General features: G+C 38.0%; 39 protein-coding genes, 1 long non-coding RNA gene, 2 other non-coding genes and 1 pseudogene across 59 annotated transcripts; 23 read left to right on the top strand and 20 right to left on the bottom strand.

Moving 5' to 3' along the window:
• Positions 1-609: 609 nt before the first annotated feature.
• On the bottom strand, positions 610-4,637 carry LOC120003892 (receptor-like protein kinase HSL1). The gene is made up of 2 exons (XM_038853037.1): positions 1,748-4,637; positions 610-1,606 (listed from the first exon to the last, which is right to left on the bottom strand). Exons 1-2 carry the CDS (start codon positions 4,317-4,319, stop codon positions 1,218-1,220), a joined length of 2,961 nt encoding a protein of 986 aa, XP_038708965.1. The 5' UTR covers positions 4,320-4,637; the 3' UTR covers positions 610-1,217.
• A 7,085-nt stretch (positions 4,638-11,722) lies between these two features.
• LOC120003311 (homeobox-DDT domain protein RLT2-like) lies at positions 11,723-22,058 on the top strand. Of its 3 annotated transcripts, none has more exons than XM_038852248.1 (18): positions 11,723-12,312; positions 12,410-12,877; positions 13,370-13,455; positions 13,625-14,044; positions 14,126-14,215; positions 14,417-14,581; positions 14,668-14,890; positions 15,307-15,404; positions 15,654-15,740; positions 15,853-16,005; positions 16,110-16,265; positions 17,176-17,382; positions 17,481-18,179; positions 18,258-18,812; positions 19,166-19,789; positions 19,953-20,057; positions 20,405-20,659; positions 21,078-22,058. In XM_038852248.1, exons 1-18 carry the CDS (start codon positions 12,201-12,203, stop codon positions 21,876-21,878), a joined length of 5,304 nt encoding a protein of 1,767 aa, XP_038708176.1. In that variant the 5' UTR covers positions 11,723-12,200; the 3' UTR covers positions 21,879-22,058. The 3 variants fall into 3 exon arrangements, with proteins under 3 accessions (XP_038708176.1, XP_038708177.1, XP_038708175.1); XM_038852249.1 differs by having other exon boundaries at positions 15,304-15,404; positions 20,405-20,647; XM_038852247.1 differs by having other exon boundaries at positions 11,724-12,312; positions 15,304-15,404.
• Positions 22,059-22,430: 372 nt separating this feature from the next.
• Positions 22,431-24,959, bottom strand: LOC120003312 (dnaJ homolog subfamily B member 13-like). Its single transcript, XM_038852250.1, has 3 exons — positions 24,611-24,959; positions 24,045-24,493; positions 22,431-23,061 (listed from the first exon to the last, which is right to left on the bottom strand). Exons 1-3 carry the CDS (start codon positions 24,773-24,775, stop codon positions 22,623-22,625), a joined length of 1,053 nt encoding a protein of 350 aa, XP_038708178.1. The 5' UTR covers positions 24,776-24,959; the 3' UTR covers positions 22,431-22,622.
• A 2,045-nt stretch (positions 24,960-27,004) lies between these two features.
• Positions 27,005-27,890, bottom strand: LOC120004564 (signaling peptide TAXIMIN 2-like). Its single transcript, XM_038853930.1, has 2 exons — positions 27,590-27,890; positions 27,005-27,281 (listed from the first exon to the last, which is right to left on the bottom strand). The coding sequence occupies exons 1-2, from the start codon at positions 27,685-27,687 to the stop codon at positions 27,158-27,160; spliced, it is 222 nt and encodes a 73-aa protein (XP_038709858.1). The 5' UTR covers positions 27,688-27,890; the 3' UTR covers positions 27,005-27,157.
• Positions 27,891-32,313: 4,423 nt separating this feature from the next.
• LOC120003746 (squamosa promoter-binding-like protein 3) lies at positions 32,314-34,996 on the top strand. The gene is made up of 2 exons (XM_038852813.1): positions 32,314-33,264; positions 34,431-34,996. Exons 1-2 carry the CDS (start codon positions 32,909-32,911, stop codon positions 34,663-34,665), a joined length of 591 nt encoding a protein of 196 aa, XP_038708741.1. The 5' UTR covers positions 32,314-32,908; the 3' UTR covers positions 34,666-34,996.
• A 1,156-nt stretch (positions 34,997-36,152) lies between these two features.
• On the top strand, positions 36,153-42,647 carry LOC120004529 (putative E3 ubiquitin-protein ligase RING1a). 2 transcript variants are annotated; one of them, XM_038853892.1, is made up of 10 exons: positions 36,158-36,516; positions 36,722-36,767; positions 38,299-38,357; positions 39,351-39,432; positions 39,578-39,698; positions 39,794-39,835; positions 40,235-40,777; positions 41,003-41,110; positions 41,702-41,890; positions 42,179-42,647. In XM_038853892.1, the coding sequence occupies exons 1-10, from the start codon at positions 36,315-36,317 to the stop codon at positions 42,209-42,211; spliced, it is 1,425 nt and encodes a 474-aa protein (XP_038709820.1). In that variant the 5' UTR covers positions 36,158-36,314; the 3' UTR covers positions 42,212-42,647. The 2 variants fall into 2 exon arrangements, with proteins under 2 accessions (XP_038709821.1, XP_038709820.1); XM_038853893.1 differs by lacking the exon at positions 41,003-41,110 and having other exon boundaries at positions 36,153-36,516.
• Positions 42,648-42,869: 222 nt separating this feature from the next.
• Positions 42,870-46,759, bottom strand: LOC120003322 (pentatricopeptide repeat-containing protein At1g77360, mitochondrial-like). 3 transcript variants are annotated; one of them, XM_038852263.1, is made up of 2 exons: positions 45,138-46,749; positions 42,870-43,173 (listed from the first exon to the last, which is right to left on the bottom strand). In XM_038852263.1, exon 1 carries the CDS (start codon positions 46,599-46,601, stop codon positions 45,138-45,140), a length of 1,464 nt encoding a protein of 487 aa, XP_038708191.1. In that variant the 5' UTR covers positions 46,602-46,749; the 3' UTR covers positions 42,870-43,173. The 3 variants fall into 3 exon arrangements, with proteins under 3 accessions (XP_038708191.1, XP_038708190.1, XP_038708192.1); XM_038852262.1 differs by lacking the exon at positions 42,870-43,173 and adding an exon at positions 44,179-44,364; XM_038852264.1 differs by lacking the exon at positions 42,870-43,173 and having other exon boundaries at positions 44,893-45,421; positions 45,647-46,759.
• Positions 46,760-47,105: 346 nt separating this feature from the next.
• LOC120003698 (protein TPX2-like) lies at positions 47,106-52,259 on the bottom strand. Of its 2 annotated transcripts, none has more exons than XM_038852731.1 (19): positions 51,907-52,259; positions 51,003-51,088; positions 50,773-50,916; positions 50,404-50,675; positions 50,219-50,318; positions 50,010-50,126; positions 49,802-49,915; positions 49,523-49,699; positions 49,368-49,430; positions 49,202-49,282; positions 48,944-49,099; positions 48,733-48,864; positions 48,574-48,654; positions 48,323-48,442; positions 48,075-48,241; positions 47,864-47,972; positions 47,710-47,769; positions 47,528-47,622; positions 47,106-47,428 (listed from the first exon to the last, which is right to left on the bottom strand). In XM_038852731.1, the coding sequence occupies exons 1-19, from the start codon at positions 52,067-52,069 to the stop codon at positions 47,308-47,310; spliced, it is 2,358 nt and encodes a 785-aa protein (XP_038708659.1). In that variant the 5' UTR covers positions 52,070-52,259; the 3' UTR covers positions 47,106-47,307. The 2 variants fall into 2 exon arrangements, with proteins under 2 accessions (XP_038708659.1, XP_038708660.1); XM_038852732.1 differs by having other exon boundaries at positions 47,108-47,428; positions 50,407-50,675; positions 51,907-52,257.
• Positions 52,170-53,486, top strand: LOC120003624 (non-specific lipid-transfer protein 13-like). Its single transcript, XM_038852642.1, has 4 exons — positions 52,170-52,278; positions 52,363-52,427; positions 53,089-53,384; positions 53,477-53,486. Exons 1-4 carry the CDS (start codon positions 52,170-52,172, stop codon positions 53,484-53,486), a joined length of 480 nt encoding a protein of 159 aa, XP_038708570.1.
• A 2,096-nt stretch (positions 53,487-55,582) lies between these two features.
• Positions 55,583-58,690, top strand: LOC120003344 (probable protein phosphatase 2C 58). Its single transcript, XM_038852297.1, has 5 exons — positions 55,583-55,783; positions 56,930-57,178; positions 57,323-57,599; positions 57,929-58,083; positions 58,285-58,690. Exons 1-5 carry the CDS (start codon positions 55,751-55,753, stop codon positions 58,420-58,422), a joined length of 852 nt encoding a protein of 283 aa, XP_038708225.1. The 5' UTR covers positions 55,583-55,750; the 3' UTR covers positions 58,423-58,690.
• Positions 58,691-63,063: 4,373 nt separating this feature from the next.
• LOC120004586 (probable aminotransferase TAT2) lies at positions 63,064-65,477 on the top strand. The gene is made up of 7 exons (XM_038853954.1): positions 63,064-63,394; positions 63,549-63,888; positions 64,064-64,282; positions 64,485-64,544; positions 64,756-64,911; positions 65,005-65,098; positions 65,236-65,477. The coding sequence occupies exons 1-7, from the start codon at positions 63,120-63,122 to the stop codon at positions 65,376-65,378; spliced, it is 1,287 nt and encodes a 428-aa protein (XP_038709882.1). The 5' UTR covers positions 63,064-63,119; the 3' UTR covers positions 65,379-65,477.
• A 365-nt stretch (positions 65,478-65,842) lies between these two features.
• On the top strand, positions 65,843-68,547 carry LOC120004282 (reticulon-like protein B17). Its single transcript, XM_038853584.1, has 8 exons — positions 65,843-66,519; positions 66,624-66,777; positions 66,869-66,943; positions 67,029-67,170; positions 67,250-67,319; positions 67,406-67,471; positions 67,566-67,688; positions 68,172-68,547. Exons 1-8 carry the CDS (start codon positions 66,003-66,005, stop codon positions 68,303-68,305), a joined length of 1,281 nt encoding a protein of 426 aa, XP_038709512.1. The 5' UTR covers positions 65,843-66,002; the 3' UTR covers positions 68,306-68,547.
• A 1,743-nt stretch (positions 68,548-70,290) lies between these two features.
• Positions 70,291-73,114, top strand: LOC120003213. Its single transcript, XM_038852092.1, has 4 exons — positions 70,291-70,448; positions 71,335-71,457; positions 72,537-72,639; positions 72,732-73,114. The coding sequence occupies exons 1-4, from the start codon at positions 70,354-70,356 to the stop codon at positions 72,975-72,977; spliced, it is 567 nt and encodes a 188-aa protein (XP_038708020.1). The 5' UTR covers positions 70,291-70,353; the 3' UTR covers positions 72,978-73,114.
• A 62-nt stretch (positions 73,115-73,176) lies between these two features.
• Positions 73,177-74,758, top strand: LOC120003214 (uncharacterized protein At4g28440-like). Its single transcript, XM_038852093.1, has 3 exons — positions 73,177-73,304; positions 73,818-74,052; positions 74,535-74,758. Exons 2-3 carry the CDS (start codon positions 73,824-73,826, stop codon positions 74,723-74,725), a joined length of 420 nt encoding a protein of 139 aa, XP_038708021.1. The 5' UTR covers positions 73,177-73,304; positions 73,818-73,823; the 3' UTR covers positions 74,726-74,758.
• A 935-nt stretch (positions 74,759-75,693) lies between these two features.
• Positions 75,694-78,007, bottom strand: LOC120003882 (protein NUCLEAR FUSION DEFECTIVE 6, mitochondrial). The gene is made up of 3 exons (XM_038853023.1): positions 77,831-78,007; positions 77,626-77,747; positions 75,694-75,851 (listed from the first exon to the last, which is right to left on the bottom strand). The coding sequence occupies exons 1-3, from the start codon at positions 77,980-77,982 to the stop codon at positions 75,832-75,834; spliced, it is 294 nt and encodes a 97-aa protein (XP_038708951.1). The 5' UTR covers positions 77,983-78,007; the 3' UTR covers positions 75,694-75,831.
• Positions 78,008-78,161: 154 nt separating this feature from the next.
• On the top strand, positions 78,162-81,317 carry LOC120003881 (nuclear cap-binding protein subunit 2-like). The gene is made up of 8 exons (XM_038853022.1): positions 78,162-78,320; positions 78,427-78,650; positions 78,837-78,975; positions 79,058-79,091; positions 79,431-79,541; positions 80,447-80,494; positions 80,591-80,697; positions 81,125-81,317. The coding sequence occupies exons 1-8, from the start codon at positions 78,303-78,305 to the stop codon at positions 81,197-81,199; spliced, it is 756 nt and encodes a 251-aa protein (XP_038708950.1). The 5' UTR covers positions 78,162-78,302; the 3' UTR covers positions 81,200-81,317.
• A 182-nt stretch (positions 81,318-81,499) lies between these two features.
• On the bottom strand, positions 81,500-90,221 carry LOC120003880 (26S proteasome non-ATPase regulatory subunit 2 homolog A-like). The gene is made up of 24 exons (XM_038853021.1): positions 89,890-90,221; positions 89,059-89,280; positions 88,883-88,942; positions 88,633-88,700; positions 88,023-88,065; positions 87,413-87,478; positions 86,971-87,009; positions 86,798-86,880; positions 86,559-86,673; positions 86,255-86,329; positions 85,622-85,780; positions 85,391-85,498; positions 85,197-85,301; positions 84,975-85,115; positions 84,787-84,891; positions 84,238-84,465; positions 83,941-84,054; positions 83,642-83,857; positions 83,175-83,234; positions 82,976-83,089; positions 82,770-82,855; positions 82,479-82,587; positions 82,211-82,389; positions 81,500-82,099 (listed from the first exon to the last, which is right to left on the bottom strand). The coding sequence occupies exons 1-24, from the start codon at positions 90,010-90,012 to the stop codon at positions 82,024-82,026; spliced, it is 2,694 nt and encodes an 897-aa protein (XP_038708949.1). The 5' UTR covers positions 90,013-90,221; the 3' UTR covers positions 81,500-82,023.
• A 524-nt stretch (positions 90,222-90,745) lies between these two features.
• Positions 90,746-92,463, bottom strand: LOC120003521. Its single transcript, XR_005469360.1, has 2 exons — positions 92,402-92,463; positions 90,746-91,437 (listed from the first exon to the last, which is right to left on the bottom strand). It is a non-coding gene; the product is annotated as an uncharacterized LOC120003521 (long non-coding RNA).
• LOC120004642 lies at positions 92,117-92,210 on the bottom strand. The gene has a single exon (XR_005469572.1). It is a non-coding gene; the product is annotated as a small nucleolar RNA snoR31/Z110/Z27 (small nucleolar RNA).
• LOC120004643 lies at positions 92,246-92,333 on the bottom strand. Its single transcript, XR_005469573.1, has one exon. It is a non-coding gene; the product is annotated as a small nucleolar RNA R32/R81/Z41 (small nucleolar RNA).
• Positions 92,464-92,689: 226 nt separating the features above from the next.
• Positions 92,690-95,632, top strand: LOC120004454 (ADP,ATP carrier protein 1, mitochondrial-like). The gene is made up of 4 exons (XM_038853801.1): positions 92,690-92,875; positions 93,885-94,383; positions 94,567-94,938; positions 95,094-95,632. Exons 2-4 carry the CDS (start codon positions 93,907-93,909, stop codon positions 95,391-95,393), a joined length of 1,149 nt encoding a protein of 382 aa, XP_038709729.1. The 5' UTR covers positions 92,690-92,875; positions 93,885-93,906; the 3' UTR covers positions 95,394-95,632.
• A 931-nt stretch (positions 95,633-96,563) lies between these two features.
• Positions 96,564-98,071, top strand: LOC120004468 (leucine-rich repeat extensin-like protein 4). Its single transcript, XM_038853826.1, has one exon. It carries the CDS (start codon positions 96,570-96,572, stop codon positions 97,875-97,877), a length of 1,308 nt encoding a protein of 435 aa, XP_038709754.1. The 5' UTR covers positions 96,564-96,569; the 3' UTR covers positions 97,878-98,071.
• Positions 98,072-98,483: 412 nt separating this feature from the next.
• On the bottom strand, positions 98,484-106,850 carry LOC120004255 (transmembrane E3 ubiquitin-protein ligase FLY2-like). Of its 2 annotated transcripts, none has more exons than XM_038853543.1 (15): positions 106,298-106,850; positions 105,454-105,526; positions 105,215-105,342; positions 104,986-105,101; positions 103,910-103,970; positions 102,364-102,430; positions 102,200-102,277; positions 101,827-101,984; positions 101,662-101,721; positions 101,421-101,514; positions 100,674-100,841; positions 99,519-99,847; positions 98,987-99,103; positions 98,741-98,908; positions 98,484-98,670 (listed from the first exon to the last, which is right to left on the bottom strand). In XM_038853543.1, the coding sequence occupies exons 1-14, from the start codon at positions 106,457-106,459 to the stop codon at positions 98,807-98,809; spliced, it is 1,713 nt and encodes a 570-aa protein (XP_038709471.1). In that variant the 5' UTR covers positions 106,460-106,850; the 3' UTR covers positions 98,484-98,670; positions 98,741-98,806. The 2 variants fall into 2 exon arrangements, with proteins under 2 accessions (XP_038709471.1, XP_038709472.1); XM_038853544.1 differs by having other exon boundaries at positions 101,827-101,978; positions 106,298-106,847.
• Positions 106,851-113,885: 7,035 nt separating this feature from the next.
• On the bottom strand, positions 113,886-119,446 carry LOC120003422 (probable serine/threonine-protein kinase At1g54610). The gene is made up of 8 exons (XM_038852407.1): positions 118,549-119,446; positions 117,636-117,920; positions 117,175-117,492; positions 116,587-116,814; positions 116,276-116,376; positions 115,873-115,996; positions 114,723-115,169; positions 113,886-114,407 (listed from the first exon to the last, which is right to left on the bottom strand). The coding sequence occupies exons 1-8, from the start codon at positions 118,945-118,947 to the stop codon at positions 114,225-114,227; spliced, it is 2,085 nt and encodes a 694-aa protein (XP_038708335.1). The 5' UTR covers positions 118,948-119,446; the 3' UTR covers positions 113,886-114,224.
• Positions 119,447-119,995: 549 nt separating this feature from the next.
• On the top strand, positions 119,996-120,881 carry LOC120004606 (annotated as a pseudogene).
• A 719-nt stretch (positions 120,882-121,600) lies between these two features.
• LOC120004435 lies at positions 121,601-122,445 on the top strand. Its single transcript, XM_038853786.1, has one exon. It carries the CDS (start codon positions 121,667-121,669, stop codon positions 122,165-122,167), a length of 501 nt encoding a protein of 166 aa, XP_038709714.1. The 5' UTR covers positions 121,601-121,666; the 3' UTR covers positions 122,168-122,445.
• Positions 122,446-123,417: 972 nt separating this feature from the next.
• On the top strand, positions 123,418-126,860 carry LOC120003945 (protein Mpv17-like). Of its 3 annotated transcripts, none has more exons than XR_005469403.1 (6): positions 123,418-123,824; positions 124,945-125,088; positions 125,254-125,386; positions 125,471-125,510; positions 125,999-126,154; positions 126,540-126,860. XR_005469403.1 is itself a non-coding variant. In XM_038853109.1 (5 exons), the coding sequence occupies exons 1-5, from the start codon at positions 123,552-123,554 to the stop codon at positions 126,084-126,086; spliced, it is 678 nt and encodes a 225-aa protein (XP_038709037.1). In that variant the 5' UTR covers positions 123,418-123,551; the 3' UTR covers positions 126,087-126,860. The 3 variants fall into 3 exon arrangements, 1 of the variants encoding a protein (XP_038709037.1); XR_005469402.1 differs by having other exon boundaries at positions 126,519-126,860; XM_038853109.1 differs by having other exon boundaries at positions 125,999-126,860.
• A 1,165-nt stretch (positions 126,861-128,025) lies between these two features.
• LOC120003944 (ATP-dependent zinc metalloprotease FTSH 2, chloroplastic-like) lies at positions 128,026-132,169 on the top strand. The gene is made up of 5 exons (XM_038853108.1): positions 128,026-128,182; positions 129,124-130,308; positions 130,395-130,708; positions 130,810-131,050; positions 131,469-132,169. Exons 2-5 carry the CDS (start codon positions 129,124-129,126, stop codon positions 131,808-131,810), a joined length of 2,082 nt encoding a protein of 693 aa, XP_038709036.1. The 5' UTR covers positions 128,026-128,182; the 3' UTR covers positions 131,811-132,169.
• Positions 132,170-133,878: 1,709 nt separating this feature from the next.
• On the top strand, positions 133,879-148,225 carry LOC120004312. Its single transcript, XM_038853623.1, has 2 exons — positions 133,879-134,655; positions 148,045-148,225. The coding sequence occupies exons 1-2, from the start codon at positions 133,953-133,955 to the stop codon at positions 148,056-148,058; spliced, it is 717 nt and encodes a 238-aa protein (XP_038709551.1). The 5' UTR covers positions 133,879-133,952; the 3' UTR covers positions 148,059-148,225.
• LOC120004310 lies at positions 142,983-145,275 on the bottom strand. Of its 2 annotated transcripts, XM_038853622.1 has the most exons (3): positions 145,107-145,275; positions 144,142-145,031; positions 142,983-144,064 (listed from the first exon to the last, which is right to left on the bottom strand). In XM_038853622.1, exons 1-3 carry the CDS (start codon positions 145,273-145,275, stop codon positions 143,078-143,080), a joined length of 2,046 nt encoding a protein of 681 aa, XP_038709550.1. In that variant the 3' UTR covers positions 142,983-143,077. The 2 variants fall into 2 exon arrangements, with proteins under 2 accessions (XP_038709550.1, XP_038709549.1); XM_038853621.1 differs by having other exon boundaries at positions 144,142-145,275.
• Positions 148,226-149,911: 1,686 nt separating the features above from the next.
• On the bottom strand, positions 149,912-153,176 carry LOC120003494 (chaperone protein dnaJ C76, chloroplastic). Its single transcript, XM_038852500.1, has 9 exons — positions 152,946-153,176; positions 152,499-152,627; positions 152,284-152,413; positions 151,988-152,108; positions 151,828-151,909; positions 151,434-151,487; positions 151,296-151,334; positions 150,640-150,739; positions 149,912-150,219 (listed from the first exon to the last, which is right to left on the bottom strand). The coding sequence occupies exons 1-9, from the start codon at positions 153,174-153,176 to the stop codon at positions 150,092-150,094; spliced, it is 1,014 nt and encodes a 337-aa protein (XP_038708428.1). The 3' UTR covers positions 149,912-150,091.
• A 655-nt stretch (positions 153,177-153,831) lies between these two features.
• Positions 153,832-156,446, bottom strand: LOC120003495 (60S ribosomal protein L11-like). Its single transcript, XM_038852501.1, has 5 exons — positions 156,289-156,446; positions 156,078-156,185; positions 155,937-155,979; positions 155,143-155,338; positions 153,832-154,254 (listed from the first exon to the last, which is right to left on the bottom strand). The coding sequence occupies exons 1-5, from the start codon at positions 156,289-156,291 to the stop codon at positions 154,056-154,058; spliced, it is 549 nt and encodes a 182-aa protein (XP_038708429.1). The 5' UTR covers positions 156,292-156,446; the 3' UTR covers positions 153,832-154,055.
• A 426-nt stretch (positions 156,447-156,872) lies between these two features.
• Positions 156,873-162,302, bottom strand: LOC120003493 (shaggy-related protein kinase zeta-like). 2 transcript variants are annotated; one of them, XR_005469358.1, is made up of 13 exons: positions 162,088-162,302; positions 160,669-160,761; positions 160,301-160,360; positions 159,947-160,219; positions 159,794-159,868; positions 159,657-159,713; positions 158,945-159,085; positions 158,781-158,831; positions 158,602-158,697; positions 158,320-158,403; positions 157,896-157,997; positions 157,509-157,705; positions 156,873-157,432 (listed from the first exon to the last, which is right to left on the bottom strand). XR_005469358.1 is itself a non-coding variant. In XM_038852499.1 (12 exons), exons 1-12 carry the CDS (start codon positions 162,100-162,102, stop codon positions 157,337-157,339), a joined length of 1,143 nt encoding a protein of 380 aa, XP_038708427.1. In that variant the 5' UTR covers positions 162,103-162,301; the 3' UTR covers positions 156,873-157,336. The 2 variants fall into 2 exon arrangements, 1 of the variants encoding a protein (XP_038708427.1); XM_038852499.1 differs by lacking the exon at positions 157,509-157,705 and having other exon boundaries at positions 162,088-162,301.
• A 1,233-nt stretch (positions 162,303-163,535) lies between these two features.
• On the bottom strand, positions 163,536-166,553 carry LOC120003511 (probable serine/threonine-protein kinase PBL7). The gene is made up of 6 exons (XM_038852523.1): positions 166,250-166,553; positions 165,488-165,750; positions 165,183-165,318; positions 164,766-165,024; positions 164,453-164,585; positions 163,536-164,152 (listed from the first exon to the last, which is right to left on the bottom strand). Exons 1-6 carry the CDS (start codon positions 166,407-166,409, stop codon positions 163,859-163,861), a joined length of 1,245 nt encoding a protein of 414 aa, XP_038708451.1. The 5' UTR covers positions 166,410-166,553; the 3' UTR covers positions 163,536-163,858.
• Positions 166,554-168,812: 2,259 nt separating this feature from the next.
• LOC120003483 (phospholipase A1-IIdelta) lies at positions 168,813-170,560 on the top strand. 2 transcript variants are annotated; one of them, XM_038852486.1, is made up of 3 exons: positions 168,813-169,380; positions 169,463-169,513; positions 169,602-170,560. In XM_038852486.1, the coding sequence occupies exons 1-3, from the start codon at positions 168,878-168,880 to the stop codon at positions 170,341-170,343; spliced, it is 1,296 nt and encodes a 431-aa protein (XP_038708414.1). In that variant the 5' UTR covers positions 168,813-168,877; the 3' UTR covers positions 170,344-170,560. The 2 variants fall into 2 exon arrangements, with proteins under 2 accessions (XP_038708414.1, XP_038708415.1); XM_038852487.1 differs by lacking the exon at positions 169,463-169,513 and having other exon boundaries at positions 168,817-169,380; positions 169,602-170,553.
• A 594-nt stretch (positions 170,561-171,154) lies between these two features.
• LOC120003433 (multiprotein-bridging factor 1b-like) lies at positions 171,155-173,961 on the bottom strand. Its single transcript, XM_038852426.1, has 4 exons — positions 173,734-173,961; positions 172,590-172,673; positions 171,609-171,691; positions 171,155-171,470 (listed from the first exon to the last, which is right to left on the bottom strand). Exons 1-4 carry the CDS (start codon positions 173,867-173,869, stop codon positions 171,351-171,353), a joined length of 423 nt encoding a protein of 140 aa, XP_038708354.1. The 5' UTR covers positions 173,870-173,961; the 3' UTR covers positions 171,155-171,350.
• A 728-nt stretch (positions 173,962-174,689) lies between these two features.
• On the top strand, positions 174,690-177,549 carry LOC120003451 (plant cysteine oxidase 4-like). Of its 5 annotated transcripts, none has more exons than XM_038852446.1 (6): positions 174,690-174,777; positions 175,370-175,636; positions 175,791-175,936; positions 176,148-176,295; positions 176,937-177,140; positions 177,250-177,549. In XM_038852446.1, exons 3-6 carry the CDS (start codon positions 175,796-175,798, stop codon positions 177,366-177,368), a joined length of 612 nt encoding a protein of 203 aa, XP_038708374.1. In that variant the 5' UTR covers positions 174,690-174,777; positions 175,370-175,636; positions 175,791-175,795; the 3' UTR covers positions 177,369-177,549. The 5 variants fall into 5 exon arrangements, with proteins under 5 accessions (XP_038708374.1, XP_038708371.1, XP_038708372.1 ...); XM_038852443.1 differs by having other exon boundaries at positions 175,370-175,641; XM_038852444.1 differs by having other exon boundaries at positions 174,706-174,777; positions 175,321-175,641.
• Positions 177,550-183,019: 5,470 nt separating this feature from the next.
• LOC120003689 lies at positions 183,020-186,350 on the top strand. The gene is made up of 7 exons (XM_038852713.1): positions 183,020-183,107; positions 183,800-184,162; positions 184,473-184,549; positions 184,669-184,705; positions 184,882-185,032; positions 185,135-185,405; positions 185,876-186,350. The coding sequence occupies exons 2-7, from the start codon at positions 183,811-183,813 to the stop codon at positions 186,089-186,091; spliced, it is 1,104 nt and encodes a 367-aa protein (XP_038708641.1). The 5' UTR covers positions 183,020-183,107; positions 183,800-183,810; the 3' UTR covers positions 186,092-186,350.
• A 7,068-nt stretch (positions 186,351-193,418) lies between these two features.
• Positions 193,419-196,300, top strand: LOC120003688 (protein LIGHT-DEPENDENT SHORT HYPOCOTYLS 10-like). The gene is made up of 2 exons (XM_038852712.1): positions 193,419-194,034; positions 196,076-196,300. Exon 1 carries the CDS (start codon positions 193,490-193,492, stop codon positions 194,018-194,020), a length of 531 nt encoding a protein of 176 aa, XP_038708640.1. The 5' UTR covers positions 193,419-193,489; the 3' UTR covers positions 194,021-194,034; positions 196,076-196,300.
• A 3,013-nt stretch (positions 196,301-199,313) lies between these two features.
• Positions 199,314-203,102, top strand: LOC120003319 (ubiquitin-conjugating enzyme E2 36-like). The gene is made up of 8 exons (XM_038852258.1): positions 199,314-199,452; positions 199,564-199,591; positions 200,149-200,235; positions 201,679-201,737; positions 202,079-202,120; positions 202,201-202,274; positions 202,515-202,612; positions 202,802-203,102. Exons 1-8 carry the CDS (start codon positions 199,417-199,419, stop codon positions 202,837-202,839), a joined length of 462 nt encoding a protein of 153 aa, XP_038708186.1. The 5' UTR covers positions 199,314-199,416; the 3' UTR covers positions 202,840-203,102.
• Positions 203,103-203,878: 776 nt separating this feature from the next.
• LOC120003318 (ketol-acid reductoisomerase, chloroplastic-like) lies at positions 203,879-208,132 on the bottom strand. Its single transcript, XM_038852257.1, has 10 exons — positions 207,786-208,132; positions 207,396-207,488; positions 206,857-206,922; positions 206,553-206,693; positions 206,025-206,252; positions 205,805-205,922; positions 205,572-205,711; positions 205,295-205,462; positions 204,958-205,113; positions 203,879-204,556 (listed from the first exon to the last, which is right to left on the bottom strand). Exons 1-10 carry the CDS (start codon positions 208,080-208,082, stop codon positions 204,188-204,190), a joined length of 1,776 nt encoding a protein of 591 aa, XP_038708185.1. The 5' UTR covers positions 208,083-208,132; the 3' UTR covers positions 203,879-204,187.
• Positions 208,133-208,264: 132 nt separating this feature from the next.
• Positions 208,265-211,497, bottom strand: LOC120003317 (ABC transporter G family member 10-like). The gene has a single exon (XM_038852256.1). The coding sequence runs from the start codon at positions 211,203-211,205 to the stop codon at positions 209,349-209,351; it is 1,857 nt and encodes a 618-aa protein (XP_038708184.1). The 5' UTR covers positions 211,206-211,497; the 3' UTR covers positions 208,265-209,348.
• A 1,776-nt stretch (positions 211,498-213,273) lies between these two features.
• LOC120003390 (monothiol glutaredoxin-S14, chloroplastic) lies at positions 213,274-215,474 on the top strand. Of its 2 annotated transcripts, XM_038852362.1 has the most exons (4): positions 213,274-213,576; positions 213,785-213,837; positions 213,970-214,054; positions 215,211-215,474. In XM_038852362.1, the coding sequence occupies exons 1-4, from the start codon at positions 213,369-213,371 to the stop codon at positions 215,264-215,266; spliced, it is 402 nt and encodes a 133-aa protein (XP_038708290.1). In that variant the 5' UTR covers positions 213,274-213,368; the 3' UTR covers positions 215,267-215,474. The 2 variants fall into 2 exon arrangements, with proteins under 2 accessions (XP_038708290.1, XP_038708289.1); XM_038852361.1 differs by having other exon boundaries at positions 213,785-214,054.
• The last annotated feature ends 8,316 nt before the right edge of the window (positions 215,475-223,790 follow it).

Raw genomic sequence — 223,790 nt, 5'->3', positions numbered from 1 at the left:
TTGAAACGAATTTAAAAAAACTCAAGTGTAGAAGAAACAACAAAAAAGATTAGTAATGAAGGTTGAGTGGAGATTGGGCAATCAGTTAATGGGTTTTTGGAACTGTTTCATCACCCTTACAGAAATAGATAGAAAGGTTGTTGGTGCTATGTCACCCTGTAGTGTATATAAAGCTATACATATATTATATATACAAACACAAGAATATATATATATAACAGCCAACTATATTTGTGGAAATTCTTGTTATTCATATATACTTGTCATGTAAAGCAAGAAAACTCTTCCCTTACTGTATGCATTTTACCCATTGAATAGACTCTTGGACATAAGTTGCTTTTAGATTTTGTAGGTGTAACCAACCCAGTTGAGTGCTGATCCTTTGAATGTGATACAAAAGTACGATCTAATCTAATTTATTTTTTCTTTAAAAAAAAAAACCCATTTTAGTCCATTTTAGGTAGCTATTCTGCCATGTCCCATAAGAGAGATAAAGCACCCAATTCATTAAATGTGAGAGGCAGCCATGGAAAGAACAAATGAACAAATACATCCACACAGCTTTGCCTTGCCGGTTGGGAGTTGGGACCTTAAGGTAGCTTTCATAGATGGAGTGAAGATATTCATTCAAACATGAAACTTTGACAGCATTTAATTGCATAGAAAGAGATGTTTCATTCTCAGACAACAAAGTCTACTGGTCTTGCATGTTACAATACACCTAACCAGAGAGGAACCACTAACTACAACAGTAACACTAACAGCTACATATACTTACTGTATATATGCTTTTTCAAACTGTGCATATCCATCTCTCTCTGTCAAACTAATTGCTCCCCCATTCCCTTTGCCCCATGAAATCAAATACAATGAAAATGAGGTTTCAGTACTAAGACACTGCTATCTCAAACCGTGGGGAATGCAACTTTTGGTCACGGAAATAGTTGATAAAGTCCAAATCGTTCGCCGAATGTTCAAATATTCTAACTTGAGAACCCAAAGTTGAAAGTTGTTACAACATGCAAATTTGGGCAGATTTTCAACTATCCAGGCAGTCAAAACTAAATCGAGATAAGAAATCTACCCGAACAGAGAAAAATTTGTCCGTCTATGCATATTAGAACAATTTTTATCTTTGTGTTCTCAAGTTGGAATGTGTGCGATAACTGAGTTGGAAATTGACAACTCTTTGAATGATCAAAAGTTACATTACCCCCTCAAACATTACTGGCTGCAGATTCATCCTCATAGTAATATGGGGAGAGCTTACCATCTTTTTTGCCTGTTTTCAACTTCTTCTCTGCACCTGCTTCTTGCAACATTTTCACAACCCTTCGCATTGAAGGGCGATTGATAGGTAGTGAGTTTGTGCAGCAGAGGGCAACTTCCAGAACCCTGCAGATCTCTTCCTTGTAACTGGAATCGAGATTAGGATCGATAACATGATCGATCCCTTTTTGGTCCAGGATAGTATAAACCCATTTCACCAAGTCTTTCTCCCCAAACTCTGGATCGATGGGGCGTCTACCGGTTACCAACTCAAGCATCACAACTCCGAAACTATAGATATCGCTCTTCTCGTTCACTTTAAGTGTGTAGGCATATTCTGCATTAGTGTAAAGCAGCGCAGGATGTTAAAGAAAAATGTCACAAGGTTCTCAATGTATATTACTAATTCTAATTCGCGCAATCATCCATTACTGCAATGTAAGTAAAGATAAGCAATGTTAGAAGTGAAGTAACAAACCTGGTGCAATGTAACCACAGGAACCTGCAATCACAGACATGGATTCTGCTCCTTTGCCAACTCCATCGACCACTTTAGCGACCCCAAAATCTGCAACCCTAGCGCCAAACTCTGCATCCAGCAATATATTGTTTGACTTCACGTCCCGGTGAACAATTGGAGGAACACAATCATGGTGCAAATAAGATAAGCCTTCAGCTGCATCCAGAGCTATTTTATACCTTTTAGGCCAACCCAACAAGCCTCCCTTGCTACTATTCAGCAAATCCCCCAAGCTCCCATTTGGCATATATTCATAGACCAGAAGCTTGCTAACCCCAGTGTTGCAACAACACCACAGTCTAACAATATTCTTGTGCCTAATCTTCCCCAATGTTTCAACTTCAACTTCGTATTCATCTTTCGGAGAATTGGCACTGGCATCATCTTTTTTAGTCCCTCCCCATAGTTTCTTCACCGCAACAGTCTCACCATTACTGAGAACAACTTTATATACTTTCCCGGAAGCTCCACTTCCGATCACATTATCTTCCTTTAGGGAATCAACAATCTCAAATTCACCAAAACCCAGCTTGTGAAATGACCTCCACTTCGATATAGTGATTCCTTGTTTCACCTTCTTGATACTCCTGTACTTGAAGAAGAACCAAACAACCCCAATAATAAACACAGCACCCGCAAGTATGAAAATTGATCGAAGAATCCACATATTGAGCTTGTTCTTAGATTCACCAATCCGAGGACAAAGATCAGCTAAGTCACCACACAAGCCAGGATTTCCCACAAAGCTATTCTTATAGATTTCCTTAGCATACAGAGGAGGCAAATCTCCGGAGAGCCTATTGTTCGACAAGTTCAACAAATTGAGCTTCAAATTCTGCAATTCAAGTGGGATACTCCCAGAAAAGTCATTCCCAGAGAGATCTAGATAATTAAGCACTGGCAAGCTCCCTATTTCACTTGGGATATCACCAGAAAGCTTATTATTTGCCAGACTAAGCTCATTGAGACTCTTCAAATCCTGAATTCCAACGGGCATCTCACCATTCAATTCATTGTGACTTAGATCAAGCTTGCTCAGCTGGCTCAACTTCACAAAACTCCCCGGGATCGAACCCGTAAACATGTTACCACTAGCTGAGAATTCCACTAGAGCGCTCAATAGTCCAATCTCTTCTGGTATAGACCCATTAAATTGATTCCTTGAAATCAATAAGAGTGACAGATTACTAGCTCGAGAGATCGTCTTAGACACATCTCCAGTTAACAAATTATCAGAAAGCTCAAACAAATACGCATGTGGGAGTCCCCAGAACATGTCAGGGACAGTGCCGGAAAGCCGGTTGTTCCTCAGCCGGACCCGGTTTAAACTTCCACATTTACCCAGACTTTCTGGGATTTTCCCAGAAAAAGAATTGTAGATCAAGACTAGCTCCACTAAGCTTCCTTTGGCACACAAGTGGTCCGGTATTTCACCATACAATTGATTAGACGCCAAGTCCAGCGACACCAAATTCGAGTTGTTCCCGAGTTGATTCGGTATTCGCCCACTGAGTGTGTTGTTGAACAGTTTGAGCTCGTACAGATTTGGTGAGTTTGCTATGCTCTCTGGTATAGCCCCGTGAAGTTGATTTTCAAAAAGGTTCAGCGACTCTAACGGTAACTCGCATAACTCGTTCGGAATCGTACCGTTTAAACCGTTACCCGACGCGTCAAATCTCCTCAATGTCGTCAAATTACCCAGAGATGGAGGTATCTCGCCGGATAAATTGTTGTTATAGAGCTCAATTTGGACTATACTCTTCAACCCAGATAGTGTTCTCGGAATTGACCCAGTGAGTCGGTTCTGGGACACGTCCAGGTTTGTCAGCCGAGTTAAACGACCTAAGCTCTCCGGTATTGAACCCACGAGGTCACAGTCAGCGAGCCAGAAATTCTCGAGACTCGAGAGGTTACCGAGTTCACTCGGAATTTGAATCGGCGTGAACGGGTTATAAGCTAGTAAGAGCTCAACAAGAGTAGAAATGTTGCCCAGAGAACTGGGTGTTGTACCATTGAGTAAATTACCCGCAACAGATAGCGATTCGAGTCGCCGGAACTGTCCGAAACTCGCCGGGATTCCACCGGAGAAGTTGTTTCCCGCCAAATCAAGCACTCTGAGATTCTGCAGCAAAGACAGAGATTCCGGGATACTGCCAACAAGAAGATTATCCGAGAGTATCAGCTCCTGAAGATTATGACACCGGTCAACATCAACGACGAGGGATGAATTGATTTCGTTAGCGGAGAAATTGACAGAGGAGAGAAAAGGGAGGCGGCAGAGGAAACCCGGGAAAGGACCAGAGAGCCCCGAGTTAGAGAGATTCACCGAGACGACCCGGCGAGTTGTGTTGTCGCAGGTGATGCCAAACCAATTACAAGGAGTCTCGTCTCGTTCATTCCACGAAGAGAGCGACTGGGTTGGATCGGAGAGACTCTGTTTCACTTGTTGAAGATACAAACCTTCTTGGTTCAAACAGAGACCAGAGAAAAACAGAGCGAACAAGTGAAGCAGAAGAAGAAAAAGAACCATTTTGTCTGGATTTGTGAGAGGGAATGGGTTTGTGGGTTGTGTTGGGGATTCTTCAAGCAAATTTGAAGACGCATTAGATTCTGGGTTTCGAGTGCATAGTTTGTTGATGTGATGTGATGGATAAGGTGTGGAAATGAAGCTCTGTAATTCAAAAGTGGGAGACTCTGTGAGTCAATGGGAGTCAGTAAGAGTTAGTGCATAGAGAGATGGAATGTTCAAGAAGAATCTGATACTGGGAGCAGAGTAGATTTTGATTGTTTTTGAAACTTGGGTTGTAAATTGAATTCCAATGGGATCCAATGGTGGTGTTTAGATTCTTAAACCATCGAATCCTATTCATCATCTACTTGCATGTGCGATGGCTAATGAATGGATGCCTAATGTGCTTAAACTTCTCTGCACAAACCACTTTACGAAAGTCTAGTTGGTCAACTCTCCAATCAATCAATTGGGATATATCCTTGTAGAATCTCAGTTTCGTGCGTTTATCTCACTTTTGTCTTGTTACCCCACGTATACTTCGACTTGGTGTTACATGTCGCCTACATAGTGCGCGTTTATCTCACTTTTGACCCGTTACCCCACGTATATTTCGACTCGGTGTTACATGTCGCCTACATAGTGTGGACTTTTCTGATAACCCAAAATTTACAATCATTTAATTGCTGGAAAGATATACTGGAATGGGTGATTCATCCATTAAAAAAAAAAAACACCTTATCAGGAAAAAAGGTTAATGGGCTTTTCAGGCTTATCATCGATTCAATACAAGAGGCATAGAGGGGCTAATGCATGTTTCAATGGCTTTTTTGGATTATTATTTATGAAGTAAAATTAAGCAAAATGTGTGCAATGGAATGATTCAAGGTTGAAAGCATGGAACTCTTTATTCTTTTTTGGTTCAGAAAACAGAAAACAACGCATCTACAATATGAAAGGAATTGAGTTTTACTTGTAAATCATTCCATTAAGTCATGTAAGATCAATCAATAATTTTTAGTGTTGACAATGGCTTAGTTGGATTATTATTTATGAAGAAAAACTAAGCAAAATGTGTACAATTGGCTAAATGGAATGATTAAAGGTTGAAAGCATGGAAATCTTTAGTGAGTGTTCCTTAGAAGGGAAGGGTATGGTTAAATTAAGTTCTTGCCTCTTATTGGAAACACAGGCAGGCAACTAATAAGTAATAATGAGGAAAGAAAAAAGTAGAACAAAAACAGAAGGGAACAACCCAGTCCTAAAGTCCACATTATGGATCAATGTGCAAGCTAGAAGACAAGAAAGAAGATGGGATTTTTATATTTTTCTTGGAGAGGTGACTAGTGTGGGACATTGTGGACATTGTGACATCAAAGTCCAAAAGTATCAAAGATTGGTCAAAAATAGCAACTGTGGCTTGATTGTAACATCTCATAATTATTACAATAAGGATAATAGCAATGCTCAACGTGTCAGTAATTGGGTGATCCCAATTGTTAAATCCATTATATATATTTTAATTTTCACCCATAAACCTTAATAATTATAACGTTTATCTTTTTTAATGAAAAAAATTCACTAACATAGAATGAGACTAGCTAGGAGTGATCGATCTTGATCAAGCTAATTAAACAGTGTTTCCTGATGACCTATAATATCTTAGTGCATATGATATATATCAGGTTGATTCATGCATATAGGAAAGTGAAAATATTGTGTGTATATATATACCATAGCACGTGTGTTTGACAAAAGGCAAAAGCTCCCAAAAAAGCAAGGCCCAAAATTCTTTGTTGAAAACGATTGTGAATTGAAGTGATTAAAAAGGATTACTGTTGAGAAATAATTGATGCCACCTGTTTTATACCCAATAAGTTTGTGCCTTTTCGACTGATTTAAGTGTGAGATTCATAGTATTTCTTCTTATTTTCTTCATGGCCTAACGATTCAATTCATCTCAATCAAGAGGCTACTTTTAACAACAAAATGGTGCAGGTGTTAGAACTATAATAGACAACACGTCTTCAAGTTTATTTGGATTGAATTTATACGATGTTCTCACGAATATTCAATTTATAAAAATATATATAAAGTAAAGCAAATAGGTTTTTCAGTATGTATTTCAAATCTTTCTATTAACTCGTTCCTTTATAGCTTCTATGGGGCATTTTTTCTAATTCTATAGGGTCTATCCCACCTCTCTTACTACTAGAACCAATGACCTATTGGTGATGGAAGAGAGTACCCAATTTATCATTTAATCTAATTGATAATTTGGGTACTCATTATTCTATTAGTGAGGGAGATGTAATATCTTGAAATAAATTTATGAGGTTGATATATTTGCTAGTTAGTCGATCCCGTGAGAGACTGAACTAATCAATGCACAAGTGAGAGATTGCACTAATCAATGCATAAATAATCGGATCAGACAATTTCTTGAATGTGGTGTGGATCCCACAAGTCAGAAAAAATCCCTCACACCTTTATTCCTCTACAGTGTGTTTGGTCCCATCATGTTTGAAAGTTGAAACTAGTGGTTTTTGTCTTTTTTTGACCAAACCTTAATTCCAAATTTCCAATATATATGTATGTATGTTAGTATGTATATATATATATATATGTATATATGTTTACTTTAGGGTTTTTGTAAAGATATGTGTTTATTTTAATATAGCATGAAGAAGGTTCTATACTTTACGATTGTTATTGGACTTAGCGACTCATTTGCATAAAACAAATATTTAAAAAGATAACACCGGATGTGTCACACTGTCACGATATGGGAAGAATATATGGAGGTGTGTAAGAATATACATTTTATATTTTACTTTGTCTTCTGCTATTATGTGTGTTTCATCACACGCAACATATTATGTGAAAAAAAGAATGTTAAATATCACACGTCGATTCGATAAAGCCAAACCTTCTAGTTTATGAGGATGACACATCTCTATAACACTTGAGACGTTGTTTTTTTTTATAAATAAAGAACAAAACTATACGGTCCTTGAGCTCGAAACGAATAATACCTCAAATGGATTGGATCAAACTTTCTCGCCTTTTTCTTGTCACCGGACTCAAATGGAGGAGCTAACATGCCTTAGTTCTTTAGGACCTTCATTTGATTGTCTATTTTGTATTGTTTTTTTTTTGCTTTCTTACATTTTTCAGTGGATGTTAAAGAGTTTGAAGTTGGTGTGTCTGCCAATGTTAGCTGGTGTTGGGTTGTGTTTGTTGGGATCACTAGTTTTTTTCACTATAAATGCAACACATTAGTCACTTGTAGTTTTCATTTTTTGCCTGTTTGAGATAATCAAATTAATGAATAATTAGGGGTGAATCCATGTAATGCGTGAGATTTTTTATAATTGAAAAGCATAAATCAAGTTATAATTATGGCGTGTAGTCACAAAAATATTACTCATAACGTGAATGAATAGATGTATAGAACTATAGGCTACTAGGCTATTAGCCTCTAGCTAGACAAAAGTCCACAATGGGCTTGAAACATTCGGAGCAATATAAGAGGGCCCAAGTTTAAGCCATCCACTCTCAGAACTTATGTTGAGCCCAAAATCAAGCCTAGTTGGGCATTATTTGGCCCATTTTCTGTTACCTTTGGTATGTGAAAGGCCCATTGAATCTAACTGACCTGCAAGGCTGCAACTCAATAGCAGACCATAACACAGCAACCTTAACGAAACTCCTTTTTAACCAATATAAGTTATCAAAATTCGATTGGATTAGATATACGTGTGCTCAAAGTTCGTTCGATTTCAATAAGAAATATGTTTTTCAGGATCGGGGGAGAACCGGTACAGCGTGTACCAGTCTTTTGTCCTGTACAAGATGTGAACCGTTCGATTTTAAAAAATTCATCCAACGGTTCACATCAAAAGCCCCAACTCTCTTCCGACTGTTACTATTATTCTCTTATTTGTTCGACGACGGCGGAGACTGATCTTCGACGGGAGAAGGAATCAACTCTTCATCTTGTGCTTCGATTGAGAGGAGGCATGCAGATCTGTGGGAAATGATGAGAAGCTTGGGACATTTTAAAGCAACCCCCAATCTTTTACTTAAGAAGACGAACAAGGTCTCCAAAGAGCCCAAGTCCCCATTAATATTCTGAAACTTCCATTCCATGCTTTAAGCTGCCATATTCTTTAAAATGTCAAGGAAATACGATAAGTCCTCAGGTTCATACCAACATAATGTATTTTACGCTGCATACAAAATTGGTCCTTCTTGATCTCCATTTCTTGTAATTATTTTGCATAAATGATAATGCCTTTGAAGTTTCCTTGCTCTAATTTTTTATTGACAACTTAGCTTGCTGTTATTGTTTGGTTTATGGGATGTTCTGCGCTTATGGTTGGTCAGACTCAAAATGCTACATAGAATATTAGGTTCCACCTCTGTTTGGGTTATGTTATGGGAGTGCAGAAATTGGGGTTGGCCTGGGAGATGAAAAGATGGAGGCCGACTGAATTTGCTGTCATCGGAGAAAGAAGAGAGTATTATAACAGTCGGGAGAGAGTAAAGAAGAAGGAGATGAATTTCAAAGTTCAGGTCACTTGAGATCCAAAATTTGGGGCATTTGATGTGAACCGTTGGATTGAGTTTTTAGAATCCAACGGTTCACATCATGCACAGGACTAAAAACCGGTACATGCTGTATCGGTTGTCTGATGAATACCCGCCATCACAAGTCTAGCATCACAAGTTTGGGCCTAACTCTCTATTGAAAACCCAGCCTTATAAGCTAGACTCCAAATCCCCAGGCCCAGCCTTATAAGCTAGACTCCAAATCCCCAGGTTGACAATAGGAGGTTTGTCCTCCCTTATAAGCTAGACTCCAAATCCACCATCTTTCGATGTGGGATTCTCATCAATCCTCCCTCATTGGGAGCATGCACGTCCTCGTGCATGACCTTGACTGTACCATTTCGGCATACGACCCACTTACTGCCCCAAACCTTGCGAGCCATGGTCACATAGCCTTGCCAGGTCCAGTGGATCTTGTGACTGTACCATTTCGGCATACGACCCACTTACTGCCCCAAACCTTGCGAGCCATGGTCACATAGCCTTGCCAGGTCCAGTGGATCTAGGGCTTTCCCAGTTATTTATAACGGCCTTTTTCTCTTCTCTTTTTTTTAACGGCCTTTTTCTCTTTTCCAACCCGCCCACAATGGACACGACCCATTGTCTGCTAACCCAACTCCACCAAGGAATGGGCTCTGGGGTAAGCCCGCCTACGATAGTGCCAGTCCACGGGTCTACACGCAGGCGCGTGCGCTCTCAATGAAAGAGCCAATGATGAATACCCGCCACACGGGATGGGGGCCAAAGTCTAGCATCACAAGTTTGGGCCTAACTCTCTATTGAAAACCCAGGTTGACAATAGGAGGTTTGTCCTCCCTTATAAACTAGACTCCAAACCCACCATCTTCCAATGTGGGATTCTCATCATTGTCCCCCGACCCTATTTCTCAACGGTATTTTAAAAAAAAAAAATCTATCAATGAATAGCAGTTACCGACCCACCTTCACAATTATCTAAGCTTCTCCCAACAGGTTCTGTCCTTATATTCCAAATTCCATCTCCTCTTCTAACCCACCAAGGTCATTCTCCAACCACCACAACCCAATCCATTAACACTGGCTTTTTCTAGCCCTCTGTGGTCTGGCATGCTTCCTCCTCTGCTTCACCGATAGCCCTCTCTGGGTTCTTGATGGACAACTTACCAGGAAATTTACCCTCATAGTGCATGTATGGTGTCGTATTGCCATCATATGTTGTGTTTCTTCTTTTTCACCAAGACAGGAATACAAGTAAATATTTCACTTTGTACAGTGACCCCAAAGTAGACCCAAAATAAGAAAAAAAAACCCTTAAGATTTGACAATACAACACAATGGAGGAACTTTTCAAGAAAGACTTCTGTTGTTCTCTCTTTCTTGAATTGAAGTTTCAAGAAAAAGGCTTTAATTGTTAATACTAAAAGACTTTTGTAAAATGTCTCACATCAGTTTGGTGCAAGCCAATAATAAGATTTAAAGTATGAGCTCAACCTCGAATACTTGAGACACGTTCTCAATGACAAAGTTAGACGAGTTTTGGATTCAAAAAGTGAATAATACAAAAATTATATTGGGTCAAATCCATCTCACCCCCTTCGCTCAAATTCTTCAAATAATAACATTTAACATTCCAACACTTTTTAATTACTTAGAGCATCCACAATGGTTTAAAATTTAACATTGTTAACAATACTTTTTGAAAAAATATAGTGCTATACCATCACAATAGATAGAATGAAGTGTATTTCAAGTACCTGAAATGTTACTTTTTTTATAAATATAGCGCTATATTTACACAATGGGTAAAAAATGACACTTGAAAATTTAGTTGTAGAAAAAAGATATTTGAGAGTTGGAGTATGTATATAGTTGATGAATAGTGAAGAGAGTGATGATGAAAAGGAAGAGAGATGATGAAAATGAATAGAGAGATGTTGAAAATAAAGAGAGAAGATGAAAATGAAGAGAGAGATGATAAAAAAAGAGAGAGAAAAAATAGAGAAAATGAGTATGGAGTATTGGAATCTATGGAGTGTTGATGAATAATATATATTATGAGATTCACTTATCCAATTAAATTGTGTCTTGTAGAAGAGAGGAGAAGAGAGAGAATAATTTCGGAATGCTGGATATTACAAATACCACTGTGGATGCTCTTAAAGCCCAAGTTGCCAACGCCGTCAACACCAAATTAAGGGAAACAAGAACTTGAAGTACGTAAATGTTGAAGAGAGGGCCCCCCACTCCCAGTCATTCCAATTTTGCTAGGAAAAAATCCCACACGCACCCACAAGATTTTGGCGCTCACTCTCTGTTTTTCCTAGTTTGATACATTCCGAAACAAATTTTTTTTTTTTTTAAACAAGGATTTAGGAAAGGATAGGATTCAAACCCAAGATTTAATGATTGGGTAATCCCTTATATATAATGTGATTGTCGTTCAATCAACTATTCACTTGCAATTCAGAAACAAAATTGATAAATTATAAAGTCAAATAATGTATTTGATTGTTTATTCCCAAAGAATGGAATTCTGTTCCGACATATATTTCAAACATATTATAAATAGTTAAATTAAATATATAAATAAATAAATAAATGTCCGTGTTGTGTACGCGCCGTGGATACGGTGAGAGCCCACCATATCCATCCAGGTCGACGAGCAAAGTACCGCGAAAACGGCCAGAAAAGCACAAGACCCGATAATAATAAATACTCCAATAAAATTATTTTTTAATTATTTTTATTTAAATAAGAAAATAGTAGAGGGAGAAAGTCACCCAACACAAACAAAAAAAACTCACAAAAACCAATTCCTGAATCAATCAATCCCTTCACTTCCACTGCTCTCATTTCAAAAAATAAAATTTCTTTTTCTTTCCTTCATTTTCTCTTTTAATTATTATTACGAAAGTAAACGTTTTTGTCAAAAACAAGATGCGAGCGAGTAGTGGGTTTATGTTTGTTCGTAATTTCTTCTTCTCTTTAAATCAAAAATCAGATGATCTTCTTCTTTTCTTCTTCATTTTATTATTATTATTATTATTATTTCCCTCTGTTTTTTTAATTATCGTTTGTTTCACACTTCTCATTCACACAAAAAACCAATCATCATCATGGATTCTAAGTACGCAAGCAAGAGCGAGAAAGTACAAGTTTGTTCTTAGAGAGAGAAAATTGTTGAATGCGAAACCTATTTTGGTTTTGCAGACAGACTACGGATTTCTTCTTCTTCATTTGATTCCGTTTTCAGGGTTTCCCGGTTGGATTTGGTGCTTCAGTTTTTTGGTTTAGTTTGATCATCCAGTAATGGAGGGCGGTTCTGAAGGAGAGAGGAAGAAGCCTCCGGAAGGAGAAAGTAAGTCTAAGAGGAAAATGAAAACCGCTTCTCAGTTGGAAATTCTTGAGAAAACCTATGCTGGTATGCTGCTCTATGAAATGTTTTGTTTTTCAGTTTAGTCTGTTTTTTTTGTTTTTGTTTTGACATTTGCTTGGTGGGAATTTTTGATGTTGTTTAGCTGAGCAATACCCATCTGAGGCCTCACGGGCGGAGCTATCAGTGCAGTTGGGGCTGTCCGATCGGCAACTGCAGATGTGGTTCTGTCACAGGCGTTTAAAGGACAGGAAAGGGTTGCCTGTGAAGAAGGCAAGCAAGGATTTTTCAGTCCCTCCGACCACACAAGGAATGGGTGAGGAGGAAATGGCTGCTGCTGAGGTGGAAAATGAGCATGCATTGGAGTCTAGTTTGGTGACGCATTCCTTCATAGATTCCAGGCGAGTGGTTCCAAGGTCTGGAGTGGCTCTTGCTAGGATTGGAGGTGATGTGCCATCATTGAAGAGGTATTATGAACCTCAGCAGTCCATAGCTGAGCTTCGAGCTATTGCTTTCGTGGAAGGGCAGTTGGGAGAGACGCTAAGGGAGGATGGACCAATTCTGGGAATGGAGTTTGATCCTTTGCCGCCAGGTTCATTTGGCGCACCCATAGGTAGTGCCGGTTCTTTCCTGATTTGCATATTTAAGTTTGCTCTGTCTGCATTTAGAACTTGCTAGTGTTAGGCTATACAGGTGAATGTAGTTTGATGGACGACTCAAGGATATGACTTCGTGGATAATTAATTATCATTTGTGAGTTTTATCATCTCCACTCCAATACTGATCTTTTTCTCAGTCATGTTTACCTCTACTCAGTGATTAAGTTCTTTCGAAAAAATATGTTTTGATAAGTTTGAAAGTACAAATGTGTATTTGGATAACCATGACAGCAGAGACACGAGAAGTTGTTGTGGGTTTTTAGTTCATAAGGTGTGCTATTCTTGTGTGGCCTTTAATTTTCATTTCTGGCTCTGGATGCTTTTAAGATGACCGTCTGCTCTTTTCATTTAATCTTGAGTTTGCTTCAGGTTGTACATTTTTGTGCATTAGCATTTCATGGCACATAAACTGGTTCTGCCTTGATGCTCTCTTTATATCACACTAGGAATGGAAGCGGTCGGGGAGCAAAAGCAGCCCGAACGGTCTTTTGAAGCCAAACTTTATGACAGACATGATGCAAAAATTATTAAGGTTAGACTGGCTTGTTTTTGCATACGTAATGGATGATGTTAGGGATTTTGCTAATTTGTTTTGCTGGTATTTGTTTGTGGTAAGCTGCATACTTATTATTATTATCATTTATTCTTTTCCTGTTGACAACTAAAAAGTGTAAATTATATGTTCACTTGCTTTATTTCAGGGTGCCCCTAGGCTTCTTCACGAATACCAGTTTCTTCCGGAGCAGCCAACCGTTAGAAATGACACATATGAAAGAGTTGGTCCATCCTACCATTGTGGCTCCCCAGCTGATGGTTCTAATGCACGGACTTTATCTTTATCTACAGGGCATACATTCCTGCATGCCAATGAGCAAGTTCCTGCTGGATATAGTTTTTCAGGTCAGGTTCCTGGTCTCAGTCTCTTCCCTCACCAAGGAAGGCCGGGCCATCTCCTGACATCTTCTTTAGAAGAACATGACAATATTCGGCAAAAGAAATCCTTTCCAAACATTGACTTGGATGCTGGCTTGAGTGCTCAACCACTCACCATACTGGACAATCCAGTTGAAAGGAGGGTCACCCCCGATGATGATTTTGCACGAGTGGAAAGGAAACACAAGGTATTATGTCTTACAGAAGTACTTTGTACTATGTAAGTGCCATAGATTGTCATATCGTATATGTATATTAACTTCTTGTAGAGTGAAGAGGCAAGAATAGCACGTGAAGTTGAAGCCCATGAGAAAAGGATTCGAAAAGAGCTTGAAAAACAAGATATTCTGAGGCGTAAGGTCTTGATCGTACTGTTCTTCTTTTTTCGTTTTCCGACACACCGTATAATAGATTTGCTAATTTTGTCATTGTGAATTCTAAAAGAGTAGCAAATATGGAGAGAAGCGTAAATACTTTTACTTCATTAATGTTTTACTCTGTTATTTTCCTTTAATGGACCTCATAATTGCTGTGCTATTTTTATCCTTTTGAACAATAAGAGAGAAGAACAAATGAGGAAAGAAATGGAGAGATATGACCGTGAAAGGCGGAAAGAAGAGGAGCGGTTGTTGCGGGAAAAGCAGCGAGAGGAGGAGAGATACCTGAGGGAGCAAAGGCGTGAATTGGAGCGAAGGGAGAGATACTTGCAGAAGGAATCAATTAGAGTAAGCATGAGAACTTATGATCATGAGCTATTCTTAAATAATGATGGTATGTCAGATGTGTATTTATTTTTTCTTTGATTACCTAGGCCGAGAAAATGAGGCAAAAAGAAGAACTACGGCGAGAAAAGGAGGCAGCTAGGCGGAAAGCTGCTACTGAGAGAGCAGTCGTTCGAAGAATGGCTAAAGAATCGATGGAACTCATGGATGATGAACGTTTGGAACTCATGGAACTAGCTGCCTCAAGCAAGGGTTTGCCTTCAATGCTCTCTCTCGACTTTGAAACCCTGCAAAACCTTGATGTATTTAGAGGTTGGTAATGTAATGTTTAGCTCAGTTTTTTTTTTCTCTCTGATAAGTCTGTCTTCTATTGGATAAATAACATCTCGGGACATTTTTGTAGGCAAAAATATTGTGAGAACTTAATGAAACTTTATTACATTTGAATCATTGAAATTTTCAGGTACTGTTGACATATATGAACAAGTTTCCAACTTAAATTTTATGTAGACTGCTTTGCATCTGTCTCAGCAGTTTTAACTTCGTTAAATTATGAACTGGCTATCTTGCTTTTAGTACTTGACAACTTGTAATAAACTTAATTATGCTATTCATTCTCATTCCTTCTATTGTGAGTCGCTGAAGATTGTGACATCAGCTGCATTAGACATGAAATTCATCTCATGAGATGCTGAATTCCTAAATTTTGTTTTGGTATCTTGTAGAAGAACGGATTGCATTCCCACCCAAATCCGTGCGATTGAAGCGGCCTTTTTCTATTAAACCTTGGAATGATTCTGAGGAGAACATAGGCAATCTTCTTATGGTGAGTTGAGTTAACTTTGTGCTCCACTTTCACTTACAAGGATATGATTTGCTGCATTTTCTTAACTCTATGTATGCATCCTCTTATTTAAATTGGACTCTTCGTACACAATTAGAGGTCATATTTTATTTTTTTTAAATTAGGTTGTTTCTGGTGCTGGAAATTGAAATGCTGTTTAAGATATGGAAGGCTGTATACTTTTTTTTTTCCCTCTCTGTGTATTGTTTTTGAATGTGTTCTTAATGTTAGGTTTGGAAATTCCTAATTAATTTTGCTGATGTTCTTGGGCTTTGGCCCTTCACTCTGGATGAGCTTATCCAAGCTTTTCATGATTATGTAAGTTCCTTTGACATTGCTCAGTTTATTTACATTTGGACATTGGATGTATCTTGTCAATTCTTTTGTGTGTGGATATTTCATATTCCTTTAATGTTTTTTGATTTTGCAGGACCCAAGGCTGTTAGGTGAGGTGCATGTCTCTCTTCTTAGGTCCATCATTAAGGATATTGAAGATGTTGCGAGGACACCTGCCACCGGGTTAGCTGTGAATCAAACTAGTGCCGCAAATCCTGGAGGTGGCCATCCACAGATTGTTGAAGGCGTAAGTGGTTCTGCGATTTGTAGTTTGGCAATCATATTATTTATAGTTTTAGGTTAATTTATAACTCCTACAAAATCATAATTAAGTTTGAATGTTTATGCTAGGCATACATGTGGGGTTTTAGTATACGAAGCTGGCACCGGCATTTGAATCCATTGACATGGCCTGAAATCTTGCGGCAATTCGCTCTGTCTGCAGGATTTGGACCACAATTGAAGAAAAGGGTGATCGAACCAACATCACTTCATGAAGATAATGAGGTGGCTTCCATTTTTATCTTGCTTGTTTCAATGGCTGCCGTATGTAGTTCTTTTCCTTAGTGCAGTGTCCCATGTAAGAATCCCACAGTAATGGAATAACTTCTACATGATCCAATAAAGGGAACATGTGGAAAGCAGGACATTTCCTTGTCAAAAAGTAAAAACTGAAAAATGATCTCTAAATCTGCCTTTATATGAAAAGAAAAGTACTATAATATCATAAATCTAAAATATGAAAAACTATCATTCTAATGGGCACACAATCCACTTCTTTTATCATGGCCCGAAATTATCCTCTTTTGTGCCATGGGTATGATTTGTTTCTGCCTTCATTTATTGTTTCTAATTGCAGAATACTATGTTAGAGGTTGACCTCTTGTGCTTATATCTGGTACTTTCATCAAGTTATAGTGTGCTAAACAGACTACAGATTGCTTTAGATATTTCTATGCATGGTGATTGTGGTAATTCTCTCTGTCTCATGGTTTCTTCTCATAATTATTTATTTATTTAGACGTGTATACTTGTTCCAAGTGGTTTTGCTTCCACACACTACCATTTTTTACTTTGCCATGCTGGTCAACAGTTTCCAGAGTTGAAGCTTCTTTCACAAAGTTTGAGAAAGAAAATTTTCTAGTTTTATGTAATTCGCAGTATGTGTTAATTATTTCATGGCATGAGAGCTATCTTATGCTGTTAGGAAGTTTTTTTTTTTTTATTAATTTGATACTTGCTAGAAAGTATAAATCAATTGAGCTTGGCATTGCCACTAGGTAACAAATGCTTTCAACTTTAGTTTTTGGAATATAGTCTTTATTGCAATACTTCAAAAAAAAATTACTTGGGAAATGAATAATGGGAAATGAATAATGTTTTATTTTCTGAATTTATTGTTACATGCAACTTACAGGATAATAATGGTGAAGATATAATTTCAAATTTACGCAGTGGAGCAGCTGTTGAAAATGCTGTTGCCATAATGCAAGAAAGGGGTTTCTCTAATCCTCGTAGTAGGCATTGCTTGACTCCTGGAACGGTTAAGTTCGCAGCATTTCACGTTCTTTCTTTTGAGGGAAGCAATGGTCTAACAATAATGGAAGTTGCAGAGAAGATCCAGGTGTTTAAATATTGATGACTGTGTGACCCTTACTTCAGTTGTGCATTAATCCCCCTAAGCCTCATTTTATTTATCTATTTGCTTGGATTTTATATCAGAAATCGGGACTGAGGGATCTGACGACGAGCAAGACACCTGAAGCTTCTATTGCTGCTGCTTTGTCTAGAGATACAAAGCTTTTTGAGAGAACAGCTCCTTCAACATATTGTGTACGCCCTGCCTATAGAAAGGATCCCACCGATGCCGAGGCTATACTTTCTGCAGCGAGGGAAAGAATACGAATATCTAAAAGCGGATTTATAGATGGTGTAGATGTTGATGATGCTGAAAGAGATGAAGATTCTGACAGTGATGTTGCGGACGATCCTGATGTTGATGATCTGAATTCTGATTTAAAATCTAAGAAAGATGCTCGCATTTCTCCAGAAACAAATAAATTTAGATCGAAAATCCCATTAGCAAATGGTAAAAAGACTGATACACTAGTTGAAGTTCCAGAGAGTGTCCCTAGGGATGTCAGCGAGGGCTTGCCTCCTGCACATTTTGAAAGCTTGGATGAGGTAAAAGGTCTTGGTGCTGCTGGTGATCAATCTACAGATGTTGCTGCTGTCTCAAATGATGCAACGAACCTTGATCAAGAAGACACATATATTGATGACAGCAGTTTTGGTGAGCCATGGGTTCGAGGACTTATGGAGGGGGAGTACTCTAGTCTCTGTGTTGAGGAGCGCCTTAATGCGCTTGTTGCATTAATTGGTGTGGCACTTGAAGGAAACTCAATTCGAGTTGTTCTTGAGGTATTGTATTCTTTTCTCTTCTGATAGAATTTCTTGTTTTATCTTTCAATTTGTTTATCAGAAAGAGAACCTTTTCAGGAACGTTTAGAAGCAGCGAATGCTTTAAAGAAACAAATGTGGGCAGAGGCTCAACTGGACAAGCGTCGTATGAAAGAAGAGTATGTAGTGAAAATGCCTTATTTGACAACTACAGGGAACAAAATGGAGCCCAATTTTGGATCCTTGGCTGAGGTGAGGCAAAGCCCATTGGTCACAATTAGTGAAAAAACTAATGAGATGTTCACAGACACTGCTTTCCCACAAGATCGATTAAGCGAGCCACGGACTGAAATGAACGTCTTCAACATCACGCCATCTGAAGAGAATCTGCATATACAAGATTTTTCAAACGCTCTGGATAAGCCCCAATGTCAGCAATTTCATACTGCTGAAAATTCACGCTCACAGTTAAAATCTCTCATTGGTCACAAGGCAGAAGAAATGTATGTGTATCGATCGCTGCCCCTTGGTCAGGATCGCAGACATAATCGATATTGGCGGTTTATAACCTCTTCTTCTTGTAATGATCCTGGATGCGGCAGAATATTTGTTGAATTAGATGATGGTCGTTGGAGAATTATTGATTCTGAAGAGGTAGTGTTTTCTCCTAACTAGTCTTATATGCTTATCGGACATGGACAATCTTATGATATTTTCATATGCTTATCAGTAATGGATGTTGCATATTATATTTTAAGTGTTGCGCACCAACATGCCCATGTACTTGTGTGTCATTGCATGCAGTCCTGGCACTATGCACACATGTGAACTTATTCCTCTATATCTTTAGCCTACAGTATTTGGTTGAAGCAAAGGCAATTGGCACCAAATGTTTTGTACATGTTGCATTTACCTTACCTGGGCTTAGGTGATTCAACATATAGTATCTCAGTCACTCCTATTCAATAATGACTGCCTGATGTGGTCTTTAATTTCCTTGCGTGCAGGATTTTGATTATCTTCTGGCATCTTTGGATGTGCGTGGGATTCGAGAATCCCATTTGCATGCAATGTTACAAAGGATAGAGATATCCTTTAAAGAAACTGTTAGAAGAAACATGATTCTTGCTAAGAGAGACAGGCTGCTTGACGACACATGCAATACTGAAGCTGTCAAAATGTCTGTTGGCCTTGATTCTTGTACTACCATTGATAGTCCTTGCTGTACTGTTTTTGTGGCAGATCCTGACATATCAGAGACCTCAACATCTTTTGCAATTGAGATTGGGAGGAATGAAAATGAGAAAAGTCATGCCTTGAGGGGATATCAAGATTTTGAGGAGTGGATGTGGAAAGAATGTTATGACTCACCATTATTGTGTGCAATTAAGTATGGGAAGAAGAGGTGTCTGTCGTTGTTGACTGTTTGTGAGCACTGCCGTGAACTCTATTGTTCTGAAGACAGCTGCTGTCCTTCTTGCTATAGGACTAGTCGGAGTGACATTAATTTTTGTGAGCATATGGCTCTATTTGAAGAGCAATTGAAGGCAGACTCTTCTTGTAGTTCACAGGGTTCAGTTTCTTCTCCCCTTAGAATAAGATTGCTCAAAGTGCAAATAGCTTTGATTGAGGTAAATCTTCAATTTCTGTTTTCTTTGGAATAATATAAAATGGTCTTTTAGCATCATCGTTAGTTATAGCTGTCTGACAATATTTGTTACCTCCTTATTGCTTTCTTAGTTTGCAATGCAGCATATAGTGTTTGTTGTTTTTTATATTTATTTGTCTTGGCAGGTTTCCATACTGCCAGAAGCCCTACGACCTGTTTGGACTGCTGGCTATCGAAAATCTTGGGGTACGAAGCTGTATTCCGCAGCGTCAGCTGAAGTGCTTCTTCAGGTTTATATTATGAACTTTGCTTTCGTAAATACTTCTTGAGCATAGAGCACTTGCTCTCTATTTCTCTCTAGTTAGGGTGTGGCAAGAAGAGGGTTTTCTTTTTCCTTCTATTTATTGGGGGGGGAGTGGGGAGAAGGGAAGCTGTGGTTGGGTGGAAATAATAGTGGTAAATGCACCTATGACATTGCCATTCTTTCATATTTATCACATTGCAAGGATCTTGTACTCTCTTTTTTTCTTGTTCATAAATTAAAGAACTTTACTGTTCAATCACTGCAGACTTTCTGTCTATACGCCTTTAAATTTGCACAACATATGAAGCTTGACAATCTTTTAAATGTGTGCAGGTTCTGACATTATTAGAAAGAGCTGTAAAGCGGGATTATTTATCTTCAAATTTTGAAACCACCAGGGGACTGTTGGGTTCATCTGCGTTTTCAGATTCTGCACCTAGTTACTCTTCCTTTCCTGAAGCAGTTACTGTGCTTCCTTGGTTACCACGAACAACAGCAGCTGTGGCTCTTAGACTCATGGAATTTGATTCATCAATCTCTTACTTGTTGCATCACAAGGCGGAGTCTCAGAATGATGTAGGGCTCATGGTTTGTAAGCTTTTCTCAAATTATTACTTACAAATATTTGGCATCCCGGTAACACAGGATTGATAAAATTCTTCTTTATTTCAGACAATGTCGAAAGTGATGGGCATTTGTTTATGCATTTATGTTAGCATAGAACTTCATTAACCCCTGGGGCTAAAGTTGCTTCACCACGACTTTGAAGCCATGAGTTGAATTCCTGGAAACATTCTCTTTGCTATGCTAGGGTAGGCTGTGTGATGATAATGACAATTTTTGATGAGCTCATACAATCTAACATATGCTGTTGTTAGTATATGTTATCCTTGTTGAACATGCCTAGTAGATTACCATTAACCCAAATTCAAGTTTGAAGTTTGAACTGGCTCATCTTTTGTTTCATAGAAAACTCTCCTGACGCCTCTTCCCTGTTTTCTTGAAGCCTTCATCCAAATTCGCTGTGGTGAACACCCAGGATGATGGAACAACTGAACCTCCACATTCAGCTGGATTATTGCAAGAGGGGAACTGGATTGATGTGGCAGTTGGGTTCAGTGGTCCTAGTCGTGGACGATGGGGGCGTGGTCGGGGCCGAGGACGTCCTACTGGCGGGAAACCTCAAAGAAGGGTCCCTAGTTCAAGATTGCAGTCCGCCAAGAGAAGCAAAGCTGCAAACGATGGAACATCAAGGCCGATGCTTGGATGGAAAGGTGGATCCTGTGGGACAGGAGGACGTAAACGTGGGCGTCGCAGCATTAGAAACAGGCAAAAACAAGCGAAGAGGGTGGTTGTGGCTGCTGATGAGAATGATGCCCAACAAGAGGTCATGTTTGAGAAATTAGAACCAGGCTTTGTAATGGATGAATGGAATGGAACTGAGTCAAGCAGGTTACAAGTGGATGATGGGGAAGCTGGCAGTTTCTCGGATAGATCTGAATATGATGATGACAATGGCCAAGCAGTTGGAGATGAATATGACTATCTGGCAGTGGATGACTACGCTGCTGGTCATTCTAACGACAAGTCAGATGACTTACTGGATGGAAGCGAGTACAACATGGATGTAGATGATGATGAAGATGACAAAAATGAAGTGCTTGATGATGTGGAAGATGAACAAGCGGACCTGGATGTTGACGGGTACATTAATGCAGATACAGATGAAGCGCCCATTTGGGATAACGGAGAGCAGAACGAAGATCTGGATGATACAGGATCGACATCCTCAGAATTTAGCGAGTAGGATACACCATTAGTGCATAGAATTGTTGATGTATATGGAACGCTCATTGTTATTTGGATTCTTTTTGTTTGATGGGTGCCCTGCACCATCAAGCTTAGTATATACCTAAGGAAAGGATCTTTAACTGTAGATATCTTCTCACAACTTGATCACTTTAAGATTAAGGTCGATCTTTTTTAAGATTCACAGGAGCATCAAAAGGTGGTCTTGTATGGTAAAGTGTTTGTTGTTGGATGTAACATTCTCATGAGCTCCTTGCAAAAATGATGGTGCAAACTCCAGCTCCGTAGTAGTTGGCGATAGTCCGGTGGTGGACATAGAGTGAGAATGGAGATTAAGGCCACAGGGGAAGTCCATTTACTTGTAGGAAATCCGCCCGTGGTGGGCCGTTGAGCTGGGCTACAGAGAGCTGTGGAGCTAGATTTGGCCCATGGGCCTGGTAAACCTCACTTATGCCTGAGCCTGTTTAGGCTAAATTTGGAACTTACTACCAAATTGTCCCCAACTTTCACAAAGGAAGAAAACAAGACTAGGTAAAAAAGGAAAAAGTAATACCAACAAAGGAATACAAAATGAGAAATTGTGAAAATCGCAATGTTAACTCAACTTGAAATGCTTCCACCAAATGGGAAGAAAAGAAAAACCAGCCCAAGATGCCTCATTCTATTTCATACATTTTAGCAATCTATATATAAATAATATATTCACAGATTTGGTCCTCTTTTAAAAGATGTGATACTCTCTTCAAGGTCCCAAGAGTTTCTTGATTCCAGCCTTCTGCTCCGCGCTCAGCCTAGTTGGGAATTTGATGTTGAACTTGATCCTCAGATTTCCTTTCTTTGTTGGATCTTTCTGGGTTGGCATCCCTTCCCTTGGAACAACCTCCTCGTAGTTTGGATGAATCACATTGTTGATTGGAATAGTTAAATTCCTGTCATCCAAAGTAGTAAGATGGACGGTGTAACCCGTCAAGGCTTCGGCCAAGGAAACCTTCAGCATAACAACCAGATCGTTCCCATCTCGTGTGAATGTGCTGTGGGGTTTTTCGTCAATGATGAAGACGAGATCTGCTGGGGTAACATTCGGCTGCTCATTACCTTTCTCTTGGAAAGTTATTTTTGTACCTTTCTTCCAGCCAGGCTTTACTTCAATGGTCAAAATTTCTTCCACTGGCATGGTCTTCCTGCACAGACCAATAAAGAAAAATATCAGTACGCCATCAACCTTGTTTCTATATCATGAATACAATGGCCTGAACTACTTCGTAAAAAAAAAATCAAACTCGCATCGAATGAAGGATATGCACATAAACTCTACTGAAACAACCTTCAAAATCGATGGTTGATCCGAGCAAAGAGAAGAACATGTCCAAAGGAAAAAGGTTCAAAAGACAAAGCCATTTACAATCTTGATATATAAACCTTTTGGAGTCTTAAAGTTGAAAAATTGATAGGTTCACAGAAAAACATTGATGACTGTAAACATAAGGTAACCAGCTGCATCAATATTTCTTAATGAAATCAGTTCAAACTGACCCACCACCTATGAACTGTAAATGCAAACAATTTTACTACTTTCAAGAAAAGAAAATGAACTAATCTAAACTTGTGTCACTAATGATAATTGCAGGTTTGATAATATACCCTCCATGTCGGAACTTATAGTCTACCCTACGAACGAATTCCTGCCAAAATAACTATTAAACATTTAAACCTATGAATCTTCAAAACGGTAGTTAGTAGCACCATACCAATCTACCTTCATTACGCTAATGCCTAATCACAAATACACGAACTCATACTTGAAAGTTACCTCACCATCAAGGCAATTTAGCGTAAACAACTTATGCACACCTGATTCCATTGTATTGATGAAAATTACAAAACTTTATGCGGATCCAGAAAAACAAAATGCAAGGTCTTGCCGGCTTTACATAATTCGAGACAATATGCGATCAATCAAGAGCATAGTGATTAATTAGTCAATAGCATATACAAAAGAGACTATACCCAATAGATCATAAAAGCAATGATTAATATAAAAGAGACTATAGCAAGTTAAATCCTTGAAACAAATAACTAAACAACTAGTTTGATCAAATGTCAAATACTCATTTGTCATATTCTCAAACCATATAGAAAACAATATTGGCTCAGAAGTACTTACCCACTGGCATCAAGTAGCTCTCTAGATATCTTCATCCTCTTGGTAGTTCCCTTATAAAGCTCTTCTAGTGTACAAGGCAACCTGTTCTCAATCGGAGGCGCTTTCCGAGAAACACCTCCTCTAGCACCACCACCACCTACACCTCCTCCCCCGAATGATTCAAATATATCATCCCCAAATATTCCACTTGAAAACCTCGTCCCTCTCATTCTACCTCCACCACCACCACCACCTCCCATGCCTCCAAATGGGCTTGAAAACCCGAAAAACTCTGCGAAAATGTCATCCGGGTTTCGTGTACTGAATCTAAACGTCGTGGGTCCATCACCGGTGGAAAAATATGATGGACCTCCTCCCGGACCACTGGCATCCGGAGGCGGCACACCGCCTTTCAAACCCTCTTCACCATACTGATCATAGATTGCTCTTTTCTGTGGATCACTGAGAACCTGCACAAATTCAATCAAAACTCAGAACACCCAATTCATTGCTTACATTACACAACATGAAAGAAAGCTTAATCAAGATACCCAGTTGATTATACTGAACGATTAATCAACACTTACATCATAGGCTTCTGATATTTGCTTGAACTTGGCTTCAGCCTCCTTCTTGTTATTGGGGTTCTTGTCAGGGTGCCATTTCATTGCAATCTTTCTATAAGCCTTCTTCAAGTCATCCTCTTTCGCATTCCTATCAACCCCCAATATCTTGTAATAGTCCACTCCCATACCTCCTACTTCTTCTCTCTTTCTCTTCTTCACTTTCACCGGAACAATTGCTCGATTGCTTGGTTTAGCTCTGTTTCTATTTCAGAGTCTTCTGGTGTCTGATGTTCTAAGGAAGATTTGTGTGGGGGCGGTGGTATTAGTATTTGGTTTTTGATGAATTGAGAAACCTGTAGAAGTTTCCAGAACTAACTACACTACTACCGCTTGTGGAGTTGCTATACGCGCCCGTCTGGTCATAGAATTTGCCATCCCTGTACTTGGTCCCAACCATTTGCAATAGTTTAATTGATTATTTTTACGGTGTATGATGTTTGAGATTGGAAGTTCCAACCAATCAAATGAGATATTTCTTTGTAAAATCCTAATTTCGTAGATTTGTCCACTTTCGAGTTCTATTCCCATGAGCTTTGATCAGTCTTATCTCTAGTCAGCGTGATTGCTTTCGAGCCTCTATCCGCATGGGCTTCGACTAGTCTTACATGCATGAGCAAAACTTAGTTAGGGGGTCTGGGGGTGTTCTAAAATTTTTTTTTGGGTTATAAATAAATAAATAAAGATATATACATCACTTGTTAATATTAATATAAAAGTAAAAACTATATTCATAAATTGAATAAACATTTACAATTGGTTTTTTCGAGTTATGATGTTTTGATAATATTGCATAATAATCTCATTTGGAATTCAATTAAATACTTCTTTCTCAATGTGTATAACTAGATAGTCATTAAGTCATTCATTTCCTATTCGATTTCGTAATCGCTGTTTCATAATCTTCATAACTAAAAATACCCTCTCTATAATAAAAAATATATCCATGTATACATATTGAAACAATTTTCAATTTTGCATTCTCAAATTCAAACGTGTGAACATTCTGTGTTTGTTTGAGTTAGAAATTGTTAATTCTTGAGTGACAAAAAATTGTATTAACCCTCATCTATTGGATCCATGATGCCATGAATCTACACAGAGCTTATGTGCACTCTGCAGTGACCGCTGGCCAAGTGTAGGTCTACTAATGATTTTGTGTCAGGAGTCAGGATCCATTTAGTTGTAGCCCGCGAAGCCCAACAACTTCCGTGGGTTATCTCCAATGGACCGCAATCAATGGGCCGCAAATAAATGGATCTGCAGCGGACGGTAATCTATGGGCCGAGTTGTAGGTCTAATAAAGATTTTGATTCACGATCCATTTAATTGTAACCCACGAGGGCCATAGGATTACCATCGTCTCCACATTCCACGAACAACACTATTCAAGTAACTTTACAGAGTCGGGTTAGACAGATTGTTTTTTTACCCATAATGAAATATATAAGTTTGTCATTTGTATATTCGATATAGACCTTAATTTGTTCTCGACACATATAAACTTGTCCCTCGTACATCAAATATGAGCCTTAACTTAGAAGGTCAAATCCACATGGGTAAAAAAATTTCACTTGATGACAAAGTAAATTAGGCCAAAACTCGCATGGCCACAAGAGTATTGTCCTCCGTGAGAATTGAATTTAGAACCTGTTAAAGATATTACCTCAGAGTATGCAAAATAAGGAGACTGGACAATAAATAGAAATCGATGGCATGAGTCACGAACTAGGTCACTCTCTTTAAGACGATTCGTGGCTCTGCCGCTTGTGTGCAAGCAATAAATCGGCTACGTCGTCCCCAGGATAAAACAAGCGTAGAATACTCTCTCTGTATCAGCGATTTTTGCACACTCAAAACACTGTTCGAATTTTGCTATGTTGTTTTTTTTTTGTCTTTCTTTCTCAAAAATGATATCTAAAACCAGAGCTTTCACCTTGATATATATATTAAAAAAAAAACGTTGGAATATATTTTTACCAATATATCAGGGAAATGTTCACCATTAAGGAGAGAATCAAGGAAAACGTGTTTCACCTTGATATATATATTAAAAAAAAACGTTGGAATATATTTTTACCAATATATCAGGGAAACGTTCACCATTAAGGAGAGAATCAAGGAAAATGTGTTTTAGTTATTGAGTAAATCAAATTTAAAAAATAATTAAAGTAAAAATTAACACAAGTTAGGAGATTATATCAAAGTTAAAATTGATATATATTGTAAGAGTAGGAGGACTTGAACTTGGTTTATCCTTAGGGTAGTCCAAAATCTTTAGCATTCTACTACCCTTCCATCTTTGTACATATAACACATAAAATTTCTTTTAAATATACTAACAACATCAACAAAACCTTAATAAGTGGGTATGGTTTGGCTCCATAGATTCACCACTAAACAATCTCCCAAGTTACATAGATTGATGGTGAACTCAAAACTCCAAATACAAAACAAGAGACAAGCCTGAATGAACAAATAATGAGCAGGTAAAAATATGAACTATGAATACTAACAAGGGATCAGATCTGTGAACCATCTAATTACTCTTATAGGCAGCTTCACCAGATCCACAGCCAAATTTGCAATACAAGCACAGCAGATGCAGCAGGGGCACAAACAACTCAGCACCGATCTGCATTCAAAGACAAAGAAGCAGAGGAAAGAAAGTATTTAAACTTCAAATACCTCAAAACCCACTAATGTGATTTCATTAAAGAACTCTTATTTACTATTAATCTTCCTCTGCAAAACTACAACGAAAAGACATTCAAATTTCAGAGATTAAATCAAACCCCACCAATTCAATCTCAAGAAATTTAAAAAATTCTATGCAGAACCCACATTCATGAATAGATGATACATTAACTACCCAGAAAAATCAAATTGATCCAAAAAGAAGTGGGAATCACAAAAGGAGACGGAGAGAAATCGAAGACTCACCCAAGAAGCCAAACGACAGCACCAACAAGAGACAAAACCAGAGCAACCAAGGCAAATGGCAGGCCTATCAAGAACCCTAATGGCCTGCAATCTTCCATTCTCTCTCTTCTTCTTCTTCTTCAAGTTCTGAACCTTTTTTGGGGGTTTTGTAAACGAAGTGGAGAACTAATCAATATGTTTGTTACTGTGGAATTTACGAGGGGAAAGGGGACGAGGGATTGCAGTATTCTTGGGACCCGGACGCCGAATATAACTACCAAGTCTACCATCACATCAGTTTCTTTCAATTGACAATGTTGCCCCTCAAAAAACTTCCTAAATCGTAAGGGGATAGGTGGGTGTTTTGGGTTTTTTGCATGTTACTATTCATAGTTCACCTGCATTATTAGGCATGAGAAGAAGACCACCCTGTTTTCCCAATGACAGCGATAAGTAAAAACATGGTAGCTTTTGGGAGTGAGTAGAAAGGCTAAGACTAACTTTTGATTGGAAAGCGCACAAGGAGCTTTTGGGAGTGAAGTAGGAGTCTGCAAAAAATCAGTTTTTGGTTGGTTTCAGATCAGACAAACATCACGTGTTTATGAAATTTTTACATGTTCAAACCCTACTCTAGATTGAATTTCGTCAATACTTAATTGATCAAACCTGGATTGGTTTAAATCCGGACAAGTAAACTAGACAATATCTTAATATGGGTTAGGATCTGGACAAGTAAACTGAACAAGATTTTCTGTATTTAGACTTGTACCCGATTTTAAACTGGATAAATTTTTTGTGTTTGTACCCGAATTTCGGACATATAATTTTTGTTCAAAATTGGTTTAATCCAGGTTAGACAAATTCGATCATTCGAATTGGACAGAATTTTATCACTCCTAGTGAGAAGTCCTCATACGAAATTCTTTACACTCTAAAGTGTGTAGAGATAACTAGTTAGACTATCGCAAAGTGCTTTGAGAATTCACGACTCCCAAAACAAAGCAAAAAAGAAAAGCCAATAAATTTTTTTGGGCATGACTTGTAATCATTCTCATGAGGATTTATAAAGGAGGCTTTTCTCCAATTGGGTTTGCTGTGCACAATTTTTTTTTGCTCATCTGTGCTTAAATCATGCTAACCTCATTTCACTCACTTCTTTATCAATTTATATATCAAAAATCTACACCTCAATACATGTCTTGTTCTAGCTCACATATTTTGAATATGTATCTCTAAATAATATCCTCAAGTGACGCCTTTCATGAAATTTGTATGTTCTCTTTCTATACCATTATAATGTTCTCTTGGAGGTAAGATAATTTTTGGTCACTGAAAAAGTTGTCAATTTGTAACTCAATCACGGAATGTTCACACTTTTCAATTTGGTAATCTAAAATTGAAAATTGTTCAATATGCACACACGAAGAAATTTCTCATTGTTCAAGTTTCTTCTATTGATTTTTTATGTCACATCAACAGTTTGACTGCCGGAATAATAAAAAATCTATCCGAATGTGCATATTAGAACAATTTTCAACTTTGAATTATGAAGTTGAAACGTTTGAACATTCAGTGATCGAGTTGGACTTGGTCAACTTTTTCATTGACAAAAAGTTGCAATATCCCGTTTTCTCTCTCAGTTTTTTGATTTTTTTTTGAAAATGGTATAAACCCCAACAATTCATTCCATAAAAACAAAGTTACACATAACGCCACGATAGCAGCCTAGGAAATTCAAACTGAACCCAAGGAAAGTAGGCACGAGGACTCAAGAACAGCAAAAAACACAAACACTGGACAACATCGGGATGACAACACTGTCCCGATATGAAATCGGACAGTCTAAAACAAACTTTCCTGAGATGAACCCGGACAGACTAAACAACAAACATAAAACAGACATGGCACATATGGATTGGATCTAGGTTCTTGACTTCTCCTTCATCTAAAATGATCGATCTCTACCAAATCTTGGAGCTTCATCACTGTGCATCAGATATGTCGTTAAAACACACTAGAAGAATCGATGTGGTGAAGAATACACGACAGATGGATGAGAAATTCATATTTCACCTCTATGAGAGAAGATATTCTGAAAAAACTCTGAAACATTCCTTATTCAACACAAAAACATGAAGAAAACAGAAGAAGATCTATACAAAGTAAGGGTGGATCTATGCCAAAGAAGAGGAGGAAAGGCAAACGACTCATCGCTGTCTTCCTCCCCTTATCTTGAAAAATAGTTTCCAAGTTCTATTTTCACTTTTCAAAGCGTTTTCACTTCTCAAGACAGTCAAATAATTGTTTTAATAATACAAAACATGAGCCCTTACCGTCTCCAATGGATCAGAATCTGCTCCCTTAATTAATTCCATATAATTGAACCAAGTACTACGTTGAGAGCTTTTTTAGTTAGATTGAGTCGAAGATATTGACCCAACAAACAATTTCTAACCGTGTACATTAAACAGACGTAAAAAGACAAATTAGAAGCGTAGATGTTTTCCTCTGTTAATATTTTAATCAAGCCAGAGTCAACATCAGAACTATTGCTGAATAATATTGGCACTAAGAAAGCGAAAGATGTAGCATTTCATTTGGAGAAGTCTCTCTCTCTCTCTATATATATATGTATGTATGTATATATTTCCAGATTGTGTGAAGTACTGAAGTATATATGTCTGCTACTCTGTTTCAGTTCATCAATCCCAGCTACCAGCAATTACAAGTAATCATGGTGATGGAGTGCATTTGGTTGACCTTGATGTTCATGGTGGGAGGATGTGCTTCTCTTGCGATGTCTCTGGTAGCAAAAACTGATTTGTATGAAAGCTTTGTGCACAGATTGTGTATTGCAGTTTGTATTTTGTGGGTTTTAATGGAGGTTCTTCCTTGGTTGATGTCTCAAGAACAACTTGTGCAGGCCTCAGATGCCACCAACAAGTTTGTATTTGTATATGTAAGTAGTCAGTGATTGTAATTTGTACATATCAAAGTCCATTCTCTTCTTTGCTTGGTGTCTCAGCCAAAACTTTTGGAGGGACTCCTATTTGTATAGATTTTTTTTCCTGAATTTTGAAATTTCAATTTGATGGGCATAGATCATCGCAATTGTTGATTTTCAACCAGGAATTCCTAGTAAGCACGAGTTATCAACTCACGTTGACTACCTCCATACCCTTTGTACACACCACCCTTCGTTTCTATCGATTGAATGGTGGGGTGAAGTGTTTGGATGATGGAGATGTGGGTAGTTCGTCGTAGGCGACGTTGCGGAAAGATCATCGTCGAAACCTGCAATCTGGAATGACCCGCGAATAAGTGAATATTAACGTGAACGGCGGAGCTAAGAGCAATTATGTAGGATTCAGTCAACCGAAGTTCAAAGGGAGGAATGTGGAAAACTACCACAACTCCTCTTCGGCACACACAAACAACGAATCCGACACGAATCGCACTAAGGACTCATATTTGAAACCACCGGCTAGTCAGACAAATTTGGGCTTCAGTTTAACTAGGCCCAGCCCATACCATTCCCCATCCTCATGTCTGGAAGCCCTAATAGGCTGAGTTTTTTACCAATATAACACTCTCTCTCATAATATGTCCCAATATAACCGAGTGAAAGTATTTCCCAAAATAGCACTACACGCCACTGCCAGTGGCGTGTTCTTTACAACTTTTATACGATCACGCCATTACAGATGACGTGATATATTTTGGATTAGTCACGCCGTTCATTCACGCCACGCCAATTGGAGTGGCGTGAATGAACAAAATAAACACACACATATATATATATATACACACACACACATACATACATATAGAAATATACATGCATACATATATACATCTATATACATACATATACATATATATATATGTATGTTATATATATGTACAAAATAATTCTTCTATGTGAACCAAAAGTGTGAACCTATTTTTCAACCATAGATGTGATGGGTCCCATAGAAAATTTATGGTCCCCACTTTTGTTTTGTTTTGTTTTATTACAATCATTGGATTTGAAGTTTACAAAGTTGGTTCACATAGGATAATTCCTCTATATATGTGTGTGTATATATACATGTATAGGAATTCTCCTATGTGAACCAACTTTATAGACCAAAATCCAATGGTTGTGATAAAACACAACATAAGTGAGAGCCACATATTTATTATGGGACCCATCATATCTATGGTTGAAAAACAAGTCCACAAAATTGATCCATATTTTTAGTCCACGTAGGAGAATTCAAGTACACATATATATATATATATATATACACATATATGCATTAAGATACACACACATATATATTGGTGACGCCAACTTAGTTGACGTGACTATTTAAAATTCAATAGTTGTGATTGATCTTTTGCCACTGTTCACGTCATTGTTGGTGGCGTGATCCAATCACGTCATCAGAGATGGCGTGATAGCTTAAAACTTACAAAGAACACGTCACTGCCAGTGACGTGTAGTGCTATTTTGGGAAAAATTTTCACTCGAGTGTTATATTGGGACATATTATAAGGTAGAGTGTTATTTTGACAAAAAACTCCTAATAGGCTAATACTAATTTACAGTCAACATGATTTACATACTGGGGAAAAACAGAGTCTGAGAGAGACACAGAAATCAGAGATCAACGCCCCTTTGGGGACGAAACTGCCGTCCCCTGTCAAGTCCCTACCATTGTGAATAACAACTGTACCAAATCCCATTGATGTCAAGTCCCCACCATTGTGAATAACAACTGTACCAAATCCCATTGACGCAGCAGAGAGCTCCATCAGCATCGATTGACATTGCCACGTTTTGGACTCCCATTTGGTGAACAACCCAAAAATTAACTATCTATAATGTGCGGCGGTGCAGAGGAATACAGCTTTTCTAGTACCTGAAAATGTCTCTCTCAGCCAGAGGAAGCGGAAAGGAACATCTTCAAGACCTTAACGCCTGGCACTGACGGTAACTATCTTAGGGCCCCCCACTCACGAGAGAACCATCAGCCACCACCATTCACCATTTCACCCGCAGAGAAATTTTGAGAGAGAGAGGGATAGAGAAGGAAGAGAGAGGGACTTGTTTGTTTTTTATGTCCACAATTCGTGATATCACTGCGCCTCACCTACGCAAACAAAACAACAAAATTGAACACCCTTAATAAAAAGAATGGAGCTTTTGTGCTTTTGTGGTGGTCCTCACTCTTATCACTCTTCCTTTTTTTCTCAATTACCCCCAACTTTTTGGGTTTTCTTTCACTTGGGTACTTCTCTTTTCACCACCAAAAACTTCCCTTTTTTCGCTTCACCTTTTGTGGGTCTTGTTTGATGGATTCCGAGCGGAAGCAGAGGGCGGTGACTGCATCAAGGGTGGTTAAGAGAGAGGCAGAATCCGATTCTGACAGTGATGAGGGGTTTGAGCATGTGGGTTTTGTTGAAGAGGAAGATAGCAGCAAGAAAAGAAGAGGCATGAGTATGACGGTTGCCGGTGGTGGAAAGAAAGACGGTGGCGGTGCTGGGGGAGGTGGAGGGGCGATGAGGTGTTGTCAGGCAGAGAAGTGCACGGCTGATCTGAGTGATGCCAAGCAGTACCACAGGAGGCACAAGGTCTGTGAACACCATTCCAAGGCTCAGGTTGTGCTTGTTGCAGGGGTTAGGCAGAGGTTTTGTCAACAATGCAGCAGGTAATTGAGCTGATACCCATTTATTGTATCTTGATTCTCTTGTTTTTCTGAATCTTTCCCCCGTATTTATCAGTTTGTTATTTTTGTCAAATGGCTTGCTGTTACTGTGAAATTTGAGGAGTTTAACTCGGCTTATGTGTGGTAGTGAGGATTCAAACTATAATTGCGGTTCAATTGGATGCTCATAATTTGTTCAAAGTTCCCAACTTTCAGGAGTTTTAGGCTAGTGTGATGTACTTGAGAATTGATTTCTCATTTTGCCCCTGTTTCGACTGTTGTATTGGAAAGAAAGAACAAATTATAAATGGGATACTTAGGTGTTTAGTTCTGATTATGTAGTTGGGAGGATTCAAACTATAACTGGAGTAAAACTGGCTGCCTTAATGTTGAAAGTTCCAAACTTTTAGGAGTTGCAAGGGTTTTGTAAAATACTTAATCATCTCCTTTCGCCCTTGTTTAGGCCTGTTGTATTGGAAAGAATCAAAGAATCGCGAGTTTAAAGCCTGCTTTCTATCCCTCTTTGTTTCGACGGGGCTGGTGGTACAAAGATATTTATAGTTAATCCTTGGTTTGGGTAAAGTTGGTGTATTTGTTGTTTGCTAAAGGCTTTAAGTGGTTTCCAGGAATATTTGGGAATCTTGTTAGATTCTATATATCGTGATAATTTTCTTTCCTAGGTTTTTGTTATTTGTGTTAGTAACTTAGCATGTATAAACCTTGTCTCCGTGTTCCTTGTAATGTTATTCGAAAGAGGACAGTGCAATAGATCATTCTAGGTAATAATATATATCTTGATCAGTGAATCTTCATGGAGAAACTTGTAAGCTTGTACAAAGAGCAGTATAGTACGATTTAACTGGTATGACGAAAAAGCCAGTTTAAACAATTCTATCTTTCTTTACATTGTATGATTCCAATCAACTTTAATTGTGTACCTTGGTCACATTATCTAGTTTTATTACTTGTTTTTTGGGGTTGGATTTATATACTTTTTGAAATATATTTTCCCTACTTTCATAAAAGAACTCGCCTATTATTTTCTTTACCAAGCTACAACTAGTGTTGTTAGATATTGTTTTGTTCTTGATGTTAATCCATATCATTGGGCAGATTTCGTTCTCCCTGACTCATTTGTTTATTCTGATGAGCAAAATTTCTTGACACAGATTCCATGAGCTATGCGAATTTGATGAAACCAAAAGAAGTTGTCGCAGGCGTTTGGCTGGACACAACGAGCGACGAAGGAAGAACATGTCTGAGTCCAATGCAGAAGGCTCAACCCGCAAAGCATCAGGAACTCAGTTGAAGGACATGGTCTGTGGGCAGGTTGACGATAGGGGGGGAAGGATTAAAATAACCATACGAGAAAATGCGCCGTACAAACATTTTCAAATCAGATGAATGCTTGCTCTCCAGGCACGCTCTCTCTCTTCTGTCACCTCAGGAACGCAATGATAATAATATGTCAGCATTTGTCATGAAGATGTATCTAAGGTCTTTATTTATTTTAAAAGAAAAGGGCCGGCAGCATTTGATATTCATTTCATGGTGCTATGGTTTCCAGTTGTGGCGCCCGTCCCGTTACGTATGTATTACTATGTTGCTTAGCCATTTAACTCCGTGGAGTTCACGGTGCTATGACTGCTTTGGCTATTCAATTCATGGGTGTTTCTGTACTATGGCATTGCTTATACTACCTTGATCTTTAATATATGCTTTGCTCATTTGATCATCTGATGTTAGTTCGATTCATTGGATGTTTTTCTGACAAACTTGATTTCATTCTAGCTGATTCATGCTTTTGACGAAGTTGCAGACTCTGTGGAGTTTTTGCGGCAAATATTCTTTGTGGAATATGGATAGTATATTTTCGTTGTCTCATTCCTAGAGATGTATTTCGGGCGGGGATCTCGTGGGCTGGGCCGGCCCAGTAGTTTAGTTTCACAGGCCGTCCCTGGCGGGTTCATGAAACTCAATACCCCTGGCCCAACTCTGGGCCGAGTTGTAAGAAGCTGATCTTCTTTTGTGGTGTATTAGTAGGCGTTGACAGAAAGTTCTTGGTACACACCCACTTATTCGTAACATTCATGATTCATCTGATAATGTGTGGGATCTCATAGAAATCTGGAGTTTGAATTTCTCCGTCACCTTCCTTAGGGGCATAGCTAGTGAAGGACTAGGGTGGGCACGTGCCCCACCTCAATTTTTTTTTTAAAATATATATACTAATAGAGGGACAAAACCGTCAAACTGTAAAGTGTCCCCCCTCATAGTGAAAAGTCGCTTGTGCAATCTCATGGGATATCAATTTTTGAATGATTGTTTACTTGTTTACATTGAAAGGAATGCGTTTAATGATATTAGCAATGAAACTATTATTCAATGTTTCCAAAAAATAAAGAATCGTCGTGCCCGATTGTAATATAGTTATTGTATTAATTTGATGTATTGATTGTAATACCCTTATGACTATACATTGGATTTTGGCCCAACTCGATTAAAAAAGGAGATCTTTCCCACTGGCCACTACTATCAAAATAAACACTAATTATGTGAAAGACATACATGCAAGTAAAAGTAATAAAAACAATATAAACTCAAAATTTAATGAAGTCAATTAACATTCAATTAAATAATTCATGCACTCGAATTTTGAATTTTTTTTTTCTCATTTTTCTAAAAAATATGAAATTGAAAAGATAATATATATATATTTTTTTATTTTATATAAAAATTTCAGAATGAAAACATATTATTATAAGAAAAAAACATTATTTATTTCCAAATATTACAAAATTGGTGCTCATAGTCATATACATGTCCTGTTTTTATATTTTTCTTTTTTTAAAAATTTTCACAAATACATTACTCCCTATATAATTAAGCTCCCCCATTCCCTTCTCTCTCTCGTTCTCCTCGTCGTCTCTCTCTCTCTCTCTCTGTTTCTTCCACATCGGCGGAGAGAAGAGAAAGCTCAACTCGCTCACCAATCCCTTACTCGGTACGCCGCACCGACCTCCGCAATCGCCGCCGAAACAGAGCCATTCAACATGCCTGCGCACAAGCGGCCTCTGCTTCCAGACAATCTAAGCAATGAAGACCCCGAACAAGAAAACCACCAGCAGCATAGCAAGCAATCACAACCTGAAGATCCAGAACTTGAAGAGAAGCCACAGGAACGGGAAGAAGAGGAGGAGGAGGAGGAGGAGGGAGAGGCAGACCGAGTGGAAGAACTTGAAGAAGAAGGAGCAGGTGACCTGTCTTTTCTCTCCCTTTCTGAACTCTCTCGTTTTCTTTTGGTCTTCTTTGTGTGTGTATTTGTGTATATTTTGCATGTATGCGTGTATGTACTGCTGTTTGGTAGAATTTACGTGTTAATGGTTGTTCAACGTGGAATTGATTTCGTTTCGAATGTTATCTCACTCTCGATTTTACTGATTTGTCCTCGTATTCTCAGAGTCTGAAGCTGAGAGTGAATCTTCAAGTTCTGAAGAAAAACCAGAGTAATCTCTCTTTCTCTCAGTTGCTTGCTTGGTTGTGTACGTGTATATACATGTGCGTGTGCCAAAAATTCCTACGAAAGTTTTCGTCTTTTTTCCATATCAGTCACGACTGTGTTATTTTTTGTGTTTGAATTACGTTTTTTATTTTGGGTTGCTGCATGTTGCGTATGTGCTTACCGCTGCTCGTGGATCCTGTCATTGCGAACTTTGCAGTTTGATCGTATGAACATTTGATGTCAATTTTTTTGTATAATTTCGATATGAATGTTAGAAATATTTACATATAAGAGGGTTTATGGTCAATTTTGCTAAAATATGGAGTCCTATTTTTATGATCAACGAGTTTTTTTTTAAAAATATATATGTATCTGAAGAGGTCTGTATTTCTGGTGCATACACTGTCATTATGTTTCTGGGTAAATGATAAAACAATAGGGATTATATTTATACTCAAAAGAGGCAGAAAGGAAAAAAGAAAAAAGAAAAGTAGTAGAGAATATCCTAGAGAAGGTGATAGGCAAACTGGTCTTGTTTGGATGGTAGGCTCTTTCTTTAATTAGTCTGGCATCTCGAGTCTGAATGAGATGATTGGTTAAATGTTATTGGCTGAGGTGAATTCTTCTGGTTGGAAGATTTCCCATAAAATGGCCTTGTGTTATTTAATCTTGCATGACTATGTTCTCAGAGGGTAATGTGTTAGATGTAATGCTAACTATAGGGCTATACTGGGCTTGTTTTTTCTAAGCATCCCATTACTCCAAAGTCCAAAAGATATGACATCAAAATTACAACCAAAATGATTTTTCTTTTTGCTTTTCTGCAGTGCAATTTCCTTTTATGGTTTGCCAAAATTAAATTTATTGTAAAATCATTCATCATCCAGAGCACCTTAAGTGTATCTATGTCAATGATCTTCTTCTTGGTGCAACCCTCAATTTAGGTAACTTTGGTCTAGATGGCCAAATATGAATGAAACTGATAATAAGCTAGCAAATCTCGTTGATAGCGTCCATAAATGAACATCAGGAAACTGTTTTCAAAGACTTGCAATGTTATTTAAGGCACTTGAGAAGGTGGAGGATATAAGGATCCAATAAAAGCATTAGAAATTTAGAATCCTATTTGACTTGACGAGCGATTAATTATTGGTACATCCACCAACACTCCCTTGTTAAAGGAAAAACACCCCCATGATTATTCTGCCTGTGACTGCATGGATATTCATATAGGGGGCTCGCACAAGCGGTGGAGCATGTGGTTTAATTCAATGCAAAGCGAACAACGTTACCAGGGCTTGACAGTACAAAGTCCCTGCATATGGGAAACCACTTATATGCTGACCTATTTTAGGATTATGGCTGAAAGGTATAGGAGTGATCTTTTGCAATAAATTGGATGAGTTCTAGTCAGATAGTTTCATCATGTAAACTAAATATTGCAAATTTATAAATCAATGTTTCACATTTCTTATCAATTTTTTTTATAAATCAATGATTGCAAAAAGCATCTGAGATATTCCTCGTTCTTGCAGATTTGTCTATGTGGAGCTGCCAGACATTCGTAAAGATGTGCAATGCCCCATTTGTCTTGGTACTTTTATTGTTTGGAATGATTCTTTTTCTCCTCTTCCCCATTCCTGAATGTATGAAGCATCTGTATCACTATGCATGATTAATGAACTTGTCATATATGCTAAATTGGGAAATAGAATAATGACCTCTGAGCATGATAATGCAATGACATACAACATAATTCACATGCAGCTAGTGGTGCTCATGAAATAGTTTACTTGCTATATCTTGATCCTGAACAAATCAGTTCATGTAAACAAGTGCGTTTTTTGTTGAGTGAGGTTTTTTTATTGTTCTTCACCATCTGTAACTGCAACCTTTTCCTCTCTTTTTCTAATTCTAGGTTGCATCAACCTCAGCAGTTACAATGTGTTTTGTATATGTATTTGGCTATTTTTAATTGGATGATTAAATATCACATATGTAATCTTCCTCCCTTGCTTGAATCCCCTTCACGGGGCCTTGTGGAAGGCTTTGTTCATGCATTAGAATACTTGATAAGCGTCATTATGTGATCCTCATCTAAATTCTTTGGTCATCTATGCTTTGATAAACCTTAAAAAGAAAAAAAAAAAAACCTTTGTGACTTGTTGCTGAAGGAGGACCCAACCTACATACTTGACTAAATTTGATACAAACCAATATTTTTAGTTTTATTTGGACTGGAAATTGTGTTTGGCTAATTTTTTTTCATTATTCTTGTTGATTCTTCTTTCAGCATATATGTATTGCTAAGATCTCAAGTCTGCCTTTGATCCTCATTACTATATTTTCAACCTTGAATAGATGAGTTTGTAATCCTAATTTTTCCATTTTGACCAAGTATGAGGGCTAGCACTCGGCAATAACTCACTGCTAGTGCTGTTCACGCTATATTGAGGTTCTCTAGATACTAGTGAATTTTGTCTATGGAAGAAACTTGACACCTATATTCATTGCCAAGTTGCTTCCCTTCTATTTCTCATCATCTGAAGCCGGTTGCTAAACATCAATTTGTCTTCTGTCTGTATAGGGATCATAAGGAAAACACGAACTGTGATGGAGTGCCTGCACCGCTTTTGCAGGGAATGCATTGACAAGTCAATGCGGTTGGGGTATGTAAAGAAAGCATCAGTTACATATACTTTATTGGTTCATGCAGCATCAGCAGTTTGATGCCCTCATTTTGCATTTTTTAGGGCTTAGCTTGTGAATAACTGTTAGATTGTACACCCAATTTAGCTGAGTACTTGATTGCAGGAACAATGAGTGTCCTGCTTGCCGCACGCATTGTGCAAGCCGGCGTTCTTTGAGAGATGATCCAAATTTTGATGCCCTAATTGCAGTTTTGTATCCTGATATCGATAAATATGAGCAGCAGGTATGAGTCATTTTGCTGGGTTTACTTTCTTATTAATATTTTTTGACCGGTACCTTTGGAGAGCGAGCATTGATTGACCGAGCATTTGCTCCCAGGAATTTGCTTTCCAAGAGGAGGATGAGAACCGAAATAAGCAGGTGCGTTCACGTGTCATCATTATTTAATGTTTATAGTATTATATTCATGAAGCAGACAGGGATTCCAGTCATGACTTCGCCATTATGATTGGAGTAAACTACGTAGAGTGTGAATTTTGCCGGATAAGTTCCTTTTGGCTCTGTCCTGTAATTCAAATAATAAGAGGACAAAGGCATAGATGTGATTCTTTTTTACAAAATGTTGCCAAATATTTATTTAGGTTCTGTTCTCAAGTCCCTTTGCTCATCTCACACTGATTTTCTGCTGGTGTTTATAAAAAATATAAATAGTCTCATTTAAGTCTAAATATCCTCTATGTTGCATTCAAATAGGTGTATCTTGTGTACCGACATTTATTTTATTGTTTGTGATGTGGTGTTCAATGGTCTGCACAACAGATTCAAGCTTCAATTGCTGAAATATTTCAACGGCAATCAGAAGCACTGGTTAGAAAACGCCCACTGGGTAAAGAAGCAGGAGGTCCTTTGATGACAAGGCCACAACGTAGTACTCGGACTTTATTTTCAAGAAGGAGACGGAACACTAGAGGCGCTGAGCCTCAGGCCTCTGAAGATAATGAGGATGGAAATGAAGATAATGGAGGCAAGGATTCATCTTCCGCTGATGAGCACTCAGTCTCCGTCGAAATAAGGCCGAGAAGGCGCAAGAGAAGGACTGCACCGCGGTCTTTCCACCCGACTTCATCAGCAATCAAACCAGATGGCGGGGGTGCTGAAAATGATTTAATAGGGAACAGGGAGAAAAGGGGACCATCTCCTGGGCTTGTGTGGAACACAGAAATGCTTGCTTGGGGCAGAGGTGGTCTTAGAAGTAACACACGGCATGGAAATGCTGGTGGCGGCAACAATAGAAATTCTCAAAGCAATCGCTTGTCGAAGCTCGTGGAACATCTCCGGGGCACTGAGGAAAATGATGATGAGGTCTGATAATATGCTTTTGGAATGTTTAATTGTTATAGTTAGGTCATCCATGTACACATACGCTTCCATTGAGTGTTTTCACCAAGTAATTCTTTCAAGGATTCTAATCCTTCAATGAGATTCTTATCTTTTCTTTGCCCCCTGAAACACTTCACGACATCGATCTAGGTAACCGTAGCTTTTGTGTGTGATTATTCTATGTTTTAAAGTCATTCCTTTTTGCAGTTAAATGTTCATCTCATGCTTGTTTCTTTGGACAAACAAAGTATGCCAAGTTTGCAACGGCCATACCTTTGCTGTCGACCAAGCGTGTCAGTTAAACAACTATGTGATGTAAGATTTGTCTCACTCCGCTGTTTGATTCTTTTCCGACTTTTTTTTTAAAAACCTTTTTTTTGTGTGGAAAGGTAATGTTTGAGTCCTGGTTCCATAAAAAAAGAGAGGCTAGTGCAGCAGGTGGTTCTTGAGATGAGGATACTGTGACACATTACGTTATCTCATGTTTTTAGAACAATTATAGCATTCCATCATTAGGACACGATGCTGCTTGTAATGCCTCCAAATTTGCCATGAATGAATGCCTAATACTCTTGTTTAGGTCAATTCTATCAAAACCAAACCCTGCTATTTTTCTTGCTACTGCATAGTTGTTTTTAAATGCATTCTATCGTTTGGGTTGTGTCCATGATTTGAAGTCATAGATCCCTTTGATTCATGTGATATGTATGACCTGGAAATGTACTGTTTTGAGATATCAAATGTATAGGAGATATTGTTCATGTTTTCTCTATACGCCCTATATTCACCCCTTCATCATGTTCGAAAAATGGGAGGGAGTCTTATTTTGACAGTATCTCCAGTTTGTACATTTGCTCTGGAGTTTTGTGATGATTGTCTAACTTGTCCTGAATATCCCATACACAGTATGTTGCTCACCGAACAGAACTGCAGTCTGAAGAAGTTGAAATATTAGTAAAAGGGTATCTAAGTGATGGTGAGAACCGATCCACTCCAAATCCTTCGAGCTCCATTGATGATGAGATGAAAGTTTTGGAGGGGAAAGATACGTTGGTAAAGATTAAAGACAAGTGGCCATACAGTAGGCATGGTTTGGTAAGTCTGCACTTGCTGCTGTAGGTTTTTGTAAGTACATCTCTGGGCAAGCTTGATTTACTTGTTGGACTTGGTGTAATTCGTCTCTAACTAAATATGTAAAATGTGATATTATTCTCTAGTTTATGGCCAAAGCTGTGGCTCAATCCTCAAATCCATGTCTATGAAGAGTATTAACTTTGTTCTCCAGTTTGTAACTGCATTAACATTTTCTCGCGTTCCATTTTTATCGGGGGTTGAAAGGCACTAATATGATCTTCCTTTCTCCTGTTTTACCGGTTCTTACAGGTTCTTACATATCGCCAGAAAGCGAGTAGTTAGACAAACTCATTAGCTGATGGAAATTGAGAGCTACATGTAAATATACTCAGGATCTTGAATTGTCTACTACTCTACTCAAAGCATTGATACAGTTGCCTTCTTTTCCTACTGAAAGTCAAAAGCAAAGTGTTGATACAGCTTTCTTCTTGACAACATATTTGGATATGGTGTGTTAATTTATGAATTTTTATTTCAACACTGAGGAATTCATTTCATAAGGTACTTACTTAACATGTTAATGCTGCTTTTCTGTGGATTCCTTTATTTACAAACAATGTTGCATTCTATGTAAGTTCATTTATGAATTCCTATATTGGGCATGTTGCAATCACCAGCTAATGGTAGCTGAAAGTTGAAGATCATGTTTCTGACTTCACATTGATGTATTGGGATATGCTATTTCCACTTTGATCCTTGCATGAATAATGTTTGCTCAGATTCATTGGTGCTCATGTATGGTGGTTAACATCTTATCAGATTGCTTCCATTTTTATCAGATTTGATCCATCCTTGTTCTTGTTGGAAGAAAACCATCTTATCAGAGAGACGAGAAAACCTCTTGACCGTCATTTCATTTTATTTTTTTTCGAATTATGGGGTTTCAGAAAATAATGTTGCTCAAGGATGGCATCATTGTTTACATCCCTGCGGAATGCTAAAGATTTTAGTGTTTTTTTGTCGTATCTATCTCAAATCCCAAATGCTTATATGGACACATAATTCATGTGGAACCGTGAATCTTACATGAGATCATGCGTCAATCTCAACATTTGAAGCCTCGCCTTTGATGTTTCCTTGTAAAAAATCAAACAAGTTCGTTGTTTCGTTGGGCCCTTTGGCTTTAGCTATCATCACTTGCTTCAGCTCTGCAGTACTCTTTCACCTTTATCAAACGGTTGCGCTAAGCTAAGCTCCTGCAGAATTGCTCTAGGCAGCAAATATTTTCTGGTGTTTGGTGCCAACTGAAAAAATGCATATATTTGCAACACGCATTATACATTTACTACTCACATCATCTTTTATCAAAAAAATAACTTTTAAAAAGTTAATTTCTCTAATATAACTCCATAATCCATTAATTAAAAATGCATTAAATTCAGTTACATATATACCAGAAAAGCCGGTTAAGCATAAACAAATTACACATTATCCACAAAATTGGACCAACCTTGCGGAGTAAACCCGAATTCACAATAGCACTCACACTAACCATTATACCATTTCCTTAACAAAGTAAAGAAAATAATTAACAGATATGAAACAAATTAGAGAAATACCAATAGAAAGAAATACCAATGAGATATGTATGTAAGCCACAACCTGGGAGTACACTAGCACAACAATATCAGAGCCATATATGAGGCCACAACCTAGAAACTTAACTTGAAGCCATAAAAGAAACACAAAGACAAGCTCAAAATTGAAATGAAGAACAAATACAAATACCTGAAGCCACAACTAAAATGTACACCGGCCAAAAAAATGGCCATAGATGGAAAATAAGCAGTGGAACCAGAAATACCACAACTCGTAAACTATGTTGTTACAAAGAGCCAAAATCAAATACCCTACCCTGATTAAGACTGCATAAGCTAACTACAAATCAAATATCTGAGGTCAAAATTCTAAAAAGCAATTCCAAATCTATCTTACAGAATGAATTAATTAGTAAAGTTACCTCTTAAGAAGCAGATCAATAGTCGGAGGAGCAAGGAGTGATTTGGAAGAAGATGCAGATGAAACTAGCAAATTGAATAGATGCTAGAGGAGAGGTCAGAGAGACGGCATATAATAACACTGCCTGGCTCTTGTGGGAGCTGAGGGACAACACGATCTGATGCCTCTCAGTGTCAGTGGGCATCATTTGCTATTAAGTATGAGCAACACAGGAAATGCTTCCCGGTCATAACAACAGGCAGTTGTTTTCCCCAGTTTTAACTTGATGGTCTCCTTGACCTGACTAAATCTTTTTTTTTTTTTGGCATCTATATTATCTGGCCTCAAACAAACAAAGCCAATGATAATGAACTTATTGACTTGAGAAGATAAAGCTAATGTATATATTCCAATCAATAGTTGCGCCTAAAATTGATTGTCTCCTCGACCAAACTAAATTTTTCTTTGACTTTCTTTTTCCACTGCCTCCAGAGAACCTAACAAACAAAGCCAAAAACTATGGACAGTTACCATCATCACTTTAACCTAAAATTCTTGATTGGCTATTTATACTAAAGCTAAACTAAGTAGGTAATAAAGATTATTGTATATAACAGGCCATGTAGAAAAAGATAAGAGCAGAATAAGAACAATGGGAACAGGTTACTGAATTGTAGTGTTTGCAAAATAGCATGATAAAATCCAGTCGAGAATGAGAGAAGACATATTCGATAGGTGGCCGCAGATATACAACAACATTCATAAGCATATTAAACCGGATGAAAGACACAAAGGTCACTTGATTTATCCGCCCCTCTTTTAAGGCAGAATTGAGATATTTTATCTTGTCGACTGTCGAGCATAGCTCGTCCAACTTTGATATGAGAGAAAAAAAGTAATAATAATAAGGGATTCAGTTCTTCTGTTGGACATACAACGTATGTACCAAGAGCAAGGGTCATCTAACAGTGTCGGATCAAAGTCCAAAAACAGCTCAAGAGATCAAAGTCCAAAAACAGCTCAAGAGCGCAATACCAATGTAACTTTGAACAGAAACTATATTGCTAAAGTCTCTACCAACAAAACGATATAGATGTTAATAACAAAACTATGGTACGTTTTATACACAAAAGAAACCACAATAAGTTAATTCAAGCAGAATGACTCACACTTAATTTAAAAAGGTCCTGACTTACCTAAAATTTCTTTATCCTATAAAATATAATATATTTTGCATTCCAAAAGAAATAAAATAATAGTTCTAACCTACCTAATTGGCTTTCCACTTTTTCGAAAGATCCTCATACACAGACTCCTTGCCGGCTTTGTAAAGTCTCTGTTTCAACTTGGACATTGATGAAGAGGCCAGCCTGATCCCCTTCTCAATCATAAGCTCAGCATATTTAACAGCTTCTGGGATCATATCGAGATCACGAAGCCCAACCACCAAGAAGTTTCCGGTCTCCTCCAAGTCAGAATCATGATTGTCTAACATGCACTTCCAAACTTTAATGGCCATATAAACCTCCCCAGCATCCATGAAATTTCTAATTGCTGCAATGCAATTTGCTTGATTAGGTATACATTCATTCTTGATCATCTCCTTGAATAACACTGAAGCCTCTCTTAACTTCCTAATTTTAAGGAAGAATTGAAACATGATATTGTAGGTCTGTGTATCTGGGAATGCCCCGTTACAAACCATGTCATCGAAAATACTCTTTGCAGCATCGATTTTGTTACTATAACAATATAAAGCAATCATATTATTATACATACTGATGTCGGGTTTGACACAGATCTTTAGCATGGACTCCCAGAGAAACTCTGCGGCTCTGACATCACAAGTTCTCAAGCACTCCTCCATTGCAACCTCAAAGAACTTAATACCTGGACAACAACCCCTTTCTATCATAGTCACAAAAAACTTGATAGCCTCATCAACCCCAGCCCGACCCTTAACCAAGGTACACAGAAACGAGGTATAAGCGGGCACATTCTGCGGATTCCACCCAATTTCACACACCATATCAGAGAAGGTTCCCCTGGCACCAACCTTATCCCCTTCAGTTTCCCAACCCTCCAACAGAATCGCATAGGTGTCGGTGTCCGGACGTATCCTCTCTTTGGCAATACGCAAGAACTCGACTGCACTCGTAGTCCTCCCACCCTGGCAAATTGCGCTAAGCAATGAATTCAAAGCAATTATGTCTCGAGCAACGCCGTATTGATCCATTACGTCGAACGTCATGATGACATCCTTAACACGATCGACCATGACGTAGCTGCTGAAGACAGAGGCGAAAGTCGCAAGGGACACCATGCTCGTCCTCCGCATGGACTTGATAGCATCCCACATAGCATCGAAAAGGGAATTCTTTCCCAGTAAATCGACAACGAGGTTCCAGGCGTAAGGGCTGAGCTTGTCACTAAGCTGGCGGCCGGACCACCGGAAGAACTTGACGGCGGGGCCGGGGAAGGAGTAGGAGAGCTTGAGAATTTGTTCAACATCTTCTCGGGAGACGCGAATTCCGGTTTCGTCGAGGAGCTTCTCGACGGAGGCGGATGGGGTGGTGGCGATGATTTCGCAAAGAAGTTTCAATTTGGGAGAGAGATTTGGGGTTTCTAGGTAGGAAGGAAAGTTCTGAAGTTTGGGTTTTTTATTAGGGTTGTTAGAGTCCGAAGGAGGTTGGGGGTCGAGGTAATGTCTTTTCTTGTCTCTGGCAGCCATCATTGGTGATGAATTGGAGAAGCAGTGGACAAAGTTTGCATCTTTATATGGTGGACTGGACTGGACTGGATAGGGTTTAACGAAGCAACTGCGGAATGCCGGAATCCCTTTGTTCCACGTAAAGCGAAGCGTGATAACTGCAAGCTAAATTGTTCTTCTGCATTATTGTGGACAGGCATAGGCAACGTTCCAGTAAGATTTTGCTCCGATACCATATTTGAAATTAATATTGTCTATTTTGAGCTTGAACTGCATCATCATTGTGAAAGGGATTGAATATTTGTTTATAAATCACAATCCGACATGGATTTTGTGTTGACAATTTTCATATAAAAAACCAAGGAATATGATCTTATTGTCGTCAAATCTATTATCATTTGCTCGCATAGCATCGTTGTTTTGAGCCTATGGTAGTTAAGACCAGAAAGGGTTGTGGTTGCGTGAAAGGGAGTGAATCTTTGCTTATAAATGTGAATAGGACCTAGGATTTTTAGTGTCGACACTCTATATACCAAAAAAACCGAAGATTGTGATCTTGTTGCAGTGAAATTCATGGTCACTTTAACCAAGACCTCTACATGATGTGTTGGGCACTGTCACATTTGCTGAAACTATATTAAAATGGAGTACATAATATTTCTACAGGGACGTTCAACAGTTCAAGAGAGTTCTTGAACTGAACAACTTCAGCCACCCCAACTGTCGATCATCACCTCATATTAGAAGCAGCACTAGAAACTGCAGCGACAGTGCTGATTACTCTTCGCTTTTCTTTCCTTTTCGTGACGCGCAATTTTGGTGACTTGGGCTTTGTTGGTTCTTTGCAAGCCCTACAAATCAAGCAAACAACAAAATCAACAACAATTATGCAGGAAGTGAGAGTATCTGCAGGTGGAAAACTGGACCAAAATAGTTTGTATTGTTCTTACTTCTGTGGACAGAATGGATTATCAAAACTAGGCATAGGCCTTGCATGTGGAACCATTGTCCTTCTCAACTGTTTCAATGCCTTCTCTTCCTCAATCTGCACAAATTGTGGGGGTTAGTGAGTGAGCCATTTTGATCTCTGAATCTCTCTTCAGATGAACTTAGAAAAATGACATATTCATACCATCTTTGCAGCTTCACTCTCTTCTCTGTATCTCTTATATATCATCTCTTTCTCCTTGACCTAAGTGCAAATTAACATTTGTTAATGCTCAGTAAAGACCACACTGCAACCGAAAATTGGAGAAAGAGAAAAATGTGAGACGAAGTTTTATAACCTTATGATCGAATTCTGCTCTATCCTCAGCCCTGTGGTCTACATGGAGATTAACTTCGTGTACTTGCGTAAGAGGTTTGCGCACTTTTTCAGGCAAAGGGATGGGGTCCCTAGGATCAACCACAAACAGCAGCACATATGTGAGAAATCAGCCAAACAAATAGAAACAAGACAGAAAATAACCATAGAAGCTATGGAAGAGTGATTCTTACTCTTTGAGGACAGGCTGTGCCTTAAATATCCTCAATTTGGCCTCTTCTTCCTCCTTCCTCCTCCTTTCTTCTGCTTCCCTTTGCATTTCCTCCTCATGCCTAACCAGACTCTCCAGCTGGAAAGGCTCTGGTTTTGTGCATTGCTTGGGCTCAGGTTTCGGTGGAATCTGCACTTTAACATATTATTGTCTGTTCTGTAATGTTAAAGAGATGGCAAGTTACCCACATATAAGCTTATAAATTCATACCACAGGATAGTCAGTGGTATAGGGATAAGGGTAAGCCCTGGGAATCCTTGCTCTTTCATCTTCCAACTGCTTCTGCATAATTTCTGTCACCAATTTCCTCTCTTTCTGAATGCCTCTTTCCTGAAATTATGGAGCAGAAAAAGTAAGGAAACACACACCTTAAACAAAAGTAATAATAAAATAGCTAAGAATGTGTATTCGTGTAGAAGTTGCCAAATAATATCATACATATTGTGTACATTTCTGAATACCTCTGTGTGAAGGTGGAATGGATTGGGTGTTGTATTTCTAGGCAATGGTTTGTCATTGCAAGGTTCAGAATTCAACGATAGCTGCAACGGGAAACAAAGTCAAGGAGATGCTGTTTTTAAAATTCCAAATTGATTATATAAGGGAAATAATTAGATTACCTTATCAAACAAATCATTTACTGCAGCTGCCGGTGGAATCCTCTCATTCGTAGCAAAATGAAATTCTTGAGGTATTGTTACGTGTTTTTTCTCATTGCAGAAAATTCCCATCTCCCCTTTGCTTTCAAATATCTGAAAATGTGAACTCTCAATGAAACTAAGTTCAACAAATATGCACCTCATAGTCCCATTAGGAGGATAGGAGTCTTACCTTCTTATTCAAAGGTCTTGCCTTAAACTTTGGAACCTTTTCAAGTTCCTCTTGCTCAAGTTCAAAAGAACTTTTCACCTTGGGAGGACGGGCCCTCAGTGACGTTTGAAGAACTGGACTTTTAGGATCCTTTTGATGAGGTTTCCACTGATTAGTCTGTCCAAAGGGTTATGAGTAGATATCAGGAGTAAACCAAAGCAGTTCCCTCTTCAAGATAAAATAAAGAGTACTTAAATATCAGGATGTGGTGTTCCAAACCTGATGAGACAGTCTTGATGAGGCTACTGAAGCTGTTTCTTCCTTGTCTTTCGCCTTTGACATTCTCATGAAGTGGAATTCCTGAACCAATCAAAGCAATATTAGTCGTCAGAGTGATATTGCTCTCTATCTAACCAGAATCCACCCATTTAGAGTAAGGCTTTACTTGAAACTGTGTTGGCTGTGGTGTACTTCTTGGTAATACAGGTAATGTTGGCGCTTCTAGAATCTGCTAAAACAATAAAATTAATCAATCAATTAAGGTACAGGAGAATCATTAATGGTAAAAAACAACAAAGAGAGAGCAGGAAAGAGAGTAACCTTCTTGTTTAATGGTCGAGCTTTAAACTTGGGGATTTTAGCCATCATCTCTTCTTCCAACTCTGCAGTGCTTTTTACCTTTACAAGACGGATACGCTGAGCAGTTTCAAGTTCAGGTTCTTTAGGTCTTGTCAAAGAGAGAGTAGGCTTGCTCTGGATAACAGAACCGGTATCATCCTGTAATGAAAGACATTTAAGAAAACCAAACGAGGTACGCAAAGAAAATAAAATACACCACGATTCCTAAAAGTGGGGCAAAACCTGGTGTGCATTGATTACATGTGAAAGAAAGCGATTAGTGTATGGCAATGACAAGTCTCTAGTACTTGATTGAAACTTCTGCATCATCTCTGCCATGGAAACAAATGGTGCAGCTGGTTCCCGAACATAAACCTTCACATGAAAAATCCGGGTTCAGTAATGACTAGTTTGCACAAGCCAGTAAAAAAATTTAAAATCAAGTGAGAAGATTCTGTAAAAGACGAACCTTTCTGTCCTCTTTGTTCATTTTATTACCAACTGCATAGCATAAGCCTAAACTGCTACTTGTAAGACCCAATTTTGATTTGTGGGGCAGATTCTGGGGTGGTTTAACAGTAAGGATCTGGAGTAAACAATAAAGTCAGGTATAGCTGTTTGATGAATTACCAAAAGAAAAGGACATATGAAACAGTATTAACGGTAATAACCGATTACCTGTCTAGATCTACCTCCTTCCAGCTTCTGCCGCTTAATAGCCTGGTTATCTTGAGCCAACAAACTGGGAGTCCCCGTAGTTTTCTTCCCATTTGTGTCCCTGCAGTTGAATAAGATCAAGATATTCAGTCAATGCAATGAATACAAGTCAACCTCAACATAGAAGATTGAAACAAAAATTTAACCACCTCGTCACACTGGATGTCTTGGCACTCTTAACTTTAGACTGCAACTGAGTTTTCGCCTTCAATGCAGATGGATTCTGAACCAAACTAGCTATCTTTCTAGCCGTTTGGTGCTTCTTGGAATCAGTGGCTTGAAGTTCTCCCTTTCGAGAAGTCACTGTTGGTCTAGGGGTGCATGCTTCAGTTCCCACTTGACCTCCCGAATTTATCTTTTCATTAGCTGCCTCCCCTTTACATTCTCCTACACATGCAACCTCCTTAACGGCAGAAATCTGAAAGTTCCTTTCAAACATGAGATGAAAGCTGTCCAAGACCAAATACCCAAAAACAAGAAGGTGTTCTAGATGAAAACATTGAGAAACTAGCTACCTCAACATCAAGGTTTTTCTCGTTTTCTTCCTTTGGCTCCTTCCGGATCACCTCTTCTCCCTTACTTTCAGTGGTTTTGTCATTGGATTGAAGCTTAATCTCTGAGGGATACTCAGTTGCTGCTGCATCCGATGATTCTGAGACCTGTAGCAATTCCAGCATAATTAAATATCGAAGACTGCTGCAATGAAGTATGAATTAGAAACAAGAACTGAAGAAAGTACAACCACCTTCTGCATTTGGTCTGCTTCGCTAAAGTCGCACAATGTATCAACCTTAACTGATCTTCTAGTTGTCTTGATTCTAGACATAAAAGCTGCATAAATTGAAGAGTCTCAATAAATCAAATACATATCAATGTAAATAGAACAAAAGAAGATCCAAGGAGCCAGCATAGGAGTTACTGTTTGGTTAAAATGAAGCAGAAGAGTAAATTTGATCATTTTGAAAAAGGTGGAGAAAATAAGAGAAGAGAATTCTCAACCCAATATAATTTTTATTCAGAAGCAAATTAAACATATGATTTCTCTGGATTTCATCTTTCTTGTGTTCCCCCCCTTTATTTAGGCAGCAACTATGCACGAGCTCTCTTTTATTAATTTGCACTGCTATTGCATAAAAAATGAATTATAACATCATTTGCCCTTCATAATACCTTATGCTCCCATTAGATACTCTATGGTCACTATGAACAAGAGGAGAACTTCCATGCTTCATTAACTGAGAAAATCCCTCTTGTAGCCAAGAATTAAGAAAAAGGAAAATCAAACCAATGACACAATCAGATTCTTTCTTTCCCCTCAATTTCCTACTAGTCATAGAATTCCCAACAGATTACTCGTATAAAAACCCTAACCCTAACCCTAACAACCTAAATTAAAAAAAAAAGGAGTCCAAAGGAACCGAAATTCAGCCAATCGAAACGGAAAAGAGCGCAACAAAAAACCTAAAATTTTCAGAAAACAATCAAGAACAAAAGGATAAGCGAAATCTCAAAGAATTTTTGGAGGCACACAAGGTAATCAAGAACGAGTGACAGAAGAGAACGAACAATTATGAATTATATGTAACAGATGTCAATGATATGCGATTAAAATAGGAAAATCAAAGAAGAAAAGAGAAGAAAGAACATACGTGAAGGCGCGTAGCTGAGGGCGTTGTCGAACCAGAGCTCTGCTTTGCGAGTATCCTCGTTCGTCTCTCCTTTAACGAAGTCAAAGAACCGAGGCGCCGAGAACTCATAGGTCTCATCGATCATGATTCCACCGTCTGTCAACGATTCCTCGGTGACCGCCATCGAGAATTCACTTCACGACCAGAATCGGATATATAATCTCTCTGGAATCTAGGATCGGAAACCTTTTTATTGGTAAAGGAGAGAGAATGATATCAGGAGAATGTCTCAATGTCTTCGGGAGAGGCTAGTCGGTGGAGCGGAGGAGTTTAACGTTAGGGATCTTAAACGGTCGAATATTTTGAATTTGGGGAAGAGACCAACAACAGCCAGTTAAAGACATTCGGGATGGGTTGAATATGATATGTATCTCTAACGGCTATTTTTTTCTCCATTATATTTACGCCTCTGTCCAGAAGGATTCCAGAGGGATGTATTAAACGCTGCCGTTTTGCTACTAGGTAGTAAATTGGAAATCCAAGTATAATGAAGGGCATTTGATCAGTGTAGTTTATGTAATCAGTAATCTGATAATCACATGGTGTTAGCTTAATGATAAATTTTTCTATGGTTAAATTGCATGGACTCAGACTCGGAAGGTTCTGAGTTCGATTCCCATTATAAACAATATCTTTGTGAACATGCGTTGAGTTTTTGCCTAACTTACCTTATCGTCAGGTGAAAAAAATTTATTGACGCAAGTTTAACGACATGAGTGCACATATCACATGTCCAAAGGACAAAACTAGTATTGTGACCACGCGTTGTGCTTTAACCCATGCATGAAATTTCTGTCCGCATGGACTTGACGGCACGAGTTTAGACTCATATTAAATATTCAAATGGCAAACTTATTTGGTCTCGCTTATCGAAAAATGAGCAATCTGATCGTAACCGTAACACAAAAGCGAAGTGAACACTATCAGCAACTCATTTCCAAACATATTTCAGACAAGTATCAACAATATATGGAACATGATAATTGCATGACTTAACTAGTTAACTGTTAAAAACTTCTTTGTTGAGAGACCAGAGTTTTATATACAAGACACCCCCTTAGAAACCGCTAATTCTCACTGATAACAACCAGAAAAATGTCTAGCTATATCAGATATATACTACTCTTTCTCTTAATTTCCCAGATCGCTGTGACTCAGTCTAGAGTCTCTCTTTGTGAAGGTGTTGCGGACTATTTCACTTACTGTCTGAACTATTTGGTGGGATTCTACTATAAACCAACAACAAAATGTTGCAAGCATATTAAGAAACTGAACACACTGGCAAAGCACAGATTTGGGCCAAGAAACATATGCTGGTGCATTGAGTACATGATGAAAGGAGCGGGGCCTCCGCTGCTTTCGTCGCGTATCGATGAACTTCCGGCGAAATGTCACACACATCTCAGTTTCCCCATCTCAGAAAGCATGGATTGCAACAAGTAAAAAGACTCACCTCTCTGTATATCCATCTATTTTCCTAGCTAATTCAATCATGTCATTTAGTTTACTCATTGTTCTTGTGTTTCTGCAGGGTTAAATGAAAGGTTGAAGTTGGGGATGCAAATTGTTATGTTTCAACAAATTAATTATGTTATGAGAAGTACTAAAGTGTTAATTACTCATTATAATAAAATTATGTGTTAATTACAAATAATCACACAAACTTGATCTTTTGGTGTTATCGTACGTATTCATTATCAAACTAACGTTTTTCATTTGTAATTTAGGAACTTCAATTTTACGAAGTAGTTATGTTAATTTCCAAATTTCCATCTATTGATCAGTGGAGTAAACACCTAAACCCTTTTACCGCATCCTTAGATGTTCCCCACACGGGATTAGCTATCAATATCATCACTTGGTAAACAAATTCTTTATGGGTCATAGGCCCATGGGCTTGAGTTAATTTTATGCAGTACTAGTCCATTGTCTCATAGACATTAATTACATCCATTAATCTTCATCTTCTAACAGGGATTGTTCAAGTCCCCTCTTAAACTTCATGCTGCCACAACTTGACATATTACTAGGAACTATTTCATCATAATTCAAGACCAATGATATCTTCATGTCATCAAACCTATATATATACACACACACATACACATATATATATTACTCACTTCAATCTTCTTCTTCTACCCCAAAATGACTCATCATCTCCTTGTCTATCTAACACTTCCTCTCGTAATCCTAGCACAGGCCACAAATGGTCTAGATCATGTCAAATACTGTACAAGTGTTTTCCAAACCTTCCTTCCATGCTTGCACTATGTAGGGGACATATCTGCCATGCCAACACAGTCTTGTTGCAGAGGTGTTAGAAAGCTCAACATGAAAGCAAAGAAATCAAGAAATGGTCCAAAGAAAATATGTCAATGCATTGAAGACATGACTTATGTTATGGATCTCCGTTTGCTTGCCACTCGCATCACCGATCTTCCTCACTTGTGCAATCTTCACTTGAGCTTCCCAATCTCTATCAGCATGGACTGTTCCAAGTAATTAGTTAACTAATTAAATACCCTTTATTTTTCTCTAATAATGCTAATTTATTACTTAATTACTCTCTAAATTGTTGTTATTGTCCTTTTGCAGGGTTGTGTGATATATATATGAGAATGATGACCAAAAGCAAAAGGGTACTTGTATATATATGTAAGGAGAATAAAGCAATTGATGCAAGTGATATACTGTGGAAGTGACAATAATAATTAAGCATAAATTATTGTGGTTAAATCATTGTGAAGGAGTTTTTGCGATAAATTATTCAAAGTATCCTAAATATTCTCTTTTTTTGTCATCAATCTAATCGTTATTCACGATCATCAATTTTATCATCAATTCAATCATCGTTCACGTTTTTTTTTTTTCTTTTTATGGTTCTCCAAATAGTTCACTTGTGTTCGTGAGTAGTCAAATTTACTTCTTTTAAGATGACGATTGTACCATTATATCAGAAATTCACATTTGGGATACTTTACATTATAATTGATTGATATAATTTGTAAATTAAATAGGATAAATAATTGGTTAAAAATATTCGGATAAGCCATCAGAATTGTTCATCACTTGAGAGCTAACTAATTTAATTGGGCTTACCTAATATTGACATATATTTGATGTCTGCGCCTACCAATTACAAAATAGTACACATCCTTATTTTTATACGAGGAACCACGATCCTTTGACCCTTGTAAACTTCGGATATTTGGATTACTCCACTCTCCCCAAGTACTTGATAAGTGGCAGGATGTTGATGTAGATAATTGAAGTTGGATTCCAATTGAAAAGCTTCATCTCCATCTAATCTAACCATCCCTGGTGTTTACACGTCCAATTATTGGGTCGTGAGCAAAGCATAGTATAATTTTTTTTTTTGGAATATAAGAGAATGATGATGGAGAAATTTGAGACCTCTATACGATACCATACACATGAGTGCCATCTGAACTATCCGTGATTCTCAAAACATAGTATAATTGATTATGTGGACTCAGTAATTGACAGCGTACCTGATAGATATATGTCGGAGTCAAAATCCCAAATGCATATTTTTTAATTTGCACAATAAAATCAATAATATCGTCGACAAGAACGCGTGCCTTGAATTGAAAGGGGTGCCGAAACTTTTAAAGTCTCACCGGCAGGTCACATTTTAATTAGTCAAAGCACCCAACCTATATTTTGTAAAACCAGGTCTTCCCCTTCTCGTAAGTCTTAACAAAGAAGCTCTCTCTCTCCCTCCCTCCTTCCCTGATTTAATCAGAAACAGTTCTTCTCTGTTGGGTATTACAGATTAGCTATGATAGGCAGGGAAATTCTGCACAAGATGAAGGTTGGTTTCTTAATATTATATGATTGTTTCCTTTAAACTTCATGTGGCATTGAAGAAGCCACTCTTTCTTTCTTGTTTTTGTTTGACATTCCCTATGGTTGACTTCCTCCAATTTCACCCTTTTTAAGAAGATTCATGAAAGTTTTGAAATTTATCTAGTAGAAATAGCAGGATTCGTGATGTTTTGTGAAAAGGGTTCAAGATTTTTGCAACCTAGTAGTTTCTGGACCTAAGATCATTGGCTAATCAATCTGTTCCCAAAAAATTGAATTAGAAGCAGAGTATAATTGATTGAATGCGGGCTTGCTTGATTTGAATCATGTGCATCTTCATTCCAAGGAAGTGGGTTGTGAACTTGTGATATAAAAATTCCCAAATTTTCAAATATCTCACTAGATTTGAATTTGATTTAAGCATAAATAGAATTTTACTGCTAAAAGTCCATTATCCAGCATTTAGTTTTCCTGAATGAAAGATAGATAATATGAAATTTGGTGTGAGGTCCCCGGCCGTATCAATAGACATGGAAAACTAGCCAACTGCTTGATCATTGTAGCTGAACCCTTGCCTGTTTGTGAGGAGAACTTGCTACGATAAAATGTCCCACAACAGAAAATTTAGGGATAACAAAGTGTTTTATAATTAAGATCCTACACCTCTCAATTGTAGAGCCCTTTCGCTCGCCTTCCCCGTTTGGGTCACCGGGCCTTTTGGGTTTAGAGACTAACATGAGAATATTATAAAACTGATATGATTACTAGAATTACATCTTGAATCTAATTTCTGTGTTTGCACTTTGCATAGTGAAAAATGTCATATTACACATCTCTAATCTAACATGTCTGTAATCTCAGATTTGGCGAGATTTTTTATTTAAGCTCCTGTTATGCTAAAACTTATATGTTGAAACCTCTTTCGGAGATTGAGCCTTTATATGGCATTAATCAGTAAATAAATTGTTGGTTTTCTATGCCTGGCCTTAATCTGCATTACAAAATATTTATTTGACTCAGCGTGCATCGACTTATTTAGGGATAAAGCTTCTGCATCTTTCATTGTGAGTGGAGTTTATCTCCAGTGGTTTGCTTCTGGAAGTCGTATGCAAATGAATAAATAATTATGCTACATGGTTGCATTTCTTTTTAGGAAAAGGCTGGGTTTGGTTCATGTGTACCAGATACAGGAAAAGGCAAAAGCAAAGTCTCAAAGAAGATCACAAGTGGTTATCACATGGTGAAGGGAAAGTCAAGGCATGCGATGGAAGATTATGTAGTTTCTGAATTCAGAATTATGAGCGACAACGAATTGGGATTGTTTGCAATATTTGATGGTCATTTGGGCCATGATGTCGCAAACTACTTGCAGGGTCATTTGTTTGACAATATCTTAGAGGAGGTATGTCTAGGATATGGTTTATTTGCAGCCCATTCTTCGACCTCTGCTTCATGCAGTCACTGAAGCCATTGCTTATTTTCTCGGTTTAAATATTTTATTCCTTCTGATTCTTGAAACATTTCTTTTTTACTTTGCTGCAAGCAGCCTGATTTCTGGACGGACACGGAGAGTGCAATAAGGAGAGCCTATCATAAAACAGATGCTGAAATCTTGGATAAAGCAATCTCCTTGGGAAAAGGAGGGTCGACTGCAGTTACAGCCATACTAATCAATGGCCAAAAGTTGGTAATAGCAAATGTTGGAGATTCTCGGGCTGTTATATGCAAGGATGGTGAGGCTGTACAACTTTCAGTCGACCATGAGCCAAGAAAAGAGAAAAGGATGATCGAAAAACGTGGTGGTTTCGTGTCAAACCTTCCAGGTAGTCAACTTATTGTTTGTTTCCTCTTCGATAAACCGTGAAATCAAACTAGCTGCTTAAAATTGTTGTTTGGATTGTCTGTCAGGCTGTAATATTTGTTTTGCTTTCTGCAAGTATGTATTGCTAGCTATTGCCTCGAAACTTTTCGGTTAATCTCCATTCAGTATCCTTGTTTATAGACATGGTTATACTATTTGACTTGTCATTGGTCGGCCTGGTTTTCATGTCTAAGAAAGTGTTTTAAGTACAAGTACGAGCTCTCAAAGATTCAAATATATTATTAATGACACGGGCTTAAGAGTAAAATCTGTAAATTCTTAATTCTTCAGGCGACGTACCTCGTGTTGATGGACAGCTAGCTGTAGCTAGGGCATTTGGCAATAAGAGCTTGAAGATACACTTAAGTTCAGAACCAGATGTAGCAGTGGTCACCGTTGATGATTCTGCACAGTTCCTTATTTTGGCAAGCGATGGAATTTGGAAGGTGAGTAGCTCATTTCTTATGCAGATTACTACTCTATGTTGTTTCTATTATCATGACAAAGACGAGAGCATTGAGAGGCCGTACTGCAATTCCAGAGTAATCTGGAGCAACTAAATTTTGCAGCTATTCATTTGATTTCTTCCTGTCTTTGGTTTCCATTTTTCTTTGGTGACGATTGAGACTTAACGGATATCTGAACAGGTAATGTCCAACCAAGAAGCTGCCGATTCAGTCAAGCAGATAAAGGATGCTCGGTCAGCAGCAAAGCATTTGATAGACGATGCGCTTTCTAAGAAAAGTAAGGACGACATATCCTGCATAGTTGTTAAGTTCCAATGATAATCACCAGCCGTGGCGATCAATGCGTGTACGTATATATAGATTCACTTCCTTCATTGTTGTTAAGTTGTAATGATAATCACCAGCCGATAAATGCGTGTACCATATATCTAGATTTATTTCTTTTCTTTTCATAGTTGTTAAGTTCCAATGATAATATATAGATTTGCTTCTTTTGTGGTAGTGAATATACATTAAACGTATACCTGTACTATATGCACAATCAAATCCATATTCGGAATCCAACGTATAAAGTTCTTTCTAACAAGATTTATTGTCGATGAGTTTTATCGGTTGGATTCATTGTTTTTTTTAAAATGGAATTTCAAAAACTAGGGGTGTCCACAACCGATCCGCAACCGAGAAACCGATCCGTAACCGTGGTTATTCGAATATCGGATATGGTTTTTCAGTTATGGTTTCGGATATGGTTATGATTTTAGTAAATATTTGGATATTTTTACGGTTATGGTTTTTTCGGTTATGGTTATGGTTATAACCGAAAAAACCGAATAATATTAATATATATTATATAAATATATATTAAATTAGAATATATATATATATATAGTTTTTCTCCCATGTGGACCAAGTTTGTGGACCAAATTTACGACCATTAGATCTGCTGAACGGTTGCAGATGAAAGCCAAGTTTTAACCCGAAACCCATAACGGGTAACCCAACTTTAACGCGTCATCTTCCCAAATCAATCGAGAAATCGAAAAACCCATTCCTTCTTCTTCGATTGTTAGTCCCCCACATCGACACAGTCCGATCTCGTTAACGCAGCTGGATTTAGCGATGGCGATGACCAATGTGAGCTAGCGAGGTCTTGGAGCGATATTGTCGGGTAAGATGATTGTAGTTTGTCTGATTAGATTAGTTCGATTCTTGTTCCAAATGCTGGTGGAGTAGTTTGTTTAATTTCTTTTTTTTCGATTATGGTTTGTGAATTTTGGACATGACTTTCGTGCTTTCATGCACAACGAAACAAATTAAAAGTGAAAGCCTCTCAAACTTTGGTCATGCACAACGAAAAAAAAGAAATTAAACATTGGTCATCGCCATCGCTAAATCCAGCTGCGTTAACGAGATTGGACTGTGTCGATGTGGGGGACTAACAATCGAAGAAGAAGGAATGGGTTTTTCGATTTCTCGATTGATTTGGGAAGATGACGAGTTAAAGTTGGGTTACCCGTTATGGGTTTCGGGTTAAAACTTGGCTTTCATCTGTAACCGTTCAGCAGATCTAATGGTTGTAAATTTGGTCCACAAACTTGGTCCACATGAGAGAAAAATTTTATATATATATATATATATATATATATATAAGTTACATATTGGAATATGAGATGAGACTATGGGAGGCAAAGTAGTATTTGTAAAACTCTGATTATATCTTCATAACAAATTATAAATTTAGATACCAATTAACCTAATCATTACACAAATTATAAATTAAGATTGATTAGTTGAAACTCATGGTGGCCTTATCATTTTAAAATTCATATAAATTAAGATTGATTATTGCTAAAGTGAAAGTGGGGAGACATTTTCATGGCTATTTTCTCACTCTATTTGAGATTTATTCGTACTTTTTCATTTCTTCAAAAACCGAAAACCGATCCGATTCGAACCGAAAAATATGGTTATTTCGGTTATGGTTATCCGAAGATAATGGTTCGGTTATGGATTCTAAAATAGCATAACCGAATCACTTCGGACATTTCGGTTATGGTTAAAAACCGAACCGAAAACCGAATGGACACCCCTATCAAAAACAATGGATTTAGAATTAGAACAATGAATTCTAGACCGTGTTTTAAAAAACAATGAAATTTATATTAAAACAATAAATTTTTGAACAATGAATTTTGGCATAAAAAAGTGGAATAAAGTTATTTCATTTGTTAAATCAATAGAATAAACCCATTGGGCTTTCATGAGTTACCAAACTGATGGGTTACATGTCATTTTCGCAATGTTTAGGGTTCAGTTCTATAGCTATGATCTATCCGAACTTGAAAAATGGTGTCACATGAATAAATGACACCTAAAACGAGCCACCCTTTCATTGAAAAATGATATATTAATATCACTTTCAAAAATGTTGAGTATCTAGATTTACTCCAAAAAAATTATCTCTTATAATACCATTTTTATTTTTTTATTTTTAAAAATATTTTAAGTTTTATAATGCCACATTTACCATTTTTCAAATAGATTTCCATATGATCTCTCACGCACCTCTTTATTGCATCTCTCTCACAAAATTGGATCTCTCTTTTCGATGATCATTTTCGTCCTAATATGATTGGGCATTGTGCGCCTTTATCAGGGGAGTTCAACGGTGGTGATAAGGTTGCGAATTTTCATCGAAATCGACTGAATCTGAAGCTTTTTCCTCGCGGTGGCAGTACTTTTTCAAACCATAGACATTAATTAATATTAATGTAGCTTCGATATCTCCCCTTTAATTTTGTGACAGTTGTGTAATTGGGTGCATGAAAATAACATGTTTTATTGTGTTTTTGGATTGTGTAAACTAGGGATTCAATTTAATGTGCTTGATTAGAAATTGTTAATGCCCAATGCATGATTTCCTTAATTGATTGAGTTTCCATTGCATAGCAATTGGTTGTGTGTATTGATGATGGGATTTTGTGGAATTTATGGAGTATGCAAGGGAGAGTTATGGTCAATTGGTCTTTGAGTATGAAACTAGGGTACTAGCAAAGCTAAGTCCCAAGGGAGAACATTAATCCATAAGAGTAGGTGTATATTCCTTTGCGTTCATCGTAAACCAGGAGACCCAATGACCTCCATATAGGAATCGAAGTCTTCATGCTCAATTTCCTTTGCATATGCATAGTTAATAGTATCACACAATGCATTGTGTATGACTATGCGTGTTTGCAATTTTACCTTGAGCATGAGAAATTGAACATCCACCAGGAAGGATTAGAGGCTAGCGCTTTTAATTAATTGTTTTCTCAAATTAGTTCTTAGTTTGGACACATGTTCACATGCTTGCCGAGTCATTCGGCCTCATTTTATTTTTCTTACATTTTATTTGTTATTCTTTGCGTTTTGTTTGCATTCATCCACCAAAAATTACATTTTGCTTCCTTATGGATTCGACTCTTAACTCCCGGAATTTATTACTTACCGACGACCCTACACTTGGAGTAAGTACACACGCACATTTTAGTATCAGTCACGAACCATCTCCTAAATAGGTTGAATCTGAGACTTTTTTCACGAAGTGTTCCGGTTGTAGGTTAAACTGAATTTATAATATATATCAATTGGGTGTTCTGGTTGTAGGTTAAACTGAATTTAGAACTACTGGAAGACATTGATGATGATATGGACTTCTGTTTAAACTAGCTCAAGAGGAATCAGTCATTGTTCAACCAGGTAGGAGTTCTATACAATCGCATTACACTAATAAATAGAGGTTGCTCTTCATTGTTTTCTTTTTCTCGCGACTATTTAAAGATTAGTTGCTAATGCGAAAATGATAAAGATTCCAATAGTTGATATCTTATTTATCCCAACTACTATTCAAGTGAATTCGTGGACTCCACATGTCCCATATGATGCACATGAAATCTTGTGCGTACAACTCAGCAGTTGAAATAACTGGGATGCCAGTTACAAAAGGTGAAACCTATCGGTTACGATTTATTTTCCCACTTTTTCTACACGAATTTAACCGACTGCTTGGTTCTTTAAAAAATGGATAAATTCTTTTTAAAAATAACTGACCGATCGTTCAATTATATTGATAATTTTTGTACAATCCCACCAACTACTAAAATCCCTATTATCACTATAACAAGACACTCTTAACATCTCTTGCATTGGCTACGAATAAGTATCGCTATTGAGCCTTCAGCACTGGAAGATGGCCTTGACCCTTGAGAGAATAAAGGCTTTGTACTTGAGGCATGCCAAGAAGCAAGAAATGAACTCTATCCAACTTAATCAAGAACAATCATCAAGGGATTGTTGATTGATTGTGGTTAGATTTACTAGTCATTTTAAGTAAGTATGTAATAAGATCCTCCCTTGTCATGCTATTGCTTTTCAATTAAAAGTTGAAGCAGTGCACAAACGAGCTGTTGGTTGAACGATAAAGACTTTACATATAAAGCATAACCTACTTATTAGGGTGTGAATTCGAATCCTACCCCTCCCATCCCTTCCATCAAAAACCAATAAATTATAGATATATATTTCATTAAGAGATTAGATGTAAAACTTTATTTCCATTATCATTTTCTCCAAATTTGATTATTCAATTTTAGATTTTTTTCCCCATGAATTGTACATATATATACAAACGTCATCAAAGCTTCAATTTTCAATTTATTTTAACAATATTGTCTAAAAAATTAAAGAAATTTATGTATTAAAACTCGTTTTGAATACATAAATATAAAATCTCATGTTTCTATATTTTCCTTGAATTTCTAATAATGTCGCCAATTGTATTACAAAATTTACGCTCAATTGCTCTAATTCGTATGTATAGATTGCGTCATTTCAGTCGTCTTGGCCTTCAACAGACTTGATTGGGCAGATTCTTCGCCAAATGATTCTCAATTATATGCAATCCCTCTTCTCAGTCCTAGCATTGCTATAAAAGCTACTCAAACCTTGCTCCGCCAGAGAGAGAGGGAGAGGGAGAGATGGAAAACGGAGTGAAGAAATTGAATTTTCAGGCGACTCAAACCCAAGACATGAGCGATGCTTCAGCCATCACTGTCCGAGGAGTACTCAACAATGTAATGGGGAATCTCAACAAAGACGATCACAGGGAGGTTATACCCCTCGGCAATGGTGACCCTTCCTTGTTTCCTTGCTTCCGCACCACTATCGCCGCCGAAGATGCCGTCATTGAGACTCTCAGATCGGCTGAATATAATTGCTATGCGCCCACGGTTGGTCTTCTTCCTGCTAGAAGGTACCGCCACTCTAAATTTCGTTTTTTAATTTAAGATGAAGGGTGTGCTGTTTGTTTGTTAACTTGTGTGTATCCCTTCTGGTTTCTTGTCCTGCAATCTGCAAATGCACAACTTTATCTAACAGCATTTGATTCTGAACTCTGCAAATTGCAGGGCTATTGCAGATTATCTCAATAGTGACCTCCCATACAAGTTATCGCCGGACGATGTGTATGTCACCATTGGAGGTACACAAGCTATTGAAATTGCCATAACAGTCCTTTCCAGCCCAGGTGCCAACATTTTACTTCCAAAACCAGGCTTCCCGTATTATGAAGCTCGAGCGGCCGTTAGCCATCTTGAAGCTCGCCATTTCAATCTTCTTCCTGAAAGTGGTTGGGAGGTTGATCTTGAAGCTGTTGAGGCTCTTGCCGATGAGAACACAGTTGCCATGGTTATCATTAACCCTGGAAATCCTTGTGGTAATGTGTACAGTTATGAACACTTGAAGAAAGTACGTTGAACTCATTTTCTTTCTTTCATCTTAGTTGTATACAATTCTATGTTGAGAAAGATTCAGAAAATCTTGTATTATGCAAGATTGATTGCTTTGTTAGAGCTTTTGGTTTTAGTACATGCTTACAGCTCTATTTTCTGCTTATGAGCTTGCATGCCATGCAAATTTTTAGATTGCGGAGACAGCCAGAAGACTTGGTGTTCTGGTCATTGCCGACGAAGTGTATAGCCATCTTGCATTTGGCAGTAACCCATTTGTGCCAATGGGAACATTTGGATCAATATCGCCTGTCCTTACACTCGGCTCTATATCGAAAAGATGGATTGTTCCGGGTTGGCGGCTGGGTTGGCTTGTCACTAGTGATCCCAATGGCATCCTTCAGAAATCTGGGGTTAGTTTTGTATGATCTCTCTTAATCTATGGATTTGAGTGAGCCTTTTTCGTTCCATAATTGACCAGCAACTTATACCATAATGGTTCAAAAGTCGAAACATACATTCTTTTTAAACATAATTCAGAGCATCTATGATTGCATGCATCATGATCTTGAAATATTAGCTTGCTATTCTAATGGTTCTGTTTGTTCTTGGCAGATAGTTGAGTCCATCAAGGGGGCTCTCAACGTCACTGCAGATCCTGTCACCTTCATTCAGGTTCGTGATTTGAGACAAATTTCTTTATGAATATATAAGGAGATATTGTGAGATACGGGACAGTAAACCTAGAATTCCTGAAATATTCCCATTATACATGATAAACTTTTAGACATATATATATATAGTATGTATATTGTATTGTTCATGCTCACAGCTTCAAATGGAGAGAAAAATCAATGAGCAAATATGAATTCTTCTCTTGTTTTAGAGGGCAGTTCCTCAAATACTTGAGAATACAAAGCCTGATTTCTTTTCAAAGATAATCGGCCTACTTAGAGAGGATGCAGACACATGTTGTGATAAAATTAAGGAGATCCCTTGCATCACTTGCCCGAATAAACCAGAAGGATCGATGTTCGTAATGGTATGCTTGTCGTAACCCATTTTTTTTCCTTTTTCTGTTTATCCTTTTTTTTTAAGGTCAGATACACATGAATGTTTTATATTCTGGTTGTAGGTTAAACTGAATGTAGAACTACTGGAAGACATCGCTGACGATATGGACTTTTGTTTTAAACTGGCTCAAGAAGAATCAGTCATTGTTCTACCAGGTAAGAATTCTATACAATCGCATTACACTAATAACTAGAGGTTGCTTTGCTCTCCGTCGTTTTCGTTTTCTTGCAACTATTTAAAGATTTTTAGTTGCTAATTTAACATGATACTCTTTGACATCGATCTCTTGCAGGGGTCACTATGGGATTGAGAAATTGGCTCCGAATAACTATCGCTGTCGAGGCTTCAGCCCTGGAAGATGGTCTTGAGAGAATGAAGGCCTTCTGCTTGAGGTATGCCAAGAAGCAGCAAGCAATGAACTCTATCCAGACTTGATCAAGGAAAATCAATCAAGGGATTGTTGATTGATTGTGGTTAGATCTACTAGCCATTTTAAGTAATTTATGTAATAAGATCCTCCCATGTCATGCTATTGCTTTTCAAGTGATTTTCTGTTTTCTATAATGACAATCAAACGCGTTTTCTAGATTGGTTTCTGTTTTTTGAAAAATGAAAGCAAAAACGTATGAAAAACAAGCATACCAAACGTTGGTTTTTAAATTATCATGCCATATTTGTTTATAAGCCCATGAACAAGCCCAACGTTCAGCTTTTGGACCCTAGCTCCTGTAATTTGGGCCTGTAAAGGAACCCAACTGAAGAAAGTCAGAATGCCCAACGGGCCTCTCAAGTTCTTACCGTTGGAAAACTGGGCTCCGCCACCCACACCGCCCACAAAATTTCAAAAAGTGGAAGGAAACAAACACCATGATCACCATCTCTCTCCAACGGCTCTTATCACCAAACCTCCACCTTTACTTCAAGAAACCCATCTGCATTCAAGAAACGAAAATCCTCGCAAAGAATAAAAGATCCATTAATATTGTTTCTCTGTACTCAAAACCCTTGAAGAAAAATCTGATCTTTGCAATTAAATCAAATCAATAGTTCAGTTCATAAATGGATTCAACTCCTCCTTCTCTTCGATCCAATCCCCATGCGAACACAAAATCAGCCTCACGCCTTGCTCGAATCGCATTCTCTGTTGAAAGCAAACAACCCTCCAATCTCTCACTAGACCTTATTTCTGCATCTCCAACGAATTCTCCATCTCCATCTGCAGTCTCTCTCAGATCGTACAACGGTCTTCCTCTCCGAGAACTGCTCCTTCTCTCGCCTTCTCCACTTAGGAAGTCAAGAACCCGCCTCGCTGATCGTATTGAGATGGTCGAAGATGGAGTAGAACCCACGAGTGCTACTCGCAGGAGGTGCAAGAACAGGGGAGCTCAAATGGGTTGTGCCTCGCCAAGGAATACTAGAAGGTCAAGGAGAAGATCGGAGGCAGAGATGAAGGAAGAGAGGGATCCAGGGTTGGTGGAGGAGATTGGAAAGGCAAGAAAAAGTAGGAATAGTGGGCGGTCCAAGAAGGAGAACCTCAGTCTGGTTCCTTTGGTTCCTTCTCCAAGTCCATCCCCAAGTATGTATTGATTCAATCACTTGTTTTAGTTGTGCAGCCCTTTAGTTTATTTTGGTTTTTTGTGATTGGCTTTTATTGTATCTATTGCTGATTTGTGGATTCAGAAAATGATGATGGCGATCGTGGAAATTTTGATAGAATTGGGATGGTGGTTGCTGATTTGATTACTTGGAAAGACGTTGCAAAATCAAGTCTTTGGTTTGGTTTTGGGTGTCTTTGTTTCTTGTCTTCTTGTTTTGCACAAGGAGTCAACTTTAGGTGGGCAACTTTTTATCATTCTATCTCTTTATTTGATATTGATTTGGGCGTTTATGAAGATATCTAAGACTTCTTAATATCATGTTTCAAGTATTTTCTCTGCAATCTCTCAACTTGGTCTATTGTTTCTGGGTGCGGCGGTCTTCTCCAATTCATTCTGTCAAAGGTACAATTTTCTGATTTGTTGTATTAGCTTGCAAGAAAATTTATTTCACTTGTTTTGTATGTTCATGAATTTGATAACATGACAGAAATAATGTTGAAACAAAGAGTGAATTTAAGCTGAAAGAGGAGGACATATTGCGACTATGTAGACTGATACTACCCGCTACAAATCTTGCAATTTCGAAGACAAGAAACCTGTTCTCAGGAGAACCATCTATGACCCTCAAAGTAACTCCAAATTTCTCTTATTTTTTGTTCTTTCAATTTCAGTATGAATGCTTTTAGTTTTACATTTTCTTGCTTACAGGTGACTCCATTTCTCCTTTTAGGAGCTGAGTATGGCCACCTTATAACTCTATGGAGGCTTTGTGCACTTGGTATTATCTGTACAATAATTCATTATTTTACCCAAGATTATCCTATTATTGCTGCGATAACAAGTTATTTGCATGACTCTGAACAGGGTTTTTCGTCAGCTTCACTGTCCCAAGACTATACTATTGCTACTGTATCCAGATAAACCAAAAAGGTATACAAATGAAAACCCCAAAATCTACTTGAATGAATGTCGTTGGATTTCATATTGATGTTTTTCTGAAGTAGGGGATTTTTGTGGTATGCAGTTGAGAACATGAAAAGGAGAGTAATCGAAGCATGGCGAGCTTGCTCTCACAAGAAGATTGTGGTTGCCTCAGCAGCCACAGCCTTTTGGAATCTGTCCAATATAAAAACCCGTATATTCACAGGTAATTTAGGATATTGTCTGGCTATTACACTAGATTTAAGCATCTGTCAAATTTTTGAACCTATCCTATGTTGAAAATTTCGGATGTCTGCCCAAACAATTTATCCGAGATCTTGGCATAGGTAGCAATCCATTATTTTTTCAAGTGAAATCCCCGAGTATAGGAAGAATAAGTTGTTCCAGCTCGATAGCAGGAGTTATCAGTAATCATCAAATCTGTTCTTTACACTGACAGCATCCAGGGTTCATCGAACAATATGATCGAAGTTTAAAAATTTGGCCCAAGGACTGGATCTTGAAGTAGTGTAGTCAGCACATAAATCATATTATACAATTCGACTCACTTAATAGTAGGAGTAAAAGGTGTCAAAGATGTTTCCTGTCATTTGGTCTATATTACATTTCATGTGTGAGGAGAGTCTAGTGATCTTTTCATTCCACATCCTTTCTTCAGTCTTTAAATGAGATGTGGATTTCCTTGCAGCATTTATATCGTTGGTCGTACTCCAATACTGCCGGCAGCACTTGGTGGCAAAATCAGAAGAAGAGCAGGCAGAAGAAGGTGAACAAGAGCATCCGCAGCTAGCATTGGTAGCTGCCGAAGGGCAGGAGCCATAGGCACTAGTGGTGGCACAGGCAGGGGCTTCTCAGTAGACATAGTCCTTGATGAATGGACATCAAATGAAAGTAGCTATATTGTCCTCTGTTAGAGGACTAATAGCTTGGTTTAAAATCGTTGACATGTATCAAAATGACTAAATTCATCTCTCACAATAGCTTTATTTGATTGGGAGTAATAATGTACTTGTAACGCCAAGCCATGTGTTTTGACCTAACTTATCCTATGGTAAGGTGAAAAATTTATGTTCGTTGGCCTAACTGACTCGAGTTTAGACTCATATGGATGTTCGATAAATTTGTATGAGGTGGTTGTCAGTTACTAAAAAAAACTAAACGGGATAATCCATGATTTCACATGGTTTATTGGTATGATAGTAATACATATCCCAACAAAATGTATCCCAAAAGGTATCCCAGTCTATGTGGCAAAGACACATCATCATGTGACATGGAAAATAAATATTTTGTTATTTTTTGGGGACAAAAATACCATTCTTTTTTGGTCTAATTTCTTTTACTACTGCTGCTGACATCATCCTATGACATCACATGTTTTTACCTTTTCTTTTTTTAAACGAAAATTCAAAAAGTTTTATCTCTCAAAATACATGTTAGATTTCGAAAAAAATTATATATACGAAATCAACGTATAAAACTCTTTTCAATAAGATCCATTGTCGATATGTTTTATCGGGTCGTTATTAATTATATTGTTTTAAAACAATGTAATAAAATCTGGAACATTGAAAATACAATGTAATTACACTACTACTGCAATTACATTTTTTTGAGTTACACAGACTTTAATTACATTGTTTTCAAAAACAATGTAATTACACTGTTTTTCATTATTAGTTTTCAACTACATTGTTTTTTATTATAATTACCTTGTTTTTGAATTGCTGGAATGTGTATCAATATCGTTACTTGTGTTACCTACAAACGGTAAAGGCAAACTTCATTCAAATTGCACACAAACAAACAATAGCAACAATATAATATTGCCATCCAATTACAATGACATTTTTAATTGGATTGGATGAAGATGGTGAAATTACAATGAAATTTTTGTAAAGAATATGGTGGATGCAGAGAAGTACAAAGTAGAGGATGAGGATGTGAAGGCACGCCACAAATCACAGCTCACTTGCGAGAGGCCCAATTGACACAACAAGCTCACTTCAAACTTTGATCAAGCCTAGCCCAGTTACAACGACTGTAGAGAGAGGTTCTTATCTGGTTGACTTCAACTACCATTCTATTCCCGCAGAGAAGAAACAAAATCCAAGAAGAAACAAGAAATGTAGAGAGAGAGAGGAGAGATAGATGGGTTCTATTGATACATCTCTATCGGCAACTCTATCGGGATCTAAATTCACTGCTTTCTTCAATGGTAGTTGTAGCTTTTCCCTTGAATGATCGTACCAGCTGAGAAAGGTAAGAATGACGAGGATTGCGCATAATATGCGTAATACTATGAGGGATGAGAAGTGCGGCTGGGGCAAGAGGAGGGGAAAGGTTAGGGTTAGAAGGGTAATGGGGTCATTAAAATAGAGAGATATTGTTTTATTAAATTAATGTCATGTTGGCATGCTTACCTAAACTTACCACATAGACTGGGACATTGCTGTGATATAAAGTTACTGGGACATTTAGATTTTTCGTTATCGGTATTGGAGTCACGGTCAACGTCCGCTCTTTATGTTCATTGACTGGATCCTCTCGCCTCACAAAGAAAATGTTGGGTTATCCTGTGACAATGGGTCGAGCTCATTTGAAGTCTGGATTTTGATTGTGAGCCCAACTTCAGACTGTAATACTGTATGACCAACGAAAATGGGCTGGGCATTGTGAAGTCTGGATTTTGATTGTGAGCCCGCCTATCCGACCCACGGTTCCACTCTTTAGCAAATTAGCAACCACCGGGAACGACGCCGTTTTTGACATCCTCGATCGAATAGGACTGTGCGCCGCCGACTTTTGGTGCTCGATCGTCGGAGAATCAGAGGAGAGAGAGAGAGAGAGCAGAGACAAAGGAGCCAGGCATGTCGTTTATGAAAGGAGATTTGCTATCGAGAACAAGAACACTCGTCAAGGGCTTGGCCAAGGCCGAACCTGCCTGGCTCAAAGCCATGGAACAGTCAGCCTCTCTAAATCCCTCTCTTTCTATTAATCTGAGTTTGAAATTGTTTTAAAAATTTTCAATTTGCTCTATCATGTCGTCTGCAGATGCAAATTTCAGTTTTAGCAATCCATCAGGGGTGGTTAGCAATCCGTCAGGTGTGGTGTATTTACTACTTTTATTAAAACTCGCAATTGATTCGCCTGTAAAATTACTTATGAAGTAGAATTCAAGGGATTTTATCCAACAAGAAATGTAGGGGATCTCAATTCGACATTGAAATTGACAAGTAGCTCAAGATGGAAACTCTGTGGATTTTATTCAATTATTGTTTGAACACCATGTTTCACATTTGAATCAGGTTTCTGCTGGGTAGCTCTCTAATTAGATCCTTCATCATTGCGGAAGTATTAAGTTGTTTGAAAGGAAGCCAATTAACCAAAACACATATTAAGTTTACGTAATCTTCTGATGTCTCAAGACACTCTGCTTTAGTATGAGTATTTACAAAGAAATGAATTGGACTTTGATCTGATCTTGTTGGATTCTTTTTTATTTCTATATTATTCTTGTTGTATTGTTGAGACATGGCTTAGTTGGGGTCTGACCTGATGATCAGTTGGTTAAAGTTTGGAGTGAAATTGTGGTTGTCCACTTGTTGTTTGTTTAAAGCCTCAACCATTTACATCAATGACTTCAGAGTTCTCTTTTGTATCATTTAATGTACAAGCATTTTATATTAGTTACTCTAAATTCACTGATATATAAAATGTTTTGCTAAGTGAAAAATCAGTTCAAAGTTCGCATTAGCTTATTTTTGTCAATCATGCATGAACTTGTACTGATATCGTACTGTGTGTTTAGCTGGAATATGCTAATTCTCGTGCTTGTTTGTCTTATGTAGGGCACCTCCTGCAACATTTCCCCGTGTTGACGGGAAGATTAAGAAAATCAGTCTCCCTGAGGATCCTTACATTAAAAAGTTCTTTAAGAGACATCCGGATTCAAAGCATGAAGATGCGATCAAGTATTGCTTTGTTAGTTTGTTCCATTAAACGTGATGTCTGATATAACCTTATGATTTATATTCATTTCCTGTTATTTTGAAGACAGCTTGCAATCAAATTATGCATCCTGTTATTAGCTTGATTCATATTACTTTCAATGTGCTGTTGTTGTCTTCAAGAAGAGAGTTAGTGGTGGAAATCTAATATTCTTTCGTCAGAAAAGGGAGTGGTTTGAGTTTATTCATGCTTGCTACGAGATTAATTTGCTGCCTACCTCAAATGGGAAACATGTCTGCGTATAATTTGATCCTTAACATTGCTGACCGGTTTCACTTTTGCAAATTCAGTGTTTTTCTTGCTGTTTTGAGTATATTAATATTGTACCTTTTGAAGTGGATATATGCAACACTTGTGCATATATATACAAACTAGTCTTCAGACTGTTAATGAATGCTCTGATGGTTTCTGAAATTTGTGTGTGGATTATCAGTGTTTCTGCTTCTGCCTTGTGGTATTTATACTGCGAATCTGTTCCTTGCTTCGGTGATGAAATTAATAATTGAAATGATAGTATAAGTAGTGCTGGGCCTGCTGGCCTACTTCTTATGCTGTGAGACGAGTTTAAGTTAGGCTTTTGCCAAAACTGATGAAAATACTCCATTGAATGTGCACCATAATCTGGACATCTTAGGTATGTCACTATCTTCAAGTAAGCCATTTAAACATTCTTCATATTACGACATGTGAGCAGTTGATAGCGCTAGCTTCAACCTTGATGCACTTTGTTGTGCATTTGGTTGCATGATTACTTCGATAGAGCGCTAACATTATTGTATCCTTTTGCAGTTTGGAGGTTGAATTCAATTAATTATTATAATTATTTTTGGATCCTTAGAAGTTAGAATTGCCTGGTTGGTGAATGAATCTTATTTCCTGTTGGAATGGTGTTTGGTAGGTAATATATTGATGCTGACGGACAAAAAATATGGAACCTAGTGGGTAATTTTGTTATCAATGATCTGTTTTGTGAAGATGAAATCTTTAATTTGTAATATATTGTCAAAAAATTTAGCATAACATATGTCCTATGTTCCTGCAGGATTTGTAGTTTTGAGCCCCCTCCTGCCCGATTGTTTGGTTTGCGTGTTCTTGATTTAAAGGAGCAGGGGGTTAATGAAGAAGAAGCTATGGCTATAGCTGATGTATGTATTATGGACTTCTGAATCTGACTCCCTCTTGATTTATGTTTTCTTTGGCGCTGCCTTTACTAATATGCTAATTTCTTCTTGCGTAGATGGAATATCGGGCAGAGAAAAGGGCCAAAAAGAAAGCATATACTCGATTGAAACAAATTGCCCGTCTTCAAGGAAAGAGGCCTCCTCCCAATCCATACCCCAGTGCAATCAAGGAGATACAAGCAGAGGAAAAGAAGTATGTTCGAGACCGGTTCTTCAATCCTAGGATACGCCAGATTGTACAGCAGCTGAAAGAGGATAGGGATGCTCAAAGGCAAGACGGGTTTAGAGGGGGCAGATGGTAATTTAAGGGGCATGATATTTCAATCATCAGATTTTCTTTTATCTTTCGGAACTTGAATTTCAATTATTATTTTGACTACCCAGTAATTTACTTCAGATCATTTTGGGCTTCATGCTGAAGTCAGTAATGATTGGGAAACATTAGACATAGTGTGCTAGATTTGATTTTGATATATTTTCCAGTTTGAAGGAGTGGGATGACTTCAATTTTGTTTTTTGGCTTAGGTTGTGGGAGTTGTCACAAAAATATGCCCTTCTGAAACAAAATTGGGGTTTAGGGAAAAAAAAAAGAGAGGAAAAGTGACCCCCCTTTGAGATGCTCTAAGAAGGTAATAACAAAAATGTCAATTATTTTAATTTTTTTTGTCTCAGTTATCCAAAAGGATAGTGACATAAATAGATACACATAATCTATATAAAATTATGAACGTTCATTTCATCATTTGAGATTGTTGGACCAAAAAATAGGGTTTAGAGTTCATTTAGGATTTATTTTCAATATTTGAGAGAAATTATGAACGTTCATTCCATCATTTAAGATAGCTGGACCAAAAAATAGGGTTTAGAGTTCATTTAGGATTTTTTATTTTCAACATTTGAGATAGTCGAGTAAAAAATTAGGGTTTAGAGTTTATTTAGGATTTAGGGTTTATTAGCCGGGCAGAATGTGGGTATCATTTTACAAGTTTACCCTCAGAGGCAAAACGGGGAAATGGGCGGACCTTTCTTCTCCGGTCCTTAAACCCCACTATAAGAACCTCTGTTCGTCGCAGCCCAAACCGCCAACACCCCACACTGCCCGAATTAATCTAACCGAAACCCATTTTCGTGTTATCTGCTAGGGTTTAATGGCGTCGACGGTGGAGAAACGAAAGCCAGTGTTCACGCAGGTCGATCAGCTAAAGCCAGGCACTAACGGGCACACTCTCACGGTGAAGGTCGTCTCCGCCAAGCCCGTACCAGTCCAGAAGCCTCGTTCTCTCGCGGTCTCTCGCCCTTCTCGTCCTAACCGCATCGCCGAATGCCTCGTCGGGGACAGCACTGGGACTATCCTATTCACTGCCCGAAATGACCAAGGCATGTCTCTTAATATTTTCATTTTGTTGACATTATGTACTATGATAATCCATTAGATCTCCTAAGGCTGCCACTGTTTGATTAGAAATGAATATGCTGCTCTTGTGCTTGAGAAACCAAAGGATTATTTTTTTTTCCAGTATATTACAAGAAAGGAGCAGCCATTATTCTACTGCTGTTGATTAAGCATTGTATATGACAATGAGAGATGTTAATTTTTCTTCGTTATTAGTTTTATAATGAATAGGCATAAACTTGGGGGAAAAACAATCAGACAATGGCATCTATTGCAATAATTGTAGCTTGTTAGTTTCATATTGGACATTGAGATTCAGGTTCCAAATCATATATTTCTTGCTTGTTTTGCTGTGGGTGTCGCGAATGGCTGTAGTAATGTACTTATATTTACTTGTATATTACGCATTTGTGCCTTGAAGATTTCTATTTGATGTTGAGTTACACTCCGGATGTTCTTGGTGCAGTGGATGTTATGAAGGCTGGTGCTACTGTTATTCTGCGTAACGCCAAGATTGACATGTTCAAGGGGACTATGAGGCTAGCGGTGGACAAATGGGGTCGAATTGAAGTTACTGAGCCTGCTAATTTTGTCGTCAAAGAGAGCAACAATCTTTCCCTGATTGAGTATGAATTAGTTAATGTTGTTGAGCAATGATTGGTATTATTTTGGAGTCTCAAATTTCCAGTCATTGTTGCCATTTAGTGTCTCTCTTACTGATCTGAAAAGTACTTTGCAGTACATTTCAAAGAGAAATTATCTGATATATATATGTTATTTCTGTTGGCAAATATGCTTTGGGGTTAAAATGCTCACTTTCTTGGAGAAAATATTGGCTTGTGATATATGATTCCATTTGTTGAGGATATCATGCTAATTGCAGCGCATTGTTTTGCAGTGTACCTTTGTGATTGTTTTCATGGCATCCCCAAACATTAGTAGTCTCTCAATTCTGTCATTCAAATGTTTATTAATGTGAGCCTAAACCCTAGACTTGTTCTTTCAAGTGCGGTAGCCAAAATGCAGGTTGATTGTAGTTCCATACGGTTGTTAAGATGGCATCCATGAGAATTAACCTGCACTTTTTATAGGTAGAAAATGTTTTATGCGGTTTCCATACCCTGGAAATAAATTGAGTTCAGTTTGTCATCTGAATTGCCCAAGTGCCATTGTGGTAGCTCAGTTCACACTGATAAGGTGTGGGGTTGGCATCCAGGTGTTGTAAAACTAGTAATGGTTCTGTGTGGCTTCTAACTTTATAATACAAGTGATTCTTCTTGGATCACACTAGTTCAAAAGAAGCTACGGCTGCCAAATGCCCCAGGCTTAAAGCATATGCTTTTAACTTCATCATAGTAGGGATTCTGTGTGGCTTGTAACCGAGAAGTGTTACACAAGTTCTGGACGTCTCCACTTTCAGAATTATCATATACTATAGTACAGCAAACTGCTTAATGCCTTTCAGATCAATGAACTTGAAAGAAAAGAACACAAGCATACAAGTACATTAGCGGCCGTCCAGCTATATTCACTACCAGTCTACAATCAAGATCAGAAGGGGGGAGGGGGGGAATGGGAATATTGCCAATAATATGCATGCTCTATTACAATGAAGTCCACAAGGGTTTCAGCTAAAGGACATATAATAAATTCAAATGGAAACAAGAAACATAGCTACCGGAACGAACAAAATTGTTTAGTAGAAGGCTCATTACAATTCAAGTACTCTGACAAAAACTTCCCTCGAACCAATGCGACATCCATCATGCATCATCATTGCAAGCTGATTAAATACATGACATTAGTATGACACCAGTACACCACTGATTTTATTAACATTCACACAAGAAACAAGAGTTCCAAATTGTGACTTAATTCAATAATCTGGAATATATCTCAACTGGTGTTGAGGAACTCAACATTAAGCTTCCGACAATTAAGGTTAACATCTTTAACCCATCCAGAGGAGTGGATTGAAACTATCAATTGATCTAGGTTTGAAGGCTCATGAAATTGAAGTTGTCTCTTCAGCTGCTCATTCAAAACTTCTAATTTATCAGCAGTTGCTGTCTTAGAATGCTGAATTTGTAGATAAAATAGGCATGAATCCTCCGATTTATCACACATCATCATTGGCAGCTGATCGAATAGAAATAATCAGTATGCTTTCCAAACAATCACAACAATCCTTTTCTTAGATCAAATTCTCTAAAGCAAAAAAATTTAAAAGGCAGCCATACGAACTTTATTTTACAACACACCACTTATTCACAACCACATATATATGCATCACATCTCAAATTTAAAAAAATAAAATAAAGCATCAGAAGCCTCTAGACATTTGAATATATGATTATAAACTCTTGTAGGAGAGGGCTAAAAACACTAGTACACCCAACAAAAAAATGGAAAAACAAAACATTAAGACCTATCCTTATCTTTAATTATCAAATCAATGTCTGCAAAATGCCCCTATTGTATAAACTGTCAACATTACATCTAAACATAGAATCACCCTCCCTAGCCTATAATGACACCGTTTATTCTATTTTGAAACCTAAAAAAAAAACCAAAAAACAAGCTGGCCCAAGTAATTCCATTAGTGCTTCTCCATCTTCATCTTATCTAGTCATCTGACACATACAACATGAGAAAGAGGAGAACCATGGGAATTCAGAGGGCAGATCGAGCAATTTTCAATTGAAAAGTGAATTATTAGAAGCCATGATGCATCAGTTTACATCACCTAATAACACAGTTAATCCATTCAATCCATTTTAAAAGAAGAGGGCGAAAAATCAGGCTCTTACGCCTTTGCCTGAAGTTAATTATTCCCATATTGCACAATGATAATAAGAGCAGTGTCTTCCCTCTCATTTTAAATTGAAAATCATTACTAATTGCTTTGCATTCATTTTTTTTTTTGCGATACATGACCAATAACTTGAAGCCAACATCTAGTAAACACTAGCTTACCAGAAAGTTGAAAGGAAGAAAGAACAGCAAGATGTTCTAGTCTCCTAGAAACATTGCTAGACATCTAATTCAAGAATAAAAAACACACCGGTTAGGCAGCCTACGAGCATAACCACTACTCAGAGAATCAGCAAAACATGTAATGGAAAGCTTAACACCAAACCACCAATTCATGTTCTTATCTAAAAATCAAATGCCTTAAAATAGTTTCTATAACCCAGTTCTTCTAATAAATACCACCCTCGCCATATCTATCAATTCCTAGTTCGATCCAACAACAACATAGCCATCCACTGGCAATGTTTTTTACAATCTCAATAAAGCATAAGCGTGGTAGAACAAAGCGAATTCAAATAAACTACAGTTCCACTAGATCAATTCACCAAAAATTGAACAAAGTAGGGTTAGAGAATAATCTCTGATTTTATTATAAATATACTGAGAGTTTACAAAGTGGAACCAAAACGAAACCCCAGGAAATCCCACTTTAATAAAAGGAAATGAAAATTAAAACTAAAAGTCTCCAAAAATACGCAACTTGCGAAGTCCCTACTCCGCATCAATAAAACTATTTCAATTACCTTCGGGAAGCCAACCATAACCGCAGCGAGTAATAGAAAGCATCGAAGTCATCAAAGCAGAAGCTGTAGCTGTGTGGTATGGCAGCAGCGTTTCCACACAAGAGCTCATTTCAACAGGACTCCTACAGTGACAAGCAGGACCGTTTTCAAATTTCCATTCTCACTCTCTCTCACACAGAGATATGCAAAAGCTATAAATTCTAACCTGAAAGTGCGTTGAGGTAGGGGTTTGCTGCCAGAGGTACGAAAGGGCGACGGAGCAGATTTGGCGGAGCTACCCCGGGAGGCGAGACGCGCAGCAGCGCTACGGGCTGAGGCAGAGCGGAGAATGGATCTGGCAGCGGCGAAGGAGACCATTTCGACGACGATAACAGTTGGAGGAAAATCAAAAAATAAAAGAAAACGAACTACTTCAAAGAAAATGGGCCGATATCATGGGCCATAAATCAACTTAATTCCGGTAGGGCCCAAGGCTTCAACTGGGACAATCATATGGGCCTGCAACCAACTAAATTCTGAAAGAGCCCAAGGCTTACCATTGGGCCTCCTGACTTGGGTTTGTTAGGGCTGTCTATCTTTCCCATCTGGTACTCGTATTTCAGTACGGAACATCACGAGTGATCACCGGAGCTCGAAGCGAGTCAGTGGGATAGGGTTCTGGACACTCGTGGAGCGCCATGGCTTCTCTTTTCAAGGTATTTGGTTTTCTTTCTTTGTTTTTTTTGTTTCTGTTTGGATATAGAAGTTCAATCGTCATTTTCTTTCTGCGCATTTTTAATTTTTTTGTTTTATGACTTTCAGGATCAAACGAAGCTTTCAGCTTATAGGGATCGAAAGTTCTTGGGAACACAAGAAGAATTCGAATATACACTTCAAACCTCAACCACTGTTTACATTGGTAACATGTCCTTCTATACAACTGAAGAGCAAATTTACGAGCTTTTCTCTCGAGCTGGAGAAATTAAGAAGATAATCATGGGATTGGATAAGAACTCCAAGACACCTTGTGGCTTTTGTTTTGTCCTGTAAGTCTCCAATTGCATAATTTTATAGTGTATAATGTCAACATAGATTGATTGATGTGTACACCTTTTGATAATGTTGGGAAGTGGGAACAACTTGAATTTTTAGCATTGATTTTGATGTAATCTGTCCTAAAAAGATAATCTTAGTGAGACTTATGAACTCTTTTGGTGTGTGTTTTCTGTCAGATTTTACTCAAGAGAAGATGCAGAGGATGCAGTCAAATATATAAGTGGGACAATTCTTGATGACCGTCCTATACGTGTGGATTTTGATTGGGGGTTTCAGGAAGGCAGGCAATGGGGCCGTGGACGAAGTGGTGGACAGGTAAGCTGGCTCGCATACTCAGTTGTTTTCTGTGGTCTATGTTGTAGTTGTTGGAATTTGATTTCTCCCAGTCATTGTACAGGTGCGGGACGAATATCGTACTGACTACGATCCAGATATCCTTTGTTATTTTTGCTTTCATTGTGAATAATGTCTTAAACTAATATGGTAGGTGGATCAATGTAAGCTAGCATAATCTCTTCCCATGAAACTATCATTATTTTTAGAGCTGAATCCTGAAATGCCAGTGATCTTTCATTGTAGATATATTTGAGTTCCCTTATGGGAACTTCTTCTGATATTCTCATCATTTGTCAGTATTATTTAATTTTGTTCTTCTGGAGGTTAGAGAAGTATCGCAAAAATTCTGACAGTTGTGTTTTTTATTTGTTGCTTTGATAATTATTTCAAAAGTTCAATATGTATGCTCCTTTAGTTTCCTCAACGTGTTATACGCAGAGGTGGATATGGAAAATTAGTACAGCGAGAGCTGGAAGCACAAAGGCAGCTTGTAGATTATGGTACTGGGTCATTGGGCTCTTTCCCACCAGTTATGGCACCTCATTGTAAGTCACCATTGGCTCTGTTATACCTCTTTTGACTACTACATTTTTCTGAGCTGTTTACTGAGTTTTGGTTAACACGATTGTTGGCAATCTGGAAACCAGTTCTATCTTGACATTGTGGAATTCATAAATTGTTTACTTTATTGAGAGAAAAGGTATGATGGAATGGTGGAGGTTATCCTACAATAACTTTATCTATAGAATTAACAAGCCATATCTCCCTTTTTCTCAGTTGAATATGGACCTAATATGTTCTTAATGTGCAAGGTTAGTTGGCCAAAGCTTATGTTTTTGGCCTTTTTTTGGGGGACCTTTACGTGTTAGCCATGCCCCATGAGCCTAAATAAGTTGGCTGGCCATTCATAGAATCTTTCCATGGTTGGAAGGAATAATTCAGGCTCGTCAATCATTGTTTATACTGTATTTTTCCAAGTAGTAGTATAGTTGCAAGTTGAGATTATAAGAGCAAAAGAAAACTATTTGGTGCTACCGTCCTAGTGGGCAATGTGGAAAAAAATTTGATTGAAGCTATATGAAAGCTAACTGATGCCTGAAGACTTTTGTCTCTAGTGATTGTGTTTTTCTAAGTCCTTGTAGCTGTCACAAATTCTTTGTTTAATCTATTATCGATGTTATGGGCTATAATGAAACTGGATTAGACCTAGTCCTGAATATAATTAGTGGCACAAACTTCTGACTGATCCAAATATGTTGCATGGAAGTCTCACCGATTGTCATTAGACGAGCAGGTTTTTAATGGTATCTTTGATAGTTGATGCCTTTCAGGTTTATTTTATTTTTTTTGTTTATTGGGAGCCTACAAAAGCTTTATGATTTCTGTAAGCTACATGTACTTGTTATATAAAGGTTGTTTTTGGAAATATTCTGACATTTTAGTCCTGTAGATGGAAGACACAGTGGAGGCCACGGTGGTGGTTCTAGGCATGGTAGAGGTACTGTCTGTTTTCTAAATATTTTGTATTGAGTTGCACACCTTTTGCAATCATGCTTAAGAATTGTCTGTTATTGTTCCTTCTTTGTTGTGGCAGATTACCATCGGAAGAGGCATCGAGATGACGATCGACATGCTCATGAGTCTTCAAAGAGAAATATTGATCATGACTCTAGGAGAAACTTTGATCATGACTCTAGACCGGTAATATGTCAAATACTAAATCATTGTTACAAACGAGCATGTGTCCTAGTGGTAGAGTTGTAAGGGTACAATCTAGAGGTCATAGGTTCAATTATTGAAAATAACCTCTCCACATATTATGTGAGTATAAGGTCTATATACACTTGCATGTCTCCAACCTCACCCATTGCGGAAGCCTTATGCATAGGAGTTCTTTACCTTGTAGGTTGCTCTGTTGAGGATATGCAATTGTCTTTTTTCATACACTGCGCTGTGTAAATTTCAATGCTTGGTTGTTTAATTATTCAGTTTTTGTCTACTGAAAGTGGCACCAATTTTGTCTATGAAGTCGGAATACCTATGTGCTTTCTGCTTTTGAAGTTTTTTTTTCCCTGAAAATCATCTCTCTTTTCACTCTTTATAATCCCATATTGTTTTGGCCCTACAGGAAAAGAATCCACGTTTTCGTGAGAGTGGTGACTCCGATGATGACGAGGAAGATGATCAAAAGCAACGATCATAACATCGCTGTTATAGGGGCACTCATGGAGCTGATAAGGATGTAAAATGTTCTAGTTGGGATGTTACTGATCATGTATTCGTACAACTACTTGAGAGCTAAATATTTTCATTTCGGGGAACCTGGCCTTAAGCTTTTGATTTCAAGCATTATGGTACTGCCTAATGCGGATGCAGTATTGTGAATATTACCACAGTTTAGACAATTTAACATCCATCTTTACAGGTTGAAACTTAACTGTTCATTTATACAGGTCAGAGATAATGACCAAGTCCGTACACTCATTAACAGACTCAAACAAGAACTTCAAAATCATGTTTATTGATTAGTTGCACGTTCATGAATAAGCTGGCTAGTAAGCTCGCTAGTGAATGGAATTGACCCTCAACAAGAGGTATAAAAAAAAGAAAGTCTTAGGCTAGCAATCTCATAAAAACAAATCATACAGAGAAATTAAAGATTACCGATTCGAACCTAGAGCTTCTTTCAGTTTATGCATAATATGCATCTACAAAGAAGAGTAGCATAACAGCATTAACATGTTTTTCCTAACTGGGCACGCTCGAGTCCGGCTCAGTAGAGATTCCCTCTTCGAACATTCAAAAGTGTGCTTCAATGTGGTCTCATAATCTGCTGCCTTTCGGCTCAGTAGAGATTCCCTCTTTGAACATTCAAAAGTGTGCTTTAATGTGGTCTCATAATCTGCTGCCTTTCGGATGCGACCCTCGTCTCAATCAATTGTAATTAAACTGCACGCTTACATGCATCCTTTCTCAATGACTACGTCGCAATAAAACCAATGGGGGATCCACTCTTCTGAATTCTGATCAGTGGTCTTCTCCATATTCGGGGTTCTCCTTCAAGATAACAAAACCTTCAAGAATGGGCGAAAGAGGGATATACCTGCATGTGCGCACACACAACCCAAGAGGGCGAAAAAAAGAGAGAAGAAACTCGTGTTAAGAAGTGCAACCAACAGTAATAGCAAGCAACGATGAAGGCAAGAAGTCACACTTCTCCGTAGCGAATTCTGCTCTATCACCGGCAGACAGAAGAACTGGGGTCGAATGGGTCTGGAAACCGGTGATAGTCTTAGGTCGACCTGCCTGGCCAACAACATCGACAGCTTGGCCCACGCGAACAGGAACAGATAGAGGTTTGAGATTCTCGTCAACAGTCATTAACATCCGTGGCTGTCACCCAAAAATTGCAAAATGATAAAACTTACAAAATTACCAAGACTTCAATGCAAAAGGAAATATAGTTTTCATTCAAAACAAACCTGCATGGCCAAAACAAGGAAATAAAGTACATAATGATATTTCCCCAAAATGATGGCTTTCATATCAAGACATGCATGCAGCATGGTTATTATGCCAGCAAGCGCAGTCCTGTGACACACACCATAATATTTTATAAAGTGATTAAGAGAAGGGAGGAAGTGTAATAAGTGAACGAGGAGACACTAAGAAAGTACACTTCCAAGCTGCAGTGCTCGTTATTAAAATAGTAAAATACTAGCAGCTAGTATAATTTGAGTAAGTTCTACAAAAAAAAAAAAAAGATTACTCACGGTGACAATAAGAAACGATCAGAATGATATGGATTAAGAGTTAATAAGCCCTTCCCCAAATGAACAAGACCTTGAGCAATTCTAACCTGCAAAGGCAAAAGAATATGAATTATTCAATACTGCATGGAACTAAATAAGTATTTTAAATGAACATGCCATTAGACTAACAAATGAAAATGAAACCACAAACTCATTAAAAGCATTACACAGAACAGAAGGCTGGCATCCTTGTAGTAGTAGCTTGAAAGATTGCGAAGCATGCCAGCTATTCGAGCATTATTTGTTCCTGCACCTATCATACCCAAGGAGATAACAGCAGCCTGTACCATTCAAACAAAATCTGTACCCTTTAAAAGTACATGACAAAATAACAAAGCTATTTGAATTAAGGGTAGAGTCGCTTACCATTGCAACTTCTGAATCCGTGTCATGGCTAAGTCTGCTTAATGTGTCCATAACATTGACCTGGTAACATGAAATAATAGTTATAAAACAAAAGGCCATATTATGCAAAGTTGCAAACTGACATGGCGCAGAACTCTTCTCCCTAAGCATCTTAAGCACTTCCTAACAACATGTCAACAAGGTTGTATTCACTTGTGAAACTAAGTAAACAATCTGCATAAAAATTCTGGTTCCTCCAACTTTCTCAGATCGGTGGATGGTCAGACAAAAGCTAGAGTAACTAAGTGATATTTTAATGAATGCTTAGCGTACAACCAAATGAAGTTTCATTTCTATGTTTTTTCAGCCGAAGAAGCAGTGCAGCAGCACTATTCTGGCAATCAATCCCACAAGACCAGCAACCTTAAAATCATTGCTACTATACTAAATTTCATCTCCTTTCAGTGCCAACATAATGAAATCCATACCTTTGGGTTTGATATACAGAGGAGACCAAGGGCTAATGGAACTGCCTGACGGATATTCTGTTCTCCATACTGCAAAAGATGTTCTAATGAACGAATTGACATATCAAGGCCCAGCTCTTCAGCCATTGCGACCATAGCAATTCCAAGCACTGCTGGTCCCTGGTGGGTTTCACCCTTCTCAAGATGTTGTGCACAGTGACTAAGAAGAGTTTGAACCTGCATTGAAAGAATAGTTAGTTACCTTTGTGGTTCAAGTAAAAAAGAACTTTGAAGGAAAGTGAAAGGCCTCTGCAAAATACCTTGAGGACATTGCCTGTCCCAGCATATGCACAAGAAAGTAGTGTCATATCACAATATTTCCTTATTTTTTCATTAAATGTCTTCGAGACTTCTGCTGTAGCCTCAACACTGTCCTGTTAAAACACCAAAAAAGGGTTGCAAACGCATAGAATCAGGAAATTGCTGTACATTTCCATAGCCTGGGAAATTTAAGATAAACTTAGCAATTATAAAATCAGTTAACATAATCAAACATTGCAAGTTCCAAATTAGCTTAAGCTAACAGTATAAGATAGGCTCCAGCAGCTACAATTTACCTGCTTTCCAAGGTATAAAAGGCCAAGGCCAAGGCCAAGAGGCAAAAATCGAGTGAGGGGGTCATCCAATTCCGACTCACTTCGGTCCATTAGTGCAAATATTATAGCCTGAGCTACCTCTTCGTTGCAGGAACCCACGTATACCAAGCCCAACGAGATTGCAGTGAAGGCAATAACATCCAGGGGGGATTTTGCATCACCAAGTATGGGAGACAATTTAGCATGAATCTGCAAATAAAGGAAAGAAACATGTAACAATTGCAATTCGAAAAACAATAACAACCAGGAGACGGACCAACTTGCAAACTTCAAGTCAAATCTAAACAACATTTCTTAGTTCTTTTTGGTCAAAGCTTTCAGTGACCATGATTAAGAGGATAAAAAAAATGGTGTCACACAAAGTCATTTGTAACGCAAACAAGACTGAAAAAAAAGCCATCACCATCAGGGCCCAAGTACTCTCAAAATAGGCAATATCAAGATTAATGCCATCAAAAAAATATTAAATGAAAGAATTACATCAAAATTGAAATGGGCAATACATCTCACCAGGTCATTCTGAGTACCAGCATATGCAATTCCCAGGCCCATTATCGCACCAATTCGGATGGTCGGATCCTCTCTACTAATATAATCACCGAGTAGTGCCAGTGCCTGAGAAAAGAAAATAAATCTACATATAAAATGCAAAACCTCTACCTCGCATTCAAACCTATAAAAGAAAAAACAAGACTCACGGGATCACAATCATTCTTGATACCACAATTGACGATCCCAACACCTAACAGTGCTCCAGCAATAATATGGTTATCATTGAAATGGAAATACTTATCAATTTGAGCAAGTCCAGAGTCAACATCCCACAGCAAAATCATACCCTAATATGAGAAGAAAAAAGATGAGAATCTTCAAGATTAATTTATATAAGAATTGATAATTTGGTTTCATAGAAGGCATACCAGACTCGCTGCAGCACTGGCCTTCCCATGTTCTTTATTTTTGAAAAGCCAGTTTCCAGAAGAACTGCCACTTGAAGAATCTGATGCAACTGTCATTAACTTATCCTGCAACAAAGAATAAAAAAAAAATGAGTAGCAATATAACTCAGAATGACACCCCCAACTTGCATTAACTTAACCTCCAAACACATTACTTGACCAAAGCCAGCATTTACAAATGCATTGACAAATGTAGCAGCCAAGTTCTGTCTCGCTGAATCAACACTTGCACCAGCACTAGCCCGACCATCAAGTAAATGTGCCTGAAAAGGTCCAAGCAAGTATGTTGCCAAATTAATAGGTCATAAGAAAAATATAATACAATAAAGCTGACAGTTAAAATAAAAACTTAATTGCAGCATCATTTATGAAGTCAAATTTTGAACCTTGTATATATCTTCAGGAGATTTGGGCTCCATGACCTCAATATCACGAGCAAGGGTGAGATACCCTTCACTTAACTTGGTGTTGTTCATGATTTCCTGCAATGCCTCCCTATCCTCATCGCTTGACGCCACCTTCTCATCTAGCTCCAGAGTAATACCCTTCAAAAAGGTAATGCCACTTAGCAAGAAGTGCACAGCTCCTTACATTAGAGTTGGATTCAAGGTGATACATTAGGGATGGATTCAAGGAGCACATGTAGTCTATTGGTGACCAGCTCCTTACAATTTCGCAGTTTGATTCCCCTTTCCGTCAAAAAATTAATAATATTACCCCACACAACTTATCCAAAAAAAAAAAAAAGAATTGGTTCTAGGGCCTTCATGGGTATCAAAAGTCCATCTCTGAAAACATAGCATTGAAAGAAATCACTCGTATACACATCACGAATGAAATTACAAAAATTAAAGATGTGGTGAGCAATGGAGAAGAACCCCCCCCCCCCCCGGCCCCCCAACCCCTTAAAATAAACAATTGCAATTGAGATCATAATCACCAAAACTCTGAGAGCTTCAATCGCACTCGTCAGCAAAACTATAAATCAAAGTGTGAAAATATTCGAACTCGAGACTTACATGTCTAGCAAGGATGTAGCAAAATTGCTTCTTTTTCAGCATGTCACTACAAGATGTAAAAACCTGTTTTATATGCTGCCAGCATACATTTGAATTGTTAGAATAAGCAAAAGTTAAGGACCATAACTGAATAATGTCCTTAGATAAACACAAACCAGAAAGGAACTGGAAAACGTAAAGTAGTAATCATTAATCAAATCCTCATACGTAAATAACTATTCTTTACTACAATATAATCCTTACATAAAGCATAAAAGCATTTAATTGAAGTCAAATTTTCCGAAAAGCATAACAAAGTGCAAACCTGCATGTTATCAAGGAAGAGCGCAATCTGAAGTGCATTTGCATATTCTTCAAATTTCATGTAGATCGTGAGTGCAATATCCAAAACTGACATATCATCTGGCCCGGGAAGGTATCTATGATTTTTGCAAGTGAAGAAAAATTAGAAACGGTGGGCAAATAAGAAAGAGTTGCAAGTGTTGATAAAAGTATTTTATCTGAATGCTAAGCATGAGTAATTATTTGTGCAATCCCACTAACTTCGCTGCACTGGTGAGATATAGACACGTTCTTCTAAAGTTTGTGCTGTCCACATGCTTAACTAACATGTCAAGGTCTTCAACCTGGATTATATTCACATCTCATAAATTCTAGGGCTAGGAAAAAAGAATCAATCAAGGAAGAAGATTGAGGCAACAGTACGGCATTTTTACCTCCATTAAAAGATCAACAGCTTCAGGTTCAGCATTGTGCTGCAGAACAATACAAATTAATAAGAAACAAAGCCAACCCTTCCTCCATATTAGATACCAAAACTTTCTTTCACAGATAATCAGCGGTTACACAATTAATCAATTTTATGACAGTTCATATCAGAAACTTTTCTTCCCAGACCCAAATTATGACCTTTTCCCCAATTACGATTTAGGAATAACCCTATACAAGGGAGAAACAGACACAAAAGTAGAAACCATCATAAAAAACCAAGAATCTATTAGACACACATGGGATAGTTCTTTTACTGTTAATATGTCGTCACATGGATACACATTTCTTCCTCACATTAAGACTCATCACATTTGTATTGTTGGAATCATAAATATAATACATCTTGTGCTAACTATAACTAAACATGGAAAGCAAAAAAGGTCGCACCTTCATATGGAAAGCAACAATCTGTTGAACAAGGTCCATCAGATCATCAATTGGGGCATCTTCACTCTGCAACATAAACCAAAAAAGGGACAGGGTTGAGTTATGCGTGAAATTCTTCCAAAAGAACTATGAGCCTACCATACCATCAAGCCCTTAAATAAAGGGCCCGTAGTATATGTTCCATGCAAAGTCAAACACTTGAAATTAAAAGAAAATGAGAGGAAAAAATGGGTTGTGGGACAATAAATCACACATTGCAATGAAACATTGAACATCTAATACCCTTCAGCAAACACACAAGAATGTGTCCTTTACCAGTTAATAATACCATTAGAAGTCGAGCTAATTAATATTGTTATAAAGATCAAGAATGACAGTACCAATATAGGTGAAGCTAATTTTAAAAAAATGTAAAACCATTGTAGTAATGACTCAACAATGGTACAAAATATTCATGGAGATATTAGTCTGCAAATGATTGATTGCCAGTATAAGAAGTCTAAAGCAGCACCACCTTAAAGAGGTTCATGAATCATGAGAGAATTATCTAGACAGCACCTAGAGACAAAAAAAAAATTCTAATACAAATTCTAAAGGATAGGTTGTGAACCTGCAGGTCTGCATACTCTTGTGCAATTTCTCCGGCCAAGTTCCTGATGGGGGAGAAAAAAACAGTTCAAAATTATCATAAAATTGGTTCATATATGCCTATCAAATAAATTTTCAAAAGCTCTGCTTGCCTATTAAAACACACATCACATTAATTACCGAAAGGGAAGACCAATGAAATATAATGATGTACAGGCAGCAAAGAATTTAAGACAGATATTTAAAAAAGAAACACCATGACTGAATTCATGAGAGCCACATACCACATGCAATTCATGAAAGAAAAATGTCATCACCAAATATGAGTGGGGTTTTTTTTTCCCCCCACCTTTTAGGACATGGACGTCCCAGGAAAAACTATTAAAGCAATTACAACAAGCACGGTAATGAAATGATGGTGATAACTTTTAAACAAACAAAGCCTAAGCATGACTACCTAAAGAAAGCATTGGCAGATGGCAATTACAATAAACACGGCAACAAAATGTTGGAAAAGAGTTTGTGACAATTGAAGCCTAAGCATGACTATCTAAAAAAAGCACCAAGAAAACAATCATATTCCAAAACAATTCCAGATACTGAAGACAAAGACCTCAGCCCCACATGCTCACCTGACATACTCATGGCCCCATGACCCAATATCACCTTCTGAACCCAACAACCTGTACTTTAAGCTCTCCTGGAAGAGGCATCAGATATTAAATTTATTAAGGAATGTGAACGAAACGGATCAAGCACAAACAAAAAAAAAAGGTGCTGAAGGGTGTATAAAGTAAAGAGACCTATTGCATATACATATAACAAGTTTAAAAAGTTATATACAAGATTTTAGCTAGTGCCCATACAGATAATTTGACCTACCCGTTCTCCCTCTGCAGACATGGTCAGGGCTAATACCGAGAGAATATCTGCCAGTAAAATCTGTATTGAGGAGAAAAAAAAATTCTTGAGAACAGTAAACATTAGTATAAGGAAATCCGCCTAACCAAGGAAGATAAGTGTACCGGAATCCACCCAACCAAGGAAGATAAGTGTACCTTCAAGCTGGAATCAGACATTTGTTCATAATATGCCTTTAATGTTGCAAAGTGTGGTCGTAGGAACTTAAGTGGCTTTGGCACAGATGTCATTGAGCTGGTTGAGGTGCGAATTTCATGCCTCATGCTCTCAAGAGCGACTTTTTGCAGGCCAGGATTAGGATCCTGAACCCGTTCCACATACAGCTCAAGCTGCTGCTTGAGAGCCAGATCTTCCTCAGACTACAAATTCGAATTAAAAATATCAGTCCAAAGAACCTAGACCTAACTATAAGTAAAATACCCCTCGCAACAAGAAAAACTGAATTCCAACTACATTGTCCACTAAGGTCTACTTGACACCATGACAAAGCAGAGCAGAAATTATAAGATTCAAGGGTTCTATAGCCAACTTGCAGAAATAGATTTCCATCCACAACGCCTAAAAAAATTCAAGTGGTGACATGAGGCACATTCCATTCTCGTTTTAAGGAAACAAAGCACCACATTTACCCTGGTTTTTTTTCCCCTTTCCACGATTCCCCATAACGAAAAGATGATTAAATGCTTATACGAATTCAAACATGGGTAAAATCGGAAAAAGTGCACCCTTCTCCCTAAACAGCATTCCCTATTTCGTTTTCACTCTCGCAATTAGCTCCAAAAAACCAAAACCTTAATTCAACTACGCAAACTCAATTGAAACAAGCTTCTCATTGCTTCTGAAAACAAGTCAGCAGATAGCTACATAAACATCATAAAGCACAAAATTAGTAGAAAACTCCCGCTGCTTTCATTTTCAGTTCATCGATTTTCTCACCAAGAGAGCAGAAATTGAAAGCCTTAACTTACCAGATCCTCATCCTTCTTGTCATCTTTCTTTTTCAGGTCCTTGGATGGGACCTTCACAGTTTCCTCCTCTCGAGCTCCGGTGCCACCACTACTAGGGAGAGTACTATCTGAATCTGGTGCCATATCGTGGGCGGAAAAGAACAAACCCCTAGTTAGTGCTGAAAGAAGACGCGTTCAGTTTCCCTGACTTTGTCAAGAAATCTTCGATTGCTGATGGATGATGGAGAGAGATGGAGTTGTTTGAGTGAGATAAAATTATAAATACACGAGAGCAGGGTTTCCTCTTCGTCAAGCAAGCAATGGTCTCAGTAGTGCAGGCGTCCTCAATGGAAATCTTCGAGACTTCGACAGATGAGAAGATGGATTTGATAAAGATCAATCCAATGGGCCGAAAGCCCAAATTAGCCTGTTACCAAATAATCATTTTAATCCTACGGGCCGGAAGCCCGACTAAGCCCGTTTTCTGAAGCCATATTGAATCAAAGTGGATTATACTTGTTGAGGCCTCGTTTGGAAATTTAATTCTACAATGAATTTCAGTTCAGGAGGCTCCTCTAATGTGGTGGGTCGTCAGATCCGTACCACAATAAAAAGTACATTGAATTAAACTTCACCGACGCTTCCATATTAAATCGAATACCAACGCTCAAGACTTCTCTCAAGTCCATACAATTTGACCTTAAAAGATTTACGAACTACCCTATCACGTATCAGGCTATCACCAATTATTATTGGTGATTTATATACTCTGATTTTGAGTTCAAATCTTCCACTTGAACTTTGTGATTATGTCTTGTTTCTTCTCTTGAAATTCAAGAGGAGTAGTTATTTCCTGAACTCATGAGGCACGACAGTATTAATGAAATAAATATTCAAATTTGATTGATCATCATCAACTAATCTTTAAGAAGTGTTTAATGAGGAATACATTGTCAAGCAAACACATGGAATTGAGGCTCCAAAACTCTTCAACAATCAATAAAACATAAACTTCACTATTCTGTTCATCAGCTCCTTAACCATCACTGGCATTTAGCATCTTACTAAGGCATACAGGGCAACCATCGCTGGTCAGCAACCACTTAATAACACATCTGTGACGAATTAGAGCAATCAGCAACGGGATCGGGAGTGGCATGACTGGCATCTGATCCAGCCAGCATGTTCTCCAAGCAGATGGTGCAGAAATTTTTAACTTCCTGTTGGTCTTTCTTCAAAGCCAGAACAGATGAGATTCTAGCAGAATCCACACCATAAGAATAAGCTCTCTCTGTCACGAGATCTAAAATGTCCTTATCAATCCTAGCGCAAGCAAAGGCCTTGCGGAGATGAGCTTGCCACAACTGATATCGCCCCTTACATGGCTACATCTCAACACCTCCCGTCTGGCTCAATTCCATTGCCCATCAAGCCCTTCCAGCCCTTCCTTCTCTTGCTTCTCTTAACTGACGATTCAGCAAAACATGAATGCAAAAATAGCTCCACTTTTTCCCAGTAAATGCAAGTAACATCATCATTCAAACTATATAATGCTATTTCAGAACTAGTCTGCATAATTTTCAAAAGAACATAAAAAAATATGCAAAAGGAAAATTGAATGCCAAGCAATATACTTGATGTTATAGACGACTGAACTGAAGGACTATAAATCTATGACACAAAGCCTCCATCTTTCAAAGAAAGGAAACACTTATCCTACAAGTCAAATATTCAACTCTAGGAATCCTCCATTTGAATAAATCATCAGCCAAAAATGCAACAGATGTACAAGTCTTTACAATACAAAAAATTCATATTTCAGTCTTCACAAAACATCGTAGCCGAATGTTGAGATTGGAAACAAATATATATAGAGCGAAAAGAATGGCAAGGAGGGACAGGAGGCAAGCAGTCTAGAATTATTTAAAACTGAACAGGCTCTAAATACTTTGTGAAGAAAAGACCTACATATCTTCTCATTGCAAAATGACCATCACCAACGGGTAACCGAGGTGCCCTTATCACTGTTGTTTTTATCATTCAACAAAACAATGGAATCAGACTTACAGGCAAGTATGATTTTGCAGCTAATGCGTTCAATGATTTATACATTGCAACAAAGGATGTACATATACCATACTTCTTCATCCTTTAGTATTGAAACATCTAAATCTAGAAAAAGAAAAAACCTGGAATTCGTGAATTTTTGAAGAGCAAAAATAAAAAAAAAGATTTTTACTAAATAATATCATAAATCAGAAGAGAAAATCTCTCTCATACACAGCAAACTTGCACTGTGTCAGAAGGTGTCCTAAGATTTTCTGATTTCATCACATTCATCATCCATATCCAAAAACGTAACACAAAAAGAAAGTAAAAAAGGATCAGAAAGAACGTAGCGAGTAGAGATTTATGATCATGTGAAATAGATCATCACTCGTCCATTACATTCATCATATCCAATCACAAAATCCACGAGAGCAGCTAACAAAATTGACCGATAAAAAAAAAAAAAAAAAAAACTGAATTGAACCTTCAAAAGCGATGAAGAGAACGGAGACGCACAGAGACGAACACATGTTGAGCAGCGACGACGGGACAGTGCTTTATAGGTAGACTGGAGACCTTGAAGCCCTAGATATCTCAGTTAGCGGGTTGTGGGCCTTGGCCCTTGGGGCTGTTGTTCCCTGTTGGGCCAAACGCAAGGTTTTTTCCATATTGGGCTTTTCAAAAGACAGCGTCAATCCACTTGGGCCGCTGGCCCATAACGGCATAAAGAACCTTGCATCTCTTTCGCGCCCACCGTCATGTTCCTCAGGCGGTCACGCATCAGTCATCAGTCATCACCTAAATTGTTCTTACCACCGCGTTGGAGGACCGGTTCCCTTCCTAGTGTATCGAAAACTAGAAAACCCTAGTCAATTCTGGTATATATTCCTCGTCTCTGTCATTTCTCCTCGCGATCAGAAGTAGCAAGTGCTCCTCAAGTCATCAGAGACCTTCTCTGGTTAGTACTATCTTTCATTTTCACTGGAAATGTTGATTGTATCGTATCATCTTTATCATACTCAAATTGAGTAAACATAGACACACACATATATATATATATATACACATATGTATGTATATATGTATGTAAACGTTTTCCTCATGTTTCTGGGCAATCATATGCTGTACGTACTATGGTAGATTTTATAAGAAGCTTCTTTTGTTCCTTATAATCGTGTTTTATGAAGGAATTTGATTTGTAATCCCTTTTTTCTCTTCAAGTGTCTAGGCTATCTTTGTGTAAGGAACAAAGTGTTACATTTCTTCTGTTGCTTATTATCTCTAATTAACTGGTTTGATATACTGTTGGTAAGTTCTATTATTTGCTTTCAGATTTGATGCCATTGTGATCTTTGTATATTTTTACTTTCAAAAAAAGGTTCTCTTTTGTGTATATGATCTGCAAGTGTGTAATATAGTTGGTTGTAATTGCATTGATACCTGTCGGTTTTGTACAAAGGCAAATATATGTTTGAACAAGCTTGTGGGATACAAGCAATGAAGATGCTTGAATTTTTTTCTAATCTCGAGATACTTTCATAGGCATAGTAGTTATTTTGTTTGATGGTGTTTGTTAGCATTGTTAATTATTTGGTGTTAGTTTCCGTCCGTTGTTGTGTATTTGCAATACATTATGAGATGCGTCACAAAACTAAGAGTCTTTACTGGTTTTGTGGTTGTTGTTTTTTGTCACAAGGAAAATCAGACACCATTTGTCCATTTTCTCGTAATGGCACCAGTAGGTATTTCTGTAGCCTTTAGGTTCAACTCTTACATTAGAGCATTGGGATCAATTTGATTTATGTTGCGTAATTTACGTGCAATGGCTTTTAAAATTGCGGAATCTGTATGTAATTCTTGTGAAATATAATGAGAACTGATATTTGAGAAGATAATTGAAAGTGGTTTTTTTCTAAGTCTTACCTTTAAGTTTTTTCTCCATAATGCTGTGTTGTATTATTTGGCAGGTCACCATTTTGAGTTTTCAATATGGCAGATGGATTACAGCATCCATCGGTGTTTCAGAAGATATATGGGCAGTCTTACCATATCTCGAGGCTTCCTCCTGACTCGTTCCTTCGGAATCATAGTGTTATTGGTGCTCCTTTCCGCAATGGAGGTCTGCAGACTCCTTTGTCGTCTGCTTATCAATGCTCTGACTTGGCACTTCCGCGTCCTCTCCCTCAAGTGTTTGTACAAGCTCCAGTAGAAGAGAAAGGCGTCAAGGGTTTTATGGTTGATTTCCTTATGGGAGGAGTTTCTGCGGCTGTTTCCAAGACTGCTGCTGCTCCGATTGAGCGTGTTAAACTTTTGATTCAGAATCAGGATGAGATGATTAAGTCTGGTCGTCTAGATAGACCATACAAGGGGATTACTGATTGCTTCGCGAGAACCATCAAGGATGAAGGTGTCCTTGCTTTCTGGAGAGGGAACACTGCTAATGTTATCAGATACTTCCCCACCCAGGTCACTTTTCTGTTTCTTCCAAACACCTGTGATTATTTCACCAAATGTATTTTGTGCAAAGTCTTTTGAATTGGTCTATACAGACACCTGAATCTTCAATGGTGGCTACTCTTTTCATCTCAGCAGTCTCAATATAAATTTTCTCTCTTACAAAGTTTTACGTCAATCTTTTGTATCTTTTAGGCCCTAAACTTTGCATTCAAGGATTACTTCAAGAGGCTGTTCAACTTCAAAAAGGACAGAGATGGATACTGGAAGTGGTTTGCCGGGAACTTGGCATCAGGTGGTGCTGCTGGTGCTGCCTCTCTTCTCTTTGTGTACCCACTGGATTATGCTCGAACACGTTTGGCCAATGACGCAAAGGCAGCTAAAAAGGGTGGCGAGAGGCAGTTCAATGGTTTGATTGATGTGTACAAGAAAACCATCCAATCTGATGGCATTACTGGCCTTTATCGTGGATTCAATATCTCTTGTGTTGGAATAATAGTATACCGTGGGCTATATTTTGGAATGTATGATTCCCTGAAGCCTATGGTCCTTGTTGGTTCTTTGCAGGTACATCCGAAGACTCAACTTAGTACTTGTACTTCTTTCCTTCCCCCTCATGATCTTTGGATAAATGGTTATTGGTTAAACAGTCACACAAGGTGTTACTATGCGCTGCTTTGCACCCGTTTATGTGCTTACTAATCAATTTTTCGGGTTTACAGGATAGTTTTTTGGCAAGTTTCCTACTGGGATGGGGAATCACAATAGGCGCTGGATTGGCCTCTTACCCCATTGACACGGTGCGCAGAAGGATGATGATGACCTCTGGAGAAGCTGTTAAATACAAGAGCTCCCTGGATGCATTTCAACAAATCATCAAGAAGGAAGGGCCTAAATCTCTCTTCAAGGGCGCTGGTGCTAACATCCTGCGTGCTGTGGCTGGTGCCGGCGTGCTTGCAGGTTACGATAAGCTACAGCTCATTATGTTTGGCAACAAATATAGATCTGGTGGAGGTGGCTAATATATGAGTACTGTGGGTTCTCATGACAATGATGAAAAAACAATAGTTGTATAGGTTCTCAAGGTAGAATAAGTTTGGATGAAGAACAGTACTTAAGATAAATTTAGTGTGCTTGTATTGTATTGAGTATCCTTTTACTTTTTTGGTGAGTATTAAGTGCAATGTACTCTTTTGAGTCAATTATTCACTATTTGAACTTTAATTTTGTTCTATAGTGGAATGAAGTTGCTTAGATAAAACTCCATTTTTATTTGATTCAAATTCAATCCCTCGTTATCCCTTGAAATTTCTACTGATCTTTCCGTCTATCTCTCTCTCTCTCTCTAGTTTTTTGTGTAAGAGGTCTTTCTCATATTCCACTATAAACAACTGCGAAAACCACCTGTAAGGAGCAAAGTCCTTGTCATGCACATCTTACTCCCACAATTTGCCCTAAACCCATGGTCTGCAACTAATAGTTATCTTAATCTAATCCTAAGCATTCAAACACTAAGCTGATTGGTTTGAATGTTTTGGGCATTTATAGTTGGACCAACTCTAAACTCGGGCCGAAGCTCATGCGGAGATAATGACGCTGAATCCTACAAATGAGCTAGGTCAACTCTAAACTCGGGCCGAAACCCGAGTGGAGAGAATGAGGTCGAAGCCTAAAATGAGCTGGGTCAGTTCTAAACTCGGGCCGAAGCCCATAAAGAAAAGATAACTCCAAAACTACTGGCATGGAAATTAAATTTGCAACCTCCCGCATTTGCAAAGAGTTATCATAGTCAATTTCACCATCCCAATCAAAGCTTCGGTTCGTTGTTTCTGTCATTACTAGTTTCTTGTTTGGCACTAACAAGGCCTTCCAAAGCCTGCAAAGGTTGGTGTGGAAAACATTTGCTTATCTAGTTTTGGTGTTGAAACATTTGCAAACCGTCCCTTTTGACCAACAAAGTTCACAAATTAGCTCAAGAGTAGCACATCAGAGGGCACAATACAAAATATTGGTATGTATAGAACATAACAAGGTCCATTTGTTATGGTTATCTGTCACTATAACCAGTCATTGTAGCCTTACATATTTGGATATCATCATCTACAAGAGAAATCAAAATTTTCCATTGGGACATAGAACAGAATGATTAACCTGAAGACAACATTTCAGTTGAAAATGAAAGAACTCTTCTATATAATATGCAAGCCAACTTAAATCACTTTAAACCCAATAGAGAAATGGCTCTGCCTTTGCCTTCTTGCATTACTGTCTATGCTTTGATCCTTCAACTCTTACACCTATCTTCCATTTCCAACAATGTACTAACAGCAGCCAAGCACAGCTACTCTGCCTCCCACCACCACCACCGCAGCCGCCACAGCCACAGCCACTCCCCGGTCCCAAACCCTAGACTCCAACAAGCCTACATTGCCCTTCAAGCATGGAAACATGTAATCTATTCTGACCCTCAAAATTTAACCACCAACTGGGTAGGTCCTTCAGTGTGCAACTACACAGGCGTATACTGTGCACCTGCTCCTCATGACCCCAAAACCAGAGTTGTCGCAGGGATTGATCTAAACCATGGTGATATAGCTGGTTTCTTGCCTAATGAACTAGGCCTCCTCACAGACCTTGCCCTCATCCATCTAAACAGCAATCGTTTTTGCGGCATTGTTCCTGAAACAATATCAAATCTCACGCTTCTTTACGAGCTTGATCTCAGTAACAACAGATTTGTAGGTCCTTTTCCTACTGTGATTCTGTCTCTCCCTACTCTTCACTTTCTCGACCTTCGATTCAATGAGTTCGAAGGGCCATTACCGTCTGAACTCTTCAAGAAAAACCTGGATGCAATATTTGTGAACAACAATCGCTTCACAAATGTCCTTCCAGCCACTTTAGGTGGAAGCTCAGCCTCAGTTTTGGTCATTGCCAATAACAACTTTGGTGGGTGCTTGCCACCAAGTATAGCCAGTTTTGCACACACTCTAGAGGAGCTGCTGATAACCAATACTAGTTTATCAGGGTGTTTGCCTCCAGAGGTTGGATTTCTATACAAATTAAGGGTCTTGGATGTGAGTGATAATAAAATCATCGGTCCGATACCTTACAGCCTTGCAGGGTTAGCACACTTGGAGCAGCTGAATATAGGCCATAATATGATGAGTGGACTTGTGCCTGAAGGTGTATGTGTTCTGCCAAGTTTGAAGAACTTTACCTTCTCTTACAACTTCTTCTGTGAGGAAGAAGGGATATGCATGAACTTGACATCAAAAGGGATTGTCTACGATGATCGTGGGAATTGTTTGCCGGAGAAGCCTCGCCAGAGAAGTGAGAAGGAATGTAGAGGTGTGAATGAGCATCCAGTTGATTGCTTTGAGTATATTTGTCATGGTGGAGGAAGTAGTTTTGGTGGTCAAGCTGCTGCTTTTGCTCCGGCAGCCATGGTGGTGCCTTCATCATCGCCTCTGTTATCACCTTCTGCTGCTCCAAGCTACACGTAAACAGCTCTAAAAGAGTAGGTGATAATTGTAAAGATACAAATAAAGATCCACACTTTGGCTAGCATATGATATTGTATACTTAACCTTGTGTATATATCCTCATCAAAATCCATGTTCCATTTGCAAGAGTGTAAAACATAAGTGTATTGGGTTTCTCCTGGCTTTTCAGTTTTCAAAGGATCTGCTACTCTTTTTTCCTGTTTTTGTTTGTTTTGGTAACCGAGGAATAACCCAACTCAATATGACCTTCGGATAACTAAGTGAGCATAAACCTCGGGGACGAAAATGAGACTCCAAATCCCTATCCGGAAGTGGGTCTAAAACCATGAGATAAAAAAAAATTCCAATTGGTTCGTACTCCCGACCTTAGCAACCAACGTTCAGAGATATAACCAACCGAGATATTATTTCATGGTTTAGGGTTTATCCTAAAATGTTTCTGTAAAAAGGAACATGAACTCTGGGTTCCATCAGCCCATCAATTGATAAGAATGTTCAAGAGTAAAGGAGAAGTTCATAGCATTAACCAGTTTTTTTGAGTTTCCTGTTATATACTACTTGCTACATTTCACTGATTTTATTTTGACAAAGTAAAACCAAAAAAAATGCATTAAGACGACAAAAGATTATTATAAAGAATTGCACTTGTTAATTTTCAAGCGCGGTAAAAATATACATTGTATGATTCATACAAGATTGACAAAGAACTTTTCCAAGATCAGTAGAAGTTCCGGTATCCGTCACAGCTATCTTCTAAGGGTATGCCCAAGCAAATGTGGGTTGTTTTCCCAACCTGAACCAGAAAAAGAACCAATGTGAATTATACGGTGTCACCATGAATTATCGTTTAAATCGTTTATTACCTTGATTAACTGGTTGAGAATGTCAATCAGTCCTATGCAATATAAACACAAAGTGGAATAGTCTCCCTAGGCTGGAGGCAGTGGACGCCGGCAAGTTGGACATTCCATCTTTATATCCATCCACCTTTGTAAGCAACCGGAGTGGAAGAAATGATCACATGGCGTCACCTACAGGAAAGTTTGTAAATCAGTCTTGTGGATTGGCAAAACGCGTACCACATAAGATAAGTCGTTCCAAAGGTGTACCATGCAATCATTAGACCGCTGCATGACATCTATTGCAGTCATGCAAATGACACAATCTGGAGCGTGTGTTGTATTGTGATCAAATCTTCTATAGTAGCTATATTTCTCAGGAAGGATCTGCAGATCATAAAACCAGACTGGAGTTATCAGAACAAGCTTAGATGAAAATAAACAAGTTATAACAATGTAACCACTAACCACGCCTTCTAGAGGACTCACACCTAAACCAAAGTCCAAAGGTTGCTACTAATGCAAATCCCATCGACGAGGGAAATCCAAGTAGATATCAACCATGCATTATTGAATGTTACAAGGAAGCTTTACCCCTGCATTAATGCAGAGAGGTTGCTTTTAGGATTTGAACCCTCTAGGACGTTGTGACTCATGAGACGGTCTTACCTCTGGGCCATGGGCTTTTTAGAAGGCACTCATGTTTGGAACTATAGCAATCAAGTGATGTGTGTGCCTTTAACCCATTCAGATTAAGCATAAAAGAACCAGGCAATAGCAATGAGTTAGAGCTGCATCCAACCTGATGAGGAATGAACCACCGGGACCCAAGACAGTGCTGTAGAAGAAGAACTGATGCTTGCAGGCCCATGAATACACAGAGACAAATACACCAACTCTTGTCAGGTTCTATGCGCATGAAGTTGTTAGGGCAACCAAATACATATAACGGGACTGCTAACCGAGTAACAGTCATGCCTAATATGTAATGAGGATGTAAAGGTTTCCTTGAATCACGAACTACGTTGGTGACGATTTGAGGGATCCAAAAGGAGTACATAAGCAGAAGAATAGGTCGCATAAAATTATGAAGTTCATACATAACAAGAATGCCTCCCAATAGAATCCCATCTGCAAATAGTTTTGGCAGTTGGATTAATTAGCATCTATAGAAGGAATTGTAAAATCCATGGAGATGATTGAGGCCATAACAAGTGTCTAGCATGCAAGCATACAAAGAATTGAGAAGAGTAGAATCATATGGAATTGAACAATTATGGAGGGAGAAAACAACAATCAGTGTAAGCCCTCACTGCATCGATGAGGTTTGAGGAGGGCAGATGGGTGAGCAGTCCTCGCTTAAAAGTTCAAACTCCCTTGGGTTATAAGTTACCCACAAATCACACTTTACCCTGCCTATTACCTCCTTTTTCATTCTTACCCATTATTCTAGTAAAAAGTCTATTAATACTCATATAATGCACAGATAAAACAATAAGATTGATCACACTCATAATAAACGTTAATTTGTGACAGGTTAACTATGAACTATTTATTCCAAACATAGTTAATAGACACCTGTTACAACTTTTAACTGTGACCTTCATTTCCTTCTCACCCTGGAAGAAAAGCTCCCATTGTGCATATTAGAAAAACTAGCATTTCATTCAAAAGTTATTCAAATTAATTCAAACAGGATAGTTGAGAGCTTTTTAATCACATAATGAACCTAATTTTACTGAAGAATATAATAACAAAAGCAGGAAACGCCAATACCATAGCAATTTAAGTGTTTTCTGTGAAAGATATAAGTTTAAGCACATGTATGGATCTTTTGTGTTCCGTGACTGTATGAACTCAGTACATTAGTTTTCCAATATATCCAAAAATTCGAAAAGATAACTTGAGAGGTAGTGAATGACAAATGCTAAACTTCAAATTCCCGGATAATACTTACAGAAACGGCTGTACAGAACTGATAGTTCACGCCTCATTGTATCCCAGCCTTCACCACTATTCATAGGCCTGCTAGCCTTCCATATAGCAAGAAGATATCGCATCTCAAAGATTGAGAAGACTACAAACTTGAAAAATGCAGCAGTTGCAAATGCATTAAATAAGGACTCTGCAAGCAAGGAAGTAAAGGCATCAATACAAGGGTGGCATAAAATAACCAAGCCAAAAAAAACAAAGCACATTAGAAAGTTTGCACAATAAAAAGAGAAATAAATAAGGAATAGTCATACGGGATGAAGACATGATATGCACATTCATGATTCCCTCATGCACATAAACCATAAGAAAAGTAGCACTAACTGGTATTCTACTTTCCAAGGGCTAAGAAAAATAAAGCCAGGTGGCTGTCAATATGTGATAGGCACACACATAAGCATGCTAATTTTGTCAATATTTTTAGAAATCCTGCATTATCAGTATAAGGTGTATTTTGTGACATTGAGTGTGCACGCGTACAAGCATATTATGACTCCAACTTTATGCAATTCATACAAGTGCATGGTGTACACATAAGTTTGCTCCATTTTCAATATTTTATCCATTTACTGAGAGTTTAAAAATAAAATCAAGTCGAGTAAGTTTAATTAGTCACCATATGTTCCAAAATATCTAAAAGTATAAAAGAAACTCAAGCAAATATATATAAGCTAACACTCGTGTCACACAAGTCGTGTGTCAATTAACTTACCAACTAAAATTCCTGCAGTCAAATGTATAAGGCAAAGATAAGCATCCATGATAGCCTGTTGTCCGATCATTAGAATCGAAACTTTGGCAGCCCCCTGATCAAGGTGAACAAGAACAATTACTTCTATTAAAAATCATATAATGGTTAAAATACTGGAAAACGAACAAAAATTGGTATAGGTTGAAAAGATCAATGAGAACCAATTGTCGCTTATATCATATGTAAGGAGTAAAAGTCTTACTGATTGAGTGTTGCTATGTTCCATTTGTCGAATCAGTAAAAGAACTTGAAGAAAAGATACCTGATGAATATAAGTCAAGGAACAGAGCAACCCCGTTTCCAAGTAGAAATATCTAAAAACTGATTCTTTACTCTGGGAACAGAGTAATAATATATAAAAGGATACAAAAGTGACCATCAAGGTATAGTTCACAGCCTTATTATAGTAGACCTCAATGTTGACAGAAGTAGCATTTAATGATAAAGTTGAGATGCAATCCCCATCATCATTCACTGAAGGGCTCTCCATCAATCCTTCTATATGATAGTGATCACGATCTCCATGTACGAGAAGAAATTCAACAAGAAAAGAAAAAGAACTTGAGTCCAATGCAATTGCATGTTATATTTGATTTACTAGTATTGCTAAACAGAAATATTATATTGACTAATGCACAGTGCAAATGACATCAAGTTTAGGTGATATGCTTTTACATGCAATTCAACCTCAAACCACCTAAAAAGTAAAGGATTCCATAGACTGAGATGATTCAATGTACCATTTTGATTGGACGAGATTTGTGAAACCTGAGCTGCAATTTCGATATTGCAATGTTTCTCCATCTCATAAATTGGTGCTGGCATAAGATTAAGAAACCATCACAATGAATATAGCTTTGAACTCGAACTGCAACTGCAAGTCACAAAGATATATGAAATTTACAAATTTTCCTTCTCCATATTTTATCTCGGGGAGATTCTTGAAACACCTGAGATGAGAAGACACCGAGCTGTTGAAAAAAAGATGCCACAAGTTAGAATTTCCAACACTCAAGCGAAAGACAATAAAAGGCAAAAAAAACATAAAGATTAACACAAACTTTGTTCTGAAGCCAAAACAATATATCCTTAATTGCAACTATTTCTTCAAAGAGTGACCGAACTCAGCAAAACTCAGATAGAGTTTAACCTCGTGTGACTTAGATGTATATCCCAACTCCAAATCCATCACAGTAAGAGCAGGGTGGTGACTCAATTAGGCTCTGATTTCTTTGGGACATGCAAATTAATTAACTAAATGAATCAATACAACTGATAAGGATATCTCTCATGTCAGTTTGCAAGACCAAACAGAACAATTAAAAAATGCAAATTTAAAGCTCCTGAAGATACCCAACGCACTAGTTGTTACTCTGCTAAATTGGATAGCAAAACGTATTGCATAGATATGACCAATAGATCAAGCAAAGAGCAGGAGAAACATTATAGAACAGTATAGAAAGTTATATCACAAATCTATGTTCTGTGATATGAACATCAATTGCATTATGGTTGCAAAAATCGCTAGTCGGCCGCTAAGCGGTTTGCAGGGATTAAGGATTAATTGGATTAATCGGGGACTAGTCGGGGATTAATCGGATTAATCGTTTTGAGTTTTTTAATTAATATATATATATATATATATGCAATACATGTTATATATGTGTAAAAACACAATATAAATGAAAATATTTTTATATTAAAAATATGTAAATATAATATATTTATATTTATATTAAAAATAATTCTATATGTGAAATATATGTATGTTCAAGTAAAATAAATTTATAGTACTAAAATAGTATTGATTTCTCTCCAAAATGGCAACATTAGTCGTTTAACTAGACATTTGTCATTGACCTGATTTGACAAATAACGAAAAGAATATCTGATTTACAAAACTTGAGTCATTTAGTAATAGATATTGTAATGGGCCAGGAGAAATCATTAGAGAGGTCCAAAGCAAGGCCCAAAGGAGAGGCCTCATAGACTTCAAGCCTTAGGAGGGCTCTGAAGACTGGAAGCTCCTCGAAGAAAACTCTGAGTGTGGCGGAGAAACCAAAGATGGAGGAGATGGCTGAAGATGACGGACGACGGAGAGATCTAAAGAGACTTCTTCTTGTTCTCTTTGGTCGGAGTCTCACCTGTAGTGCTGAGAAACCAACCGAGAATGAGATGAAGGGTGTCTTTGTCTTGGAGAATGACCTGCAATGGTCTCCGTTTGGAGACTCAGAGTTCGTCGCAGTTCGCAGGTAGATGGAACTCTGTCAAAAACAAACGACTAGACCGACTAGTCGAGATTTAATCGGGTCACGATTAAGTGACCCGATTACCCTCTAGTCGAAGCGGCAAGCCTCGACTAGCGACTAGTCGGCCGACTAGTCGCCGACTAGAAGGATTTTTGCAACAGTGAATTGCATGCAAATCTTGTAAAATATAGGAAGAAGTACCATATGATAAGGATTTGATAAAATATAATCTTCTTCCTGGCCCAGCTCCAAATCTTTACCACTGCAGTAGTGCATGAAAGTTAATATACACATTCAGAAATTATCAGTATTATCTCCAAGAATATGTGGGTTAAGGTTTGTGTACATCTTGCATGTCCCCGACCCCGCCCAATGGGAGGCCCTTTGTGCACGGGAGTTTTTTTACATCCAAGAATATGGCAAAATGAACGAGAGAGAAACATGATATGAAAATTTAAAAACTAGAATCATTCATCATCAGAAACTACGAAAAAGAAAGCCAGAATAGCTGAGCATGCAAGATGCCGCTTTGTGTAACTTCCACATCAAAGAGGGGTGAAGTTGTATTTGGTGGAACCCAAACTGTGACGGAGAGAAAAAGAATGTGAACCTAGGAAAAATTGTAACTTAACAACAGGAAGTGAAAATGAGAAAATTTACCGATAAAATATATCTAAAACTTAACCAAATAACTGAAATGCGGAAAACTAATATAATTAACAGCATTCAAGCTAACTACAGCTCCAGTATGCTCCCTAGTAGTTTTGAAGTCTAAAACATCAAGTTCCAATGTGGGATTTGTTTTCAAGTTCAAGACAAGTTTATTAGTATTTTTGTATTGAAGAGATCTAGATGCATCATTTTGTTGTGCGAATACAGCTCCCTTCAACAAGAAAATATGAACAATAGCTTCTAAAGTTCCAACAGGGAATTAAGCGAGGAACGTTCCTTTAAAGTTTAAAAGCACAAATGTTAATCTATCCAGCATGCTCATTAGCTCCATTTACTGACCTTCCTTAACATTTATATCCCCAAGGACAGAAACATTAAGGGATTTATCATCATCATCCTCACGATCATCATTGAAGGCATTATCTTCAAAACATTGGGTTAAAGGATAAGAAAATGGAGTCCACACTTTTAAAGTGAATGCAGATTGACATGCACACATGGAAATGTAGCTAACAATTAAAATTTCAAGGAAGTTGGCTAGTAAAGTGAATGTAGATTGACACACATGGAAATGTGGCTAACAATGAAAATTTCAAGGAAGTTACCCATTAGCCACCATTCGAAGTTGTCGAAAGGGCCATATGTATACACCTTCTACCCTGATTCGAGCACCACCAACATTATGTTCATTGTCAAATGCATCATGGAAAATTATTACACCCTGTTATCAATGCCATGAATAGTAAGAAGATGTATACAAGCCATAAAGACATGGAAAACCTATCTAGCATCGCTTTACTTTAACACAACTACAACTAAGAAGAGTCCACTTACCTGAACATAATGGACGCCTGTTATTTTTGTCGGTGTACTAACTAATTCAATCACAGAAGTGCCACTGGATTTTTGAAAATCCGTAAACTTTGATGAGCTATTTGCAGAATCCAAAAATCTCCAATTCCCTGCAACTCACAATGTCCACATTAAAGATTGTCAGGTGATCATAAAAAAGATGAATTCACTAATGAATTTATCATTAAATGATTATGCTCCTAAACAGATAATTGGCAAACCTCTGTAAGTTCCTGTTATGTTCCATGCAGAAAATGGGCCCAATTGATTTTCTTCTTTTCTAATAAAAAGCCACTGCAAAAAACAGTATGATAACAGTTAAAATAAAGAGGTTCATATAATCCAATATCATCTAGCAATTTATAGACTATATAAAAAAAATCACCTCTCCTACAGCAGTCTATTGCAATTTCAAAAATTGCATTAATATGCTCTAATTTGAAACAATACTATGTTACCGAAAGACCAACAAGTCCTTGGACATGGTGAATCTTAATTTTCCTTTGTCATGCATGAGACAGAAAGGAAAGGAAGGAATGATCGTGTCAAAATTGGGGAGGGTACCATCTCCACTCATCCAATCCAATCAAACAACAACTGGGATAGCACCAGTAAAAGTTTTTGTCATTCTAAAAGTCAGAAACAACATCCAATTGTTTCTATTTTCCAGCATTCTTTATAAGCAAACTTCACTCCCAGCTGCACTACCACATTAGCCTCCATATCTCGTCCACTAGAACTGATTGTCATTGTACTTTCATTCACGATGAAATTTCATCATACATTTGAAGATAGTAAACATAAGATTTTGCAAAATTTCCTCCAAATGTACACATGTACAGCAAAGACCTACTAGAGCAGCCTTCTGCAGTCATAGTCCATAAAATTCACTCAAAAAAGCAACATTTAGCTATCAGTAACTCACTATATGTGGAACTAGAATTAGCATAATCAACAAAAATTATAAATTAACAATATTTCTCCCCAATGCCAATCAGACGCAATCAAAAGAACAAAAATAAAGCATACTTCAGCACAAAAACAAACCAAAATTTCAAAACCAACCTCATCTCCCCATGAGCGAGCCTGCTCCCTCAATGGCCTGATCCCCACCACCGGCTGCAGAACCTCCAAACAGAACCATAACCCTAAAATAACGCGAAACAGAATCCCTAAACCTCTTATACTCTGAAGCCGCAAGCGCCCCAAATACTCTAAGGTAACCATATCAACTCCCTTCAAAGATCAAAACTTGTTAAACCCAATTCTCTTTCAAACCCACTCGTTGCTTCACAATCCGGTGATGATTCAGAGGCATACATGAAAGCGATTACGAAACCCATTAAAGATAAACAAAGGTTTGCTTCAAGTGAAGTCAAACATTGGAACTAACAACCCAAATAGAAAGTGAGAGCTCAACGACTATCAATTTCGAAAACTAATTTAACAAATCATCCAACTAACACAAGCAAAGGAACGGCCTTCACCGGGAATTGACTACATAGACATACACCCATAACCTGCACCAGTGGTTGAATGATTGATATGTCTCTGCTGTATAATGTTGTATCCTGGTGTGCTGGATTTTGGTAAGATGAAGGTCAGACTCCTAGTCCTGGAGAGGGAGAAGGAAGAAGCGCGACGCGCGAAAAGTCACTGAGTGGGCATCACGCTCCCATTTGAAGAGTTGACTATTTTCCTATTTAAACCGTGTTTTGAGTCTTTTGACAGAGCCGTTAATGTTAAATCTCCGTCAATTACGACTGTTAGTTACGATACTGAAACGGTGCGTATTTGTAGCGCTTATACGCTTTTGTCCTCGCCTTCTCCCTCGCAAACTCTCTGTGGCTGTGCGCGGCGAAGGAACAACGGAGGAGCGAGTGAAGGGAACGGTGACGCTATCGAGATTGAACATGTCAAGTTTTGCATACAAGTACTACTTATTTCTGAACAGGAATAATAAACATTGTACTACTGCACTTGCTTAAGAAGTTTTTTTTTTCAGTTTCTGCTTAATTTATCTGTAATTATTTTCACAGGTGCCTGCCCAGCAATCAAAATCTGGATTTCGACAGTCGCAAGGTACATCTTTACTCTGTTTTATTGGTGTTTGTTCCCCAGGTTGTTTGCGTCATTACTCATGCAATGATCTTAATTATGTCTATTTTGAACATGTAAGTCTGAAACTCTGTGTATAGCACTGGAACTTCCCGAACTGCACCTTTACAAGGCTGTAGCTCACAAGCCAGATCAACCAACACAGTATATAAAACTCTAAAGTCAGCAGCTAGCTGAACACAACTCAACAACGTAAAACAATACAACCAGGAGAAGACAAAGAGTGAGTATAAAGTTCTGCAAGATTGTAACTTCTATTCTCTGAACTATTCTTACAGAGACATTTTTCAACTTTTGTACCAAGCTAACACAGCCAAAGTACACAGCTACAAAACAACTTTCTAGAACAAGCTAACTTGGCACAAGCTTAGCCACATATTATAAAAATATAAACCATAAAAACAAGGCAAAAGTCTCTAACTAGACTAGTCAACAACTTAACAAGAAGTCAACATTACAAAAGTAACATAACTAAACTAAGTCTCTACTGTAACACTCCTCCTAGAGACTTAGTTTTGAAACACCAAGTTTGGTTCTGAGAAATTCGAACCTCCCCTTTGACAAAGCTTTTGTAAGGATGTCTGCCACTTGCTCCTCAGACCTGCAATAAAACAATTTAATTTCTCCAGCTTCTTGAGTTTCCCTTAAAGCATGAACCTTCACATTAATATGCTTGGTTCTACCATGCTGCACAGGGTTATCAGCAATAGCAATGGCAGATTTGTTATCACACATCAGAGCAGTAGCCTTCTCTTGTCCATAACCCAAATCAACAAGAAGCTTCCTTAGCCACACTGCTTGATTGGAAGCTGCAGCAGCTGCAATGTATTCAGCTTCTGCAGTGGATTGTGCAACCACTTCCTGCTTCTTTGAACTCCAAGAGAACACACATGATCCAAGAGAAAAAATATATCCAGTAGTGCTCTTGAAATCAGTGGTACTCCCTGCCCAATCACTATTCACATACCCCTCTAGGACACCTCCCTCATTCTTTAAATACCAAATTCCATAGTCAGCTGTGCCTCTAATGTACCTCAACACCCTTTTGGCAACTCCAAAATGCACTTGAGTTGGTGAGCTCATGAACCTAGATAGCAAACCAGCAGCATACATAATATCAGGTCTAGTTGCTGTTAGATACAACAAGCTACCAACCAAGCTTCTGTACACAGTAGCATCAGCCTTAGCATCGCCATTTTCAACTGATAATTTTTCATTCACCACCAGGGGTGTAGACACTGACTTACACCTCTCCATTTTAAACTTTTTTAACAAATCTAAAGCATACTTTCTTTGTGACAAGAAGATGCCAGAATCATCTTGGTGAATTTCCATACCAAGGAAATATTTCATTTCTCCAAGATCAGACATTTCAAACTGCTGCATCATTTGAGTTTTAAAATTCTGAACTGAATTAGAATTGCTGCCAATCACCAAGAAGTCATCCACATATAGAGAAACTAACAAATGCTCATCACCTAACTTCAAATACAATGTAGGCTCATTGTCACTTCTCTTAAAGCCTTGCTGCACAAGAAAAGTGTCAATTCTGCTATACCATGCTCTTGGGGCCTGTTTCAAACCATATAAGGCTTTGTTGAGCCTATAGACTTTATCCTCTTCTCCAGGAACAACAAATCCCTCCGGTTGATCAACATAAATTTCCTCTTCCAGTACACCATTTAAAAAAGCAGATTTGACATCCATATGATATATTTTCCATCCAAAATGAGCTGCCAAGGCTATCAAGAGTCTGACTGTATCATGTCTTGCAACTGGGGCAAAAGTAGCTGAATAATCAACCCCAGCTTGTTGTGCATACCCCTTCACCACAAGTCTGGCCTTGTGTTTGAAGATTGAACCATCAGGATTCAACTTGGTTCTAAACACCCATTTAACTCCAATAACATTCTTTCCTTCAGGTCTAGAAGTAAGCTGCCAAGTATTATTTTTGTTTATCATAGCAATTTCCTCCTTCATTGCTTCATTCCACTCTTCAACTCTAGAAGCCTCTTCAAAACCACTAGGCTCTGTCATTACTGCATAACACTTTTCATACACTTCAGAAAGTGATTTAGTCTTTTTGACTGTATCCTCATCAGTAGTTTCTGCAACTTTGCTTGGTTCAGCACTCAAGGCTGGACCCTCCTCCATTTTGTGACTACCTCCTTCTACCTTCTGATTATCCCAATTCCAGCAAGCTTCCTCATCAATAACAACATCTCTACTCACTAGAATCTGCTTGGTTTCAACATTATAAACTCTGTACCCTTTTGACTGAGAAGCATAACCAAGAAAAATGCCTAAATCAGCCTTTTTGTCCAGTTTAGTCCTCTTCTGTGATGGAATGTGTGAATAACACACTGAGCCAAAAATCTTCAAATGTCTAGCAGAAGGTTTTACTCCACACCATGCCTCAATTGGTGTCATCTCCTTTACAGCCTTAGTAGGTAGTCTGTTAAGAAGATACACTGCAGTATATACAGCCTCTGCCCAGAACACCTTTGGTAACTTTTTCTCTGCCATCATACATCTAGCCATCTCCATTACTGTTCTATTCTTCCTCTCAGATACCCCATTTTGCTGAGGTGTATAGCTGACTGTCAGTTGATGCGAAATCCCCATATCCTCACAAAACTGACTGAAAGCAGCTGAGGTATACTCTTTGCCATTATCTGACCTTATGGTCTTAATCTCCATCCCACTCTGTGACTCCACTAGGGCCTTGAACTTTTTGAAAATTGAGAAGACTTGAGACTTACTGCTAATGAAATAGACCCAAGTCATTCTAGTAAAATCATCAATGAATAGAACAAAATACCTGTTTTGACTCAAAGATGATACACTCATTGGTCCACAAACATCTGTGTGAATCAATTCCAGCTTCCTACTTGCTCTCCAAGCAACATCAGTAGGAAAAGACATTCTGTGCTGCTTCCCTAGCTGACAAGAGCTGCACACTTCATCACTGACATGAATCTCAGGCATATCTCTGATCATGTTATTATCACTAGCAAACTTCAAGGATTTTAAGTTAAAGTGACCATATCTGCCATGCCATAGCCAAGACTGGTCTGACTTCAAACTATAAGCAAACTGCTCAACAGACTTTGAATGTAAAGGAAAAGAATTCTCCACCATTTTGATTTTAGCAACCTCAAAACCATCAGGTGAGAATATAGCACAACAACAGTCTTTAAACAACAAGGAATATCCTTTCTTCAACATTTGAGCAACACTAAGCAAGTTTTGTTTGAGCTGAGGAATAAGTAAAACATTTGGAATAATTTTGATACCTTGCTTGGTGCTGATTTTAGCTGAGCCCCTGCCCTCTGCTTGAACAACTTCACCATTTCCCAGAATTACTTTAGTCCTCACAGATTTGTCCAACATGGTAAATATGCTAACATCCTTAGCCATGTGGCTTGTGCATCCACTATCAACCAGCCAAGTATTTTCTTCTAGATTCTGTGTTGAACCCACTGCCATGAACAAGTGATCTTGGGATTTCTGCTGTTGATCTCCAGTGTAATTAGCCTGTTGAGTAGTTGAATTTTCAGGTTGAAACTGATTTTGTTTCAATCTACAGGTTCTTTCAATATGTCCAAATTTCTTGCAATGTCTGCATTGAATTTGGGGCTTGCCATATTTCTGCCAGCAAGTCTTTTCTGGATGATTAGTCTTGCTGCAGTGAGGACAAGGTGGAAACTTTCCCTTCTTTGCTGAATCACCTGAACCAGTGCCTTCTGCCCCTTTACTTTTTCCACCCTTGTCAAACACCTTCTTCTTGCCTTCCTTAGAAGACTGGGATTGCTTTCCCTTATGCCTTGCTTGAAAGGCACCCTCACTAACTTCTTCATTTCTGAAAGAAGATCTCTGCTCATGAGCTTGAAGCTTACTGCAGAGTTCAGCTACAGTGAGCTTTGACAAATCACAAGACTCCTCTATAGCTGAAATTTTGGACTCAAACCTCTCTGGAAGACTGATTAAAATTTTCTCTACTACTTTTTCATCTTTAACATCTTCACCATACAACCTCATTTGATTTATAATTTCCACCAACTTGTTTGAATACTCCTTTATTGAATCACTCTCCTTCATTTTTAACATCTCAAACTCCCTTTTCAAGGTCAACAATCTCTGCTGTCTTACCCTCACACTGCCCTGAAACTCTTCCTGTAACTTGTCCCAGGCAGCCTTGGCTGTTGTAGCGCCAACAAGCCTTGGAAAGACTGTTTCATCCACAGCTGAGTGAATGATAGTGAGGGCTTGATAATTTTTTGTATATGCTTCAGTATGGGTTTTGATTTGCTGCAAAGTAGCACTTTCTGCAAGAGGAGCTTCATCATAGCCATCTTCAATCACCCTCCAAAGATCATGAGCCATAAGATAAAACTTAAGCTTCACAGCCCAATAATCATAATTTTCCCCAGCAAAAACAGGAGGTGGAGGAAGAGATACCCTGCCTGAAGACATACCTGACATATAGAGATTTCCAAACACCTAATCTCCTCCGATCTTCTCACAGGTCCACTAAGAAGCAAGCTCCGATACCAATTGTAAGTCTGAAACTCTGTGTATAGCACTGGAACTTCCCGAACTGCACCTTTACAAGGCTGTAGCTCACAAGCCAGATCAACCAACACAGTATATAAAACTCTAAAGTCAGCAGCTAGCTGAACACAACTCAACAACGTAAAACAATACAACCAGGAGAAGACAAAGAGTGAGTATAAAGTTCTGCAAGATTGTAACTTCTATTCTCTGAACTATTCTTACAGAGACATTTTTCAACTTTTGTACCAAGCTAACACAGCCAAAGTACACAGCTACAAAACAACTTTCTAGAACAAGCTAACTTGGCACAAGCTTAGCCACATATTATAAAAATATAAACCATAAAAACAAGGCAAAAGTCTCTAACTAGACTAGTCAACAACTTAACAAGAAGTCAACATTACAAAAGTAACATAACTAAACTAAGTCTCTACTGTAACAGAACAAATGCTTAATTATTTTATTGACATTTCATATTTGCAGGCAGGCTTTTACGGGTTCCATTGTGGAGCTCAACAACAATTTGCAAGTGAATACACAAGAACGAATTGCCTCGTCTTCACAAGTGATTCTGCGGGTTGCATGTGATCGTGGGAAGAAGGTGGTTCTAGGTAACAGGTGGATGTCAGGACACGTGGCTCGTTATGGTTGATTGAGGATGGGTCGTATGAACATAGACGGTGTCATGCCAGGTAGTGGCTGCAGGATTGTATGATTTGGCGTGCTTTATTCAGGGGTCGTTTTTGGTTGATCGGAACCAGGCTCAACAATGGTATGTGATGACCATGGCCTTCGGGCGGCTGAGTCAGGACGAAGAGATGTACAATCATAATGGGGCAGATCACATGCATGCATGAGTATGTTTGTTCGCCGATGGGTTTGGCTTCTGAGGATTTGGTCGACCATGGGTTTATCGTCCATGGCCTCTGTTGCCAGATTGGGTTTGGGCTCTTGTTGATCTAATTCTACTTTCTCGGTTTTGTCTTGACCAAGTTTGCTTATTGGATTGTTTATCGACTGACAAGTGGACAAGTGGGTCAAGACGATTTTTGACCATTACAGTTTTGAATTTAGTTGGTTATTCTTTTCCACCTTTATGAGATCATGGGTTCTACGGAGTAAGACGTAAGGTCGTCACAATCCGACAACCCTACGGGGCTCCGACATATTTCAGTAATATTTGGTTGACGATGAAAATATGCCCGTTTAGGGTGTTGGGAGGCGTTGGGTTGGGAGGCGTTGAGGTGTGTTGGGTTGGGAGGTGTTGGGAAGTGTTTGTACCAACGGTCCCGAACGCCTCAAACAGTCAAGGGTTGGGAGGTGTTGGGGACGAACCCAACCCTCCCCAACACCTCCCAACACCCTAAACGGGCAAGCCCTAACAAAACTACATAAGCATCTAGGGTCTCAGATTAACAAAACAAACAGAAATAACTTCCATCATATATAAATCCAGGAAAGCAATAGTTCTTATATTCATCGGTGGTAATAACCGCGGACTAGATCCTATATTGAAGGAAAGCAAATCCCATCAAAGACTTGAAAGAAAGCAGATTTACTGTGACAGAGTTGGCCACATCGATCACAAACCGGTCCTTAATATAGATTTCTTAGAATATTATAATTGGGCTAGAGAAAAATCGATGTGATTTAGCTCGATCTTATGAAAACTGTCTGTGATTAGTCCAGTTGAAAGGCACCCCTAAATCTGATCAATTTGGCACCAGACTAAAGGCTAATTGCATACCCAGAAACAGAAATAGCCCAGAAATGAAGTAGAGATTAAAACAATATCGACACCTAAACATATTCACTTATCACCTTCCATATGTATTAGATGGTGAAAACTTGCATCGAAAGTAGAGTTTGGAAAAGATACATATGGCACAGCAGGGTTCAAAAACGTAATTAGCCTCTACGTATATTCGGCCTGGAAAACGTACCCTGAAAGTGCAGGTGCAAAAGGTGTTCAAGAAGATATCACCAAATTGAAAACTTGAATTATAATATATACAAGATACACTATTAACCATTAAATGGCTGCTTGAGGAATTGCTGAGTACATGTATAAATCTATTTCTCTACACAAATATGTCGTCAAAAATGAAAAATTCCTGAATGTGCTTTGTTGTATAACAAGTGTGGAGTAAAACCAAACTGGGAAGGAAACAAATCATGGAACACTTACCGGACAGAGAGCCTTATGAACTGGAAAAATCTGTCATAGTGACCAAACTTTTCCTGACCATCTAAAGAACGTACGAATATCAGGTTTTACTTCTGATTTCTCAGTTTCATGCGGAAAGGCATCATTCCATTATGGACTGGAGCCTTCAATTACATGCTGACAGTTCTGAGGCATTGCCCTTTGAAGTCGTGCTCGTCGAGCAAATTCTTGGATTTGGCGATCCTGCTCTTTGATCATCTGCTCCACATTGTTTGATGGAACAAGTAACGGGCCAGAAACATAAATCTTGTTTCCACTGGGTCCATGAACCTGCTGAGGAAACAATTTCTCCAGCATTAGCATACAAGGTTAATAAAGACAGTTTCTGCAGGAAAGTACGGAACTATGAAAAGCAACGAAAGAAAATTTGAATTTCAGCGAAAAATGATACGGTTAGAACCCAATATAACATTTTCCCCACTCAGAAGCATCCAGAGTAATTTGAAAATGTCAATGTATGTATTTCGAAGAGCAATTTTCTAATTACTGAGTTCATCACAGCTAAAAAAAATCAACTGCGGATTCAATATGATAGTTTTCCTCATTATTTGTAATATTTGAATCAGGGAATGATGTCAAGAAACTGACCAGATTTGATTCTCTATCAACAAATTTTCCACCTCCAGAATGAGGAGAACTTGTGCCCTTCTGCATGTGACATTTTCGATCCTCCTTTCCTGCGGACTCCATTTGATTAAAGGAGCCCCTAGACCTGCCAACATGCTTTATTGTTTCTTGCTGCGATGCACTTAACTTTCCTTGCCATACTTCAGCTGACGAAGTTCTAGCTGCAACTACACCCGAAAAGTTCGACAAATTAGTTCGGGCTGATATTGCAGGAGGGACATCATGTTCCTTTCCAGCCTTTGCCCGTCCAGGTCCATGAACTAATGGCCCTGAATAAGAAACTTTCTTATGTTGATGCTCCACAGATTGTCTTTGTTGAGACGGATCAACCAGAAATCCAGAACTAGTTTGCTGCTTGTGAGAATTATAGATCTCACATCTACTCTTTGAACTTGTCTGATATTCTCTCTGCAACAAAGAGCAAAATATAATTGTCAAGAGGAGAAATCTAGTAATGAAGCTATAAGAAAAGAAAATATTATAAACATAGTAATTTATCAAACAGAAAACCGGATATTTGAATACACCCAAAAGACTAAGATGTCACATGCAGAAAATAAAGTGTAAAAGAAGTGCCCAAGCCAACGTCAACAACATAATACACAAAGTAGATACTTAATACTTTCATTAAGAACAAGTAGTGAAAGGCTTCAAAAGAAAGAAAATGAAGTTTCATCAAAGCTGGTGGATTCATAAAAAAGCTCCAAACTCGGTCCAGTATCTGCCGGCAAATTATGTCAACTGCGGGTTACTGTGTCTACTATTCAAACTACTTATATTTCTCTGTTTTGTCTCAAAAAAAAAAAAACACCTATTAAGTTCTTCCCAAAAGAAATGACTAATGAGGCACTGTTGTAACCTAAAGCCAAAGAAAACTCTCTTATTAGAGACGCAACAGTTCCAGCACGCAATAATGATCTTCCTTTACTAGCAAAATCATTAAATGTGCATGAATGTAACTCGACTACCAAAATAGAGATTTCACACCAAAAAAATTACCCTTTTTTTTATATTGAAAAAAAAGGCAAAAAAACTTAATATCAGATTCTCCAGATTCAAGTTTGACCAATGTTGAGACAGAGCCAAAACCAAAATCTTGTCTCGGAGTTACCTGACTTGACGACACTAACTGACCATGAGCATTAGGAGCTCGGATAGGATCTCTATCAAAAGATCCTTTTGGTCCTCTCCTTTGTGGCTCAAGCTTTTGGCTCCTGCCTCCTCCTGCTCCTTCCCTATAAACAATTAGCAGAAAGGTTAATAGTGTAGACGATGCTTAAGCAAGTAAAATCATATCAAAAGTCAAGAATAAAAATAAAACTAACTTAACGAAAGAATGTTCATAACCCAATATTCTATTCAAGATTAAAACTTCAACAGCCAAAGACAGATAATTCATTTATTTAATTAATGCAGAAAGTTAACCATATCCAGCACATATCTTATTATGCAACCTATTGTAACATATTGAACACACACTAATTTTCCACTACTTTGATCAAGTACTAACATACCTTCTAGCTTCTTCATCCCGCCTTTTAGCATCAATCTCCTTGCTGGGAGGATATTTGGGCAAACTTGAAGGATCACAAGCAAGTGGTTCTACTGAAAAGAACTATTAAAGGAAAACCAAGGACGAATAAGTTACAACCAGAAAATCTAATGACATAATAGATTTCATATAACAATAAGCGAATGGTAAAAACAGTAAATTAATCACTACTATTAACATATAAGAAAATTCTCATCATCATCAAAGCTTTTATCCAAAAAACAGAATTAAAGAGAAATTAGTTTGAGTCCTCAATAAAGGAGATATGCATACCTCGCTCTTAAGGGCAAAAGCTGCAGTTCCTCGATGGGCTGGATCTACGGAAAGGAAGCTCTCCATAAGCCTTACAGCTGGAGCAGGAAACTGTTTAAATGTTTCAGCAATGCATCTTCTGTAAGGCTGTACGGGTTTAAATACTGTTGAGTGAGGCAATTTTGATTTTCTCCAATAATCTTCAGATGGTGAGCCACATAGCTTAAAAATCTTATGCAATTGCTCAACCTACGAGGCAAAAATGACTTATATTATGGATCATTTATAAGAAACTTAAAAAAAGAAACCACCTGGATTGAATTGTCCACTTAGAGATCCAAACAATAAAAAGTCTCATGACATATCAAAACTATCACAGCAATGGGAGAGGAGATTTGGGGCCCAAAGATGTGAACTCAACCGTGAAATGATAAGTAGAACTACTTCTTTTACATTTTGTTTTGTTTTGTTTTTAATGTTCCTACATGCTAATGCCAGGAATCGGTACTCAATGACATAACTATGGAATTCCACACATTAAGACCAGGTGTAGCAGGAAGTGAAAAGCATCAATCATGCACAAGGAGAATAGATTCATACGAATGATACCTCTGTTTTTCCTGGCAAAATGGGCTTCCCGGCATACAATTCCCCAAGTATGCAACCAGTGCTCCATAAATCTATTGCAACTCCATACTTAGAAGCTCCAAGTAAAAGTTCTGGTGGTCGATACCATAGAGTCACTACACGACTCGTCAATGGAACACTATTATGAGGATCAAAAAAACTTGCTAAGCCAAAATCCGCAATCTTCAAAATACCATTGCCATCAATAAGAAGATTTGAACCCTTTACATCACGATGCAGAACACCATGCCTATGACAATGATCAAGTCCACTTAATAGCTGCTGCATATAACACTTAACCTAACAAAAACAAAAAGCAAAATTATAGATTTGAGAAAATTCAGTTCAAGCCATGGTTAAGTTCATCAATCAACATAAACATACAGCCGCAGCATCCAGGTAGGATCATAAAAAAGGAAATAAATAAAAGGCTGTAAGAGTACCTGTGGTTCTGTGAACTTCATTCCCGGAACGGATGCAAGTCCAGTAAGATCATGTTCCATATACTCAAAAACAAGGTATAAGCTGGACGACATATGAGAAGTAATCAAGCCTTCCAGTTTAATTATATTTGGATGATCAAGTCTGCGCAAAATAATAATTTCCCTGGCCATAAACTTGACACTCTCAAGGTCATGATTATCAAAGCGAACTTTCTTCAAAGCAACAATTTTATCATTAATGATATCCCGAGCCTTGTATACGCAACTATAAGTTCCATGGCCTATCTGCAACAACACATTGCCAGCCAGAAGAAGGCAGTGAGAACGTTTTATTTGTATAAGGGCAAGGCTGCAAAACCCTTACCTTTCCTCAACCTGTCCACCACCCAACCCTAAAGAGAACAGAAATGGAACCTCACACCCACAAAACAAAGCAGAGAAAGATATACTGAATATAAGTTCAGAACAATGCAAGAACTTTGAACAGCCAGAGTCGAGATCTCAAAGGACTGTACTTTGAACTAAATGGAAGTTCTTGTCCATCAACTGGCATGATCAACCATGATATAACCAATTTTCACTTTCCTGAATGAGAGATAATTTCAAACCATTTGGAGGAGGTATCAAAAGAAGTTCCAGAGCAATCATCATGGTATATAGTAAAAATGGTTGTAATTTGTATATAGATTTCCTTACCCTCCAACTATGACTTTTTTCTAAAACAATTCAAAGTAGGCACTGAAAAGTTATGTAAGAGTGCAAATAAGAGATACAACCAATCTCCATTTCAATATCCACTCAGGCAAGTAACATGCATCAAGTAAATAATATAGCATTAATTGTTCAATATTGCAGACCTCGCATCAAAACCAACATAAATCATGAAGAAGAACCAATTCAAAAGGGGACATACTTTTTCCAACTTTTCAAATGTGGTAGCACGCCGTGGCACCAATCCGTTGATAGCTTCTCCTGCGACTGAAGCAAGCCAAGATGGCCATCCTGCTGCAACTTGCTCTCCTACTATACTCTTTGGGACCCTTCCCAAATTTGGATGACAAATAGTTGTAGCTTCACAATTCTCTTCCTTCTTCTTCCCTATTTGATCAGTAAAATACCTATTCGAACCAGTTGTTTTATTATCAATCAACATAACCTTCACCTCAGCACCATCCAATCTATCCTTTGATCGACCTCCCTCCTCTCTTCTGCCTGAACTAACATGTGCAACACGCCTATCTATTGACCCTTTACGAGAAACCTGCCTCTCATTCGGGCTTTCCTGGCCAGCCTTAGAGCTTATGCAACCCATATTGCACTATATACAACAGTAGCTTCAAAATCCTCCTTCACCAACAAAATTCACCCCCCAAAAACCGATACTATACTTTCAGAAACTCCATAATTTGCCATCTCCATCAAATAGGATCGACAAAAGCAATCAACTTATGCCAATAGTTGAAAGAATTCAAGCTGTGGCTTATACCCGACCGATCAATCAGACCCAATTCAAGAGCCACCAAGACAGATTGTCAAAAACATTTACTAGAAGACCAAGCATTCAAGCTCCACCCTTATCTTCACCCAAAATTCAAAGTCAGCAACAAACGCCTCAAAATTCAAGAAAGAATACAATAAACTTATAAAATCAGATAAATTGAGACAATAAGAAGGAAACCCATCAATCAATCACTACAATACTGCTGAAAAGAACCAAAAATTCATGCAAAATTCAACCCCACTCAATCCGTTAAACAGTACCCTGAAAGCTCTGAAGATAGTAGTTAAAAGAACGAAAACGAGATATATCGACGGAAAGAGATGATAAAGGCTTAATTACCAAGAAACAGACGCATGCTAGCGGCTTTGTTTTTTTGGGTTGACTCTTCGACGCGCATAAAATACGCATATAAATACAGATAACTACGCTTTTGCGTGTCTATGTATAAAGGAAGCGAGACGACGGCATTTGCCGGCTGTGCTTCGGTCAAAAGAACCCACTAATCTCTCCCATGTTAAATTCAATATCTTTTGTGTTGCAATATTTTCCTCTATTTTATCTCTCTACCTGTGATCCGTCGAGATTTTGACAAGATTAAACCTTTAAAATTTGGGAGTTTTCGTTGCTTTTGTATTCAAAAAAGCCAGATGTGAACTTTTCTGAGACAATCCCCTCCCCTGAGAAAAAAATAATCCGATAATCGTGTCAAAAATGACGTGAAAAACTATGGATAAGCATACGACGACGTTTCTGTTTAAATTGTTGCAGGAATTGTTAAAAGATGGACGAATAGCCATCAATACAGTATATATATTCTGGTCAAAGTTCAGCTTTTACCAAATTGCAGAAATTCCAAAGCCTACCAGGCAAAACCCGCCAAATCCAACTTCCAAAAGCACACAATTCAATAAACCCCTACATTCACCAATGGCTAACCCCATCCCAATTTCAGATCAGATTTCTCTCCTCTCCCACTCTCATTGGAACTATCAAGCATCCAATGAAATCTCTGTAGTTAAAATTCAGAAATTGCACTATGAAACTTGCTACATGTCTTGAATTTGGTATAAAGAACAGGATCAAAGAAGCTGACTTTTGAGGTTAGCTTTCATTATTGGTTAATGGATCATCTGGGTTTGGAGCTTTGAGTTTGAGAAGAAGAATGTCAGAGCACTTTAGTTAAGGCTTTTTACAGTTATTGGCTTGATGGGTTTATCTCTGTTTTTCATGATCTGCATTCTCCATTCAACAATTGCAATAACATGTGGGTCCTTGATACAGCTCAAAAGCTTTCTGGATCAACTCCACATGATCAACAGTTGATCCAAATTTCAAATTCCTTTGGGGGGCTACTTCTATTTGCTATTGGATTTTTGCTGTTCATGGTGGCCTTTGTGAAGGACACAGAGTTTCAGAGCTTCTTTGCTAAGGGTTGTGTGCTTCTTCATGCTTCAATGGCTGTTTGGAGGGTCTATTTTGAGAGGAGACTTGAGGATTTGGCTTGGGATTAGCCAAGGCAGATGGTTGGAGATTCCCTGCTAGGACTTTCTTGGGTGTTTTTTCTAGCGTATAGTTGGAGAGAAAAGTATGATTAGCCAAAGAAAGAGTAAGTTGAACCTGATAATCATGTGTAACAAAAGCAGAGATTTCCTGGTATGTTATGGTGGCTCTGTTAAAAACACTAGTATATCATGTTGAGGAGATGAATGTGGATCCAAATGGTATGCAATCATGGGTTTTCTATACCAGTATTATCTAGAAATTTGCCTAAATGTTCTTACTTTCTGACCCATACGAAAACAATTGATTAAGGCTAACCAACATTAAACATGAAAAAACAAAGACTGGACAAGAACCTGGCATAGCACTAGTATTGACAACCACGTCAAAACGAGTTTCCCTGCCAAATTTCAATTCTCACAACTTGACTTTTCAAATGCCAAATAGTCTTACATCACTTCCTTTCAAGAAAGGACCACAACTTCACCCAAATTGAGTTAAAAACATTTTGTCAGAAATTTTTCTCCTGAATGATGCTACTCATTTGTACTTTTAGTAATGATACATCTATGTAGCACTCATTGGTTTCCTTCCTTTTTCAATGTGTTTCCATTTCCATTTAGAGTCCATTTTTTTGCAGGATTTGCTTGCAAGTCACTGAAGTTCCACTTTTCCTACCACTTCTCAACACCAAAGAACAAGAAAATAAAGGAAAACTCATAACTGAAAAGTAAGAGTAGTGATTTTGGGGGAAGATTCTGTGAAATGTTAAGTTGGACTCGGCAATCTAAACTAAACAAGATAGCAGTCAATTACAGAAGGGGGAAAAAAGGACCCTTCCACCCTCTGACCCTCAACCAAATACTGCCCTCTTAAAATCACTAAATTACAACTGGGTACTCTACCTTTACTTCTTAGTCCTTACCAATTTAATAGCATTAAATTTCCAATATAATATCTCATCTGAAGAGAGAAACCCTTGAGATTGTTGAAGATAAAACAATCAAAGCTTGTCTTATAGAAGAGAAACATGGAGCAGGAAGAGGAGAAAACAATACCAAAATCAACAGAACCAACACCACCATCTTCATACAGCTTAGTTTTAAGAATTATGAGCAAGAGGAGGACATGGGTATGTCTATTTGTGCTTGCATATGGCATAATATTATCATGTTCATGGAATTTTCTCAAATTCATACTTTCTTGGTACAAACTACAATCCCAAACATCTTCATCTTCATCTGGGTGGCATGCTCTCTATGCATCAGTTCTTCTTGGAGGAGTTTTTGGTCTGCTATCCATGATTGCTGCCCTAGCTGTGGCAGTCCCAGCCACTCTGGTAATCTGGATCACAGTTCTGGTTCTTTTGGCCTTCCTTGGGAAACCCAGATGGGTCTTGGTGATTGAAGGAAGGAAGATCACAAAGGAGATTGTTGGGTTTGTGTTGAAGATTTTGTTGAAGGAAGGGAATGTTGTGGCTGCTGTTTGTGCAATTTTAGGGTACATTGCTCTTTTTAGAAAAGACCAGTGAAGGTGTTTCATAGTGAATTGTTGTTCCTGCTGATGCAATTTTGATGGGGCTTTTGGGATATTCTTCTTGTTTGCTGAAATTGGAAAAAAGATTTCCCCAATCTGCATTAAGACATTGTTTGGAATATTGTAAATTTCAGTGCTCTATAGACTGCAATATGGAAGCTGTACAGTGTAGAGGCATTGTAACATTATTAGTTTATTATTACCTGTTTTGTTAAGTCCACTGTATGTATACACTGATGCTTTTAACATAGTGAACCCGTATTTTTCTTCTAATTCGTTCATCCTTTTTATTAATAAAGTGAAACCCACTCAGGTGCTCATCAAATGACTAACTGATAAATTCGGAGACACGTGAAAGATCCCGTAACTTTTATAGATCAATTGGATTCAGTGTGGACAAATAACGCAGTGTGACATTTGCATATGCTGGGCAGAGTAAGAGTTCATCTTGTAAATTGTAATAATGAAAATACCGATGAGACTTAAACTCACAACTTTCTACTTAAGATAAAATTTACTACGGTTAAATTCACAATCTCAACCAACGACCCGTTATTATTTCTTTCTTCTATAAAAAGAGGATTTTATTGTCTACTGGGAATGCTCTAACAGAGGATTTTTTTTATTATCTCCGCTTGATTGGTCCAGTGGTTTGAGGACTAACAGGATACCTGTCCATCCTAGGTTCAAGTCGAAACATTTGCATTAATGCATCGTGGACTCTCGGTCAGGTGTGGGTTAGTGGACTGCTGGGTTGTGGGCCTCTAGGACCGGCAAGTGACTTGCCCTGAGGTTCGACGGGGGTAGCTGGACTCTCTCCTTGGGGTTTACAATATATGACCCTGCCCAAAGGATCAAGTCTTGTGATGATTCCCCAGTGATTAAAAAAACTGATTTTTTTATTTTTTTATTTTTTCGTCTAGTGAAAGGGCTCTGATCCAGTGTGTGGCCTGGACTAGATGTAAGGCCTTATCAGGCCTTAAAATCTAAATGGGCCTTAACCAAGAGGCCTCTATTTTTAAACAAAGCCTTCCCAAAGCAAAAATAACAAGTTTCTTAAAACGTGTTTGTTGAAAAACTTATGCTTGCCGACAGGCCCGACACAGACACATGACACTAGGGCCAGCACCTGGGCCCTGAAATAATAGCCTTAATCGTGGTGGGCCCTGAAATAATGATGTTAGGCCTTTTTGCAACACATGGGCCCAAACTATGCTTATATTTATATGGCTGAAAGCGCGCCGTTTCTACCAAATCGTAACGTCCGTGGATATACCGTCGATATGGAGCCATGGCGTATCTGAGTGATCGGTAACAGTTGTTCGAAAAATCGAAGCATTTCCAAGAGATTCCTTCCTGCTTCCATTTAAGGACCTGTAATGGAAGCTTTGGGCGGTGGCAATGGCGGGTTGTGGGGTTGGAACTGGCAACCGAGGAAGCCAAAGCCATCAAATTCCCAAAGCAGAAGATCCAAGTCCGATTCGGTGGAAGCAAACCGGGGAGCAGGTTACGGATTTCCAGTGAAGCAGGCTGCGACGGCGGCCTCACTCGTCCTCACAGGAGACACAATCGCTCAAGTCAGAGACCGCTGGAGAAAGGGAGGAGAAAGCTTCAAACAACATCGGTTCTTGGACTCTGATGAGTCCCACAAGGTTAGTATCAAATGATGAAATTTACGCTCAGTATGGCTGTTCGGAGCTTTAAGAAATGCTTTGTTTGGTGGTAGAGTTAACGAAGGGATAACTTTCTGGGTTGACAATAAACCTCGGTTTAAGAACTGAAATCTCTGTTATTGTTAGATTTTATTGGTCCGTGAAGTTGATGATTTAATTTACTATGACATATGCTTTCTACCCAGTGTATTCTGAATGAATGGGTTTGGTCAAGCATCAGTTTTTATGCAATTAAACACCATAACTTGCATATTATTCTATATGAAACCAGATGCGTTGTTATCTATTGCATTCTTTACTTCTATTGCTCAAAAGAAGAAAGGGGAAAAAATAGAGGAAAAGAGTGGGCTTACTTAGTTTGAGTCATGAAAAGCAGTGAATATTTATTGGCTTTTCTGGTGCTATTGAGTGCTCTTTACTGTTGGTGGTATTAGATAAGTTGAATTCACCATAGTTGTGTCGGCAGAAGACCGGAGCTGGGCTTAATTTTATTGTTAAGCAGATAAAGATGTCCAAGAGCTAACAAAGGTGATGTTTCCAATATATGCTTGTGTCCTAGAAATACAATGGACATGTCATTGAGAGATGGGTCACCCCCGTGTAATTGGCTGGTGGATTTTCCACATCTCTGATAAATGATTTATTCAGAAACCTAGTTTTCTAAATTGTGAAGCAGTCCAGCATGGTCCAATAAATACTTAACATAATAACTCTTCTATAGCAAATTATTATGGGCATTCCCAACAATGATTAGTTCCATTGCATGATGAATCGTTAGAAAGGCTACTGTATAGTGCAATGCTAAAGGAATCGGTCATCTTTGAGCAATGGGAAAGTTCTGAGAAAAAGTGCACAGAATTTCACACACCCAAATCGAGGTCTGTAAGACTGCAGCTCAATAAACATGCATAAACTATGACTTAAATGTTATTTAATTTGTTGGAGACCACATTAAACGTAAGCCATTCTTTTCTTCTTTTCCTTTATGATATGAGTTCATTTTCTTTTTTCACTAAAAGCATTGAATTGTTCATAGTGTGTTAAGATGCTTTTTTGTTGAATTGTTTTGTACAGTCTTTGACAACAAGCTTTATTGTAGGACGTTCTTCTTGACCATGATTGGCTTCGTGCCCTTCGGATGTATTCCTACGGCTTTCTTTTGTATGGTCCTGGTTCTTATGCGTGGTATCGATATCTCGATTGTTGCATGCCAAAGCATACAGTGCAAAACATTATGTTGAAGGTATGCTTTGTGCTTTATGTGGGTTCTTCAAAATTGTCCTTCAATAGCTTTTGTAAGCAGTTTAAGTATCTTTTGGGGTCAACGACCAATGTCTTGTGTTTCATTACCTTCTAAATTCAATTGCCATATTTTTATGACATATTCCTCAAATTTTCCTCCTTTCAGGTCGTATTGAACCAAATTGTGCTTGGTCCATGTGTGATCGCTGTCATTTTTGCATGGAACGATTTGTGGCAAGGGAAGCTTTCACAACTTCCGAGCAAGTACCAGAAAGATGCTCTTCCCACTCTACTTTATGGTAGCACCTCTTTGAAGCAATCTTTATGCTGTTCAAATAATATGGTTAATAAGTTATTAAAACACATCTTTGCTTTATTTGCAGGATTTAGGTTCTGGATCCCAGTTACCGTATTGAATTTCTGGTATAGGTCCTTCATATTTGCCTCAAGCCTCTCTTCTTTTTCTTCTCCTCCTTATTATAGTAATTGTAATCCTATGCTTCAGAAGTGTCTCTTGAAGTCTCAAAAGACTAGCCTGTTGCTTTATTTTTTTCTTTATCCTTTCTAAATGTTGGCCGGAATTTTGGCACTTCTATGAATGATCTGGGAAATTCTGGAGAAATTCAGGGGAATAGTAAGCTTTACGGCTTCAATGCACCTTCTTTTTTCGAGAAATTTTGGTTAAGGATGTAAATGTGCCATTTATGGGCTTTGCAAGTTTTTATTTTTTTTAAAGATCAATACAAGTAGCAAATGTATATGTTATTTCTTTGGATTTCTTATGCTTACGTAGACTAATTTCGTGGTTCCATTGGCTTTAAGTTGTTGGCATTCACTTATTTTCTTTTAATGGTTTATGGTTCGATTGAGTATGCTTAATGTGCCATTCTGATACATCTGCTTGTTTCTAGGGTGGTCCCTCTTCAAGCTCGTGTAGCTTTTATGTCTACGGGCTCCATATTCTGGAACTTCTATTTGTCTGCGATCATGAGCAAGTAGACTCTCATGGTTCTGGGTTTCATCAATGTTGTGATACCAGATTGTGCAGTCATTGGCATTGGCACAAGGTACATTTGTCATGTCTTTGTAGCTCGCTTGAAATGTGTATGGTGAACATATTCTTTTCCAACAATGCTAGGGATCCCAGTAATAAGTAATAACCATCCCAGAAGTATCCTAGCAGTGTGTGGCATGCATTCATTGGGTATGTTGATCATAGCAAGGGACCCATTGAGAATCACACCCAATCAATGCATGCCAAACACTACTAGGATGCTTCTGAGATTGTTATTACTGGGATCTTTATTATTTTTTATTCTCTTCTGACTTCTGAAACAGCTTGACCGCATGGCAACAGAAAAGTGGATAGCAGAAGCACCAATTTTAGTTATCAATGAACTAATTTTGAAAATTTTGACCTGCTGGTTACAGATTTGTCTGTCTTGTCGTCAGATCTTCAGAGAATTTCTACTTTCATTGGGGATGCAGTATTTCAAATAAAGGAGGAGCATTGGATAGTACTTATGCTTCTTGAATGAGCACAGCCAGCCATGGTGATCATTTGTGAATTATTTGAACATTTCCCTGATTTGTCTTAACAGTTATCTTAAGATTGAATCATAGGATTAAGACTACTATTACACATATTTGTTTCCACCAGTATTTTCGGTTGGAGCTGTACGAGATGAAAGTCTCATTTACAGTTCGTGGAGGAGGAATTCAGAATCCCCTTGGGTTACCCGTCTCAATAAAGTCTACGATTTGTTCGAAGAACGTCTTGAGATTATAATGAACTTGTTTCAGGCTTAGCTTACTTTGCCTTAGTTTTTCTGGGTTGCATTTCCATTGGCAGATGTGATACCGCTTCCCCATCTTGGTCCATGGTGAGCAACTTTGGTCGTCCATAGGCAGCCAGTCATGGCATGTAGGGTGCCTCATTGTGGGATAATTTTGGGCTGAATCTTGCAGGCCTTACTAGCATGGGAATTATGAACAAACACAAGACACTAATGAAGAAGCTCAAAAGGTAAATCTACGACCCAATACGGAAGAAGTTGTCACAATGACTCTGTTTGTCCTTTACAGACCGAGCCAAAATGATTAACCAAGAGAGGAAGAAATATAAGGAAGAGGACGGCAAGTGATGTGCAGTTTGCTTGCAAGATATGGTCACTCCTTGTAATCATAGCTGCTTCTTCTTTTGTCCCTTTTTGAATTGCGAGACAATGCTACATGCTATGACGTGAAAAATTGGATCGGCTTCTCCACGATTCGGTTATCCAATTGCTAGGTTTTGTTGACGTATCATGTGGTCAAATCGGGAATCTTCGAAGTGTACCTCAAAGGAGACGTTTCGACGCTCAAATAAACTCGGAAAATAACGAGGCTATTGAGGTAAATCGGTGCTTGGAGAGTTAGAGCTCTTTGTTTAGATAATAGTGAAAACTAAGAATGTGATAGAGTTTTACCAAGTGGAAATTCCATTTTATATGATTATGGAATAATTGATTGTCATCGATTGTGGGCAAGATTTTTGGGAGATAAATCCCCCATAAATATCTTATCTTCATATTCGTGATGAGTGTTTTTCGATACCCTGAGATGCTTTGTCACTTGGGTTCTCAATGTTATGTTTGTTAGGTCATACCAAGGAATTGAGGCCGATGTGACATTTCGGTACGCTCGAGATTTTTCCTAGCCTAATCACTTTCTCTTCAGTCAGTATACTTACACGTATCATGATTTCATATGGAGTTGTTCCATCTAATTATAATTTCAAAGATTAATCCCTTAACTAACTATAATTCAATAAAAGAAGTTTGCTTGGTTGTCCAAGCAAACAAAGTGACAAGTGAAAGAAAGACAAACATGGAAATGGAAAAAATCTACTAGTGCCGACCAAAAATATGAAGGGAAAATAGAAACGACTTGTAACACAGCCGTTGATAAAAGGGCACGTATACCCTTCTCAAACCACATCTATCCCTCTAAATCACAGTGACACCCCCCTCGTCCCTCTTCGGCTACTTGTTCTCTGCGACAAAGAGAAGGTACAGGGGGAATTTACTTGCTCTTCCGATCAAGATCTTCCGCAGGTACATATTCATTCATTTCCGGTTTCTTATTCTAATTGGGTACTCAGTAATTCACCTTGTTCGTTCTTATTCCGTTCTGGCCTCGAATTCTCTTTGGCTATATGGTTATTGACTTATTTCAGTTTCCGATTCTTAAATTGTTGATTTTGCTCCTCATAGTAGTGCGTTTCTCTTGTTTCCTGAAGTTCTGATTTTTTCTTTTTCCTTTTGGGTTGGCCATATATGTTATTGGTGGCTGATTTGTCCAAAGAGATTTATGTTCATCAACTTCTTGTACTTATTCATGGACCATAAGATTAGTTGATTTCATCTAATTATGGTTCTGTTTAGCTTAAGATTTGTTAAGTTTGTCGCTTATAGTTTGCTTATGACTGCCCGAATTGATGGTTTACTAGTTCAAGATGGTTTAGTTATTTATTTATTTATTTCATTGAATTGTTGTTTTTGAGTGTGAAGATTTATTGATATTAAAGCTTAATGCTCAACTTTGTTTTTTCTTTTTCTTTTTTTAATTTCCTACCTTTGCCTCGTAATCGGATGCTCTACTCGCTACCATTGATTTTTATTTTTATTTTTTTTAGGATATAGGAGTCTTGTTTTATTTGCGTGCTTGAAGCAATCAATATGAAGGATGAAAAAATGAGAATGGTGTTCTATGAATTAGTATTGTAGAAAGGATGTATTCAGGGTTAAAGTTGTAGTCAATCAGAAGCTCTATATTCCTGTAATATTTTTGGGTTACACTTGTTTAGAAATGTCAAGGGTGTAAACAAACATGGTTTTTGCGATATTTTGTATGTTTGGGGTATTGACATCTTGCGTGATGAAACTCATGAATTGCTTTTAGTCTCACTTTTGCTATAATTGTATGCCTGTACACATGTGCAATATAGACATTAACGATATGCAATACTGCTGGTTCTTTTAACCTGGTATTGCAGATGGCATTGTCATCAGCTTGTCTTGTAGGAAATGGTTTATCTACCCATGGTACCGACTTGAAGTTGAGGGGAGACATTTATGGTAGGCACTTCCTTTCATCAAGCCATGTATCATTGGCTACAGGGTCTAAAGCAATTCTCGTGAGGGCATCTTTGGACCAGAGGCAACATGAAGGGAGGAGAGGTTTTCTAAAGTTTTTGCTTGGAAATGTGGGTGTTGGTGTGCCTACTTTACTTGGAACTAGAAAAGCTTATGCTGATGACCAAGGAATTTCGAACTCCAGAATGTCTTACTCTAGGTTTTTGGAGTATTTGGATAAAGACAGGGTGAAAAGAGTAGATTTATATGAAAGTGGTACAATAGCAATTGTGGAGGCTATTTCCCCTGAGTTGGGCAACCGGGTGCAGCGAGTTCGTGTGCAACTTCCAGGTCTCAGCCAGGAGCTGCTTCAGAAGTTTCGAGAAAAGAACATTGATTTTGCAGCTCATAATGCACAAGAGGACTCAGGTTCTCTATTGTTTAACTTGATTGGGAATTTAGCTTTCCCACTACTCTTGATTGGTGGGCTGTTTCTACTCTCACGTCGATCATCTGGAGGAATGGGTGGGCCAGGAGGGTCTGGCTTCCCTTTTGCATTCGGACAATCGAAAGCAAAATTCCAAATGGAACCAAACACAGGGGTGACATTTGATGATGTTGCTGGAGTTGATGAAGCCAAGCAGGATTTCATGGAGGTGGTAGAGTTTCTGAAGAAACCTGAAAGGTTCACTGCTATTGGGGCTCGCATTCCTAAGGGTGTTCTTCTAATCGGTCCTCCAGGAACAGGAAAAACTCTCCTAGCTAAGGCAATTGCCGGTGAAGCAGGTGTTCCTTTCTTCTCCATCTCGGGATCAGAGTTTGTTGAGATGTTTGTTGGTGTTGGTGCCTCTCGAGTTCGTGATCTTTTCAAGAAGGCCAAGGAAAATGCCCCTTGCATTGTATTTGTGGATGAAATTGATGCTGTTGGACGACAAAGGGGCACTGGAATTGGAGGAGGGAATGATGAAAGAGAGCAGACCCTTAACCAACTTTTGACAGAGATGGATGGTTTTGAGGGTAACACTGGTATCATTGTCATTGCAGCAACTAACAGGGCGGACATTCTTGACTCTGCCTTACTGAGGCCCGGACGTTTCGACAGACAGGTAAAAACTGTCATATCAAACCGAAGTATGTTATATTCAAATCGTCTATATCATAAAAAAATGCTCAATGTTGAACTGTAATGCAGGTGACTGTTGATGTTCCAGATATAAGGGGAAGAACAGATATATTGAAGGTTCATGCTAGCAATAAGAAATTTGATTCAGATGTGTCTCTTGATGTGGTAGCCATGAGAACTCCTGGATTTAGTGGAGCTGATCTTGCCAACCTCTTAAATGAGGCAGCTATATTGGCTGGTCGGCGTGGGAAGACGGCAATTACATCTAAAGAGATTGATGATTCAATTGACAGGATCGTGGCTGGAATGGAGGGGACGGTTATGACTGATGGAAAGAGCAAAAGTCTTGTTGCATACCATGAAGTAGGTCACGCCATTTGTGCGTAAGTTGAAAAAAAAATACCATCATTGAGATATCATTTGTCCTTCAGTATTGACTTGTCAAAATGCTTAACCTAATGATTTTGTTTCCTCATTGATTCAGAACTTTAACTCCTGGGCATGATGCTGTTCAAAAGGTCACCTTAGTTCCCCGTGGTCAGGCACGAGGTCTTACATGGTTCATTCCTTCAGATGACCCAACCTTGATCTCCAAGCAGCAACTATTTGCTAGAATTGTTGGAGGACTTGGTGGGCGAGCTGCTGAGGAAGTGATCTTCGGTGAACCTGAGGTGACAACAGGCGCAGCTAGTGATTTGCAACAGATCACTGGTTTAGCTAAACAGGTAACTGATTGTTTTCAGTTTTCACTCTCTGATTTAAGCTTAGTCTGGGAAAGTCGACATGAGGAAAAGTTTTTGTTAATTCTAATTGATTGCAGTTCTTGTCGACTTTTAGTAAGAAATTCATTGAAAATTAGTTAAAGGGCACTTCTCTTCCTGGTGTATTGTGTTTTCATTTGTGTGAAACTGTGAAATTTGGTGCTTTGATTCTTTTGTTTTCAAATGACCTAAGAATTGAGACTTAGGAATTATTCGATTTCATCCCATTGTAGGTTTGTACTTGTTAGGCCTCTCTCTCTTATTCTATCTGTTAACGATTTCCACCATTTTCCTACTTATCTCCTGTAATTCGCTTTATTTCTCTCTTATCATATATTTCATGTGTCTCAATGAACTTAAGATATGATGGCTGTTTCTGCAGATGGTAGTAACATTTGGAATGTCTGAAATTGGTCCATGGTCTCTTATGGAGTCGGGAGCTCAAAGTGGGGACGTTTTCATGAGAATGATGGCAAGAAATTCAATGTCGGAAAAGCTTGCGGAAGACATTGATGCCGCTATCAAGAGGATATCAGACAGTGCATATGAGATCGCATTGTCCCAAATAAGGAAAAACCGCGAGGCCATCGACAAGATTGTTGAAGTTGTGGTGGAGAAGGAAACAATGACTGGTGATGAATTCCGAGCAATCCTTTCAGAATTTGTTGAGATCCCAGTTGAGAATCGGGTTCCCGCTTCAGTAACTGCTCCAGTCACCATTTAGTAACACAAACAGAACAGAAGAGAGGTGTAATTTAGCAGCATTGATCATATGTTTTAAAGTAGTTTAAAATAATGCGTAGTCTTGTATAAGTAGGAATGTCCACTAATTATAATACGAGCATTTATCACGCCTTTTGGTGGCTGAACTTTCAACGAATATGAGCTCTCATTTGGTGATGCTTGACTGCGCCAGTGCGCTTGGTAGACACAGTGGTGCAAACTTTTTAACTGTCAAGGCTTTGAGGACTTGGAGCCCTTTGTACTAGGATTAGCTGCTGGTTTGTACCTCAGTTTCTTCGAACTATAGCTCTGTAGTTTGTGCCAGGAATAGCTTTGTCAACTATAACTCAGTTTCATAGAGTTTAGCTCTCCTTTGTGATTTTAGGCCCGAGTTTAGAGCTGATCTAATTATCCGTGGGCTGTGAGCATGTTCCCTGCTTTTTTTTTTCTTTTTTTTTTATTATTTAACCATATACTATTTATCCTTCGTGAGCTCAAAATAATAACAATAACACAAAAAAAAAAAAAAAAAGGAACAGAGACGCCACGGCTCTTATCCTGGACTGCCGCCGCACTGGCCCACCAGGCTCCGCCTAAAAACCACCGAACATTCCGGCAATTCACCAAGATCTGCGAAGAGAGACTCCTCCTCTCCCATTTTGAATGCCATAGCCACGTCAGCATCGTACCAGCCGTATTGATCCTCGAGGAGCACTGAAGAATGGTCGCTGACGCTGAGTTGGAGGTCCGGTGGAATGTTGGTAAAGAACACGACTTCGCCACCTCCAGGTGTCGCTTTGGCGGGACTGGAGGCAGAGGATTTATCAGGAGAAGCGGCGCCACAGTCTGAAGAGCCGGAGGTGGTGGGGTGGTGTTTGATTTTTCAAATCTTTTATAAGTTAACTTATTTTAACAATAAATAAACTCTGTCAAACGAAACTAAGGCGGCTAATATAGCAACTCTCTCTTTGTGTGTGGACATGAGAGCACTTACCCATTACATAATGCTCAATTGCGCCGAAACAAATGCCCCAGGGCTTGCCATCGCAGCCTAACAAACTCCTAACACTGTCATTTGATTCAAAGTTGAATACAACCAATACCTTGTTTAGAAATCATAGAGAAACCGCAACACTAGACTTGAACCTGTGATCACTATTGATAAAAGTCTTAACCAACTAGGCTATCCCCTTGTTGGTAAAGGGTTGGCTTAATTAGTTATGGCATGATATAAAATCAATCTTGGCCAAATTTATATGTTGAATCCATATTTAATACTGGGAATTTGATCGGTAAAGAGGGAAAAAAGAAAGAGAGAGCAATTTATGACCTTTCAACAACCATAAAGCCCATGAATCTGTTACTCATGAAAATGTCCATCGATTTGGTAAGCAATAACAATGTACATAATTTATAAGATTGATCTCAACTCCAACACTTGAATCATTGTTTAATAAATACAAAACTATGCAATCATCTTAAAGATAACGATCAAGTTCATGACTTAGTCAACCATCTAAAATTTGGTTTGATTTTTCTTATTTGTAGAATTTCGAGATAATATTTAATTAGTTTTTCATCATGTGGTCCATGCAATAACATTATTGAGCTGTTGATTTCAACTTCCAAATGTGAAATCATAAGGTGTGAAATGAATAGGCATCTTTAATTAAAAGTTGGAAATTGAGAATATATATATATATATATATATATATATTCGTGACACGGTGTTCAATACGACTTTTGAACCTTTTATTTATCTGTTCAGAATAATTCACTCATGTAGAACGTGAACCGTGTATATATTATATTCATCACGTGTTTATGGTACATGGAATGATAGAATTCACAAACTCACAAATATGCTATCCGCACCGCAGGATTCGAATGTCGCACCATAAACAAAAATACACGTAAGATTAATCAGTTGCGATGAGCACCAACCAACGTGTTTTTAGTCAAATTACATATTATGCTATAATAATTGTCATCAATGCGATATACAATTCCACAGTATGGGCATCAAATAAGGAGTATTAACGTAAAGCCACCACTATATATATAACTCTGAAACCTCATTGTTATCTATCCTTCAAAACCCTCTCTGCTCTAACCTTCTCGCATCATCTAAAGCCATTAAAAAATGGCCGCAGAAGAAGTTCTAAAGCTCTTCGATATGTACTGGTTCGAGAGTGAAATCTTCACCAAAATCCCATTTTCACCTCCCAATGTAACAAACCCAATTGAAGAAGAAATTCAAGAATCGAAATTTTCGCACTCACCTAGTCCTCAAGTCAGGTCTCTTATTGAGCAAAACTTGAGCTCCAAAGCAAGTATTGCCTCTGATTCTCTCTCCCCAACAACACCAAAGCTTCAATCAATCCTCTCAGGCAAGGTTGTTACAGAATTCGAAAGCAAAAGTGAGAAACAATACGATATTGAAGCACCCATTAAGCCAAAAGGGAGAGAAAGAAGGAGCGGAGGAGGAAGAAGAAACAGAGGAGGTGTAAGTAACAATAGTAAGAGCTTGACAGATCTTGAGTTTGAGGAGCTAAAAGGGTTTATGGATCTGGGATTTGTGTTTTCTGAGGAGGATAAAGATTCAAGCTTGGTTTCTATAATTCCCGGGCTGCAAAGATTGGGGAGAAAATCTGGTGAAGATGAACAGAAAGAACAGAGAAAGATTGATAAAAATAGTGTTGTTCAAAGGCCTTATTTGTCAGAAGCATGGGATGTATTGGACATAAGAAAGGAGAAGCCAGTGTTGATTGATTGGAGAATTCCAGTTTTGGGCAATGAAATGGACATGAAAGGCAGTCTCAGATTTTGGGCTCACACAGTTGCATCTGTAGGTGCCAAAAATGGTATGGCCCCACCTGGTCCCACATCGACAAGATGAGCTGGATTGTCTAGGCCCCCCAGGTTAACTATCGCAGTTAGGCCCGAAACTAAAAGCCAATCTTTGGGTCCATATACAATCTTTACATTACTTGCTACGTAATATAAACAGTATTCTGACACCACTACTGTCATATTCTCTGATACTTATCTACAGGATCTTTATAGCTTTATAGACTGGTCACTTTATTATGATCCTTCCTTAGCATGATGGAACTAGGTGTCAAAGCATCCGCAGGTGTTGGCGACCCAGTACAGTCGCCAGAACATAGTAATGGCGACACCATCTATAAGCGCCATTACTCGGACTACATCACTCATAAAGCAGTTCTTGTCAGTCTAATCTACAGCCGATATTTACAGGTGTGACTGGCTCACATCCTTAGGTATGGCTTTCCTTCATATACGTATCTATTCATTAAATACCGCCTACAAAACTTCCATACTATCATCGACACCTGTCTTAATTATGACATATTGTTACTTTACCGCTTACCCTGACACAACCGGGATAGTGGACTTCTTGTACACTTCCTTCGTACAATTTGGTCCAATAGTATACCTGGAATGGACACACAATTCCCGAGGTCGATCCTCGTTCTCTATAAAGACCCCTCTATTTTCATATGAGGGGGGAGAACATTTTTCTAAACAAACTAGACAACACAACAGAAACACTTTCTACCAATTCCAGAGAAAACCTATTCAGACAAAACACCTAAGACTATAGCTGGTCTTCCATCTCCGACAAGTACTGACTTGATCGTCGGAGCCTCCACGACCGGCACCCCCCAAGCCGGTTAAGGAGCTTTCACGGTTTGCCTTGTTGTGAAGCTTGCAGGATCCAAGGCTGCAAACGGACCCCACAGGAAGAAAGATTGACCTTTCAACTATTGTAGACATCGGCTCCTACAATTTGGCGCGCCAGATAGGGGGCATTTTGCAAGTATTTGGCCGAAAAGATTTCACGGCAACTTCCCGTTATGGCTGATACCAGTGAGGTCACTAACAGCCAGCTGTTGCAACTCATGCAAGCCATGAGAGAAGACATGTCGAAGAATAAACAGCAAACGGATGCGCGGTTAGAATCAATGTCGGTCGATAACGCAGCACTCCGCGAAGAGGTTTCGCAGCTGAGAAGCCAAACTACTTCCCAAGGCCATGATCCCACTTCAGTCCGAATTCCACCTTTTCCTCGCCTTGAACAAACACCACCTCCTAGAGACCCTTTGCCTTATCCTTTGAGTGCCCAGTTTGTTCCCGGGAGTACCCCCGGGGGATATGATACTTCTACTTCACGGGGTAAGGGACCTGCGACAGAAGAAATTCAGCAAAATGTTGACAGGGATGCCCCTGTAGATTTGACCGGTTCTCCAAGAAGTAGACTCCCACAGCCACCACGTTTTCCTGCTGCACCTTTCGCGGGACCCACTATCGCTTCAGTCGCCCAAGCTGCGATGGCCAAGCAGATCATCGAACTGCGGGGAGATATAGATAAATTGACTAAAGCACCTCCTGCTTTGGCCAAAATTAATGCCAATTGCTATACGGGATCACCGTTTGTGGACAGTATATACCAAACGGATCTGCCGCACAGGTTCAGCGTCCCGAGCATGAAGTTATATAACGGGACTGATGACCCCGAGGATCACGTGGCTCACTACAAGTTAAAGATGGGCGCTATCGCCATACCGTACGGCATGCACGAGACGTGCATGTGTAAAGGTTTCGGATCGACTCTTACCGGTCCGGCTCTGCGTTGGTACATCAACTTACCCAACGGCAGTATTGCTTCTTTCGAGAAGCTAATCGAGACGTTCATGGTGCAATTCTCGAGCAGTCGGAAGATTCATAAGTGCTCTGATGATTTATACCGACTGCCCCAACGTGTGGGAGAATCTCTCCGTGACTTCCTGTCAAGATTCAACACGGAGAAAGTATCTATACCCTATTGTGACCCAGGAACAACTATTCAAGCGCTCCGGAGTTGTTTACTCCCAGATGGGGAGTTTTATGAAGAACTCACGAAATGTGATGTTAGGAGTTATGAAGAAGCTCTGATGAAAGCTACCGTATTTGTTCGCTGGGAGGAGGATGCGAGGAGAAAGCCAGTTAATCCTCCTAAAGAAGAGAAACGAGAGGACAAACGTCCTAGGAAAGATCAGTCCACCTTTGGCGAGCCCAGCAGTAACTGGCGCTCCCGCAAATCTGGAGCGTCAGATTATGCAAAAAACTGTCCCGAGTACCCTCTCAAGATACACCAAGTCGAGGCTGTACAAGTCTTGAAAAAGATGGGCAGCGAGGTGAAGTGGCCGCCTAAGAAAGAGACCGAAGGATGGAAAGACCCCAAGAAGTGGTGTGACTTTCATCAGGACATTGGCCACACTACTCCTGATTGCAGAGGACTTAGATACGAAGTGGATTACCTGCTGAAAAGAGGTCACCTCAGAGAGTTGCTTTCTGAGCACGGTAGAGCAATATGGGAAAAGAGAAAAGTTGATGACCCAGAAGCATTGCCCCTGCCGCCACCAATTACTCAAACTTACTGTGTGATTTCTGGGGGATCAGAGATCAGTGGATTGTCCCACACCTCTGCCAAGAAGCACGAGAAGGAAGCAGCAAACCCCGCTGCTAGAATGGCACGTTCCCTTGGAACTTTCACTAATCAGGTGATGGTCTTCACGGATGATGAAGCTACCCAACTGTTGCACCCGCACCATGATGCTTTGGTGCTCACACTTCAGGTTGCGAACATCAACCTGAAGCGAATTTTAATCGACAATGGGAGTTCCGCCAATGTGTTGTTCTTGGCTGCCTACAAAGGAATGGGCCTAGATGAGACCTTGATATTACGGAAGTCAATGGCTCTTATCGGGTTCAATGGCGAGGTGAGCCATTCAGTGGGAGAAGTTGTGTTGCCTATCTATGCTCCAGGGTTGAACAAGCAGACTCGGTTTTCCATCGTAGATTCACCCTCTGCTTATAATGCTATTTTAGGACGACCTTGGTTGCACGCGATACGGGCCGTACCTTCCACATATCATCAAATCCTGCGCTATCCTACCAATAATGGCGTTAGGGAGATTTTGGGAGATCAACACTCTTCTAGGAGTTGTTATAAAACCACCATGAGGAGCAAGGGAGAATCTTCGTAGCAGTTACAGAACCAGACACTCGGTCTGGAGCCAGATGAGCCAGGAATGGAGAAGCTTGACGAAGTGCAGATTCATCCTGACTTTCCAGATCATAAAGCCCTGATTGGAGCGCAGTTGCCTGCTCATCTACGACAGAGACTGATCCAGTTCTTGTCACAACATCATGATTGTTTTGCTTGGAGCTACGAAGATATGACTGGGATAGACCCTGATGTTGTGATGCATCAGCTCCAGGTTAATCCCGAGTATCCTCCTGTCAAGCAGAAGCGGAGGAAGTTTGCTCCTGAACGGAATTTAGTGATCAATGAAGAAGTTCAGAAGCTGCTAGATAATGGGTCTGTAGTGGAGGTACAGTACCCTGAGTGGTTAGCCAACGTTGTGGTTGTAAAGAAAAAGAATGGCAAGTGGAGAGTCTGTATTGATTTTACAGATTTGAATAAAGCTTGCCCAAAAGATCCCTTTCCACTGCCGCATATAGACATGATGGTTGATGCAACAGCTGGTCATGAGTTGTTGAGCTTTATGGATGCTTTTTCGGGGTATAATCAGATTTTAATGCATCCGGGAGATCAGGAGAAAACAGCTTTCATTACCGATAGAGGAATTTATTGCTATAAGGTGATGCCCTTCGGGTTGAAGAATGCCGGAGCCACATACCAGCGATTGGTGAATAAGATGTTCTCGAAGTATTTAGGGGACACCATGGAAGTATATATTGACGATATGCTGGTAAAATCCTTAGCTGCCGATCAACATCTCGAGCACCTTCAGCAAGCTTTTGATTTGCTGATTAAGTATAATATGAAGTTGAATCCCGCCAAGTGTTCCTTTGGAGTGGCATCTGGGAAATTCCTTGGGTATATGGTCACGAAGCGAGGAATTGAGGCTAATCCCGATCAGATTCGATCCATACTTAACATTCCCCCTCCGACTTGTGTCAAGGATGTTCAGAGGCTCAACGGGAGAGTGGCGGCCCTTAGTCGTTTTATTTCCAGATCATCTGACAAGTGTTGTCATTTTTTCTCCACCTTAAGAAAGTCTGTTAACTACAAGTGGACACCTGAGTGTGAAGACGCTTTAAACCAGTTGAAAGCCTACCTTACCTCCCCTCCACTACTGTCCAAGCCCAGCACTGGGGAGCAGCTGTACATGTATTTGGCTGTCTCTGGGGTAGCTGTAAGCGCGGTTTTGGTCAGAGAAGAAAATAAGAAGCAGTTGCCAGTATACTATGTGAGTAAGAGTCTGCTAGATGCGGAAACCCGGTATAGTTTACTGGAAAAGCTAGCTTTAGCTTTGGTGGTTGCCGCCAGAAAACTGAGGCCGTACTTTCAATGCCACTCGGTTGCTGTGGTGACAAATTTCCCGTTGAGGAGCATACTCCATAGACCCGAATTGTCGGGGAGGATGATCAAGTGGGCGGTGGAGCTTAGTGAATACGATATTACATATCAACCGAGAACCGCAATCAAGTCACAAGTCCTGGCTGATTTCGTTGCTGACTTTGCTCCGTCAACACAGCTAGAGGCAGATAAAGAGTTGCTTTGCATGGTAGATCAAGCCCCAATGGTATGGACCTTGTACGTTGATGGATCTAGTAACGTCAGAGGCAGTGGTCTAGGAATTGTGCTGATCTCTCCAGAGGGGAGTGTAATTCAACGGGCAGTCCGATGCGGTTTCCATGCGACCAATAACGAAGCAGAGTATGAAGCCTTAATTATTGGTCTAGAGCTGGCCAAAGGACTGGGAGTCACAAGTTTGAAGGTTTACTCAGATTCGCAGTTGATAGTAAATCAGTTTATTGGTTCTTATCAGGCCAAAGATCCGAAGATGACTTGTTATCTGGAGCTAGTAAAGGAACTGCAACTGGCGTTCGTGGAGTTCTCCGTAACTCAGATCCCACGAGCAGAGAATTCGTATGCGGATGCGCTGGCCCATCTCGGGTCGTCAATCCAATCTAACCAGGAGCAGACGATTCCTCTGGTACACCTGAAGTGGCCGTCAATTAGCAATCAGAAAGAAGTAGAGAAGCAGAATGATTGTGAGATTCTTCCTGTTAGTTCAGACCAGACATGGATGACACCGTTTGTTCAATACTTGGTTGATGGTGTTCTACCAGCAGAAAAGAATGAGTCTAGACGTTTGGTCGCTAAAGCTGCGCGGTATGCAGTACATGATGGGCAGCTATATAGAAGATCTTATTCAGGTCCTTTGTTGCGATGTGTAAATTCAGAACAAGCCCAGTATGTGTTGGCAGAATTGCATGAAGGAGAGTGTGGTAATCATTCTGGGGGAAGGAGTTTAACTCATCGAGCACTGACTACGGGGTATTATTGGCCGACTATGAGATCAGACGCAATTGACTATGTAAGGAGGTGCGATAAATGCCAAAGATTCGCTCAGATTCCACGCATGCCACCGGAAAAACTCACTCCTATCGTGGCACCTTGGCCCTTCATGAAATGGGGGATGGATATAGTTGGTCCTTTGCCCAAGGCATCCGGGCAACGACAGTACTTTCTGGCCATGACTGACTATTTCACCAAATGGATTGAGGCTGAGTCTTACTCACTGATCAAAGACCTGGATGTGAAGAAGTTCGTCTGGAAGAATATTATCTGCAGGTTTGGAGTGCCTAAAGAGATCGTGACGGATAACGGCCCACAGTTTGCAAGTCATAAGTTTCAGGAGTTCTGTGCGAATTGGGGAATCAAGGTAGATTTTGCGACGCCAAGGCATCCCCAATGTAATGGCCAAGCTGAAGCTTCTAATAAAACTTTGATCAGGACCCTGGAGAAGCGTCTGGAGAAAGCTAAAGGTGCTTGGGCTGATGAATTACCTGGAGTGTTGTGGTCTTACAGGACAACTTCACGAACGCCTACGGGGGAAACTCCTTTCTCTCTTGCATTTGGGTCTGAGGCCGTTATACCAGTTGAAGCTGGACTCCCATCTGCTAGGTTTCAGTGGTCTAATGAACAAAGGAATTGGCAGGAGTTGAATGATCAGCTGGATACTATTGATGAACTCAGAGATCAGGCGCTAACAAGAACAGCTGCGTACCATGACAAAGTCTCAAAGTACTTCAACCAAAATGTTCGAACTCGAGCATTTCGAGAGGGAGATTATGTGCTCAGGAGAGTCTTTGAGAATACCAGAGAGCTAAACGCTGGGAAGCTGGGTCCGAACTGGGAAGGCCCATATTTGATCGACAGGGTACTAGGAAACGGCGCCTACAGACTACACAGGGAAAATGGAGAAGCGATCTTGCATCCTTGGAACGCCGTTCATCTAAAGTTGTACCATTTCTAAACACGCATGATTTTTTGTCTTTATATCGCTATAATTGTAGTTTAAATATTTCCTTTAGTATCTTTGTATATTTAAATTTCTGTAGTTCATTATATGTGTTATTATGTGAACTAATTTAAGCTTCGGAGTGTCGATGGGAGTCCCATCGACTACCTTTGATCGTTCTTTTGAGCGCAGGGATTGTAAGGCCCGAAAAACTAAGGACAGTCGTTTGTTCGAATGCCACGGCATGGGGACGCCATCGTACCAGATAAGTTTTCATGCTTTCTTAAATTTTACTGTTTGTACAAGTTTTACTGTTTTTACGAGTTTTACTACTTCAAGTTTTGCAGCGTACTATATTTGCAAAATATTTGAGGCATTAGAGAAAGAAATACTGATTTTATATATAAAAAAAAGAGAGAAAAAAGAAAAACATACATATAAAACATATGGTCTTTACGACCAAATGTTTAAGCTTTCGTTCATTTTATTTCTCGCTTCCTTAATCAAAACAGAAAGGTTAAGGAGCGAGTCTTGGAGCTTGGCTATGTTCTGCTCCATAGCTTGCGATTCCGCAAGCTCTTCCAGTTGGAGCATGGCACAGCCAACGGTTTGCAGAGCTTTGGTAAGATCTGTGATCTGCTCCTCTTGGTCCTCCATCTCTATTCTCATCTCTTTCATGCCCTTCTCCATCTCGTTCATCGCCTCCTTTAGGTCGACGATATACTGTGCAGGGTTTCGGCAATCAGGAGGAAGGAACGAACTTACGTCCCTATTGTCGTCAGAGTCAGAAGGAGAGTTTACAGAGCTCTGAGAAGCAGCCATTTTTTGTAAAGACTGGGTGTAGTTATCTGGTCTGTAGGATAATTCCATTGCCAAAAGAGAATTAGCTTTTATATAGTTGCGAACCTTACCTTTTCATCTTCTTGAGAACACCCGAAATTAATTCTGCAATTAATTCTTTGTGGTAGCCCAAGAGTCAAGATAAACTTTACAACCGCAAAAATCTACACGAACATTTAAGATAGGAAAAGAAGTCTAAACGTATTTAAAATTCTAAAATCTCTAAATTCAGTTAATCTTAAAAAAACCATAAGAGGTACTTAAAACTGTATTTGTTATAGTCAAAAAGGTATTAAATGACCACCTAGATTATCCCAATCAGCGCATGTCATAAAAACGCATTTATTACTGGGGGACAAAGGTTCATTCAGTATTAACAATGTAGAAACATTGACTACGTATAAATTACCGACGCCAAGACGTAACGTCGCCAAAGCAGCACCAAGACTTTCTGCGTTTCCTGACCAGAACAATGATACAAGGCACGACTGATCAGACTCACCGTCAGTACTAGGCAACCCATATGAGCTTAGCCGAAACTGACAGTGTAGCCTGATCATCGGTACCAATATCACCAACTCATCTTCAACCTTTGCTCATCGAGTTGTTCTATCCTCCTTATATAGAACGCAATATTCTCACGGATTGAATTCTCTATCAAGTCCACCAATGGTGTTCTGAGACACGTGTTGATTTTTGTAAATTTTTGCCTGCCACTTGGCATACCTATTCAGTTCTTGGAGTTTGTTCAGTCAAGATTTTGTTACTCTGTTCGGAGATTCACCCTGCCATATTCTCTCCAGATGGAAATAATTGAGGCCACGCGTCCCACCTGGTTAGTTCTAGTTTCTTTACACGTCATTATTCGCAGTTTCAATTGAACTTTTAGAGTTACGTTCTAACAGTCCAACTTAAACTGGGGGACAGAGTAAGGCTATCGACTCTAAATTGCTACCAAGAGTAAGGTTATTTATTGTAGATTGCTATGATAGGGCATTTAAACTAAAAGGAAATTGGAAATACTAAAAAAAAAAAAAAAAAAAAAAAAAAAAAAAAAAAAACCAAAATTCAAAACCAAACAAGTTCAAATAGTCTCTGTTGTCGCTTCAATCTCAATGGCCTCCGACGTAATGGGAGGATTCGCACGTGGGATATCCTCATCTGCATTTTCAGGCTCAGAAGTTGAAGTTTCAATCCTAGGAGTCGGAGGAACTTCAGATGGAGCATCTTCTGTGACAGTGCCAGGTATTGGCGATTCACGGGCCTCAATGGGCAGTTGTTCAACAGTGGGGATATCACTCTCTGGAGGCGCCAGGTCTTTTTCGATGTTAGGTTCTCCAATTGCTTCTTCATTCACAACCCATCTTTTATTAGGCTGGTAGTTTTCAAGTACTACCACAGCCTTCTTGAGCATCAAGTCCACATCCCATTTCGGATGCTCATTCTTTTTGTACTGGGTTAGCAATCTGAACCTCTCTGCAGCTTGACCGACACCTCCCATGGCCCCTATCTTGATAAGGTAGTTTTCCTCCATTTTCTTGGCCATTTCAACCTTTTCTGCTGTCTTCATTGTCTGCGCTGCCAACGCTTTGTTTAACAGGTCTTTCTCTCTGGAAACATCACCAAGTTGGTCAGCCAGGTGGTGTACCTGGAATTCCAGTGTGTTCACTTTGGCCTCGGCACTCTCCAGTTGTTTGGTGACTCCTTCCCAGCAATCCTTGAAGTACTGAGCATCTCTGATTGCTTGGTCGATCCTTGACTCGAATTGAGTGGCTTTATATGCATCGTCATGTATTTTCTTTTCCAATGCACTCAATGATTCAGTTGATTGCAGGAGCTGCTCATCTGCTTCTTTCAATTTCTCTTCCAATCTTGAGATTTGAGCAGACATTTGAGTATTCTTGTTCTTCTCCCCAATCAGTTGATGCTCTGAATCTTTTTGTGCAGACGTGACATTGGCCAAGTTGTCTTCCAGCCCCTTTACCATGCCTTCTAGTCTCTCCTTTTCAGTCCTCTCTTTGCTCAAACTGCCAATGGCATTCTCTCCAGACCTGAGTACTCCTTGGAGTGCCTGTTAAGAACACAACAAAGGTGGTATTAGTCGTGTAAACTAATGACGATATACTGATATGCTCCTGAAACACTTACAGTAAAGCAATGAGCCACTGAGTAGTTGAACTGACTAGGAAGAGGCATGGCATCTAATTTTTTGGCGTCCTCAGGGAAGACCATTTTCCTAATCCCAACGGGCGGAAGTACGGGAGCAGAAGAGACGGTCAAAGATTTGGGAATCCATATTGATATTTCTTCCATTTCACTTCCCGTGACGTTCAACCTTAGCCTAGGCTGAATATTCTCCCCACCTTGGGCAGTGTCCTCCACTTCTTGGTTACCCGCTGTCGCCAACTCAGTCCTAGATCCGCTTGCCATAGCTTCACTCCTGGCAACTTCTGATACCGCGTTTGCATCAACGTAGCTGTCAGTTGTGGGGTCAAATTCTCCACGATTCTCGGTAGCTCGTGTCTCCACTGGTTCAGCAGTCTCTACCCTGGCTGTCCTAATGCTTGGTAACCTCCTAGTTAAAGGCCTCGTGTCCCTTTCACTGTTGTCTGAATCATCATCCAGAACAATGGCAGCCGACGCACTCGCAGTGGTACTGATAAGACCACCTCCCCTGCCTCTGGGTCCCGAGGCAATGGCGTCGTGAAGGAGTTTTCTGGGCATTTCCGTCCCATCGCTGACGTTAGCAGTCGCCTTTTCAGTTGCTTTCTTCCCGCTGCCCCCAGTGCTTTTCGATTTTCCTTTACCAGGAGGATCTTCTCTCTGTTTCATCCTTCTTTCAGGTATTTCCTCGGTTGATTTTCGTTTCTCTCCCGCTTTCTTGGCTTTGGACGTTTCTGCAGCACGCATAGCTGCCTCGAAACCTCCACCCACCGTTTCCTGGCTCTGCTGATTTCTTTCAGCATCCTGCATCAGAGCTTCATACAGGTCGTCTGCATCAGTTATATCAGCAAACACGTTCTCAAACATTTCGTCACCTGCACATATGATAAAGTAAGACGAATATCTTGAGCATGTTTGTTTGTTCGTTTGGACAGTTGAAATGTACTTACTTATGTATCTCCAAAGAGATGTTTTCTCCAATTTACGTGCTGTTAGAATGTTTTTTCTGGATCTTTTACGTGCCCCAAGGTTGCAAAACTCTTCCACTCTTTGAAGCACTTCGGGGCCGCTTTTCCACTTGCTTAGCAAATTCTTTGATGCTGCAAAGAAACGGTGCATAAGATTCAGTAACAAGCATCAACAGATAAAGAAGGAACGGAACTTACTATTTCCTTCAACCCAGTTTAAAGGCAGATCCCTATGAAGACCATATACCAAGGCGCCCCTAGCAAAGATATATCTATCTTTCCAGTCAACAATATGGTCGTTGGAGACGGTGTCAAGAATTAGTTCCTCCCTGTTTCTCCGACGAACCAGGCAATACCTTCCTGGACCACTTTCTTTGGCGTAATAAACCACCGCCAATTCGTTGATCCCGAATTCGAGGTTTTCTAGTTCAGCCAAGCACTGAATGCTCAACAAAATTCTGAGGCTGTTAGGCATCCATTGACTTGGGCATATTTGCCAAATCCTACAAGCATCGGCAAGCAACCTTGGTATGGGGAATCTCAATCCTATGCTGAAGGACAATAGGTAAAACGGCGTCCATCCAGGAACTTGAAAATCGACTCCCTCTGTGTCAGCTCCAGGTCTTATCTCAATGGATGAATGGATTCTATATTTCTTTCGGTAGAAGTCCATATCACTTGCTGCCAAAGTCGATTTAGGGTTTAACCCTTTCGGTATTAACGGCCCTTCAATGTGGCCATTCCTCTCTGATCTTTCTCCTTCATTAACTGGTGCGCTGGTTCCGGCTCTATCGCCACCAGGTCCCTGACTCCCCGACCCAGACCATGAGTAGTTTACACTGGTTTCTTGTTCATCTCTGTTTTGGTCGGTGGGAGTTCTACCGCTGCCGGATACTCTTTCATCCTCCGATTCTTGATCATGAGGTCGCATCATTCTATTAAATACAAACTCAAGGCACGAGAGTGAGAATTACCTTCAATTAGTACGGTACGAGCGTCAATTGATGCCTTCCTTTCTTCCGTCTTCAGCAAATCTGAGCAATTTCTGTAAATTTCGGTTGAAAGTTTTTCTGAAAAACTAAGAGCACGATCTTTGAGTTTTAGTTTTGTACGATTGTCCATAATACCCTTGTGTTCATCATGGTGCACGCTTACCGAAACATGCTCTCCAAGGAACGATGGCGGTAGCAATTCAAAATTTCAATGTGCACGTCAGACGCATTAAATGCTTATCGCGTTACGATTGACACGTGTCACGACCTCTATCTGCAATATTTTGATCTTAGCATAATGGCATTCATACAGTATTACTGTCACTATAAATACTGTTCATATATCTGATATCCTTTGGGTTTATTGCAAATGGCAGTCGCAGAATAATAGTTTCAGTCTTTTCACTTTCCGTTTACATAGGCTCTTGTACTACACTGAGTAAAACCCATACTTACAAAGTCGCCATCAAGTGTTCTTTTTACAGGTGTTAGTCATCGCTTCTGAACACAAATCGGTTACATCGAATGGCTAGCATGCTAGCGCCAATTCAGGCCACAGCAATAGCTTCACCTCAGTCATCATGCTAGCGCCAATGCAGGCCACAGCTATGACTCCAAATTAGCTTCTACGCTAACGCCCACGCTGGCTATGTACAATCTCAAACAAACGAGGTTGTATACCTTGACACCCTCAAACAAACGAGGGTGTCCCCTATACAGCTTCGAACAAAGAAGTTGTATTTCACCAGCATCAGTGAATAACATTATACTGGGTTACACACGCCTTTTCACGACATACTCCATCAGGATCTTCACAGAAACCAGCATCTTGGATCGCCTTTGCTATACATTTCATCTTCAGTTATACTCATCCCTCTGTTTCTTGTTCATTGCAGGAAATTCATTACGCAAACTCTCCAAGATGAATTTGTTTTCATGCTTAGAGAGTGGGGGACAATTGTAGGTGCCAAAAATGGTATGGCCCCACCTGGTCCCACATCGACAAGATGAGCTGGATTGTCTAGGCCCCCCAGGTTAACTATCGCAGTTAGGCCCGAAACTAAAAGCCAATCTTTGGGTCCATATACAATCTTTACATTACTTGCTACGTAATATAAACAGTATTCTGACACCACTACTGTCATATTCTCTGATACTTATCTACAGGATCTTTATAGCTTTATAGACTGGTCACTTTATTATGATCCTTCCTTAGCATGATGGAACTAGGTGTCAAAGCATCCGCAGGTGTTGGCGACCCAGTACAGTCGCCAGAACATAGTAATGGCGACACCATCTATAAGCGCCATTACTCGGACTACATCACTCATAAAGCAGTTCTTGTCAGTCTAATCTACAGCCGATATTTACAGGTGTGACTGGCTCACATCCTTAGGTATGGCTTTCCTTCATATACGTATCTATTCATTAAATACCGCCTACAAAACTTCCATACTATCATCGACACCTGTCTTAATTATGACATATTGTTACTTTACCGCTTACCCTGACACAACCGGGATAGTGGACTTCTTGTACACTTCCTTCGTACAATTTGGTCCAATAGTATACCTGGAATGGACACACAATTCCCGAGGTCGATCCTCGTTCTCTATAAAGACCCCTCTATTTTCATATGAGGGGGGAGAACATTTTTCTAAACAAACTAGACAACACAACAGAAACACTTTCTACCAATTCCAGAGAAAACCTATTCAGACAAAACACCTAAGACTATAGCTGGTCTTCCATCTCCGACAAGTACTGACTTGATCGTCGGAGCCTCCACGACCGGCACCCCCCAAGCCGGTTAAGGAGCTTTCACGGTTTGCCTTGTTGTGAAGCTTGCAGGATCCAAGGCTGCAAACGGACCCCACAGGAAGAAAGATTGACCTTTCAACTATTGTAGAAATCGGCTCCTACAGCATCAACTGTCAGATAGTAATAATCCAACACACCTTGATTTCTTGTTTCTGCTTATCTTTTCTTTCTATTATCTGGGTTTTCTGGTCTAGATTGTTTGGGTTTTAATGGTGCCAATTTTGTAACCTTCTCTGCAAGACATGTACTTGTAAATAAAGAACTGGATCTTTGTTGGGTTGGTTTTCATTTGTTCAATTGTCCACTTCAATGTTCCATTTAGACTTATTCTTCCCAGTTTAAAGAAAAGAGAATTACAGAAAATCCAGGGAGACCAAGTAATTGAAGCAAGTATTCATAGCATAACTGCTACAACTCATGAATCCCCACAATTCTGGAACATAGGGTATGGCATATATGACAGCTTCATTGCTCCAAAGTCATTTTTTCTGATCTTAGTGGAAGCCAGAATGAGGGGAATGACACTTTTTTTTTTCCTTTCTAATGATTGTGTTTTAATGGCTGAACCGCTGAAGTTTGACAATTCATGATCAATCTTCTTCAAACAGAGACAGAAAAGGCAGACCCACAATTGATAATTGCCACTTGGAGAAAACACCCACTTAAAGCAAAGTGGTGATTATTCAGTAAAGAAAAAAGTGCCTGTCCAACGTGATTTGCATTTCTTTGACAGAATGGAAACAAAGGAGAATGAGATCATTCCACCTCCAGCTCCTTGTATCCAGGGATCTTGGCAGGTTGAACACTTTTGTACTTAAAAACAGTTGGGCATTCTATATATTGACAGATACTTGAAGAACTAAAACAGAGTTATCTACACTATTCTCAACCAGGGTTTTTAACTTTGAATTTGCACCTCTCAGGATATTGATCAAAATTTTAAATTGATTATGATGATAAATTTGATTTCAAAGTCTGACAAAATATATCAGTGAGCTTGATTAGTTAGTAGATTGTATGGAAACTTCACCTTAGTCTGTGTGTTTCATATAACCTTCCATTCTTCCACACCAGTTTCTGCATTTATGTGACTCAACAGGAAGAAAAGAAACCTTTACATTTAGGACAGATATTCGCATCCCACGTGTCTATGCTTGTGTTTGTGTGGAAAATATAACGTCAACCGACAACAACTTGATAATAAAGAATGATGAGAAATCTTAAGCATTTCAGACAGAGCAGACACAGAGAAAAGAAAAACAAATACTAGAAGAGGCTCCACCATGCAAATGAAGGTCCAAGGTGAATAACCAAACACTATATATAGTCTATATTTTCCATTACTGCAGATCCTGCCATGGTCAACCATTACAAAGCACCAGTTTTTCCTTCAGTTTGGTGACCTATGATAACATCTCCTCACCTAATCAGAACAAACCAATCAAATCTGCTACTTTCTTCTATTTTTCTGACGTAGATTGCGCTGAATGGACAGAAGTTCTTAAGAGATATATATATATATATAACCGCTTGGGTGATGACTCAATGGTAAATCTCTTTGCGGCCAAACGATATCGACTCAAAACTTCAAAAGGTTTTGAGTTCAATTCCCACTTGGAGCAAAACCCTTATGGTCACACACTAGGTTTTGACTCAATTTACCTTGCTACATATGAGAAACTTCCGTATGCACAGGCCTAACAGCCCGAGTTTAAACCTATATCAAATGTTAAAATGGCAACTTACATGATGTCGTTCTCTGTTAAAAAAAATTAGCTATATGTGCCAACAGAAAATAAGGGTAATACATCCATTGAAGGGATTGCAAAATGTAATAATCACATGAATGTTCAGATTGCATTCAACTAACATATCTTCGCATTATCACGTCTATTATTAATGACAAAACATGCCTAAAGGTGCTACGCCTATTCAAAAATAACAAATTAGCATTACTAATTCCAAGCAACAGAATAATGAGGTAGCATTTTTCCTATATATAATTTCATTCAATAAACCATATATACACAGTCAAACCCAGTACAATCCATATGAATGACATGACTAATTAATCTTAAATGTTCAATGACAACCCGTCGATATTTTACTTACAGTTGTGTTCGGAAAGGATAATGTACTGAAGTTGAATGGTCATCACTCCTTGTTGGACAATGCCTCTGGAAGCTTAAATGTGGGAGGCTTGTCAACACCCTTCCTCGAGTACTCCCTCCATCTTCGAGCAGCTGCAGCAGCTCTCCTTGCCCTCTCTTCAATTTCCTCCTCTGCAAAAACATGTACCAGCTTAGCTTACATCCTAGGCAAGAAGAGCTTGGACACTTAAACCAAAGTCTCGTACTCATGCATCAAATAATATGTAGAGCTCTAAATATCTGAGTGCACTATAGCAATTTCAATGGTAGGATGCAGCAGAAAATTTACGTTCTACAAACCTTCATAATGACTGATAACAAAGCTAGTAATCGAGTTGCTCAACTTTCTAGTCTATACAGAGCGGTAAGTTCAGTTGAACAGGTCAAAATTAGGGTTTCATCATTCCATGGCAATCGGCATAAATAGTTTTCCGTGTTGATTGTTGAGCATCACTCCTTTATATACGAGGTACTACCCACCATGCAAGCAAATACTTGGGCACTGGGATTAGGACCAAACGCTATTGATTTTCTCCACTAAATCCTTATTACCTGAATTTTGGTAGTCTCTGGGCTTGCCCCAAAGGTTATCCCAATATGATTCAGTTTTGCCAGAATATTTCTGTTTCATCATCCTCAGTTTAGCTTGTTCCTGTAATAAAAAGCATGGTCGTCACTAAATTTCAATCAAAGACGAGAAAAAAAAAGAGTTCAACCTAGAAAGAATTCGGCCTTGCTTTGTGTCTATATTTGTAGTAAGAATCACTCAGCATGGCTTTCAGTTGAAATGGATTGTGCTTGAGTTTTCCAAAAGCATGTGCATAGGAAGGATGGGTGGTAAAGGGAGCCATGGTTTAAGTCATTAAAAATAAATTTACATTCATCATAAAACATATTCGACTAACAACCTGTGTTCGGCTGTACGCAAACTGTTGAAGCATGTTACTTGTAAGTTATCATTAGTCATATATCTACCCAATATTTTTATAAACATCGTTAATAGTTTGTTAAATCACTTATGGTAATATTTATATTTGTATTAAAAGAAAATTTCTATCGAATTGTCAAATTGAACTTGTAGACAATGTCGCACACTCGCACATCAAGTTACAAGATTTGGATGCAACAACAGGTAAAATTAGTGAGACACAAACCATTAGCTTGAAAGTGTATGCAAAAGGTGTTAATCATGCTACAAAAATTCATACCAAAACTTTTGCTTGCCTCTTTTCCCATCGAGAACTTGCCTGCCACACAAAATAGTCTTGTATTCAACAGTTCCTAATCAGAAAAATAATCCTAGGAGATGATAATATGATCAACATGACTCAAAGTAATGATATTACCATTCTGAAAACATCGGCTCCTGCAGATCCCATTCCAGAGAGCATCAGTGCAACCTGATCATCACTCAGGCTCAATTACTTTTGAGATAATAAACGTAATTAAAACATAGCAATATATCATATCTGCATGCTTAGCACGCTTCTGACTGGCAAGTCTTTCTTCCTCTTTCTTTTGATTATTTTTTTGTTAGGATTCTGCACGCTCATCCGAGACCCAACTTGTTATATAATTCAAGTGCTGGGAGCAGTGACAAAAGTTCAACTATTCTACTCTTCTTCAACACTAAGGTGGCAGAAGAAAGGGTTATCAACCGTGTAATACCCCATAAGAATAAGATAGCAGAGAATCATAAATATAAAGTTAAAACTGAGAAAACATGATGCTGTGCCTTACATTTATTCTTTCTACCCTGCGCATTTCGTCTTCAAGCAAAGAGAGTTGTGCAGCCGATATCATATGGATACAATCAACTGGGCTGAATCACAGAAAATTTGGTTAATTTGGATTTTCAATCGATATATCCAAGCAACTTAGCTGCATGCCAAACACATACCAACTATCAACTGCTCGTTGAACTCGGTCAGGATTTCCACACTGGCTGTAAGCTCTAGCTCTTCCAAAGTCTTCCTCAATATTAAATACATCAGGGGCCACATTCGCGCAATTTTTGCAACCTGCGAAGAAATTATACTCCAGTTATTCTAACTATTCGTTCAATCATATAATTCTAGCCAATTGAAGCTGTTAATCCCAAGGGACTCCTCACATTTTTAACAAACACGTAAAATGTATCTGACACTTTGGCTGTGTAATCTTCCATAATCATGAACTTTAGAAACTAATTCGTACCTATGCAGCTAAACTCGTCCACAAACACATGATCCTTGGGGCTCGTGTCATTGAAGAAAGGATTGATTGCTGTCAAGGCATATCCATGAATTTCATCATAAACCATTCTCTGCACTGGGTCACTAAGAACCTGCACTGCAATAGTTAATTATTATGTATTCATATTAAAGCTTAAACTCACAGAATTCACCAAATAAACGCGAAACGGGACACACCTCATAGACATCGTTGATGAACATGCAGAAATTTGTGGTTTCTGGGTCGTCCCCACTCAAATCCGGATGGCAAGCCTTCATACAACTGTAATAGGCTTTCTTGATCTGCTCAGGTGTGGCGTCTGGAAGCTATGGACAAGGAACCAACGAAGAATTAGACGCGTGAAGCAGCTACAAGTCATCGGAATTAACATTATAGAAGTCGATTTACACATTGGATCGATAAACAAGTTCAGTAAGTGTTTGGTTGATAAGAAAATGAGCTAGAAATTACAGCTACCCGATAATTACAGCTAGAAATTTACTTTCCCTCAAAATCACTCGACACTAAGGGAAGAAAGCTCAAAAAATTTTATAGTTTTTTTAGTCCGACTCCCGCGATTTTCCCACATTTTCTCATCAGACAGACAACCCGCAAAACAAAGTTCAGAGCGAGAAAAGACTCACGAGGCCCAAAACGGAATAGTAGTCGTCGGCGATCGCACCAGTCGGAGAAGAATCCTCTGTTGCAACCTTTATTTTGCCACAACTACTTCTCTTACGACCACGACCCATCAAACTCCAATGGTCAATGGAAGTCTTCGGTAACATGCGCCATGACCCAGTGGAAGACAAACCCAATATCGGGTTCTGAAATTTGAGAGCATCTGTACACACAGGTGAGATTAACTGAGCCATTAACGCACCAAGCAGAGCAAGAACTCCGCTTTAGAGAAACAGCTGATATGTATAGAGAGGGAGTGGGATTTTTATTAGATTCCAAGTTCTATTTTTTAAATTTATTTGAGATAATTATAAAATTAAGAGGAGGGAGAAATTTATTATTTATGTGAATATGCTGACATGGCAAATCCAGAGCCATGGGCTTCTCTTGCTAGGTATCTAGACGAACCTAAGATGAATCTACTGTGGATTGGCACGTGTCAGCTTGTTCTTTTTTGTTGCTTGCACGTTTCATGCTACCGGCATTTTTTTGTCTTCCTGTTGCTCACTCGCCTGTTCTAGTGGAGTACTCGTGGTCTGAAATATTTGATACTACAAAATATAATTAGAAGTTACAAAATTAATTATTAGGTTCGAGCTATAATACACCCAACCCATTAATTAGAGTGGAGTGATAAGGATGATGTGTATCACAGAACCAGGGTTCGAATCATTCCTCCATTGAAATTAGGTACAGAGACATATGACTAGTGTAGCAAATTTTATTTCAATGAAACAGGAAACTAGCAACAATCTTTCGTTCAGTTTATTGAACAACTTTCATGCTGGTCGGCGCATTCGAATACAGATCCATAATCGCGAAACAAATGAGCAAAGTGCACCAAACAAGTCCAGGTTGATGAAAGAAACCTCAAATTGTTGAATACCACAGACCAACTTCATCAATTACGAAGAAACAGATATTGCTATCAGAAATTTGAAACAGGAAACAGATCTTACTCAACTCAAAATATCAGTCAGACGAAGGATTGCCAAAACTTTGGAATTGGGAATGAAAGATAAATGGACAACACAAACATACAAAAAAGAGGAGTTACTTCTTGCTTGGGGCTTCTAATTTGTGATTGCACTAGACTTGTTAAGGATGACACCTTCATATTTCACCTGAAACCATTTCATGGAGTCCTCCTTTGTCACCCGATGTTGAATCCCAACACGAGACTTGCACCTATGGCGACGGCCTACACGGTATCCTGGGCGTTCAAGAACTACGTAGAAGTCCATTCCATAAATTCCAGTAGAAGGATCGTATCTGAAAAACAATTAACAAGGATGAAGAAAAGATGATGCACTCAACACAGATGGAAAGCAAACACTTAAAAATGCTCCCTTGAGATGTTTTTTTTTTTTGAAAGAACAAAATTTTATTAACAGCACCAAGGGGGTGCAACCCACAAAGCAAACAGATCAATGATTAAGATTCGCAAAAATATTAGAACAAGAGCCACTCAGACAAAGCTTGAGTTCAGAAAGCCAGCCATCCAAAAAAACCCCAATCGAGCACTCTCTATCCTGAAATATCCTAGAATTGCGCTCTTTCCAGATTAACCAGCAAGTAATTTGAATAATTGAGAGCAAAAAATTGTGCTTAGCCTTGTTGGATGCGAGAAAGTGCCAAGCCTCAACCTCTAAGACCAGGTTGCCGCAAGGAACCCAATACACCCCCATCAAATGCCAAAGAGTGCCCCAGACTTGCGCTCCCTTGAGATGTTATACTAGTTGGGCACAAGAGAACTTGAGCACAGGCTCTTGTTAAACAAAATCAATTCACACAATTAGTTGCAAACAGTAGAACATGCAGGTCAAAAAGAGGTCAAAGGAAAAGATTCTGGCAACATGGAGTTAAAATAATAAAATAGAACATGTTCTAAGAAACAGAAGTTGTCGTCGCACATCAAAGTTACATATCACATTTTAATCCAAAATAGAATGAAAACCCAATAATTCTTATAAGCATTATTATCTCCAGTTATTTAGTTAACGGATAGAAACTTGTTATGTAATCCGCATTAGCAACAAAGACTTGCACCAAAAAAAACTAGAAAACTAAGCTGAAGTATAAATGATAAGGATTCATCAACATTGACACAAATTAAACCAACAAAAAATATAGATACGGATTCAAGACACAAAAGCTTACTTGATTCCAAGATCAATGTGCTCCTGAATACCAAAGCCAAAACAGCCAGTATCACTAAAGTTTCTACGCAGCAACTCGTATTCCTTAACCTTCAACCCGCTCTCCAGCAGTTGCATTGCCTTTTCACCCCTCACAGTAACATAGCAAGCAATTTTCTCATTACGCCTGATCCCAAAGGAGCGGACAGTGTACCTTGCTGTAAGAAAAAATACCAAACAAAAGATTATGCTAGGAAGGATTCAAGGATTGTAATGAATGAACAATATCTATTCCTAGCATCATATTCCAATGGAAGACCTTAAATTTTATTATAAGTCGAGGCCCGTCTTACAGAAACAAGCCAAATTCTACACTCAACCATTCACAAAACAACCTGAGGCAGAAGGCCTCACAGTCCCATTTCCCTTGTCTTAAAAGCAGATTCGACGATAATTTCAAAATATTGAAACTACGAAGAAATTTGATTACAATCCTATCAGACTTCGAAGGAAAGTCTCTTCCCTACTATTCTATAGGTAATTCATAATCTGGGTAACTCTATTTTACTTTCACAACTGACCACAATGCCACCATTTTATGCTTCAAAAAACCGTAAACTCAAACGCTTTACATAAAGAATCACTGCTGCTTAGTAATTATCACCTGTATCCAATATAATGAAGTAACGAACACAGATCTATATTTACATCTCACTTGCACCCACTATAGATCCTACATTATTTTCAACAAAAAAACACAGATCAAAGGACCCAAATAAATTAGTCTAACAAAATTTAAATACAAAAAACACTTACCCTTGGAGAAGACCGGTGACTGGCCACTGAGTTGTTCTAGCACCTGCATGTAGAGAGCGATACTCAAACACAATAACCTAATTTTTTTTTTTCCAAATGGGATATGGGGGAGATTGCTAGTGATGGTACGGGTTAAAATACCTTGGCTGCTCTGGTGAGGCGATCTCCGCTTTCACCGACTGAGATATTCAGGACCAACTTTTGGACCCTGATCTCCCTCATTGGGTTCGAAAGCTTCTTCTCCGATGCCTGGTGCCAATGTGCCATTTGCATTACAAAAAAGAGTTAGTTGAATACACAAATACAGAATGCGAAAGAAGAATAAAATGAATAGAGAGATCCATAGAGAGACCATGGGAATTAATGCTGATTGAAGAGCTGCTAAGCTGCTGGGGCCGCTTGGGAGTGAAAAATGGAAGACGAAGTTTGATCAAGACCCAATTACTATGTTACGAAACTAGGGTTTTTGAAACTCTGGTTTTTCGCCGAAATGACGGTATTGTCCTTTAAATTGCTTGTGCTTTTTTAACGATCATCCGAAACGGCCCACCTACCACATTAGGAACCATGGCCCAACTCATGACTTGGAAGGGCCACAAGGACCCAGCCCAATGGGCTTGATCTTCGAAGTTCCAAACACCATAATGTCCTGCAAGACTCGTTTTAGTGGTATGATCTTGTCATTAAGTTCTCCCATGATTTTTTTTTTAGTACATGAAAAGGGAATGGAGAGGCTCAAACTCAATATCCTATTAGATACCATACACATTAATACCATTTGAGCTACTTCTTGTTATCAAGTTTCCCATAACTAATAATCCACCAGTTGCCCTTGTTTTACTGGCTTCTACTAGCTATAACTATAATCACCAAAGCCTTAGCCCTGAACAGAATACTCGATAATGTAAGCGTGCACAAGCAAATACAAGACATTCTACTAGCCAGTTCTCAGACTGCGTTTTCTAAATATCTTCTTGTAAAATACTCCTTAAAAGAAAAGGAATTGAATCAACCTAGTGCAATGGTGAAGGGAAATATTTCAGTAAACCATAAATCGTGAAATATGGTTGTCCACAACATGAGAATTGAGAAACAACAGAGAATACAACATCTTAGGAAAGAGCAAGCCAAACTATGACTGAGCCCTCGAACTCCAGCAGGGATTTTTTTTGACCCCCTAAATAGCTAGCTTTTATGGACACTTTTCGATCAAAACAATGTACAAAGCCACGGTAGATGATCACCAATTTCCAAGCCAAAAAGCTGGTATGTGTATATATATCTTCACAGGGCGAGAGAATCCACTGATAACGCATTGATTATATTGACCACACCAAGGTAATCCCTTGTTTCATAAACATCCACTCCTAGAATTGATTCCTTATTTCATGCCTCCCCTTTTACGTCCGTCCTGGATGTGGTAAGCTAAGACCAGCCTGTCGCCTCACATGCTCAGGTATGAGCCTGTTAATCAGTTCAGGAGAGGCTCCTGCCAACTGTCATTATGTTGGAAAAACAAGTTAAGAGAGAGTAAGCATGACAAAAATCAAAATATTTTCATGCAACACTTACACGACAATCCTTCAACTGCCCTACGGTTGACCCCATGGTTGAAATACAATTTCATGAATCAGCTATCATCTGAATGTCTATCATTGCCAGTGTCTGGTTGTTTGAGACTTAGTTATGATGTGTGCATAGAGTGTGAAAGTATTTATTGTTTTTTATGAGAAAATACCAAATGGTAAATTCATAGGCACACCATAAGGCTGCAATCCAACCCAAGGCAAAATGAGCTTCCTCTTAACAAAAAAAAAAATACAATATGATTTATAATATAACCCTAAACTCTAAACCCATGCTAAGGTCCAATAACTTGGACCTTTCCAAGATCCAAATGTTACATTACAGCTGTGGTAGTGTGGCATAATATTTTAAGAACTCAAATGAAAGACTTACTTCCTGTTTGAAGTTGAAAAGTGGGGGTAAAGGGCGACCATTAGGAAGGCGGGCATTGGGCTCACGGAGCTCATCAAAGAAAGGATGTGCACATGCTTCAAGCTGCAAGAATTAATAGAGGTGTCAGTGCTCAAATCAGCTACGTTAATATAACTAACTGACTTTAATATTACGGCACTCCAAATGGCAATAACAAAAGGGAAAACTGCATCCAACCACAGTAGAAGAAGGCAATTGCAGCAGCCACACCAAATAAAAATGAAAGGAAAAGAAATTCATTAAGCACTAAGAAGGTGTATCAGAGAAAAGCTGCATTAGACAATTATATTAGGAAGAAAATGAAATGATATGCTCCTCCTTTTGTTTTTTTATTTATTTATGTTATGACTTTATATTGAGACCGCAGTGATGAAAGTTCACTCACCGCAGTGCAGCGAAGACTTGGGGAATATTGGAGAAGCCTAGAAGCGAGGTCAATTGCTTCAGGAGGCATTCGCTTGTGGAAAACCTGAAACAAAATTGCTCACTGTTTAGGAAAGAGAGGTATGTGTTTACAAAACTATTTATACTGTGAACATCAAGTTTGTCAAAAACACGATTTTGGGGAAAAGCAAATAAATCATAACAATGTCATGTCAACAAACACTAATTCTTTAATGATTTATATTAAATTAAAGGTATCAACTTTTCTGAGTTAAGGTTATACTTTGTGCCAAGGATGAGCTTTCATCTGAGGGAACCTGAAGTCTGTATAATTAGGATTCATGCAGCGAATTTCTTCTCGAGTGGGAGTACCCAGAATCTACAGGAAAGAAGCTAAGACATGATCACATGACTGCCAGAGTATTATGAATTAGCCACATCACATTGATAATGAGGCTCTACCTTGACGATCTCTACAAGTTGACCCACTGCATTTTCTCCTGGAAACAAGGGCTATGATAAAATTTGAAACCATGAGAACTTAGTATGACATCATATGAAAAATTCTTATACCACACTTAAAGATATTTTCCAACAAAATTATAAACATTACCAGTGTCACTAACCTGGCCTAGAAGAAGCTCAGCAAGGACACAACCAGCTGACCAAATATCAATTGACGTTGTATACTCTGTTGCACCAAATATGAGTTCTGGAGCTCGGTAATAACGAGAGCATATATATGAGATGTTTGCTTCTCCCTTGACCTAATAGGAGGAAGAGAGACGAAAATAGTAAAAAACCAAAAATGTACGAAGAGAATTATCAGAACAGGCAACTCAATGAAGGAAAATGTCAATGACTGAAAATAATAAATCAGCAGGGAAAAGTTAGCCATAATAAGATAACTTCAACTGTATGTTCGTGTAATAACATTGTCAATAGGAAGTCTTTAAAGTGCAATGAAATAAAAGGAAAAGTGTCAGTAAATTCATAAGATCGTGGAATATCTGCTCGGCGCCTCCAAAAAATGTTTCTCCTTCCCACCCCACTCTTTCATTAGTATCTTTGTTGTTCATTAAAAGGGAAAAATATGAGTCAAATGAATCAGTTGAGGATGACAAAAGTATCCAAATCGGATATCAAAGGTTTGATGCAAACCTAAGAAGAGATAAACCTGTCATTTATCCGGATGAAAAAAGAAATGCATGGCTTAAATGAATTTACAGCTTTAACTCAAACATTCCATGCTAGGATGTAGCATCATCATTAATTCATTATAATGGCGATACATATTAAAATAAGTGTAAAGGAAAAGTAGCAAGGGGATCCACTTACCAATACTTTCGCACTTCCAAAGTCACATAGCTTAACCTGGTGCGTGAGAGGATCAACCTACACAGATAAAAAAAAATAGGATAATTTCAGACCAAAAGTCCACTAATTAATGAAAAAACAAACAGAGAATAACATACCAACAAATTTTGAGGCTTAACATCTCTATGGCAAACCCCAGGAACAGAATGAATATATGCCAGTCCTCTGAAGATCTGAAATAAATTATGCATTTATTACCACATTGATGAAAGAGATTCAAAGATAGAGGACACCCATTAAAAAAAACATACCTGATATGTATAAAGTTTTACATAGATAAGTGGCATCCTCTGGTTCATACTGCAGTAATGCTTTACAGCACGATAAATGGTCTCAGGGACATATTCCATAACCAAATTGAGAAAAAGTTCATCATTACTCGTTGTAGAAAAGAAACAGTGCTTCAGGGAAACAATATTCGAGTGATTCATCAAGCGCATCAACTCTAGTTCACGATTTTTATACCGCCGGTCCTGTAAGACCTTCTTAATAGCCACTGTCTCTCCAGTTTCCAGGCATTTTGCCTGAAAAGGTAGGATATCAACAACTTGACAGGGTGCAAGAATGATAGGAATTTTTTTTGTATCATGACATATAATATTTACCTGGAAAACAATTCCGAATGATCCAGTACCTACAAGACACTCTGCCATATAACTGATGGTCTGCAGACAGCAGAAAAGAAAACACTTCAACATTCAAGGTGAGAAGAATTGAGAAAGAATATGGTATGCACAACAGCAGTTCCATATGATGTTGTGATGGCTAGAGAAAGGTACATAGATTTTAACACCTCAAAAACCAAAGAGTTTACAAGTTAACTACTCTTTTTTAAAAAAAAAAATACCCCCTGGAAAACTAATCCTTGAAATAATAGAACGACCATAGCTAATCTACCATAGAAATGAACAAGATTAAATCATGCGCTGTATGTCTCCAACAGCACAAAAAAAAAGTAATGCTAAGTCCTAACCTGCTTAGGTTCCCCATTTTTGCCTCCAATGGTGGTGGATATTATGTGACCAGTAACAGCATCATTCTCCTGGATAACAGCAGATGACATTTCCTGCGTTTCATTGGAAACCAAAAAAAATTAATGCAGGATGAGCAGCTACGAATAACTAGATATGGAACTTGCTCTAATTGATAAGTGGTGTGTTGAACAGCAGTTGAGGAAAGAGCAAGTTCGTGATCTCTCATTTCTAGAGAGGCAATGAGAGATAATTCCACCAGAAGTAAGTGCAAAATCATGCATTAAAAGAAAACTTCTGAGACACCTGAAGTAATGAAGCCAATCCTAGCATCTAATTAAATCTAACCAACATCATTAAGTTTCTGACTGAGCTTTACTGTTTTGTCATCCAGTCACCAAGAACATACAATTCATGTTTCAACATGTCTAAGTTACAGATATCGGTACCGGGTACTCTCTAATTCAGAAGCAACAAGGCAACCTGTGATACCAAACACAAGTGGAGGATGACCATACAAACAAACACAAATGAAACTAGCAATTAAGTCCTTACTTGGAAAAGGATTCAAGGAACAAGTAGGGAAGGCAAATAAGTAACCCTGTTTAGAATGAGCAACCACAGGACAGCAAGAGATAACCTAGAGAGGTAGCAAGTATACGAAAAGCAAATCTATGATGACCATGGATTGCAAGAAAGCATCCCATGCCATAAAAAGCTTGCATCCCAAAGAAGAGCCAATTCCCTAATAGAATCAAAGAACATTCCTTATCTGAAGCAAACTACAGCAGATTCAACAACAATCCACCTAAAGAAACAAGAAAAGCAACCTAAAGTTGACTAACATTACAGCACTTTGGACCAAAAAATTCCTAAGAGACATATTAGTAACAATCTTTCAAAACCTTGAAATATTGAGCACCAAAGAGAGTATGACAGGAAATAGTTCGTGCAAAACAAAATATCTAACTCAAAAGAGATCGGAGAGGACAGCTAACAAACCTGAGAAAACCAAGGAATGGAACAAAACTGAGAGAATCGTTAAACTGAACAAAAGATTATTCTTCTCTGTTTGGAAACTAGAGAAAAATAAGTGGAAGAAATGAAATAGCTGACCCCCAACTCTCAACCGAACCATAAAAAACAATTAGGATGACTATTACTAATTTTCTACAATACAAAAAAAAAACAAAACGAAAACGAAAATTCTCCCCGATCGGATAATTTCACCAACTGACGGCAAAAACAGATAGATCGCGTGAAGCGAAAGCACAAACAACGGAATCAAACTAGAATACTAGATCAACCAAGATCCATGCCGATGCGTCAATACAACTACATATACACATAGACACAGAGAACAACATATAACAAAAGAGAAGTGTGAGCGTCTGTGTGTAGAAAAAGAGTAGAAACTGAACCTTATCAGAGTCCATAATCGGAGCGCCGAGGCAGGTGGTTGTGGCGGTGGCTCAGGAAGAGTGGGACATAGTGTGGGCTTCAGTATTATTGTGGTGGTGGTGGTGGTGGTTGATGATGGTTTGGTCAGACCCCGCACTCCATGTGCTCTACAGCTTTCACCTTTGCTTTCTCTCTCTCTGATTATTTTTCCTTTATTTTCTTCTCTCCTTTCCTCTCTATTGTAACGTTGTCTCTAATTAGTAGAGTAATTTAGTAGATGGATTAGTGGGACCCATAAAAGAAGACCACGCGCAATCAAGTGGACGTCAAACTTCACCCTCCAATCACATCACCATTCTCTCCCCCCCTTCCAACTTCCAAGTCTTCGCTCTGTTCATAATCAATTATATAATGTGATCTAGTTCCACACCTTTCTTGGACAATTTGTCATCAACTTTTTTTTCTTCTTCTTCCGAGCTTGCATGATACGTGGTGGAAAGGGCAAAAACAGGACGAAGACAAGAGCCAACATTCCTATTCCTCCGGCTCCATACAAACATTATGCTTCAAACTCCATCTGCCTCTGCTTGCGAGGATCGATCAACAACCAATTGGCATATGCCAACCGCACTCGGCCATGCCTGATGGCTTTTCAATGAACCAACATCTTTCCCGATTGTGAATGGATCATACCCAACAATGCCGCGGCCAAGTCTCCGATGAAAATATCTCCAAATCTATTGAACTAAAACAACCCTCTTGTTGAGGAACGCGCACCACCCTGCATTTTCTACAAAGAGAATTGATAGAGTTGCAGCAGCCTCCTCCAATACATCGCTTATTGCATTTCATTTTAGTTTCGGAATGGGAAATCCCAGCTCCTCCATTTTCTTCCTTTACTTTCTGAGCACATTATATTTAGATATAGTTTTCCAACGGTACAGCCGACAATAGACCATACACATCTATATTCTAAATGTAGAAAATATAACTTGGAACAACTCTATTATTATTATCAAGCAAACGTAAGGGTTTAGGGTAGATATCGTCAACAGGATTTGAATACTTAACCCGTATTTTTGCTGACTTGAACAGATATCAAAAAAAATTCAACCAGAAACCCCCATGTCGTATTGGCATCTTTTCAGCCGAGGCACTTGCTGAAGCTTTTCTTTTATTAACCGTTCGCTAAAACACCAAGTCGAAGAGAAGAAAAAGAAAAGGTAGGTAATGTAAGCTTTAACTAGTATAGCTCAGGAAGGGTTTTTCTTCCAAATCCAATTGGTCACATGCTAATCATCCTCATCTAATCCCAGATGAAGTTCGTGCTCAAAGCTCAAGCTAACACACTTTTAGCTCGGGATATGAAAGCCCATCAACCGATGGACGAACACAGTGGTTATCAGAATCAAATTTGAAGAAAAATACAGAGAGACCAGGTTTCAACATCACAAATTAAATAACATCAAGGAGCAAGTAGTTCATCTATTTTCAAACTCAACTAGAAGGATTCTTCTAATCATTCAAGCTAATTTTTCATTTCTCGGTACAGTTTAGAAAATTGACCATGAATAGCTTCTAGAATATGGCCCTTTGATGTTTGGGGCAGTCAGACTACAGCACTAAGTTCTTTAATGAACATATACTTAAGACAGAATTACAGCTTCAAACAGCTGCCATGATACCACAATCAGCTAGTTTACTTTTTTACAGAGCAGATGAACAGAGTACAGGTGCTCTAAACACCTAAGTACATAAAAATTTGCAAGCTGAGGCATCAAATGCATATAGTTAAACTGGACTCAAGTTAGACGCACTTGCTTTACCAGAGTCCAGTGACATGGGAGATCTAGCTGCATGGAAGCTAGAGCAGCTTCCTGCCTTTGAGGTTGACCTGTAATTTCTCACCAGCGGGACCAGTGACTGCACAACATCTGCCATCAGAGGCCTATAGTCTGCCTCCTGTTGTACACACATTGCAGCAATAGCTGCCACCTGAATCACCTCCTTCATTGAGTATTGTCCCTCCAATGACGGATCCATGATCTGCACAACTTTCTCTCTATCCGTTAAGTGGGGCAGTGCCTGTTGAATAGACAGTGAAATCTAATAAGAGCAATTTGAGTGGAAAGCATGACCAGCCAGAGATACGCATGTGTGTCTATATATATATATATATATATATATATATATATATATGTATATGTATATTTATATTCCAACTGAGACCGCAATCATCAATAAGGAACTAAGAGTTCCACCAAAATTATGAAGTATCGTTTCATTGCCAGGAGGGGATAGTTTTGCTTTCGCAAAAGGGACAAGGAATTTGGACGATAGTCTGCTACAGTGGATGTAACTGAACAGAAAACATCAAACACCCACCCAAGATACAAGAACACCTTCACCATGAGGTTTCTTCATATCAACTGGAACTCTTCCTGTGAGCAACTCTAAAAGCACAACCCCATAGCTGTACACATCTGATTTTGTTGTTAGATGCCCAGTTAAAGCATACCTGGTGTGCAGTAAAAAAAATGAATCACTCTTCATTCGTTAATCGTTATCACCATTTAAAAAGCACTATATGGCATATATATACACTTAATGCACAAAACACAATATTTGCTTCAAATGTCAAAAAGTAAAATAAATATTAAGGTTTTAAATATAAATGGAGCACAGCGTTAGTTCATACTCAGGAGCAACATATCCCTGAGTGCCCAACACTCGAGTTGAAACGTGTCCACCAGCCTTTTCTGATCCAAGCTTGGCCAGTCCAAAATCAGAGATTTTGGCATGGAAGTCTTTGTCCAAGAGGATGTTGCTGCTTTTAAAATCTCTATGAATTACTGGGGGGTTAACATGTTCATGGAGATATTCCAAACCCTTTGCAGCTTCAAGAGCTATTCGCAACCTTGTTTCCCAGTTGAGTTTTGAAGTGAGCGAATTGGAACCTGCATATTTACAATCAAGATGAAACTCAGCTATCCAGCACAAATTGTCGTGTAGAACATGATTTATTAAAGTATTCAGCTCTCAGAATGTATAACTTAATTTATTAAAGTATTCATCAAAGGAATAAGAAACGAGAAGCGCATTGTGAACAACATACCGCTTAGAGGATATAAATGTTCTTGCAAACCACCATTTGTCATGAACTGATACACCAGCAATTTACGATTACTGTCTGAACAATACCCAAGCAACGCCAACAAATACGGGGAACGCAACCAACATAACAGTTCCACCTACAAAGACATATACTGATCACCAAAATTTTCAAAAAAAAAAACTACAAAGTACAAAGCAAGAGCAGTAATGAATAAAATGACCGAGGAACTAAACCACGTGATTTAATTTTACATGCAATGAAATATAGCCCAAAACAAAATCTAAAATCAGATGGTGAGATTAGACCTCCATTTTGAATTCCTCTTCTCCTTGCTTCCCAGCTTGATCCAAGAACTTGATTGCAACTTTCCTCCCATCACTTAGCACTCCTCGGTAGACTAACCCAAACGCACCGTTCCCAACCACATTCGACTTGGTAAAACCACCAGTGGCTGAGTGTAGCTGCTTGAAAGTGAACACCTGAAGCCCCTTCTCTTTATCAACTTGCATGTTAGCAAATCCACCTTTGTCTTCGTGATTTACCCCACGTTTGTCCTCGTGATTTATCCCTTCAAGCACAGTTGAATCATGAAGAATATGTCATTTAGTGTTCCACCAGATTCTGAAAACCTACCACCCAAACTTTCCCAGCAACCAAACACTTCTTAGACCGTCTGAGTGATAGCATAATAACTACAGTGGTCCCAATTTTAAGGCAACACCGACAATTAATCGCAGAATAATAAAAAAAGGTTATACATTCCATTCCTTCCTGTTCTCGGAGAAGAGGCCTAGTAGCGCAGACTCTCATAATGCTAAGTAAAAAACGAACTTTTAACTAAAAAAATTAATTGAAACTTCAGAGATAAACCTTTACTCCAGGTTTCAAGACCAGAGAAAAGAAAACACTTTCAAGATCCAGATAGAGACAAAAAATTACAAAAAAAAAAAAGAAAAAAGTTACGAAAATGTAAACGCGACCTTTTGTTACAGTCTCTCAGCAACCAAACAGGGGATTCAAAAGGCAATGCGCATTAATTGCAGTAATGAAGTATGAAAGTAACTCACTCTTCTGGCTCTTTAAGCGCTTGGCGACCTTGTTGCGAATGTAGCAGTAGTAACTAAATGCGACCAGCAAAGAAACCACCGCCAGTGAAGCGAGCACCACAATGGCCACCAGTGCAGTGCGCTCTTTCCTTCTGTACTCATCGTCGCTCACTGTTTCCATTTTCAGGAGAAAAGGACTACAAATACCCCTAACCCTAGAGAGCTGTAGCCTAAGAGGAAGCACCGCCGACGACGGAGAGAGAAAGAGAGGTCCAAAGCTTTGGAGTTCGAGATCTTTTTCTCTCTCTAAAAACAAGTATCGGTCTTGTTTTGTTGGCGCGGTGAATAGTTGAAGTGGCAGAGCATTTTTATTTTTTGCAATTCAGCCCCTATAAATAGGGGAAACAAGTTTTTGTCTATCTACCTCTTGCTAAATTCACCAGTTCAAAATGTGCAGTGCAGTGCAGTTGCATATTATTCTTGTTAATGTTTAGAATTCAGCACCATAAATCTCTTTTTCTTTTTGTTTTAACCAAGGAAGACACAATTTTCCTTTGAATATCCGATATAAATCTAAACTAAAACTGTCAAGCTCGCAATGATATTGCTTTCATGAAAATCGAACTTAGAATTTCCTCATATATATATTATTTGGCCCAACTAAGATTCATCATTAGGTGATAACCCAAGTGATTTCCTTCCCTCTTTCTGTACTATTAGATATATCCATTTCAATAAATTTTGCACTAATATAATAATTGTTTGATTAAATTGTATTAATTGTGGAATTAAAAAAGGATGGAGTTCAGATTTCTGTCTAATTTAAAAAGCATAGAAGGAAGGTTTGAACTTTGAAGGTTGAAATTAGCACTTACGTCATAGTTTCTAATACATACAAAAAGAAGAGAGGAAGAAGAAGAGACCCATTATATATGCAAAAATCAAATTCCTCTTGAAGCTAAAAACAAAACGTGATATGGGCCATCAGTGGCATTAATATGGCCCAGGAATATTGTTGGGGGTACAAAAACGAAGAAAATAAAACACGAGAGACTAGAATGAAAAAACCCGTGAAGAGCTGGGCCATTGTCAGTTTTTGATTGGACACAACGACACTTCTTCTCCACTTGCCTCCTGGCTCCTGCTCCACATAGTAAAACTCTCTTAATAATTGTCGGTGTCTAGGGCCCATGATATTTATTGTTCTTCCTGGTTGGACTAAGTCACCCAGATGAGTGGGCAGGGGGAACTGAGTCTCCATGAGGTCAATTCACCAGATCTGGAAATAGGATATTGGGAAGGTCAAGAGTTGATGTCTCAGTTATCCCAAACAATTGAGTTGGACGCACATGATTCAAGTGAATTTATAGGCTCTATACATCACACATGATACACATGAAATTCAGCTTGGATGTTCGTCAAACTGATCAATTGATATAACTGGAATACCATCTACTGTGATCCCTATGAAAAACCACCAGAGTTGCCCATTTTTCCTAACAGAAGAGAAGGATTCTTGAGGCCATTAACAACAACCAAGGAATCTTCTTTCAACAATCAGTTGTTGGTATGGTAGGCGTTTGAAATCGCAGACTTTGATCCTCAAAATCATTGCTTGAGCTTCTCTCATAGTTGGCATCAGATGAGGGCAATGGACTGAACCTCTGCAACACCACCATCTCTTCACTACTAATCTCAATTCAACTTTTTCCCTAACTACTTTCACGAGGCTTTTTTTTTTCTCCAGCCCAATGGGCCTTTAAGCTGGACAAATGGGCTGCATGCAACCTGTTTACACTTACTATTACTCTCATAGGTCCAAGAACATACCACGTTGTGGCCTCATAGGAAGCTTTAGGCTTTAAGATCAACTTTAAAATATGATACTGTCTCTTTTCATATGGTGAAAGAGTGGCTCCTTATTTCATTTTCCATTTTCTAGTATGAAACAATTAAGATATATTATGTCCCTTGTTTTGGAGAATGGTTAGACAATGAGAGTTGTTGGATAATGTTGGACTTTAGCATGATTTTGAACGGTTGAGAAATTACTTGAGTGATAGTCTAATGGTACATCTCTTTAAGGTCAAATCGTATAGATTCGAAATGTTTTGAGTTCGATTTTCACTACGAATAATACCATTATGGCACGCATTTGATTTTGACATATGAAACTTCTGTGTGAGCAGGCCGAATTTAGGCACATAACGAATATCCAAAGAAAAAAAATTGTACAACATTGTTCTCGATTAGAAAAAAAAAATAGTTTTAACATGAGAAACTTCTGTACTCTATAGTCAAATTTAAACATATATCAAATATCTAAATAGTAAATTTATATAATGTCGTTATCAAGTTAAAAAAAGTCTTCCATTATGATAATGATGTCCATATATTTATATATAAAAAATGTTTCAAGTGTTGAAAAAGAATTCAATTTTGATGGCCCAAAAGAAAACCCATCAGATCTCATGAGAGAATGAAAATCCTTTGAGATCATTAATACATTTTTTTTTTATTTTTTATCATTAATACTTGGTGTATGTATGTGTATAAATAACATTGGTGGGTCACACCATTATCATCATCATCCTATTTTTATCCATAAAAGCACCCACACTTCCTCTTCAACCTTCCTCATCTGCAACAATGGAGACAACCCAGACAGAGCCAACGTGGCCACAACTCCTAGGCAGCAACAACTGGGAGAACCTCCTCGACCCTCTCCACCTCAACCTCCGCAAACTCATCCTAACATGCGGCGACTTCTGTCAGGCAACCTACGACGCATTCAACAACGACCAGAACTCCAACTACTGTGGAACCAGCCGGTACGGCAAGAACAAGTTTTTTCAGAAAGTCATGCTCGAAAACGCCTCGAAATACAAAGTGACGTCGTTTCTTTACGCCACTGCTCGTGTCGGTCTCCCCGAAGCCTTCATTCTTCACTCTCTGTCACGCGACCAATGGGACCGTGAGTCGAATTGGATCGGCTACATCGCTGTCACCTCTGATGAGACCAGTCAAGCACTCGGTCGCCGTGAAATCTATGTGGCTTGGCGAGGCACGACGAGGAGCTATGAGTGGGTTAATGTGTTCGAAGCCAAAATGCAGTCTGCGAAGCCATTGTTAAGTACTGCAGGCAAGGAAAGGTAAATTGTCATTAAATTACCATTTTTACACCCAGAAGCATATATTAGTGTGATTGTAATATCTGGTTGAAGATATATACAGGAATCGCTCTGAACCGAGGACGTGTTGTTTGGTTAAGACTCTGATACCATGGTGAAATGCAGAATTTATATAAATATTGAATCTTTCATCTCGTATCTATTACCCAACAACTGTTAACTACTTTTTCCTGCGTAAACAGCATTCCCGACGAGGGCACGAACAGCAGCAGTGACAGTGACGACGATGGAATAACCCCTAAAGTAATGCAGGGTTGGCTCACAATTTACATTTCAGAAGATCCAAAATCACCTTACACGAAACTAAGTGCGAGGACCCAATTCGTAAACAAAATAAAACAGTTAAAGGAGCAATACCAAGGCGAGAATATCAGTATCACCATCACCGGACACAGTCTTGGAGCAAGTTTAGCAATCGTAAGTGCTTTTGATTTGGTTGAAAATGGCGTCACAGATATTCCTGTCTCTGCTATCGTGTTTGGTTCTCCACAAGTTGGAAACAGAGCATTCAAAGACAGATTCGAGACCTACCAAAACCTCAAAATCCTCCACATCAGGAACAAAATCGATATAATCACGCTCTACCCAGGATTATTGTTGGGGTACGTGGATATTGGGACTGATATTGTTATTGATACAAGGAAGTCACCGAATTTGAAGGACTCGAAGAACCCAGGTGACTGGCATAATCTGCAGGCGATGTTACATGTGGTGGCTGGGTGGAATGGAGAAGAAAATGAATTTGAGTTGAGAGTGAAGAGGAGTCTTGCTTTGGTCAATAAATCTTGTGAGTTTTTGAAGGATGAGAACAGAGTGCCTGGTTCCTGGTGGGTGGAGAAGAATAAAGGAATGGTGAGAGGTGAAGACGGAGAGTGGTCTTTGGGTCCAGAAGATGAGGAAGACCTACCTGTCCCTGAATTTTGAGTAGAGGTTCTCAATATATATAGCTGTATATATGTGTCGGTGTGTTCCCATTCTCTGTTCTTCATTGTGTTGGTTCCTTTTACTACTGTAGATCCTTAATACTGAACTACGATTGTTGATGTGTGATCCTACTCTGCAATTACAGCTTGTAGATATAATTGTATCGTCACTTTGCATGACAATAATAAATGTCGTTTTCTTGCATTGTTATCCATAATTGCATAGAAACTGCACGAAAATGCTAAGAATCTCAGTGTTCTTTGTTCAAACAATCTAAATGTTGAGATGGACGCACATGATCCATGTGAAATCATGAATCTCAAATGCCTTAAATGATTTATATGAAATCATATGCGTCTACCTAAGACAAAAAACACTGAACTCATGACATGAATTGAAATCTGAGTCATCAGCTATTTGAATTTGAGAGGCAAGGAAAACCCGCCGATGGCATCGCTAAACCAGCCTGTTGTACATCAAGTGCCTGTTTATTCATTGAAGTTCTCAGGAATCACTGATCACAACATCAATAGAAAGCCAGTGTTTTAAATACCGGTTATGCTGGATACCGGCGAGGCCGGTTTTCTTTGCATGCCGCCTATTTGACCCGATTAGTCAAAACCGGTCAAATACTGTAAAAACCGGCGGTACACCGGCAACTATACCGGATGAAGGACCTCTCGCCGGTTTGATTCCGGCACCGGTATTTAAAACACTGTGGAAAGCTATATAATGACAGAAAAATGCAAGTGCGTGACGCTAGCTTATGCACCTGTCTATAATCAGGCAAAGAGAGAATCACAATTTCACGTGCAGTGTAAAAACACAGATTTTCATTTCTCAAACAACAAAGAAAAGGAGGGACTCTAAAGTGGCGAGTCAAGAACTTATGTAACAACAAAGCACTCTTACTATGACACATTATTGTCATTACAGTGCATCAAGGTCTACACGGAAGTTCCAACCCATGATCATGAAACTCATATTGTTTTTACAAGGATTCTTTTTTATTTTTTCCCACGCAATTTCACTCCAAGAGCCCTCTCCAGCTTGCCAATTATCTGTTGATTTGGAATGGCTTTCCCAGATTCATATTCCTGGATCACTTGTGGCTTCTCATTGATTATCTGCCAAAGATAATCCTAAATATTAATGACTTTTGCCCAACGAACGAATATAAGGCAAACAAGGTACGGCTGTAAAGAGAAACAAAACAGGAATATTGAACCAGAGATAGAGACGGAGCCAGAGAAAGAACATTTTACTTGAGCAAGTTGAGCCTGTGTTAGCTTCTTATCCAGTCGAGCTTGCATAATGTTCTTCTTCAGCTCAGTGGGCACACGATCATCTGCACTCAAGACACAAATGCAAAGCAATAAACTCAGAATGGCTTTGGCAAATTACAAGAGAGCAGGGACTGCACAAGACAATCCACACTAGGTAATCTTCAAGTTAGAAAAGAGAAATAAGACAATAACAGCACGTAATCGAAGCTAAACCTGACAGAAGAACTAAATATAATCTCACTCATTGAGGCAAATGGATATTTACTTAACCCTTCAACACCAGACGTCGAACTATAGTCAAACTTGCTCAATGGCAAATCAGGTCATGGTCGCCAAAAAGTATGGCAGCTGTATCACAAACACCATATGACTGCAGGCATTTGACATGTGGCTCAAGGATTGAACACATAGGCCATAGCATTATTTACACATAGTAGTCGACTCAATTGACATGCTTGCAATCTACTTTCTTCCATCTTTCTTCAGTTCTTTCATTTCTTTATGTTTTTATAATTCAATCAAGCATATTATTAAAGGCAATTTGCCAAGTGGCATATATGCAATCAACAAATTATTTTGAGGAAAAGAAACCACTCAAAAGCTGTATATGAATTCCCATAGGGCAAAAACGTACCAGCAACAAAATAGAAAGCTGTATATGAATTCCCATAGGACTCTCCATATGCTTATAATGACCTAATATAGCCTTGCATAGCTAAAAAGCATATTATTTCTCAATAACTGAATCGGATTCATCCTCTTCATTGAGGCATTGACATTCTTCTTTTAGAGAGAGAGAGATTCTATAAAGCATTTCACATTTGAAGTCAGAATTTGTATACCTACAACTGGTCCAAAGAAGTCTGTTACATTTGACAAACTTTAAATATAAACAGGAGACCAAAAATTAAATATTAAATAACATTATAGTCGAAAATGTAAAAGATCAAATGCACTTACGAGCAAGGTTCTCTGTTTCATCATCCAGCTTTCTCGTGTTCAAAGTAGTGCTGCTAGATGCTGCTTTGTTTTTCCCACCAGCGGCTAGAACCAACAACAATAATCATCAGATTCAACTATCTAAGATATCTGCATTAATCACAATAAGAAGCAACTTTCAAAAGCACATGGATAAATGCATGGAAAAAAATCGGAAAATTACCAACAACAAGAGATAAAGTATTAAAGTTTTTTTTCCCATCAACAGAAGATTTTGTCAGACATTATATATAAAATCCAAACTGAGATCTATTTTCAAAAAGAAAAAAAAAACTATGAACTCCAATCTCATGAAAATAAGAAAAACACCATGAAGTCCAATTCGACTTTTAAGAGATACCAAGAAACTGGGCTTCTGTTATCCCCTGAAATGAAGATTCTCCATAATAAAAAATTCCCAAACAAAATGCCTTGATGAATGCCTTGGAATGTCTACGAAAAATTGGATAACACTAAATGGCATGAAGAGTAATTGTATAAGTAAACAAAGCTTAATATTGAAGAGCAATTAACACGAAATTGATAAACTAGTAAACTACAGTTCAAAAAGATGTAAATATTGATGAGAAAAGTAATGAAGTAGAATAGCCTATGCTCGAACAAAGCAATTCTGGCTCCTAATCTGTCAATTCCAATAACAACACCAATTGAGGACAATCCTGGCATGCAGTGCTAATTTAATGACGTCAATGCTGGGAAGTATTGCCATGTGCTTCCAATGCAAGTGTGTAGTTACGAGATAGTTACCATACAACTCCTTGAACCACGACAATGTTAAAAGTTCCATTCAAATTCTTCTAAAAGTTATCACTCAATATTCATAGATGCTTCAATTGAACAGAAAGTTAGTACACTAGAATGAGAGATCTTTCATCGCTTGGACTCGTGCATTAATCGTTACTCTACTTGCAAAAGCACCAATAGCTAAACTACTAAACAAATCAACAACTTCAAATCGCTCAATTCATCTACTTGATTTCTTTTCAAGCATTCAAGTCGCTCCATCTCACGAACGTCAATTCCTAGAAATTACCCACTCCAAAACCTTATAAATCGTTCGAAAAGATGATTACTCAAAAAGATTGGCAAATAAATAAAATTGAACCTTTCTTGAGGGTCTCGATTTCAGCTCCGGAGCGGCGAGCGGCGTTCACAGCTTTCTCGTCCTTCTTGGCTGCGGCGTTTGGGGCCTTCTTGCGGAGTACCACCGGCTCCCAGTCCTGCGAGATCGGTCCAGCCATTCTCTGCTTTCCGAGTGTGCTCTTTTGGTCTTAATTTCTATCTAGGGTTTGTGATTTTTCGGTAGGAGATGACGCTGGTTTTGTTCATGTTATCGGATCCTTGTTCGGGTCGGAGTTGGTGGGGGTCGCTTCCGGGTTTCTTTACTCGTAAAATTTTTTAAATGTTTATTTTAAAATATATTTAAAATAAATTTTGATGCATAATTACTAATTAATTAATTAATTCGAATCGAGTATTTGATTCGGTCATATTAATTATTTTTGCCGTTCATTCTTAATTTTTATTCAAATCTACACTCACAAGTCACGACTAAATAGATTTTAAGTCCGTGTTCAGTTGACCAAATAATAGTTTTAAGATATCTCCCCAAATCACGTGCTATATAAACTCTCATACAATATAAGACACAGGTAAGGATTCCCCGTTATAGACGTATAGGGTAAAAAACTGAACTCGAGCTCCAATTGGACTAATCATTTTTTTTTTGTTTTTCTTGATCAAGGGGAAGATGATGGAAAGACTCGAACTTGAAACTTTTATAAGATACTACGTAGAACTACTCGTGACTCTCAATTAATCATGTTTCTTAAAATTACTCATAATATATACATATATAATCAAATACATTGCATTATATAAATTACTATATTATGATCAACTAAGGAATTGATTTCGTTGTCAATCCATTGGGTTATGCATATGTATATTCAATATTCGATTCCAATTACAAATGTAATTCAGTGTATTGTAGTTAATCAACCGAGTTTATCATAGTTCAACATATTTTCAAAGCATATAAATACGAAGGTGCAGTTCTGCCTCGCGTGGAAGCTCCGCTCGTTCTTGCTCAAGTTCTGGTCCATCGCATTCTATCTCTACCTCTCTCTGTGTGCGAACCCAGGTCCAGGTAAGTTCCATAACCTTTCAACTTTCTCTATCTCACTCACACGCATACACTGATACACACCCAGAAAAATACACACTCTGATAGTCTGATTCGCTTGATCTCATCGCGGGATTCCAGACTCTGGTCGAAATTGGCTGTCGAAAAAGTATAGGGCTCCAATAAATTCGCTCAGTCGTTCATTTAATATTTTCCTTGTCAGTTCTTTTTCGATTAAATTTTTGCTAATACGCGTGTGCTGATTTGTTTTTGATTACCTGCGTGGTTATAATTTTGAAAAATAGTGCTCGATGCTTTCTCTTCATTTGTTTTACCAGCAAAATTGATGGAATTTGAGGAAATTTTGGAAGATTGTGGACTAGTTTGAGTGACGTAGCATTAGCAACTAGTATGTAAAAATCATAGCACAGACGGAGCATGTAAAAATAGTAGCAACTAGTATGTGAATTTAGGTGATTTATGGAAGTTTGGAATTGAATGAAACAATAACCTTCTCAAAATGCCATCTGATTTGATGATTAATATTTTTATATTTCTGTCCAATAGACGCTGGAAAATAAGATTAGCTGAGAGGGATGAGATAATTGCCATGCAGATTATTACCCACAGCTGAATTCTACGGATAATTGCCTGTCATTTTTGGATTTGTATCTTTTATCCTGGACTCGGTTGATTCGTCCTGGAGGCGTTGACAGCTTACTGATATCAATCTGTTCCATTTAGTTGTCAATCTATTCCATTTAGTTGATACCCAGCATCACACCATGCCATATTATATACAAAGGCTTTACAACACCTGCAGAGCGTCGTTTTCGCCAGAAGGACCCATATCTGAAGAGGCCCTCGATAAAGTTCGTATTAAGTTAGGTATTTGTTAATGATCCTTGTTTATCAATTCTTATGTAGTTTTGAGCTTACGGAAATTCTTTGTGCTGGTGCATTGATTGTTTGTTTTCTTACTCTCATTGTGTCATCACTGCTTCCTTACGGTAGCTTGCATACAACTTCTATTGCAGAGAAAATGAAGCCCTCTGATGTAGGTCTTGAAAAGGAGGCACAAATAGTTTGTAATTGGGCAGGTCCTGTTTGCGAACGTAATGGAAGCCATCAGACACCGCCACCAATTAAATACCTGCATTTGCACGAGTGCGACAGCTTCTCTGTATGCAAATGCTTTATATTATTTTTTATCACAACCTTGTTAGCTTTCTAGACTTGAAGTTTAACTGTAGCTTCAAAATTCAATGGCATTTATAATATCAACGTTTATTTCATAAAATTTCCTTTGAGAAATTAGAATGTAAAACCTTACCCCTGAGTTTAGGTTGCAGTTCAATTAATAGTGTTATTAATGGTTGTATTTTTCTCCATAGATGGGGATTTTCTGCATGCCACCCTCATCTATCATACCGCTTCATAATCATCCTGGAATGACAGTGTTGAGCAAGCTTATCTATGGATCATTACATGTGAAGTCATACGACTGGATTGATTTACCCTCTCCTGATGACCCAATGCAAGGTTTGTCCTTCTATTTTAAATATTTTTTTCAACTCTATTATTGATGCAGATTACCTTGGAGGATTTTGTAGTGTGTGTGTTTGTCTATTGTAGTGTTACACAATGCTTAATTCGTGTATAGTGGACCTATTGAATGTGTTAGTGAAATGAGATTGTTATGCCAGATGGAGGGCAGCTTTAGAAGGCCAAAAATAGGAACTTGTGATTTTCTGGAACATAGTGCATAATAACGGCTTTGGGTAGAGATAGTTTCTTAATAGAGCTTCTCTTTGGAAATTTTATTTGTTTTGCCACTACACGCTTAATGTTTTCTGCAGATCCTGCTTGAATGCTAGACTGCAATTTACGTTAGTGGAACCTCTCACCTGGTGGCGGGTAGAGCTCGGAATTTTTTTTTTCCCTTTGTGTGTGTGTGGGTGAGTGGGGGGTTGATTGTGACGAAATTATTGAAAAATTGGTGAAAAAAAGATCTTCGACCCTGTGTGCCACATTCATTCATTGTTTATTATTACCCTAATTAACTACGTTTCATTTCTATCTGGAGTTATTCTCTGTCTTCATTGCAGACTTTTTTCCGGCAAAGTGTTAGTGTGGTTATATATAATTCTAGACTATTAATAGCTTTGATCGGTGGTTTGCAGCAAGACCTGCAAAACTTGTAAAAGACATTGATATGACGGCTCCTTCTGGGACAACAGTTCTTTATCCAAACAGGGGAGGCAACATCCATTGTTTTAGAGCCATAACAACGTGTGCTATCTTTGATATCCTGTCTCCACCTTATTCTTCTGAGCATGGACGACACTGCACTTATTTTGGAAGGTCCCCGCAAAGGGATCTACCTGGTAGTAGAGTCTATTCACATTTATCTTTACAATGATTAGCACTAAATGATGATCCTAGCACTAATTTTTTTGTTCCCCTTTTATTTCATTGTCTTTAATCTAAATGAAGGTAAACTTGAAGTGAACGGTGAGACGGTTTCTGATGTGGCCTGGCTAGAAGAGTTTCAACCCGCTGATGACTTTGTGATACACAGAGGGATGTACAAAGGTCCTTTTATTAGAAAATGAGAGTTGTGGTGGTGTATGGTTCATTCGAAATGAGATTGGGTCTTCGTTAGGAAAATATATTTAAGGGAGATATGGATGAGAATTTGGCAATAATCTTGATATGAATTTGAGTATTTGATAAACCTTGGCAATAATTGATGGTTTTGCATATATGAAAGTTAGGCATGTGGCTGCTTGTACATATTATTGTGCAGTCTTTTTGACCTCACTGTTAAATATTGAGAGAGCCACTGATCATAGCTGAACGGAGCATTTTTGTTAATATTTGTGTACTGGCTTAGATCTCTCTTTTTAAATTGGTACAATGCCTTGCTTACCTATGGCTCACCGGCAATCTTTTAGTCTTTTGCTTTTCAACTTGCCCTGCTATTATTGGTGGATTGCCTTGGCAATCTTATGAAGCAGGGGTAAAGTCCAAAGACTAACTGTGAATGTGATTCATATCTGATCCTACTTGTCATATTGTACGTGTAATGAAGCTCCTACCAGACAACAATTAGGCTGCAAACGTTTGAAGTTTTGAAGGACAATTACTCTGGTACAATTATTTAGCTAACTTGTGAAAGCAAAAACGGAAATTGTTGTCAGACTGGAAAATAAACAAGACAAATTGGAGTCTGCAATAGTAGCACTTTGTCCTGTTGCTGATGTCACTTTGTCCGGTTGCTGATATAACTTTGTCTGCTTGCTGATACTAATTTGAGTCCAGGAAAAACACTCGTTACTAGTTAAGAAGTTTAACTTATTATATTTTACACTTAACATTTTCCCATATGTGATGTGGGAAAGGGGCTTAGCCCCATCGCCACTTAATAACTCGTTTAGTATCATCAAACTTGACATTGTAGAGGTTTGTGATCCCGCCCACTAGAGTCGGATGCCATAGAACTTCTTGAGATTCTTAACTACTTAATTAAGAATCATTAAATTAATCCAGGATAGGAAGGCACATGGGGATGAGCAAAGATGGTTCTCGGGTGAGTGACAGTACTAGACAAAATACACCTCTCTCTCTCTGCATCTCCTCGTGTGTGTGTGTGTGTGTGTTTGGTGAGATCGGATATGGTGCCTATGTTCGCGGCGCCTATTTTGCCACCCTATATAGCACAGACCTTCACACATACAGATTTTGGTGTGGTCTTGTTTTGTATAAACAATATCAATCCTTCCTGGCAAGATATGGACAAATGAGTTACTGAATATCAATGAAAACATATATATTTAATCAAATCATCGATTACTTAAAAAAAATGTAGACAAAATCAATTCAAAGAAACATAATGATGCATGGCCCTCCATTAATCTGTATTCCTTGCTCCCTTTATTGTTATTAAAGGATCATATTTTGTTAACATATATAGATAATTTCAGTTGTTAACCATCAACAATAACACATTTTTTTTAGAGGAGAATATTTCGTAGTAACTCCGCAATTAAGTGTGCTTATGCGAGAGCACTATTAGGATGAGTGACCTTTTAAGCGGATAATATTGTTGATGTGTATGAGTTGGAAATTCTAATATTTGGTCATATATTCTTTGCATATAAGTAATTAAGGATATTAATTTGATATGGAGTGATGTATTCTCCTGGTTTGAATGATAAATCAACTAATCATCAAGTACCAATTAATTAAGGAATGACTTGTATAATTTTGATGTGGTAAGCATGATGGATGGAGAATGTCAGCAATTGTGTGTAATGTTCTAGAGTAATTTAAAGAATATGGCTAACTATTCAATCCCAATCGAATGCTTAAATTACAAGCATGAATTGACAATTAAGGCATGATATTTGCTAATTGCTTCTTCTAGTTTACATATGGTGGGCCTAATTCAAATTTGTACCAACATTAATTTATGCATACTATTTTCATTCTTTATTTTCCTAGCCTTTATATATTATTCAAGTAATATTCATTTATACTCTTCTTCAAATTTGTAATTTTTATTATATATTGATGACATCTAAATTCGGACCCGTTCCTCGCCGACATAGATGGGTTGCTTGATTTTGTTGACGTATCATGGGTCGAGTTAGAGATTAGGAGATGTGCGTTATGACTCTACACAGGAAAAAAAAAGGTGAGCTTTTGGGGTCAGATGATGTGCCTCCAGGGGACGCTTCGACACTCAAGTCAGGTCGGTAGAAAATAGTGATATTAGCTCTTTCTTTGGCTAATAGTAAAAAGTGGAATTGAAAGAGGTTTACGTGGATAGGCCCCCTTTTAAATGAGTTAGGCATAACCGATTTCCCATGGTTTTGGGCGAGATTTTCCGGAGTGAATCTCCATTTGATCTCTTCCTTGTTTGGCGGTGAATACTCCTTGGTACCCTGAGGTGTTTTGGTGGATCATCTGGTTACCAGGTGATGACTATTTGGCCGTCTTGAGAAGTTTTGCCGACGTGATATCTCAGTTGGTCGAGATATTTTCAGCTTGGTTATATTGTTCGGTGACTTCAGCTTTGATCAATAGGGTAACACGTCTCAACAACTTATTGGAGAGATAATTTCGGTATACATTCGGCGATTTGTATTGCCACATATAAAAGTGGGAGAGAGGAGATTCTCGTGTTGGTTCATGCAATTATAAAAAGGGAAAGTTAAATATAAGTCCTTCATGGGAGAGTTTTGTTCCAGTAGGGACATTCTTAAAAGTTTTATTTCATAAAGTCTATGTACTTTAAACTAATATTTCAAAAAGGACAAACTCTTATCCTAATTTTTTTAAATGACTAAAATAACCTCAGTTTAATTATTTAAATTTTAAAAATTAATCATAAAGTTTACAGAAATTCCTCTCTCACTTACGAAAGCTCCTCTTTCACGATTACAGCTGCAGGGAATATTTTTCTTTCCAAGTTTCTTCGTGAAATTGATTTTCTAATATGAATCTTGCATCAATTTTGAATTTCTATAATGATTCACCTTGCGATCATGTTGATTTTGGATATTCTCGATGTTTGAATTTCTAGATATGATCATACTCACCACGGGACTTGTAGTTTTCCTTCGATCTTCCATCACATCATTATTTTCGACAGTTTCTATGGTGATTTTTCGTGTTTTTTTTGGTTATGATTCCGGTTGTAGATTACAGGTGATATGTTATCTGTTTCGATTAATTTAATATCTGTCATAATGTTATATGTCTTGCTAAATGTTATATGTTTTGTTAAAATGTTATCTGTCTTTAATGAAATGTTATATGTCTTTAATGAAATGTTATCTGTTTGAAGTTCCAAAACAGATAACATATAAGAACAGATCCAAAACAGATATATTATCTGTAGATTCAGATCCAATTTCAGAAGAAAAAAAAAAGAGTTCGAAAAAACAATAAAACCTCAAAGGTGATGCGCCTTGATCCGTGGAGTTGATTGGTGGTGTTGATGGTCGTCGGAGTTGGCCGTATTGGCCGGATCTAGCTTTTTTTCAAATGGTGGCCGTGATTTCAAGAAGCTTTTTTGGCGAATCAAGTGATAATCGATGGCCAATGATGATTGGGCTTTGACTGAGCTGATCTGGAGCTTTATTTCGGTAGTTCGTTTGTCGAAAACGATGACCGGACGACCAATTTCCGGTGATCGACGTGAAGGAAGAAGAAGAAGAGAGAAGAAGAGAGAGAAAAAAAGGAGGAGGAAGAAGAATCACATCACACGTGTGACTCTAAGATGGATTTTAAAGATATCTTTATGGATATTTTTGTCAACACAATACAAATATACTTTTTTCTAATGTTTTCTCCACTTTATCCTCCTTGAATATATAACTACCATATTGTGTTTTCCCATAATTTCCCTTTATAAAAACAGCAAATGTCAACTCCCATGCACAAAGGAAGACGAAACATATGAACTGAGAGAGAGAGAGAGAGAGAGACGTATTGGCAGTAGGGTCAATAGAATACCTTATTTTGTTAGACAAACACAAGACCCAATTCCCCTTACTCTCCGGCTTACACAAACACACTTCCCCAATCCCATTAAAACTCCTTACATTAATTAATTCTTCGAATATTTGTCTTCATTTATGTGTTGAAGCACACAACACCATATGTCACACATTTCTAGTCAACATTTCTGTGTCTTCTACCTAAACCTAATCCTTGATTGAATATGATTCCCTCTTCTCTTCCCAAACAAATTAAAGTTCAATAAATTAATTCATCTCGTTCCCTTTATGTCAGGACTCAGGACAGATTTAGATCAATTTCAATGATGTTTTGGAAAGTAAATTCTTGGACATTAGGGGCTAATCCAACAAGTGAGAATATATATATATATATAGATGATCCAATTAATAGGAGCTAATTAATTAACTAAATCAATATGATAATTATTTAATTTTTATAATTAGTTTACCTCCGTAATTGTTTGTGATGTCGTCCCTGTGATTATACTGGTGATACAAGAGCTTAATCACATGATTATCAGTAAAATATAATCAATTCAAAATTATTAATTAATACCATTTTCCTTTTTTTGACAAAAATGTAGGAATTATTTTCCTTAATTTTTATTGCTATTATTCTTTGTTTTGCTATATATGGTGGGTCGTGGTTCACCTAAAAACAAGGTCATTTAAATATATGTTTTATCAAGTGAATTTAATATAACTTTCATAAGCTAGCACAAACTTGGGGAATCATTAATTATCAGAAGATTATAGAAAAATTCTCCTCTGAATGGAAATGGTAAATTAAAGCTTTTATATCTATTTCCCAATTAGTTCTATTTTGGATTCATAGTTTTTTTTCTTCGTGGATTCGTACCTAATTCGTTGATTATAAAGGCCTTTTTGGTCTATATTAATTATACCTAAAAACCCCTAGATGACCTTTGGCAAGGAAGAAATTAATTTCTCATTATTTGTTACTCCTACTTAATTTGTCTACCATTTTAGTTCTAGCTTAAAAAGATGACCCATGACCCATGAGGCCATGATCGATCTACAAATCAAGACCAAAAAAAAAAAGATATTAAAATTAAACAGAAATCCATAGGGAACAGCGATTAATCAGAACAGGAGGACATGAAGTATTATATGATATTATCTGTATAACTGGCCTCAATTTCAATGGATCGAGAATATGCAAATGGTCCACCCTTGCAAACTATACATATATATATTTCAACATGTTAATCATTTATATGTGATAAATATTGAATTTTTTGTAACCCTAGAATAATAACAAATATGAAAGTTTAGAATTTGGTTATGTCAGGCAGAGGTCAACTAACTATAAAGATTTTCACGGATGGTTAGGCAAAGATAGCTATATATATATATATAATATAGTATAGACAAGCTGTCAAAGAACATCTAAACGAGAAAAGGCTCAAGAAAGTCACATGATTTTCAGCAGTCCAAGAGAGTGGTCATACATTTGTTAGTGTGTAATTAAAGACACATCAACTTGCTGCCTTCCGACCATAGTCTCCTAATATATACACAATTATTCTGTATTCTATATATACATACATATATATATTGTCATCAGTAGATAGATATTGTTAAACATTTCGGTCTAAGAATATTTGACTTATGCCATGAAGAAACCCTCAATTATCCAAACTTCACTCATAAGATGGAAAGCGCTCTCTCTCTCTCTCTCTCTCTCATCTATGTGTGTGTGGGTGTACATGTAGTTGATTGATATGGTGAAAGTGAGACTCCTGTGGATCCTTGTTTGATCGATGTATTGTTGAAGAGATCGATCCAGCTTTTATGATATTGGTGAGTTTCGATTATATAAGCTCAGGTAGTTAATTTCTTATGGTTTTTTCTTATTATTTTAATTGGTACATATGCAGATCATTAAGGTATATACAGATGTAATTTGAATGGAATACAGAGTTTTTGTTAAGTTACAAGGATATATATGCGTGATTTCATTAAGAGATCAAAATCTTATAGGGAAGAAGTAAATTAAATATATATATATTATATGTGTGTGTGTGTGTTATCTTCTATGAAAACCCTTATGTTTTTTCAAGATCAAGAAGCTATGCTATTTTATAGTTTTGATGTCTAAGATTCTTTAGTTAGGATGATCGGAAAGCAATAGCTATTGTAAGCTTCTTGTGCTTTCACTTTATATACACAATATTCTCTTTGAATTTCTATCAATTTTGCTGGTAAACCTTGGAATCAGTATGATTTAGAATGAAAAACTTAGAGATTTTTCATGTAAGCCATACTATTTAAATGTTTTAAATTTCCTGTTAGCTAGGTTTGTCTCTAAAATAACAAGATCAAGCTTTTAACATAATTGTAAATATCATATTATTAATCTTACTCATATATATTTGTTTCCTGATCACAATATGAAATTTTTTATTAATCTCCTTACCTCTTGTCTTGTTATGTTCCTTCATCAACTCTTGATGCTCATGAGTCATCTCTAATAATGGTAGATATGGCTGCAGAGATAATAGAAATGTATGATGAAGATAACATTAGTAGTTGTGGAAGTGATGATCAAATTCAAGCCAAGACTTGTTCATTACCCTCCTCACTACAAAAGTGTACTTCTTTTGATTTGAATGAAGAAGCCATTGACGATGAGGAGACAACAGAGATCAATGATAGCAACTCCAATGAGGTCTTTGAAAGAGACCATCCATCTTCTGAAGGCAATTCAACTAGCAACAACAACAACGCAAATAATAAAGAGAGAACAACGATCGTGGTGAGACAATATGTTAGGTCAAAATTTCCTAGGCTTCGTTGGACTCCTGATCTTCACCTAGCTTTTGTGCATGTCATTGAAAGGCTCGGAGGACAAGAGAGTATGTTTTTGATTTCGAAAATATTAAGGATTCCAATGTTTTTGTCCCAGCTATACCAAATGTTAATATGAACGCACATGATCCATGTGAAATCGTGAGCCCCGCATGTCTCATATGATTCATATGAAATCGTGTGTATCCATTTCAGCATTTGGGATAACTGGGACAAAAAACACTGGTATCAGACTAAAGTTACTTTATTTGCATATTTATTGCTCTCGTCTTTAAAAAAACATATATATAGAAATATAATTAATTAATGCATGTATTCTCACATTGAATTTGTTTTGTTAAATTTGAGGGAGTATAGGAGCAACTCCCAAATTGGTTCTTCAGTTGATGAATGTGAAAGGGCTTAGCATTGCTCATGTAAAGAGTCACTTACAGGTAATAACTAAATACTATATGTATATATGTGTGTGTGTGTGTATATATATATATACACTATTGTTCTGTTTCACTGTTTTTCCTTTCTTTACTAATCATGAGTTAATATTCTACTTTAGATGTATCGAAGTAAGAAGCTTGATGAATATGGCAAAGGTAATATTTCTAAATCTCTACATTGATTCAACATTTTTACCACCCCATCAGTCTCTGTATGTGTATATATATATTTCACTGTATGAGGGTGTGTGTAAGTGTTTTTATGCTTGGCTCTCTATTCATATAATATATCTGATATTTTCCTTTATTGTCTCTCTTTAATTCTTGGGCAGTGATTTGTCAAACAAATAGGGCAATGCAGTACAAAGGATTCAACCTTCATGGGAATTACTTTGGAGGATCAATGGACAATACAATTAGTCATCACTACTTACAATTTCCACAAGCCAAACCTATATATCATCCCAGAACAAGCTCATTAAGGTTACTAGAACTTCACTCTCTTTCTCTCTCTCTCTCTAAAGCAACCATATTTGGTACTGACACACACTCTCTCTCTCTCTATTGTTCTATTTCTTTGTTCAGATGTAATTCATGGGGTTTGAATAATGGTCGTTTGGGAAGACCAAATACTCCAGTTTGGGCCAAAGATTTTGACATTCGGAAGAGGGTAGCTGGTACTAATTCACACTTTGTTGAAGCAATTAGTGGACCAATTAGAGCTGGTCGATTTATTGAAGAGAAGAAGTGGCCCCCACGTGAATTGGTCAACAGAAGAAATGATTCTCTGAATGTCGTTCCACAGGCTTCTTCATGGACTACTCCCATCTTCATCTCTCAACCTCATGATCTCCAGGTAATCCACTTCTATCTATGGTGCATTTGCATGGCGGGCAACTTTGATGGACCTTACACACAAACTAGGCCGACTAATGACGTTGTTTAATTTGGAATATATAGAGGATCTCTACAATTCGACCAACTCTCAAATTTGCATCTAACATGCAAAATAATATGACAAGTGATGTAGGCTCCGTTTGATAGAATGGTTGCATTAATTTTCAATACTAGCTTAAAAATCTAAACCCATCAAACATGGCTGTATAAGTCATCAGATTGGAATTCCAAACTAAGAGGAACTGCAGAGCTCTCGGAACCCTGGTCGTGAGGACCCAGCCCAATAGGAATTTTTTTTTTTTGATTGAAACATAGATATTTACTTATATATATAGCGTATATATGATCCATTCACTTTAAATGAAAAGGTATTTTATCGTTTTGATATGAGTGGTTATATATGTAACAAAGTGAAGTTCAATTTTTCAGGTGATGAATAGGTGGCATGGACAAGCTGAATGCGCAGATGAAGCAAGTTTGAATGTAAAAGACAGGTTGAGAGAGAAGAATGGATTGCCAAATTTACAGCTGAGTTTATGTGATAATGGAAGCAACATGACTCATCATCATGAAACCTCGGACGAGATTAGCACAGTTCTCTCCCTGTCTTCGTCGTCGTCGTCATCGAAAAAGGTATGGAGATGAAGAATTGGGAATTAGTACGTGCACTACTCAAATTGCAACAGTAAGGCCACATTAGGGCTCAGTACTTTGGGTCTGACCATGCATGTCAACATGAGCATTGGAGTGAGATCTTGTAAGTACTTTGTCTTGTAGGCCATTTTTGGACATTGAGATTTGGTGCTTAATTTGTCATTTAAGTTCAGTGTTCTGGTGTATGAAGTAAAGATTAGAGATTTGGAGTTTATTAGTTGTTGAATCTTTAGTAGATTTGAAATATTAATTCCACAAAATGTTAATTAAAGGTGTTGAATTATTCTCAACGTAAATATATTGAAGATATTGTGCACTCTGGACCATGGACCCGAAGATTTTTATCTTTATGGGCCGTTAGCAAAGTTACTTACACTCATGAGAACGTGTTTGCAAGGGGGTTAGAGTGGCTTAAAAGACGCACTAAACCCCCAAGAGATATTGTCATCTTTGGATTTCACATCTATGCGAATACTTTGATTTACCATAAGATTTTATATATGGTTATATACACATCCTGAGTATGAGAAGAGTTGGATTTTACTTATAAATCACTTTGTCCGATGTGGGATTTCAATCTTGACAAAATGATACTACTTGTGACATGGAAAACAAGAGTATGCTTTTAGAAAGAAGGAAAAAAAAAATCATTAAAAAGAATGACTGGGCTACACGACAATGATCAAGGTGATGACAAATGACTAAAGAATCATGGGCTTTTTGACTTAGAACCAAAGTGGTATCCGGGCTGACCAGCTGATGGGCTCGAATATAGATTATTGTAGTGGATTTGGGGCCCGTAAAATGGGCTTCAAAGCAATAGTCACATTTTCTTACAAATTTTCTTCTCGATCTTATCCTTCCTTCTTTTTGTTTTTATGTGTTTGTGAAGAAAAAACGACAAACAATAAGAGATTCATACTTGTTAGGTTTGATCAATAGATTTGGAGCCGATTCGGATTGTGTGTGGAGGCAAGTTCTGTTCCTGGAATGTTGTTTCTAGAGTCGCTATCCAAATAGGTATTTATAGCCGTTCAGACACCTCAGGTGCGTGAAGTAGTAGAATGGCTTTATTAGATGTCTGAATCGAGAAAGGATGAAGATCCGTTCGGATGGATGATAGGGGAGTCTAGACGGGTATGCTGGAAACCACGTCTGAAAGACTTGTTGTCCAAACGGGTTAAGTGGGTGTACGTCCAAATGGTTGATGGGACTGTAAATTTTTAATATAATTAAATAGAAGTGTCTTTTAGGGTTGTAACTAAGTTCTTATTGTTTTGTTTTCTCTAAACATGAGTTAGAGAGACGGCCAAAACCTAGTTGGTGAGTGAAAACTTGCGTTCGCAATTTCGATCAATTTCTCTAATGTGGTGTGATATTTCTATTAAGGAGAATCTGGCTCAAATTTCCAACAATACTTGCATAGTAGAACTTTACAATTTCATTACATTAATGCTCACCAAGAGACTCAACAATATATAAGCCCATTTTTTGTAGTCCAATCATTCTAAAGAAATTAAGATGGCCCCTTATGTTTTGTGAGGTAGAGGAGTAGGTTGAGACTCTTCTTTCACTATCAACAAAAAGAAAGATTTGTGGGTCAGGGCAGATGTCCTACACCTAATTACTCTAATATATATATTCTCATCAAGGACACCCACCAACAGCCCTATTTCTGTCAAAACAAATGGGATCGAAGCACTCGACCCCATTTCCATTTGTAATTGTCCCTCCCTCCCTTAATCGGAGGATCATGACAATACACACATCAAAATCAAAATTTATGTGTTGCCATTCATCCAAGCTAGAGGGACCTTGCTAATAATGTAAATATATATTCTACTTCTTCTTTTTTATTTTTATCCTGGCAAAAGTTATTGCAGGAAAACAATAGCAGAGAAAGAAAAAAGGCAATGAAATATTATCATATTATTGCCAATAGGGATGTTTAAGGTTGATGAAAAGGTTGGTATCATTTTCATAGAAGAATTCTATATACTTTCCCCTTAATCTTCTTCTTCTTTTTTATTATAAATTAATCCTCTATTATATGTTTTATTTTCTGTTTTAATTTTCATTAGTTCCTAATTAACCATTAGTATCAAGAACCTAATTAGGTTCTACTTGCTTTTAATATCCTGAAAATCAGAAAATGCTAGTAATTAAGGTTTTGAATGATTTTAAAGTAACTTGCTCGATTTATATTACCGATGATGAATATTGCATTTTGCTTTTGAAAGGGGAAAAGAAGAAAAACTAATTAAAAAATTGCGATTCAAGTTTTAGCTTTTGAATTTCAATGTATTTGGATGTTAATATGATTAGATTCCTTTCACCAACAATCTCAATTGTCACCCAAAGTTGGACCTCATTTCCACTAATTAGGTCTAGGTTTAGCGTACTAGGTACGCAAATTAGATATGCGACAAATATCACATAAAGTTGAGATTCGCAGAGACTGATACATGATTAGAAACCGCACTATGAAGATAAATATTTTGTAAAAGACTGTAATTTGATTTTTCAACTACCCCACAACGATAATGACCTAACATGAGAATAAGTAACTATAATGAAAAATTAACTAGTCAAGTAAAGTATTTTTAGACATTTAATATAGCCATTATATGTCAAACAAGTATTTTTCTCAATCATTGTTGTCTTTTGAATGCAATAATCAATATATATATATATATATATATATATATATATATATATATATATATATATATATATATATATATATATATGTAAAAGTTCACAAACTAGAAAATTAGGAAGATTACTGGCTAAAACTTTTTCCACATTAGAGCCAGCAAATTAAAGATTCTCAAATTCTCTAAAATTAAAAAGAGCATGAAAGCATTAATACACTGGAAAAGTAAATAGTAAACTTGCATGATAAAAGCATCAAAGTGAAAAACTCGAAAACATCATAGGAAAATAACAGAGAAGTATTTTCTCAATCATTGTCCTAATAGCTCCAAAAGATTACAAAAAGCAAAAAGACTTAAAGAGGAGCAAGAATTTTCTTGTAATTGTTGTTACTTGAATTATTATACAAGCTACGTACATAAACTTAATATATAAAAAGCAAAATCAATTATCCAATCTTGCCGACCGTGATACCTATGATAGGATGGTTTGCAAATCAAGGCAACAAATTACCCTATATTAATTTTATTTTATTTACTTTCTTTTCTTTTCTGTTCTATCTTTGGAACGTACGGATAATCACTTGTGCTTGAATCTTGATTTGATCTCTGCAAATAAGAAGAAAAGAGAAAGGGAGAGAAATTTGAGCAGATGAATCAAGTGTGCAGAAAGAATAATAATATGATGATACAGGGAGATCTTCTTCTTAGCTGTGTAACTCGGGTACTAATTAGAATCATATATAATTATGGTTTGTTGACTATACTATGCAACTAAAGCAGGACTGGCAGCAAAAGAAGCTTCTGACAGAAGGAAAAAAGAAAAAAGAATAGATATTATATTGTCTGAAATTTAAATGTCACTGTAAAATAAAACGATATACTTATATACAGATATCTGAATTTAAAAAAAAAATTCAAGTAATCACAGATATATCCCAAACCAAAATGGCATATATAAAGACATCATTAATTTCCCAAAAAACTGGAAGCTTTTGACATCCTACCGTCATAATTAATTTGTAAGAAAGTTGGATGAAAAGGGCGGAAAATACAACATTAAAAAAGGACAAGAGATGGATAACAATACATCATCATAGTGGAATCTTTCATGTACTGAATCTGGTTCATCCTGATTAATAATAGTCATATTTTTTCACCAAACTAGAAAGCATACTCTGCCATCTATATTTCTTAAAACGAGTCAAGAGACATCACTCTTGATTAGTCCAACAAAGATAGTTTACACACACACACACACACACACATTTATATATATATATATATATATCAAGGTCAAAATTATAGAGATTTATCAATGCCTTAAAACCTTTACTTGAAATAAAAGAGTGGGGAAATTTTGATTTTGATTTTGATTAGGTGAGAGTGTAACATCAACGACTAGACTATTCACTCAGAGTCTCTGTCGATTCCTATTTTTCTCTCTAAAGTTACTCACTTGAGTGTCGAAGTATCCTCGAATCACGTTCTCCTTCTGTTGTGTCAAGCTTCAAGTCGGTATGCAGAGGTTAACCAAGTGATTTTGAGGAAAATTTTCCCCATATACATATGGAAAAAAAATTCTCGTCCAAAAGACTCCCGTAGTGGACAGGGTTGGAACCAAGCATGATGTACGCAAAACTTATCCCTATATAATATGTGGAGAGACTGTTTTGTTTCCCATTAAGAATTGAACTTGTGACGTTTAGGTTGCACCACTTTAATATATATTTATTTATGTGATTGTTGAAATGAAATGGTGTCTAATTTACCAAGTCATTGTTCTTCTCACAACTTGTGCATAAAAAGAAGTCGCTTATATAAGTGGATTTAGGAGCTTTACAATTCCTTAAAATCTAAAATTCACATCGAATAGTGAAGAAGAACTCATACAAGTTTTAAAAATAGAAAAAAATAATGTATATAATGTGACGTATCTCTCAAATCATTGAATTACAATTGTAAACTCTTATATTCTAAACGAATTACGGAATCCTTGGAAACTATAGAAATTATCACCAAAAAAAAAGGTATAGGATTTGATTTCATCAATCACACAGCTATATATGCTGGAGAAGATTACTTAGGTGAGCCGCCATTAAGTTGCTTTAAACATGTGTTTAATTAAAAGTAACTACAACGTGGTGATAGTGTAATTACTTCATTAAGTTTCAGTTACTGTTGGCCCTCTCTGTTTACACTACAGTAAGTGTTTTGTTAAACTCTTGATCAAACTGTTCATGACAAATTGACCGTTCAATAATCAGACTAGTGTTGGTTTGAAAATAATGGATGATCAGACGGTCACAGTCTTTTGGGATGTGGACGGATCTCCACTTCTCTTCTCTTCTCTTCCTTCTTGGGATATCTTTATCGTGGGACCCAATGAGATGGGTCACCTGTCAACTCTTGCATCAAATCTGACGTGTACCTCAGGTTTCCTGTCCCTCTCTCAAAATTAATTAATCGTGGCGACTAAGAGCACTTGCAATGATGTTATTTTATCTGAGCCAACAAATATTTATGGGGTTTTGTGTTTTGTTGATGTGGTTGTATTGGGTTTTTGTGTTTTGCTGACTTGACTATATTGAGAGATGTGTTTTATATTGAAAGATTGTGTTTTGGTGTAGTTTTATTGGGGAGAACATGGAGGGCATGAGAATTTATTGGTCACCATGTTGGATGGGAAGGAAAATGTATAGAAATTTGTGTTTTGTTGATGTGGTTATATTGGGAGATGTGTTTTGTTGATGTGGTTGTATTGAGAGATGTGTTTGACTTGACTTTTTATGTAATAGAAGTGTGACTCAATATAAAATTTTGTTGGCCCAGCAAATTATCACTACTGCAATTGCTCTAATAAGAATTCAATTGGCACCTGATAATATATAATAAAATGAAAGAAGAATTCAATTGGTAAATGGTAATGGTGTGTGCATAACCAACTACGTACGTACATTTGTTAGGTTTGATTTTGTCATATCACATGCCAACCTAACCACAATTATATTATATACAATTTTTATTTAAAAATTTCATTTGAGGGTTCCATTCATTAATTCATTCCCATTGAACCCAAACTATTGACCAAACCACCTGGGCACTGAGATCAATGTGAGTAGAATCACTCAGTCATGTTTCATAATTAGAAAAAACAATCGATCGAGCACCATGAAAATACATGCCATGCCACTTAAAGATGTTGGAGAGTTGACCAAAATGAGCACTAAATAGTTTTAGAGAGATCGGAGGATATGCATGACTATCCACATCGTGAGCATTGGCATGTAGGTAGGTAGAAAATAATATCTCCCAATCAGGTTAGAGGTATATATTTGCACGTCATATGTACGTATGTGATGTCATTTATAGGTGCATGCACCAAAGAAAGAAAGAAAGAAAAAAAAGAAGAAGCAAGATCTGGCCAATGATTTTTGGCATGCATGTTATTAATTTATCATGCCTCCAAAAACCTGACATTGAACCTTTCGAGTTATAGAACAGGTTTCATGGCCATGGGGTTTGTATTCTAGCTAGGATTTTGTTATCACATTATTTCCGGAAAAGATATTCGTTGTAGCAATTGAGATATCAGTGATCTCAATTACTGAGGTGTATAGATCAAATACATAAATATTCTAGTTATCTCATCTTGACAATGACAACCAAATACATAAATATTTATAGCAAACATGAAATCTCAACAGTAGATCTCATTCACATCTACTTCTCTATCGATCTAAATTCAATAAGTGATATAAGACTAATATGAAAATTGGAGTTAATTATCAAAAATATCAGCTAGTAAAAATCATTTTGTTGGGCTAGATTCTGTGCAACGTTGTTCGGATTCGATGAAATTTGATTGGCTGAAGTGAAACTATGTTCTGAATCGAACTAAGCATCGTCGGCCCCTAGCCCCATCATCTTTTAGAGAAATTCCATTGTTTCAGGTCTCAAACTAGTCATTTTCTGTTTTAAGGGCATTGTTGTAATTTTATTTTTTTTTTTGTGTTTTTCATCATATTACGTTTGTAGCCAACGCCCTAGAGTGTTTATCGTTTTAAATCAAACGTTGATTTGATCTTTTGTTATTCTGATTGTCCGAGTTTAGGTCCATATCGAATGTTTAAAAGGAAAACTTGTATGACGTAGTTATTAGTTACCAAAAAAACAACAATAACAATATATTTTAGTATTCAGATGAATCTAATCGAGAGTCATTAATGCTGATAAAGAAGTAGAGGAGACTTGTTAGGTCAAGATTAATTACAAGACAAATTAGGATGTAAAGAAGCTAAGTAGATAATTAACCTAATCTATGACTTGGTGTATATAGGTGGGCATGACTAAGGATTATGAAATATTGTATATTTATAGCCAAATATTGTTATATGAAATGAATGAATGATAAAGGCTTACGTTGACAAAAAGGCACATACAATTATTGTATGTTTAGAGGAGGGAAAACTTATAGTTAATTGTTAATGGACACTCCATAGGAAAAAAAATAAAAGATAGAAGAAAAGAAAGCAACCCTAATATATATGGCCCCATTAAATTTCACATCTTCTCTCATCTATGATGTGATCTTGATGATCATGATCATCTCATCCTCCACTCTCTCTAAAATTTACCCACACCTACTATTCCTTTCACCATCTCTCTTTACCCCTAATTGTTTTGGCTTATATAGCAAAACAATAACCTCTTCAATTATTCTTTACAGAACATCATGTCATCAAGTGATAGAGGTAAGGACATAGCAGAAGAATCAGGTGCTCATCATCGTCATCAACAGCCAGCGACACCGAGCCGATATGAGTCACAAAAGAGAAGAGATTGGAATACTTTTGGTCATTACTTGAAGAACCAGAGGCCTCCAGTGGCACTCTCCCAGTGCAATTGCAATCATGTGCTGGATTTCCTAAGGTACCTTGATCAGTTTGGAAAGACTAAGGTTCATGTACAAGGTTGTATGTTTTACGGACAACCCGACCCGCCTGCACCGTGTACTTGCCCTTTAAGGCAGGCTTGGGGAAGTCTTGATGCACTTATTGGAAGGCTTAGAGCTGCCTATGAAGAAAATGGTGGATCACCAGAGACTAATCCTTTCGCGAGTGGTGCTATTCGGGTTTATTTAAGGGAAGTGAGAGATTCTCAAGCTAAAGCAAGAGGGATTCCTTACAAGAAGAAGAAGAAGAAGCCAATTAGTAGTCAAGGCAAAGGAAGTGATGAAGCAAGCTCCGCAATGCACTTCTCTTGATCCACTAATATATGGTAATCAATAATCAAACTTCATTAATTATATATATATATATATATATGATCTATTTCTTTTTCAATTGAAGTTTACATAATTCTTCCTGATCTAATTTAGGGTTTGATAGATCAGTGCTTTTTATTAATATGCGTATTAAGAGGGCAACTAAACAGTATTACGTACTAGTGATTTGGGAATCCAATCATTAATTATATATTGACACAGATTTGATTGACTCCATGAATAATTTAAGAATCAGCATCTTGTGCTATCCCAGAACCCTAAACTTGCATAGCTACTCATGAAAATCATCTTGAATATTGAGTTCATATAATTCAAGCATCGTTATACCCACTTAGGCACTAAATTTAGGTACAATTGGAAATGTTAATCAATCTCTTTCTTTGATAATTTGTGACAAAACCCATTTGAAGTAATGCCCCACTGATTGACTTTAATTTCTTTAGCACAGAAGATCTTTGCATAGGGGTAGTTTTCAAATTTGATTCCTCATTTTTTCTTGCCCTTCTAGATTTTCATGTTGTCCAGTCTAAGATCTTGTGGGACAGCAAGTTATATTCCATTTGATTGATAGTGCTTTTGATTAACACTTTACATCAGGTGAACCCTAGCGCTTATTAGGATCTACATATATTTTGTGATTGTTGGAGTTGATATTTATAAACCACGCAGAGATGGCTCATTTGGTTATATATCTAAGTTTAGGGCAGATGTTTGCTTCGGTATACCGTTAAAGTTGGGAGTTTGAACTAACTGAGAGTATTTTGCTAAAGTACATGGTCTCGCGGCTCAGGGCGCACTTCCGAGGAGCTAGGGGTTAGGAGCTCCAGTTTTGCCTGCATGTGTTTCAACCCAATTTTACATGTCACTAGCATGGTGTGGGCGGCATGAGATTTATGCTCACTTAGCTGTCCCAATGACATACTGGGTTGGGTGGTTCTTCAGTCATCCAAAAAAAAAAAAAAGAGAAAAGAGTTTATACTTATAATATATGTGTGGTTTCCTTGAATCAATCATTCTTCCTACATTTAGAGGAGACTCTTATGTATATTAAAGGTGTTATATATACGCGCATAGATAACATACCTATGTGGTTAATGCATGAAACAATCTGTTGTGTTATAGAATTCTAGGTAGAGCTAGCAGGATTCATACATATCAAGAGTAAATGTACTTAATTAATCTGTTACGTTAGGGTTCGATTTGCTGATTTGTGTTGCTCTCCTCTGGTGGATTTCTAGATAAAGTAAAAAAGGTTTCCTTAGTTCGACGACCTTCAGTAGGCAGAGCAAACTCAATTTGGGAGTGTAAATGTGTTCATATATATACTTCTTAATCGAAAACAAATGTGTGTATATATATATATATAGTCCATGCTACTGCATTCCATAAGTATATTATAATTGGTACTTGTGTTCCCTTTAATCTAGAGGTATGCTTGAACTCAGGGATCTTAATCAAAGGTTATGATACCATGTGAAACACATATTCTAGATAACCGGTAAATTTTTATCTTTTCGTAGTTTACCAGCTCTTACAATATATCAAATGCATTAGCGTTTAGATACCTGAAAACAACAGGTGGTTCGCAGAGATGATGAACTTGACCTCGATAATTTTAATGCAAGTGGGATCGAGGTAGTGAGTTCAAGACCCATGAATGTTTTTATTATCATAATTTATGAGATGAGTTATTGCTCAGCCTAACGTGTGTGAATGCCACCATGCATTATCGTTCGGCATCGGGTCTCGGTTCAAGTCTCAACTCTCATGTGACCCGGAGTTTACCAACCAATTGTTTAGCGGACAGTTGATCGAGTGAGTTTCATACGTTAAAAAAAGAAAGTTTAGATGGTCGAAGATGTATGTAGGGATGACAAATTTATGCAGCTTAACTCCCATTGCTTCTCTGCTTTGAATTACTTCAACATTTTAAAATGCCAAGCCATTTACACTGTTGTTGTTTTCTTAAAAAAAATTATTTTGTTTCACATGAATGGTAAGGTGACTAATGATGTTGTTCATGCTGCCCTCCAGGATGATGCATTTACATTTTCATTTTCATGTGGTGGAGAGGAATCAAAGTGAAGGGAAAAAAGAAGAAGATGTTGGAGTATCCATGAGTTTTTCCTCAAGCCATTTATGCAACAGTCTGCAATTTGTTTTCAGTTGAGAATTTCTTTTTGTATTGCTGCATGCATATAAGTTGGAACGATTTTATGCTTACTTTTCAATATTTCAATATTCTGGATTATTATATCATGCCAACCCTATGTCATTATGTCAAATATTAAACTGTATTACTTGAATGCTCATATAATTATATATATATATATTTTTTTATAAAGATGCGAAATATATTAAGGATAAAATTATATAAATCTATGTGTGTGTATGTATATATATATATATATATATATATGAGTTTATTCCTACATTATGGTTTGAATGGAGCTAGCGTTTTGTGCCTTTTTTCGTTGGCTCATTCCCATGCAGGCATGCACAGTACTGCTCCTGAAGCAAGACCACTTATATATATTAACAATTGTAGACGAAGAAACAGTGCTTTGCATGGATGTCTCTCACAATCTCACATGCTACGGCTAGAGTAACGCTATCTGATTTTTGAGCCTCGAAGTCTTAATTTCCTTAATTAGATAATAAGCTTCCTTAATAATGAATTCGGTGGATAAATCATGAAGAGATAGCTCAGTTGATTATATCTCTAAGCTTAAGGCGGATGGTTGTTTCGGTATGTCACAAAGGTCGGGAGTGCGAACCAGCTAAGAGTCTTTTCTTTGGGTTTCTAAGTCTCATAAGCTTTAGAACACACTTCCTGAGAGGAGTTAAGAGTCCTATTAATTTAACCACATGGGTTTCAACCCACTCTTACATGTGCCCAACGTGATTTGAATTATTCTGACGACTTAAGATTTATACCCATTCAATTATGCAAATGACATGTTGGACTGGGTGACTGCTCGACTTAAAAAAAACTTGGTCGGTCAGTTCCATCATGTTTTGACTTCACACCACTACAAAATGCAGGCTAGTAGCCCAAAACAATACATATACGGTTATTTATGCTGCCCTAGGACGAGTGAGAGAACTGGGCCTCTTTAGTTTGGGTTTTGTGGACACTGACCAAGGAGGCAAGGACGCGTGATTTTAATGGGCCTTTAACATGCATTCTTTATCAAAATGAAAGCCCATACCCATAAGCCAATAAGCCCAATGGTTAGTGTAAAGCAAATTAAAATGATGTGTAACTAACTGCCTGTTCGGTGAGGCATTAGTCACAGCGAAAACGTTAATGATTTTGCTGTTGGCTAATGCCACACGAAACGCAAGAAAAATGTCAATGGATCCGTTGGCTTTTGAGAGGCTTCAGATCGGAGCTTCTCAAAAGCGGAAATGCTTTTATTTTTATTTTTTAAATTTAAATGATGTGGGTCCCACTTTGATTTAAAGGTTTTTGTTTGAAAGAAGATGGGACCCACGTTGCAACAATTTTCTCAATTAGCATTTTTTAATTAATTTTATTTAAAATTATTCAGTTTACAGCTTTAAACATTTTTTAATTAATTTTAACGGAATTCCTTTTTCACGTTTTGACTTAATATTTTGTAACTTAACACAATATTTATAATTTATACTTAAAATTAAATTTAGTAATAAATTAAATTAATTAAATTAAATCTAAGATTAAATAAATAACAAAATTATTATAAAATCATAAAATATAATATTTAATAAAATTAATTATTTTATTAATAAAATTAAATATGCTTAAAATTAATTTTAATAAAATTATATTTATTATTTTCATCTAATATTAAATTTAATAACAAGTTTTAATATAAAAATTGTAAAATCTAATATTATAATATTTTAATTCAATAGTTTTTCCGCTAGCATCCGTTTTTAGTTCACCAAACAGCTCACAGCATATTTCACAACTTTTCCGCTAATATTGAAAATCAAGATTTATGCTCTGCCAAACAGAGCCTAATTTAAACTGGCAGTTACTCTGTCCAGGCAAACCCAAATATCCCTTCAAGCTTTTCCTTCTCCTCGAAATGAAAGCCAAAAGTGCAGATAAAATGACTCGCAAGATCAGAGATTCACCTCCATTGCCGGAATCTTCCCCTAGATCTTCAGGGACAAGGGCCTCTCGGTACAAGAACCGCCATAGAATCCCCCAAGAAAGTCCTTACGAGGAGTATTACTGCTCCAATTCATTTCCATCGCGATCTGTTTACGAATCAAACGAAGATGAACTCCAACAGAGCGCAAACGAAGAATACGACTTGGAGTTTGACCTTGAAGCACCTATTGATCAACTTTCCACTGGAAGGCCCAAATTAATCCTGGAAAGCAAAATTGGCTTGAAACAGAGGAACCTGCTTCAAACTCTGCAAATTTGTTGGCTAATTCGTACGTAAATGTTGCACCACTACCGATCTTTAGAGGTGCTCTGGATGAGTGCGTAGCGACCCATTCGAGCCGGTTCAACAGAGTTTGCAGGGCAAATAATGTGTCCCCTATTGAAATGATGATGAGGATCTTCCCAGTGACACTAGAAAACAAGGCTGCTTTATGGTACGATCTCAACATTGATCCATATCCTCTGTTTCATTGGAGGAAATCAAGTCTTCATTTTTTCAAGCCTACCATAAAATCAGAACAATTGATGAGTTGAGGATGGAAATCATGATGCTAAATCAGGGGATTGAAGAACCTGTTCGGTCATATTTCTTGAGATTGCAGTGGATTTTGAAGAGGTGGCCTGATCATGGACCATCTGATGACTTGCTTAAAGATATTTTTCTGGATGGATTGAGAGAAGAATTTAAAGATTTGATTGTTAAACAAAAACCCGATTCGTTGGCCAAGGCGTTGAGGCTTGCTTGCTTTCCATTTCGTCTTATGATTAGAAATGATATTCATAACTAACTAGGTTAGAGGCCAAACATTAGGTCAAAAGGTCGAAGACTGAATATATATTCATATACTGACATTGTGAATAAAGGAAATGGAGGTCATAAGAGACACTCGCACATCAAATAGGCGAAGATAGTAGTTAGTTTTGTGTTTTTCATTTATAATTTAAAACTAATAAAGTCAAAAAAATATTAACTGATAAAAAAAATAGTTTTATTTTTATAAATAGAACTTTATTTATGCTTCGTTTTATTGGTCATTCACCATGTTACGTAAATAGCTTGTGATCATAATTTTTCTCAATGCATATTATATAAAATACACATTTGGTGTATATGGATCCTCACCGAATAGTTTCCTCAACAACGAAGAAGAAGAATCGCAGTGAGTTCTCGGTTTTAGAAGCTTTCTTCTTCTTCTTCGACTGAGAGTCAATGGCGAACAGCAATCTTCCTCGAAGAATTATCAAGGTAACCACAATGATTAGAGTTCCATTTTGATCTCACCTATTTTGGTTGTCGTACTCGTATCGTTATGCCGGTTTGATTTTTGATTTTTGATTTTTGTTGTTTATTGCACAGGAGACGCAGAGGCTTCTCACTGAACCCGGTCTCTCTTTCTCTCTATATGTGTTTTCTCTTGATGTTTTGTTTTTGCTTGTTTACTGATTTTATGGGCGTCTCCGTCTCGCCATGTAGTTTTAGCGGATGGATTTTGAAATTGTAGCGTAGACTGGACTCTGGAGATTTAGGTATTTGTTGAAGTTATTAACAAGACAAATTGAACAAATTGCACACACTCGTGAGAGGATGAGGGAAGGGGTTAGAGGGGTAACTGGGTATGCTGAAACCCACGGGTCCAAAATATTTTAAATCCCTCTCGTTCCCTTGACTTCTCATGTTTTTCAATTTTCGTCATTTCTTATCCCTCACGTTCCTGCCGCTGTGCTTGCAAATGCTGTAATATGTTGTTTGAGTTGTTCATTGAGCTTCTAGATTAGCTGCATAGAAATGTGGATTATACAAAACACTTTCAATTAAAATTTGTTTTCCAAGAGGCTAGCGCATTTTTGTCCACGTTTTTCACGTCTTACTTTCAATGTGCTTATTAGATTATAAAGACGCGCACATGCATTTTCATTTATGATTTGTATTCTTTAATTGCAGCGCCAGGAATCAGTGCTTCTCCTTCAGAAGACAATATGCGGTACTTTAATGTAATGATCCTTGGTCCCTCCCAGTCTCCATATGAAGGTAACAAATTAACAACTTTGACTTAGGGCAAATGCAATGGTGAAGTGGTATTGGGCCAACAAAGATGTTGTCTTTTGCTGATGTGGCTGTATTGTAAAATGTGTTTTGCTTATGTGGCTGTATTGGGATAAGTGTTTTGCTGATGTGGATGTATTGATATTTAATGTTTTGGTGTAGTTTTGTTGTGGATAATATGGAGGAATGAAATGTTGTTGGGTTGGGTGGAAAGAGAAAGTGTGTGGGAAGAAAAAGTGTATAGAAATTTGTGTTTTGCTGATGTGGCTGTATTAGAATACGTGTTTGACTTGACTTTTTGTGTAATAGAGGTGGGACCGGGCCAACAAAAATGTTGGCCCAGTAAATTGTTTCTTATTGCATTTGCCCTAAATCGAAGAACTGACTAGCTTGTCTCATCATTGAGTGCACTGTGCACCAATGTCTAGTTACTATCGTGATATATTTTCATTATTTATAAGTAAGTGCTCTTGGATTTGTAGAGTTGGGATGTTTGACCGTGAGGTATTGATGATATGTATAGTAATGAATATCTTGGGGAACTTTTTTTGGATACTGTGGATTGTTGAGAATAATTTATAGTAAAGGGAAAGTTGAATTGGATATGTATATTGGATGAACAAGATTTGTAGTGGCTATTCTGACGGTTATCTTTATGATTGTTTGGAAAGATCAACATGAAAGGGGTTTTGAGTGATAAAAGCCTTCCATAGGAGCTCTAAAGATTGATGGCTTAGACATTTATCTACTTGATGTGGTATTAGAAATATTGTGATGATAGTTCATGTCCTGATATGGTTGATCATTATCCTGCAGATGATGTGCATGGGCGACAAACAGTTTTCTACTATTTTTTATGCTCATAAAGAAAAATTATTTCAAATTGTTGTTCCTCATTAAACCAGCGTGGATTGAAAGTGAGGGAGGCTTGTTTTTGTTGTTTGAGACTTAAGATTATCGTGTTTAATTGAGATACATGTCAAAACTGGGAAAGACATTATGGCAGTTCCTACTACCTGGTAGGCATTTGACAAGCTGGGGTTGTAATTGGTTTCCACTGTACACAATTTTTTTTTTCTTGACACACTTGAAATTAGTCTTAAACACTAGGTGGCAGGACAGTTAAAGACCAAACTAATTATCAGATTTATTCCCTTGTCAGTTGTGGTGCAAATATGGTTTACTGGTCTTCTTAGGTTGAGTTGCATTGGAAATGTTTATTGTGATTGTTAGCAGCTACATTGTCATTGAATTAAGAATTTTCCTTTTGGGGATGCATAGCATCTCTTAACTTTCTCAATGACAGAAATACGTAGATAGCTCTAAGGATATAAAATATTTTATATCCTTATCTGATGAAGCAGTTTTTGTTTCTTGTGTTTTCACCAGTTGAATTAAATGACATTTTGTTTTTTCACATTTGTTTAGGTGGGGTTTTCAAGTTGGAACTATTTTTGCCTGAGGAATATCCGATGGCAGCTCCCAAGGTATCCTGAAGCTCATGTCAATTTTTTTCATTTATGCATTACAATTATTGATTTCAATGCCAGCTAATCAGTAGTTCACTGCGAATGTTAACCGAAATTAAGACTTCCTCATATTGAACCTTTATAATGTTTTGTTTCATCCATTTAGTTGCTTTTCTTGTGTCCAAAAGAAGCTATGATTCTCAATGTACCTGCTTATAAATGAGTTGCGGCTACCGAATACAATTATGACATACAAATCTATTACAATTTATTATATCTGTTGTTATTTGAATGTCTAACACATGATGTTGACTTCTTACCATGCCCTTGTTATCCTATTATATATTGACTTATCACAGGTTCGCTTCTTGACCAAAATTTATCATCCTAACATTGATAAGGCAAGTTATATTTGCGGCATTTCCCCTATATTGCTTTCAAAATGTTGTTTGCTGTTCCTTAGTCACTGATCCTTTTGCAGCTTGGAAGAATATGCCTTGATATTCTGAAAGATAAATGGAGCCCTGCCCTCCAAATCCGAACAGTCTTGTTAAGGTGACGTTCGGTATCCTACAATCATACAACATTTCATCACAATAACACAAAATTTTAAAATGAAGTTCCAGTTAGTATTTAAGTATCTTATCAGACTTTGAAGTAATAGAAATAGTTTAAGGGGTCTCGTGTAAACTGCATATCAAGCATTGAATATAATAAAAACGTGTGTTTCGGTTGTATTACTTCGAGCAAGATGAATTGAAAGTAATGAGCATATTGCATGATTTATTGACTCAGCATCCAAGCACTGTTGAGCGCTCCAAACCCTGATGATCCACTCTCAGAGAACATTGCAAAACATTGGAAGACCGATGAAGCTGAGGCTGTGGAAACAGGTTATCTTATACTTTGACTTCTTGTGCCTTTTCGCGACATCTAATTTGCTTCTTTTGTGTTGACACTATTCGTAAAAAATTACTCATATATTTAATATGATCTATATATTAGGTCCATAAATAATTTCTAGGCGTACAAAATGTGTTTTGTGGACTCATATTTCTTACTAGTTGAACTGAATCTTGCAGCCAAGGAATGGACTCGTTTGTACGCAACTGGCGCATGACGATGGGAGTGTTGGTTTCTCACATTTATCGTTTCTGCTACATATCAATGCCAAAGCAAGCAACTATCTATGTTGGTTCTGAAATTGGAAACGGAAATGAATGAAAAAATAATAATAATAAAAAAAAGTATCGAAGTTGAATATTCTGGAGTTGTAATGTTGTCTAGCTGTTCAAAACTGCTGGCTGATGAGGGCCTTTCATCTCTGAAAAGTGCATCCTTCGAGAATTGTATGATAAGTGAGTGCTTGTTTAATTAGCTCCATCCTTACACCCTCTCAATAATCAGTTTTGTGTCTCAAGTTCCGCGCAGTTTTGCCCGTAAAAGGATGTCCTTTGTTAACTTCGCGATGTGGACTGTACCGTCACCAAACTCTACATATGTAAAGCCGTCTACGAATGCTACCTATTGTGACGAATAATACAATGCGACTAACTTTGATTTTCACTTCCAAACCTTGTCATCACATCTCCACTTACTCCTCCGCACACCCTTAATATACACATCATCTCCCTTGCTTCCTCTCCTAACCAAAATCCTCAACTTCTTTCTGATCATGGCAGAGGAGGAGGGAGGCATGGTGAGTAAAGGACCCAAGGAAGGCACGAAAACGGCAGTTTCACTCCTCCAAGAATTCGAGCTCCCTACGGGGCTTCTACCCCTCTGCGATGCCATTGAAGTGGGGTAGTACATGTGGATTGTGCAGGAGAAGGAGGAAGAGCATGAGTTAGGGATGATCAACAAGAAAGTGAACTACGACTCTCAGATCAGTGGCTTCGTTAGCAAGAAGAAGATCAAGAAACTAACAGGAGTGAAGACGAGAGCTCATGTTGTGGCAACTGGTTAATGAGATCTCTGTCGGTGATGCTCCGACTGGGAAGATTCACTTCAGGAGTCTTGCGGGAGTTTCCAAGACCTTCCTTGTTGAGGCTTTCGTAGCTACACAGTGAAAGAGTTGGACTGCGCTCGGACTTTCTTTGATATTAACAAAGAATAAAGATAAAGACTTGCTTTAATGCGATCGATCGAGGTTTTTTTTCTTCTTCTCCAAGCTTGTTTCAAACTTCATTTAAAACAAAGGGAGAAAATCACAGAGATGAAAAACACTTCAACCATTACAGCCATTATTTCATGGTTACAAAGTCTTCTTCCAAGTTTCTGACCAATGACTGACCCTCATCATCATGTCTACTTGCATAACAAAAACACACAAATTCATCACGTTACAAATATAACTGGATAAACTGCACCCATAGATTTGTAAGCTACAATCTGCATGCAATAAAACTACCTCCTCCCAAGGGAATGCATCATATGATTAGACAGAAGCTAATGGTTTTTGATGACCTTTAACCGCTGGACTGACGCAACTCTGGACGCACAAAATCAGCATCAGCGGGAACTGATATGTCCACTGTAGGTCTCAACTGGGCACAGACTTCAATGGCTCCATGCACCTGATCTGATAAGAAGTTGCTAATGAGATCGCCATTAACAGAGGTACCATTGTCCACAGCTACCAAGGCTTGTTGGGTAAGGATGTAATCGAAACGTGGAGCCCACTTCCTCGATCCCAATCTTGCGGTTGTTGAGCAGTTGTCAACCATAAAAGAAAGCCCACGAGCATGCATAAAAGGATTCAAAGAGTCCACTGACTCGATCACACTTTCATTGATGATCTCAGAATATGAATGGCCCTTCTTTCTCAAGATCTCAATCTGATATTCAAACAGAAAATGATAATTCAGTCAACAGTATGCAAACAAATATATTTTTTAATTTAACATGCGCAAACCTTCTCCTTATTCCAACCAGTTCTTAGAGGGAATTCTTTCTAAGAACAGGGATCTCCATTCCTATGGGTCAAGGTGAACAAGCTTAGTTCTTCAAAAAGGTTACAACATTTTGTGCCCTCTTATCGTTAATAACTGCCTAGTACTCCAATTTCAAATTTAATTAAAGTCCAAACTGTTACGAAAACCCCACAAGCTGGTGAAAGAGTTCAGGGATGTACATCATTTTTCTAGTATTAATAAAATAATTACATTAAAAGTCACCAAGTGGCTACATCATTTATGTAGTATACATTTAGTCGTTCACCAGGGAAAGCACAACCTACCTGGGCCATCATTAGCGCCACAAAGACTCCAGCTGTGAATGGGTACAATGGCCCCAAATCACCTGCTGGCCGTACTGATCTGACTCGTTCACCAACTTTCCACATTCTTGTCTGATCGATATTCCCCATTGGGAAAGCTGGAAGACCATCCTTTTCCTGTAAAAGAAATGTATAATCCAAGTGTTCAACTGACATTTCGCAAGGACTATTCAACTTATGATCCAGAGGCAAAGATAAAGACAAAAACTATGAACATCAAGCAATGATCAATCCAAATAGTAGAATAATATCAATAGCAAAAAAACAAAACACTAAAGGAAACCTGAGCAAGACATACATAAAAGCGGCGCCCAGCTAGTACAACACTGCGGATCTCATTACCAGAAGCTACATCTTCATAGCACTCGTACAAGATGTCCATGAGTGGATAATATGACGCACTGTACGCAATCTCAAAATCCCTCTTCCCTTCTTCTGACAAGGAATTGTAGACAGCTAACATGCCCTGTTGGGGGAACAATAGAAACCTTACCTCAAAGTGAAAGACATGAGGAAGAACATAGGGAGAAGTAACATGCAATGAGACAAAGTCATAGAATTGATCATAACGCAACCTGAGTTGAGATGGTCCTTGATATATTTCCCGTTATGCATTCAACAGTATTCTTGTAAGCCGTTTCTTCACTCATTCCATGTTCAGTGAATCTCCTGAATAATGACTCCACAATTCCATGAACAGCACCGAGTAAAATGCCTACAGAAAATCCCAGCGTGGGTTAACAAACAAGTCAGGTTCAAGCAATAATTACGGGGAAAAACAGATGGCATGAGCAATTACTACACTCACCCCGCTCCCCAAAGATGTCACTCTTGTACTCCTGCTCCAGTGTAGTCGCAAAGGTAAAAGGAGAACCAAGGGCCACTGACCACCCCAAGGCAACATCTGTAGCACTACCATCTACATCCTGTATGCAATGTTGATATTCACTATCTCAGATCTAGTGCAAAGAGCCCCAGCATTGAGCATATTCAAGGAATATCGGGAAATAGTGAGCAGAAAGAGAAACCTGGTGGACTGCAAAACTGGCATTAATTCCTGCACCATTGATCTCTTTGCCTTGAACATAAAGCCTCCTCACAGATGGACCCATTCCCTTGGGACACACAGCGATAACGCTAATATTTTTTGGGAAATCAAGTCCCATTGACTGTAAATGCCCAAGAAGAAACCCATGGGAAAGCCCAAGTATGCTATTCGGCTTCATGTGGGAAAATACTTTTTCATAGTTATCAGCCTACAGCATTAAAAAATTATAATAAAATTAAAACATCGAAAAAGGAGAATGGTAAATGGGTTGGATAAGAAATATATAACTTGTATATATATGAGCAGAAAACAAATGTTAATACATAGGAGCAAGCAAACTAAAATGAAGAAGTTGCTTGGTAAATTGAATATAATTAGTAGCTCTGACCGGAAGCATGCAACTTCACATTAAGAAACAAAAGGCATGGAGAAAAAATTCTGATCTTATAACCTTGAAAAGTAGCAAATGTATTCATGAGCAAAAAATTGAAGAACATAATCAACCAACCTGTGCAGCATCAGAGATCAACAGCAACACAAGATCACTGCCAGAAATAGTGTCCCAGATGTCACCCAAAGTCCCATTTTCTTCAGTAAAACCAGCAGCACGGGCTTCAGCAAATGAACGTGAGCCCTTTCTTAGTCCAATCTAAGTCAAGAAAAGCACCCACAATAAATAAACATACAATCATGGAAATTGATCAACCAAGTATAAGCAAGGTGCCAAATTGCTAAAAGACAGAAATAAAACAAAAATGTACAACTGTGTGCACACATGTATATATTTTTAAAGAAAATAAAAAAAGAAGTACCTTCACAACAACATCGGACTTAGCCTCAGCAAGAGAATCCCTTAAGTTCTGGGCTTGAGCAGGTCCCTAAATAGAGGTTGGCAACATCAACGTGGTATGCGAAGCAACTCAAAAAGAAACATAGGCAAGGGCAACATGAATGATACACAATAAAGACTATTAGGTATTAAAGTAAGAAATTAGAAGTCCACACAGCTACTTTTAAAAATTGGTATAAATGACATCCCCTACTCATAAATTCTAAATTTAGCTGCGAACCCTAGAATTTTTTCCCCAAAACAAATACTGATTCAATCAGAAACAATAATTAATGGTCTTTTTTGTTACTCAATCCCAGTAATCTTATAACAGAAAGTACAAAGTTAATGGACTCAGTTGATTGAGCTAGAAATTTGAGCTGAATAGCAGGTGGGAATGAAAAGATAATGTATTTAATTACAAAATCAGAGAAAAGTCAGAAAAATGAATTAGAACCAAAAGGAACAACTCAACATAAGACCATAAGTGTAAACATCCAAACACATAATTAAAACACTCACCTGGGAACCCCAACCAATAACTCCAATCTGCTTAATCCCCTTGAATGCATCTGGCAGTAAAGGGAATAAATCCCTCCCTCCCCTTACAATATACTGCGATTAAGCACGAAACATCATTAACTAATACACTTTCTAGAAAGATCTAAAACTTTCAGGAGAAGAATATGCTAAGCAGAAAGAAACACACAAGGCTAAATGCAAAAGTTTAAGGGGAAGTGAAAGTAACTTTTTTTAGTCTTTAACAATATCACTTCATCTAAAGAAAAATCACAATCAAACAACAAGTGAAGCGCGTGAGCTCGAGGATCATAGAACCTAATACTAACAAAAAAATTTAAAGCCCAATACTTTCAGTTCTGTTCTTCTCATCTTGGATATACATAGGCCTACCTCGTCATTACCGGCAAGAGTGACCTTCTCTTTCTTAAATACAGATGTCTCGAAGTCCAGTGAAGTCAATGGCTTCACGGAAGCTGGTGCAGACACCATGCGGGCTCCGAGAGCCGAACCATTTCCGCCTCCAACGCAGCGGCTTGATCTCAAGGGTTTCAGGGCCCTGGAGCTCGAGGCGAGGAACCCCAAACTGACGCCAGCAGGAGTAGCGGGGGCTTTTAAGGCTTTGCATTTGGATGATGAAGATCGAGCAGTAGAGATTGCAGAAGAGATAGAAGAGGTGGCCGCCGCCATTTCAGTCGCAGCAGAAGATATGACGAAAGTGGAGGCGAATGCAGAAATTGGGAGTGTTTGCGAGGTTTTTATATTGAGCAGTTTGCGTTTGTTTCGACTCTTGTACTGTGGTCGGCCTTATGGGCCAAATTTTCGTACCCATGAGCCTCTTTCAGTGGCGTGCCCCTTCCAAGATTGGCTTTGGGCCATGGGCCCTAACTGAAGACTCCGACCTACCGCGTGAGGCAGTTTTACCATGGAACCTCAATTTCCATTCGAGCCTCCAGAACTCTGGTATTGGGAGGTTGAGTGATGGGTTTCTGTTAAATTTGAAGGCAACAAAAAAAAGAATCATCTTTGTTCTTCTTTATTCTCTTGGAACTGCCTTTGAACTGTGTGAAGACTGAGGAGAGCTTTATTTATCGAAGTTCCAGTGAAGCCGGGCAAAAGGGTTGGCCAGATCGAGCTTCAATTTTGGATTAATGGGGTCTTGATTGCTCAGGAGCTCCTAATTGGAGCATAGCAGGTAAGTATTAATAATTTAAGGATTACAATGCAGATCAACTTTCATTTTAATGGTTGCTTCTTGTTAAGAATTATGAGTAGTTACGGTGATTAAGGCCTTAAGGGAGGGTGAATTTATTTTAGTGTTTAAAGATTCATTAAGGCTTTCAATGAAGGATTTTGACTTTTTTTTAATATTCCTGACAAGCTGATCAGTGATTCTGTGTATGAATTAAAGAGACTATTGAGATATCCAGCAAAAGGACAAACTTTTTGGCTTTCCATTTCGATGTTAACCTGCTGTTCATAATATTTGTGAGCAAATCAAGTGATTTTAATCATGAATTTGTTATGGTAATAGTGGTGTCATGTGTGCGTTTCAATTCCTTAGATGCTTCCTAGTTTGTCAAACCAGGCAGCAAAAGTGCCATCTTCACTAACAGAGCTTTATTGTGGGATCTGACTGCTAGTGCTTTGACATTAGGTGGATTGTGTCAATAATGAGTTTTGAGCATTTAGGTGGATTGTGTTAAAAATACTAAGAAGTGTGATCGCCAATCAACTTTGACCAACCATTCTAAGACATGATATTCATTTATACCCCTTTTGTGTAGCCTTCCCAAGACCTGAAGAATAACAAATTGACAATAGTTGGAACAAGTTGAAAAAGAAATGGGCACATAGAAATGCTTATAATTAATCATGATCACATTACTGAAATTCAAGAGAGAAAAGGTAGAAACATGCGGATCTTTTTCTGAATCTTGAAAGCGGGTACCTTTTCTACCTGCCAAAAAACCCTCTCAATTTTCTGGCTGTATACGATCTGTGCCATAGAATCAAGAAGCAAAGAATCCTATACCCAACAATGAAACCCAACATTACTCCAACATTGCTCCATTTCGTTGACTCCTTCAGACCTTGCTTCATCAGAAACCCATGACCATACAAAAGACATTCTCCTTCGACAAACTCCAAACACCTTCCTTTTCCCGTCTCTCCTCCATACTCGTTTATCAAAAAACACTCGAATGGATATTTGAACAAACTCAGGTAGTGAATGAAAATCCAGTATCTCGGTATATTGTTCTTTGATATAAAATACCCAGAAAAAAGGAAGAAACACCCAATAAATCCAGCAATCAGAGATGTTCCCATGATGAAATTTGGTACTAGAGCACTAAAACATGCTACGAAAGAGTTCGACATCAAAACAACCATCCAGACAACCAATGTGAAGTAGAGAAACCCATTGATTTCACTTTTTAACCCAACTAGCCAGTATACCGGGGTGGTGTAAAGAATGGCAACAGACAACAGGAATGGAATGAAAACAAGAGTATTTGACATAACGTAAGAAGAAATTCTGTAAGCTCCTCTTGATGTTTCCCGCATTAATATTCTTCTCTCTTGCAAGAAAATTGGTAGACCTTCTGTTGTAGATGACAATAAGAAGGTGAGGCTGAGGGCAAAAAATCCTACTTGGGTTTGTATCTTATTTCTCTTTGGGTCATTGGCTGCATGCATAAATATCGTCCCAAGCACTATCCCTCCAAGTAAAGCTTGAATCATTCTTGCAGGAAAGAGCTGGTTTGTTCTGCAAATGGTCTTGGTGAATCTCTTGCCCAATATCAAAACCTCCCTGAACCAGGGATTGGGGTAAAATGATCTAATCGCTCCAGCATTGACTATGTTTGTATAGGTTTTGATATCTTCACCATCCTGTTCTATCTCACTTTCTTCTGCTTTGATTTCTTGATCAACATGTGTTACCAGGAGTTCTGTCATTTCAATGGCAAATTCAAGGACATTTACATACCGAGGGATAGAATGTCCTGTGAATCTAAGATGCTGCTCAAGGAGATCTAAGGATCCATGGTGAAGAATGGTGCCATTTGATAACAACAGAATTTGATCAAATAGCTCAAGTATTCGAAAACCAGGTTGATGGATGGTCAAGACAATCGTCTTACCTTGTGTCAGAGCCATAGATTTGAGCAAGAGAGCTAAATGAAGAGCAGATGCTGAATCCAATCCTGATGTTGGTTCATCAAGCAGAAGAACAGCTGGGTCGTGGACTAGATCAACCCCAATAGAAACCCTCCGCTTCTCCCCACCGGATATTCCACGCCTTGATTCGCCTCCAATTCTCATATTGGCAACATGCTCCAACCTCAGCTCCTTCAACAACTCTTTCACCCTGGCTGCTGCCTCTTTGACCCCACCATACAACCTGAGACGAGCACTATACATGAGAGTTTCTTCAATCGTAAGAAACGGGAAGAGAGCTTCATCTTGTGTGACATAACCAGATATTCTCCGAAAGTGCTCAGCATTCATTGGCTGCTGATTTACATAGACACGACCGGAGACTCTGCTTGGTGGGATCTCGCCAGCAAGTATTTCCAACAATGTGGTCTTCCCTGCCCCACTCGGACCAGCAATTGCCATGATCTCCCCTGGTTTAGCTTCACAGCTAACATTTCTTAGTACATAAGAGTTGGCAGGCTTCTCCCTCCACCAAAACCAACTGAATTCATCAGCTCGACAAGGCAGCTTATAAGAAAGTTTCTTTGTCTCTATTGCATATTGAGTTTTCAGGCCAATGCTGTCTTGAGCCTTCCTTGTAGGTAGTTCCATTGGAAGGATGATGAGTAGAGGAGAGCGGAGGGAGTCAAATAGAGTAGCAGATACTTGTTTGCATGAATTTGTAGATGGTTCTATACCATTTGGGACAACTTGGAGTAGCAGTTGTTCCTCACTAGTACTTTTTATAATGGGCTTTTGACTGTTTCAAGGAACTAGTTGATTTTCAGGTAAACTTTTTGTTGACAAAATGTGAGCTATACACTGTATGTTTCATGCATCACTCCTATCACTCCCCATGTGAGCAGTAATTTTGCAGTTACTTCTATATCTACGAACAGCCGTTTGAAATTTTGAATGGCTTTTGGTGATACCAAGAAATGGTTGTGTAGGTTTGAATGATTCAGCCTAACACCATGATGTCACTTTTTCCCGGTGCCAGTCTTATTTATCTGCGATGACAAATTCCAACTTGAGTTTTTTTTTTTTTATAAATGCTAGTGGTACGCTAAACTCCACGTCTTGGGCTTTAGTCTAATTTATCATATTATTAGGTGAGAAATTTTTGTGTGCAGGATTGACGATTCGAATTTAAACTCATATCAGATGTTCAAAATATAATTTTATATGGTGTCGTTTTACCATATGGTGCCGTTTTTGGTAAAATAAAAAAGTATGATCAATTATTAAAACAAATCAATTTCATAAGTAAAACCATTTCATTTGAGTGGGCTTGCAATTTTGCAAAATGGGTCGCGTTGATCAATTGAGCCCGATTGAATTGTAGGGGTGGCTTTAGTAACATCCCGATTTTTTTTAACGGATAATTGGGAGTAAGATCACTTTGGACAACTTAATTGTAAAAAGGTCATGGACATTTTTAAAATTGTAAAAAAGTGCAATTTAAGGGTAATGTGGTCATCTGACTTAAGATATTTTTTAGTTTATACTTACAATACCCTTCTTCTTCTTCTTCTTCTTCTCCCTCCAACTATCCAACTCTAGTGTCTCCTCTCTTTCTCTCCTTCTTCTCTACTAAAAGTTATCTCCTTCTTTCTCTCATTCTTCTTCTTCTTCTTCTTCTTCTTCTTCTTCTAGTTCTCGATCTGAATTTGTTCTTCGTTGCCTTCTTCTCCGTTTTTGGCCAAGTTTCTCCTCTCTTCATCGCCTTCTTCGTCTTTGCTCAATCTGGACTACTTCGAGTTGCTCTGCTTCTTTTTTGACAGATCTGGACTATGCTTCGTTGTTCAATCTCGGTTGTGCTTCGTTTTTTTGCAGATCTGGACTCTGATTCGTTTTTTGCAGAGATGTATCACTATAGTATCAATATAGTATCACCAACACCAAAAAACCACTAAAATAATACAATTAAACCAGTATGCATACTTCATCTTCCTAATTACTTTTCCTTTTTTGATTTTCTTTTCTTGGTTACCTCTCTTGTTCGTTTTGGAAAAACATTTACAAGTGCATAGATGTATCACTATAGTATCACGAACACCAAAAATTCATTAAAATGATATAATTGAACCAGTATACATACTTCTTCTTCCTAATTACTTTTCCTTTCTTGGTTTTCTTTTCTTGGTTTGTACATCTCTTGCTTGTTTTGGAAAAACATTTACAGCTGCAGAGATGTATCACTATAGTATCACCAACACCAAAAATCCACTAAAATGACATAATTGAACCAGAAAGACATGTAATGCAATCAAATTTACATTCTAACATTTATATCATCATTTTATGAGCAAAAGATATAAATTGAACACTAAATTGGATCTTCTATTTAAAAGTATCACTATTGTATCACAATTCGTGGAGAGAGAAAATCAAATTTGAGGTTATTTTGGTAAAAGATGATCCTCAGTGTACTTTTTTAAAAGGATGTTTTAGTGATTGTACTTTTTTACAATTAAGTATAATCTAGTGTACCGGCCTCCAAAAGTCCATTTTTTTAAAGATACCCCATCAATTGATTTTTACAAGGGATGGTCAACTTAGATTGGGCTGTCTTTAGAAAAAACCGAGGAGTGACTAAAGTTATCAAATTTCGGCTATTTGGACCTATATGGGCCCAGGCCCACCTTAATATATAAAATGAAAATACAGCCACAAAAAACAAAAAAATTGTCTCTGTTTCATTTCACCACTTCACCTGCTTTGGACGACTCTCCAAACTCCTAGGGGAAGGAAGAAATCAGGAGCTACCGAGCCATGGCGTTAGCATCATCGATTGTGATGGGCAGAATCACCTCAATAAGCCCACAGTCACCCGTGCGCGGCCGCTCTGGGTTTGCCTATGCTCAGCCGAGCTATTTCGGTGGGATTGTAGTTGATAAGCGAAAGCAGTTGTCTTTCACTCTCGAGTCCAATCCTAGGTCCAGAAGAATTTCTCTCTCCGTTCGTTGCTCCTTTTCTCCTGGTACTTCTCACTTCCTCTCTGCAAATTTTGATATCAATCATTGGATAGAATTAATTTTGCAATAGAATCATATTTAGGGCATGACCCATCACCCCTACAATGATACTCAGGGCCTAACCTATTTTTCTTTGTGAATAATCGATCATTTTGTATGAACTGGGATGATGTTCATCATTTGTTATCCTGCTCTTGTGGGTCGGATTACCAGCTTTGACTCCTGAGCTGAAGGCAACACTGGACAAGGTTGTTACGTCGCACAAGGTGATTCTTTTCATGAAAGGGACCAAGGATTTCCCTATGTGTGGATTTTCAAACACGGTGGTTCAGATATTGAAGTCCCTAAATGTGCCTTTTGAAACCATAAACATACTTGAAAATGAAATGTTAAGGCAGGGGATGAAGGAGTACTCTAACTGGCCAACGTTTCCTCAGCTTTACATTGATGGGGAATTCTTTGGCGGTTGTGACATCGCTATGGGTAAGTTTTACTTATTGAGTTGTGTTTTCTGATATTGCTTGAGATGGATTCTGTTGATTTTTGACGTGCCATGATTACTGAGAAATCTAAATGGTTTCCAATTTTATATGGTAAGGAAAGGGCCTTGGGTTTTGCACTTTTGTTTGCTAAATGCTTGTGAAGTGATATTTATCTTTTAATCAAGTATTAGAGTTTAATGGAAAGAATTAGGTGTGATTGTTTCTGGTATTTCTTTCAAGAAACCGACATTCAGAGACTTTACTTTGATGGAGGTGCATCAAACTTGTGTCATTGGCCAAAAGAGGCTAGGATAGATTAATCAGTTATTTAGTCTTAGGTCTTTCCACTCGTGTAGCTCATAATGCTTAACCAATGTCAAAACCCTCACTTCATGTGCTCTGTCTTTGGTGTACTACCTTCATTCTTTGAAGCCTACTTAGTATCTCTCCCTCAAAACCCCATGTCGGTCTTACTCCTAAAATGGGCCTTCCAGTTTGTAAGTGACTTCCCTGTGACCTCTCTCTGCTTGATACTTGATAGTAGTTTCATTTGATCATCGCTTTCGACTAACTGTAACAAACTCAGCCACTGCCAGTAATCCATATACTTCACATTCACATCCATCTCTGCTCCACACCCTGAACTCATGGTAATCACATTGAAATGGTTCACCTACTTGGGTGTGTGACTTCCTTTGTGGGTAACGTGTTAGCTGACTGACCACTTAAATAAAACAGTGTGAAAGTCTATGCCTAAGCGGTTACTTAGATTTATTGATGTTTCTGTCCTCCAATTCTGGATGCAACTTCACGCTTGTAATTGGTTATGATGAGTAAAGCCTTTGGGAAGAAAATGGTCCCAGGTTGTATAATCTTATCGCAGGTTGTATAATCTTGTCGATGTGAGTTTTAGTTTATGATGGTGGAAGGAGTGGTGGCATTTCATGTGAGAACACTGGTTTCATGAGACAATACTGAGATTTCTTATGCCAGTTGTTAATGACAGATTATGCTGTGAGAGAATTCTCTGATGTTGTCTTATCCTTTCTGTTCTGCACCAGTTCATGCACATGCTATCATGATTAGTTTTCATAAAGTGAATGGTTTAAGATTAATCATTGTGAAACTCACCAGCGAATCTATTTTTTTGTCTACAGAAGCATACAAGAGTGGAAATTTGCAGGAACTGCTGGAGAAGGCAATGTGCTCATGAATCTTTTTCTGCACCTGCAAAAGCCATGATTTAAATGGGTAGCATCTTTACATGCCTGGTAGGAAGGAGGAGTTGTATAAACTATATCTTTGCTGTGTAAGATGACAACCTTAATTTGGTGATTGTGATGATAACATCTAATAAGAGGACTACACAAATGATTTGGGATTTGCAATATATTGCTTCTAAAATCATTAGCTACGCATTAGTTGTGGTATAATTAATTGTTGTATTGTGATTTTGTATGGTATGAGCTTGTGAGGACACTAGCAAATGGCGGCAGTCTCACTTTGAACTAAATATAAGTTAACAGCGTCCAGTGATTATACATACGCACATGAAAATCACTCATTTTTCTATGGATTGTCTTCCAATCCCAACAATTATAAATTTATAGGGATGATGGAGTATTATGTTCAGCTGATTGGGAGAGGGTCTTTGTGGGAAGAGGAAAGTAATAAAAGGCTTTCTTTTTAGCTTTCTTTGTTGGAGTCAAGGGCGGCCCTGGGCCTGGGCGAGCTGGGCCCTAGCCCAGGGTCCCAAATTTTTTACGGTCCCAAATTTTGAAAATTTTTAGTTATAAGATAGTTTATTTTAAAACAAATCTCAATCTATTTTAAAGCCTATAAATATTACTTATAAAGCTCAAAAAGAATTGAGAGTTAAAACAAACTAATAAAAGTGAGGGGCTCAACCCAATTAGAAAGTAAGAAAGACCACTTTAGGTTTTAGACTCTTAGAAGTTAGATAAACCCATAAAGAAATTAAGAAAAAAAAAATCAAAAGCCTCTTCAAAAATCAAAAGACTTTTGAATTGTGACATTTTTTATGATATTGATGGAAGAGATTTAGTTTTAGAATTAAAAGTTTTGTGTAACATTTTACCTAAAGAAATAAAAAAGCCTATTGAAATACTTAATCATTTGCAAACAATGGATGGTGGTTTTCCAGATGCATAGATTATATATAGAATATTGTTAACTATTCCAGTAACGCTAGCCTCTGCAGAGAGAAGTTTTTCAAATTTAAAGTTGATAGAATCATATATTCAGTCCACCTTGTCGCAAAAAAGGTTAAATGGGTTAGCTATGTTGTCTATTGAAAGTGATTTGACGAAAAAAATTAATTATATTAAAGTAATTCATGATTTTGCATCTCAAAATGCTAGAAGAGTCATATTTAAGTAATATTTTTAGAATTAGACTTTTAAGAACTATATGATAATAACGGGAAAAAAAAATTAAGGGGTCCCTTTTAGAGTTTGTCCAGACCCCATAAACTCAGGTACGCCACTGGTTGGAGTGCTCTACTCTAATGTGCTATTATCTGTATGCATCAGAGGAAGGTTTGAGTGAATATGTCAGATCCTGATCTAGCCAGGCAATACATATACTTGCAGATCAATTCATAATTTCATACACATAACTAGTAGGATGAATCAAATAAAGAAGAGTACAATAAGTGGATTATTGAATGACGAAGAAAACAAAAACAAAGAAGAGGAGACGCTGAATGAAACAAAATCCAGAATCTGCAAGGCTCCATGCTGCAGATGTAGAAGCAGCGCGTCCGCCACCCCTCACTAACTGTGAACCACCGCCGCCGCCCCTTCTAGCCACCGTGGATGATACCATCAAAGCTATGACCGTCATGGCTAACAGAATCTTGGCCATCAAGAGCTTATTCATCATTCTGATAAGAGTCGGAGATTGAAAAGTTTATAGAGCAAATGCGAAACTGGGAATTGTGTGAAACTATCTCATCTTATCCATGTATGTGTATATATATATATGGAGAGATGACAGCCGCGTATTATTATAATGTTGCTACTAAGAAAGTGACGAGGCAGTGTCAAACAACCTGACAAAGTTGACCAAGTCTTTATGATCTTTGATATGTGCGCCGGGTAACGATTCAGACAAGTCAGTCAAATCCAATAAATAAATAGAATATGTTCTGTCCTCTCCTCTATACAATAAGAAGACTAGTCAAACTTGGTAAATTAACTCGTTTATTTTATAGGCATTGAACAATAATTGTTTCTATGAGAGATTGATGGGCCTCAATTTTACATTTTGGTTTCTCGCTCAGTGGGTTGTAATATCTACTAATGCTAAAGGCCCAATTTTCCATGGGCCATTCATGGATAACAAAATAGAGGCCTTAGTCTGCCTGCAAGTAGACAACTACAGCCTACAGCAGCCAAAGAATTTCATTTTGGGTAGAGCATATTCTGCAGCCAGGCCAACACTTTTGGTTTCTTATAGTGGGCCTTGTGTGGGCCCGTCTGCACTTGTTGCTTAAAAAAGAAGGCCTATTTGTTAATACTACAATTCCACGTTAGTCTGGCATAATCCAACTAAGTGGCTTAACCATAAGTAAAGTCTATACCTTCTTGCTTCAACAACGTGTGTTCTGGGTCTAAATACCATTAGTGACGGTCCATGAAAAACAAAACATTGCGGGTCCGATGTATTCTTAGTGAATGATAAACCTAAAGAAAACAATATTGTTGGTGTGTTTCAGTTGATAATTTAATTTCCATGATAGGCCCAACCAGCAGCCACATTTAGCTGGTGGTACTCTCAACATAAACAGAATTTCACGTAATCGAATCCTGTAATAAATTAACACAAAGTAAGCTTTTTTGTTAAGCCATAATTTTTTTTTTGATAAAGAAGCCATATATGTGTGTGTGTGTGTGTGATATTTTGGTGTTTTAAGGGCAAAAAGGTTGATAGATGCAGCCAAACTGAGTCACATCACAAGGGCGGCTGCTATGATTTTTGGGTTGTTGATCCTGAGATGGAAAATTAAAGAAAATATTGTGGTATGTAGCTAAGGAAAGATACTAGTGATAGTGCCATTCAAGTGGGCCGGACTCCTTTGCTACATGGCCCACAATCCTAGCCCATTTTCATGTGGCCTACGTACCTTCCATTGGAAGATTCCTCAAACCTTTTTCTCCACTATAAGCCAACATATTTGTTCTTAAAAACAACACAAAACGTACTTATTTAACACCCTAACTACTAATCATATATATCGACTCTCTCTTCTTTGTTAACATCGCTTAGCAAATCTGACTTCAGATTGAAATGAAAGACAACATATATAAATGCCAAAACCTACTCTCTCTATACACTTTAGGCCAGTAATTAGTCAATCCCATATCCTATTATTGGATCAACATTATACGTATAAATAACATAGTTAATGCTATACCAACAAAAGTAGATCATATTTTGTTTAATTTAATGGATCGAGAATGATTGCCCCACTTTGAGTAGGCGTGTACAACAAATTAGACAACAATTCACAGAATATATATATATATATAATGGACCCATCAATCACATATTGAAGATAATTTAGAAATTAAAGTTACATCAATTAGTTAGCTTCAAAGATATGTATGCTTTGTAAACTCCATCAGTCCATCTCACATATATATATATATATACACACACACACACACACACATAAGTAAGGTCAATTAGCTCATGATCATCAATCATCATCTATAAGTTTGTTTTTTAAGTAATTAGCAGGGCCCGAAGCCGCCTTAGTGACGACGCTTTCCCCTACACGAACCCACTTGGAAGAGTCCAAGGCCCTCTGCATAAATTTTTTTTATTATTCAATTTCTTTTTCTTTTCTTCTTTCTGGGTGGCTATCAAAAGTGACGTAATTAGTTTCTTATCTTCGTTTGGTGATCCTTTTTTCTTTATTGACAATCACAAAGTCATGATCCAATTAATGCCTTCAAATGATGTATTTCTATAATGCAAGCCATGACATATAACACAGTTGACAACTACATCACAGCAAATTCTCAAAGTTACAAACAAAAAGGGATAAAAACGGTGTCGTATGTTGAGAGTTGAGACCAGTAGAGGTTGTAGAGCACATGGAGAAATGGTGAATTGGCAACATCATGCCACATGTTGTCGGCCACACTACATTATCCACTTGATCTGACCTACCAATTTCAGTTCATCACATTCGTTAAAGGTTGCTTCATTAAGGGCAAATGCAATGGGAATGAATTTGCTGGGTCAACATTTTTGTTGGCCCGGTCCCACCTCTATTACATAAAAAGTCAAATCAAACACTTATTTTAATACAGCCACATCAGCAAAACACAAATTTCTATACACTTTTTCTTCCCACACACTTTCTCTTTCCATCCAACCCAACAACATTCCATTCCTCCATATTATCCACAACAAAACTACACCAAAACATCAAATATCAATACATCCACATCAGCAAAACACTTATCCCAATACAGCCACAGAAGCAAAACCCATTTTACAATACAGCCACATCAGCAAAAGACAACATCTTTGTTGGCCCAATACCACTTCACCATTGCATTTGCCCTAACTCCTTCCATGAATGGTCACTCTCTAGCATCTACACATCCATCCATGCATACAGTAACACTACACAATTTTAGTGTAAAATCAAGAATCATCTAGTGCTTCATTCATTGGTGATCATATTGTTAATACTTTATCTCACATTCGATTGGCATAATCAAACCAATAGTATATATAAGTAAAGTTTCGCTTTTTGGACTAAGATCAATTGAAAATGGCATAAGAAAAACAAAATCGTGCAGACTTTTGGTCGAAAACTGAAAATATTGATTTACAGTGTTTGGATCGATTTCTCTTTAGCACATATATAGCTACTACCTTCATTCTCTAGGGACTCGCCTTACAATTAATGCACAAAGAAAGTATAAGACACACATTTAGTTGAAAATGTAAAATAATATTCAATTATCATTAAGAATATCTATTTATGCATGGTAATGCATGACTTTGGTTGACGAACCTCCATGGCTAATATTTTGGGCTTATATTCCATGTTAGGGTAGCTGTTATCTTCAACCAAACAGCTGGTATTTCAATTAAACAAAATAAAATTGTAGACTCGTTTTCAACCTGATTTAGATAATAAGATATAGCTGAACCACACCAACCTCCACCAAGCAATTGCACCCGCCTATAATAATATAGATAATACATGCAATTGGATGCACAAAGTTCAATCCTGTTTATTTAATCTTGTCTTTACATGGTGACGTTCAATAAATTAAGTTGTGATGGCATTAAAAAATATATCTATAGATAATAGATTAAACTATTTTTTCATAAAGAAAGAAAGAAAAAGGCATTTTAATTAGTTATTGAATTAAAAAAATAAAATTTTCCATTAACAAACTTGCACTGAATATTGTCAATTGACAAATCCACATATAGAAAACACAGAATACTCAAATTATTCAGCAAGCATACTAAGATAGCCCCCCTAGAAAAATGAAAACAAAGGGGAGGCGGTGAAGAAGAATGATCTCCGTCTCCTCCAGTCTAGCTGTAGGTGCAGAGAGTTTTGGAGACCAGTTTTTGGTTGGTTCCAATCTCATTTGCTAGATTTGTCTTGGATGCGGTTTCAAATTGATAGATCTAGTTATGCAGATACAAGTTTGTTGTTTTTCAATCTTACCTAAGTGTGAAGACAATAGTCATTTGTTTGTTTTGTGTTATGTTTTTGTTTTTTTAATACTCGAATATTCTACTCGATGTAGTATTTACGGTGTCTGATAGTATTAGTAGGTTTTACTTTGTTTCGTTTTGTTGATGAGTCTTGTCTTGATGAGTTTCGTTTACTCATTTAGTAGAGAAAATTATTAGATACAATTAGATCTTTTGATCTAAAAAAAAAAAGTATAATCACAAGCAAAGTAGTCAATAGTGGGTGACAACTCATTGGTTGACCCTACATAACCAGTTTTTCCAAAAACTACAGGAGGCAAAGGCCAGTGATCATCTTGAACTGACTTCAACACACAACATGTGAAACCAAATAGAAAATGGTCACTTGCCATTAAAGCCATGGTCCTTTTTTTCCCCCCATATTGTATATGTGGTTTTGGTGGGGTTGCATGACCATATACTCTGCCCGCCGTTTTAATGGACCTTGATTGCCTTTAATATTCCACTCTATGGATGATTACTTTTAGTTAAAGCAAAGATTAATCAGTATATGATTACATTATTAAATGTGTCTATGCGGCATACACGTTACCAGCTCGGGTCCAAGCTATGATATATATGACGAACCTCGACACTTACACGAACAAAAGGAAGGTGACACTTCAATGTTCAAGTCATTTTTTTCCCCTTGGTGATAAATTAAGAGTGAATTCTCGATTAAGAATGTACATGAGTTGAGTTGGAACATTCCTTTTATAATGACGGTTGTCATTCCCTTAATTCAATGAATTTCCTTTTCCCTGATTTAACTCAACAAAGAATTCTCTGGGAGGTCTTCTCTCTCAGCACCACATGTGATGCTAATTAGACATTAATTAGTCATTAATTAATTTCAACATTCCAATTTCCAATGGATATTTGGTGGGAAAAAAATTGCAGCTAGATCTAGATTTAGGCTAATTGATCAGTTTGTGCCCCCGTAACTTGTGGATTGATTTTCTCTTTATGTAATTGATTTAGTCTCTCTTCATTGCTTCAATCAATTAAGATGAGAAACTAGGGTTCAAATTAATGATTGTGGATGGTAGTATTTGTTGAGTATGAGATCATCAATGATGTCTTAATTGGGACAAAAGTGAGAGACAGATCTGACATTATGATGAAACCTGGCAATATGGCATATATGTTTCATCATACCATAATAATCATATATATATATATATATATATATATATATATATATTTTTTTTTTGTTTTCAATTTAGCGCTTTTAAAAAACAAAGAAAAAAAAAGAAAAATGACTTTTCATAAAGGCCCCTTTAAATTTAATTTTCATAAACCAAAATGATATGTGTCCATAATTTAGGTGGCATGAGGGGAAGTGTGGGAGACCATTTAATACAAAATGGTCCCCCACACTTCTCCTCATGCCACCTAGATTATAGACAGTTATGGACATCAAAATTATGAACATGTAGTGCTTCCGTTTCAGGAAAACAAAATGTTCCCATTATTTTTAGCATCAAATTCAATCAAAGACTAAATGCAATTTCTTTTAACCCAAAAAATTAATTGGATCTAAACGACTAAACGCACAAAGGAATCCATCCAAAGATTTCATAATCCTTTTAAAAAAAGAATTTAAACATTAAGTACATATTAAACTAGAAATTTAAGTATCATGTGACTTGAATAAGGACTTGAAAACCACTTGCTTGAGTGATAACCTAGTTGGTGAATGTAGAGTCAAATCGTGTGGCTCAGGAGCTCTTGAGTTTAATTTTCACTAAGAGTAATATCTTTATGGCCACGCACGGGACTTCTGCTCAACTTACCTTATTGTCAATGGAAAACTTATGTGCGCTCTAGCCTACGGTCTGACTCTGAGTTTAGATTCATATCGGATGATGAAATGACAATTTTGTATGGTATCATTCTCGTTTACCAAAAAAAAAATAGGGGTTTTTATCCTTATGGACAAAACTTAAAAGTTGTATTCCAACAAGGACAATCTTAAAAAAACTTTAGAAAAAAGGACAAAATTTATCAACTTACCAAAATACCCTCCCTCCTCCTCCTTCCTCCTTTCTTCTTCTTCTTCTTCTTCCTTGCGCCACCATATCGGAAGTTGGTCGTCCGACCATCATGTCCGACGAACAAACTACCAACATGAAGCTCTAGATCAGCTCGATCAAAGCCCACCAATCACCAATTGTAGAAAATCACTCGAGTTGTTGAAAAAGCTTCGTGAAATCATGGTCACCGTTTGAAAAATAGCTAGATCCGACCAATACAGCCAACACCGGCGACCATCAACACCTTCAATCAACTCCACAGACCAAGGCGCATCACCGTTGAGGTTTTATTGTTTTTTCGAACTCTTTTTTTCCATTGGAAATCGGATCTGAATCTGCAGATATTATATCCGTTTTGCATCTGTCAATATTCTTCTGAAATCGAATCTGAATCTGCAGATATTATATCTGTTATGATATGTTATCGATTTTGGTCATTTTAGAAATTCAAACAGATAACATTTCTTTAAGGACAGATAACATTTTAACAAAACAGATAACATTTAACAAGACAGATAACATTATGACAGATATCAAATTAATCGAAATAGATAACATATCATCTGTAGTCTACAAATCTCACATCAGAACCAAAAAACCATGAAAATCACCATAGAAACTGCCGAAAATAATGATGTGATGATAGATCGAAGGAAAAGAACAAGATCTACAAGTCTCGTGGTGAGTATGAGTAGATCTAGTTCGAACACAATAAAAATCCTGATAAAAAATCACTAAAAAATGCCATAGAACTCTCAAATAAGCCACAAGGGGCGGAGACGAAGCTTCCGACAGCGAAGACAAAGCTTTTGGTGGAGGTCTAAGATGAATCATGTGCAGGAGGCATGTGTCATGTTTGAGGATGAAGATAAGGGTATTTTAGACAATAAAACCATATATTTTGACTTTTTGTCTTTCTTAGAATATTAGTTCAAGCTATAT

This window comes from Tripterygium wilfordii, chromosome 8 (assembly GCF_013401445.1).
Source record: "Tripterygium wilfordii isolate XIE 37 chromosome 8, ASM1340144v1, whole genome shotgun sequence".
Taxonomy (NCBI): Eukaryota; Viridiplantae; Streptophyta; class Magnoliopsida; order Celastrales; family Celastraceae; genus Tripterygium; species Tripterygium wilfordii.
Note: the sequence above shows the minus strand (reverse complement) of the source record. Positions and strands in the feature narration are given on the sequence as shown.

Coding starts and splice junctions, on each gene's coding strand:
- LOC120003317 (XM_038852256.1), bottom strand. CDS start 211,205: ATGGAACTACCTACAAGGAAGGCTCAAGACAGCATTGGCCTGAAAACT.
- LOC120003214 (XM_038852093.1), top strand. CDS start 73,824: ATGGCGTCGACGGTGGAGAAACGAAAGCCAGTGTTCACGCAGGTCGAT. Junction 74,053..74,534: donor CACTGCCCGAAATGACCAAG/GCATGTCTCTTA, acceptor TTCTTGGTGCAG/TGGATGTTATGAAGGCTGGT.
- LOC120003689 (XM_038852713.1), top strand. CDS start 183,811: ATGTATGATGAAGATAACATTAGTAGTTGTGGAAGTGATGATCAAATT. Junction 184,550..184,668: donor ATGTAAAGAGTCACTTACAG/GTAATAACTAAA, acceptor ATTCTACTTTAG/ATGTATCGAAGTAAGAAGCT. Junction 184,706..184,881: donor GCTTGATGAATATGGCAAAG/GTAATATTTCTA, acceptor ATTCTTGGGCAG/TGATTTGTCAAACAAATAGG.
- LOC120003312 (XM_038852250.1), bottom strand. CDS start 24,775: ATGGGAGTGGACTATTACAAGATATTGGGGGTTGATAGGAATGCGAAA. Junction 24,494..24,610: donor AAATATCAGAAGCCTATGAT/GTAAGTGTTGAT, acceptor GAATTTGTGCAG/GTTCTCAGTGATCCACAGAA. Junction 23,062..24,044: donor GAGCTACTTGATGCCAGTGG/GTAAGTACTTCT, acceptor TGGTCTGTGCAG/GAAGACCATGCCAGTGGAAG.
- LOC120003433 (XM_038852426.1), bottom strand. CDS start 173,869: ATGGCTGGACCGATCTCGCAGGACTGGGAGCCGGTGGTACTCCGCAAG. Junction 172,674..173,733: donor AATCGAGACCCTCAAGAAAG/GTTCAATTTTAT, acceptor TGTTGGTTCTAG/CCGCTGGTGGGAAAAACAAA. Junction 171,692..172,589: donor TGAAACAGAGAACCTTGCTC/GTAAGTGCATTT, acceptor TCTTGAGTGCAG/ATGATCGTGTGCCCACTGAG.
- LOC120004282 (XM_038853584.1), top strand. CDS start 66,003: ATGGATTCAACTCCTCCTTCTCTTCGATCCAATCCCCATGCGAACACA. Junction 66,778..66,868: donor GCACAAGGAGTCAACTTTAG/GTGGGCAACTTT, acceptor TCATGTTTCAAG/TATTTTCTCTGCAATCTCTC. Junction 67,320..67,405: donor ATGGAGGCTTTGTGCACTTG/GTATTATCTGTA, acceptor GACTCTGAACAG/GGTTTTTCGTCAGCTTCACT.
- LOC120004468 (XM_038853826.1), top strand. CDS start 96,570: ATGCAAGCCAACTTAAATCACTTTAAACCCAATAGAGAAATGGCTCTG.
- LOC120003494 (XM_038852500.1), bottom strand. CDS start 153,176: ATGGCTCAGTTAATCTCACCTGTGTGTACAGATGCTCTCAAATTTCAG. Junction 152,414..152,498: donor TCATCAACGATGTCTATGAG/GTGTGTCCCGTT, acceptor ATTGCAGTGCAG/GTTCTTAGTGACCCAGTGCA. Junction 150,220..150,639: donor CAGAGACTACCAAAATTCAG/GTAATAAGGATT, acceptor ATGTTTTTGCAG/AGGAGGAAATTGAAGAGAGG.
- LOC120003390 (XM_038852361.1), top strand. CDS start 213,369: ATGGCGTTAGCATCATCGATTGTGATGGGCAGAATCACCTCAATAAGC. Junction 213,577..213,784: donor TCGTTGCTCCTTTTCTCCTG/GTACTTCTCACT, acceptor TCGGATTACCAG/CTTTGACTCCTGAGCTGAAG. Junction 214,055..215,210: donor CGGTTGTGACATCGCTATGG/GTAAGTTTTACT, acceptor TTTTGTCTACAG/AAGCATACAAGAGTGGAAAT.
- LOC120003319 (XM_038852258.1), top strand. CDS start 199,417: ATGGCGAACAGCAATCTTCCTCGAAGAATTATCAAG. Junction 200,236..201,678: donor CTCCCAGTCTCCATATGAAG/GTAACAAATTAA, acceptor ACATTTGTTTAG/GTGGGGTTTTCAAGTTGGAA. Junction 202,275..202,514: donor ATCCGAACAGTCTTGTTAAG/GTGACGTTCGGT, acceptor TTATTGACTCAG/CATCCAAGCACTGTTGAGCG.
- LOC120003495 (XM_038852501.1), bottom strand. Junction 155,980..156,077: donor GCCTCACCAGAGCAGCCAAG/GTATTTTAACCC, acceptor CTCTACATGCAG/GTGCTAGAACAACTCAGTGG. Junction 155,339..155,936: donor GTCACCGGTCTTCTCCAAGG/GTAAGTGTTTTT, acceptor TTTTTCTTACAG/CAAGGTACACTGTCCGCTCC.
- LOC120003322 (XM_038852263.1), bottom strand. CDS start 46,601: ATGATGGCTGCCAGAGACAAGAAAAGACATTACCTCGACCCCCAACCT.
- LOC120003451 (XM_038852443.1), top strand. CDS start 175,539: ATGCCATATTATATACAAAGGCTTTACAACACCTGCAGAGCGTCGTTT. Junction 175,642..175,790: donor TAAAGTTCGTATTAAGTTAG/GTATTTGTTAAT, acceptor CTTCTATTGCAG/AGAAAATGAAGCCCTCTGAT. Junction 177,141..177,249: donor CCCGCAAAGGGATCTACCTG/GTAGTAGAGTCT, acceptor ATCTAAATGAAG/GTAAACTTGAAGTGAACGGT.
- LOC120003213 (XM_038852092.1), top strand. CDS start 70,354: ATGTCGTTTATGAAAGGAGATTTGCTATCGAGAACAAGAACACTCGTC. Junction 70,449..71,334: donor TGGCTCAAAGCCATGGAACA/GTCAGCCTCTCT, acceptor TGTCTTATGTAG/GGCACCTCCTGCAACATTTC. Junction 72,640..72,731: donor AAGCTATGGCTATAGCTGAT/GTATGTATTATG, acceptor CTTCTTGCGTAG/ATGGAATATCGGGCAGAGAA.
- LOC120004586 (XM_038853954.1), top strand. CDS start 63,120: ATGGAAAACGGAGTGAAGAAATTGAATTTTCAGGCGACTCAAACCCAA. Junction 64,283..64,484: donor GCATCCTTCAGAAATCTGGG/GTTAGTTTTGTA, acceptor TGTTCTTGGCAG/ATAGTTGAGTCCATCAAGGG. Junction 64,545..64,755: donor ATCCTGTCACCTTCATTCAG/GTTCGTGATTTG, acceptor CTCTTGTTTTAG/AGGGCAGTTCCTCAAATACT.
- LOC120004255 (XM_038853543.1), bottom strand. CDS start 106,459: ATGGTTACCTTAGAGTATTTGGGGCGCTTGCGGCTTCAGAGTATAAGA. Junction 103,971..104,985: donor CTTCGAATGGTGGCTAATGG/GTAACTTCCTTG, acceptor GCACTACTGCAG/TGGTAAAGATTTGGAGCTGG. Junction 102,431..103,909: donor TATCAAATCCTTATCATATG/GTACTTCTTCCT, acceptor TTTTTTCAACAG/CTCGGTGTCTTCTCATCTCA.
- LOC120003944 (XM_038853108.1), top strand. CDS start 129,124: ATGGCATTGTCATCAGCTTGTCTTGTAGGAAATGGTTTATCTACCCAT. Junction 130,709..130,809: donor GTAGGTCACGCCATTTGTGC/GTAAGTTGAAAA, acceptor TCATTGATTCAG/AACTTTAACTCCTGGGCATG. Junction 131,051..131,468: donor TCACTGGTTTAGCTAAACAG/GTAACTGATTGT, acceptor CTGTTTCTGCAG/ATGGTAGTAACATTTGGAAT.
- LOC120003318 (XM_038852257.1), bottom strand. CDS start 208,082: ATGGCGGCGGCCACCTCTTCTATCTCTTCTGCAATCTCTACTGCTCGA. Junction 207,489..207,785: donor CTCTTGCCGGTAATGACGAG/GTAGGCCTATGT, acceptor GCTTAATCGCAG/TATATTGTAAGGGGAGGGAG. Junction 204,557..204,957: donor TGGCGCTAATGATGGCCCAG/GTAGGTTGTGCT, acceptor TTTGAATATCAG/ATTGAGATCTTGAGAAAGAA.
- LOC120004312 (XM_038853623.1), top strand. CDS start 133,953: ATGGCCGCAGAAGAAGTTCTAAAGCTCTTCGATATGTACTGGTTCGAG.
- LOC120003746 (XM_038852813.1), top strand. CDS start 32,909: ATGGATTCCGAGCGGAAGCAGAGGGCGGTGACTGCATCAAGGGTGGTT. Junction 33,265..34,430: donor TTTTGTCAACAATGCAGCAG/GTAATTGAGCTG, acceptor TTCTTGACACAG/ATTCCATGAGCTATGCGAAT.
- LOC120003881 (XM_038853022.1), top strand. Junction 79,092..79,430: donor TCGTACTGACTACGATCCAG/ATATCCTTTGTT, acceptor AACGTGTTATAC/GCAGAGGTGGATATGGAAAA. Junction 80,698..81,124: donor TTGATCATGACTCTAGACCG/GTAATATGTCAA, acceptor TTGGCCCTACAG/GAAAAGAATCCACGTTTTCG.
- LOC120004529 (XM_038853892.1), top strand. CDS start 36,315: ATGCCTGCGCACAAGCGGCCTCTGCTTCCAGACAATCTAAGCAATGAA. Junction 39,433..39,577: donor GACAAGTCAATGCGGTTGGG/GTATGTAAAGAA, acceptor ACTTGATTGCAG/GAACAATGAGTGTCCTGCTT. Junction 40,778..41,002: donor CTGAGGAAAATGATGATGAG/GTCTGATAATAT, acceptor TCCTTTTTGCAG/TTAAATGTTCATCTCATGCT.
- LOC120003688 (XM_038852712.1), top strand. CDS start 193,490: ATGTCATCAAGTGATAGAGGTAAGGACATAGCAGAAGAATCAGGTGCT.
- LOC120003511 (XM_038852523.1), bottom strand. CDS start 166,409: ATGGAAACAGTGAGCGACGATGAGTACAGAAGGAAAGAGCGCACTGCA. Junction 165,751..166,249: donor GCGCTTAAAGAGCCAGAAGA/GTGAGTTACTTT, acceptor CTGTGCTTGAAG/GGATAAATCACGAGGACAAA. Junction 164,153..164,452: donor AAGGTGTTCTTGTATCTTGG/GTGGGTGTTTGA, acceptor TCTATTCAACAG/GCACTGCCCCACTTAACGGA.
- LOC120003422 (XM_038852407.1), bottom strand. CDS start 118,947: ATGGGTTGCATAAGCTCTAAGGCTGGCCAGGAAAGCCCGAATGAGAGG. Junction 116,815..117,174: donor TTTTGCCAGGAAAAACAGAG/GTATCATTCGTA, acceptor TTTGCCTCGTAG/GTTGAGCAATTGCATAAGAT. Junction 114,408..114,722: donor TTGATAGAGAATCAAATCTG/GTCAGTTTCTTG, acceptor TTGTTTCCTCAG/CAGGTTCATGGACCCAGTGG.
- LOC120004454 (XM_038853801.1), top strand. CDS start 93,907: ATGGCAGATGGATTACAGCATCCATCGGTGTTTCAGAAGATATATGGG. Junction 94,384..94,566: donor TCAGATACTTCCCCACCCAG/GTCACTTTTCTG, acceptor TGTATCTTTTAG/GCCCTAAACTTTGCATTCAA. Junction 94,939..95,093: donor TCCTTGTTGGTTCTTTGCAG/GTACATCCGAAG, acceptor TCGGGTTTACAG/GATAGTTTTTTGGCAAGTTT.
- LOC120003882 (XM_038853023.1), bottom strand. CDS start 77,982: ATGGTCTCCTTCGCCGCTGCCAGATCCATTCTCCGCTCTGCCTCAGCC. Junction 77,748..77,830: donor CTACCTCAACGCACTTTCAG/GTTAGAATTTAT, acceptor TTGTCACTGTAG/GAGTCCTGTTGAAATGAGCT. Junction 75,852..77,625: donor TTATGGTTGGCTTCCCGAAG/GTAATTGAAATA, acceptor GTATTTAATCAG/CTTGCAATGATGATGCATGA.
- LOC120003344 (XM_038852297.1), top strand. CDS start 55,751: ATGATAGGCAGGGAAATTCTGCACAAGATGAAG. Junction 57,179..57,322: donor TTGACAATATCTTAGAGGAG/GTATGTCTAGGA, acceptor TGCTGCAAGCAG/CCTGATTTCTGGACGGACAC. Junction 58,084..58,284: donor CAAGCGATGGAATTTGGAAG/GTGAGTAGCTCA, acceptor ATATCTGAACAG/GTAATGTCCAACCAAGAAGC.
- LOC120003493 (XM_038852499.1), bottom strand. Junction 160,361..160,668: donor AAAATGGGGAACCTAAGCAG/GTTAGGACTTAG, acceptor TGCTGTCTGCAG/ACCATCAGTTATATGGCAGA. Junction 159,086..159,656: donor TTGGAAGTGCGAAAGTATTG/GTAAGTGGATCC, acceptor TCCTCCTATTAG/GTCAAGGGAGAAGCAAACAT.
- LOC120004435 (XM_038853786.1), top strand. CDS start 121,667: ATGGAGCAGGAAGAGGAGAAAACAATACCAAAATCAACAGAACCAACA.
- LOC120003945 (XM_038853109.1), top strand. CDS start 123,552: ATGGAAGCTTTGGGCGGTGGCAATGGCGGGTTGTGGGGTTGGAACTGG. Junction 123,825..124,944: donor ACTCTGATGAGTCCCACAAG/GTTAGTATCAAA, acceptor GCTTTATTGTAG/GACGTTCTTCTTGACCATGA. Junction 125,089..125,253: donor TGCAAAACATTATGTTGAAG/GTATGCTTTGTG, acceptor TCCTCCTTTCAG/GTCGTATTGAACCAAATTGT.
- LOC120003880 (XM_038853021.1), bottom strand. CDS start 90,012: ATGGCACCAGATTCAGATAGTACTCTCCCTAGTAGTGGTGGCACCGGA. Junction 84,055..84,237: donor TTTTATACCTTGGAAAGCAG/GTAAATTGTAGC, acceptor GTGTTTTAACAG/GACAGTGTTGAGGCTACAGC. Junction 82,588..82,769: donor GATCGTTTCTTATTGTCACC/GTGAGTAATCTT, acceptor TGTGTGTCACAG/GACTGCGCTTGCTGGCATAA.
- LOC120003311 (XM_038852247.1), top strand. CDS start 12,201: ATGGAGGGCGGTTCTGAAGGAGAGAGGAAGAAGCCTCCGGAAGGAGAA. Junction 12,313..12,409: donor TCTTGAGAAAACCTATGCTG/GTATGCTGCTCT, acceptor GATGTTGTTTAG/CTGAGCAATACCCATCTGAG. Junction 16,266..17,175: donor CACTTCATGAAGATAATGAG/GTGGCTTCCATT, acceptor TGCAACTTACAG/GATAATAATGGTGAAGATAT.
- LOC120004310 (XM_038853621.1), bottom strand. CDS start 145,275: ATGCACCGTTTCTTTGCAGCATCAAAGAATTTGCTAAGCAAGTGGAAA. Junction 144,065..144,141: donor CAGTGGCTCATTGCTTTACT/GTAAGTGTTTCA, acceptor TGTTCTTAACAG/GCACTCCAAGGAGTACTCAG.
- LOC120003483 (XM_038852486.1), top strand. CDS start 168,878: ATGGAGACAACCCAGACAGAGCCAACGTGGCCACAACTCCTAGGCAGC. Junction 169,381..169,462: donor AGTACTGCAGGCAAGGAAAG/GTAAATTGTCAT, acceptor AGATATATACAG/GAATCGCTCTGAACCGAGGA. Junction 169,514..169,601: donor GTTAAGACTCTGATACCATG/GTGAAATGCAGA, acceptor CTGCGTAAACAG/CATTCCCGACGAGGGCACGA.
- LOC120003892 (XM_038853037.1), bottom strand. CDS start 4,319: ATGGTTCTTTTTCTTCTTCTGCTTCACTTGTTCGCTCTGTTTTTCTCT. Junction 1,607..1,747: donor CTGTGGTTACATTGCACCAG/GTTTGTTACTTC, acceptor ACACTAATGCAG/AATATGCCTACACACTTAAA.
- LOC120004564 (XM_038853930.1), bottom strand. CDS start 27,687: ATGGAAGATTGCAGGCCATTAGGGTTCTTGATAGGCCTGCCATTTGCC. Junction 27,282..27,589: donor GCTGTCGTTTGGCTTCTTGG/GTGAGTCTTCGA, acceptor CTTTGAATGCAG/ATCGGTGCTGAGTTGTTTGT.
- LOC120003624 (XM_038852642.1), top strand. CDS start 52,170: ATGTCTCAATGTCTTCGGGAGAGGCTAGTCGGTGGAGCGGAGGAGTTT. Junction 52,279..52,362: donor GAAGAGACCAACAACAGCCA/GTTAAAGACATT, acceptor GCCTCTGTCCAG/AAGGATTCCAGAGGGATGTA. Junction 52,428..53,088: donor GTAGTAAATTGGAAATCCAA/GTATAATGAAGG, acceptor TTAATTTCCCAG/ATCGCTGTGACTCAGTCTAG.
- LOC120003698 (XM_038852731.1), bottom strand. CDS start 52,069: ATGGCGGTCACCGAGGAATCGTTGACAGACGGTGGAATCATGATCGAT. Junction 49,283..49,367: donor CACAGCCAACACAGTTTCAA/GTAAAGCCTTAC, acceptor TGATTGGTTCAG/GAATTCCACTTCATGAGAAT. Junction 48,865..48,943: donor CAAGACCTTTGAATAAGAAG/GTAAGACTCCTA, acceptor TCACATTTTCAG/ATATTTGAAAGCAAAGGGGA.